This window comes from Canis lupus, chromosome 34, assembly GCF_048164855.1.
Source record: "Canis lupus baileyi chromosome 34, mCanLup2.hap1, whole genome shotgun sequence".
NCBI lineage: Eukaryota > Metazoa > Chordata > Mammalia > Carnivora > Canidae > Canis > Canis lupus.
In genome coordinates, this window is record NC_132871.1 from 4421381 (window position 1) to 4679940 (window position 258560).

Here is a 258560-nt window from a genome sequence, read left to right on the forward strand (position 1 = left end):
CGCAGCGCCATGCAGGGCCATGATAAAAGAGGTAGGAACTGGTGGCCTCAGCTCCATGACAACCCTGAGAAGCACTGCCATTTTTCAACGTATCATCAATCACTTGCTACTCTTGTGGTACCTCTGTATGAGCATTTATTAAGTGGAATACACCACTTCCTTAACTTTGTGGAAACCCCCCAAGTAACTTCAAGCAAGGTCCAAAATTAAAGGTCAAAACACAATCCTCTTGTCTCCCAAAGTCCACCGTATGAGTTATCTATCGCAATACAACCAGTCGCTTCCAAACTTAGTGGCTCAAAACAAGAGAAATTTATTATTTCTCACAATTCCGAAGGTAGAATGGTCAGTTCTTCTGTTCTACATGGTTCTGACTGGGGTCACTCATGCAGCTGCATTTATTTGGTAGCTAAGCTGGGCTGGAAGAGCGAAGAAGACCTTGCTCAAATGGCTGGATCTCGGCACCAACTACCGGGCAGACAACTCATTTTTTTCTCCATGTGGCCTCTCCCTCCATATGCTTCATATCCTAGGGCACCTCCACAGGGTTCTTCTCACCCACAGAACAGCCTGGATTTCCCTACATCGTGGCAGCTGGGTTCCAGGAGAGCAAAGGCAAAAGCTGCCACTACCCTTAAAACTAGGTCTAGAAGTGGCTCAGCATCACTTTTTCATCTATTATTTGTCTATTTTTGTCTATTTAGTGTTGTATTAGTTGACACAAGTCACAAGACCAAGCCAGCTGAAAGGGGAGGGGAGGGGAAGTAGTGCAGGAGACAGATCCCACCTCTTGATGAGTAAACTGGAACACACATAACAGGAAATAGAGACAATGCAGGGCAGCTATCGGGGGAAACTACCTACCACATACTAAGCACACCTTGAATGAAAATTCTTCTAAAGAAAAAAAAAATGTTTCCTTAAATAATAGGGTAACACATGCCTATCTGTTAATTCTTTGCTAGCATTAAATGATAGAAGGAAGAAATGGCAAGAAAAGTCAACTTTCACTCAATGCTGTGATATTTAGAAATCCAGACAGCATGATAGGCTTCCTTTATTCTTAATATTACTCAACACCATGATTACTAAAAATACCTCTGCAGCAAGTGGTGAGAATTACACTGCTACACCCGACTTTTCCCTGCTTGGCTTGCTTTGGGTGGCAGTCAGCCATACTCTATTGCAGTAAACCCAGAGGTCTGGAAATTAGAATTAAAGGAATCGGAGCACCTTCCCCAAATCCACAAATCAGATAGGGCTATCTCTTACCACACTGGTATCTCTCTACGTTAACACCCAGCTATACTTACACTGTTTTCTTCCCCCCAGAGATTATTTAAGTGTTGTCAGGGTGTGGGCCTGTTTGGAAAGAAAATGGTTCTGTGTATCAATATCGGTTCCTGGTTTTGAGCAGCACTTCAAATTTACAACGTGTGAGGTTATCTTTCCCCAGTAACCTCCTTTCCAATGTCCAGGAGATAGAAGGAAGTGGAAAAAAAAAAAAAAAAGATTGGAATAAAAAAATGGGGACCCTCCCAAAGGGGAGAAAGTAAGAGAAGCTACATTATGTTAGGACCAGACCATCGAAGGGGGAAAGATGTGGTGGGCAGTGATAGGAAGAGAGACAAATTAGGTTAGGATCCTCTCACACTTACGCAGACAAGAGTTCATAAAGCTTTGAACTAGACTTGTAGAATGAAGGGGTAAAAAATGACTGAAATTGGATATATTTTGAAATGATAGTCAACGGGATTGCCTAGTGGATTCAAAGTGGGGTGTGAGTGGCATGGAGAAGTAAAGGAAATAAACCAGTTTTTGTTTATCCACTCAAATGATGAACGTGCCATCAAATGAGATAGAGAAGGCTGACTGCCAACGTCTGGAAGGCACGAGTTTTAGGTCTGGTTTAAGATGTCTGTTAGGCACCCAAGTAGAAGAGCCAAGACCACAGTTAAATACTGATGTCTATAATTCCAGCTAGGGCTCTGGGCTGGGGATATAAATTTGGGATTTGTTTGCGTGTAGTTGGTATCCAAGCTACAGCCTGGAAACCACCACTAAGGGAGTGGGCCTGCGCTCCAGCCATCAGACGACAGGAACAGAGAGAGCATCCCCGACTGAGACCCGGCCGGGGTGGCAGGATGAAAACCACAGAGGTGTGAAGCCCCAGAAACCACATGAAAACAAAGGATATTGGGCAGCCCGGGTGGCTCAGCGGTTTAGCGCTGCCTTCAGCCCAGGGCGTGACCCTGGGGTCCCGGGATCGAGTCCCACATCGGGCTCCCTGCATGGGGCCTGCTTCTCCCTCTGCCTGTGTCTCTGCCTCTGTGTGTGTGTGTGTGTGTGTGTGTGTGTCTGTGTTTCTCATGAATAAATAAAATCTTTTTTTTTTTTTTTAAAAAAAAAAGAAGGGGGTATCAAGGAAGAAAATGTGAGCAACTGTGTCCTATGCTCTGAAAGGCCAAGTAAGAGGAAGACTGAGAAATCGCCATTGAAAAACAAAGCAAAAAACACAAATTTTTTTAAAAGCATTATTTCAGAAACACAATGCCAAACCATCCCCTGTGATAGTGTCTAATCATGCCCTAATAACCATATAAATTTGAATTTTCTACTCCCAAATTCTTCTACTTAAGATCAAGGGAAAAACTATTAGGTAAACTGGTTTTCTGCCAAACACAAGTGAAAATGTTATTTTTTGATTCCCAAAATCAACATGGCATGACCATATGCCTTATGCTTAGTTACCTCAATAACAGCATTTCCCGCAGTGCAGGACGCAGACCGATTGTTAATATCGGACCCAAGGCACCAGTGCCCATCTGTCTGAAGTCTCCTTTTCCCTAGTCTTCCTTATCTATGGAAAATGATAGGAGTAAAAGAAAGGAAATCTTAAAAAAAAAAAAAAACAAAACAGAGGCCAGACAAGGTAAACACTAACCATAAACTATAAGAGCAACACTGTGACATCCCAAAACTTAAAAAAAAAAAAAGTCCATTGAGGAGAAAGCTTAAATGCTGTCTTCATTTCTTATCCTTAAGTATCTTTTCCTTTAAATCATATAATAGGCTACAAGTCAATAGGAAGGACTTGCACTCAGCCTAACACCCACAGAAAAGAATTTTCCCCACCACCTGACACCTGTTATATATACAGTAAGTAAATGGCTCGCTGTTATGAATATTACTGGTATAAGGACGCCTGGGGGGCTCAGCAATTGACCATCCATCATCCGCTCAGGTCATGACCCCAGGGTCCTGGGATCGAGTCCCACATTGGGCTCCCCACAGGGAGCCTGCTTCTCCCTCTGCCTGTGTCTCTGCCTCTCTCTCTGTCTCTCATGAATAAATAAAATCTTAAAAAAAAAAGATTATTACTGGTATATTAACAAAGCTGTAAGAATGGACCCTTAAAGGGCTATAGTAACCTATCTTTCCTAGAATAGGAAAGGAAAGAAAGTGGGGGAGGGGAGCAGGGAGAGAGGGAGGGAGGGAGGGAGGGAGAAAGGAAAGAGGGAAAGGAGGGAGGGAGGGAAGGAGGGAGGGAGAGGATCAAAATGATAAACTCTACAGCATTTTATCACATTTCCCTTGATGCCACAATTTTCTACAAACCCATGACACTATTATCTTGTCATCCATCCTCTAGATGCAAGAATAAAAGGGCTCATTACTGCACACATTAGCTATATTTCTAAAGAAGCAGTGAACAAATAGACCCATATTTTCCTTATGATGGACTGTGATTTCAGAGTTCTCTTCATACTGAAGCAAGACATTCTTTAAAATTCTCTTTCAAAATGAAACATAATCAATAATAAGATATGCGTTGGATGCCATTACCTGTCAGACAACAATGGAGGCACTGCAAGTGCAAACCGTGACTCTTACTTAGGAGGAGTTGTGACCTCTGTGCAGTAATAAAAATACAAGGTTCTAAAAGGTAACACTAAGGAGCTGGGCAACATTAGTACTAAGTGAGTGATACAGAAAATAAGTGCTACGGAGGCTTAAGGCTCCAAAAGGTGACTCCCAGAGATATGGTGATGACTTCCTAGAGATATGGTCTCCACAACCTCCAAAAGGCGGTGAGTGGGTCTTTCCCAGGGCCTTCCAGAGGAGTAATAATTCTACCTAAAGGGAAGAAATAGGGCAGGGCATGGACAATGGCAAAGAGATGAGACTGTTGTGGGTCAGCAACTAGCTAAGACCAGGTGAGGTGGAAAATTCAAACTGGAAGATAATGATTGAAAAGAGAGACTAATAGCTATGTGCTCAAGACTGCCTCAGTGCTATTCTCTCCCCCTATTTCTCTCGTCTCCCCTTACTCCTATACCACCTTCTTGAGATGAACCATGGTCTTTGGAGTCAGAGAGACTTGAGTCCCCATTATACTTTTCAATGCCTGTATAATCTATGATCGTTATTTATCTGGGCCTCAGTTTCCCTACATGTAGATGTGATAAATCCATCTCCTAAAGAAGTCTTATTTTTTCAATAGTAATAATAATATCTACTATGGTGATAGGTACCATGCTCAGATTATTGACATCGTTTCATTTAATCCTCACAGCTACCCTCAGGGTGCATATTATTCCCTTTGTGCAGATGAGAAAATTGAAGAGCAGGTCAAATCATTTGTCCCAAACTATACAAGCAAAAATTCGCAAAGCCAGGATGGATCATAGGTATTGCTAATCTCCAAAGTCCTCATCTTTAGCCATTGTGATACGCTAGAGATAATATAAATGCATGATTTTATTATAATGCCTATAGACCTAGCTGCTGCTGATATCTTTAGTCTCCAACATTCCATTTAATGGTTCCTGTTTGTTGCCCTCAGGTTTGTGTTACTATTGTTATCACACATGAGAAAAATCAGTTGTTTTATCTTTTCTTTTCGTTTTCTTTTTTTTTCTTTTTTTTTCTTTTCTTTTCTTTTTTACTTAACCCATTTGACTCTGCTGATAACTGATGGAACAAATGTTGACTGGAGTTTGGCTAACAAGGTTCTTAAATTTTAAATCGAGACGTTTGTTAATTTTCCTTTGTTCATGGAAGACCACTATGGGGTTTTTTTTAATGCAGAAGAAAAATAATAAAGGCATTCATTTAGGGGGTTAATCTGTTTCTTGAATGTTTCACTTAATATTCTCCTAACAGAATCAAAGTATGGAGGCTTTGGACCTACTCTGTAGTCCACAAATGCCTACATTTTATTGCATGTGGTGGACACATTTCTTCCCTCTAGTGGCTTTCTTCTAGTCTGAACTAAAAGTCCCTTAGTAGAAAAACTCCAATTCCTATTTGTCTTTGCATTTGATGGGTAAATGAATAAGATGAATGAGACAGGTATTATAAATTTAAATGGAAGCACTTCTAGGAGTCTATATAACAGCTTCAAGGACTTATGAACCCCACTCAAGTTTGTATAAAATATGGACTGTGTTAACTTAAGTGAATTTTTAAGTAAGAAGTTTGACAGTTCTCATCGGATTCTCAGAAATTTTCAGGGCCTCATGAGCATTCAGTGCCATTTGACTCAAGATAGGGAGACCAGTTAAAGGTAATTGAATTTGTACAGAAAAAAAAAAAAGTTAGAAAGGACTAAACTAGTGGTACGGCAACAGATATGGAAAGAATAATATAGTGAGTGATATTCCACACATAAGTTCAGAAATTTGACACCAAAAACTAATGGTTATTAGGTCTAATGTTACACTGAATACATAATACTGTTCAGTGTCACTGTCTAAGGTTAGCTCCAGTAAGATGTAGCAGAGGTATGACTTTTCCAATTATCTGACTTCTTTTATTTTTAAGATTTTTTTTTTTAAGATTTAGTTAAATCTTAACTAAGAGAGCCAACATGAGTGAGGTAAAGGGCAGAGAGAGAGAGAGAGAATCTCAAGCAGACTCTCTGTTGAGCACAGAGCCCAACACTGGGCTTGACCTCATGACCCGGAGATCATGACCTGAGCTGAAATCAAGAGACACTTAACCAACTGAGCCACCCAGGTGCCCCGATCTTACTTTTTTCATAAAACGTTTATTAAGTACTTAAAAACTGAAAATGTATGTTTCATTCTTACAATCCTACAATGAAAGTACACAAGCTTTTAGCAAATTTTACTCAACAAATATTTATTGAATGCCGATACATGCAAAGTACTAAACAATAGAGACACAGAGAGAAGGGGTGGAGATTTTCTCACCTTTTGCTGAAAAAGGTGGAGAAATATTGCTTTAATAAAAAGAAGAAAGCCAGAGATTTTTAAAGTTTACTTACTGTACCACTAATAGGATGTGGATTGAACTGTATACAGTGGCCTCTCTGGAAAAACTGAGGGTATAGATTCAACTCTGCAATGGGAGTTTGAGATTAATCATCCTACCCTCTTGCTTTCATTTCCCTCCCCTGTCCCAGTATTTTTGTATGAATTATAAAGTTTTAAAGAATATTCAGTTAGAACTCAAAAAGAGGCCTCCAAAAACAAAGACAGAGGAAGGTGTTTGAAAAAAATAAGAGCCAGCCAAGGTTGCTGCTGGGTGGAAGTTTACAGTGTTAGGTACATAAGAATTTCAAGGTGTAGTTTCCACTAATAGATAAATTTTTTCACTGATTTCTCCCTAGGTGACTGACAAAAGCACTGGACATCTGCTGCCTTGGTTTAGTTCTGGTTTTAAATTGACTTATTTAAGCTTTCTAAAAATAATCATGCATGTTGGCTATATGTGAAAGAATTATTCAAACTCAAAGAGAACTTTAAAAAATATATTTAACTTTTCTGTGGATTTCAAAAACAAACAAACAAAAAAAGCTGAAAACTGAAGATAATGCGTGCTGGTACAGTCACAGGCCTGCTCTACTCTGGACTCTGAAACAGGCACTCGTGGTTCAGTGTTGCTCCTACAGGATAATAGGAATTAAACATTCCCCTACCCTAGTGAGATAAAGCAAGAACAGCTTCATCAAAGTCAAGCCAAGCCTCACCAGGATTAGTGGCTGGGTCTGCATCACTGCTTCTAGACAGTGACCCTAAGTACCACTATAAGATGTGGATCTTAAACACCAGGGGCTGGTAAGAAGCAATTGCAAAGATAACAGTAAGGAATGATCCAGAAGTAGACACATGAAAAAAATAAACACAAAATCTACCATAAAAACTGATCTTACTAAACAGAATTCCAGAACCCCATTAGGATATCTAATGCCAAAAAAAAAGGTAAAAAATCAGGTGACAAATTCATTAGAAATTAATTTCATGAAATAGTATATAAAGTAAAAATACTTTCTTTCTTAATTGTATGTATTTAAGTTGTTCTGTAACAAAGATTTTCAGATAAGTATATTTAGGTTGTCCAAAGAGATACATTAAAGAAAAACTTGCATGAAAAAGGAAATCAAAAAACAAAAAGGGAAAAAAGAACTACCATGGCCAGATATAAATTGGAACTTGGAAACTTTAAAAAATACATAAGTTAGAAATCTCATAAATAAAATACGGAGTTGTGAAGAAGTTTTATCCCATAGATTAGATAATTTTGACTGCATACCTTTGAAAAGAGACAATGTTTTACATGCAAATACTGAAGAAATTTCCCAGAATACTGCACAAAGGGACAAAGTTATTTATTAAAAGAAAAAAACGATCATGAAGTATGGAAGATAAATTGAGAATCTCCAACGTACATATAAGAGAAGTTCCAGAAGAGAAGAATGTAGGCTTTAGGAGCAGAAATGTTTGAAGAATCCATAAGAAATTTTCAAATATATAAAAAAGTATATGTATCCTCAGATCAAATTAATTAATTAATTAATTAATTAATTCACACTCTGATGCAACACAGTGAAACTGAAATAACAATAAGAACATATCAAAAACATATCCAAGTAACATATTAGACAATTTTACCTGTATTATTGATATTTTTTCATCTCTCGACAATATTTTTCTATTTCTCTCCTCTTTCTCCTCTTACCCTTCCTTATTTACTCTTCTCCATTGTAACCTTTTGAGATGAATACTGTTTTACTATATCACAGAACAAATATTATTAAACTATTGTATTAGTTCATAAGAACAGAGACCAGGTACTCTTTGTCATTTGTAAGTCCAATGCCTAGAAATATCTGATACGTGATTCTAGCGCTCGGTGTTTAATAGAAGAAAAAGTAAACATCCTGAGAAATTACGTGACCTCCCCACATTTGACAGCTACTGAATGACTTGTCGAGTATGGACTCACTTGGATTTCACTACAGAGTCAAATTCTCAATATTCTTTTTATATAGGCCACTGACTAACCATCTTCCCTTCTTCCACTTCTGGCCAGTGGTTCCTTGTGGATCAAAGTTAATCGTGAATCTTGCTTTTGCTTAACCCATCCTGCTTTACTGGCTCCTTACTTTGTCGTCCAATATGTTGCTGTCAGCCACAACTTACATAATCCTCAAGTTTATTGCACATATGTTTATATCTATCCATAAGTTCCTGGGGCAAATATACACCTGAATAATAAGAGAGCAGCATCCGAAGGAAGCGAGTCAGAAAAGACAATGATTTGAGGAGATGTGTACAACTCGGCGAATTTTTTTTAAGGTATATGAGCAAAGCTGTTTGCTAGGTACGGCTCTCAAAGGTACTATGGAACATATCAGAAGAGCACATGACACGTATATAAAAATGGTAGAGGACAATGACGGGAAAATAACATATTACAGCATCTCAAAAAACGTGATGGTATCTCTTTAGGGGGGTATAGGGAAACTTCATGAAGTAGGTAACCATTGTGAGAATCTTGAAAGAGTAGTAGCCTTTTGTCGGAGGATAAAGAAGTAGAATTCCAGCCCAAGAATCAAGAATGAGCAAACCAATGGAAGCAGAAAAATATGGGAATACTTAAAGTGCAGCAATCTCTTAAATTTAGGATTGGGTGTGTGTCAAAAGGTAACAAACAAAAAAAAAAGGCTGGAAACGTGGTAGGAGGATATATTGTGGAGAGCCTTGACTATTAGACTGGAGACCTTGCGCATAACTTAGTGGGCAACAAGGAAACGTTCTTTAAAAAAAAAAAAGAGAAATTGTATCATGTCAAAGATATGCTTTTTGAAGTTTGAACATGATGAGTTAGTATTTATATCAGTGAATTTAAGGTTGGCAGAGAATATGTACAAGAAAATGCACAGCTAGAAACGAAAGATGGCAGTCGGGGGAGGGGCTGGAGGTGGGGATGATGATGGACATCTTGGGAGTGAACAGGGACAAAGACAAATGTAAACCACACTAGGCAGCTGTTCACAGACCCAAGCAGTGAGCAATGATGAGTGCTTCATCAAGAAGAATTACATTAAGAAAAAGACCCTGGTTTTGACCTTTTAGATGTCCTTCAGTGATAAATGTGAGCAGCAGCAGAAGGGTGAGAGCAAGGGCCTGAATAGTAGAGATAATTAATTAAACTGTAAAATAGGAGAAAAAGCCAACGTCCCATGGAAAGATCTGGTAGCTAAAGGGATACGGTAGTAAAGGTGAGTGGCAGTTACTGAGGAGAAAGGAATCCTGAGCGTTCTCTTGACCCAGAAGGAAGAATCAGGGCTCTTCTCTTGGTGCTAATATCACAAACTCTCAAAGTCTTCATTCTTCTGCCTTACAATGTCTATTTACTTCTCATTCCTCCACACCAGACTATAAGTTAATTAAGAGCAGATGTTGTGTCCTTCACCAGCAACTAACCCACTGGCTAATACACAGAAGACGCTCAATACAAATATTTTAAGATTCTAGAAAAGGTCCGAAAATGGTTTTGAGGGAAGATGAAATTCGTATAGCAAGGTTCTGGAGGACGTGTGGAGGATTAGGATCAGGAACAGGATGAAGGGTTACCTTTGGGTGACAACAGTGGTTTACTATCTAAAGATCACCAAGAGTTTATCTGAAGAGTTAAAAGAGTCACGTTATAAAGATTGTTGGTATAGAAAATAAATACCAATCCTATACATGCAGTATACATTCCTTCCAAAGTTTGGAACATTCCAGAACCCTGGTGTCCCAAAGAGTTGTCACTGTACTAGAAACACCTTGTGTTCTGTTTTCGGTTTTGAGGCATCCATTCGAAAAAAAGTTTATGTGATCATAAATAATATTTTTTAACTCTAAGTAAATAAGCTTAGAAGTCAAAGCAAGAAAAACCAATCCAGGCTCAAAGAGGAAAAGCTGGGAAGTCTGAGAAACCTTTGGTGGACAGGAAAGGGAAGGAAAGCCAAACGCACAGAAGCTATGGGCAAAACTTAAGCGGATGTTTACCACCTGTGAAGCATCTCCACTGGCCCCTTGGCTTTCCCCACTCCTCCCCCACCAAGTATTTCTGGCTCCATGAGAAGAAGCTAGGATATGAGATCCATACCTCCAATTCGCATGAGTTTCTAGGTTGTTCTACGGTGTCATGTAGAAGCTCCATTTTTAGAATTTTAGAAAAAGTGGAATAAAGGCATGGCCATGCCTGCCAGGAGTTGACATGGTCCCCGAAGGTCTCACATGGTGAGAACCAACTCTTGGACGGTCTGAAGATAGGGTCCGTCTTGATGTCTAGCAGTTTCATGTGAGGCCAGAATGCCTGAAGGTTCCAATGGTTCCTATTCCATCTTCTCCAGCGAACAAACTTCGGCAAAATACTTTTTAAATGATTTTTAGATAAGATGTCTCTAGTGTCAGTTCCTATAATCTCAAGTGGGAACGGTGTTGGGGGGGGGTGAGGGGGAGTAGCAGTGAACAATAAGGAAGTAATGATGTTTCTTCTGATTTCCTAATTATGAGAGGGACTCCGTAAGAGGAAAGCAAAACATGTTATGCCGATTAGGTGTGCTGGCACCTTCTGGCCCCATCCACCTGCAGAGGCTAAACCTCATATGGGAAGTGATTGGCCGCACAGGCGCACACGGTGAGCTAATCACCGTGCCAGGATCAGAACGTGCCATCCCTGAATTTTCAGGCCATTTCTGAGACTTGAGCCATTATTCTTTTACTCGCCAGTTTATCCAGAGATAGTTTGATTGTACTTGTATTATATTGTATTTCCTTTTAATGTTTCTTTTTCCACCCAAGCAGTCTGTCTTCTGAAATCTCTTTGGTTCCCACAATTAAACCTCCTTCTCAGTGTGATGCCATCCTCTCCACAGCCTTCCCAGTAGGCAGTGGGCTCACTTAGTCATAACTCTGTAGGGATTTTCAGGGTTTGAAGAAGGAGGTGATTTCTCAGGTAAAGGCAAACCACAGGATGTATGGTTTCAAACATCCCTGGAGCACTAATCACCCTAGAGTTCTGGTCCCAGAAAGAACAGATGTATTTCTCCAGACCCAGCACCAAAATTACTCTTTTGGTAACCTTTAATGCTGTTGCTGAAGGACTAAAACTCCACGCTAGAGGGAAAGGCAAATTAATATGCCAATAGGACCACAGAAAGTTTTAACAGTAAGCAGGAAATTGCTTTTCTTATTTCTTTTCATTTTGTGAACTACTCTGCAAACACTAATAATTGTCCCTTATTCTCTCTCTAAAAATAGACTTCCTTTTTTGTAAGAGAGAAAAATGCCGAAACAGGGAGAATGCTTTGATGTGATTTAGTCAAGCCAGATCACTTGCACTTCAGCAAACCAAATTCCATTTGCACATCACAAGCATGGAATCAAAATCAGACGGCCAGGGAGATGCTGAGAAGTGATCTGATCCCACCCATTACCTTCAGGCAACAGGAGGAGCTCAGATCACCTCAGATAGGAGAGTTTTAATGACCTTTAAAGAAAGAGATATCTACTATCTAATATTGAACAATGCTGATATTCTAAAAAGAGAAAAAAAAACCTTTATCTCAACCTAAATGTCTAAAGGTGCAATGGTACAATAGCATGAGTTCTGTTTCCTTTTTTTAATGATATATCTGATGACTATGGCGAAGAAAGGAAAGTTTCACATGTATAATTTATGTAATTCACAATTTCTAGTTTTATATTTCCAAATATTTAATACTGCCTCTTAAAAATAACAGATCATTGGTTAAGGTGATATAAACAAACAGCATGAACTAAGCTTCCCACACAACATGCTGTTACATAAAACCTGGAGGAAGCCATTCTAGAGGCAACTTTGTATCTTAGAGATAGTTATATTTAGTGGTAGAAGCAAAATCTGAATTAATTTAAATAAAAGATTGAACTGAGTAATGACTAAAGAATAATTTTCTCTCCATCGTGTAAGACTTGGATGATTTTTCCTTTTTAAAGGGATTATGTAAGTGAATTATAGCTTCTAAAAGGAGTATTGTGTTTTCACAAAGATGTTTTCTACAGACATGAAAATTTTAGTAGGCAATTATTTAAATACTTTTTCTTAACCTTAAATCTCTTTGAGTTTATATTTGCATGATATTTACAGCTTAAAGCTCCCAGATTTGCACATTCCAGAATTAGTACTATTTTTCTCAAATCACCAATAGTTTTCTTGTTTCAACAGTGTACTTCTTTATTAAAATTCCCTGACCATGCCTGTGCCATCATTTCCAAGGTTACTCTGGTCAGAGGATGCAGAGAAGTGACAAAGCTAGTGACAGATAGAGGCCATGGCTTTCCAGGAAGAGTTCACACAAGTGTTCAGAGGACTTCAAAATTCCTACGGGTCATTTCATTTGTCACTGAAAAGAAGAATCAGAGGAATTTTTAGGTCACAGTACGCATAGGTTGTCCAAGGGCCTTCTCTGGATTCTGTTACGGTCTAGAATTATGTGCAATTTTCACCTGGGTGCACACATCCCCAAAGGGGACTGTGGATAAAATTCAGGGGATCAGTGAGTGTAGATTGGAAAAAGTACCATTTTTATTTTTTCACTGACCTTTAACTGAAATTTAGCATTTCCTGAAATTGTGAGCCAGACAACAAACCACAGTGGTATTAAAGTCCTTGTGACTTTGCCACCAACAGCAATTATAGATATTTTCATAACACATTATAGTTGTTGCAAATATCCCAAAATATATGTTTCATTTGTGCTCGTTTCTACCTTTAACTATGATAATTATTATTATTGGACCCATAATTTTTAAATCTTTCAGTGACTGTATTTCAATATAATAGATTTTTTTTGTAATTCTATGTGTTTTACTTTATGCATTTAAAATTTATTCTATAGAAGTCAACTTTGAGAATGACAACTGGTGGAGTTTTGTTGAACTGCTCCCCAGTGAAATTGCTGAAAATAATTTTTGAAAAGCAATCATCTGAAGATCAGGAAACAGTACTAATTGCAAACAGAAAATAAACAATAATTTAATAAAATCTATGAAAATTCAGTAAGAAAGGCAAGAGTTTGGTATTTGAACCAAGACTGTTCCTTCTCTCCCTTCTCTCAGCTCAGCAACTCTACTCCAGACTGCAGCAGCTGAGAATACAGGGCTTCCATGATGCCTAGGCCCCAGTGGAGGGTTTTCTTCCCAGAAGGAGCAGAATTTCAGTGTTTTTTTTTTTTTTTTTTTTTTTTTTTTTTGCCTACTTCTAGCCACCTGTGGCTGAGGTTTACCCCAGGTTACAGACTACTAGTGAGAAGTGAGGGCTCCCTTTTTGTCCAAACCCTACTCATGGAATGAGGTTCTGCATCAGGCATGGTACCCTAAAAACAGTGGTACCCCAATAGCCCTTTCTCAACTCAGGAGGTGATGGTTCCACACTAGCAAAAGCAAGCCCAGAGGACCTAGTGATGCTGACCCTCCATCACTGAGCCTCAGCTCCTGGGACAGAGATGTCACAGAGAAGCTTGCCATTGCCCTAACCCAAGCTCCAGAGCCCTAGTTCAGAAATTTTGCTAATGGGGAGAAGCAGGTGAAAGAAATAGCTCCTAACTCCTTCCCAAAGGAACAAACTTAACTTGAAACAGAATATGAAGAAATTTCATAAGAAGACTCTCAAGAAGAGCGCAGGGTGAAAAGCAGTGGAAAGATATGTGTGGACCTAATGAAGATACAACAAAGATTGCAAACTGGCTAATTTGCAGTAGAAAAAGAACCAGGATCAGGATTAACAAGGCAGGAAACAACAAATGTTGGAGAGGATGCGGAGAAAAGGGAACCCTCTTACACTGTTGGTGGGAATGTGAACTGGTGCAGCCACTCTGGAAAACTGTGTGGAGGTTCCTCAAACAGTTAAAAATATACCTGCCCTACGACCCAGCAATTGCACTGTTGGGGATTTACCCCAAAGATACAAATGCAATGAAACGCCGGGACACCTGCACCCCGATGTTTATAGCAGCAATGGCCACTATAGCCAAACTGTGGAAGGAGCCTCGGTGTCCAACGAAAGATGAATGGATAAAGAAGATGTGGTTTATGTATACAATGGAATATTACTCAGCTATTAGAAATGACAAATACCCACCATTTGCTTCAACGTGGATGGAACTGGAGGGTATTATGCTGAGTGAAGTAAGTCAGTCGGAGAAGGACAAACATTATATGTTCTCATTCATTTGGGGAATATAAATAATAGTGAAAGGGAAAATAAGGGAAGGGAGAAGAAATGTGTGGGAAATATCAGAAAGGGAGACAGAACGTAAAGACTGCTAACTCTGGGAAACGAACTAGGGGTGGTAGAAGGGGAGGAGGGCGGGGGGTGGGAGTGAATGGGTGACGGGCACTGGGTGTTATTCTGTATGTTAGTAAATTGAACACCAATAAAAAAAAAAAAAAAAAAAAAAGGAAATATCAAATACTGACCTCAGGGAACTATGAAGAGGCCACAGTTTGATTGGGTTAGTTTGTGTAGGAATTTATGCTTCAGAGCATTGCTGAAAAGAGCCATCAATCACCAATTAGTGAGATTTAACAGCTGGGTGTGGTTAGCGAGTGAAGAAGAGCCCTACTGGGACTACTGTCATCCCAGAATGACTGTTTTCCTTCCCAAAGCTGCATCTCCCTGCAGTGCCATGTCCAAGATTTAACACTGTGGGTGGGGCAGGGAGAGGGAGAAAAATATATCTCATTAAAATAATCCAGGCAATCACTAAAAAAAAAAAAATAAGCAAATAACAAGTATGGGGAGGGGATATGGGAAGCTATACCTCAATTTTCCATAATATATTAAAAGTATCCAGGTTCCAAGAAAAAATTATGAGTCATAGAAAGTATCACACCAGGAAAAAAGCAAGCAAGAGAACTTGCCAGTGAGAGTGACCAGTTGTCAACTGTAAACTTTAAAAGATTTCAAAGAAGACTTATAAATATATTCAGAGAACTAAAGGAAAGAATGACTAAGGAAATAAAGGAAGGTATGATGGCAATGTTGCATTAAGTAGAGAATGCCTATAAGGAGATAAAAGTTATGAAAAAGAGCCAAATGGAAATTCTAGAATCAAAAAAGTCTAATAATTGAAAGTTAAAATTCACAACAGGAGCTCAACAGTAGATCTGAACTGGTGGAGGAAATAATTAGTGAACTTGAAGACGGACCATTCATAGATTATGCAAAATGAAGAACAGACAGAAAAAAAAAATAAAGACAAATGGAGCCTCACACAAATGTGGGCACCATTAAACATACTCACAGATGGAAGTACCAGAAGGACAGTGGAGCAAGAGGAGAAGAAAAAGAATATTAAGGGGGGAAAAAAGGCTGAATACTTCCCAAATTTATTGAAAAATAGTAACATAATACACAGCACATCCAGGAAGCTAAACACACTCTACGCCGGAAAACCCACCAAGAGAGAGACCTACAAACACATTACAGCAAAAATGCTGAAAGTCAAAGACAGGAGAAAATCTTGAAATTGGCAAGAGAAAAATTCATTTTTGAGGAGTTCAGGTATCAGATTACCACAGGCACCAAGGGCTCAGCAAGTTGAAGAAGCTCAGGGATAGTTATCTAAATAAATTAAGTGGCCATAGCAGATAATGGGGGTGTGGAGGGAACCCTAGTTTTCAACATGCTTTTATCAAGGTGCTGAAAAAAAAAATGTCAACATGAAAACAAAAGTTGGTAGGTTAGTGGGAGGGGAATGTGGATTTAACAAAACTGAGCACATTTTGTTACCATAGGATTTGTCCTGTGTTTTAAAATGTCAGTTGTAACTCTCAAGATAGGAGGGAAAAAAAAATCACACTATTTCTCAAATAGCTTTGACCACGAAAATCTTTTTTGGAGTGTCTCTCAAGGCTCCAGGTTTGAAAAGCACTCTGAGAAACACCGACCTGAAGTTAATAAAACTGAGGGGTATCGATAACTGCTGGAGTTAATTGGCGGCCTCATTTCCTATAATGTGTCTAGCAGGCACTGCTTTTCTCTGGAAGAGCTACTTAACAGACTGCTTTTCATATTTTCAAGGACATTCTAGGTCAAAGGCTGTCTGAGGTTACTGGTAATTCTGCTTGCAAAAGCCCTCAAATTGAAGTCACCCTGAGGGTGACTATGCCCTAGTCTGCCTTTTTTTTTTTTTTTTTTTTTTTTTTTTTTGGAGGATCCCATTCTGTTAAAAATCTTGGGACTCTACATTAATGAGTGCAGAAAAGGACAACCACCGCTAACGGGCTTCTCTGCATGGAAAAGTCCTTCCCGTTCCTGTTTCTAGTCTTAGGTGCTGGTTTATAATAACAACCTATCAAAACGTTGCATACAGCTTCAAAAAATGTAGTCATCATCTGAGAGCTATACTTAACATCAAACGCCAAGGCAGATTTATCAGCAGCCGGGGCCTGGAGCACAGCCAGTTCGAGCACTGAAGCTTGGCTCACTGAAACTCAGCAGCCGAGGGTGTATATTAGAGGAGGGTGGACTCAAGCCAGATATCAAGAAGCTGAGGCTCAGCAACTTGAATCAGGGTGACAGCAAACAAGGAGGCCTGGAGGAGTGGCCTAAAAGTACACAGAGACAACTTCAAGAAACATAATATTGCCATTGCCAGCGGAAAACAGCGGTAGCGGCAGGTAGGCCGAGCTCAGGGTGCTTGGTGGGTTTTTGTTTTTTACGGAAATGCTTATAACATTGAAGAGAAAATGGTGACTCATAGAAAGAACTAAACATTCCCTAAAATGCAAAGAGACAAAAGAGATGAAAAGTCACTATGGAAACGACCTTAGTCCAACCAAGTGTATCATCAAATACAAACGCTCTGCATAGAAAACATGGTTTCTACACGCTCCATGTGGCCATTGGCCTTCCCTCCTCTAATCCTAACAATTGTGCAAACTTGTCTCTGAATTAAATCCCATCCTGCCAAAAAACACTCAAAATGATCTCCGTGTTCCTGATCCAAGTAATTGTCTTTCACTTTTCCCATTCGCAGAGCCAACGACAAATCACCTGAATGGTTGTAAGGAAAGCATTTTTACTTTCCTACAAAGTTGCACATATGGTAGTGAGTGTTAAATACTGGCTTTTTCATAGATTAATGAAAGGAACGAGTAGAAATCTATCCTAGTGATGGTGGCCTCCCTTGGAGCAGACCTCTTTCTGAATAGAAAAAGGAGCAAGCGACAGAAAAATCTACTGCATGCATCATACAGAGCCAACCAACAACCACCAACGACAGCAACAGCAGATAGATCTCAAGGAGCCAGAATAAGTTTGGATACGGAAAAGGACTGCAAGCAGGAAGAAAAACATCACAGATAAAGAATATCTTGAGCTAAAAGAGGACCAAGGGGCAATCAGAATTATACCACGAATTCTGTAGAAACTGATTATACCAACAATCCGTAGAAACCGAAAGAGCTCATCTTTCAAATTGACATCGTTTTTTTTTTTAAATAATTCCTCATTTTGGCAAATTCAGAAATACAACCACTTACACACAATGCTGATGGAAGTAGGAATTGCTATGCTCATTCATAAGAGTAACTTGGGGATACGCTTTAAATTAGGTTTAAAAATATTCACGTTTTATGACCACGCAAGTCCATACAGGAATTTTCTCTACCAAAATCTCAATTTTGTTTAAAGGAAAAGTATATAATGCCTTAAAGATGCCTGACAGCACGGTCTACAAAATATCAACAGTGGGTGATTCTATCTAGGTGTTGAGGTATCAGGTAAAATTTTATTTTCTGTTTTTCTCTTCTCTATTTTCCCTGGAATTTTCTCTGATAAATAGATACTAAGTCTGTAATACAGAAAATAAAATACACTTTACTTTATTGAAAGGGCATTGGAGTAAAAACACATGTATGTCCCAAGAAGGGGACGCCTGGGTGGCTCAGTGGTTGAGAGTCTGTCTTTGGCTCAGGGCGTGACCCCGGGGTCCTGGGATCGAGTCCCACATCGGGCTCCCTGCGGGGACCCTGCTTCTCCCTCTGCCTGCGTCTCTGCCCCTCTCTCTCTCTCTCTCTCTCTCTGTGTGTCTCATGAACAAACATAAAATCTTTAAAAAAGAAAAAAGTCCTGAGAAGACTTGATCATGGTCTTAAGTCTTTTCTAAATTTTTCTATGGGTCCAGGGAAGCAAGAGTTAACGTCAGATGCACTTCTTAAGACCCTACAGTTAGGAACTAATAAAAGGAGATTTCTATTCAAAGTGAAGAAGGAAGACAATGAGGGGCAAAAATTTCTACTGGGGAAAAAAAAAAAAGAATTCTAAAGCCAACAGCCCTCATCCTTACACAGACAGAGCCTCCATCTCTGTCTCCTACTAAGAAATACAGGAAAACTGAGGGTAGCAAGAAACTATGTGAGACAGACCAGAAACGGAATCGAAGTGAACAAGTATCGTCCCTGTTTTCCTAGTCTTTCATACCTTCCAAAGCGCTTTGCATTTGACCTACTGTGCCTTTTGGGTAAAGCTGGGGAAGCTGTTTTACAGGATCAAGAAAAAGAAATTTCGAAAACAGAATAATGCTCGATTTTGCTAAGCCAATGAAATTTCTTTTGCTAATAGTTTGTGAGACCCAAGAAGATAGAAGCCAAGTCTGAGTTGCCTCTTTATCTTCAGTGCTTAGTACATCTCTTAGCTCAAGGACAGTTGGATGAATGAATGGATGGATGGTTGAACAAATGAATGAGGGAATAACGATTTGAATCTCTTCTTTCAGATTTTTAAAATTTCTCTATTCATGAGAGACACAGAGAGAGAGAGAGGGAGAGTCACAGGCAGAGGGAGAAGCAGGCTCCCTGCAGAGCCCAATGCGGGACTCAAACCCAGGACCCCAGGGTCACGCCCTGAGCTGAAGGCAGACGCTCAACCGCTGAGCCCCCCAGGTGCCCCACAATTTGAATCTCTTCAATAAGACTCTAAAACCATCCTGTTTTTTACAGGTGAGAGTCAGTAACTTGTCAGACCAAATGTCTTTGGAATAACTTATAAATATACAAAACACATTTATGGAAATCTCCACGGCTCCATTTTTCTAGATGCTTCTGTTAAATCCAGCTCCTACCCCCATTCATCAGGCTCCTAATGCATCCATCATAAAGACGCCAGTTGCCACACTCCTCTAGGTATTCCAGCGCCTGTGCTTTGTGATTGAATCACTTAAAAGAAACATTTAGGTAGTTGATCCACAGGGAATTTAACAAGAGCTTGACACGCATCGGCAGTATCGCGGCCGACGCACACACAGAGGAGATTGGTGCTGACTGGGTGACAGCCTTTATTGCAGGACAGCGAGGGGCTTGAGGGCCTTTATTGTGAATGAGAATGACAGCACTTCAGAAAGGCCTGATGCAAATTCCTTGGCAGGTTATACAGCCCTATACAAAGGTACTCTTGCTGCTGTCACACATCATCATTTTTCTTAAATGTCAAACTTGTATTACACCGCATTAAAAAAAAAAAAAGCTAAAGAACATTCTAGACCTGATTACGTGCGAAATAACAAATTAAAAATTATTTCAATCCCAAGTCTAGACCATGATTAAAAAAAAAGAGAGAGAGAGAGAGAGAAAGAGAAAAACCAACAGTGACTTCTGTTGTTCTCATGCTTGTGGCTTAATAAAATGACTGGATTCTTTTATTAGCAAATATGTTCTTTTAAATTTAAGCATTTCAATTATTTAGCAAGCAAACACTGGAACAGTACCGCTGGGATTATAGCGCTGTGCTCCACCGTTTCCAAGAAAACTCATTCAAGGTCAAATTCGTTCTGGATGGACTGAGTTTAGTTATCTCCTTTCTAGACTCCTGCCTTCATTTTCTGCAAAAAGCCATTCCCCAGTTCCCGGTTCGTTCTCAGTCTATCCCTTCCCTGAGCCAATTTCTCCGACTGTGAGTCTTCAGAATTCCATGACACCTATTACCTACCTCCCTGGACCTGCTTAGTTTCTCCCACTAGACTTTCTTGACCATGTGTTCCGACCACTTACCTGTTACCTATTACCTGCCTCACTAGAGTAAAAACTCTGACTTAGCGAGCATAAGTATAGCCCAGTCACTGCACTTAAAATTTTACATCAGTTCTCTCTAATCCTCATCACAGCCCACCAAGGCAGGTAACAACACTGCAGTCTCGGTAAAGGAACTGAAGCTGGGAAGGCTGAGCAGTGCGTCCCAGGGGAGGATATATGGGAAAAGTCCATGGCCTTGGAGTTTAACAAATCTGAGGAGTCCTATCATTAACTAGATATACGATCCTGAGCAATTTCACTTGACCTCTGTAAGCCTATGCTTCTCAATAATAAAATAGAAATAATAAAATACAATGAGGAATTGTGGGGAGAGGGGAGACGTACCCTACGGAGCGGAACCGTCTATGGCCATGCCACATGATGACTTTTCTTTCCTGATTAAGAGAAAAGAAAATATTAGTAAACTTCTTTTCCTAGGATGGATCGCCTAAGAACACTGCATTCTTTCTTTTTTTTTTTTAATAAAGATTTATTTTCTGAGAGATAGAGAGAGAGGACAGTAGGGAGGAGGAAGAGAGGGAGAGGGAAAGAGAATCTAGAGCATATTTCCACTGAGCGTGGAGCCCAACGTGGGGCTCGATCCCAGGATCATGGTCATGACCTGAGCCAAAACCAGGAGTCAAACACTTAACCGACCGAGCCGCCCAGGGGCCCCAAACCATTGCATTCTTTCCTGTAAGATTTCTACAATATTTTCTTCAGGGGGAATGAACACGTAAATCCCACACCCAGGGTTAGACATACTTTACTCTCTAACATATCAGTTGCCCCAATCTACTTGAGCAAAATGCTCCTCTCTTCTTTTAAGGTATTACCTTTTCTTCTTGTTTGACCTGAGCCAGAGAACAGTAGGATTGAAACCTAGAGAGTCTCAATAAAACTTCTTTCTCAGTCACACCCTCTCCTTAGGGACATTGCAAACGTTGTAAGTTGCTGGAGAAGGATGATCCAAACATTTTCCACAATAGTCCAGCAGTAAATTCTTGCATCGCCCCCTGATTTTCCACTGCAAACATTATTAGCATTGAGCACGAGCATGACACAAGATCCCCAGACACTCGAAATCATTCACTTTCCAGCAGGGAGCTGAATGCTTTGAGAACTACATTAAGAACAGGGAATAAAAGGTCACATGAAAATTTCTGACCATTTTCTGTCTGTTACTGTCCTCATGTCTACTTCCTTTTGCTAAAACACCAGAGTCTGGCCCAGAGAAGGAGGGGACACCCATAATTGTTGAGATCCTAAAGCAAAGGGCAAACAAAAATAATAAAAACCTGCTCTTTGACACATATACACATATATATGTAGCTGTTCAGACATGTGATTCTGTCCTTGAGAAATCAGTAGGCTTTTTTAAAAGACTTTTTAACATTTATTTCAGAGAGAGAGAGAGAGTGAGCATGAGCGGGGTCGGGGGGAGAAGCAGGCTCCCCGCTGAGCTGAAACCTGACCTAACCACTGAGCCACGCAGGCACCTCAAGAGTAAGTGAGCTCTGGTAAAAGTAGGCTCTAAGGTCCTCACGAAATTTTTGTTTATCTAGAGCCCAAGACCATTTTGGGTTTTCGAGCTCACTGGCGACTCAACTCAACTATGGGTGGGCCATCTCACCTCCCCATTCTTTTCTTCCTCGTGGGTTTCACCGTCCCCAAGTGTCTTGGCATCAAGGCCAACTAGGTAAGAGCACTCTCCGATTTGTACGGAGCTCCCTTTGTATCAGAATATACGCATACGTAATACATAACAAAATACATAAAACTTCATACATATGTAGAAGTATGTGTGTGTGTGTGTGTGTATTTACACAAACACCTGTGTTGTATAGACTTTAAGCTTCTGTAAAATACGGGATCGTAAGACACGACCGCCGTTGGAAATATTGATAGAATATAAATTTGCACCTGATGCAGATTGCGAATCATTTACCATATAAATGAACTGGCTCTGGTTTCTTTCTCCTTTTTCCACTTCTCTCTGTCCTCTTTTCTCTAAAAGCATAAAACTTGGCGTAATTTCGGGTGTTTGAAAAGTAATATATTCTGAGCTTCTCACCACTGCAGTGATTTGTAAGGCGCCTGTATTGCTAAAAGTGCTCCTAACAATCTCTACCCCTAGAAGAACACACAGATTTCTTTTTTCTTTAATCTTTGGTAATAATGTCGACTTCATGAGATCACTGCAAAAATTGCGTGACATGTTTATAAAGGAGTTAGCATGCAATAAATGATTATGATTTACCTAATACTCCGCTTGGTAAGCAGGTACTGAAATGCAAACCCAGGCTCTGCCCTTTCCGCCTTCCGGCACCTTCTTTTTCTTTTTGGTGCCCAGGCCCCTTGCTTATTCCACACGGACATAATAATCGCATCTATCTCACAGGGTGATTCGCTCCCTGGAGGCTCTTCTGTAGAGGCATGAACGCCCTGCATGAGGCCTCTGCCTTCGAGATCCAATCATCTCCCGACGGCCCCACCTCCTAGGACTGCACATTGGACTCCAGGGTTTCAACACAGGAATTTGGGGGACACATATATTTAGAATGTAGTACATAACCTAAATATTGTACGGAACATATTTACACCACAAAAGTATTTGTTGCTTATCTGAAATTTAAATTTAACTAGGCATCCTGTATTGTTATTTGTTAAATCTGATCACCCTACGCTCTTCCCTATCCAGTCCTGACATGCTGAGTGACAGTAGGGTGTACCTTTACTGCAGCATCCCATTAGCAGGAATCCTGTTTCTCTTTGGCCTTATTCACTGGCAGGAGGAGCATGTGGCAAGACAAGGAAGACAAAGCTAAAGCACAGAATTTCCTGTTGCACCCCCAACCTTCCAGCCGCCCATCGCTTTGTGTAACCGACGTCCTCTTGGATTCTCCTCGTCTGTTCTAAACCTTTCTCAACGCATAAATACCTCACAACAAGTAATGCTACCAAATTTCATAATTTTAAAGTCTCTGTTTTCTGTTTTCATCATGCCAATGACTTTTTCCTTTGAAGGTCCCTATGACCTTTTTTTTTGAAACGAGACAGATCTTAACATTTATGTATTTATTTATTTAGTAGGTTATGTTTTTATTTTTTTATTTTTTTAATTATTTTTTTTATTGGAGTTCAATTTGCCAACATATAGCATATCACCCAGTGCTCAACCCACCAAGTGCCCTCCTCAGTGCCCATCACCCAGTCACCCCAACCCCCCACCTCCCTTTCCACTACCCCTTGTTCATTCCCTATGACTTTAAAAAGTCTCTGAGATCTTAATAATAGCGCCAAATTGCCAATGTAATAATCATCATCTCTGGAACACTGAGAAAGTGTCTCAAAAGACAAATGTCATGGATGGCCATGTGTGCAGGGAATGACCAGGAAGCAGGCCTTAGAACATGGGTTGAAACCCCAAAGCCTACGGGACTAGACAAGTAGTGTGAAAGCAGTTCAGTCAGCTGTGGAGGAGAATCTGCACACACTCTATGCGGAAGGAAAACTGGAAAGCACACACCTCAACAGAAGGGCCCTGCTTGCCACATCTTCGATTTTTATTTTTAAGACAAAGCAAAATTCCTCATTCTTATGTGAAATCCTCCCTCTGACTTTTAATTTATAAAACACTGTGGAGACCCAACACCATATACCGATAAGAAGAAGCCTTATGGAAGCCTTTCCAGCCTGGCACCCAGCTCCTGAAGCTCAACTTCCTTGAGTCTCAATCTGGTTCTGAGAGATGCTTTAGGCAGCTCAATAATAATAGAAATGTTCATTTCCGGTTAATGTTCTAATTCATTCTAAATCTTATAGAAATAGTTTCTCGTTCAACATAAACCTGCCATTCAACATTTTGGCCAGAGGCAGTTCTGTTTTTTCAGTCTTGGTTAGTGGAAGCCAAAGGTCTGTCCTTTCTTTCCTACCCAGTCACAGACAACTAAGGAAAATGGCCATTAGGTAGATTCTGAGCTGTGTAAAAATGCATATTTTTAAACAAAGATGTTTCACCGAAGTGTTCCTTTTTATTAAATTACTTGAATATTACACCTGTTGCTTCTGTTAAATATAACGGTTAGACTACAAATGTAAAGCCCAGTAGTGTCATTCTAGGAATATAAAAACTATTGAATGCTTTTCAGTTTAAAAATATCTTTACTGTAATCATTTTTCTTTATATTTCCTGCAAAGTCATCTGAAATGCATTCTTTGGGATGGGTAAATCATCCCCTAGTATAGCCAGTACTTGGTCATATGATTCATGTGGTTTTACACAGCGTGGGTAAGAAATCATTTGAAGTGCTGAGAACGGTTGAATGTAACCTGGAAGCCCAACATGGGAATTCTGACTGTTGCTTTGATTACTTAGGTCTCTGATTAATCGCTCACATAAATAGATAGATATGCAATTACTCTGAGCCAAGGCGATAGAAAATTCCTTTCTACCACCTGATAAGGAACAATGAATTATACCCGCAAAAACCCACTGTTACTCATGACCAATGCCTTCACGTTCAGAAGGGTTTTTTAAATTTTTTAAAAGAAATGAAATGCTGCTGAAGATGAGTTTTTTAAATTTTTTTATCAATTTTACAAAAAAAAAGATAAAAAACTAAATGGACGCTTTAAAGGGACTTCAAACTCATACTAGGATCATTCATTTGTATTCCAATTATCCTTATGGCAAGTTGGGAAGATCACAGGTTTTGAAATAAATCAGATATGGGTTCAGATTTGTCTCTTAGCAGACCTCGGGCAATGTCCACTAATGAGTCTAAACCTCAATTTCTTCATCCATAAAATACTTACCTATCGAATTCTTAAGAGGATTAAATGAGATAGAGTACAATGTTTACTTAAGGCCATTATTTATAACCCCATTCACACTTACAAGGTGTCTCTCTCCATGGAATAAATGCACCTAGAAAACAGGCTACTCCTAAATTTAGAAAAGAAAGAAACTCCTATATTTAATAAAATTACTCGTTATATAATTGCTACCTCATTTACTCTTCGTGTTCAGTACTATCTGCCATGTGCCCAGAATCACTGGTATATTATAAGTATTTACTATTAAAGAAGAATTGTTCCTCCATTCACAATACTTCTGATCAAATTGGGGATGGGGATCAACCAGTTTTCCAACTCTCTGAACAAGCAGGTGTGCTATAATTTAACACTAACACTACCTGGAGTAAGTGTCCCACTCTACAGGTTTAAGGGCTCAGTTCCTCAAGGCTGCCCTCACTTCAGACGCGAGCTGCCAGTAATGGGTCCGCTGGGTGCCACACTTTGGTCCAACGTGGCTACCAAATTGGGGGTTCCCATAATCACGCCCTTGGTTATAATAAATTGCTAGAATGCCTCACAAAAATCAGAGAAACATTTACTTACACTTACCAGTTTATTAGGAAAGATACTATAAAGGATAAAAATAAACAGCCAGATGAAAAAGTACATTGAGCAAGGTCCAGAGAGGTACAGAGCACAGAAACTTCTGTCCCCATGAAGTTGGGATGGGCCACCTGGCATGTGGATGTGTTTATCAACCTGGACTCTCTCTGAACCCTGTTGTTTAGGGTCCTTTTTTTTTTAAGATTTTATTTATTTATTCATGAGAGACACAGAGAGAGAGAGAGAGAGAGAGAGGCAGACTCTATGCAGGGAGCCCGACCTGGGACTCGATCCCAGGTCTCCAGGATCATGCCCTGGGCTGAAGGCAGCGCTAAACCACTGAGCCACCTGGGCTGCCCTTGTTTAGGGTCCTTAAGGAGGTTCCATCACTTAGGCATGGTTGATTAGATCACTGATCATTGGTGATTAATTCAATCACCAACCCCTCTCCCCTTCCCAGGGATCAGGGAATGACACTGAAAGATCAAACCCTCTAAACGTGACCTTGGTCATTTTGGTGACCAGCTTCCATTCTGAAGCTATCTAGGAAATTGAAACCACCAGTCATCTCATCAGCACAAAAAGCTACTTAGGAAACGACAAGGGCTTTAGGAGCCCTGTGCCAGGAACAGAGACAAACACCAAATGCATTTACCTTTATTCCATAATAATGTCACAGCATCAGCCTGAGGAAGGGCCAGGGAATGTCAGGAGACAGGAGGGAGGGAGAAGCCAGCAAGTCAGTGTCCTAGAGAGTAGCTTAGGAGAAGACAACACGTTTCTGCAAACAATTCCAAGGGTCTTAAGCTACATGGGCTTATGCCTTTCAAGCAAGCAAGGTACAAAAGTAAAGAGGAAGGTCAAGATGGGGACAGAGTAGGGCCCTTCCCCTCAACTACCCCAAAAGCAAACTCAGCTGGTAGTGTTTTCCTCACACAGGAAAAACTAAGTATGAGATACATATACAATTCAATTCAATCCAGAAATACTTAGATCACTTATTCAGAGCAAAGATACCGTATGTTCCTCACATAAGCATATTTAAGGAGAGCTGGGCCATGTTTAAATTTTGACAGTTCTACAATTCCCAGCTGTACAAGGGAAAGCAGTAGGAGCGTGACATTCCCTGAATGGATAATGGCAGCCTGTCCGATGCTTGTGCACAGCGCACACTGACCGCATGACAACTGCATTACACCGTAGTGTAAGATGGAGCGTAAGTGATACCCTGCCCAGGGAGGGAGGTCTAAATGACAAGAATTTCATTTGTTTCTGGTCAATTTTTTTGACTGTAAGGAACTCAAGTTACCTCAGTAGGGAGAAATGTCCAGGAAGGTAGGATTATAAAGCCGTATAAACTGAAACCCGAATTGAACTAGAGTCAGACATGGAGGCAACTCAGAGATTGACCTTTCAGCCATGCCCGAAGGTCACGTGGTCTCGTATTCCATCTCTGGGAAAATGCGTTAGATTATAATTTCAGTCCTCCATAAATCCTCATGGCCCCACCCCTACCATGTGGTTTCCCTCTTTGCATCCCTTTCATCTCATCCTCCATTTTTTCAATTGAAGTAGAGTTGACGCCCAACGTTACTTTAGTTTCAGGTGTACAACAGAGTGACTCCACAAATCTATGTGCTACGTTCACTACAAGTGTAGCTGCCACCACACGTTATTACAACACCACTGATATTCTTTTTTTTTTTTTTTTAAGTTGGGACCACCTATTATTTACTTTGCCAGTTTTTATTTTGTTTTTTTTTTATTTTTATTTTTTTATTTATTTATGATAGTCACAGAGAGAGAGAGAGGCAGAGACACAGGCAGAGGGAGAAGCAGGCTCCATGCACCGGGAGCCCGATGTGGGATTCGATCCCAGGTCTCCAGGATTGCGCCCTGCGCCAAAGGCAGGCGCCAAACCGCTGCGCCACCCAGGGATCCCCACCACTGATATTCTTTACACTTATCCTTTATCCCTGTGACTTATTCATCCCATAACTGGAAGCCTGTATCTCCCACTCCCCTTCCCCCATTTTGCCCATCCCTCTATCTCTACTCCCCTGGCAACCATCAGTTTGTTCTCTGTATTTAGGAGCTGTTTCTGCTTTTTTGCTTATTCCTTTGCTTTGGTTTTTAGATTCCACACATAAATGAAATCATACAGTATTTGTCTTTCTCTGTCTGACTCATTTCCCTCAGCCTAACACCCTCTAGGTCCATCCAGGTTATTGCATATGGCAAGATTTCATCCCTTTTTCTGGCTGAGTAATATTCCACTGTCTTCCATTTTTAATTGCAAGCATTACCCATGTTTTCTAATGAAAATTACTAGGAGATAATCTGATGTTCCAAACTCACCTCTCCCTGTCAGTGTGATCCAAAGGTTATTACCTAGACTGGCTGACCCTGGGTCCTGGTGACTGCTCTAAGTCAGCTGGCTGAAAGAGAGTAACTAGAGAGGGAAGGATTCCTGGTCTACACCATACCACAGCCATGGGCCTGGGTGCTGACAAGCTCACCAACTGTGATCTACATACCCCTGAAAGGTTAAGTGTGAAAGAAAGAGCAGCCTGTCCAGTCTAATCCTGATATTGTGAATAATAATAGTCATCAAAAGGTAGATAGGTAGGTAGGGAGATTTGATTGATAATGTTTGAAATTTTCTTCTCCGAGTTCCATTAGGAACTTTAGAATCACATTTAAATGCAAAGTCCAAAAAAAAATAAAAATAAAAATAAAATAAATAAATAAATGCAAAGTCCAAAGTTTCAAAACACTTGAAATTACTTAGACCAAAAATAAGTAAGATTAGTACCCAATAATGGTCCATTGGACTTAAAATAGAAAGGTAGACAGGTTTTCTTATTGAATTAGATAATATCAATTTGGGGAATGTATGAACCAAAATATTGAGTAAAATTAGTTTTACAAAGCCTTCTTAATGTTTTTTTTTTCCTCATTCTCCAAAGGAAACCAAAAGCTTCCCAGATCATGTAAATAAAATAAAATAGACAGTGTCAGCCACATAATAACTTGTTGACCTCACATCTCAAAAGAATGGTGACACACTCATTTGAATGTTCTATAAATGACAATGAAAAGTGAATCTTAATAAAAATGACAGTAGCAATTACTTCCCACCTGGAGAATGATGAATAGATAAAAGAGAGAGCTGGATTTGAAGATATTTGTAAGGAAATTAAAGTGAATGGAATCTGACACTTTGTCACTATTTTACTTGCCCACAGAAGGAGTGAGTTTGATGCCAAAGACTGAAACAGGTTTTTCTAGCATAAAAGTATCACAAAAGAAATTCAGGTCAAGTCAGAATAAGAGATGAAGGCATTATATTGGCTAAAGAACAGCTCTGCTGGGTAGCTCTAAAATGGGAAGATACGGAGGTGGAGTTTTAATCACAGATTCGTTAAAGGTCATGGGAAAGCAAGCAATGAACAAGAGCCACTTTGGAACAGCTTAAAATTACAAGAATGCTTCAAACATAAAAATTAAGGATGAGAAAAAATAAGTTATCTTTTTTATTTTATTATTTCTAAACCATCATTTAAGAATTTTTGTATTGTTGCAGTGCCTCGGTGGCTCAGTTAAGCATCTGCCTTTGGCTCAGGTCATGATCCCAGAGGCCTGGGATCAAGCCCCAAGTTGGGCTCCCTGCTCAGTGGGGAGTCTGCTTCTCCCTCTCCCTCTGCCCCTCCCTCCACTCTTGTTTCTCTCTCTCTCTCTCTCAAATAAATAAAATATTTTTTAAAAAAATAAGTTTCGTATTGTTTACCTTACAGAACTAGGTTTGCTTCATTCCTACTCCCTTTTTCCCCTCTTGTCAAGATTTCACAATAGAATATTATGTCACGTTTTTAGGATCTGTACTAAATTATCACATCTTTACTGTAACCTCACACATATACCAATTATCTCAGTTTCGTTACAATCTCTAATTCCCATAGCTGGGAGGCTGCCAAACAAATCCATTTTCAGTTTCTTCCTTTAGATTTGAAAACAAACTTTTTATTTTTCGTATTTGTATCTAAATGCATTAAATTCCCTTATCATTCTGTACACTACAAGGGTGATCATGACAGGTTCCTCAATGAAGCCCTAGTAAGACCCGAGGCTTTCAAATGGCTGATTGTGGCTAATGATCTTAATTCTTTTCCATAACAAACACACGATCTGATGCATTTATCTTCCCTGCAAAATCACTTGCTGTTACAAGTTGCTTTTTCTCTCTTAAAATGCTATCTTCCTTCCTCACCATTCCTTAAAGCACTGGGTGACTAATCTTTAAAATCCCGAGCTTGATTTTTTTCTGTGCCCTGAAAAAACGTTATCCATAAAACACAAATGAGAAAAGAAAGATCAAAAAATTAACATTGCATCATTTGTTCTGATGGTAAATAACCTAGGCAGGGTGAGAAGAGAGCTGTTAGCAACAGCAGCACGACCATAACGACAGGAACCACTGATTATTCACTGGTTTTCCAGGTGGTATCTGTAATTTCCTCTTTGGCTACACGTTATTTATTTAATAAGATTAATCAGTAGGCAATACCCATTAGATACCGGTATTGTGTGCATTGCCATTTGCAGAGAAATGAAGATAAAATAGATAAATTGCACAACAGGCAGAAGAGATGACAAAAGATGCCGGGTGGAGTAGAGAACATTCCAGAAAGAGGGAAGAGCAGGTGAAAAGACCCAGAGGCACTGGGGAGGGTGGGAGGAGACGGGAAAGAGCTCAGCCTTGCAGCGAGTGGCGGACATGTGGAGGCAGCTGGGGAGGCCCGGGGAGCACGGAGGTCGAGGGGGGGGAGCGTCCTGTGGCGGAAGGCAGACAGTGTGCATTTCGGGCCCCACAGGACCCCCACGGTCTCTATCAAATATTCAGTTTTGTCTGTTTGCTTTTTTAGGATCCTTTCAAAGTGCGAAACCATCCTTAGCTTGTAGGTAGTAGGAAACAGGCTGGGGCGGGGGGGCAGTGCTCCAAGACCTCAGCTGACCAACACCTGCAGGGAGCCAAGACCTCAGCTGGCCAACCCCTATGGGGGCCCAAGACCTCAGCTGGCCAACACCTGCGGGGAGCCAAGACCTCAGCTGGCCAACCCCTATGGGGGCCCAAGACCTCAGCTGGCCAACACCTGCGGGGAGCCGAGATCTCAGCTGGCCAACCCCTATGGGGGCCCAAGACCTCAGCTGGCCAACACCTGCGGGGAGCCGAGACCTCAGCTGGCCAACCCTGCCAGGGGCCTGGAGACCTCAGCGGGCCAACCCCTATGGGGGCCCGAGACCTCAGCTGGCCAACCCCTACGGGGGGCCCCGAGACCTCAGCTGGCCAACACCTGTGGGGCCCCGAGACCTCAGCTGGCCAACCTCTATGGGGGCCCGAGACCTCAGCTGGCCAACCCTGCGGGGGTCGGGGTGGGGTCGCTGCTTATCTTGTCCTGCTGCCAGGAGCGCCAGGCACTGGCGACAGAGCAAGACCTCAGGAGTTACCTCAGGAGGAGAGACAAGGGCAGCAGCGGAGGGGAAGGCTGCCCAGCACGGCCAGTGACCCCAGCGCCGCTCCCCTGGTTCATTTCAGCTTCTGGACTTGGGGGTGATCCATTCCGGGAAGGCATACATACCCGGGCACATCTCGGGGCTTCGTGTTATGGTAACAAGCACCTCGACCTTTAGGCTTAGTTGGTCTCCTCCGGCCGTCAGAGAGGCTCCGCTTGCAGAGCCGTCACCACGCGGGCGCCAGGGCCTTCCGCAGGATAATGCGTAGCCTCCTCTGAAAAAGCATCAGAGCACAAATCCTGTCTGAGCAAGGCCTTATTCTTCCTGCTTTACTGTATCCACACCACAAAATAAAAAGTCTCAGACACAGTAATGAGGGGCTTAGCTCCTGAGATTTTCAGTTACGCTCAGGGAACCTAACTTAGCTCATGACACATGCCAACGGCCAATGGGGACATCTTCTCCGCGTGAAGAGCGAGCCCCATACCTTCTGGAAGACTCTCCACGAAGACGGGGAAAGCAGGGTACTCTGCAGTCACAGGTTTAGTCCTTCGCCATCTACATATCAGTAGCCAGAGATGCGGCCTTGAGGCTGACACAACACTTCCCCGGTGGCACCAACACTCTCCCTATTGTGAGACCAGCCAGGTGACAAAACCCCAGTTTTTTGGTGTCCTTTTGCTTCTCCTCTGCTTAAAAATAAAGGTTTATACTCAATTCGGGCATTGAGACACACCAGGTCTAACATGGCAGTTCTACCCAAAGTATCAATGGCCCCACCACTCCCCTTACCCTGTTCAACGCAAGGCATAGCTCTCATTTTTCCTGACACCGATCTTTCATTGTGCATTTAACTAAATACCCCATGGCAGTGCTTCATGTTATCATAAATTTATTCAACTTTTGAACTTAAACACAATGTTAAAACCTTTTTTTCTGGCCTTTTACCAAATTGTCAGTGCCCTTTACTGACCTTGTTAAATATAGCTGACAAACACGAGAATCTTATAAAAATATCTCATCTTTCTCAATAACTCAATATGATGCTATTTTCCTACCATTTGGCAGGAAACGGTTTTATGTTTTTGTACTTTTCATGGTTATGTACTTTGCATATGAATCTCATTTTAGCTAATTAAAATTTTCAATAAAACTAAAAGATAGCCATCACACATTTCTGTATATTTGGGAAGAAACAAGATCAGAAAAAAAACACAGTGAAAATTTTAAAAGAAAAAAAAAACAGAGTGAAGAAGACAGTTCAAAACCTTAGAAATGAGCACAAATAAGGAAACCATGCAATTAAAAATCGGAAACAATTGTCCTGGAGCATGACACAGTTATATTTTGATTACCCAACTAACAATCATCACACATAGTAAGACTCGGAAACGTTAAGTTTCATTAATGTCTAACTGAGCAAAGAGGCCTGTGAAAAATGGCCCTACCTATTTGAAAGTTTATGTTCTTTGTTCAAAAAACAAAACAAAACAAAAGTCATTAAGGTACCTACCGTACCAAGCACCAAACGAGAGTGGAGTACAAAAATGAATACGAGGTGGGCACCCTTTTACTATAGCACAGAGGAGGTGTAGATACCTACGAATATAGTAAAATAGAAGAAATTCCATAAAAATGGTATACATAGGAGCACCTGGGTGGCTCAGTGGTTGAGCGTCTGTCTTTGGCTCAGGGCATGACCCCGGGGTCCTGGGATCGAGTCCCACATCAGGCTCCCCACAGGGAGCCTGCTTCTCCCTCTCCTGTGTCTCTGCCTTTCTTTAAAAAAAAAAAGTATTTGTAAATTATTGGGGTTAACCGAAAGAAAAAAAATAAAACCTTCACAAGGTGACCTTTGAAATAGTTCATTTGAAAGAGTTTTATAGACTGTGATTTGCTACACACATGAAATTTCTCATCCCTCTATTTATAATAAAAGGCACCCAGGTAAGCCACACATGCTCCCTGAGCCATCCGCTGTGGGGAAACTGCCTTTGTGGGACCTCTTGATCACTCTCTTGCTGGAAACGCAGCCACACCTGGGCAGTGGGTCACGAACACAAGTGGGTAATGAGTTTTAAAAGTTTGAGAAGTAGGGATCCCTGGGTGGCGCATTGGTTTAGCGCCTGCCTTTGGCCCAGGGCGCGGTCCTGGAGACCCTGGATCGAATCCCGCGTTGGGCTCCCCGCATGGAGCCTGCTTCTCCCTCTGCCTGTGTCTGCCTCTCTCTCTCTCTCTCTGTGTGTCTCTCAAGAATAAATAAATAAAATCTTAAAAAAAAAAAAAGTTTGAGAAGTCAGTTCAAAGAGATTAAAAGGAGATAAGCTCCTCCAAAGAGTCATTGTAATAACCTGTAAGAAAATCCCTGAGAGACCTTAATGGCCTTCAAAACAGATAGAGGATTTGGCAAATGAAATCATTGGTTCAAAAAAATAAATCCCAGCAGCTTCGCAGAAATCATTTTCCTAAAACTCTGACTTAGGGGAATTCAAACTTTTCTCCATAATCATAATGATCTTTCATGTCTGTTAGTTACATGGATGTTGTTTATTATTTTTTTTCATCTTTTCCTTCTTCTATCCATGAGAAACTTCTTTCTATTCTTACTCCTCAAAACATTATTTCACATTAAAAGAACTTTTTACTTTGAAATATTATTTCAATTCGACTGTATTTATAAATATCCCTCTCCTTACTGATAAAAAATAAGAGTGACATCTCAAGGTCATTAGGAAGGTACTAGTAGGAAGATACAAATTAATGGTAGATTCTCATTTTTTATTTGACTTGTTACATGTTTAAAATTTTGGCAAAAATAATTCAATTGACAAAATAATTTAATTGACAAAATGGTACGGATGTTTTGCAAACACCCTGTTCATTGCACAAAGATTAGTAACGATATTAACCAAAAATCAACACAACTTCAAACAGTTTTCAGTGGCTGGTAAGCAAGTCAAGATAGTACAGCCTCTGCCTCTCATGTTCCCACTTATTTTTTCTCCTTTCCCCTTTATTCCCTTTCACTATTTTTTATATTCCCCAAATGAATGAGACCATATAATGTTTGTCCTTCTCCGATTGACTTACTTCACTCAGCATAATACCCTCCAGGTCCATCCACGTCGAAGCAAATGGTGGGTATTTGCCGTTTCTAATGGCTGAGGAATATTCCATTGTATACATAGACCACAGCTTCCTTATCCATCATCTTTCGATGGACACCGAGGCTCCTTCCACAGTCTGGCTATTGTGGACATTGCTGCTAGAAACATCGGGGTGCAGGTGTCCCGGCGTTTCACCGCATCTGTATCTTTGGGGTAAATCCCCAGCAGTGCAATTGCTGGGTCGTAGGGCAGGTCTATTTTTAACTCTTTGAGGAGCCTCCACACAGTTTTCCAGAGTGGCTGCACCAGTTCACATTCCCACCAACAGTGCAGGAGGGTTCCCCTTTCTCCACATCCTCTCCAACATTTGTTGTTTCCTGCCTTGTTAATTTGCCCCATTCTCACTGGTGTGAGGTGGTATCTCATTGTGGTTTTGATTTGTATTTCCCTGATGGCCAGTGATGCGGAGCATGTTCTCATGTGCATGTTGGCCATGTCTATGTCTTCCTCTGTGAGATTTCTCTTCATGTCTTTTGCCCATTTCATGATTGGATTGTTTGTTTCTTTGCTGTTGAGTTTAATAAGTTCTTTATAGAACATGAAAGACTCCTAACTCTGGGAAATGAACTAGGGGTGGTGGAATGGGAGGAGGGTGGGGGGTGGGGGTGAATGGGTGACGGGCACTGAGGGGGGCACTTGACAGGATGAGCACTGGGTGTTATTCTGTATGTTGACAAATTGAACACCAAAAAAAAAATAAATTTATTAAAAAAAAAAGATAGTACGCAGCCTCAATACAGGTATGATGTTCAGTGACATCCACCTCCCCCAGGTTGGATCCTATGCTCGGTCTACACCACACTCCAACACAGACTGGGTCAGCCATAAGAAGCTGATTTTCAGCCTGGAAGCACCAGTGTGACCATAGTGGTTGTCTACCGTGGGCATCACTCTGACAGATATTACACCAGTTGTTCCATATTTTTAGTATTGTTCCACTAGCCATGTGATCAGCCAAGACAAATCCTCTTCTTAACAATCAATATCATATAAAAAAGTTTGGATAAACTTCCTTTCAAATTTTATACGGGGAATTTTAGCCCGTAATGAAAAACATTCAATGCTAAAGATCTCTCATTTCTTCTGAGAGCGGAGCGAGATTTTATTACACCAGTTTCTTTTCAGTCTGCCAGCGAATGATTATTTCTCTCAAAGTGAAAATAAGTTTTGAAAGGTGTGAGCACCTCCAATGTATGGAACTGATGTAATCAGCAATCAGTTTCTAATTAAACATCAGTGATCATGGCACCAGTACAGTCCTGTGCAATAAATTAATTTCTTATTAGACATCATTCAGGTTAGAAATGCTGAATGTTTTTATGTCCAAAAAGAACCTTATAATCGACAATTCAAGAACACCTAAAATTTCCATGTCAGTATATTACATCTTATTAGCTGCTTTAAATCTCCTCCTATTACTACTCTTGTATTCTAGTCTCCTCCCTTCTGGCTCTTCTCACTCTGATTTTCAAGGTTATCATGCAACCTCCACTCCTTTATTTGGCTCAGCACTCACACTTATAACTAATCTTTATTTGGCGATTGTATGTATCCTCCCACTTTCTCCTTCCATCAGGTGAATATGGCCTCAAGTTCCAGGATCTTATCAAATAAATTATACCTAGGCATATACTATATAGATCATCCGATCGCAAGTTTTCAAAATGTATTTTCACCAGGTGTTTATGTTTTTTCCAAGCTATATCTTAATTATCTGTTTAAAAATACTAGGAACAAGCAAAAGAAATTTTGTTTAGTTACTCAAGATTTTATAAAGTTTTTTTGACAGCTCCAATTTTTATTGTTTTCAAAGAATTCAACTTTTTACTCTATGCATCACAGATAATTTTTTCTTAGTGTTCATTAAAATGATAGAATAGCTCTAATCTCTGCCTGTCTGCCATTTAAATGAAGAAATAAGTTATTTGGATCATATCTGCCATCACCTACAATGCTGAGACTCGATCAGTTTGGCATTTTGAGTTATATTTATGGCAATAAGAAAAAATGGTAATGACTCACTTCTTTTTTCCGTGGTTGTCAGATATTTCTATAGAAAGAAAAAAATACTGCACTAACTCTCATGTTGGACACTGTCATTTGCAAATACCACCCATCCTAGCAATTGACAGTGTAATGAAAGAAAAAATAAATTCTCATCACAAACTGTACGTCCTTTTCTTCTACAGGAAAAAAAAAAACCCACTATCAAAAAGATGGCAAAAATTCAATAATGACTCAGTCAGTGGCAGAGGAGTGTTTAAGCCTCTACATACAAACTAATATGTCATCAACTGAAGCCCATCTTCAGAGCTTACCAGATTTAAAAAAAATAATGGGTATAAATGTCAAGGCTTGAAAATTACTATGGTTGTACCTAACTGCTTGCTGTTTCATTTGGGCTGACATAGGAACTAAAACATTCAGAAAAGACTAATACTTTCTTCCAACAGCCAACTTTTACCAGCATGAAAGTTTATGAGACATCTGACTTAAATCCTTTTTTTTTTTTTTTCAATTTTTTTTTTTTATTTTTTTAATTTATTTTTTTATTGGTGTTCAATTTACTAACATACAGAATAACACCCAGTGCCCGTCACCCATTCACTCCCACCCCCCACCCTCCTCCCCTTCTACCACCCCTAGTTCGTTTCCCAGAGTTAGCAGTCTTTATGTTCTGTCTCCCTTTCTGATATTTCCCACACATTTCTTCTCCCGTCCCTTATTTTCCCTTTCACTATTATTTATATTCCCCAAATGAATGAGAACATATAATGTTTGTCCTTCTCTGACTGACTTACTTCACTCAGCATAATACCCTCCAGTTCCATCCACGTTGAAGCAAATGGTGGGTATTTGTCATTTCTAATAGCTGAGTAATATTCCATTGTATACATAAACCACATCTTCTTTATCCATTCATCTTTCGTTGGACACCGAGGCTCCTTCCACAGTTTGGCTATAGTGGCCATTGCTGCTAGAAACATCGGGGTGCAGGTGTCCCGGCGTTTCATTGCATTTGTATCTTTGGGGTAAATCCCCAACAGTGCAATTGCTGGGTCGTAGGGCAGGTATATTTTTAACTGTTTGAGGAACCTCCACACAGTTTTCCAGAGTGGCTGCACCAGTTCACATTCCCACCAACAGTGTAAAAGGGTTCCCTTTTCTCCGCATCCTCTCCAACATTTGTTGTTTCCTGCCTTGTTAATTTTCCCCATTCTCACTGGTGTGAGGTGGTATCTCATTGTAGTTTTCATTTGTATTTCCCTGATGGCAAGTGATGTATTTTCTCATATGCATGTTGGCCATGTCTATGTCTTCCTCTGTGAGATTTCTGTTCATGTCTTTTGCCCATTTCATGATTGGATTGTTTGTTTCTTTGGTGTTGAGTTTAATAAGTTCTTTATAGATCTTGGAAACTAGCCCTTTATCTGATATGTCATTTGCAAATATCTTCTCCCATTCTGTAGGTTGTCTTTGAGTTTTGTTGACTGTATCCTTTGCTGTGCAAAAGCTTCTTATCTTGATGAAGTCCCAATAGTTCATTTTTGCTTTTGTTTCTTTTGCCTTCATGGATGTATCTTGCAAGAAGTTACTATGGCCGAGTTCAAAAAGGGTGTTGCCTGTGTTCTTCTCTAGGATTTTGATGGAATCTTGTCTCACATTTAGATCTTTCATCCATTTTGAGTTTATCTTTGTGTATGGTGAAAGAGAGTGGTCTAGTTTCATTCTTCTGCATGTGGATGTCCAATTTTCCCAGCACCATTTATTGAAGAGACTGTCTTTCTTCCAATGGATAGTCTTTCCTCCTTTATCGAATATTAGTTGCCCATAAAGTTCAGGGTCCACTTCTGGATTCTCTATTCTGTTCCACTGATCTATGTGTCTGTTTTTGTGCCAGTACCACACTGTCTTGATGACCACAGCTTTGTAGTACAACCTGAAATCTGGCATTGTGATGCCCCCAGATATGGTTTTCTTTTTTAAAATTCCCCTGGCTATTCGGGGTCTTTTCTGATTCCACACAAATCTTAAAATAATTTGTTCTAACTCTCTGAAGAAAGTCCATGGTATTTTGATAGGGATTGCATTAAACGTGTATATTGCCCTGGGTAACATTGACATTTTCACAATATTAATTCTGCCAATCCATGAGCATGGAATATTTTTCCATCTCTTTGTGTCTTCCTCAATTTCTTTCAGAAGTGTTCTATAGTTTTGAGGGTATAGATCCTTTACATCTTTGGTGAGGTTTATTCCTAGGTATCTTATGCTTTTGGGTGCAATTGTAAATGGGATTGACTCCTTAATTTCTCTTTCTTCAGTCTCATTGTTAGTGTATAGAAATGCCACTGACTTCTGGGCATTGATTTTGTATCCTGCCACGCTACCAAATTGCTGTATGAGTTCTAGCAATCTTGGGGTGGAGACTTTTGGGTTTTCTATGTACAGTATCATGTCATCGGCGAAGAGGGAGAGTTTGACTTCTGACTTAAATCCTGTTTTGAGAAAAGTTCCATTAGGAACTCAGAAAATGCTAAGCATGAGCTTTAAGTCCTTGCTAATGACCCTTTAATGGAATTTTACATGTTGTTGTCACACTCCATATTGACAGATTTTGACAGCTTAATAATATCCTTGATGAATCAGACTCAATTTATGCTGAAGACCTATGACTCTCTTATGTAACTAATGAAGTAATTATTGCTCCTTCCTTTGCAGGAGAAAGTCTTTATGTGGTACTGTGTGATAATATAAAATCTCGTGCTGTGACCCACGATAGCATCCTGGAAATTCTCCCTCCTAGAATAACATTTGTTGAGTTTTCAATTAATAAGATACAGACATTTAGGAAGGTATTTATTGCCAAAGCAAAGATAATAATTGCTAGTATATGCTAAAATGTGCTATTTTAGAATTGCTAGCTTCCAACTTGCACAAGGGTAGCTAAAGTTGAAGGAAAAAGACTGAAACATCACTTACTGACATAAAATTCTTTTTACGGGACGTTAAGAACATCGATCTTATATACTGACCTCCGAAAGTTAATTTAGCAAGTAAATTCAACTCTCCAGAAGCTTTCCCAAATTCATGCGCAGCCATAATGGCCAATTAAAAATATCAGAATTTGCATTCAGCTTTGTTTATAAAAAATACTCCTTCCGATTCTACTTAGACTAACTTTGATCTATAACCACTTTAATGTATCTAACTACATTAAAATAATACAACAAAGCACCTCACATTTAGATTGATTTACCAAAAAAAAAGTCATTCTGAAATAATTTTGCTCTAAAATTTAATCAACCAAAGAGCTGAGACTATGTATGCTACAGCACATACAGTTGTTCCAACCTTACCCCTGTGTAGAAATGGACACTGACTGAGCTGTGGATTAATGCTATGGTTGGAACTATTCTAGACCAATGAATACAACCTATTAATGTGAATAAACCACTCTAAGTATCAGCCTAAGGAGCCAGTTTAGAGAAAGACCTGTGTTATCATGCTCCATCTGTTCATCTGCCACTTAATTGGCCATTGGGTCTAGGAAGTCTGTCAAACCTAAAACAAAGTCCTCTGGAACTTTGGGTCCAATATTGGGGGGAAGGGGAGCCCACTATTATAATCACACACATAATACAGATTGGGTCTATAATAGAATAAGCTACAGAAAAACTGGGGGGGGGAAATGGTGAACCTGAGAGCCCTACTCAACAGTCGCTAAATCTGGGCTCAACGATAACTGTGACAGAGCTCATGACCAACAGCCACACGTGGGGACGGGAGGAGGGAGCCGGATACCACCTTCAACTATGCTACACTGAACTTCCCACAGTAAAGCTGGAAGGGGAAATGAAGGAGGAGAGAAGTCTCATTTATTTAGCGAATACTGTAGGTCTGGTCTATACTAAGCCTGTCTTAATCCACAAAAAGCCACCCTAATCGAGGTTTAGAATGACCTCGTAAGAAAGGTAAGACTAGCCTTATTTGACAGATGGGAAAACAAGACTTACCCAGGGGATCAGCTATGAAAGACAGAGCTGAAGCAGAAATCCTGCTCCTTTCATCCCAGAGCCACCCACTTTTTCAACCAATCTACGATAGGGATTTCCCCTGGGCAGGGCGGGTACCGGCTGGTGTCATCGGCCTGTACCTCCGGTGCCCACTCAACGGTGGTCATGAGCTCTTTATCTACTCAGTGGTTTCCTCAAGCATGAATTTCTACAAAGCAAAATGAATAACTTGCCTTTTGGCTACTTAAACTCTGACACCACTGTTGAACATTTCCCTAGATGTTTTGTTCTCGCCCCTGCAGCACCCAAGAATCACTGCTCAACACCCAAATGTCACATAATACGGGTGGGTCTATAATATCAAGTACAAATGGAAAGGCTTTCTGTCTTATCACAACTAGCTTAAGCATTATTGCAGGCATAAGAATGAAACCTTTCAGTGTTTTCTATATAAGATTTAGAAAGAATATTAAGATAGAAAGAAAGAAAGAAAGAAAGAAAGAAAGAAAGAAAGAAAAAAGAAAGAAAGAAAGAAAGAAAGAAAAGCTCTATTTTCACATTGCAACAGCTTCCCATAATGCAAGGTCTATGACTGTGCCACCAGTTAGAAACAACTGACTTGAAGTGGCTTAAATACCTTCATAGGGACGTCTGGGTGGCTCGGCGGTTGGGTGTCTGCCTTGGGCCCAGGGTGTGATCCTGAGGTCCCTGGATCAAGTCCCGTGTCGGGCTCCCTGCATGGAGCCTGCTTCTCCCTCTGCCTGTGTCTCTGCCTTGCTCTCACTCTCTCTGTATCTCTCATGAATAAATAAATAAAAATCTTAAAAAGAAAAAAAAGAAGAAGAAGACCTTCATGGACATATATGATATTTGTAGGGTTGTAAAACTGGCATAGCAATTCATGACACAGACATTTTTCTTTCTCAGTTTTATGGGACGACTCGTATTCCATAAGACTTGGGTAAGTACAACTCTAATGCTTCTCAGAGCAAGTTTTTGGTTTTTTTGTTTTTTTGTTTTTTTCAGAGCAAGTTTTTATTTGTTAAAGTTTTTCTCTTAATCCAGCCCAGGAAAGGGAGTAATCAAATTCGATACCGTTTGGGGACCATGGCTAAAAGGGTTAGGCCCTGAAACTCCTCCTTAATGCCAAATCCAGAATGCTAAACCACAAATCTTGCCAGCATACGTCTCTTTTAAAATAAGACTGTGCAGACCAATACCCTTGAATTTCTCACTTTCCCCTTGACATTTCATCCCAATCACATCTCAGGATCCAATTAAAGGCTTTCACTTACCATTAGAGGGACTGATTATTGGCGGCCTTTGCAACAGGGCTTAGAGCTGCCCGACAGGCCAGCATCAGTTAATCCTAAGAAGGTCTACTTCAATTTGTCATTGTCCAGAAGGTTTGATATTCCTTGGATAGTAATTCAAGACAGGAATGCTTGACACAGATGGCTCAGCCCAAGGCCGAGCGCCACTGTACGTGGCTGGAGCCCTCCGGACAGTCACTCGGCATCGACCCCGGCGGTGGCCGTCTCCCTACCGGACACGGGGACAGGCCCCAGCGCAGCCTTTGCACTGAGGCTGGGGGGCTGCCTCCACCCCCGGCGCGCCCTCACCTCTTCCCAGGGGCTGCCGGGCCACCCGCCCTCAGAAGCCACCCCAGAACCAAGTTCCCCTTGGCTGAAATCTTCAGCTCTATGTTTTTCGGAGCGAGGGAAGGGATGTGCTGGAATCACACCGCATCCAACGCTGTGGAATGAGAGCACTTAGGACCAAGGCAGCAGCATGACTCCTTTATATTCAGAAAGAGAGTTTTCTTTTATAGCCATTTTTCAGATATGATAACATCTGCATGCACAACCTTCCCACGAGGGGTACCAGTGGGAGGACGATCATCCAGATTTTATACACCAGTAATGGCAAACAAAGCCCAGAGAAGAGAGGAAGGTTTTTATACTCCTTGTCCCTGGAGAGCTGGGGAAATAATTCAGGTCTTTCAAGTCTTAGGAAAATCTGCTTTCTGATAAACAGTGAGCTGGCTTTGTTACTCGTTAGAGAGCTTGTTGTAAGGCGGGTGGGGGGGGGGGATACTCCTTTAAAAAATCCATTAAATGCTTTTATATCAATTTGAAGGATTTGAATCAGAAATGAAGGAAGGCTATTAGATAGTTCATGCTGTGCCTGCAGCACAAGGAGGAAATGGCTTCACTTTTACATTCTCTCGGACTAGGCTCTCTGCGGACCCTCCAATCGACAAATTGAGTCAATTTGTTGTACCTGTTATTTCAAATTGGCAACATGGTATTTAGGTGGTAGGTCTTCTGAGGACAGAGGTACTACGAGGCTCAATCGTCCATATAGTCTTTTACCATGATTTTAAGCCTCATATGATGTTTAAAATATAATAAACCAAAAATATATATATATAATAAACCATCCACCACATTTTAGACATTTAGAACAACACGCTGTTCTATCTAATACAGGCACCAAAGTCAAAAGCACCTCATTCCCATCCATCCTACCGCGGCCTCGGCCTTGTACACAACTTGGCGTATATCGTGACATCTCAACTGTTTTCCATGATTTATTCATTCTCTTCAGAGAATTTATAATCAGAGAAAAACATGGTTAAATCTCTGATCAAATATCAAGGAAAAGCCCTGGTCAAAGGCCTAAGTAAAATTTAGTTTTAGTGCTCTCTTCCCAACTAGAAACCTTCCTCGTCTACATTTTATAACTTTTCTTGTATGCCTCAAAGCCACATTAAAATACAGAAAAGGGCGTGATGAACATTTACAGAATGTACAAGGCTCCCAATGCAGCGCCCTCCCCGTCCCCTGCCGGACCTTCGCCAACACCTACCACCACCCACCCACCCCCGCCCCCCGGGCTGCGCCCCAGCCCGGGCATCCACACACACCTCCCCGTCCCCATCCCATCAGCCACTACATCCTGTAGATCCTGTGAAATATTTCCCAATTTTATCTCCTTTTCTCTAGTTCCACTTCATATCTTTAGTTAATGCTATTTTCATCTCTAGCCGGGAAGCCTGCAGTATTTTTCTAACCGCAGCCCCGGACTCCAGCTTCATTCCCTCCATGAATTTTTTAAAGTAAAAATGTGATCAAATTGGCTGTGCTTAAAATCCTTCAATCATTCCCCATCACCTTCTGGAAGATAATGCTGAGACTTCTCACAGCGGAATCACAGAGCCTTCATTAACTGACTCCCGGGCCATCCCAGCCCTGTCCCCCCAAGCCCCTGGGGGCCTCATACAGTTACTTCCCCTCTTCTCTGTCACACTCCCCATCTCTGTCGGTGCCCAGATCCGCTTTAGGGGATGTGCCTCTACTTCTCCCCCCTAGTGAACCCCTTCTCATCCCTCAGGACAGCTCAGATTTTTAATCCCTGGTGAAGACTATCTCTATCTTCTCTATCATTGGTACTATCTCTGTTTGCCCTGATCCCATCATATTACAATTATTTATCAGACAGCCCATGTGGCTCAGTGGTTTAGCGCCGCCTTCGGCCCAGGGCCTGATCCTGGAGACCCGGGATCGAGTCCCACATCGGGCTCCTGGCATGGAGCCTGCTTCTCCCTCTGCCTGGGTCTCTGTCTTTCATGAATAAATAAGTAAAATCTTTTTAAAAGAATAAATAAAATAAAATAAAATAAAATAAAATAAAATAAAATAAAATAAAATAATTTGTCAATTTCACTCCTTCCACAAGTATTTACTGAGTCCCTTCATTGTTCCAGAGCACCGCAGATGTGCCCAAGCCCCAAGCATAAGCAAGACAAACATAAATTCAATCTTGCGGGGTTTGCAGTTTAGTAGGGGAAGACAGACCCTAAACAAACAGTCACAGAAGAACATAATTACAACAGCAGTACGTGTTATGAAAGAACATAAATAGAATTACCAGAACCTGAGCAGAAGGACCTGATCAAGTCTTCAAAGTGAGGGAAGGCTGCCCTAAGAAAAGAGCACTTTTGAACAATTTTTTAAAAATATTTTACTTATTAACTCATGAGAGACACAGAGAGAGGCAGAGACACAGGCAGAGGGAGAAGCAGGCTCTGTGCGGGGAACCCCATGCAGGATCCGATCCCAGGACCCTGGGGTCACGCCCTGAACCGAAGGTAGACGCTCAACCGCTGAGCCACCCAGGCGTCCCTTTTCAAACAATTTAAAGGGGAGAAAAGGAGAGAGTAGGGAGGGAGGAAGTAAAGAAAGGAGGGAGACAGGGAGAAATCCAATTAAGTTCAAGGGCATCCCGAGCAGAGGAAAGACTGTGGCTAATGACCCTGAATCAGAAGGGAATATGGGCCAATCCTAGCCTACATGTTGGTCCATAAAATGTTTCTTGGCTACAAAATAGTTCTTTTCTGTCTTCCCCTTTGTAAGACTCTCTGGTAAAGAAAAAACATATATTTGGTTTACTACGGAGTTCATAAATAATGTTAACAAAGTCAAGTGATAAAGAGAGACCTGCCATGCTGTGCTCAGCATATGTATAAGGCAATTCCTCTAGACCTAATCCTGACCTCTTATGACTCATCAAACACCTTGCTGGAAGTGACTCCAGCAAATATCTCTTGACCAAGATGTTCCTGCTGCAGTAGGAAATTATTCTCCAGTTGCACATATGTAAGCCCTGTGAATTTGAAGAAAGTTGGCATTTTTGTCTTGAATACTAAAATTCGTGCAACCCTCAACTTTGTCGCAGTAGCATGAATCTCTTCTGAGTCGGGTAAATAGCATAGAATCCAGATCTAGAAGGCTGCTTTAGAAAGGATCTAGCCTAGGAAGTTGTCACTCATTTATCACAACCATCTTTCCTGAAGAGCATCAATCTTCCTCAGGGATCACGCCAATCAATTCTTCTTAATAGATCAAGACTTTTTTTTTTTTAATTCAGATATTTGGCATTCCAGTTCTAATCCAACTTTCTTCCTTGAAGTTGAACTGCGTATCTTATAAAGTGATGTTTGTTATAGTAACTCGATAAATGAAATTTTATTTGTATTTTTCCAAACAAATCCTGACTCTCTATCCGTATTACAACTGACTGGAAACGGACAGTATCTGCTTTCCGTTTAGACCACTCTGAAGAATAAAAATGATTGAAGAGTTCCAAGGTTTGAGGAGGAGGGTTCATCTACACCAGTGCCTGTCGTGAGTGGGGAAGAGGACAGACGCTGCTCCTTGTTCACAAAGTAACAGCAGAGTGGCCCTTTGCTCCCCTCCTCTCTTCTCCCAAGGAGCTAGCCCTAAATAGAAGCGGTGCATTTAAAAAAAAAAAAAAAAAAAAAATTCCGTGCATTTTAGAATAAACTGCAACAGGATTTCTGGCTCCATATCAAGACAAGACAAGCCAGGATGAGACTCCTGAAGAAATCATAACCCAACCTATTGACACACATAGAATGACCTGTTTATACCAGGAAGAGAACGTGTACTTAATGCTACTGGGGAGGACTTCGGCTACCACTTGATCTGGTTTGGGGGACGGGGGACGAAACACCTGAACCAGCTAAGACAGAAAGGTGTCCACTCTAGAAGTTACCTTAAAATAAAAATCCGTAACTGCATCACTAGCATGAGAACACATTCTATTTTGTTTTATCTTAGCTTTACCCTGAAAGGACTTTGGAAGCTTCACATTTTTAGTCCTTCTGCCTCCAGTCACGGACACTTCTAATCATTCTGTGTACTACGATCAAAATGATTTTTTTTAACTACAAATAAAATTTTTTAATCAAGATTTTTTTTAAATCTCCATTTAAATTTTTTAGTAAAAAAAATAAAAATAAATAAAATAATAAAATAAAATAAAATAAAATAAAATAAAATAAAAATTTTAGTGGCTCCCTTGGCTGTCAGTGGAAGGTTAAATCACTTGATAAGGCTTATCACCAACTCTCTGTGATCTGAGCCCAGCTGACCTCCAGCTACTCCATCATCCCCCAGCTCTCAGCTCCCACCATACTGAACCACTTTCTGTTCCTCAAAAGCAATGCTGATGCTATGGCTCACTTCTCGACATTTACACGTGATATTCCTTCCTTCTGGCGAGGAGACAGTGCCACCATCCCCAGTTCACCAAGCCATCTCCAGCTTCTCTGTAAGGATCAAGTGATATTTCACATGACAAATACCCACCATTTGCTTCAACGTGGATGGAACTGGAGGGTATGATGCTGAGTGAAATGAGTCAATCAGAGAAGGACAAACATTATATGGTCTCATGCATTTGGGGAATATAAATAATAGTGAAATGGAATAGAGGGGAAGGGAGAAGAAATGGGTAGGAAATATCAGAAAGGGAGACAGAACATAAAGACTCCTAACTCTGGGAAACGAACTAGGGGTGGTGGAAGGGGAGGAGAGCGGGGGGTGGGGGTGAATGGGTGACAGGCTCTGAGGGGGACACTTGACGGGATGAGCACTGGGTGTTATTCTGTATGTTGGCAAATTGAACACCAATAAAAAATAAATTTATTATTTAAAAAAAGTGATATTTCACTTCTTGTAGGAAGGGTTCTTGGATCTCTAAATGCAGATTCTGTGCCATTGCTACATGCTCCTATAGCAACCTGCCCTTTCTCCACCACAGCACTTATGGTCTACTGTGATGCTCAGTTAATGGACTGTGTTCCCTACTACATTGTAAGTCTATGAGGGCAGAGAAATCATCTGTACTGCTCACCAATGAACTCCCAGCTTTTAGCATCAGGGCCAGCCATGTAAAATCTGAAATAGAAATCACCAAGTCCCCCAAAATTCATATATGAAAACCTCTTCAGCAAACAAATGAGTCAGATTCTCCATCTCCTGTAATTGCAGGAAATACAAAATCTACTTGGGTTTCCTCCCTAAGTATTTGTATGAGTCTCCAAAGAAACATCCCATAAACCTGCTCTAGTTGTCTTCCTTCTCCCCTCAGCCTGTCTTCTCCCCAGATCATCATTCTTCTCCCTTTGTTGCTTCATATCTGCTTCTGGAGGCCGCTGTTCCAAATCATTTGGCTCTCTACTGGTGTATTCGTTCTCTATTGCTGCTTAACAAAGAACCACAAACTTGACAGCTTAAAACAACACCATTTATTATCTCACAGTTTCTGTGGATTAGGATTCCAGATACAGAAAACCGGCCCATTCCTCTGCTCAGCGTTGCCCCAGGCCATGATTAAGGTGTCAGCTGGGGCTGCCATCTCATTTGAGGATCGAGATCCTCTTGCCAGCTCACTGGTTCTTAGCCATATGTTTGAAATACTTATTTTCTTGCTAGCTGTTGGCCAGAGACAACTCTCAGCTCCTGGAGGCTGCCCTCAGGTCCTTGACACATGGCCCCATCCAGTCACAATATGGCAACTTATGTCATCAAGACCACCTGGAGACTGTCTGCGGCTCCTGTCACTTTTCAGGCCTCACTGGAACAGGTCAGGCTTGCCCACAGACCCCTCCTTTTGATTAACTCAAAGTCAACTGATTAGCAATGTTCATTACGCCTGCAAAATCCCTTTGCCTTACAAAATAACAGTCACAGGAGTTATATATCATAATATCCACAGGTCTCACCCACACCCAAGATTAAATAGGCATGAACACCACAGAGCAGGATATTGAGAGACATCTTAGAATTGTGCCAACCATACCTGGGAAGAGAAAACTCCCTCAGTTCAACAAAGTGCAGACAAGAGGTGGCTATGGTGTTTAAAAGAAAATATTAACAAATTGTTGAGTATACTCAGAGGAATAGCAAATTATATAAGAATACGTAAAACTGAATCTGACCATCAAGGCCCCTAGCATCCAAAGGCTTAGCTTTCTACAACAGACCACCCTGCAGTAACACCAATCTACTCAGCCACCAAGGAAGGCTTGAAAGCATAAGTTTTCAACTTATGTCCAGTGTTTTACCCAAATTCCAATGGTTAGAATAATCTGATGAGGATAAATTCACTTCAAAAACTCGCTTTCAAAAAAGAAAACCTTACATGTTCACAGAAAGTGGTTTACCTCTTCGTTGTCTTGAAACTTTCCATTCTGGAACAAATTTTGGCTCTACTTTACATAACCAAAAGTCATACCAAAAAAGTGCTTTTTTTTCTTTGGAGCGGAGGGGGGGGGGCGGGGAGAACTGAAGCAATCTGTTCCCAAGTGTGGAATTCTAATTTTATCTGTAAAACAACTAGAAAAATAAACAGGAGGACCCTTTAAAAATAAAAGTTCGTCCTCACTTCAAACCAATGAAGCTTTCACAAAGATAAAGAGCTGGACTCATTCACATTCATCTGGAGCACCTCATACAGGATTCTCAGGCCTGGGTAAGCAGCCTTTCCTAGGTGCTTCAACAGCACACTGTATTGCTTCTTCATAACACCTTTCCCTAAGAAATGCTAGCATATAGCCTATAGTCTCTATTGTATCTAGAACTTTATAAGAACCACATCTGCTTTATTCTCTTTGAATAGCATTTCATCACAGAACCTAGAATACGTTAAAATTGCCTGGAAAATTTTTATTCCTTCACTTCTTTGTTTATTCTTATGTTTGCTTGTTTTTAATACCAATCATCAAACACCATCTGACCAAACCTGAATCTCTGTGGGTGAGCTAAGGAAATAATATTTATTAACCATTCTATTTTACATGTTCACAGGATTACTCAGCAGAGGTGGCTCCACTACAGGCAGCATATTAGCAAATGGGTTGAGGTGGTCTTACTCCATGTATCTCTTGTTGGCGTCCAAGCAGGAAGAGCTGTGGCTATCTAGAGCACCTCACGGTTGAGATGAATAACTCCCAGAACTTTCCTCTTCCAGACAAGATGGAGTAACAGGGACTAGATTTACCCATCTGCTTGAAACAACCAAAAATGAACAAATATGTGAAACAATGGTTTTTAAGACACCGGACATCAGGAAATGAAGGACAGTAATGCCTGCTAAATAGAATTCAAACATGCTGAGCCACATGGTGGCCTTGAGTGCATTCTCAGGTTGCAGAGCAAGGATGGAGAACCTGGGCAGAGCCTATTAGGCTCCTCCACTTAAGGAAATGAAACACCACCTACAATAATAGAATAAATAGTGTAGCAAAGTTCCAGAACACAGTGTCAATGTGCACAAATCAACTGAGCATCTATATACCAGAAACAATAAAAAGTGACATAAAAGATAATCCCAATTACAATCACATAAAAAATAAGAAATAGGAGTAAGCAAATCTGACAAGAGATGTGCAAGACCACAAGTATACTGGAAACAACAACAACAAAAAAAAATGCTGAAAGAAATTAAAGACCAAAAGAAATGAATAAATATCCCAATATACCAACAGCAAAAAACTGAGATTTTTTTTAAGATTTCAAATCTCCCCACACTAATCTATAAATTCAATGTATTTGCAAATAAAATCACAATAGCCATTTTTATAAACATTTTTGTGAAATTTTCAAACTGATCCTAAAATTCATATGAAAAAATAAAGCACCTAGAATGACCAAAACTACTGAACAAAACAAAAAGTACATCTACACTACAAAATTTCAAGACTTATTTAAAACTACAGTAATCATGACAGGGTGGGTTTTGCACAAAAATAGGCAGATCAGTGGAACAGTACACAAATAGAGCCTCATGCACATGACCAACTGCACATGATTTTCAACAAAGATATAAAGCAATTCCGAAAAAAAATTAACAAATGATGCTGGACATATTGGATACCATATGAAAAAATAAACCTTGATCCTTATCTTGCACTATTTACAAAATTATCTCAAATTCATCACAGACTTAAATGAAACCCAAAACAATAAAACATATAAAAGAAAACATAGGAAAATCATTTTAACTGTGAGCTTGACAAAGTGTCCTTAACAATAACAAGAAAAGCACAATTCATGAAAGAACAAATTGGTACAGTGGACTTGATTTGAATGGACATTTCACTAAAGGAAATATATGTATAACAAATAAAACCATAAAAAGATATTCAACATCATTTGTCATTAGGGAAATGAAAATTAAAACTGGTTAAGATACCACTATATCCTATGGGAATGCCTAAAATTAAAAAGACTGACAATACCAAATGTTGGGAAGAATATGGAGGAAACGCTCACGCTCTGATGATGGAAAGGTATAAAGTTACAACTACTTCGGAAAACAGTTTGGCAGTTTCTTAAAGAGTTAAATATAGATACACTCAATGGATGAAAGATCTAAATGTGAGACAAGAATCCATCAAAATCCTAGAGGAGAACACAGGCAACACCCTTTTTGAACTTGGTCACAGCAACTCCTTGCAAGATACATCTATGAAGGGAAAGGAAACAAAAGCAAAAATGAATTATTGGGATCTAATCAAAATAAAAAGCTTCTGCACAGCAAAGGAAACAATCAACAAAACTTTAAAAGACAACCTACAGAATGGGAGAAGATATTTGCAAATGACGTATCAGATAAAGGGCTAGTTTCCAAGATCTAAAAAGAACTTATTAAACTCAACAGCAAAGAAACAAACAATCCAATCATGAAATGGGCAGAAGACATGAAGAGAAATCTCACAGAGGAAGACATGGACATGGCCAACATGCACATGAGAACATGCTCCGCATCACTGGCCATCAAGGAAACACAAATCAAAACCACAATGAGATCCCACCTCACACCAGTGAGAATGGGGAACATTAACAAGGCAGGAAACCACAAATGTTGGAGAGGATGTGGAGAAAGGGGGACCCTCTGCACTGTTGGTGGGAATGTGAACTGGTGCAGCCACTCTGGAAAACTGGGTGGAGGTTCCTCAAAGAGTTAAAAAAAGACTTGCCCTACGACCAAGCAATGGCACTGCTGGGGATTTACCCAAAGATACAGATGCAGTGAAACGCCAGGACACCTGCACCCCGATGTTTATAGCAGCAATGTCCGCAGTAGTCAAACTGTGGAAGGAGCCTCGGTGTCCATCGACAGATGATGGATAAAGAAGCTGTGGTCTATGGATACACTGGAATATTCCTCAGCCATTAGAAATGACAAATACCCACCATTTGCTTCAACGTGGATGGAACTGGAGGGTATTATGCTGAGTGAAGTAAGTCAATCAGAAAAAGACAAACATTATATGGTTTCACTCATACGGGGAATATAAGATAGTGAAAGGGATTATAAGGGAAAGGAGGGAAGATGAGTGGGAAAAATCAGAGAGGGAGACAAACCATGAGAGACTCCTAACTCTGGGAAACAAACAAAGGGGTTGCAGAATGGGAGGCGGGTAGGGGGATGGGGTAACTGGGTGATGGGCACTAAGGGGGACACTTGACGGGATGAGCATTGGGTGTTATCCTATCTGTTGGCAAATTGAATTTAAATAAAATATTTTTTAAAAGAGTTAAATATATATCTACCATAAGATCTAGCCATTCCACTCCTAGGAATTTATCCAAGAGAAAAGAAAATGACTGTTCACATAAAGACTCATACACACATGTTCCTAGAAGCATTATTTATAAGGATAAAAAATTGGGAACAATCCAAATGTCAACAATAGGTGAATGGATAAATGTACTGTGCTATATTCATACACAGGTGGAATAGAGAGCAATAAAGTTTTAATATTACTAAAATATTCATGAACTTGAAAATAATCATAAGTGAAAGAAACCAGACCAAAAAAAATAAAAGAGGACATAATGTATGATTCCACTGACATAAAATTTTTTAAAATGCAAATTAATCTATAAGAAAGAAAAAGATCCCTTTTGCCTAGATGCAGAGGAGAGCAGAGAGAGGAATAGGAGGAAAGAGCATAAGGAGGTATTAGAAACTGGGGGTGGGGGGGTGACCATTATGTCCATTATCTTTGTGATCATAATTTCATGGAGGTATAAGTGCATCAAAACTAGCCAAACTGTACATTTTAGACGTGTACAGTTTACTGATGGTCGATTTTATCTCAATACAATTATTTTGTATCAATACAAACTATTTTGTTAAAAAAAAAAAAACCTACAGCTGCCCTCATAACAGAAACAGAGGAAGCCAAAAACAATGAATAAATTATTGCTAACCTAAGACTCTGAAAAATGCTCATCAGAAATTTAGGAAAAACAAAAACATTTTCAGATACAGTCTAAGAACTCATCAGCAGCAGACTTACGCTAATAGGTATGTTTAATATCACAAGAAAAATGAAACTAGAAAGAAGCTCAGAGACATAGAAACAAAAATCAGTAAAAATTATAAATCTGTGGATAAATTCAAATGAATCTTAAATGTAAAACATAATAATGTCTCAAGTTTAAAATATACAGAAAACAAAGACAAAAATGGTATGAGTCTGGAGGCACTACATTGAATCAAAGAATTTGAAGGTCCCTTGAAGGGGAAAATACTGATTAATATTGATTTTGGCAAGGACCCGTGTGGCTCGATGGTTGAGCCTCTGCCTTTGTCTCAGGTCATGATCCTGGAGTTTCGGGATCGAGTCCCACATCAGACTACTCCCCATGGGGAGCCTGCTTCTCCCTCTGCCTGAGTCTCTACCTCTCTCTCTGGGCCTCTCATGAATAAATAAATAAATAAATCTTTTTTTAAAAAATGTGATTTTGGCAAGTCAGTGGATGTTGGATTCAGTAACATCTTTGGGGGTAGAAAAGAGGCACAAGAGTCTTTTAAAGTTGTAACAATATTCCTTTCTTGACTGGATGATCAGCTGTCTGCTTTGTAATGAACCATCGAGCTATACATTTTTGTTTTGTACATTTTTCTGCACATGTGTTCTGTTTCAAAATCTAAAGTTTTAAAAATTGGGGCAGGCAGGCAGGGGGCGGGGCAGTCCCAGGGGTCAAATCCAAACTCCTGAACAGTTTTCTAACCTTTGCTCATGTCATACATGCTAATAACACCATTGGCCAAGGCAAGTCAAAAGGCATATAGCCTAAAGTCCAGGGTGGGGAATGTACTTTATCCTACATTAGGCCAGAGATTGGTAAACTTTTTCTGTAGGGGGCCAGATAAAAATATTTCAGATTTTGCAGGCCACATACATCTCTTTTCCAAATTTTTCTTCTTTTTTAAAAAAATCTTTAAAAATATGAAAGCCATTATTAGCTGAGGACCTTGCAAAAACAAGCTGCAGCTGGACTTGGCCCATAGGCCATAGTTTGCCCACTACTTTGTTAGGCCATGATAATATCACTATAGGGAAGTTAAAAAAAAAAAAAAAAAAAGTGAGACAAATAAACTAACCTGCCACAATTCATCTTCTTGGTTATAACTATTCATATCCCTATTAAGAGCAAAATATATTCACCCCCGTCCCAAGATACTCAAATACTCAGGCAAGCAAAGTATCAAGCTAACGTCCTAACTACATCAGGTCCAAATGTGGCCACTCCTGATCTATAGATCTAAGAAATTAAAAAAAAAATTTAAATGAGTTCCATAGCAATTGAGAGACAGGAAAACTGCAATAAACAATTCAAAAATGGAAAGAATGATAGTCACATAAGAACCACTGATTTTCAAAATAATACTGGGCAAATGTTGCTCTGTCCCTTAAAGTAAAGAAACTTCGCTTGATTAGGCTCTGGTTCTGGAAGTAGGTCAGTGCCTTCCTGGAGCAGAGATGGGTTGGTTGGTTGGTTGGTTTCATGGTAGTTATCAGAATCTCCCAGAGGGCAAACCCAGCTGTGCAAGCTCGTTTGGCCTCCTCTACTCTCCCGTTTGTCAAAGTAAATCACGTGGCCACGTTCTAACTCAAAAAGCAGAGAAGTACATTACTGCACACCCACCATGAGGCCATAACAGGAATGTGAATGCACGATACTACAAAAGACTGACACACAAGGATCAACTGTTCAATCTGCCAAAGGGCCCCACTCTATAATATAATCGTACAGAAATTTAAATTTGACCTCTAGTGATTCCAGATTAAGACTATTTTCTATGAAAGAATTAGATCAGGGCACTTGGGTGGCTCAGCCAGTTAAGTGTCCAACTCTTGATTTTGGCTCAGGTCTTGATCTCAGGTTCATCATGAGAAGGAGCCCCAAGTCAGGCTCCCTGCCCTGTCTCCCTCTCTCTCTGCCCCTCCTCCTGCTCATGCACTCATGCTCTCTTTCTCTCCCTAAAAATAAGTGAATAAAAATATTGGAAAAAAGAAAAAGAAAGAATTAGATACAAAATCAGGATGACTCAAACACAGAGATTTTCATTTATAACAATGAATATTAAATTTTAATAAATACTTAAAGGCAATATATAAGATCCTTAAAATGACAGCTAAAACTTTATCCAAAGAAAATAAATCTAATAATTAAAAAGGAGGAACACTTAATGTCAAGAAATCATGCACCTATATTGAATACCAACTTATAATGAGTTTCCAGAAACCTAATGGGGGTCAAGCTGCGTTTAGGAAACAGAATATCCAACACAAGGAAGACCATCACTGTTCTTCTGACGATTCACACCACATATTCTAAAATATGTGCCATTTTAAAAGCCACATTTTAAGTATTGATAAAATGGAGTGCGTCTAGAGAAAAATGACCAAGGGAATGAAGGGTCTTTGACTAATGCGTTGTGATAAACATGTAAAGGAATTTGGAAAGTTTATCTTAGAAAAGAAAAAAGGAAGAAAGAAAGGGAAACACGATAAATGTTTTGAAATGCTTCCAGGCTGCTATTCCTAGGAAATAGATTTGTTCATTGTTGCTTTAGATCAAGGGTTGGCTATATGTGGGGCCAAGGGTAGGTCAATTTTTTTCTGTAATGCACCAGTTAGAAGGTAAACATTTTGGGCCTCGTACTCTGTTGCAACCACTCAACTTTACCACCGTAAAGGAAAACGGTCTTAGATGACACAGAAATTCATGTGCATGGGTATGTTCGATAAAACTGGGCTTATGAACCCTCAAATTTGAATTTCATATAATTTGCACATGTCACAAATATTCTTCTTCTTTTGATTTGTTTCAACAACTTAAAATCATGAAAAAATTCTTAATTCATTGGCCATACAAAAATAGGCAGTAGACCAAATCTGGCCCGCAAGCCAAGTATGCCGAATTCTGCTATAGATGACAACCTAAGATTTTGAGTCCTCCTGATAAGAAAGCAAGTATGAGTTCAAAAACAACAAAAAAAACCACATTATTTTAGTAATTGAAACATAAAATGAAATGTTGTACATATGCTGTTAATGAAAGTCCTATATCCCTCGGCCCACAGACAGTTCCTCTGAAAACGGACAGCTGTCTGTCCTCAATAGCCTCTACTCTGCTTCTCTGCCTGAGGCCTTTGTCCGGCCTCCGAGGAGCTAACCCAGCCACCTGCAGGGCAGCCTGGGAGTGCTGGGCATTAAACTCTACCCAGAGTAACATCAACCAATGAGGGCTGGGAGACGGGAACACATACCTCCGCTTCCTAATTCTAAGGTAGGTTCTATAGGTAGGTTCTATACTGTCCATCAGAGAATCCCCCTTGTAACTGTGCTCCAGTTGCCTCATTAATGCAAACTACATCGGCTTTGTCCTGTCGATGTCTCACATTTTTCCACTCTCATTTGTACTTCTCACAATCACATCCCAAATAAACTACCTGGCCTCAAGGATTTATCTCAGATTCCACTTTCTGGGGACTCAAAACAGGTGGGCCAAACCGGAGTTAACAAACATGGCCCTTGGGGTCCACATGAGCCTATCATCATCTGGGAGGGATCAAACTGGGAGGGATTTTCTTTAAATTAGACTAGTGTTTCTCAATGGATTTTTGTACTCTTGGGGACATTTTTTATTTTCATGGCTGCCCTGACCCCTCCTCTGGCATCTAGCAAGTAGAGGAAAGTGATGTTGCGGACTGTCCCCCAGTACATAGAACAGACCCTACACGACACGGAGATATCTGGTCGAGATGCTCATAGTGCTGAGTCTGAACGACCCCAGGTTAAACTGGAGATTCATCCAAATGGATTCTAACACCCTGCACTAGTCTATGATTCTGTGATTCTAAGAAGCCACACGGAAATTCTTAAAACCTGGATGAGCTTCAAAGGATTCCAGGTGCAGAATTCTTTCCTATGTCTACTTTTGCATTTTTGTGGAGGGTCCACAGCTTTCATAAACCTCTCTAAGAGGCATATGACCCAATAAAGGTTAAGAATCAAGCCCTATAATAAATAATTCTTAATAATTTTACCATAGGTCTGAATCTTTAATCACCTTTTCTCCCCCCTCTTTCAGAGTATAAAGGAATACAAGGATTGCTTTGTCACATTTGACAGCAATTCTTCCTAAGGCTGTGTAATTCTGATGAGTATGAGGAGTAGTCCATAAAGAGAGTGAGTTCAGTTAAGTATGATACGTGAAGAGGACCCAAACTTCCCAGCAATCAGTCTGGCACCTTTCTCAAGTCCTAGGAAAATTTGTGGTTTTCACCCCCAATTAATATAACTCAGCAAATTATCACCGCATTCTGAGGCAGGAGATGAGCAAAAGAAACCCGCATGGAGAGACAGCCCCGCATATAAATACTCTTATCCCGTATCTGCTTGGACACAAAGCCGCTGCCAACGAAGTGCCTACGATAAAGACTTGGCATGGACCTCCCTTCCGTGGATCTCTTCAGTGGGGCCCTATAAATCAAACAGGATTACTTTATCTGCAGCTAAGAATCCTGTAGAGACCTATTGAACCTGTAAGAAAAGGCAGACCTTGGCCAAGTTCTGTCTTTTAGGTAATAAATTCTACTCCCATCTTGACTCTGCTTTCAGTTTTCTCTATTTCTATTTTAGGGCCAGATGTGTGGATTTGTCTGCAATATTAAAAGGATTTTTGGTTTACAAGGATCCAAAGTCTGCTGCCTTAGATTCAGTGTGGTTGTTCTGGCCTCGTGCAAGGCAGAAAGAATGAGGAAAATGAGAACAATTAAACCCGTGTGATGTAACAGCCAATGAAAAACACAAGTCAGACGCTACGCCACCCAGAAATCATCTGATATGCAGTTTTCTAGTGATTGCCACCATTTATGAAAATGTACTAAGTGTCGATATGTTAGATTCAGAAAGGTAGATAGAATAGAGATAAAACATACATACATTACACCTCACAACAATTCCTTGAGCTAGGGACAATTTTTCTATCCCCATTTTCCAAATTAAGACTTGGCAGGTTAAAACAGTTTACCCAGGGCTGTAAAACTAAAAACACCAGAACAAGGGTCTGAACCCAGGTGTCTCCAGCTCTAAAATCTATCCTTTCCCCATAATACAATGTTGCCTCACATCATACAATTATCTAATGAGGAAATCTGGGCAAAATTTTAATCTCTGCTCCGGGGATATCTCAGTCACCAGGAAGAATTTTGGAAAGTAGCTGGAGTTGGTAACCTAATCTGGAAAAGTTTTAACCTTTCGATAAATTTAGAGGCCTTATATATAGGCCTCTGTGCCAGTGAGATGGGAGCCAGAGGTATTCATCACCAATAGATGCCAGAGCTTTGTGGGAGGCACAAAGACATATTTAGGTTTTGGATAAAAGAGAGGAGGAGTTCGCTTCTATCCGGAGCAAAAGTCCAAGTGAGTCAAAAGTCTCTGAGAGCAAGAAGTTGCTACCTACCATTCAATAATGAAGAAGACCGAGCTGACACATGGCCTAGAAGAAGCGAAGAAACTTACACCTGGTTTTAACAATTAACTGTAAAAACAATTTAGATTAATGGAATAATTCAGAGAGAAATGGGTCATGGGTGAGAATAAGAATTCTGAGTCCTGGAGCCATAAGGACTGAAGATAGTAACTGAGTATCAGCCCATAATACTCTACAAGGATTTTTTACCATGAAAAAGGGTGGGAAGGGGCAGATAGGAAAATGTTTCTGTACTAGTAAATACATTTTCAGTTTTAAACCAAAGAAACTGATCCAGCCTACCTTAGGAGGCAAAATATATATATATACACACACATATATATAGGCCACATAACTAAAAATTCCAAGAACAAATCTAACTTCAGTTATGGCTGGATAGAGACAATCAGAGGTTACCAGAGAACTTTCTCTCCACCTCAATTTTACTTTTCCTCCGTGTAGGTCTTATCCTTGGGTAGACAGTCCCTGTAACAATAAGGGGGCCACCAGAAGCTTTCAAGGCCCGAAGGGTTTCAAGGTCCCGAGAGATCATAATTTCAAAGAAGAAAGCTTGTTTCCTGGTATAGCTCTGACAAACGTCGGGGTCTGGCCTGGCTTAGCTCATGTGACCATCCTTGAACCAGTCCCTGTGGCCTGACGGACTAGGTCCTGATGGAGTGGTTGTGTGTACCCCACCCCCCGGCCTTGTTTTGGAGAGAGCAGTGGTTGAAATCAAGCCCAGCTAAATACAGCAACAGGGCATAGGTGGGGATAGAAGTTATACATCAAAGACTGCAGCAGGACTTGCAGGGCACATACAGGTCCGACGCAGTGCAGCCTAGAGCCAGGGACGCACGCAAGGCATCGGGGGTGGGAGCCACACTTTAAGCAGTTAAACATCTATGAGACATCTACTACCACATTTCACTGATCCTAAGATACACATTTTCCACATTCTAAAAACTGAGATGTCAGAATGTGTCTGACAATGAATGACATCCTGTAATTGCTCTTGGCCAGGGGGCAGCTGTGATATAGTTTCCAAAGTCTGCACGGAACTCAGTCATGACTCTTCATATTTTCATCCCTTCAACTGAGTGTGCATGGTTTATGCTATATTTGTAAACCTCAACTGTTGCTTAAACCATCTTCAAGAAGATTAAATGATGATGCACCATTAAAAACCAAATGTCATTATATATGCAGACAAGGAATCCACGCGAGAGGGCATCTGTTTAATATTAATGAAGCACATATTCATGGTTGGGAGAACGATTGCAATTCCGTATTCGTTTGCAAAGTAACACCCATGCTTTTTTGACACCTAAGAAAGGATGACACCCACAAGTAGATGAAGCAATAGTATGGTTTTTACTTTTTTTTTTTTTGTACTGATATACATGAAAAGTATTGCCTTTCACATACTAAGAAATGTCTCTAAGGACAGTAACACTGAATGATAAACACATATATCTAAATAGTCTAAAGGAACTTTCAATAAGTATCATGTCAATAAAACTAAAGCATAATTCCAATTAAGGTAGTAAGAAATCACTTAAATAAGTGGCATTTATTAGTAGTAGCATAGAATAATGTTTTATCTTAAAAACTAATAACAATCTGCTGGATGAAATAGAATATATGACGGTTACTACAGTAGGTACCAAAAGTACAAAGAGGAATAACTCATGGTCCCTATATTTGAGGTGTGCTCTTTTAGTGGGATGTGGTAGGAAGGGGTTATCAGGACAACCATCACTAAGCCAGACCCTTGACCTCACCTATCCCATATCCCTGGTATTCTGACCCAATCTCCATTTCAGAACTATAGGAAAAACATGGGAATGATTATAGATTGTGAATTAATAGATTTAACGATCGTAAAGTGTTTCACTGCTTTGGAAACGCCAATACTTCAGATACTCAAGCTAAAAACCTGAAAGTCATCCTGGATTCCTCTCTGTCTTTCACATCACACATCTAATCCATCAGAAAAGCTTTAGCTCCAAAATATATCCCAGGAATCTGACTACTCTGCTATCACTTCAATCCAAACCACATCGTCTCCTGCCTGGAATATTGCAAAAGCCTCATTGCATGTCTTTCTGTTGCCGACCTTATTTACCCCACCCATGGTCTAGCCTCAACACAAAACCAGAGTAGATCCTTTTAAGCATAATTTACATTATGACAGTCTGGTGCCACAAATTCTGAAATGGCCTACTATTTCATGAAGAATAATAGACAAAAATCCCTGCAAAGGCCCAAAGTCCCCAATGACTGGCCCCATGACCCTCTCCTATCTCCCATACAATTGCCCCTCCTTTCAGTAACTTCACTCAGACTTCCTGGCCTCCTTGCTGCTCTGTGAACATGCCACATAGGCCCCTGCTTCCGTCTGGTACTCCTGCTCTTTCCTCTGCGGACCATTCTTCAAGGTAACTGCTTGGCCGGTTCTCCTGTCTCCTTTCAGTCTTTGCCCAAATGCCATTGTCAATAAAGCCTCTCCTGACCACTGTTTTTTCTTCTCCTTCCTTCTCCTTCTCCTCCTTCTCCTCCTCCTTCTTCTTAAGTTAGCTCTATGCCCAATGTAGGACTTGAACTCATGACCCTGAAACGAGCCAGCCTGGTGCCCGTCTCCTGATCACTCTTAATAAGAGCAACTGTCCCCTTTCCTCTGCTCTCCAGTACTTTTACTATAGCATTGACCTGCTTCTAACACACAATTTAATATACTCATTTGTTATATTTATTGCTTATCACTTAACTCCACACTTCTCCCTCCCCCAAACCCCATGAAGATAAGCTCCAAGAAGCTACCTTTTTTGTTGAATGCATCATCCTAGTACTTAGAACAGTGATGGCCAAATAAGGAGAAGCTCCGTAAACATTTGCTGAATCAATAAATGGATGATTTTTACTAACCCAAATATGCATATAAACAGAAATTCATGTCTATAAAACCACTTGGGATGGACAGAGAGGACATAAGCTAAAAAATCCTCTGAAGTCATAAAGTAAATTATATTCCAAGAGAACAGAATGCCCACAGAAACATTATCCATAGAACCTATAGTAGTGGGAGTCCAGAAAAAGTACGTAAGAAAGGCAGAGAAAATAGAAAACAGGATACCTGCCTTAGGTGACGGCTATGTCTGCTGGGACTGATGGTCCAACCTTCTGGTATTAATGTCTTCAGGCTACCTCCGGTTGAATGAATAAAAGCTTCCAACAGGCTCCTCTAAAAATAAGCAAACTCAGGGACACCTTCAATCTCCTCACCCCTAACCCCCACATGGGCTCTAAGCAAGGTCTCAGTGGAATTCTCCTCTTCCTAAAAAGAAACCCAGAGCTGTGTACCCAAAGCTGACACCTCCCTCCTGTCCAAATGAAGCCTGGAGCCTGCTTGCGGACACACAGCCAACACAAGCAAGCCGGCAGCAATCAAGTCAGCTACTCTACTTTCTCTCCCTCTTTCCTCCCTCATGTTCTATATGCCAAAGAGGTAAAGGGAGAAGAGATAGTGATAAAACTATTTAGAGAACCATTAAGCTACTTTTTTGCTTTCAGCTCTATCCATGCCTGTCTTTAGGGTAAAACTTCTCTACAGAAATAAAAGTCTTGGGATCCCTGGGTGGCGCAGCGGTTTGGCGCCTGCCTTTGACCCAGGGCGCGATCCTGGAGACCCGGGATCAAATCCCACGTCGGGTTCCCTGCATGGAGCCTGCTTCTTCCTCTGCCTGTGTCTCTGCCTCTCTCTCTCTCTCTCTGTGACTATCATAAAGAAATACATTTTAAAAAAAGAAATAAAAGTTTTGAGATAATATTCGAACTCCAATAAAGGTGCATGTCATGGAAAGAATACCCGAAGGTTCAAACTACTTCACCTCCAGAATCTGAAATTCTCTTTCTGACCCAGGCATCTTCTCTCTCACTTTTCTCTCTTCTTGCTTAAAATGGACAGGCCCCCCTGGAAGACAACACACCTCCCAACATTGTGCCCCCATTCTGCAGAAATACTACCCATTCTTCAGTACCTAGCTCCAATTCTAAATCCCTTAGGAAGACTGCAACATTTCACCTGTGTCCTTTTCCTGACATGTTCCTTGTCCCCTTCCCTTTTCAAATGCAGTACGTGTTCACTCGATACACTTTTCCATAAGAGACTTGAGTTTCTATTTTATCTCTGCATCACAGAAGCACACAGAGCATTATGATGGCCCTGAACTGGAGAGTTGTAGAGATCATTGAAGGCTCACAACCATGAAGGAGGGACATTTGGAAATGCATGAAAAAGATGGTTCCAAGAAGATAAAAAGGATCTCAAGTATCTTATAATGCCCTCATTTTTATTGCAGTGATGGCCTTTCATATTTAGAACCTAGTAGTTTTTTTCAAAAAAAATTTTTAAAAACTATATATCTGATTGTTGTTGCTGTTGCTATCTTGCTCTATCTTAGTAGTTCCTGGAGAAAAGAACAAAGGTCACGTTTAACCCAAAAAAATTCAGTTGACTTTTTCATCAAGAAACAAGAAAGTGAGTAGAATCAGTTTGTCTTTATGCGAGAGATCTCACAAGAGGAAGATAGGACTATTGCAGATACCTACGGTTCGCACTGCCAGGAATGAGTACCCCTCAATACAGGGAGAGTAAACTCTACACGAGTAAAAAAAAAGCCAAGGTTGGGCAGCCCGGATGGCCCAGTGGTTTAGCATCTGCCTTCAGCCCAGGGCGTGATTCTGGAGACTCGGGATCGAGTCCCACGTCGGGCTCCCTGCATGGAGCCTGCTTCTCCCTCTGCCTGTGTCTCTGCCTCTCTCTCTCTGTGTCTCTCATGAATAAATAAATAAAATCTTAAATAAAAAAAAAAGCCAAGGTGGTAGGTAACCCTATAATTTATTGTCCAAAGCAGGTCACTTTGAGAGTGAAAGAGGCACCATTAACAATTACAGCAGGCAGCAGGTAATAACGGGAACTGTCCCAGGCAAACTGGAATGGATGACAACCCTACAAAAAAAAAAAAAAACAAGTCAGTGAACCTGAAACCTCAGGACACAGCAGGAGAGAATCTTCTGTAATTCTAAAACAGTTTTAGGTCGTTTAGAATAAATCTCCTGACAAAGCTGCCTACTGTAAGAGCCATTCAGCATTCCCACTGCCTCTAGAAGGCTCAGCGGGAAAGGATAAAGTGCTCACAACCTTATGTTGAGCAATCCAATCACCATGAAATTCGAGAGTGGAAGCTGCTAGAAGCCTTTACCATTCACCAAAATCCACTTCCCACACAGCTGTCTTCAATGGTTAGGATTAATAAGTAACCAGCGAGTCTCAGTACCTAGGAGTCTCTATCTTCTCTGCCATCCAGGCAGAGGTAACAACCAAGGGAGACAGGAGTAAGACCCTATTATCTACCACAACCAAATGAAGAAAAGAATCACAGAGAAACAAAATGTTGATGCTTGGAGGGACCTTAGAGACCATCTAGTCCGGGTTCCCAATTGATACGTGAGGTGACAAAGATGAGCAAGATTAAATAAAACATTTTATGTTACTAGAAGAAAAAAGAATTTTAATTCACTCCTTCCTTCATTCAACAAACATGTATTGAGTACTCCCACCACGTCACAGGATAAGCAGTGGGGGATAAAAAGATAAATAAGAGAGTCCTGCCTATGAGGACCACAGTTGAAATGTACTCATAATGATCACATTTCAAAAACTGATTATCTTGAAACTACTGTGTTAATACCACTTGTGAATTCCAGCCAAATGGCACAAAGAAAATGATTCTTTGTGGAGAATGTTGGTGAACATTGCCATTGTATGGCAACTTCGCTGAGAATCCTTGGGATGGCAAAATGTTTAATAAAACCCTCTTCCATTTGTTTTTTTCTATCCTTCTTATCCCACATTCATGTATCACCATATGTAAAGCAATGAGAATCAAACTGAAGCCTACAATTTTCTTGCATATACATACCATAAATATTGAAGCTCAGGGTGTACATTTCCAGATTTCCGAGAATCCTGCAGAAAACAAATCTAACTTAATTATACTCAGGTTTTTCTCTTCCATCTATAAAACAAATGAGCCTCTAACACCATACCATTTATTCATAGAATGTCATCATGTAGAGAGACGATCATTATATGAAATTAGTTTAATTAGTAGATCTTCCTAATTCAAACACTCTTTATAGAATTTATTGTAACAAATCATGGAGCATTCTGAACACTTTGTAAGAAAAGAGAATTTGGGGCTTAAATAAAACCAATACTTAGAAGAATGATTTCAACACGACCCAAATAAAACATTACTTAACCCACAAATATTTATTACACTCTTTCTTAGAGGGCATTTCAATTATTGAATAAGATGATTTACCATATCAATAAAGAATCAGGACCTAGCACCATACGAAGTCTTGTTGCTAAAGTCTTGTTGCCTAGAGTGTGATAATTTCCTTTTTTTTTTTTTTTTGAAGTTCATTTCTCAATATGGCTAAATTCAAATTTTAATCAACAGTTTTATTAGACTTTCATATTCAAAAAATAGAGATTCTCCTTTAATACTCATAAAAAATAAATGTTTTTGTTACATGTTAGCAGCTCAAAATATAATGTGTCATGAAAAAGATTGAAAATAATATGTACTTCTCCAATATTGTACTTTAGTATTCAATTGCGGTAATAAACTTGCACAGGCTCTCACACCCTTAAATATTTTCAACCTACATCAAGCATAATGGTTGGCATTATGTGAGTGTTAAATTAAGGAAGGATGAGGTGAGTGAAAATACATTCAGAAATCCTCATACCATTCCTGATTTAGTATGGTTTCTTGATGGTGTAAAAGGTATTCGAATATAGTCCAGTGCTAAAAACATCTGAGCTTCCTCTCGTTCATAGGAATAACAAGGCTTAAAAAACAAAAAGCAAGGGAAAAATTATTAATTAAAATATTAAGGATCAAGTCTAGATAATATGACTAAACATAGATGAAAACGCCCATAATTCTTGTTAGCAGAAGGGGCATCACAAACTGCAGAAGGTGAGAAAAATTTGAAACCATAAAACAACTTAAATGTTTTATTTCATGTCACAATCATACATTTAAAAGCTGACCAGCCTAGGGGGCACCTGGGTGGCTGTTAGTTGGCCTTTGGCTTAGGTCATGACCTCAGGGTCCTGGCATAGAGCCCCACGTCAGCTCCCTGCTCAGCAGAGTCTGCTGGTCCCTTTCCCTCTGCCCCTCCCAGACTTGTGCTCTCTCTCTCTCTCTCTCTCTCTCTCTCCCCCCCCCCAAATAAATAAACTCTTTAAAAAAAAAAAACGGGGGGGGTGGTTAGCCACCTAGATTGAAACTCTAAAATATATTTAGCTTGACTTAGCACTAGTCTTCATGCAAAACATGGAGCCCAGTCATAGAATCAGGTTTGCCTCATACTTTCATGCCCAAATAGGAGGCAGAGTATATGTAGCACCATGTTTATGAAGACAAGTTTTCATGTCATGCAATTTTGTGCAAGTTAATCCAAGTTTCTAAACCCCAGTTTCTCACTTCATAGATTTGTTGAAGGATAAAATGAAGCACAGTGTGTTAACTGTTTATAATTTTTCATTGTTACTATAAGTTTTATCCAGCATCACACTGGTAGGCAAAGTAATGGCCCCTCAAAGATGTCCTTCCCAATCTCTCACATTCGTAAATACATCACCTTACACAGCAAAAGGGGAATTAAGGTTACAAGTGGAATTAAAGTTGACAATCGGCTGACCTTAAAATAGGAAAGTCCTAGATTCTCTAGGTGGAATCAATGTAATCACAAAGGTCCTTAAAAATGGAGAAGGGAGGGAGGATGGACGGCGTCAGAGGGAGATGCGACTGTGGAAGAGTAGGCATAGAAATTCAATGTTTCTGGCTTTGAAAGTAAATGAAGGGGCCATGAGCCAAGAAATGTGGGCTGCATCTTGGAGGTGGAAAAAGGAAGGGCAAGGAGTGTCCCCTAGAGCCTCCAGAAAGGAATGTAGCCCTGTCAGCATCTTGACTTCAGCCCAGTGAAACCAGTTATCAGACTCTTAACTTGTGAAGCCAGCCTAAACCAATTCCCTGTACTTGACCTAATGTTATTTTCTCATAAATTTTCTAAATGAAGCTTCCTTAAAAAATCAGCCAGAATTTAACACTATAAAGAGGCCACTAAATGGTGCTGGAACAACTGGATATGTACATGCAAAAAAAAAAAAAAAAAAAAAAAAAAGAATTTATGTAAGGACCTTACAACCCTCATAATAATTAACTCAGAATGGGTCACAGACCTACATGTAAAATGCAAAACTATAAAACTCCTAGAAGATAATATAGGAGAAAACCTAGATGACCCAGGTATGGTGATGATGCCTTTTCAGATACAACACCAAAGACACGATCCCTCAAAGAAATAATTGATAAGCTGGACTTCATTAAAATTCAGAACTTCTGCTCTGTGAAAGACAATGTCAGGAGAATGAAAACACCGGCCCCAGACTGAGAGAAAATATCTGCAAAAGACATTTCTGGTAAAGAACTATTATCCGGAATATACAAAGAATTTTTAAACTCCACAACAAGAGAACAAGCAATCCAATCAAAAAATGAATCAAAGACTTTGACGGGCTCCTCACCGAAGAAAACATCTAGATGGTGAACAAACATATGTCATATGTCATTATATGAACTTCTGGAAAAGACTGAAGTATGAAGCCAGTAAAAAAATAAAAAATTTAAAAAATTTTAAAAAAATCAGTGGTTTCCAGGAGTCAAGAAGAAGGAAAGAGTGAATAAACTAAGCACAGAGGAAAAAATAAAAATAAAAAAAAAATTTTTTAAAAACTAAGCACAGAGGGCTTGGGGGCAGTGAAACCGCTCTGTACGATACGATAATGATAAATACATGCCAATATAAATGTGTCTAAACCTATATACACACCAGAAGTGAACCCTAACGTCAACTACGGCCTTTGAGTGACAATGATGTGCTCATCAGCTGTAACAAATGCAGCACTCTGGTGAGGAATGTTGATAATTGGAGGCTCAGCCTAAGTCGAGGGAAACAGCAAATGGGAATTTTCTATATATGCTGCTCAATTTTCGTGTGTTCTTTTTCCTCAGTTTATTTACGTCATTATGTAATAAACTACTAAATAGGCTCAATAATGCCTCTGTGTATAAGAAAGTTTGGGAAGTATTAATGTTTTTCTGTTTCACAGAAATTCTAATTTCTAGTAGAGTATGTGAATGACAATTCTATAGGGATCTAGATTTCTACCCATAACAGTGTTTCAGTGTGAGAGCCTCAACAATTTCCATCACGGCAATTCAACACTTTTGCTCTTAAAAAAAAAAAATCATTATAATCAGTTCATAGTAAGATATGAAGGAACAGCCAGAGGCAAGGAAAAGTGCATGGCTCTCAAAAATAACTTTAAGGAGAATTCCATACAACATTCTCTCCTAGGTTTTTGTCTGATTAGTACCAGAGATCTATGATAAAAAAAAAAAAAGCAACATCTCTCATCCAATTCCTCCCCTCCTACAGACACTCTCCAAGGATAATATCTCTTAACTTTTCCTGTTTCTAGGGGTTTTGCTGGTTGTTTCTTTTCATTATTTTGACTTATTAACTTTAGACAGTATCTATTAACTGCCATCATAAGAAATGTGAGAATGGAGTTCATTTACTTTGTTCCCTCCTCCCCTTCTCTTCCCAGTGTTATATATTTATATTGTTATTTTTAGCTTTTATATGGGTTAACCATTAACTATAAATAACATACCAAACACATACTTCTCATTACATTGACTTTCCACAGGGCCTCTTGAACACACTTTGTAACATAAGCACATTAACACTGAACAATTTTTTTTCTGCTTCTCATTCGACTGATTCTAAAAGATGAAAATCAATAAACACAATCGTAATGATTATGTAAATTTGCTCTACTATGAAATATATTCCCCTTTCTACAGGTTTCATTACATGAAATATATATATATATATATATATATATATATATATATATATCCTAGAAGAATCAATTCAACAAACATTTATTTAGCATTTATCACATGCAAGTCAGTACCAGTTAAGGGCAGGAAAGAGGAATACATGTATTCCTACACAAAAATAATGATTCAAGCAGATAGTTATGAGATCTGGAAAGTATTCAGTATGCTGTGAATGCTGATTCACATCCCTTTTTTAAAAGTAATTGGAACTTTCATTATTAGAATGATTTAGTCATGCAACAAATATTCAAGTGTCTGCTATGTATCAGGCACTGCGGAGGGCACTCAAGAAACACTGATGAGCCAAAATGAGCATGACATTGTGAAGGCTCTAAGGAAAGTTATGCTGTAAAAACTTAATAGAAGTGGACCTGATTTAGTCTTGGGAGAGCAAAGATAAGCCTGGGAATATGACAATTGTGATGAGATTTAAAGGAAATGAAAATTAGAGTATGTAGAGAGAGAAGCAGGAGAAAGGCATAGAAGGGAGCATCCTGAGCAGAGCAAATGACATGCCCAAGCCCTTGGTCTTGCCCTTTAGAGAAACAGAAAGGAAGCCAAGTGGAACCCAGAACACAGGTAAAATGCAAATTGTTTAATGCCTATTATGATAATGTAGGCTGTTTAATGCTTGGTAGATTATATATCTATGTGTGATTAAAATATTTATTATGTATGTAGCTTTACAGTTATGTGTGTATATATACATAATTCATACAATAATATAACTTTAAAAGGATATATTATCATAAAAAGTAATTTTTGTATTTATTCCTAAATAGAGTACACATACAATAATATAATGACATATTCCTATATATTATATGTATAATAATACAATTTTAAGTTGACTACCAATTCTTCTTATGGATTGCTAAAATAAAAAATCCTTTCTCTACCAGAATAATCATATAAGCAGACTCTGAGAATCTCTGTCTCCCTTCATGCATAAGATTTAAGTTGCTTCTTCCAAAAGTTTTTCAGCCACATGTTTATTGTAGCAGGAAAGATAGATGTGATTTATGTAACAGCCACACTAATGAAATTACTCTCTGCTTTGCAGTTCTTGCTACTCTTTTTTTCACCCCTCCCCTTTGTTTTTCAAACCATTGAATGTTCTTATAAACTTTGTAGTTTCTGTATGGCCCATTTCCTAGAACAGTATTTTTCCAACAGTAGTTTGGACTCATTAATGAAGTCAATTAAGTGGATCGATTTTTTTTAACGTAATAGAATAGAATCAAACCAAAAAAAAAACATTAGAGTGCATTACACATACTAATGGAAAGTGTTGTTTCTGAAGATTTTGTTTTAGTCATACACACACATGTCAAGGGTCAATATGGAAAATGCATTTCTTGGTTATCGTCAAAGTCAAACACACAAGCGAAACACTCTTCTAGAAATCGTATGCTTAAAAAAAAGTCAGTAACACTGCCAAGGGAGTATTTTTCCCCAAAGTATATATGGTTGAGTCTGTTTGCAATAGAAACTGCTTCATCATCATCATCATCATCAAGTGTTGGAAAATCCAGTCTCCTGAGTGTGGAAATGCAGTCTTTCCGCACCCCACTGGGCCACTTCAGAATCACCCTTGGGCCTGGAACACTTCCTTACCAAGAAATAGAGTCCTCACAACAGGTGCCAGGCTTACCCCCAACTGTGGTGGGATTATCCTTGCCTGTGTCAGCTCGATGTGCATTCGTTTGTTCTGCTTAAGCGCATGAGTCGATTCCCTAACGCAGGTCCCTGCCTTCTGTAACTCAGACCCCACAGGGGAGCGGTCAGGGGACTTCAACTACAGCAGGAAGTGGAGTGTGCAGGCTACCCTGCCCGCATTGGCCGGCTGCAGAGTGGTTCTCCTGGTCGTGGGGGACCCACATATTGCAAAGGCTAAATACTAGCGCTTTCTCTCCTCTTGCTAAGCCACTCGAGCCTCGTAGGTGTGTTGTCTGTTCTCAGCAACCTCAAATCATGCACTGGTTTCTTCCCTGCCTCTTTACCTTGGCTGCACAGCCTGGCCACCCAGTGGATGGTGAAACATCAAGCACACTGTCAAGTAAGATTTAGTAAATGATGATTACATTTGTAGAATCCAGACAGAATTGAGCCTTGCTAAAACAGAATTCCATCAATTCCATAAAGGGTTCCTGATGGTATCCAACATCTGACTCTCGACTACAATAGGTGGATAGGGTTCATCAGATCAAATAATTACCTATAATAATACCTAAAGCAGTTAGTTAATTTACTATAGAACTGCAAAAGTTGAATCGCATTCAATGATTTACCCTTTAATATTCATATACAATAAAATATAAAGAATATACAATAGTTCTCATGTCAGACTTCAATTTTTTTTTGTCAGACTCCAATTTGGACTCACTAAGAAACTGTCAATAACCTCTAATGTGTGTGGTAAAGGAAATAGTTCTGATCAATTTTCAGTCCTCTTATCCATGTCCTACGTTGGAGAAGTTTCTGAAGTGGTAAGACTTTATTCAAGTGATGAACACTATTTGTTGAACACCTACTGTATCAATCAGGGATGCACCTTTCTTGGCCTGATGAAAGTGTGCCAGCAACCAAGGGGTATACTTAATTCAAATCTGTGCATCTGAAGTGAGAAAAAATATATATGAAAATAACAATTACATTGCTTCCAGCCTCAAGAATTTTAAAAATTAGTAAAAATTCATAAAGGAGGAGAATTTAAGTACAGAATTCAGCAGTACGAAAAATTGATTGTAGGGAAATGTGCTAGGTGAGAAAAATAAAAAGGAAGAATATTCAAGTTTCCATAGTAATGAATTTTTTTCCCAAAGGTTTATATCAGCAAATATTTAATGTGTCCCACTTATAGGATTGTTGTTTACCAAATGTCTGTGCTTACAACACTCTAAAATTGGTATTCTTTTTGTGAAAATAACAGTTATTTAAATATATCAGAATCTAAATCCGAAGACTGTAAGGGGAAAAATTATCACCTAAGAAGCTGGGTGAGTGCGTTTTGAAAACTCATAGTCATCCCTTCAGGAAGAAGCAGGATAATTTAACTGGAAAGGATGATGGTTGAAGGGGAGATCAATATGTAATTTTAGCTAGATCGCTTCCCTATTGTCCTTTGGGCCAGTGCCAAAGAAACTCTCTGCCTATCTTGGGACAATGGGTCAAACCAGAAACACTGCTTTGCACCTGAAAGAGAAAATGAAGCAGGTCCAGACAGTATGCTGAGACACTCAGAGATTCCATTAGAGTGTCAGTCATGAATAAGGTGAGATGCAATTTCTGTGGCTATGAGATAGTTTCACCAACACCAAGTCTCCCTGGGCAACTTCATTGATGCATTTATGATGAAACTTCTCATTTTCTGTTATGTTTTCTCTCTTGGACCTTAAAGTAAATTCATCTTTTATCAGTTCCACACTTCATTGAGTGTCATGATTTGGAAAAGATAATAAAATACTGGCTGGTGCTGCCCCCAGAGAGGACAATGAACCTGGCTTCATTTCAGGAGACTGTACTTATGGGAATTGATTTACCTGCCAAGACAACTGTCTATAAAGAAAAGGATTATCTTGAAGCAAAGCAGAGCCGGAAAATTAGGAGCTGTTGTCTTAATGTAGACACTGTCCACAAAGACTGGGAGGAAGAAAAGCCAGGTAGTATAGTCAAATTCAGAGAAGCAAGGTGACTAATTATTGTCATTAATTGATCTATTTTTATTTTAAAATATTTTTCAGTGTTAATTTTATCCTCCGTCTCTAGGCAATAGCATTTACATTATTTAAAATCTCATAGATTCTCTGTAGAGAAAAATAACACTTAAAAAATAAGCCTCCTCGAGATCATGGTTCAAATTACTAGAATGTGTGTGTGTGTGTGTCTGAGAGAGAGAGAGAGAGAGAAAACAAGGGACAGGCACATTATTATCTAAAATCTTAACCACCAATGTAATGGCACCTTTGACCTTGGAACATACTTCAAGTCCAAAACTTTTAGCACTAGCACTACAGTGATTCCCCTCTTGTTTCAACTTGTTCCCATCCCCACTCTGCCCATCAAAAAATTAATAATGGCTTCTTATTTTTTGAGAAAAGTTTTGCAAATCAAGACATTTTGATTGAGAGTCAATGATTTTTACCTCTATTTAGAAAAATATTAGGAGAATGTAGTAGAAACAAAACTACACAGCTTAAATTGGAACTGGTCGGCCCCATCGATCTATCCATCAAGTTCAATGTTTATGAAGTCAGCTATCTTCAGAAGACTCTACAATGGAGATACAGTTATTATAGCTATTTCTTCTGATTTATTTTTACTTAACATTAAAATCTTCCAAATATCATGACTGTCTCTGAATGCATATCCCAAACAGACCTTTGTAGCTAATAAATGAATCCAGAAGGTTAAATTCCTAAGTAATAAAAAAATTTTATTTCCCTCAGGTAACTTGTTCAGAGGACATTGTTGGTTACACCTGTTTTCCCTTTCCTAATTTCTGGTATCTGTTCACATACCCCTCTCTGACCATATAGTTCACGAGCTATATCAGATCACACTCACAATTTCAGAAATGGCCCTGAGTGGTCCGACATAATCAAGTTTCCTTGCCATGACTGGTTCAGGAAAGTAGGCCTACCCCAATCAGCCCACGGCATTCCTTTGGTTGCAAGTTATGGATCAAATGATTAGGCCAGTACAGTGTGAGTGGAAATTCACTAGACAAAATGGAAATGAAGATTCCCTGTCTTGAGAGAAAGGCAGAAAAGACAACCTACATATGTCGTTGTAAATGGATATGAGGCCTAGTACTGCTGCTGCCATCTTGTGATAAGACTGAGATGAAATCAACACAAAAAGAATAAAAATGACAAGAACATCTCAACCCATCAGACCAAGTTCTGGTTAAATCAAACAGATCCCTGTGTAGGGATATTTTCTGTTTCTTGAGGGCCACTTTGAATTGGGTTTCCCATTCTTAAAATTATTCCACACTTAAAATACTCTAACAAATACAATTAATAGGGTTCTCTTTCATAATTAAGACAATAAAATAACTCATCATGTTTCACTTTTTGCTACCAGGAATTTAGACTCAAATTTGAAATTCAGTCGCAAAAAAAAATCACATAAGCCATGTGGCCTATGTTTTTTAGTCACATTTTTAAAATGTCAAGGGGCTTGGGGGCGGTTGTTTGTTTTAGTTTCAACTTTTATTTAAATTCCAGTTACTTAACATATAGTATGATATTAGTTTCTGGAGTAGAATTTAGTGATTCATCACTTACATACAATACCCAGTGCTCATCACAAGTGCCCTCCTTGATCTCCATCACCCATTTTGCCCACGCCCCACCCACCTCCCCTCCAGCAATCCTCAGTTTGTTCTCTATAGTTAAGAGTCCATTCTATGGCTTGCCTCTCTCTTTTTTTCTCCTATGTTCATCTGGTCTGTTTCTTAAATTCCACATATGATTTAAATCATATGATATTTGTCTTTCTCTAACTTATTTTGCTTAGCATAATACTCTCTAGCTCCATCCACATTGCTGTAAATGGCAAGATTTCATTCTTTTTTATGGGTGAGTAACATTCTATTTTTTATATACACCACTTCTTCTTTATCCATTCATCACTAAATGGACATTTGGACTCTTTCCATAGTTTGGCTATTGCTGATAATGCTGCTATAAACATCAGGGTACATGTAACCCTTCAAATCAGTATTTTTATATCCTTTGGGTAAATACCTAGTAGTGTAATTGCTGGGTTGTAGGATAGTTCTATTTTTAACTGTTTGAGGAACCTCTACACTGTTTTCCAGAGCGGCTGCACCAGTTTCCTTTCCACTAACAGTGTAAAAGTTTCCTCTTTCTCCATCTTCACCTGTTGTCTTCCGTGTTGTTAATTTTAGCCATTCTTACAGGTATGAGGTGCTATCTCATTGCAATTTGGATTTGTATTTCCCTGATGACAAGTGATGTTGAGCATCTTTTTCATGTGTCTGTTGGCCATCTGTATGTCTTCTTTGAAAAATGTCTATTCATGTCTTCTGCCCATTTTTAATTTCGATTATTTGGGGGTTTTTTGGTGTTGAGTTTTATAAGTTCTTTATATATTTTGGATACTAGCCCTTTATCACGTCATTTGAAACCATTCCAAAGGTTGCCTTCAAAAAAAATAGATAAATAAAAAAATAAAAGGTCACATTTTCCCATCGGTCTTTCTACTTTTTTCTTGTCATAGTTATTATATTCACACATACCAACTTTTCTTTTTCCTTTTTAATTGTTACAATAAACCACCAGATTACTTGCAGAAGAAGCCAAAGTGTAAAGAAATTAACAAAGTAAAATAAAATTAATTAGCCCAAAATAAGTGGAACTTTTTCAGAAGGCCCACAGTACAAAAACAAGCAAGGAAAATTAAAGAAACAATTAAAGGTATTTTATAAATTGGAAACTTTTTATTGAAGAAAGTGATCTTCTGTTCATTTTCCAGATAAATGGAATTCATTGTTGTATTTTTATGTAATCAACCAGAAGAAACAGGAATTGGTTTTATATAATTTTTGATGATCTAAATAGAATTCAAATTGCAAAGTAACAGAATTGATAGCCTAAGAATTATTGCAAAGTGCCTCGTGTTATGCAGCTCATTTTATTTGTTCTGACTCAGACCATTTCACTTCACTAATCTAATTAATTTGTACTAAAATATGTCACCCCTACTGCATTAAATTTTACATTAAAATTGTTTGACTGCTTGCCAAAGAATGTTTTCCTCTAGAATTGGGTTTGTGGAATCCATGCACGTTGCCTATTACATATTTTTCACCATTTTGATAAGCATTTGCTTTCTTTTCATAAGTATCCATAGCATGAAGATCACAGTACATTTCACTTCTGAAAATACTATTAAATATTTGATGAGAGTATTACAAACACAATTTAAATATATATAATGTAAGGTAAGCCTGATGGAAAAGCAATCAATCCTGCTTCGTTTCATCTCTCTTTCTTTATAATTATAAACTCAAATTGTATTTCTACAGGACCTAACCCTTAAAAAACAAGGCAGACTGTCAACTAGACAGAAGCGAAATGCTTGTTAATCGATGTTAACTCTAGTAATTATGGTTTCCTAAAAAAAAAAAAAAAAAACTTAATGGAGAAACTATTTTGATGATTTGGGGTACATTAATGGCTTACAAATCACCAAATGGCTGAGTTCATTTTAGGAATACAAAACAGCACACATAAGAAGGGGAGGAAAAAGACCTTCCTCCCTCCTGAGAGTACCAACTCTCACCATTAGAGCTCCTTTTTCATTGCATATCACGTTCATCACAGACTCTTGGGATGATCACTTAAATCTCTAGTTCTCTTGGTATCATGAAAGCCAGTTCTGATAGGAGAAGAAAGCAGTAGGGAGGGATTGGACAGCAAAATGGAAACATCATCATCTTTGCCTATTTCCTCATTTAGCGGAGCCCAGCTAACAGGGGCACAAGCACAGGTCAGTGCCGGCGATTTCAGCCCATCTGAAGCCTCAACGACCAAGCAGACTACAGAGCTTCCAGGCAACCTTACTGACCTGTCACTGCTCTGTCTGTAGCACTCATTGTAAATGATATATTTGTTATATGGTTATATTAAATCATTTGCGAATCGGAACTCATGGAAAGTTTCTTATGTAATAATTTAAAAGCACATGCCAATTATAAATACAAAGTTAAACATTTTCAAGATCTGCAACCCTTATCAAAATATGTCTAGACATGCCTTTTATTTAAGGACAACCATATATTTGAGTGTGTACCTTCATGAGCATAAATTGGGTAGAACTACAAAGGGAACTAAGAGATTTGTTTTTGCTTATTAATTAATCAAATACTTATTTAAGCACCTATGCTTTTTCTGGACACTTCTGACCACTGTGGACATTCCCACCCCATTTTTCATCACCAGGATGCTCTTGAATACTTCACAGAAAGCTTATGTGGGAGCTCCTGAGGAAGGCTATTGCTGTAAGGGACTAGAAGTGTGGGTGTGAGCAAATCACAACATACACCCACATATAAAGTCTTCCTGCAGGCCGAAAGGCAAATGTCTCTATAAACAGATTATTTTTAAACTTAAATGATTTAAACAAAGCAAATAATGTAAGACTCTAAGAGCAGGGCAAAGTTCAGAATCTCAGACCTCCAGACCTGAAACCAAAAGCCTCAAATCAGGTTTCTTATGGAAATAAGAATGCAGGAGAAGCTATTCCCTCTATGCTCTATGCCCCGAAGCAGGATTCCCTCACTCCCATTTCCATAAGGACCCACAGACCTCTGGCCTCAGAAACAGTTGCCCTATATTAGTTTGTGGTTTGAAGATTGCAGATAACTTTTTAATTATCATAGTATTTACATGTAGCATTCGTTTACCCATTTTCTTGCTCCCATTTTTCGGTGTTGGATTCATCACAATAGCTATTCATTGTTTAATAAAGCAAATAAAAATATTTTAAACTGATAAGAACTTTCAAACTCCAGCAGAGCAGAGATGATGCTCTGTGACTGGCTGTGAATTCATGCATATGGATAGTCATAGAAACTGGTGATTTCAGTTGTTCTTTTTAGTGTGTATGCTCTTGCAGAGGGATAAATGCTGACACGCACCCACCCCCCACCCTCGCCCCCAAAAAAGCTACATAGGAACTATAAGACCTAAGAATGAATGTGTGCTTTATTCTTGTCTTGTAATTCCTTCCAATCTGGCCCGAAATCCCTAACAATGACTTTAAAAGCTTTCGAGAAAAATACAAGAATATTGACAACTTTCTGAAATGCTGCCCTCAGAGTCCACGCCATCGATTGCTTATTCCCCAGCCCTATGCAGCTATAATCACAGAATGTCACAGAAAGCAGGATTGACTTCTGAGTCAGACGGCCCTGGATTAGTATTCCAGCACAGCGTCCTTGCTGCACCGCGAATCCATTGCTAGCCTCAGCCACCTCATCTATGAAATGGAGATTCTAGAAGCACCCATCATAGGGCTGCTGGCAGCTTCATTGCAGGAACAACGCATGTCCAGCAGCAGTGTCCACGCAGCCAGTGCTCAGCGCGTCAGCTCCTCCCTCCACGCCCCTTCTGCAAACCCTCCAGTATTGCCAACCAGGGCAAGACATGGGCAGGTGGAGATGGGATTCGTAATTACAGTTGCCGTACTGTTAACATCACAATTGCCTACGTAAATCCTGGGCCTCTGCAAACCCACCGCATTGTAGCTTCCACCCAATTCCAGTTATCACCGTGGGGCTTTCTGCTTTTGTTCCGGCTGAGCACGCTTTCCCAGGTGAAAATGGAGCACTGTTTACTTCCTACAACTGACACTCATCCTACCTCTTGCCAATTATTTTTCTAAGGAGGCAGAGAAATTCACACCTCCCCCTGACATCCTTAAAGGATGGTGAGGGTCCTACTCCAAATGAACAAATTGCCTGAAAACTTTGACTAATACTGCTGTCAAGAACTTCCTACCTTGCTCACCTATTGAGCTCCATGACTACCAGAAAATATAACATTTCTCTTAGAAACAGCATAATCTTAGTAACAACATTTACTATTACAAAATGCATCATTGAAATCTTGGGCTATGTTTATGGAAAGCCAAGCTATGAACAACTTAAATATATTGTGTTCCAAAAAGCCATACATAAGCTACTTATTTGGAACTCAAATGAATTTTTCCATAAATGTTATGTATTGAATTTAGTGCTTCTATCACACATAAACCACTGCAACCCAAGTTGTAATCTATCTGAGGCACAGAACCAGACATACTGATGTGCACAATTAGTCTCTATTCACATAATTTATCAGCCTGTAGGGTCTAAAGTCACTCATTTGTTCAATACATGAATATGACTGCATTGCCTGCTGCTAAATGCCAGGCACCATTCTAGGTACTTCAAATACAATGACAAGACATGTTTATAGACTACTGGGCAAAAGAGATCATAAACAGGAGGTACTTCATAACTTCACATGTGGAAAAGTGCTACAAAAGAGTAAAAAAAAAAAACAGAAAAGGGGAAGGAGAATAATGGGGGTACGCTTGAAGAGATAGTCTTTCTGAGAAGGTGACAGATGGGCAGAGACTTAAAGTGTATGTGTAAGCAAAATGAATACCTGGGGAGAAGCATTCCAATCAGAAGGAACAGCAGTGCAAAGGCCCTTAACTGGACTGAGCTTAGAAGTCTCAAGGAAATGCAAGAAGGTCCAGCAGCTAAAGAGGCATAAGGAAGAGGTCAAGAGTAGGACATGAGGTCCAAGAAGGGCCTGGTCGGTAAGGCCTTGCAAGATTACTCTGGGGATCACTCTGGATTTTATTCAGAACATGTTGAGAAATCATTAGAGAACTGTAAGTAGAAGACTGACCTTTTTAAAGGACATTTCCAAAAGATCACTGCAGATGTCAAAAAGGGAGAAAATGCTAGGGCACAAGGGAGGAAGCATGGAGATTAGCTAGGAGGCCATTTCCATGGTCCACAGAGAGATATTGGTAGCTTAAACTACAGCAGAAATGCAGAACATAATGAGAAGTGATCAGATGAATGGAAGGGGCCCCATCAAATGGAAGAAGGGAAATTTATCAAGTAGGACTATCCTCTCCCTCGATATACATGTCCTCACAGTGGCCCTCAGTCCTCAAAGAAGCCTCTAGTAGATCTGAGTCCCCAAGTGTGTTATATATACCATATTGTGTCTTAATCCCACTTTAACTTCATCTAAGACCCAAACCAGCTCTAATTATAAAGGATTTCAACAGGAAAATCAAGCCTGGTTCTGATAGAGCACCCCAAGAACCCATGTCAGCCCCCCTCAGAGGTGAGAAGCACCAAGAGTCCCTGCTACCAGTGAATGTATTAACTTTATCTGCCTATGAGAAGGTGATTGTCTGCATCTCTTCCCCCTGGATTTATGTTCTGGAAATCCTTTGATCAAATCCCCCATTATGAGCCTGAAGCTCTCTGACCTCACCATACATTTACAATTTTTTTCTTTTGCAGAAAAAAATATATAGAAGTAACAGATTTCGGCTGTTAACTCTTATACTCGGCTTACTCCTGCCAGAAGATTGTGTGATGTTGTCAGAAAGAAATATTTGATTGCAAGGTCCAAAAAACAATATACAAATGGAAGACATTTTATTCAGAATCCTGAATTCAGACTCCTGAATTTTATTTTATTCAGACTCCTACAATAGAGGAGAGAGACTGAACTCAACTGTGTTGAAACAAGGTGGGAGAGTTTGGAGACCCTGGGGTAAAAGCAAGTAGAAAAATACTAGAGGAAGCTACGGAGGAGGGTGATTCAATCTGATTGTGTCATCATGTTTGCTGATTGGTGCTTATCAAAGTTAGGCTCCTACCCTTCTGGAGAGACTGGGAGGACGGGCACTATCTTCCTTGATGACTCCGTTCAAAGGGATGGCTCCCAGCTCCTTAAGAAAGACATTCCTGGGTTGTAGGAGATTCACATCTCACAGAAAAAAAAGAGAAAGAATTTACAGTTGCAGGTTTCCTAAAGTAAATGCTCTAAGAAAAGGGAGGCCAGAGACCCGTAGTCCAGAAGAAACCTGTCTGAGGTTGAGCCAAACTCGCGGGAACGGTAAGGCTGTCTCAGCGAAGACATCGATATTCAATGATTACAAGGTTCATAAGAGAAATCTTTGTCTCAAACGTTGCCAGCTTTCTGTTCATTGCTGCTTATCTTCCTAATTTGAAAAGTTCTCATTTGACATCAGCACATGAGTGCTATCGGCTCCCAGACAAGGTTATAGAGGCCCCAGAAACTGCTGGAGCAGACACCGCTTAGCTCTGGTAAAAAGAGCTCTGTCTGCATCCCAAAAGGCTAGGAAGTCAGAGTGGGTCAGACATGAAATTTCAAAAGATTTCCTAAGCAGAGATTGATAATTCTCTATGTCTTTGGGGTCCTGAAATTTATGCCTTATTGGTTTTTGTTTTGTTTTTTAAGTATTGAAAACCAAAGGTTTAGCCTTGAAAGAAAGTCAGCTCTGATCTGGGAAAGAGCCTAAAAGAGTCTTTTCTAGAACTCTGAACCTGAGAACAACATTGCCTCCTGAGAAACCAGGGATTCAGGGCATTCATACAAGATCAGGTAAATCAAATACTTATGAGAACTGCCTACTACATAGTGTCATAATTAAGAGACAGTTCTTAATTTTTTGTCAGTTTTTAAAAGATATGGACACTTTTATAACAGTGGTAAAATAACAAAATTGTAGAGATGGATATTAGACTATGTTAGATTATATTTAGATTAGTTGGAATGATAGATTATCCCATATTTAAGATATCTAATCTTTTTTAAAGATTAAAAAAGGTGGTGGCGATTACACAAAGCTACGTATTTGGTAAAACTGCATAAAGCTACACTGACACATGCATGCATACGTAACAAGTGAAATCTGAATAAATTCTATGGTCTGTACCAATGTCAAAGGCGGGGGTTTGCTACTATACTGCATCTTAAACAAGATGCTAATATTGGGGGAGGATGGGTAAAGGGTGCACAAGACCTCCCTACAAATTTTCTTGCAACTTCCTGTGAATCTGTCATTATTTCATAATAAAAAGTTAAAAGAGGGGCGCCTGGGTGACTCAGTCAGTTAAGCATCAGACTCTTGATTTTGATTCGGGTCATGATCTCAGGCTGGTGAGATGGAGCCTGGTGTCTGGCTCCACGCTCAGCAAGGAGTCTGCTGGAGAATCTCTCTCTTCTGCCTCGGCCCCTCCCCCTGCTTACATGTGCTCTCTCTCTCTCTCAAATAAATAAATAAATATTTTTTAAAAGTTTAAAATTAAATTTTAAAAAATCGTTAAAAGATACAAACTGGAGTGCCTCCAGAGGATGATGAAAATGATAAAAAACCAGATTATATTCAGTCTTGAAAAAGAAAGGAAGAGGAAGCACTAAAAACCTTACTTGAAGGACTGTCATACAAAAGTTGAGATTAGATTTGTTCTGGAAAGCTCCAAATTTTAGAGCTCAAAACAAAGTATCAAAGTTCAAGAGGCAGTTTTCAACTCAGTGCAAGGGAAAGGAAGGTTTTCTCACAATTAGAGTATTCTAAAATGAAAATGAAGTCTTAAAACGCCATACACTTTTTTTCACTGAATATATTCAATCAAACTTGGATGACTAAATTTCAAGAACATTGCTGGGGTAATTTCAGAATAAGGTTAGAAGATGAATTTTTCAGTGTTTTTCCAAAAAAAAAAAAAAAAAAAAACATCTCCATGGCTATCTTCTCTGGCTGTGAGCGTTAGTATATATGACTATACCCACCTTATATATACCAGTCCATACTCCAATGGTTAAAAAAAATTAATAACTACAGGAGGAAATGTCATTTTCTGGTATTATTCAGAGAAATCCAAAGATTGATCACTTATATTAAAACACACGTTAAAACAAAATATTTTCTAAAAGCTATTCAAAATAGGAAACATGATGAAATTTAGAAAAAAAGAAATAATATTGTAATGCTGCAATGTACAATGTCTAACATACACAAATTGGAACCAGGTTTTCAAAACCTAAATATATACCAAAAAAAATATCCCTTAGGTATTGAAAAACTATTTTCTAGTTCAAACTATATTACACCCAAGTTTGTTTTTATATGTTTTTCTACAATTAGAAGCACAATGTGTCAAATGCATGGTGACATCATGGAATGTTTAGGACAGAATGTCTAAGATAGAATGATCTAGCTGGTGAAAACTGAAGGACAAGTTACATAACTCCAGCCAGAATTTCCAGACCAGTGTTTTTATACTATACCTTGCTTGATCTAAATAAAAGACCCCGTGCAGCAACTGTGCTGCAAAGAGCACAAAGAACACTTCTGTCAGTGGACGGAACAACTAGACATGTGAAGGCAGACAAGGAACATGCATGATCAACCATCACTGAATATTATCTCTGAAGGAACAATGATTGAAAAATGTTCATCTTTTTAGTATACTTGGGCTTTTGTTTGAGTTTTTAAGGGGCACAAAACACAATGAGTAAATGTTCCTGCCCTATGCTCTATCCAGCATGGTGGTCATCCCTGGGGAGGAAAAGCCCACCTATAACCACCTGAGTGAGAAACAGAACCACTTAATCCAGATGACAGCGGTGTGGTGGGAAATGAACAAAAAAGGCAAGGAGTCAGCAAATTATTGCTAGATGAGGGGCAAAATTAGAGGAGCTCCATATTTCAAATGAGTTCCAGGTAAGCGGGCTCCTATCTGAGGATTCACTCATAATTCTATTAAGTTTTATAACATCAATAAGAACTATTATTGCAAGTGAAATGAATAGATTTAAGCATTGATTTCTTTAAATCTTCCCTAGAAACATATAACATACTCAATAGAGCATCCATATAAATTATATTCTATTTTATATTCTAATAACTGTTTAGTCCATCCATATATTCATCTAATATCCATACTGGGGGTCACTCTAATGCATTTATCTATTCATCCATTTTTCAACATATGTTTACTGCATGCTTGTTATGTGCCTGGAGCTTTCCTAGACATTAGAGGTACAAATATGAATAAGAAAATGTTTTGACCTCCCAATCAATGCACAATTCTATCTTTAAAATGTCCCTGAAAGCTAGTTTCTTTAACTAGATTCAGCAACAGGAAATTTAGTAATATCCCAGGTATCCAATTCAATTTTGGGGCTAATAAAATTGTTTTAAAATTCTATTTGAGATAGGTATGAACTGTTTCTGAATATCAGGGGCACAAATAATGTCATATTTCTGGAGTCAGGAAAATAAAATTAAAACAAATTCACTAACATTGGCAAAAAAAAAAAAAGTCCTTATCAGTCATTGCATGGAAAACACACACGCACAATTTATTTCGAAGTAAAAATAAAACATGATCTCTCAGCCATGCTGCCGTTCTTTCTCCATCTTCTGTGAAGGCCATAGCTCTATGTGAAGAAGATACAGTCACATGATTCACTGTGGGTTGGCAGCTCAACTGGCCATGGCAGATTTTCTCTGAGACCCAAACACTTAGCACCAAGTCCTTCACTGCCTCTCACCAGCCACAAGCCCTGAGGTCTTACCAAACCAGAGCTGATGCATTCATGGGGGATCCAAAAATGAAGTTCAGCAGAAAATATACCAGCCTCTCTTTTCCCGGTAGCCCATGATCCAACAGTGTCTCTAAGTCAACTCTTTAAGTACAGTCTGGATCCCTCACGGATAATTAACTCTGTTTGCTTTCCAGAGCTTTGACTTGTTCATTTTTCCTGGAGAGTAAGAAAAACCTGGATTTCAAAGGAAGTTCTAACTACTTTGGGAGAAAAAAAGAGGAAAATACATTCATTTGTTTAGGCATGAACAAGACACAGTATCTCTATATGTGATTCTGTATAATTAAATTTTTATAACTGAACTGCTACAATTTGTCATGAGATAAAATCTCTTGTTCTTTAAATTCTTCCAAACAGTCCTCACCATGCCTCTTGTCAAATCTACTGTAGCCAAAGGAGAGAGGCCGTGATATTTCCAGGCAGCTCCTAGGTCTATCGAAGTCTTCTCTGGTCTACATAAGCTCAGTGCTTTCAACTGCACCCAGCTATCCTTCATCATGTTTAACACTGAAAATCTCAAATGTGGCTAGTAAATAGTTTTTAAAAAGAAATTGAAGAAGAATGATTTGCTAGAATAGTGGCTGATTTTACAGCACTTGATTTTGCATCTCAAGGATCAAACCCAATGATGGGTGATTTCAGGTGGTCAGCATTAAACCAAAATTTCTCTGCTTCTGGATATCCTTTTCTAATTCTCCCAGGCTCTTCCTGGATGATAAAAACTGTCTTATTGGCAAGTCTATCTCAGGTATGGAGATTAATCCATCAAGCTATCATAGCTTTATGTCTCTAGTCATTAGATAATCCAACTAACTCTCTTATTACTCTTTGTGTATTAATAAATCACCAGGACTTGTATAAAGAAAAAGAAAAAAGTGTGAAGGAGTCTATACAAAAGTATATTCAATGGTGAGACAAAGAAGGAGTAGTCAATTCATTCAGGGAAAGCTGGTGATAAATGGGTCAATAAAGGCTCCAAAGAAGAGGAAAAACTTGAAATATAATTTTGTTAGTTGGACAGAAAGGGAAAGGAGAAGGGATTCTAGACAGAGAATTTCCAGCCTGCCCTAAGCCGAAGGCAATCAGGCACTTAGCAGAAATAGAAGGAGCCTGAGCTTCAGGAAATCCCTGGTTCAAGTCAGCCTTTCCATGGTGAATCAACTAGGCCTTTCCCTACAAAAATGCTGAGATGTCCTCCTACCTGTGCTCCCTGCATTTGGATGTTTTTTGTAAATTTTATGAAGGCTTTTCTACTGGTTGTTTCATCTGGTTTCTGGATTGCGGTTTTCCCCAGTCCAGCCATCACAGCCAAGTCATAATTATAAATTACTTGTAAAAATGTTTACTTTGTGTATGAAGAACAAAACTGGTTTGCCTGTGATTTATTTATTTGCATGCATTTATTTCACTTAAATCATAATATAATGCTGCTTTGAAAGACTCAAAAACTTAAACAAGAAAATTTCCAATTTGGGTAGGCTAAGTCGTTTGTAGAAAACTAAGTTTCACACACACACATACAAACACACACACAACCTAGCAAAGCCAGATAAAACAATGTTTATAATCATCAGAGATCTGAGGAAGCAGTTCAAACTATCGAAATAAAAATTCTAAAGGGAAAGCCTCAGAAAGGTGAGCTATGATCTGAAGCTGCTTTTTTCCTACTAACTCTGGCCTTAGGCAGAACACTAAAAATACAGGCTTGGCTTCAGGCAGAGTGCCATGGAGTTAGGGTGACAAAACTGAAGACTTGAGATGGCTCAAAACAACCATATCCCCTCAAGACATTTGCCAAATTTAAGGCACATAGGGCTACAAGAAGAATGTTTTCTAGAGTCTTTCAAAGCTTTGAATGCTACAGATTACAGTTAAGGACCCACCAAAGGAAAGGTTACCAGTGAATATACCAGACTCTTAGTTCAAAGCTTGGTAGAACTATACCCTCAGAACAAGATCAAATAAAAGGGAGACTATTGCCTTGAAAACTAAATAATAAATAACTGCAGTTCAGCATTAGCACAGCTCAGTTGCCAAGTGGATCAATGTGGCCAACTTCTGCTCTCTCTGCCCAGCAGAAAAAAAAAGTGAACACTCTCTGGTAAGAGACATCATCATCTGGATAAGTCATAGTTTTTATAAACATTTAATATTAAATCAAAATCAGTAGGCATGGCAAGAGACAGTGCCATAAGAATAACAACCAAGGGGAAAACAGGCAATAAAAGTAGACACTTAAGTGACCCAGGTATTGATTTAGCAGACAAGAGCTTTCAAGGAACTACGGTTAATTGGTTCACGGAAAAAGGAAAAGATGAAGACATTATATTAAAATGGAGCTTTTCACAACAAAATTAAAACCTGTAAAATAATATGGAAATTCTGGAATTTAAAAAAATCTGTTATTGAGAACACAAAAGAGAGGTTAACAACAGGTTAAAAAACAGTAGAAAACCTGATTGGTGAACCAGAAGACTGACCAATTTCTGAACGGAAACAGGGAGAGAAAAACAAATGAAAAATCTAGGAAATATTGTTAGAGACATGTGAGAGATAAGAAAAAAGATCTCAAACTGTGTGCAGTTAAAGCCCAGTAAAAATTGAAGGACAGAAACAGTGGAGAAGGAGAAATATTTGAAAAGATAATGACCAAGAATTTTCCACCAGTGAAAGACATCAATCCAGATTTAAGAAATCCACATATGTAGGCTAAATTACAAACCACCATGACACACCCATGGTATCCCAGAGCTTCCTAATGATACAACTCTAATGAGTTAGCTGCAATTCTGCTATATCAGTGACATTTGAAAACTAAATGGTAAAACGATGTTCAAGTAGCTGCTGAGTGATGGCATGATGTGTTAATGTCACAAGCACAGAGAGCAAATAATGTTTAAGAGAAACAGGGACACCTCCCTGGGAAATAGTAGCAGCATGGAGTGCAGCACACCAAATGACTATCAGTAATAGATAACTCTTTCAGCAAAGCCAGAAACCAAACTCTAGTAAAGATCCATGAACAACTGATTCTTCAAATAATTAATTTCTTTCATCCAGTCTACACAGTACCTTTGGCCCTATAGCATACTGAAAAAAAGGAAATATCTCCTCCCCATTCTTACCCCAGACCAATTTCTGCCCACTTTCCTGCTAATTGAAGCCCCTTCCAGGGATGGTGGAGCCATAATCTGATAAATCAGAGACCAGACATTCATTGTGCCATGGTTTGCTAGTAGCTGAGGTAACTGGATCTTCTAGTCAACACTCGAATCCACGTGGCACTCTTTTCTATTTTCCATGCCAAACTTCACCTTCTTACCTCTCCTCCTCTACAGCTCCAACAATGCCATCAGTTAGGTAAGGGCCATCTCTGAATATCCACACCTTTTTTTCTTTTTCCCTCGCAGACATGCTTTAGTGTACCAAATTAGATTTATGGAGGGAGTGCCTTGAGCCATGTGCTCCAACTGAGTGTACCAGAGAGCCCTTCAAGTGCAGATTTAAGAGCTCTTGATATAGATAACAATAAACTTACATTTTGATTGCCAGTTTTCTTACGTATAGTTCCTACTTGAGTTCTGACACTACAGATCTCTAGCTATAACACCGTAATAGTGCCAAAATCCAATCTCTATCACAATCACCTTTTCAACTACTGTCACATGATCATTCTAGCCATAGCTAAAAATCATTATAAATACCATAATCTTTTAAAATATAAAGTCAATTTAGATAAATTAAATGGCAGTCCTAACTGTATGCATACCAGTATGTCATGTATATGTAAAAATATTTTATATCCTCCAAATATGTGAGTATGACAGTAAGAATACCTGAAAGTCTAGGATCTCTCTGTTTGAATTATTCATCAGTTGAGTTCTATAACAACTTTTATAGAATGGTAGAGTTACAGACACTGTATAATCAGGTCTTTTTTGGTTGTAAGTGACAGAGAGGCAGCTCAAGCTGGCTTAAGTAAAAAGGAATTTGTTGACATTGAGATGAGAAGTGCAAGGATAGAATTGACTCCAGAACTGTGCAAGAGCAAGTTACTTAAAAAGCAGAAGTATTATGGGCTCCTACCTCCTGGCCATTTGAATACCTGAAGCATCTCTACCAGAGTGGGTTCTTGGAAATGTCTAAACCAAACAGCTCAGGAATAGTCCCTGGCTCGTAGAAGCCCAGACACTGGCTCCAAAGATTTTCATATTCTCCAGGATTCCCTCAGTGTAGAATGTCATTAGAATCTGTCTCTATCTCTCATTTCCTCTTTTTTTCTGAGTTACCTTCTCTCCCCAATAGGTGGACACAAGCAAATTAGACTGAGAAACCACAATAGAATGAGACTGTGCTTTTCCTAATAGTTAGAGAGAAGCCCCATGGCTGCTCTTCACAGACCCAAATTAAGACATAAACCTCTGAAACAATCTCTGTGACTGTGATTACTTGGGTCTTGGTCATGAACCCAGACCTGGATGGACCACATGGACTGAGAGCATGGGTAGAGTGGCTACCTTTGAAAAGTCAGGGTGCATTAACAAGAAAAGGAAAAGAATGAAGATGAGTAAGATAAGAATAAACAAATATCTATTATATGTTTCTCTGAAAATTTCTCTATAATGGAGATATTTCATTTAACAGAATTTCTGGATCTGACCATGAAACACTTGCATAAATAGACATTTTAACATTTTTTCTCTGAATATAAGAAATCCAATTTGACAACATTTGAAATTACTGAGAGTGTAATTATCCTATAAGCTAGTGTGCTCATCCATACAGTGATTTTTTTTCTCCTCCTCTCCAACTTCTTACTACCATTTAAACTGTCTCTTTTGATGCCTCCAACTTGATGAAGACATATATTTATCTTAAATTCAAGTCTGAAACAGGCATGAAGAGAGAAATGTATTCTGCGTGTTCCATATAATTTATTCATGATTATAGACATTAGGATTTTAAAATTAGAAATTACCTAATGCATTACTACTTTCCATATTGTAGAAAGATTTTTAAATGCTGCCTCGGAATAGTTCATTACTTTGAAAAATACGTATCCTAAACTCTTATGGACCCCCAGTTTGGCTGTATAAATGATAAGGAATGTAGGACTTCCATAATTTCATCCTAGTTGTTAACTTACTGGTTAACTACGGGCTGAACAAAGATTTTCATTGGGATGAACAAATATTTGGGGTGGCTTCTTAAAGCTTCACTATGGGTTCTGCATGAAATTAAAGAAAAAAGCCATTATGAACCATATTTCTGCTTTCATTATAAAGAATAATAAGGCATTTAAAAGATCCATACCAAGTTATTAAATGTGAATCTCTCCTATTCCTCTTTGCCTTGCCTGTGACAGACATCACTAATTGATCAATGCACTCCTCACTCCTTTTTCAAAACAGCACTCCAGGTAGCTACTGCTTTCAGGAAGCACTGAAAATTAAGTTTATCAGTTTTGTCCTTAAAAATGTTAACTTAGCCAAGCAACAAAAATTGAAAAATTATCTTATCTTTCATCAATGTTCCTATATGGATTTTTTCCCAATTCTGGATCTTTTTAACTTTATCTCCCTGGAATTACAACTATCTATACCTTTAGGCATAAACAACGTTAAAAATTGGAATGCTCCACTAATCTGAACCTAATTCCAGCCAAAGAGTAATTTGAAACATCTAGAAATAGCATTCAGAAGTATTATGGGCTCCTACCTCCTGGCCATTTGAATACCTGAAGCATCTCTACCAGAATGGGTTCTTGGAAATGTCTAAACCAAACAGCTCAGGAATAGTCCCTGGCTCATAGAAGCCCGGACACCGGCTCCAAAGATTTTCATATTGTCCAGGATTCCCTCAGTGTAGAAGCCTTCTAGTCGTTTCCCCAGATAAAAAGTATTTCTTCAAACAACTGTTCATTTAACCAACTCATTTTAGTGTTTTTGAAACAAGTGCAAAGGCCTGCTTCTTCAAGATTTGAATCCATTTGCTTCTTTTTTTAATGCTCCCTTTGATTGCCTTGATAAGGGAACATAGCAATGAATAAATTAATAAAGAATGAGAGCAATATGATTGTTTCGATACAAATGTGCTTACCCATGGGATGACCATGTGGCTTTGGCATCACGTACTGTGCATCTGGGCAGAAGTCTGTTTGAGGAGTTAGCTTCGATCATTCCCTCCCTCAGTGTTTGGAAGCAAATTCACAGAAACGAGCTATTCAGTCTCAGGGGGAAGGAAAGCATTCTGGCAATGACATAAGCATTAGTTTCAACATTGTTTCTAGGGGAACCAAGGGATCATTCTATGAAATGAATTGTTATTAAACTTAAAACATGTAATAAGAAATATATCTCACCAAGCAATGTGGTATCTCTCACTTTATGGAATAGCTATGTTAGGCCAAACAGTTTATAAAAGCAAAGTGAATCATTTGTTATAAACATCCGTTATAAAAATCATATGTGTGTTTCCACAGGGAAGAGTCCACCAAATGATGGAATCAATCGAGTTTTATGGGAAAGCAATTACAAACATGTCCCATGGCATACACTGTGCCTGCTCCCAGGGACAGACCTGCCCAGCAGTTCATTTGTCCTCTGCAATACTTTCCTTCTTTCAGATCTTCTTTCCACAGCTCAATACAATATTATCCACATCCTCTCAAAATCATGAATTTTGGACAAGCCTAGAAACTATCTTGGGATAGGCTTCAACGTTCCTCAACATGATCCACTTAGATGCTTTTCGTCAAAGCATTTATAGTATCTACTACCTTGCTTGAGGTTGTCAAATTCGGCACCTGGAAAGGGGGAAAGGGCAGACCTGAGAAAAGCTTTTGAATTACCAAACCACCAGGAGGCACTTTCAGCCTGAACAATTATGAGTACTGTAAGTTTGGAGGTGTGTTTACAAATAGCTAAATGCCATCTAGGGAATTCCCTATCAGAAGAAAATATTACAATTTGACACCCTCTGATCTGACATTAAATTACAACATCTATTTTAGTTTAGTTGATTTTTAGTAAGTGTGAAAAAGTATTAATATATTGCCTTCGTGCACAAAGAAACTAATGACTTGGCCACAATTTAATCACTTGCCAAGAATTTCTGCCTTGCTTAAATATAATTTTTATGAAATAAATTTGATGGAATTTATGCAAATTAAAGAGATTCAATCAAAACTCACAGTTCAGATGTGATTACATTACTTTAGATTAGATCATAGGTCCCGCTACGTAACATCACAAGATGGCCAATTAATTTGCCAGGTCATCCTTTATTTATTCAGCTTGTGTGCAAGATACTGTGTTGTGCAACTTGCTGTAAATAATGATGCAATGTGCTCTGTGTAGGATCTCCTCAAGCAGGTAAGGCATAAACACCAAAATTACAAGATAATGTTAAAATTTGTATGTGTGCAAAAAGAGGCACAAAGAAATTCCCATGGGTGTTCAAAAAAAGAGAAGAAATATTTCTATGTGAAGGAATCAAGAAAGAGTGGCAGGACTGGACTTGGAAAATGAGGATTTTAATAAGCAGAAACAGGAGAAGAGAAAATTCCAGGGAAAGAAGGGAATAAATGATACAGAAGTGGTAAGATATTGGAGGACTAATGAGAAGACTCGTTTGTCTGCAAAATAGAGTGCAAGAGGAAAGTTCATGAACACGGCTAGTTGGGTCATGCTGAAGAATTTCCATATTAGCTAGTGACAAGAGGAGTTGTTTAAGATGTTACACAAATAATAAGTGTTATGCTTTTAAGATTAATAAAATGGAGTAGAGAGATACTGCATGCCAAGAGGTGAGCTAGTACATTACAGTTGTCCAGATGAGAGGAAATGTAGGTTTAGATTAGCGCCAAGAAAACCGACATGAGACTGCAGGTTTTCCTTAAAAATAAAAATAAAAATAAAAACAAAAAATAAGCTCCATGGTGGCATGATCCATATCACTCTTCTTTGTGGCAAACAGTATACACTCAATAAATATTTGTTGAATAAAAGAAGCAGACTTAAGAGATACAGTAGAAGTAATGCTGGCAGACCTATGAAACTGATTAACAATGGAAGAGAAAGGAGGAGGTAATTAGGATTCTGAGACTTTAAGAGCAATTGCATAAGAAATTCAAAAGAAAGTCCGAGGATGATACATTCATTCATTTATTCAATAAATACTTGTGAGCACCAACTATGTGCCGTTTCAGCTTAACAATAACCCACAGCCCTCAGACCAACTTATGTGCCGTTTCATATAGAATTTTGGGGAGACTGAATCTGAAAACCTAAAATAGATATTCAAATAGAAATGATGACCAGGCTGTTTAAAATGTGCTTTTACAGCAGAAAAAGAAATCAAGGAATTGATTCAATTTACCATTGCACCAAAAACAATAAGATACTTAGGAATAAACCAAAGAGGTAAAAGATCTGTACTCTGAAAACTATAGAACACTTATGAAAGACATTGAAGAGGATACAAAGAAATAGAAAAATAGTCTAGCTCATGGATAGGAAGAACAACATTTTTTAAATCTCTATATCACCCAAAGCAATCCACACATTTAATGCAATCCCTATCAAAATACCACCAGCATTTTTAACAGAGCTAGAACAAACAATCATACATTTGAGTGCAACCACAAAAGACCACCAAATAGCCCAAAGCAATCCTGAAAAAGAAAACCAAAGCCGGAGGCATCCCAATTCCAGACTTAAGCTCTATTACAAAGCTATGATCATCCAGGTAGTATGGTCCTGGCACAAAAACAGACACCTAGATCAATGGGACAGAAGAGAGAACCCAGAAATGGACCCTCAACTCTATGGTCAACTAATCCTTGACAAAGCAGGAAAGACTATCCAGTGGAAAAAAGACAGCCTCTTCAACAAATGGTTCTGGGAAAACTGGACAGCAGCATGCAGAAGAAGGAAACTGGACCACTTTCTTACACCAGACACAAAGATAAACTCAAAATGGATGAAAGACCTAAATGTAAGATAGCAAACCATCAAAATCCTAGAGAACACAGGCAGAAGCCTCGTGGACCTTGGCTGTAGCAACTTCTTACCAGACACCTCACCACAGGGAAGGGAACAAAAGCAAAAATGAATTATTGGGACTTCATCAAGACAAAAAGCTTCTGCATAGTGAAGGAAACAACCAACAAAACTAAAAGGCAGCCTATGGAACAGGAGTAGATATTTGCCAAAGACATACATGATGATACAGGGTTAGTATCTAACATATGTTTAAAAAAATTATCAAACTCAACATCCAAAAAACATTATCCAGTTAAGAAATGGTCAGAAGAGGGACACCTGGGTGGCTATTTGGTTGAGTGTCCGATACTTTATTTCAGCTCAGGTCATGATCTCGGGGTCATGAGATCGAGCCCGATGTCGTGCTCCTCACTTAACAGGGAGTCTCTCTCTCCCTCTGCCCCTCCCCCATATATACACACTGTCTGTCTGTCTCTCTCTCTCTTAGATAAGTAAATAAATCTTAAAAAAAAAATTTAAACAAAATGGTCAGAAGACATGAATATTTTTCCAAAGAAGACATCCAGATGACTAACTGACATGTGATAAGATGGTCGAGATCACGCATCATCAGGGAAATACAAATCAAAACCATGATGTGATACCATCTCACACCTGTCAGAATGGCTAAAATTAACAACACAGGAAACAACAGATGTTGGTGAAGTTGTGGAGCAAGGGGAACCCTCTTACACTATTGGTGGAAAGCAGTATGGAGGTTCCTCAAAAGTTAAAAATAGGGGCACCTGGGTGGCTCTGTTGGTTAAGTGTTCAACTCTTGATTTCAGCTCAAGTCATGATCTTAGGGTTATCAGATCAAGCCCCATGTCAGGCTCTGCACTGGGCATATAGCCTGCTCTCCCATCTCCCTCTGCCCCTTTCCTCCACATCCCCCACTCACTCTTGCTCACTCTCTCTAAAAACAAACAAACAAAGTTCAAATAGAGCTACCCTATGACCCAGCAATTGCACTACTAGGTTTTTACTCAAAAGATACAAATCTGCTGACTCAGAGGGGCACATGCACCCCAATGTTTATAGCAGCATTATCAACAATAGCCAAACTATGGAAAGAGCCCAAATTTCCATCGACCGATAAAGAAGTAGCATGTATATATACAATGGATGTTACTTAGTCTTTAAAAAGGATGAAATATTGCCATTTACAACAACATGGATAGAGCTACAGTATATTATGCTAAGTGAAATAAATCAGTCAGAGAAAGACAAATACCATGATTCCACTGATATCTGAAATTTAAGAAACAAAACAGATGAACATACGAGATGGGGAAAAAAAGAGGGAAGCAAACCATAAAGAGACTCTTAATGATACAGAACAAACAGGGCTGATGGAGGGAAGAAGGAGGGCAAAGGCTAAAATGGGTAAGGGGTATTAAGGAGGGCACTTGTTATGATGAACACCAGATATTATATTTCAGTGATGAATCACTAAATTCTACTCCTGAAACTAATACACTATATGTTAACTAACTGGATTTTAAATAAAAATTTGAAAAAAATAAAATATGCTTCTACATTTAGTAGAGAATTTCCAGACAAGAAGGCATTTTTTTAATGACTTCTCTATTGCCCAGGACTTCAGTGCAGCTAGATCTACTCACATTTTACATCAAAAATTCTTTTTAACCTCCAAATGCAATGTTTCCTTTTATAATTTATGGCTTCTGCTTTAAAGAGAATAGTTTGAGAAACACATTTTGTCTTTCCTTCTTTTTCTAAGATGAAAATTATGTTGCAGTGAGCTCTGTAAACAATAGCTATTGCTCATAAGAAACTTGGAGCTTAACGTAAGTTTAATCAAATATGATAATCTTATCTTAATATCCACATTCTAAATATTACCAAATTAAGTTTTTGTTAAGTAACGATATAATATTGTATTAGTTTGGGATATTTCTTTTCAAATAATAAAAACTTTAGGAAAATGTTTTCATTTACCCTATTTTTCTTATAAAATCTTTGCCATTAATTTCTAAGAAAAGAAAATTCAAATAATTAGTATATAGTTACACACCAAAACAAGGTGTCAAAGAATATTCAGAGTAATTTTTCCAAAAGTTTCATTTGTAAACTCCCTCCATTTCGGGAGAGTAGGGCAAAGTTTAAGGGACTTAAGTATATGTAATCTACAAATGCCACATATGGTTTGGTGACTGTTATTCCTTTAAGCTATTTCCTTGACATCTGTATAATTCAAATACAGTACAGGGTGTGTGTGTGTGTGTGTGTGTGTGTGTGTGTGTGTAATTTACCTGCTTTCTTTCTAAATTGTTAGCATCTTATGGCAAGGTTCATAAAACATTATAGTTACTAAATTAACTGTTATTAATAATTCCATATCACTTTGCCCTTTATTGCTTCCTTAAACATTTAGATTTGGCTACAGGTAATAACTTTCAGAGTATGGTGATTTAAGATAGTTTCATCATCCCAGTGTACACTCTTAATAAGGATTCATGACTTGGAGGTATTTTCCAGCAATTTTGCTGATTTCTTTATAGTTTTTTTGTGTGTTTGCTTAATTAAATTAATTATTATGAGTGACTAAATTCTAATGATTCTATTTATCTTTTTGATAAGAGGTATGGAAAGAACACTACTCAGTTTTAATCCATTAACATAAAACAGGCCATTTAAACTAAAGAACTGGAAGAGAGCTTCTAAATATGGATTATTTGGGTAATAACAGCATTCTTGCATTCTAAGGCATTTGTTTCCCTTACTGATTCATTCCTCAAGATAAATAACTGTTTCTGTATTTTACTGGAACTAGAACATGCTATAATTGGACCCAATGAGCAACATCTATCCTTAAAATGTACCAAATATATGGTATATGCAGAGTTTAACAAGGAAAGCCAGAAAGCACCTAGTAAGGTATTAAGGCCTAGAAAGTAAAATAATCAAACTTCCCATCTCAACAGAGAACTTTGACAGAAAACATTTTCAGGTGCTTAATGACAATAATTCCTTAATTATATCTAGCATGCATGGCACAAGGATGATTACATATTGAAAAAAACAGCCATGAAAGGAAATGAATAGAAACTTCTATAAACTGTGCACAAGGGTATAAACAGTTTAGCGGGCTATCCTATTAGGTACCTGAGTAATTCCTAACTAAATAAAGAGATGAAGTAGTTCTTTAGTAAATGACTGGCATTCTGGGAAATTATTTGAGTTATGCCTTGGATAAAAATGAGTCACTATGCCTGGAAGACCTAAAATATGGTATCTAGGGGATTTCCATAATGCCTCAGGACTATCACAAGGCTTCCACACCCTAGAGTTTAGCCCCATCATGGTGAATAATAAACAATCCTATAAAAGTGTCTCCGCAGCAGTGAAGGTTTTTCAAAGATAGTGTGGGTATTTAAGCTGACTATGTAGAACACAATCCATAATAAATTTAGAGTTGTTTGGCCACTTTAAGTATATTCACAGACTACAATAGAACTTTTCATTTTTGCAGCAGTAATTGACACAAAAATAGCTTCATGTGGTGACTCTGTGTTCTTAAAAGCTGTTTTGGAAAAGTGACACAACAAAATGTTTTCACCTCATTTATTCTTTCTGGCTAATGTGATGTTGAATTAAATCTTTCCTAGGGCCTGGAGTCTGACTGTGGTAGATTTTAATTTTCTAGTTATAAATTTGAAAGGAAAGTAGAAACAGAAAATAAAAGAAAAAGAGAAATAGAGCATTAAGGTTAGCAAACATGCCCTAGACCATTTTCCTTTATAATTTATGATTCTTTCTACAAATGTTTACTGAGTTCTAACTCTGTGCCAAGTATTGTTTCGGTTACTAGGAATATCAAAATGACCCATACAGAAAAACTAACCGCTGTAATGAAATTTAAATTATCCTAACAGGCAGAAGACAAATTAGTAAACAAATATATTAAAAAACCATTTCAGTCAGCATTTGCTGCTATGAACAAACTAAAGAGGGCTTTAATGATACTGGTCTGAGTGGGGTGATGCTGCTTTAGATTGGGCAGGTATTTCTAAGCACAATGGGAAGCCATCGATGGTTTTAAGCAAGAAAGAAACATCCAATTTATATTTTTAAAAGATCTCTAGGCTGTCCTGTGGATATAAAACCATTGTAGTGCAAAAGCAAAAACAGGGTAACCGGTTACAAAGTTATTATAGCAACCCAGGAGAGTAATGATGGCAACTTGGTCCAGCGTAGGATTGAAAAAAAAACATCAGAAATATATTGGGGATATATTTTGGTGGCAGAGCACACAGGACTTACCAATGGATTGTGTGTCTGGAGGTGAGACAAATAGAGGAATTGGGGCACCAAGGAATTTGGGCAACAAGCCCTGTATTGGGCTCCATGCTGGGCATGGAGCCTACTTAAAAAAAGAAAAGGAAAGGGTAATAAAATTTTATGGATATTTCTCCTGAGGCAAGAAAAATAAAAGCAAATAAACTACTGGGACTACATCAAAATATAAAGCTTCTGCTCAGCAAAGGAAACAATCAAAAAAACTAAAAGGCAACCTATAGAATGGGAAAGGATCTTGCAAATGACAGATCTGACAAAGGGTTAGTATCCAAAATATATGAAGAACTTACATGACTCAACACCCATAAACAAATAATCCAATTAAAAATTAGGCGGAAGACATGAAGAGACAGTTCTCCAAAGAAAACTTGCAGATGGCCAACAGATATGTGGAAAGATGTGCAACATCACTCATCATCAGGGAAATGCAAATCAAAACCACAATGAGATATCGTCTCACACCTGTCAGAATGGCTAAAATCAAAAACACAAGAAACAACAAGTGCTGGCGGGAATGTGGAGAAAAAGGAATCTTCTTGTACTGTTGATAGGAATGCAAACTGGTGCAACTACTATGGAAAATAATATGGTGGTTCCTCAAAAAGTTAAAAATAGAACTACCCAAAAAAAAAAAAAAAAAAAAATAGAACTACCCCTACAATCCAGTAATCATGCTATTGGGATTTACACCCCCCCCCCAAAAAAAAAAAAAAAACACTAATTCAAAAGGATACACACACCTCTTTTTTTTATTGCAGCATTATTTGCAACAGCCAAGATATGGAAGCAGCCCAAGTGTTCACTGACATATGACTAGATAAAGAAGAGGTGGTACATGTATACAATGGAATGAATATTAGTCATAAAAAAGAATGAAATCTTGCCATTTGCAATAACAGGGATGGAGCTAGAGAGTAGTATGCAAAGTGAAATAAGTCAGTAAGAGAAAGATAAATACCATATGATTTTACTCTGTGGAATTTCAGAAATAAAACAAGTAAGCAAAGAAAAAAAGAAAGAGACAGATAAATCAAGAAGCAGACTCAACTACAGAGGACAGCCTGATGGTAACCAGAGGGGAATGGGTAAAATAAGTGATGGGAATTAAGGAATGAACTTGTGATGAGCACTGGGTGATGTATGGCATTGCTGAATCACTATATAATAACCTGCAACTAATATAACACTCCATGTTAACTATACTGGAATTAAAATTTTAAAAATAATAAAATGACCTTGAAGAAAGCAAATTAATTAATTAATTAATTCAAATTTTAAAAATTTGAAAGGAGACGAGTCAAAAATTCTTTAATGTATTAACATGATATGGTGCTACCTACTGTTGTGGAAAAGCCCAGGGAGAAGAAAGTTTGGAGGAAAGGGTTTTCAAGGGTTCTGACAGTCCTTGTATTAGAAAAGGACCAATCATTCAATGGGAATAAATACCACAAAATCTCAGTAACTTGGGGCACCTGGGTGGCTCAGTTGGTGAAGCATCTGACTCTTGATTTCAGCTCAAATCATGATCTCAGAGTTCTGAGATTGAGCCCCATGTCAGGCTCCTTTCTCAATGAGGAGTCGGCTGATGATTCTCTCTCTCTCTCTCTCTTTCTCTCTCTGCCCCTCCCCACCCTTGCTCTCTCCCACTCTCTCTATTTCTCTCTCAAATAAATAAATAAATCTTTACTTAAAAATCTTCTAACATAACAAATATGTATTCTCCTCCTAACCTACATTCTCCACACAGGTCAGCAAGAAAGCTATGCTCTACAGCATCCCTCTGAGACTCAAAATGATAGAGGTTCTCCCCTGTTGTAGTGTATCAGTTGAATCACAAAACTTCCTCAGATGCCAGAGGAAGAGAGAAAGACAGAGAATCATGCATGGGCTTTTCCCTACAAAACACCCAGATTTGTATTTCATTGGCCAGAACTTGTTGTATGGCCTCACCTAACTTCAAGAGGTCTGGGAAATGCAGAGGAGAAATTTGAATATGGAGATTTCTACTTCTACTATAGACCTGTGGCTTCTGAGATGCCCATTAGTCATTCTTATTTATTGTTTTCTTTTTAACACAAGTTAATGTAAGTTATTGAGATTTTAGTCAATCATGAAAAGTGATTTCTTATCATACCAATCACTAAGAACTAAAACAATCACGTTTGGCTATTATATTTCTTTGGGTCTGAAGATTTCAGAAAAGCATGTAACTTTTTCCATCAAAGTCTCAAAAACAACAACAAAAAAGATAGTACACTCAATTTAGGATAATTTAATGATGCTTTGCAAAGGATCTTCTGTTTTAAATGAAGATGTGAGTGAGTTGGGGCTCGAACTCACACCCTGAGATCGAATTGCATGCTCTACTAACTGAGCCAGCCAGATAGCCCTACTTATATACTATTTTAAATAACAATGTACACAGAAACTAAAATTACAAAATTATGTCCAAAGTACCATGTAGAATTCAGTTGTAGTTATATTTTTCTTTTACCTTAAAATTATGGTTTCAGCCATTTATGCACTTGTTCAAGATACTAAATAAAATATTTATTTAATACCAAATATGCCAAAAAGTAATACAAGTTAACATTTATACTAGTATACTCTATACATCCCATGTAAATGTATACAAACACACACACACATTTAATTAGAGGAATTATTGACAAAATATTTGCCTTTAAGCCAGGATAAGTATAAGTAAAATAAATGAAATATACATGAACAGTCAATGAAAATATACATGACAGATCTCATTGAAACGAAGATCATACTGGTGATGAGGATGCCAAATAGAACCTTATTGAAGTAATAAAAGTAAGAATTGAACTAAGTCAATGAAAATGGAAATTGAAGAGCCTGAGGTGGCAGGCTCAGGGAACAATGGTTAGGGAACATTCAAAAACTATTAAAAAGAAATCATTTAAAGTCAGTGATTTATTGGATATGATTTTGGATATTAAGGGGTATGTAAGAGATAGAAATCTAGATGATACACAATGCTACATTACCCAGCAATCAAGTCACTTTCATACATAGTGATGTGAAATACCTGTGGAATGTCCAATAAGAAATGCCAAAGGAGCAACTGTTTTAGTTCCATGGCCAGGTCGCTAAAATATTAGGTTCAAATATGAATGTATGATCAACTCCTTATCCATTCAGATCATTCTGATGGATTTCTTAATGTTCAATATTTTAAGTAAGATACTTATTGCGATTATACAAAAGAGATTTCTTAATTTTTTAAGATTTGTTTATTTATTTTAGAAAGAGAGAGAGAGATGTGGGGGTGGGGGATGGGACAGAGGGAGACAGAGAGGATCTCAAGCAGACTCCCTGCTGAGCAAGGAGCCTGATGCCAGGCTTGATCTCATGACCCTGAGATCAATACCTAAGCCAAAATCAAGAGTCAACCAAGTAGCCACCCAGGTGCCCCTCAAAAAGATTCCTTTATAATATAAATACTACATGTTTTAGCAGAAATGGTTTCCAGCTTATGATAGATTCAGGCATTATTTAACTTTTATTGACTTTTTATTGTTTTAAATCAGGAATTCAAAGAAGAGAGAGAATTTAGATGTGGATACTCAGATGCTGGGTGGACTTACACTCTATAAACCCTAACTCCCAGTTTCTTGGTTTATTCAAATCACAGGTGTGGAGAACTGAAAAGCCATTATCAAAGTACCCCTAGTCATTTATTCAAAAGCAAGTGATATCATCACTCTTTGAACTGCTAATAACCAAGGAGAAAGTGGTGAAGTGAGCTGGGCCAGACTTGGGGCAGCAGATAGAGATGAGACAGGTAGGAGCTATTGTTCCATAAATTCACATCAAAACAGGCAATGACAGCCAGGAATTAGGATTAGGATTATTGCTACAGACCCTTTGGAGTGAATAATAATAGGTTTAATCAAATATACATATATAGAACACATACAAGTCAAATATATATACATATATATATATATATATATAATACATATACAGAGCAATCCATCCCAGAGCAGTAGAATACACATTTTCCTCAAGCATATATGAAACATTCTCCAGAATAGATCACAGGTTAGGTCACAAGTCTTAAAAAATTTAAGAACATCAAAATCACATCAAGCACCTTTTATGATCACAATGGAATGAAACTAGAAATCAATCACAAAAAGAAATTGGAAAATTTACAAATATGTGCTCATAACATGCAACATATAAACTGTTGAACACAACATCTAAAACTAATAATGTATATATTGACTAATTGAAATTTTTCTTAATTTAGAAATACATGGAGATCGTGTTCCTGAACAACCAGTGAGTCAAAGAAAAAAAATCAAAAGGTAAATAAAACTATATTCTGAGATATTACAGCATGCCAAAACCTATATGATGCTGCAAAAGCAACTCTAAGAGGTAAATTTATAGTGATAAATACCTAAATTTTAAAAAGAGGAAGAAAGATCTCAAACCTAGCTTTACACTGGAAGGAAATAGAAAAAGGTCAATCTAAGCCCAAAGTGAGTAGAAGAAAGGAAATAACAAAGACCATGGCAGATATAAATGGAATAGAGACTAAAAACAATTTTAAAGATGAAGAAAGAGCTATTTTTGAAAACAAACAAAATTGGCAAACTTGTAGCTACACTAAGAAAAAAAAACAGAGAAATCTCAAATAAAATAAGAAAGATGAGATATTATAACTGATAACTTCAAAATAGTAAAGATTATAAGAAATTACTATGAACAACTATATGCCCATAAACTATATGTCAACAGATAACCTAAAAGATATGGATACACTCCTAGAAAGATACAACCTACCCAAACTGAATCATGAAGTAATAGAATATCCGAAGAAACCAATTATTAGAAAGGAGATTGAATCAGCAATCAGAAACCTCCCCAAAAAGCAAAGTCCCAGATCAGATGGCTTCACTGGTGAATTCTACCAAACATTTAAGGAAGAATTAATATCAATCCTTCTCAAACTCTTTCAAAAAATAGAAGAAAAGGGAACATTTCCAAACTTATCCTACAAGGCCAGTATTACCCCTGTACCAAAGCCAGATAAGGACCCTACATGAAAAGAAAATTACAGGCCAAAATAAAATTCCTGATCAACATAGATGTAAAAATCTCAACAAAATATTGGCAAACCAAATTCAACAATACATTAAAAAGAGCATGTGGGTGGCTCAGTTGGTTAAATGTCTGACTCTTGGTTTTAGCTTAGGGTCCTGGGATCAAGCCCCACATCACGCTCTACACTCAGCACAGAGTCTGCTTGTCCCTCTCCCTCTACTCCTCCCCAACTCCTCAAGTGGATAAACAAAATCTTTAAAAAAAAAAAAAAAAACTAGAGAGCCTGAGTGGCTCAGTCAATTAAGTGTCTGCCTTCAGCTCACTTCATGATCCCAGGGTTCCCTGCTCTGAGGAGAGTCCGTTTCTCCCTCTCTTTTTGTCTACCACTCCCCCTGCTTTTGCTTGCTCTCTCTCTCTCTCTCTCTCTGTCAAATAAATAAAATCTTTTTTTTAAAGCTATATTAAAAGGATCATAGACCAAAATCAAGCAGGATTTGTTCCAGGGATGCAAGGATGGTTTAACATCCACAAATCAATCAATAAAATACACCACAATAACAAAATAAAAAATAAAACCATATGATCTCAATCAATGCAAAAAAGGCATTTAACAAAATGTAACATCCTTTCATGATGCCAAAAAAAAAAAAAAAAAAACAAACCTCAACAAACTGGGTATAGAAAAAAACATACCTCAACATAATAAATGCCATATACAAGCCCACATCCAACATCATACTCGATGGTGAAAAGTTTTTCCTTATAATCAGAAATAAGAAAAGGATGCCCACTCTTGCCACTTTCATTAAGCATGGGAGTAGAAGTCGTAGCCAGAGAAATTAGGCAAAGCAAAGAAATAAAAACCAACCAAATCAGAAAGGAAAAAGTAAAACTCTCTGTGGATAATATGACATTATATATAGAAAACCCTATAGACTATACACACACATACACACACACACCTGCTAGAACTAACAAATTCAGTAAAGTTGCAGGATACAGAATCAATATAAAAATATCAGTCCTGTTTCTATACACTGACAATGAACTATCAGAAATAGAAATTAAGAAAACAATCTACTTATAATAGCACAAAAAGAATAAAATATTCAGGAATAAATTTAATCAAGGAAATGAAAGATCTGAAAACATTAAGACATGGATGAATGAACTGAAGAAAATATAGACATATGGTAAGATATCTCATGATCCTGGGTAGCAAGGATTAGTGTTTTTCAAATGTCCACACTACTCGAAGTAATATACATATTCAACGCAATCCCAATCAAAATCCCAGTGGTACTTTTCACATAACTAGAAAACAATCCGAAAATTTGTGTGGAACTGTAAAAAAATCCAAATAATCAAAACAATCTTAGAAAGAAGAGCAAACCTACAGACATCACGCTTTCTGGTTACAAACTATATTACAAAGAGTAATCCAAACAGTATGATATTGGCATAAAAATAGATACGTAGATCAATAAAATAGAGAGCCCAGAAATAATAGCATGCAGATATAGTCCATTAATTTTTGACAGCTGAACCAAGCTTCTGCACAGCAAAGAAAACCATCAACAAAATAAAAAGACAACCAACCCACTAAGTGGTAGAAAATACTTGCAAACTATATATCTGATAAGGGGTCAATATCTGAAACATACAAGGAACTCAATAACAAATATAACAAAAAATAGTCCAACTAAAAAATGGGCAAAGGACCTGATAGACATTTTCCAAAGAAGACATAGAAATTGCCAGCAGGTATACAGACCATCTCTGTTTCTGCCTATTGGAGGCTGGAAGAGGTTTTCGAAGTTAGGGCCGTTTCACGCAGCATGTCATAAATTCTGAGAGTGCTGCAAACCTGCAAAGGTGGAATTCAGGAACAGTGGGGTTCCTACAAGTGTCCTGTGACCACTTTCTCCTCTTTCCCTAATTGTTCAAAAGACTCTTGGTGTTTAAATCTGAACGTCAACGGTCGACAAAAATAATTCATATTTCTAGTGATGACAGACGTTGCCCAAAATTACGAATCTCAGATTGGAGAGTTCTCACAAACAATCTACCTGATTTAAATAACATTGGATAAGAAGACGTAGAAAACAATAGACAGAGCAATCTTAGGCACGTAATTCTAGTATAATCTTTGCTGGCAATTTACCAGGAATAACTGGCCAGGGGTTCTGATTTGACAAGGACGTACTCAGTTTTGATTATCTTTATGGTGCCAACTGTGGACTGAATTGTGTGTCCCCAAAGTACATAGGTTGAAGCCCTAACCCCCAGTGCGATGATATTCGGAGATGGGGCCTTTGGTGGGTAATTAGGGTTGGATGGAGGTCATGAGAGTGGGGCCCTCCCATGGAATTAGTAGCCTTATAAGAAGAGAAAGAGATAGAAGGCAGCTACTTGCAAGCCAAGGACAGGGCTCTCCCCAAGAACTCAATCAGCCAGCCCCGGATCCTGGCCTTCCCAGCCTCCAAAACGGTAAGACATAAATCTGCTTTTCAAGCCATCCAGGGCATGTTATTTTGCTATAGCAACCCACCCAGACTAATAAAGTGCCCAGGTGGAAAAATAACTTGCTCAACCAAAAGGCAGCCAAAATCGCCAAAGATAATTTATTTCCCAAAGTTACCTTCATTGTGCCTAGGCAGAAACCGTATGATGCAAGGGCACAGTGTATGTCATCTCCTTCCTGGGGCTACCACGTTTAATCCATAAACAAGCTCCATTAACTCTGTCACCAAACCAACATATAATAAATCTAACCACTTCCCTCCATCCCACTGAAGCCACCATCATCTATCACCCGGACAGTGTGGTAGCCTCCCAGCCTGTCTCGCGGCTTTATCTCTTGACCTCCCACAAGCCATTCTCCCCAAAGGAGCCAGACTGACCTTTTTAAGATACAATACACTCTCCTGTTTAAAAATCCCCAATGTCCTTTCATTGCACTTAAAACCTGACCCAAACTTCTCACCCAGTTGGCAAAGCTCTTCACAGTTTGGACCACGCCTACCTCTCCCCTCTGATCTATCGCTCTCCACTTCAACATCCCTATTTCCCCCACTTACCCTCCAAGCACATTCCTGCCTTAGTACTGAGGTGCTGGTGTTCCCTTCTAGAGATCCTCCTCATTTGGATCTTTATCTGGCTGACTTCCCCTGATGGTTCAGATTTCAGTTTAAATGTCAGCATTTCAGAGAGATTTTTGTGACCACACAGCCTAAAAGAAGCACCCTGTCATTCTCTATCACACCGGCCTGCTTAACCTCCGCAGGGTATTTGTCGTTGGCTGATATTTCCCTTACCTCCTTCCTTATTTACTGAATGTAAGCTCCATGAAAGCCAGAACTTTCCCGTATTATTCATAGATACATCTCTAGCTCCTAAAGTAGAGCTTGGCACAGGTACTCACATTTTTTTAAATGAATGAACAGATTAGATTATTTTAGAACATTAAAGAGGTCTAGGTATAGAAATGTATTCCTTAAAAGAAAAAAAAAGAAATGTATTCCTTTGGTCTACCATAGTACCAGAAATTTCTATAATCAGAATCATTTCGATTAGATTCTAATTGGAAAAACTATTAAAACGTAAACATATAAGTAAAATAACCCACTAAAATTTTCAGAGAGCTGATTCCTTTTTTTAAGCCTCGATAGAAACATGGCTTCGACATAATGGGTTGTCTAAGAGTTAAAAGAAAGAGTGTGGAAATTTGGAAGTTAATCTCCAGAAAAAGAAAGGAACATAATGGGAAGGTCTTAAGCAGCTAGAGGACATGACGGAGGTGACAGAGTCACCTGGGTAATACTTTTGTGAAGTCTGCTCTAAGGAACTCCTAACTTTACATCTCATTTTTTCCTCTCTCAACTGTTAAAGTACTTCCCTAGCTCTGTTTTCAACAATCATCTACCATTTCTGTGAACCTGGCAGGTTGTATCATCCCTCCAATCCCCCAAAACAGGGAAATTAGGACATTTTGCCACATGGTATCTTGCTGGTAGATCTGAGATCAGGCCACGGAGCTTCCAATGGCCAACCCATTCTTCTACAGTGCCTGTTTTAGACACTTAGATCAGAAAATCCTCACTAAAGATCCTACGAGCTGGTGAGATTATCATATTCCGTGAGTAGTAACATGAGAGGAATGAGGAGTAGTGTTGGCAAGGAAGCAAATTATAGGACTGAAACTATTTTAGGAATATTAATAACCCCATCACTAACCTCCTACCCTGCTCCATATAACTCCAGAATGTTGCTTACGTCTTTACATCCTCTCATTTTACTTTGCTTTGTTATTTGTTCATTAAACATTCAGCAACTATTTATTAAGCGTGTGTGAAGTGATAGGCATTATGTTAAGTGCCTGGGACACATTAGAGAACAAAATAAGTTCTCTTTCTTTATTTTACCTTATTATACAGATATTTCAAGTTTGCAAGTTCAATAGCAAAATGCATTTTTTGGTTCAAGTACTTAGTCTATCCCCCCTCTGTGGCATAATGAATATTTGCTGAAGTTAATGGAAATGCACAGAATGGGACAGATTAGAATGAAAGGCAATGTGTTCTGATCCCGCATCCTACACCCAGGTCATGTTTGTCTTAGGCTGCTTAGGGCTTAAGCAGAGGCAGAGAAGAACGGCAAATGTAGCAAACAACTGAAAGTACGTCAGTGTTTCTCAAAGTAAGATCTTCAGGGATGCCTGGGTGGCTCATTGGGTTGAATGGCAGGCTCCTGATTTCGGCTCAGGCCATGATCTCAGGGTCCTGGGGTGGAGCCCTGCCACAGGCTCCACGCTCAGTGGGGAGTGTGCTTGAGGTCTGCCCCCCCTCCATCCCTCTCCTCATGAGCTTTCTCCCTCCCTCTCTCTCTCTCAAATAAATCTTCTTTTTAAAAAAGTAAGATCTTTAGACCATAAGCATCAGAATCATCTATTTGTTAACAGTCAAAATTCTATTACAACAGCAATGCAGATCCACTAAGAGGAAATCTCCCAAGGAAGTCTGCAGGCGTCCTGGAGACTCTTGAGCACATTCAAGTCTGAAAGCCACCACTTTAAACCTTAAGTTAGAGCCAGACACAATAAAACAATGTACTCTACTTGTTCTGAGAGGGCCAAATCACATATAAATGACTTATTTTTAAATCTTTTCAGTTGACTCAAGTTCAGTTGCTAATGCATGGTAGACAAATAACAAAAGTTAAAAAAAAAAAATGCAGCCACTTTAGATAAGGTCCTGAAGTTGAGATGTTATCTGGAGCTTATCAAGCTTCTGATTGAGCCACTGGCCTTTGTGGAAGTTCTGCAAAGGGCAGACAGCATTTTTCAGACAGCATTTTTCTCCAACTATCGAGTAATGACTGACTTTGGTTCTTTTATTTTATCTGAATAATTAACTCAAATAAAGGCAGCTTTTTGGTCTAAATAGCCATTGTCAATTATTCCATTTTCTGCTTGACTTTAAGGCTGAAGATTTGGTGCCAAGTAAATATATTGTTATCGTCTTTAAAAATATAATTCCAATTATCATGAATTTCATTGTGAAATAAGAACTACATTTTCTTGACAGAGAGGAGCATTTGTTTTTTCAAGTGAAAGTAACTTGCATTATCATGATAATTCTCTCAATATCCTTGTACTGATTTTTTTAATGTAATGTATCACCCTTCCAAACCATTTGTAATCCCATCAAGGCATTTATCTAATGAAATACCTTAAATTATTTTCCCATATAATGACAGAACATAATGACATCAAAATGGCCCTATCATGGAGTCCCACTGGATTTTTATTGAAATCTTTCATTTGAAGGTATAGAAAAATAAAAAGGAAGGATGCTTCTATGTATTGAAATATAAATTTCATGAGACTCTATTGAAAACAAGTTCTTCCTTTCCTTTAAATATTTTTAAAAAGATTTTGTGTTATGTACATCTTTAGTATGGTGATTTATTTAAAACTGGGTTTTTCAGACTCTCCATATTTATTTCCCCTTGCAATGAAGAAACAACTACCCACAGCCACTGAAAACCCTCTTTTAGGACCTAAATACTGCGTTTGCTTTTACTATTGGACACAGATTCAAATTCATGTTTTATTTTACAGACTGATCTGCTTTATACACTACTTCATTTTATCACTTCTTGTACTACAAATGATATATAAGCCAAACCACCTCCAAAATAAAATCATTTGCATTTAAATTCTTGATAATAATATAACTTGGTCAGGAGTGGTCAAGACTTGCAGCAACCTGAAGGATTTTTTTTTTTTTAATCTAAAGTTCACAAAGTTTTGACCTATTTCCAGAGTAATATCAGCAGTCAGAATACTAGGAAGAAAGAGTGGTATTGGCTCCATAACTTCCATACTCACATCACAGTTCACATCCAGTCCCTTTATAGACCCACTGTTCTGTTCCATGCTTTATCCTCAGCCTTCTTCCCAAAGAGAGTTCCAATAGGTGAGAAGTGTCTAGGACACATAATGGAGAGTAGTACAAGGAAAAGACCCAATGGCCATGAGAGAAATCTAAAACAGGCAAAAGAACAATAAAGGAATTAGACTTTGCTAGGATTCAATCAGTTCAGTAGAAGATGGAAAGGAAGTTGTCCCCTCTTCTCTCCTATTCCCATATTTATGGACAGAAATCATCAGGCTACTTTTGTAGAGATTGTGAAGGGACTCTAAAACTAGAAAAGCTGAAAGTAGCATATGCTTAGATCAGGTGATTTAAGTGGTGGGTTTTTTGTTTTGGGGTTTTTTTTGGGGGGGGGTTGCTGTTGTTGTTTTTGTTTTTGGATATTCTGGTTGGAGAGAAAGGGAAAGTTTATAGATTCATAGCAAATAAAAATGCAGGATACTAGCCAAATTTGACTTTCAGATTTAAAAAATAAAACCTTTTTTAGTGTAAGTATGTTCCTTGCAATATTAGGGACATACTCATACTAAAATAGTACTTGTTGTTCATCCAAAGTTCTAAAATTTAACTGAGCCTCCTGTATTATTTCTATAGGAAGGGTCCCCCAGGTCTAAGAGATCTCAAGTCTCCCAATGCTCTCTGGAAGACCAGACAGAAGAGAATGGAGCCTGTGAGAGCCTTGGAATGAAAGAGGTACAGGGAAGGGCCCAAAAAAAGAGGTAGTAAAATAGTTGCTGGTTCCAGGGACACAAAGAAGAGACAATAAGACAAAATACCTTCCAGGAAGTCTATCCCATCTCATCAACATAGGAGGAAGATGAAACCTGTCATCTTATCACTCAGCAAATACATTCATTTGGTTTGGGAGAGAAATGATTGATCCAGAGGAATGGAAATACTTCAGAAATTAAAGAGTCCCAATCTAAATCTACTGCCTACTAAGGGCAGAACTGCCCCAGAACTTGTGGTTTCTCTAAACACTGTCAATTTGGAACATACTTTATAAAAACAAATCCATTCTAAGAAAAACACATTTAAGTTTGACTGCTTCTCTGAAGCTTGCCAAGATTCTGTCTGTGTAGTCAGTTGAAGCATCTCTCATGAACAAGCTCCATGCAAGGTTTCTAACTTAAGCAGCTACCCTCCCACCCCCACCACACCCCAGTTCTTTTTATCAGGTTAAAAAGAACCAGGAGAAATCTGCTATCTAGAAATGTACTGTTTTATTACCTAAAACCATAAATGTTTGTTTGAAGTTATGGGATCTATGTGCAATCAATTTGAATTTTATTCAAATTTTCCATACTCTAGAAATATTAAGCATTTTGGTTTGTTCCTATAATCTGTGCTAGAGAGAGTTAAATTCTCCCAAGATTCAAAATTTAAAAGTCTACACATTCAGGCAAATTTTATTATGACATTCTAAACCTTTTTTAAGATTTCCTCTAGGGGAATATCAACTTTGGTAAACAACAAGTTACAAAAAACCTTTTTAACAAAAGTATTATGCTGTCATTTATCATTTAATGATCTTAATAAAGATCAATTTTTTTAAGAGACAGAGAGACAGCACCGAGTGTGGGCTGATGCGTGCAGCAGGCAGAGAAAGAAGAGAGAGAATCTTCAGCAGGCTCCACACTCAGTGCAGAAGCTCAGCTTGAGACTCACTCTCATGACCCTGAGATCATGACCTGAGCTAAAATCAAGAGCTGGACACTTAACCAACTGAGCCACTGAGGGGCCCAATAGAGATCAATTTTGATTGATTTTTCTTCTCTTTTCTTGCCATAGACACTTTGCCAAAAACACTATCTTGCCTTCCAGAAGCTCAAAATCAAGGGAATGTTCATATATAATTTAGCTTACTTTTATTTTTACAAATAAGGGCACTTGTTATATGGAAGACATGATACTGAAGATCAGTTAGAAGCCAGACAATAAATGGAACTGGCAAAATTAGTTACTCTTCAGGGAAAAAGTACTAAATCGCTACCTCACACCCCAAACAAAAATCTATCACAGCCTAAAGATTTAATATAAAAAGGTTGAATTTCCAGATTTTTAGAAGAAAATCTAGTAGATTATCTTCATGTCTTCAAAAAAGGGAAAGGTTATCAAACAAAACATTAAAAGTATCCATCTTTTTAAAAAATTTTTTAAAGATTTTTTTAATTTATTCATGAGAGACACAGAGAGAGAGAGAGAGAGAGAGACAGGCAGAGGGAGAAGCAGGCCCCCTGCCTGGAGCCCAGTGCTAAACTCCATTCTGGGACTCCAGGATCATGACCTGAGCCAAAGGCACTCAACCACTGAGCCACCCAGGTTTTCACCATCTTTCCTTTTAAAGATAAGTTTGAAAACTTCAGCATTAAAAATTTTTGTTCATGAAAATAGAATTTTTTTAGAAAAACTAAAAGAAAAAAAGAGCCATAAATGAGGAGACAAGATTTATAATGACATAGATTTATAATGACATAGATTTATAATGACATAGATTTATAATGACATAATGACAAAAGATTAATTTACAGAATATATAAGGATTTCTACAATCAATAAGAAAATGATATGAACAGGAATTTCACAGAAGAAAAAAAAATGGCCAATAAGGGAAAACTATGAAAGATTCTCAATGAAATTCCATTATGGTAAAATTAATATTATGCTTACTATATTGGTAAAAACTTTTAAAATCTGAGAGTATAAAGGGCTGACAAGAGCAAAAGGAACTTAAAAATAAGTATAGAAGTATAAAGTGATAGAAGTATAAAGTGATATAATCAGGAAAACATTTTAACATCTTCCTATAAATCTGAGCATACGAATTTACCACAGCTCAATCATTTCATTCCTATATGTGTGTATTTATGCAAATATAGATATACATATGCAAATATAGATATATACGATATGGGAGAGAAAAACATCCTTTTCCTCTACCTTGCTAATTTCTCACCTGTAACAAAAGACAAATTAACAGAGAAAAGCATGCAAATTTATTTAGTGTAAGGTTCACAAGACACAGGAACCTATATAAAGAAACAAAGACCCAAAGAAGCAGTTAAATCTGAATGTTTATGCTAGGTTTGACGGAGAGTAGAGAGACATGGAAAAATGTGCAAGGGCAAAAGAAAGAGTATAAGTAAATGTAATAAAGTGGGGGAAACAGCGAGGCCTGTTCATTCAGATTCTTCGCAGTATCTTGGAGATAAGGATATTCCTTTCCTTATAGGGACAGCACCCATCACCTAAGAGTTTTATGACCCCCTTCAGAGGAAGGGCTTTTGTGCACATGCCACTTCCCAAATTTCTTCAGCTTAAAATATGTAATATGCCAAGATGCCACATTTAGGGGTAGTATGTCCTGAACCCCATCAAAACACAGTCATTCCCTATAAACACTCTTGCAATGTTCCCCAAGATGTTCAAAAATGGTGATAGGTATTTATGTAGCAAAGAAATTGATTTTAAAAACCCCGTGTCAAAAAAAAAGTGTCCATCAAAAAGGGAATAAATTAGAGAATACTCATATAATAAAATATTATTTAGCAGTGAAAATAAATCAATATATACAACACACTCAACTATCTACCAATATACACTACATACAATATTGGATGAATTTCATATGCATAATATTACTTTTTTAAAGTCACAAAACACTAACATAGTATACCATTGAATATAGCCAAAAATAAGAAAAATATATATTATTTATATGCAGTAATATTTTTTAAATAGCAATTTAATGCTAAATATTATTGCTGTCAAAGATAACAGAAATAGAATAAGGAATGTAAGTAGCTTCAATGTTGTTGCTAATGTGCCAGTTATTAGTGGGGAGGTGAGTTCATGAGGGTTTGTTGCATTATTATGTTTCATAACTTAAATATAAGTTGTATTCTTTTGTATGAGTCAAATATTACATATAAGTGTTTATTAAAGAATTAGAGGATTAGATTTTAGCTGGATTGCTGATTTCCCAAGGCCAATCTCAAGGCAAGAGTACGTCCATCAAAAGCAAAGTTAGGGGATCCCTGGGTGGCTCAGCAGTTTGGCACCTGCCTTCGGCCCAGGGCATGATCCTGGAGTCCCGGGATCAAGTCCCACGTCAGGCTCCCTACATGGAGCCTGCTTCTCCCTCTGCCTGTGTCTCTCTCTCTTTCTCTCTCTCTCTCTCTCTCTCTCTCTGTGTGTGTCTCATGAATAAATAAATAAAATATAAAAAAAAAGCAAAGTTAGCAGAGAAAAAAAGAAAAGGAAGAAAGAAATCAGGCTGTAAAAGCTATTTAATTGTGTAGACTTGGAAACATTCAATTTTTAAAAACATATCATTTTCCTTTTCACCTTTTCATTTTCATCTTCTTAAGTAGCTATAATCCAAATCCAGAGCATGAGGCTACCAAATCCAGAATGTATTCCTTCCAGGAATGCTAGGTGTTATTCTTAAAAGTAAGTCATCCCTTGAGAAACTGAAAATGTTTATATGGTTCTTTGCACTAGGATATTCTTCTGTCGTTAAACATCGTATAACAATAAACAGACGGTCACAATAAAGTAGAGTGTGCTAACTGCTAGAAGAAGGAATTTCAGACCATCTTTGGAGCATATAACTACGGCAAAAATAGAGAGAAGGCTTTCCAGAGGATATGGCATCTAACGTTAAGTTTGAACCATGTGCAGGTAAATGGGTGATGAACTATCCAAGAAATATAGTCTCACATTCCTAAGAAACCACTAGGTGTATTTTGTGAATGGCTTAAAAGATCTTAAAAAAAAAAAAATATTCAGGGGCAATTCCTGATGTGCCAGATTTTTGCTTTCCATGGTAACTTTGGAATCTAATTCCCACATGAAATTCAATCCTAATATATACTGACACACTGGTCTGAAGATACTTTTTTTTTTTTAAGATTTTATTTATTTATTCATGATAGACATAGAGAGAGGCAGAGGCACAGGCAGAGGGAGAAGCAGGCTTCATGCAGGGAGCCCGACGTGGGACTCGATCCCGGGACTCCAGGATTGCGCTCTGGGCCAAAGGCAGGTGCTAAACCGCTGAGCCACCCAGGGATCCCCTGGTCTGAAGATACTTTAATTCCACACCAGGGTATTTAGCTTTTAGCAGTCTCTTTCCTAGATTCACTCCAAAGCACCATGTCAGTTCTTACAATCATGGAAACACGGTTTTGGAGGAGACAGGTAAGACCACCTAATCCATTTGTCTGATCTTATATATATAATTCTAATAAATCCAGGGTCTCATGTGAATCGGTTTCAGAACAGGGATATATTTTAAAAGCTCAGTTAATAATCAAAAGTAAAAACTTGTTTGAATTCCATCCTTACTTTTCTCATAAACCGTCATAACTGATGCATTGACTGGGAGCTGGACTCATTCAATAATGAAAGCAACTATATTCGTCTTACTGCTCCTCATTAAACAGGCTTCATTGACTCATTCTTTCCCCCTTCTGGATGGAATCCCAGACAGACCCCCCCCCACCCCCCGATTTTTCCAGTCACTACTACACATTAAATACATGGAAGCTTTGTTTGGGGCATTTTTAAAAAACACGGACTGGTTTAAAATGAAGTAAGTCTATCTGGCTCAGTGTAAAAATCAAAATTCAGTTTAGAACTTCTCCTCTCCCTCAGATCACATCTGACCCTGGTTTGGAACCCCTAGTGAGGAATGGGATATGGTAAGCCTGCCCTGCTTCCTCTCCCATACGGGTCAGAGCACTGCAAAGAAGAGGAGAGACTTCAGAATGTGTCTCACTCAACTGGAGGATGTGGGACTGGTGTCCTGTACGTGGCAGATGTGCAAAGCTAGTCCTTTTTCTCCGGATGGAAATGGGGAAACTTTGGCAAGTACCTCAGAGGCCTCCCACCCTAAGGAGCTAGGACAGCAAGTCAACAATCCCAGTGGCACATACAAGCCTCTCCACCAGCTGGTTTCCTGCAACCATCCATTGGAGTTCATTGTCCAATAGTCTTCTTGGGCAAGACAGGTTTTAGAAAGTCTCTATCACCACCCATGGGCTCCATATTTGTCTCTGAGAAACCTCACCTTTGCCTCACTGTTGGTGGAAATGCAGTTTGCTTCTATTACAGCCTTCGTTCCTCTATAATCAGGAAGATGCAGGGTCAGCTTTCTTCAGGCATGAGTCAAATATCCACCATGGAAGCCCCTCATGTTCTAAAGGGCACAAACTTTCCCCTGGATTTAAAGTAAAAAGAAAACGTCCTTCTAGCCATGGCCTTCACTCAGGGCACGGTTGGCGGAGGAGAATAATTCAACACACTGACCACTTTCTCCAATAAATCCTCTTTCTCAGCCTCTTCAGCCTCACCCTCTGTGATATATGGATGTGTGATGGACTGTTGCTAGGAAAATTTATTTTTGACCACCCCCTTTGCAAGTGCCACCTAGGTCGCCGAGCACCTCACTTCAGAATGTGAGAGTCCCCAAAAGTGCCCTCAGCCTTTTGGCCTCTCCTAAAACTTCGAGGCAAAGCGAGGTGGCACTGACATCTTGTTCCATGTGAAGGCACAACCCACAACATCATCCATTCAAATTCATATCCTCCTAGCCCCTTTCTGACAACCCACAGCTGCTCCAGTCGGTACCGTTATCTTGTCCAAGATAGCCCCCTCCAAATAAGTCTGACTTTCCTTTCTCTTCCTTTACCTTGCCCTTAGACTTTTTCCAAATAGTCTTTAAAATTCTCTTTGGAAGGAATAGATGAGGTAAAAATGAGCTCCCAATTACAAGATTTGCTTTTCACAGATTAGGACAGCGTGAAGATAGTGAACAGTCTCAAGGTAACGAACTGTCCCTTTACACACATAAGGAATCATATCTAGAAAGGTGATTTATTCAAATTCACGTAACCAATTAGGGAGAGAGGTGTCAATGTAACCCTCCTGCAACCAGGAAATTTTCTAATCAATAGGATAAAATAATGTTCTATTTTGTCAAGGAATTACCAAATAATTTAAATAATTTAGGAAGTTTTAAGCATATTAATCTATTGCTTTTAAATGGCAGTTCTGGTTTCTTGACTGAGATGTTTACAAGTGAGTTATCCTATCAATTCTGATGATACAAAGTCCCAGCTTCTGAATAGTTCAGGTTGTTTGGACATGTCGATCTTTGTGGATATGTGGGGGGGGGGGAGGGGGGAATCTTTGTGGATAAAGATAGGTAGCAAAAAAGAAAAATTTAAAGGTACCATTTCTCAGTGAGCATGATCTCATATGACTGAATTCCTGTGTCTTTTGATGAAAGCATATCTGCCATTAGATCCCCTCGTCAGGGAAGGAGAATTTCCATAAAGGTTTACTTGCTTTTTTGGTAAAGAAAAAAAAAAATGACTGCCTACTCTGTGTCTAATCCTGCATTAGGGTGGGAGACATAAAGATGAATAAAAAATATATCCTGCCTTCCAAAAACTGACATTTTTATTTTTAAAAAAACCAACACGCTACAAGAATAAAAGTGAAAGTGCCACGATAAAAGGATATGGGTTCAGAAGAGGGTTCTTAATAAATATATTTTGAATGAGTGAATGACCACTCTCTGGAGGAGTTGGCATTTGAAATGACATTTGAAAATGGGTAGAATGTGAACATGCAGACACTGGAAAAGAACTTTAAATCAGAGAGACTGGCATATGTACAGATAGGTGGGAAAGCGCAAAGAATAACTCTAGCTACTATTTGTGCCTGGCACTCATTTAGCACTCCCCAAATATTATCTAATTCCACCCTCATAATGATGCTGTTATCATCCCACTTTTACAGAAGATAACATAAGGTAACATGTGCCAGATGCTTATTGCGTGACTGGCATCGTTCTTAGGACTTGTACGTATACATGCTCCCACTTTGTCTTCTTAACAAACCTGTAATACGAATAAAATGATTGTCCCCATTTTCTAGTAAAGATAACATGGATCAGACCAATGGAATATCTTGCCCAATGTCATGCAGCAAGTAATGATGAAGCCTGGTTTCAACCCCAGGTAAGTTCAATTCCAGAGCCTCTGCTCTAAATTTTTGTTATACTCCTTCCCTAGAAGATAACAAGTTCAGTTTGGCCTCAACAAAGGGTACAACAGAAAGAGCAGTCAAAAATAAAGCAAAAGAAAAGTAAAACAGGGCTTAAATGCTTGGCTATGTTTTCATTTCATTCTGTGGACAAAAGGAAGTTACTGAAGCCGATCTGTTTGGTTCTGGTTTCCAAAAAACCATTCAAGCCAAGAATGCTTATGGCTTTTTATTCTAGATGTTAAGGAGCTCAGAACCGCACTTCTTATAGGGAGGAAGAGTGTGGCCAGAGCAACTCCTTCAAAGACTTAGGGAAAAGGAGCAAAAGCCCACCAGCCAAATCCCAGGCACAAATGTGTCTCATTTGGTCTCCCCCTTATTTTCAACGTTGGAAATCCTCACAGAAAAGTTCAAATTTGAGGCTTCTCTTAAAAACTCAGCAGATCTCACAATGCCATATTACATGGCAATGTTTAGCTCGAGCAGAGCAGAGAATCCATGCTTTATGTAGGTCATGCTCTCCAGCTTGCACAGTCTCCAAAACTCTCTATGCATTCTGATTTATTCCTCTTCTCGTTGCTTTAAATCTTTATAATTAATTATAAAATATTTCAAATAAACAAAATTATCCCATAAGAAAAGAGATACATGTCTACCCAACCTGCCACTTGATTTAACATGCTTTATTATACTTGCTAGATAATGATTTCTTTGTATTTTAAAGAAATAAAATGTTATGGAACTTTTTAAATATTTCTGGTGGGAGCGAAAACTGCTGTAAGTACCTGGGAAAGAAACTTGGCCATACCTAATAAAGGTTAAGATCTTCAGATGCCACCATACCTAGAGATATCTACTACAGAAAAACTCTAATATGTATGCATGAGCCACATGACTTCCTATTCTTTTACCATCAGCCCACTTCGCTCATTTATATTATTGGCCTGGCGTGTAGGTATCTGCAACATCTAGATATGGACTGTGAGGAGAGGGAATTTATTTTTTTATTAAATTCACTAGAAAACAAAATGTTATCTCTTAAAATAGACATTCCAGGACTTGAGCCCAGGGAAATGAGATTTGGAATTATTTTCTACATGGCTAGCATGAAAGAGTCCCAATATCAACAGTCCCTAGAGCAGCAGACTCTATGCTTTTAATGAGTTTTAGGTGGTAGACTCGCAAACATTTATTTTTAAAGAACTCAGTGGTCAAATAAATTTGTAAAAATAAAAAACTATTGAGGTAGACAAATCAATTAATTATTTTTTTTCCTGCAGGACTTAGCAGAGCCTTTATGTGAAAATGTGTATTGTGACTCCTCTAAAGAGAGATATATACCATGCAGCTTTCTCCATGGAACATACTCTGGGAAATAGTTTATGAGATATTTATTTTGCCTTTTAAGACTCAATAAAATGTAAGCCAACCTATGCGTATAGAATAACCACATATTTTGGGAGAGTGATCTATCCACATGGTTTTTACAGAATAACTATGATCTCTTCTGTTAGTTCTCTATTGCTACCAAGACAAATCACCACTAGGAATGTCTTAAAACACCACCCACTTATTATCCCACAGTTTCAGTGGGTTAGAAGTCAGGGTATAGGGTAGCTCAACTGATTCTGTGCTCAGAACCCCACAGGCCAAAGTCTAGGCTCTTCAATCCTTTCCAGAGTCTCTGGGCATAAATCCTCTTCCACATTTATTCAGGTTATTGGCAGAATTCAGTTCTATGGAATCCCCATTTCCTTCTTTCAAGATGGCAGCAGGTCACACCGTACGGTAAATTTCCCTAACTGCCCACTAGTGCGAGGTCCTAAGATCAGCAACGTCAGCATCACTTAGGAACATGTTACAAATGCAAGTTCTCAGCTCCTTTCCCAGACCTACTAAATCAGAAATTCAAGGGGACGTCGTGGAACCTCACAATTTGCATTTAAATGCTTGGAAACCACTACTCTAGGATCACAGACTCACTTCATACTTGATGTAGCTTTAAAATACATTTTTCTAAGTGTTATAGGCTGAACTCTGTCCCCTCAAAACCCATATGTTGAAACCCTAACCTCTAGTACCTCAGAATGTGACTATATTTAGAGATAGGGCCTTTAAAGAAGTGATTAAGCTAAAATGAGAGTTCGGGTGGGCCCTGATCCAATCTGACTGGTGTCCTTAAAAGAAAAAGAAGAGAGACACCAATGATGCCTGCCCACAGAGGAAGAGGAAGAGCCATGTGAGGACACGGCAAGAAGGCGGCCAACTGTAAGCCAAAGGGAAAGACCGTAGGACAAACCAAACTTGCTGTCCCCTTGACCTTGGACATTCAGCCTCCAGATACTGGAGAAAATAAGTTGTCTGTTGTTTAAATCACCCAATCTGTGGGATTTATAGTATGGCAGCCCTAACAGGCTAATACACTAAGTAAAATATGTATCATTTTAAGTGATCCATGTCAATTCTCCACTCCATTATTTGGATGATTTTTACCCTGATCTACATGCTATACTGGTTTCTCATCTTCATTTGGCCTAGACTCTTTCCAAATACAGGCCCAACTAACAGTTCTCTTGCCGATTCCCAACTCTGGCCTACCCCTCAGGGCCTTCCTGATCCCGTCTTGCCTACAAACGCCCAACCACAGATCCATCCAACCTGCACCCTCTCCGCTCCTCCGTCACTGTACTGTTCCTAATGAATTAGAAATATTAGTCAGCCTCTTTATTTCTCCATGATGGGTTCCTTAAGACAGACACTCTGCTTCCTGCCCAACCCACACTACTTGTGCGTTGAGTGAGAAAACAAAATCCGTATTTGAAAGCTAAGATTTGATGTACCAGGAGCAAAGCTAATGAAAACTCTTAAGAATATGGGAAATAGTATAGATGCACCAAAAGCAAAGCTACTGGAAATATTTCAGAATATGGGAATAGTTTTGAGAAAACTTTCCATAACCAAGAACATGGACGAATTCAGGGATTTCACAAATCAGACTTCATTTTCAACTATGCAAATAACTGAATATTTGCATCTGCTGAGGAGCAGAGCCGACAAATTTATTGACATGAACTGAACAGCTAAGCTAGTAAGGTGAGGACACGCTGTGAATTCTGTGAAAAAGTTTACACTTCAGTGCTACTGAAATGTCAAGGATAATTGAACAACTTATTCTGGTTTCCCTTAAGCTCCATTTTTTTAAGTTAATATTAGATCTATATGCTAAAATGAAAGGACAAATATCCACAAAATTAAGAGGAAGACGAGCAAAATAAATGATTCCCTCGAAGGATGAAATTATAAAATGAGACTTGCTAAAAGGTCATGGGACTATTTAATGGAACACAACTCTGACACGGGCTTGGGGCAGGAGATTCCAAGTGTTCTCAAAAAGTAAGAAGATGTTAGCTCCTGGAAACCACTTCTAGATTTCACTGCTTAAAAAGAGAAAAATAAATAAATAAATCCGTACTAATTTAGGCATGTAAGTAGGTTGACAGGGAAGAAACTTAGTTTATTACTTACTTTAAGCTGTAGTCATCCTACTGCTGGCTTCTGGGGAGATGTGACATAAAACATTTTCTATATGGAAAAGAACACTTTTCTGGATAGTCAGTTGCCTTGCACTCGGTATATGACAACTGGATGTACACTGGCATGAACTTATAAAATCATTTATGAACAAACAGCAAACCTCTACCATCATATTTGCTATCTAGAAAGTTTCTCATGGGCACTTAGTCATTAAAGGGAAGATGCTACACCTTCACAATGCCAGAGTTTCCTTCATTTACTCATTCATCTATTTTACTCATCAATGCAGCAAACATTACTGCAAACCTACTATGCACCAGCCTCTGAGCAGCTGCCACAATCAGGAAGCCCCAGTGAAGCCAGTGAAACGGGTAGGTAAACAGCTGACAGTCCAATGTGACAAGGACCTTGACATCAGGCGCAGACCAGATGTTATAGGGACGGGACAATTAAGCATTCATAAAAATGGAACTTGCAGGTGGATGTAAAGAACATTTCTGCACGCACCGCCCAGCCCCACCACCCTGGGCTTCCACCTGGGATAGAGACTACACCGGAAACAGTTCAGAGCTAAGAACCAAAAGTGCATGATTGACTTCCTAAATCCAATGAAAAGCAAAGTACCTCCTCCATAAAGTTTTCAAAGTATTAACTTTCCAAAGGATTGTTCTGGCAAACACAGCCTCTCCTCCCATGTGTACAGAGTTTGTGAGTCACCAATGATTGCCCACCTACCTCTACCTCCCTTTCTTTCGGGATGGGTTGTCTTGTCCCCCACCCCCAAGCTTCAAAGCCACAAGCCTGCAAACAGACCCCATTCTTTTTTTTTTTTTTTTAACAGACCTCGTTCTATCAGAACATGGAGAAATTCCAGGTGTGAAACTAAGAGCCAGAGTGCCCAGGGTGATCCGCAAAGGCATTCTGTAATCCCACTGCTTAGCCTACATGGATATCTAGGTACTCCTGAAGGCAGGCAGGCAAGCCATCTGTCAGCAACCTATGAGGGCTACCCACTGAAGTAGGGAGACTCCAGTTACAAGATTCTCCATCATGAGGATAAAAAGTGGTTACAGTTGGAAAAGGAATCATCCATAGTAGAGGGGATGTCAATGCAGATTCCCCAGAAGAACTAACAAATATGATAATGAGAGAGCCAACATTGACATGCCAGAGGCATAGAGGGAGCCAGCGGGCAGCTGGCGTTAGGGAGAGAAACAATAATGCCCAAAGGAAGAGGGGACCACAAGCTATCACCAGTGATGGTCATTCATAAAAGCAGACATTAACACACACACACACACACACACACACACACACACACACCCCACCAGCTTCTGCAGCTGTGTGAACATAATGACCTGGGAAGAGAGAAGGGGCCAAGTTCAGACACCAGTATTCCTTTGGTCAGTGGGACTCTGCAGCTGCCTGGGAGCTCTGCCCAAATTCTGGGAAAGAGTCTTTGAAATGGACACTGACAGTATCCCAATTTGATTGAAATGAAACTGCTTTAAACTAGAAATGAGTGACAAAGGGAAGAGGGGTTCGAGACCGAAAAACAAATATGAAACCTATTCCACGCTTGAACATCACTATTGAAACTCTTAGATCATATCTACTACAATGTTCATAATTTTCAAAAACTTAAATTTGTATATCACATTTGAGTTTTCAAAGGCATTTAACATATTTTTATTCATTTTATCATCTCATCTATCGTGTAGGAAGAGCAATTGAGCTCATCCCTATTGAACTGATGCGAAGACTGAAATTTGCCAATGTCACACTGATAATATATCGCAGAAGTGAAACTAGGACCCAGTCTCACCTCAAATGGGCAATATTTTAAATGGGTAAACTGGCTTTAAATGAGTCAAACTGATCACATTGCCTGGAATTTCTAAAAAAAAAAAAAAAAAAAAGAAAGAAAGAAAAGAAAAATGAAACCAGCAGAATTTGTAAAGCTTATCCCATTTATCCCATTTGCCTTTAAGTAGTAGACTCTACCTGTAAGGTCTACCCATCTACTGATACCTATATGCTTATTAATAATATTTTATGCCCTGTACAATAGTGGGAAATCATGTTTATATATTAGAAAATGGCACAAAACATACTGATTAACTGTGACAGAAACTGACCAGAGGCAAATTATCTCTAAGAAGATAAAATCATTAAATCCACATCATCTCTGCAAATTAGCATGATTTTAAAATTTCAGACACTGGCCAAAGAAATTATAATAATTTCCCAAGTTTGAATTTATCTCCTTTGAAAAGGAAAGTAGTTGGAACTACTTCTAAGAAGGTCCTTCAGGAACCCTGAAGCTTAGCAAGTATATTTCCTCCTTCAAGGTCACTGCTAAATACTCCACTAATTAGTACTTTAACTTCACATTTTAAAAATTATCTCAATTTCACCTGACTTAGCTTGTTAGTTATGTCCAGTAGGTCAAACAATGGAATCTTACCCATTCTAAGTGCTCATTAATTCTTAAAAGAGTAAATGAATGAACGAATGAATATTCTGAGACTTTTATATGTGAAGAGCTTTGCAATTATTTGTTATGCTGGGAAGAATGAATTTTTAATCTTGACATCTCAATCAAATATATTTGTCATAGAGTCATTTATGACCACAACAACTGAAACAAGGCAAGACCCCTATTTGTGTAGTTGGGAAGAATGACAAAAATATTCTCAGAAATACTCAGAAGATTTCACTTGTCTCATTGGCTCAGAGGATGGCATCTTCTCACACCTAAGCCAATCACTGGCAAAAACAATGGAGTTACCATTAAACTGATGAATACTAACCAAATTTCATTCCAGAGTAAGGGTTAGCCACTCTCACTCAATTCTCTCATGATGTTCCTTACATTCTGAGGTACTAGCTGGAAGGCTGGACTTTGACCTGACTTAGATTGTTCCTTGGGCAGGAACCACTATGCCCTGTTGGTCTCTGAAGCATGAATTAGTGACTCGGTGGCTACTTCAAACTGTTCAGAAAGATATTTTTGGAGAAGGTAATATTTAAGCTAAATTCTGTATGATTAAATGGAGCCAGTGCTATATAGCGATCAGGGGATGGTCATTTCAGGTACAACACTGTTTTGCAAAGGGTCTAAAGAAGGACCAGGATTAGTATGTTAAAAAGAAACAGAAAAGCCCATTTAATTAAAAAGTAGTGGGCAAGGAGTAAAATGGTGAGCTGTAGTGGATGAAGTAAGTAGGCCATTTCCAGAATATGTAAACCAGGGTAAGGAATTAGGGTTGTATCCTAGTAGCAATGAGAAACTATAGGAGGATTTTAAACAGAGAAGGAATATAGTCGGATGTATGTTTTTAAGAAGTACCACTATGGATAGCAAGGTGTACAGCGTGGAAGAGGAGAGACCAGTTAGGAGGCTATTGCAGTAGTCGAGGCAAGAGATGGTGGTGCAGTAGTCCATGACAGGCGGTCGCACAAATGGCAAGATGGGGTTGACTCAAGATATACTCTGGAGGTAAAATAGGCAAGTCTTAAAGAATGGACATGAAGGAAGAGGTCAGAAAAATCTAAGATAACTCCCAGATTTGGGGGGCTTAAGTAAGCAGGGGGTCGCTGGTGCCATTTACTGTCATAAAGAAGCCTGGGAGATGGGAGATGGGTTGAGGGAGTGGGCCATCAAGAAGGTCTGGTCTTGTCCTGCTTAGTTCAGTATCTTTCTAAATAACCAGGCAGATAGGTCAAGCAGGTGGTTGAACATAGGAATGTAAAGATCCAGCAAAAGGTAAGCATCGAAAATCTAGTTTGGGTAGTCATGGGCGTTCCAAACTGGCCAGGTACCATTTGTGGTATAGACATGAGGTAGCAAAGAAGCTGATATTTCAGATGTCCTACAGTAAAACCACTGAAAGATTTCCTTTCCTTTTTTTTTTTTTTTTTTGAAAGATTTCCTTTCAAATGAGTACTCTCATGTTGGTTTTCTATCTCTTTTTTTCAAAACTCATTGTCCAAGAAACAACTATAAAGCGTGATGTCACGATTTGAGTTTTCCTAAGGAAATAACATGGATGGAACTGGAGGGTATTATGCTGAGTGAAGTAAGTCAGTCGGAGAAGGACAAACATTATATGTTCTCATTCATTTGGGGAATATAAATAATAGTGAAAGGGAATATAAGGGAAGGGAGAAGAAATGTGTGGGAAATATCAGAAAGGGAGACAGAACGTAAAGACTGCTAACTCTGGGAAACGAACTAGGGGTGGTAGAAGGGGAGGAGGGCGGGGGGTGGGAGTGAATGGGTGACGGGCACTGGGGGTTATTCTGTATGTTAGTAAATTGAACACCAATAAAAAATAAATTAAAAAAAAAAGAAATAATAATTCTAGCAAATACTAAGAGCACTCAAGTTTCATAAAATCACTGAGTGAAGAGATTTGTCTACAATGAAATCACTGGCAATAATTCCTTTGTTAAATACAAAGCGTGAGGAGTATATCATAGGAATACCAACTACATGTTTATATGATGTTTTATATGCCTGGAATTTTGAAATCTCAACTTTAGAGAAGAAATTATAATCCAGAATTTTTTTTTTTTGCACATACCAAAGGGCTGTTTACAAGATTTACTTAGTGCTTTACTCTGACACGCTCAAGGGGCTATATAGTAAATGCTAAACCGGGAGAACTAGTAAATGGCCTTGTAAGAACAAGAAAACAGTAAACAGAAGACACAGAAGAGTGATTTAGGGAACAAGTGAAGGTAGAAAGAGTAAGTAATAGCAAAATCAGACCCTAGGCAAAAGGTAAAAGGCTTTTCAGGATGCTCTATACCACAAAGTATCTGGGCAGGAGTGGGGTGGGACAGGGAGTGGGGGTGGGAATTAATGGGTTTTTTAAGATTTTGTGCACTATCCCAACACCTTATCACAGCTCTCCCTCCTCCCTCCACCCACCCTCCCACACACACCTAACATCACTTCTATGTTTAAGTTAGTGTTGACAAAATCTAAGATTCAAATTATTAGCTACTCCTTGTTTTTAGCAAATTCTCAAAGTAGTTTAGCTTAAAAAAAAAAAGACCTCGAAGCACACTTCATTTCAAGTACCTTTCTGTTGTCTGAAACCTGAAAAATTCAACAGCAACCTAAAAGTTTAGGTACCTTGTACCTCTGTTCAAAAGACTGCAAAGGCTTGATAATTTTGTGCTAGAGGGTTTCTCATTATTGGGGATCCTCTGTTATACCCCACCCATGCCTGCAAGCACCAGATGCATGCTCAAAGGCCATGCCTGGTTTTATGTAGCAGAGACAAACCATATTAGGGTTTAGGTCACTGTCTATCTAAATATGCCCATAGTTGTTGTTTTTTTTTAACTTGTGCACATATCATATTAATCAAAAGTGATGAGAACTGAGATGGGTGATATTTGAAAAACTAAAAACAAAAAAACTGCCCTTGGCTTAAGACCATCCAGCTCTAATGACTGACTTGTAGACAGATGTGGTTCCGCTATGGATGATTACATTTTTCACAGGGAGACAAGAGCGTCCTCTAAGAAGCTCACTCTTTGCAGATTGTGTTTCAAGTGCTTTCCATGTAAATTATGGATATACGGGAATAAGATAAAGTGAAGCTGGGGAAGCTATTGCACCTAGTAAAATCTCTTGTCTTAGTATAGGGAGCAGGTATTTTCCATTAATTTAGTTCGTTGCTTGGAACAGTTACAATCTTTTCACTCCACAGATAAAGGGGATTTCATTTTTTAATTCTATCTTTCCAAATGGTCTAAGAAAGTCTATCTTTGATTTTTTTTCTCTAAACTTATCTCACTTTGGTTGATATATTCTGATTAACATACTGATGTACTCTTGGGATATCAGAAACCTAGTGTATTTTTCCTTTAGCTGTTTGATGATAATTAATATTTTTGCTATCATTTGCTCCATATTCTATAAAAAAGAATTGTATGACTTCTTCAAGAGTAAAATTGAATAGTTAATTGTTTCATTGACCTTTATTAACTGCTCATTTTCCTCCTTAATTAGATTATTATTCATAGATGGCCTTAAATGCATTGATTGAAGATTTTCAATGGTTTAAGAAAGGTTTAAATTGCCTAAGGAAAATAAAGATGCATTTCTATGATTGCAGAAGCTCATGAAATATGTGATTATTTCTGTGATTGCAGATGCTCATGAAATATGATTATCTGATATGAATGTTTATTACACACAAAAAGCTAAACAAAGTAATTTATTGACTTAACTATTGTTTCTTTCCACATTCAGTTTTTCCAAATGTTCGCACTATCTTTTAAGGGTGTGTGGACAAATTATCCTGCAATTCTAACCTAGACAGAAGGAAAGACTCACCCTCAATTCTATAATGTCATTTTGCTATTGTAAATAAGGAGAAATAACTAGATAACTGAGACACCCAGTCAAATTAAGCCATTTTGTCATTGATTTCCCAATTCTAAGTGTACAGAAGTCACATGTTCTTGCTTTCATTCTGACTAGACATCAGTTGTCAATTTCAATGCATTTCTTTTTAAATAATGTTTGCTCTTTTAATAACTTAATTCTTCAGATTAGATGTTTCTCCTTGGGTATTTAGGAGCTCATTTACTTGGTTTTATCAAGAAACCTCTGCTAGCAGAGAAATTAGGAAGAACTGATCAAAAAATTCAATGAAGATCTTGTCCCAAAATATGAGGAAATGCTAGCCCTGGGACCACTATGCAAATTAATGGAGTTGTTTCAATTTTGTTGTTAGCATTCTTCTAAGTAAGAATTACATGACAATTTTACAGTATTCAAATATAATAAAATTTCATCAAAATCATATCCTGGTGCCAAAAACAAACAAACAAACAAAAACAATTAAATGGTGAAATTTAAATATAAAATGCAATTTCAGTATTTTTCTTTAAAAGAAAGCACTCAGAGTTGTTAATGTCCCAGACACCATTAAAAAGGGGTCAAATTCCAGTAAACAATAGAAACAATTAGGGAAAGTTCAAAAACGTTTTGTCTTTATTCATACTATCTTTCTGGCCTAGGATATTCTCCATTCTTCTGTCTGCATGTTGTGGGTTGTATTGTGCCCCTCTAACCACACTCCACCCCCTCACAAAAAAAAAAAAAAAAATACATTCAAATTCTTACTCCCAGTGCTTGTGAATATGACCTTATTTGGAAATAAATTCTTTGTGGATGTAATCAAGCTAAGATGAGACCATACCAGATGATGTACCCTACTCCATCATACTGGTTAGGAGCAGGGTACCACCTGAACTCGTATGACCAGTGTACTTATGAGAAGAGGACACATTCACTGGGAAATTGGCCGGTGAAGACAGAGGCAGAGATGGGAGTTAGGCAGCTACAAAGCTTAGAGTGCCGGGATTGCTGGGAGCCACAAGAAGCTAGGAGAGAGGTGTGGAACAGATTCTCCTTCAGATTCCCCATCGTATCAATCCTGCCGACATCATGATTTAGGACTTCTGGCCTTACAAACTACTAGAGAATAAATTTCTGTTGTTTTAGCCCAACCTATGTGTGGTACTTTGATATCACAGTCCTAGGAGACTAATACATCACATGCCTGAATTTCAGTGAAGACACAGTTCAAATACCAGTTCCGGGATTGCTGGGTGGCGCAGCGGTTTGGCGCCTGCCTTTGGCCCAGGGCGCGATCCTGGAGACCCGGGATCGAATCCCACATCGGGCTCCCGGTGCATGGAGCCTGCTTCTCCCTCTGCCTGTGTCTCTGCCTCCCTCTCTCTCTCTCTCTCTCTGTGTGACTATCATAAATAAATTTAAAAAAAATAAAAAATACCAGTTCCTCCAAGGCACAGTCCTGACTAGTGCAGTTCACACTCATTTTCTCTTTCTATGCATACCAAGGCATTACATCATATAATTTAGGAATAAATAATATCTCTCCAGATAAGGTGTACACCACTTGTAGCTCAATGTAATTCTTCTTCTGAACTACACACATGGCCCTAAGAATAGCCTGATTCTTGCCTCATCTGAACACCTAGGAGTGGACTTCATACACAATATGAATTAGCAAATATAGTTGATCCTTAGGCAACATAGGTTTGAACTATGCAGGTCCACTTAGACAGGGATTTTTTACAGTACAGTACTGTAAATGTATTATCTTTTCTTGTGATTTTTCTTTTTTTTTAACTTTTTTTTTTAATTTTTATTTATTTATGATAGTCACACACAGAGAGAGAGAGAGAGGCAGAGACATAGGCAGAGGGAGAAGCAGGCTCCATGCACCAGGAGCCCGACGTGGGATTCGATCCCGGGTCTCCAGGATCGCGCCCTGGGCCAAAGGCAGGCGCCAAACCGCTGCGCCAGCCAGGGATCCCTCTTGTGATTTTTTCTTAATAACATTTTCTCTTCTCTAGCTTGCTCTAATGTAAGAATAGAGTATATAATACATGTAACATTCAAAATACGTGATAAGTGTTTATGTCGTTGACAAGACTTCTCAAAAGTAGACTAGTAACAGTTAAATTTTTGGAAAGTCAAAAATTATACACAGATTCCTGACTGCATGAGGGTTGGAAAGCCTAACCCCTGGGTTGTTCCAAGGTCAAGTGTGCTGTTCTTGTTGACTGACAGGTGCATACCACCAGACAGGTGGTTAGCATAGATAAGTATAAACTAATAAAATAAATCTACTTTTCTTTTCCCAACTAAGTATACAGAAATTATAGTTATTTACTTGCTCAGCTAACAATCTATAATTCATTAAAGACCATTTTCACCTATGTATGTGTACACTGAAGTTGAAATTTTGTATTAGCTTCATCTAAAGATGAACACATTCTTTTGTTAGGCACTCAAAATTACAGGCCACACACAAAGGAACTTATAAAGTTCTAAAACTCTTAAGAAAAAAAATAAATAAAAAATAAGAAAAAAATAAAAATAAAACTCGAGTTAAAATAATAAAATAATAATTAAATTATTGAATAATTACTCTTTCTCAGTCTATGTTCTAAATGTATTTTCTCAGTCTATTATTCTAAATGTATAATTTAATCCTCTCAACACTCCAATGCAGTAGGTCTTATTACTACCCTAATTTCTTAAGATGAAGAAATTAAGGCATAAAGCAGTTAAAACTATCTTGCCTAAAATTTCAGAGGTACTATGTAACAGAAGCAGTTGCAAAGGATACATCTGAATTCAAAATGGACTGAGAAAACCATGTTTTCTCCTGGTTTTAATAAATTTCATATATAGAACCATGATTTATTTCATGGAAAAGTATTTAATAGAAAAATTAGGGCAGCCCCGGTGGCCCAGTGCTTTAGCGCCGCCTTCAGCCCAGGGCGTGATCCTGGAGACCCAGGATCGAGTCCCACATCGGGCTCCCCGCATGGAGCCTGCTTCTCCTCTGCCTGTGTGTGTCTCTCTCTCTCTTTCTCTCTCTCTCGAATAAATAAAATTTAAAAAAAAAAAAAGAAAAATTAGAGAGATTGCTCATTATCCTACTGGAGTTACAAATAACAAAATGAACAGAAACAAAAATACCAAACACAATCAAACACATAAATGAGTTTTTATGCTAAATTACTGTATATATGATGACTGAAATACCATGTGCTAATAGTTCTTGATGTCTCATTTAAACTTCTCATAAAGTTGGTGACTTAGTTTAAAGACATGTGAGGAAAAAAAAAAAAAGACATGTTAGAATAATTAGAATTAAAGGAGAAATCTTGGGACGCCTGGGTGGCTCAGTGGTTGAGCGCCTGTCTTTGGCCCAGAGCATGATCCTGGAGACCCGGGATTGAGTCCCTCATTGGGCTCCCTGCATGGAGCCTGCTTCTCCCTCTGCTTGTGTCTCTGCCTTTCTCTGTGTGTGTGTCTTTCATGAGTAAATATATTAAAAATCTTTAAGAGAAATAAATAATAAATAATGGAGAAACCTTCAGCCTGTTTAGAAAGCCACACATTGTAAAACTCTTTATTCAAATGCACTTATAAGCATTATGTGAGTTATCTGTTCTTTAAAGCAGACACATAATGAATAATACTCATTTTGATTACTGTCTACATTTAAATTAATACTATCAATAGTAAATATGCATACAAAACCTTGTAGTTTAAAAAGACCATCATATGCATTATCCTATTTATTTATCAAAGGACTGGCATGGTACCAAAGTCCAGGAAGCTGGTAAGATCACCACTCTATATATGTAGAAACTAAGTTTCAGAGGTTAAATGTTCTGCTCAAAGTCAAGAGTCTATCAGATATGTTTTAAGTCTTATGATGCTTCTTTCTATTAATTAAACTCAGATTTTTAATTGGTTCAAACTTGGTGCTGTCTTCCTTTTCTCTTCACTATTAAACCAGATTAGTGAGATGCCACATAATATGCTTATATACCCTGTAAAGCTCAATCACTTCTCATTTTTAAAAGAAAAAATTGGTTTAGGAAGACAACAATTGAATTGTATGACCCCGAGATCAGTAAAGAGCTCTATATTAGTTGTTAAAATGGTCTCATTAAATAATAAACACTTAAGTTTAATTTAGATCTTTAATCACACTAAAGGGCACCATAAACTTGCACATGAGATTACTAAATCAAGATGAGGAATGAAATCCAATTTAGTCTTCAAGCGTCATGTCTAATAAAACCATTTACATTAGCTAAACTTTTCAGGAGTAGCTGCATTTTAAAGATGCTCCAGCTCTGTATTGAGAATTACATTTTCTAGCTGGAGTCAAGCTTTCCAATTTTCTATTGACTACTTCTCCCAAAAACCCCATACCAATTTATTACCACAAAATGAGGAAGAGGTTGAGGAGGGGAAATATTAGCATATATTATTCAGAAATAAATAAAACAAAACATTCTAAATATTTCTAAATATTTTACTTATAAATGTATAACACTTTATTTAAAGCTAGGCTACTAAAATTGTTTAAAAGTTCAATGGTCCATATATCAAAAAAAATTCTCAACATGTCAAAGATTTAAATGTAAAAACTGGATTCATACAAGTACTAGACCAAAAAAAAAAAAATAGATAAAAATTTATTTTTTTTATTTTATTTAAAAAATAAAATAAAATAAAAATAAAAAAGATAAAAATTTATTGACTCTTGGAATGGGAAAGGGCTTTCCGTGGATGGTTCATAAGAAAGTAGTAGGGAAGGAATCTGACTATGAGATTAACAGATGTGATCCTTGCTCATTGCTGTAGCTCCATTATTAAGCAGAGTCCCTAGCACGTAATAAAGTACTAAACCCATAAATACTCACTGTTGCTAAAAAAAATAATAAAGAAATATTGTAATACATACAATACCCAAAATATTAGTGTCCATAATTTACAAAACATTCCTATCAATCAATAAAAATGTGTTACTTTTTTGGGGTTCACACATTTCTACTATAGAATAACATTCATTTAAGAGCTAAAATTAGGGATGCCTGCGTGGCTCAGTGGTTGAGTATCTGCCTTTGGCTCAGGGCGTGATCCTGGGGGTCCCAGGATCGAGTCCCACATCGGGCTCCCTGCATGGAGCCTCTTCTCCCTCTGTCTGTGTCTCTGCCTCTCTCTCTGTGTCTCTCATGAATAAATAAATAAAATCTTTTTTTAAAAAAAAGAGCTAAAATTATGTATTTCTATAATAAAAATTTTTTTCTGCTAACACTTTAAATGTTTTAGAACACTTATTTATCTATTTATTTATTTTAGAACACTTTTTTAAATAATCGTCACACATCATATCATCATAATCTTAGCATTTTATACTTTGGGGGTCACCTGGATATCTCAGCCCATTGAGCCTCCAACTCTTGATTTTGGCGCGGGTTATAATCTCAGGGTGGTGGGATCCCACCCCACTTCTTGGCTCCATACTCAGCAGGAAGTCTGCTTGAGACTCTCTCTTTCCCTCTCCCTCTGCCTCTCCCTCCCACTTACACGCATGCACACTCTCTAGCTCCCATATAAGTAAATAAATATTTTTTAAAAAGAATTTTATACTTTGGGCTCTTAATTAATATTTTGAATATGTAGATAATATTTGAGAACATGTAGTTTTTATTATATCCGACAGAAAAATATAGGTCTATGAAAAACACTACAAGAAAATTTGTTCCTTAGATTTAAAATTAAGGAGGATATTTATATTTACTGTCTGTGTTACTTTTCTACTGATATTTTAAAAGTCTCAGATATATATGTTTCACTATGCACCTCAAATGTAACTTTTCAATATTTTTGTAGTTTACAACGCAAATAGCTTCCCTGTTGAATTTGGCTCTCTTCTCCAGTTTCTCAGAAAGCTTCACATAGTTGGTCCTTTTGATTCTATTTTTGGCCTTTATTAATATGACCTGGCACAGAAACTAGCTTTTGGTCTCTTTAATTCTGTTTCCAACTACCATAAAAGATTTTCTCTTGATAGTTCTTTGTTTAAATTTTTATTACCCTTCATTCATTAATTCCCCATGGAGATTTCCCATGGTTCAAAGGTACCAATGTAACAGACTTATCAAAGATGTCATTATCCTAAAGTATCTGCTCTTGATCTCTGTCATTTGGCTTGCTTCTGGCTGATTTCTCTCATTATGGCCTGTTACTCAAAGTGAACACAATGAGCTTTTGTAAACATTCTCTGAAACCAGAAAGAAGAAACAATGTTCTTAGTTAAGAAATACACACAATTTCTCTATGTTAAATCTAAAAACTCAAGTATCTTCCTGTTGACTATTCATTTTAATAATTCCAAGAATGAAGCAGTCACCAAGTAGTTTACAACATCAAAAAGTGATATAGTAATTTGTCCACCCTAAGCAAAAAATTCCTGAAGTTCTCCATTTCTTTCTATATAAATTGTAAAATTAACGATCCCCAACTTCATTTCGATGATTCCCTATGACCCTGAAATCTATTGAGAGATGACGGAGATGGAACCTAACAGGGACAGTCTTCAATTGCCTTGTGTACGTTTCCCAGATGAACTGAATCTTTGGGTTTGGTAGAACTACAGTTTGAAAACTTCACCTACAGAAAGTGGGTGATTTTTCTCTGAAATAATTTGTACACAAATGTCATTCTTTAGGACCTTTAGGTGTCTCCGATAGCATTCAATAAATACCTCCTTTTTAATTAAAAGATATATTTTTTTTTAGTCATTAGGTCACTTTCACAGGGAATCTCAGAGTAGATTCTCATTATCTCAGGCTTTGGGTCCCCAAGATTTCCCTGGACTGTGCTTATGCCAGTATTATCAATGCTCAAGCAAGAATGGCCTTTAAAATAAAAGGTAAAATAATTTCTATAGTGTGCATACAGATGCTGGAGAAAACTACATAATCTTAAAAATCCTTAAAAGCAAGCAGAGATATGGTAGCGGTGAAATAAATTATAGTTCAAGGTTACTTCAAGAAGAGCCCTGCTCCTCCTCTAAGTATCTACTCTATTCACCCAACTAAATGACATCTGAAATTCTAAAAATCATATTCATTCCTTTGGTGTAACTTGATAAAATATCAATAGCCCTGAGCATATTGCAAAATTTTATCAATCGTTTTATCTTTAATTTGAAAAGGTTCCAGAATTATTCCCAAGAGCAAATTTTAATAAGAAAGTAGGAAGACAAAAAAGAAGGGGTGGGGAGAGACAGAGTCTAAAGCAGTTTGAACAATTCCAAACTTTTGATAACTAACTCTCAAAGCACAGAGTTGAGTCAACTCATATGTCAGGAACCAACAGTACAATCAAAAGTTCTGAAATGAATTTCCATGTAGAATGCAAAGTTTACTAAAGGAAAAGTAATAAAACATGTTAATTTGATTACATATTATTAAATTTGAATACTAACTGCAACAATTATTTAGGACTTAGGTAAGTAAAAGACTAATTTTTTTTTCTAAGAGATTATTTTACCAATGATATTAGAATTGCTGGTGCATGGTGACCATGAAAAAGGACACTAACTTTTAGCCACTTTTGTTATTTTTGAATCCTCTAAAGACAAGGCGTCCCTTTATAGCCTACATACAGAGTGGTCCACTCCCACAGCCTTATTCTTGAGAAGTTCAAATTTTGTAGCTTGTCATCACTTTTATATCTCTCACATAAAGTACAAATTGAGAGGGCACTTCCAGGAAAATGGTGGAGTAGGAGTATGCTAAACTCACTTCATCCTACAGATACAACTACATAACACTCCTATCAGTGCACATAACCCAGAAAACAACATGAAGGCTAACAGAACAAACTCTACAACTAAGAGAAGAGGCCACGTTGAAGGGCAGAGACGCAGTGGGGAGCTAAATCCAAGGGTCTGGCCACTGGAGGGAGGGAGCTACAGGCACAGAGAGGGGTCAGAAACAGACGATCACACTGGGGAGCCTGCACAGGGAAGATGAATCCCCATAGCATTTGGCTTTGAAAATCACAGGGGCCAAACTTCCTGAGTCCTTACAACTAGCAGAAATTAAAGCCTGGAGCATTAAAATCAGTGGCCTGGCTCTGGGAGAGCCTGGAGGGCAATAAGAAGCTGAATTCCTGCCTTAAAGAAACAGCACAGCAAGCAGCAATTTGAAAAAATGCCTGGGGCACATGGAAGGGAGAGTTAATTACTAATCTTAGAGTTGGCTGAGGAATTTCTCCAGGAACAAAGGAGTTGGCAAATGCCTTTTCACTCTCCTCACCTCACCTCACACTGCTGCCTGTGGGATCCAGGGCAGGGCTGGCATTCACTACCTAATTTCTTTATTCCATGAGCCCCAACCCCTCCAATGAGGCCTGCCTCAGTCCTGTCAGTGGAGGTCTTCTCTCCCAGGACACTGGTGCAAACCTTGCCAACACCACATCTCCTGAACTCCAGTCCCCCCGATCTCTCATGCAGGATACAGGCACCTTGTTAAAATTGCATCCCTGCCTGTGCACACTTTGCCAAGGGGCCTCAGCAGGCTGGGCCTCTGCAGTGCCCACACTCCTCCTGAGGAAGAGTACCCATGCCACTTTGTTAAAAGAGCCCTGCCCACTACTTTCAAGAGCAAGAGATGTAGCTGACTTTCCTAACACAGAAACAGACACAGAAAGTTAGGCAAAATAAGGAGAAGAGTGTGTCCCAAATGAAAGAATAGCACAAAGAGACCTAAGCAAAGGGAGATAAGTAATATACCCCCGATAGAGAATTTAAAGTAATAATCCTAAAGATACTCACTGGACTTGAGAAAAGAGTGGAAAACATCAGTGAGACCCTTAAGACACAGATAAAAAAGGACTATTCAGAGATGAAGAACACAACAATCGAAATTAAAAATACAACTGATGGAATAAATAGCAGGCTAGAGAAAGCAGAGGAATGAAATTAATGATGTGGAAGACAGAATTACAAAGTAATCAAGCTGAGCAAGTAAGAGAAAAAAATATGCAAAATGAGAATAGAGTTAGAGAACTCAGTGACTCTATCAAATGTAATAACATTTGCATTATAGGGATCCCAGAAAAAGAAGAGAAAGTAAAGGAGGCAGAAAATTTATTTGAAGAAGTAATAGCTGGATATTTCCCAAATCTGGAGAAGAAAACAGATATCCACATCCAGGAGGCACAGAGAGTCCCCAGCAAAGTCAACCCAAGGAGATCCACACCAAGACACACAGTAATTAAAATGGTAAAAGTAGTGATAAAGAAAAAAAAATGTTAAAGCAGCAATAGAAAAGAAGACACTTACACACAAGGGAAACCCCATAAGGCTAATCAATGGATTTTTTTCAGCAGAAATTGTGCAGGCCAGAAGAGAATGGCATGATATATTCAAAGTGCTGAAAAGGAAACATCTGCAGCTAATACTCTATTCAGCAGGCAATCATTCAGAATAGGGAGATAAAGAATTTTGCAGGCAAACAAAAACTAAAAGGGTTCGTGACCACTAAACCCTACAGGAAATTTTTTTTTTCCCTACAGGAAATATTAAAGGAGACTCTTTGAATGGAAAGAAAAGACCATAAGTGAGAGTATAAAAAGTAGAAAACACAAAAGCAGTAAAAAGAAGTATATCTGTAAAAATTTGCCAAGGGATTCACAGAATAAAAGGGTGTGAAATATGACACCATATACCTAAAGTATGGGGGGAAGAGGAATAAAGAATAGGTTTAAATTTAGCAACTATCAACTTCATATAGACTGCTATATGCAGAAGATGTTATATATGAACCAAATGGTAACCACAAATCAAAAATCCTTAATAGATATGCAAAGAATAAAGAGAAAGGAATCCAAGTACATCACTAAAAAAACCCAGAAAATCATAAAAGAAAGCAAGAAAGAATCAAACAAAAACTACAAAAACAACCATTAAACAAGTATCAAAATGGCAATAAATACATATTTATCAATAATTACTTTTTTTCAAACAAACAATAGTTTACATAGTGATAGGATACAATTTGGAAAAAATAGGTAAATACCTAAACACATATAACCCACCCTAACTGAAGCGCAAAGAAATAGACATTTTGAAATGTCTCACATAAATATGTAATCACTGAACCAACCTACTGGTGCAGAAGTATAGTAACAGAGAAGAATCATTTCCCTGATAAAACACGTCTATTGTTCAGGCAGTAGTGATGTTTACACAGTGATAGGATACAAGCACAGCACCTTCATGCAGCGTACATATGCCTGCGATCCCTTTTAAGCCCAGCTTCATTCTCCAATGCCACCTCTTTGAGTTATACCTGATTTAATTACCAGTTTTCGTCCAAATTCACTAGGGAATGAGAAAATTCTGCTTTTGTTTCTTAGCCAGGAACACCTTGATCCTAAGAGTCTTATGAGAAGATATGACAAGGAGACACATCTCTTTGCCTACAAGCGACTCATTCCAGACCTGAGAATATGTGCAGACTGAAAGTGAAGGTAGGGGATGGAGAAACATTTATCATACAAATGGATATCAAAAGAAAGCCAGGGCAGCAATACTTATATCAGACAAAACAGATTTTAAAACAAAGACTGTAACAAGAGACAAAGGACAGTATTTAATAATAAAAGGGACAATCCAACAAGAAGATACAACAATAGTAAATATTTATGCATCCAACACGGGAGCACCCAAATACATAAAGATAATAAAAAACCAAAGGAACTAATATAAATAGCAATACAATCATAGTAGGGAACTTTAATACCCCACCTACAACAATGGGCAGATCATCCAAACAGAAAATCAACAAGAAAACAGTGAATGACACACTGACCAGATGGATTTAACAGATACTCAGAACACTCTATGCTAAATAACAGACTACACATTCTTTTCAGGTGCTATGGAACATTCTCCAGAATAGATTACATTAGGCAGCAAAAAAAGTATCAACAATTTCAAAAGAACTGAAGTCACAACATGCATCTTTTCTAACCACAATGCTGTGAAACTGGAAATCAAACACAATTAAGTGTGGAAAGAGCATAAATACATGGAGGTTACATAACATGCTACTAAACAATTTTTAGGTCACCCAAAAATAAAAGAAATAAAATATTATGTGGAAACAAATGAAAATTAAAATATAATGGTCCAAATCTTTGGGATGCAGCAAAAGTGGTTCTACCAGGAAAGTTGATAGCAATACAGATCTACCTCAAGAAGCAAGAAAAATCTCAAATAAACAACCTGACCTTACATCTAAAGGAGATAGAAAAAGAACAAACAAAATCCAAAACCAGCAGAAGGAAGGAAATAATAAAGATTATAACAGAAATAAATTATATAGAATCTAAAAAAAAAAAAAAACCAATAGAACAGATCAATGAAACCAAGTGCTGATTCTTTGAAAGTTCAACAAATTTGATAAAACTCCAGCCAGAGTCACCAGAGAGGATTCAAATAAACAAAATCACAAATGAAAGAGGAGAAAGAACAACTAACACCACAGAAATACAAACAAGTGTAAGAGCATATGATGAAACATTATATGTCAAGAAATCGGACAACTTGGAAAAAATAGGTAAATACCTAAACACATATAACCCACCCTAACTGAAGCGCAAAGAAATAGACATTTTGAAAAGACCAATTACCAGCAATGAAATTGAATCAGTAACAAAAGTTCAGGACCAGATGGCTTCACAGGTGAATTCTACCAAACATTTAAAGAATAATTAACACTTACTCTTCTCAAACTATTCCAAAAAATAGAAGAGGAAGAAATACTTCCAAATTCATTCTAAAGGGCCAGTATTACTCTGATACCAAAACCAGATGAAGAGACCACAGATAAAGAGAACTATAGGCCAATATCTCTGATAGAGATGCAAAATTCCCTAACAAAATACTAGCAAACCAAATCCAACAACACATTCAAAAAAAGCATTCATCATGATCAAGGGGAATTTGTTCCTCAGATGCAAGCGTGGTTCAATATTCTCAAATCAATTCATGTGATACATCACATCAGCAAGAGAAAGAATAGAACTATATGATCATTTCAACAGATGCATAAAAAGCATACATTCATGATAAAAACCCTCAACAAAGTAGGTTTAGAGGGAACATACCACAACATAATAAAGACCTTATATGAAAAACCCACAGCCGGCATCATACTCAATGGTGAAAAACTGAGGACTTTCCCGCTAAGGTCAAGTATAAGACAACGGTGTCCACTCTCATCACTTTTATTCAACAAAGTACTAGAACTCTTAGCCACAATAATCAGACTAAATAAATAAATAAATAAATAAATAAAAAATAGCTAGCATCCAGATTGGTAAGGATCAAGTAAATCTTTCACTTTGTACAGATGAAATAATACTATATATAGAAAACCCTAAAGACTCTACCAAAAAACTACTAGAACTCATAAATGAATTCAGTAACATGATAGGACATAAAATTAATGTACAGGAATCTGTTGCATTTCTATACACTAGCAATAAAGTAGCAGAAAGAGAAATTAAGAAAACGATCCCATTTACAATTTCCCTAAAAATAATAAAATACCTATGAACAAGCTTAATCAAAGACGTAAAAGACCTATACTCTGAAAACTATAAAACACGGATGAAAGAAATTGAAGACGACACAAAGAAATGGATGCCGTGTTCATGGATTAGAAGAACAAATACTGTTAAAATGTCTACTAACCAAAGCAATATACACATTCAAAGCAATCCCTATTGGGGCGCCTGGGTGGCTCAGCTGGTTAAGTATCCAACTCTTGGTTTGGGCTCAGGTCATGATCTCAGGGTCGTGGGATTGAGCCCTCCATCAGGCTCCATGCTTGGCACAGAGACTGAAACCATAAAAATCCCACAAGAGAGCACAGGCAGTAATTTCTTTGACATCGGCCATAGCAATTTCTTTCTAGATACGTCTCCTTAGACAAAGAAAATTAAAGCACAAATAAAATATTGGGACTACATCAAAATAAAAAGCTTCTGCACAATGAAGGAAACAATCAACAAAACTAAAAGGTAACCTACTGAGTGGCAAAAGATTTGCAAATGACATATCCAATAAAGGATTAGCATCCAAAACATAATAAAGAACTTTTACAACTCAACACCCAAAAATAAATAATCCAATTAAAATGGGCAGAAGACACAAACGAGACATCCAGATGGCCGACAGATACATGAAAAGATGCTCAATGTCACTCAGCATGAGGGAAATGCAAATCAAAACTGCAATGTGATATCACCTTACACCTGGCAGCATGGCTAAAATCAAAACCATATAAAAAACAAGGGTCAGTGAGGATGTGGAGAAAAAGGAATCCTCTTGTACTGTTGGTAAAAATGCAGCCACTATGGAAAATAATAACGAGTTTCCTCAAAAAGCTAAAAATAGAACTACCCTAGGATCCAGTAATCACATTACTATTTACCCAAAAAATACAAAAACACTATTTCAAAGGTATACATCCTCCCCTATGTTTTCTGCAGCATAATAGCCAAATTATGGAACCAGACCAAGTATCCACTGGTAGATGAATGGATAAAAAAAGAGATTTTTGGAATGGAATACTATTTAGCCATAAAAAAAGAATGGAATCTTGCCATTTGTAATGACGTGGTTAGAGCTAGAGTATAATGCTAAGCAGTTTAAGCCAGAGAAAGACAAATACCACATGATTTCACTCCTGCAGAATTTAAGAAACTAACAAATGAGCAAAGGGGGGAAAAAAGGACAGAGAAAGAAGCAAACCGAGAAACAGACTCCTAACTACTGAGAACAAACTGATGCTTACCAGAGGGGCGGTGGTAGGGGGTTGTGTAAAATAGGTGATAGGGATTAAATGGTATACTTGTCATGATGCACACCGAGTAATGTACGGAATTATTAAACCACTTTATTGTACACCTTAAACTAACATAAGACTGAATCCTAACTATACTGGAATTAAAATTAAAAACTTAATTTTAAAAACATACAAATTGCAACTTAGGTAATGGTCTTCCATTTTAGTCATTGATTCAAAATATTGTCCATGACAAGCCTGGGATAGTTGTGGTTGATAAAGAAAATTCATTTAAGCCAGAATTTGGACCAAAAATCCAGAAGCACTCTACTGGCTGGATTGTGTATATAGCACATAATGTAAATTTGTTCCAAGAAGACATGGCCACAATCGTGTTTTTGGTGATAATACTCTTGCAAATATTTCAGATTGTACATGATATTTTCTTGATATGACCAAAAAGGAAGTATCTTGCTGAAACACATGTAAACTTAATCTTACAATCAGTCTAATGGCAGTGCCAACTAATGTCAAAAAAAAATTAATTTAGGCAAAATGTAAAATGTACCAGCAGAGTTAAGTAAAAAGAACAGATCATGCTCTTTGACAGAATATAAACATAATTTTAACGATTTTAATTTGAGCTCTCTAAAGTATTTTGTATGAATTTTTGCTTGCTACTAATAATTTTAGGTAAAGCTGATTAGAAAAACCAAATAAATCTAAATTTATCTTATAATAAGATTTTAATATTGTTTTTGTTTTTGGAGGGAAAAAAAAATGTCCTAAATCAAAACAGCATGTAAGTATGCAACAAAAGTGACATTCCACTAAAATAAAAAGAAAGTAGAAGAGAGATATTTTTATGAGTAGGAAAGAAAGATTTCTATGTAAAAAATTCCAATACCAATTTCTAGAGACTGTTTTCTGGGTCTTAATCAAAGCACAGGTTTCATTCTTTATAATATTCTAGCATTGGAAAATATGAAAAGAAGATCTTTAAAGGCTGTATGGCTCTAGATATTGATTTCAGAAATGATGAAATTACAATGTGAGTGGTAATGATTTATATGATCATGTTAAAGTATTTTATTCAATAAAGATAACATCATATGTGAACACATTTCAAGGCTTGAGCATGTTATGTAAAAAACACAGGTCATTTCCAAATGCTTTAAGAATTTCAGTGACAATTTCAAATACAATTGCGTGAGCAGAGGATCCACTTAGTAAATTGAGTAGAACCAGAAAGGGAAAGAAAAAGAGGAAAAAAAGGAAAAAATAATAATAATCAGTAATGTTTCTATGAATTGGGATAATAAGAGATAAGGCTGTTCTCCAAAAGGGTTCAAAGGTAGGAAACACTTCCTCTTGGAATGAAGGTATTTTGCCCCACACCAGGGACCCCAACCCTGAGGGCTGGCACCAGAAAGGCAAGCCCCAATACATCTGGTCTTGCAAATCTATAGGGAATAAGACCAGGAGAATCATAGAACTGTAGAGAACAGAGATCCCAGTCTCAAAGGGTTCATGAGCAAACTCATTCCCCCCGAGGTCCAGCACAAAAGCAACAGAATGTTACTAGACCATAAGTAAGGGGGACACACTAATTTCAAAGTGGATATCAAAGAGGCAGGAAACAACAGAGACTTTAATAGAAATGCTAGATGCTAATTGTGCGATCTCATCCTAATCGCTGATGACAATGGGTGTCATCGTTAGTGCTCACCCTCTAGCCTACACTGGAAGGCATGCTCAGGCCACCCTGTGTCAAAACTTGTGTGCGTGTGTCTGTGTGTGTGTGTACACATATAACATTAGTATCTGTATATACATATATATACGTATATAATATAAAATATTAGTCATAAAAAAGAATGAAATCTTGTCTTTTGTAACAACATGGATGGACCTAGACGGTATTATGCTAAGTGAAATAAGTCAGACAGAGAAAGACAAATACCATATATTTCTCTTATATATGTAATATAAAAACAAAACAAATGAACTAACAAAACAGAAATAAACTCATAGAAGCAGACAACAAACAAGAGGTTGACAGAGGGGAGGGGGATGGAGGATAGGTAAGACAGGTGAAGAGAATGAAGAGGTACAAGCTTCCAGTTATAAAATAAGTAATTCCAGAATACCAGAATGTATTATATAGCATATGGGGATATAGCCAATAAATATTGTAATAACTTTATATGGTGACATGATAACTAAATAGATCACAGTGATCATTTTGTAAGGTGTCAGAATACTGAATCACTATCTTATACATCTGAAACTAATATAATATTGTATGCCAATTATAATTCAATTTTAAAAAAGAATTTTCCTTCTGAAAATACCTAAGATAAAGGATCTTTGAAAGGAGGCAAAAGGGATGCCTGGTGGCTCAGTGGTTGAGCGTCTACCTTCGTCTCAGGGCGTGATCCTGGGTTCCCAGGATCAAGTCCCACATCAGGTTCCTTGTATGGAGCCTGCTTCTCCCTCTGCCTGTGTCTCTCCCTCTCTCTGTGTGTGTCTCTCATGAATAAATAAATAAAATCTTTAAAAAAAAAAAAAAAAAAGGAGGCAAAAAAAAAAAAATTTCAATCCACTAGATGAGAAATACTTCCCCAAACTGAGGTAATGGCAATGGAGAACATGAAGGAAGTATACTGACGTTTAAGAGAAAGAAGCAATAGAATTTGATAGTTGGTAGTACATAAACCAAAGAAGGTGAGTTTGACTCCTTATTTCTGACTTGAGGGACTTGGGTGGGTGGTAGTTCCACTTACGAAAGTAGAGACTAAAGAGAAGTTGGAACTCAATTAACAATAACTTTATTTGGGGCACTTGGGTGGCTCAGTCAGTTGAGTATCCAACTCTGGATTTCAGCTCAAGTCATGATCTCAGTGCCATGAGATCAAGCCCCACATCGGGTTCCGTGCTCAGTGCAGAGTCTTCCTGAGATACTCTCCCTTTGCCCCTCCGCCCCCGACTCCCACATTCTTTCTCTCAAAGAAAAAATAATAACTTGATTTTAAGGAAATCTCAAGTTTTATTTTGCCCTTCTTTTTCAACTAAATTTCCAATATTGTTTACATCACTCATTTAATTGAACAGTCATTGAAGTGTCAGCCAAATCTTTATGCTGGGACTCCACAGGGAGCATCTCAAAATATGTAGGGTGAAATATCTGTGGATCTGGGGACTCGAGTTGCTGTCAACAACAGGACTGTCCCAGTTAAAAAAATAAAAATAAAAACCTGCTCTTACTTTTCTTTTTCCATAACATACATATTTAGGGTCCAAACATAATCACATTCCTTATGTGAAAGGATTCTAGGTAAAAAAAATCCTTCGATCACAATTACTTACTTCTCTACACTGTCATAAACTTGCAATGGTTTTGGCAGAATGCTGAATTTTCCAAGCAATAAAGCCAAAAGTTTACTAAACATGAAGATGCCAACTGTTTTTCTTCCTTTGTTGATTCTCCTCTTGAAACTAAACAGACCCTATTCCCTGAAACCTTGTTGTTACCACTCAGCTCTTTTCATGCCATACTTCATACCATATGCTTCTCTAGTAAGTTTATTCAATCATTTCAAAGGGCAACATCTATTCCTTTCCCTTCTGCTTAAAATCTTTGCACTCTATAAATTGATATGACAATCCAAGAACTAGAAAAAATAGCAATCAAAAATCCTCTACAAAAGAATCAAGATCATGGCAAGTAAATGAGAGTCTATATGTACTTGTACATTAAAACAATCAACTAGAGGAACAAAACTTGAAAAGAAGTGAGACAAATACCTGTTAATGATACATAAGAATAAATTTCGATCAATCCAGATAATTATTTCACATGAAAGACAATTAAAATTTCTCAAAACGAAGTAAAAGATCAATGTTTTAAGTATGATTTTGAACAAAAGAACAAGGCACAAAAATATTACATGTAGGGTAGTTCCATTTGCATATATTTTTTAAACCTCATTGCCTAGGAATGCAGACATACGTGGTTAAACAATATAAAGAAAAGCAAGGGCAAGTTGATCACAAAAGTCAGTAGAGTGTAGCTAAAACAGGGAATATGTGGGAGGAGCAGCCTCTTGAAAGCTGTAGATGTTCTAATGTTTGACCGAGGACATGTTATAGTTTTGTAAAATTCATTACACTATACTTTGATGTTATTTGCAATCATCCCTATGATTGTTATATCTCATAACATAAAGATAACTTTTAATTAAACAAATAAAACAAACAAGCATAGATATGTCCACTAAAGAACTTTTCTTTATAGGTTATCATCAACCTATGAAAAGCTCTTATCTGGCAAGTTTGCTAAAGCAATTTCACTGGAGTCATCCAAAAAAAAAAAAAAAATTAGATAAGGCCATGAGGGACAATATACAATAACACATAATGAGCCAAAGAGTTTTCCATCTTTCTGAAAAATATTTCTTACGTGACCATTTTTTTATTCATTCATGAGAGACACAGAGAGAAAGAGGCAGAGACACAGGCAGAGGGAGAAACAGGTTCCTCGAAGGGAGCCTGATGCAGGACTTGATCCCCGATTCCGGGATCACGCCCTGAGCCAAAGGGAGATGCTCAACTGCTGAGCCACCCAGGTTTCCCAATTTTTTTTATAGCTACATAAACATTTCTCAAAAAATAGGAAGCAAGATCTTGAAACTTTACAAAGTTGTATAATTCTCCAACAGTGAGTATGTCAAACTGCTCAATTCAATTACCTCAAAATTGCTAAATTTCAAGTTCCTAACCTGAAATTCCTCTGAAACAGAATATTTTTTTCCTAACTTATGTTAAAAGATATATAACATTTTACATATTTCCTATAAAATAGTGTTGTTGCAAGTTTAATCCATAATGTTTGTAGCTTTAGCATTTTCACTGCGCTCTGTATCACTGTATTTACAGTAATACACCCAATAAATCTAGAATTACTTCCATTAAAAAACTGAATTAGCAGTACCAGAAAAATATCATCTGTTGCTATAATAAATAAAAGTAAAATGAACTTTGAAACATAAATACTGAAAATAATTCTCAGTAAAAACAAAAGCAGACACCAAAGGTAGGATTGGCATGTTAGCTCACCCCTCCACCACTTCATGAGTCCCTCAGTGCCCACCAATCTACCCTAAATAGAACAGTTACAAATAAATAAATGAATAAATAAGCAAGAAGAAATGTGATTGCTACCCATCTTCAAGGAAAGACTCACTACTCTTTCCTACTATATTCATGTCTTACTACATCTGAAATTGTTTGCTAAGTACACAGCAATCGATGAGATCATTTATCCCCAATCTTCACTAAACATGCTATATTTTAAAGAATTAATATCTAACTTTGTATTTTTCAGGCAGAAGGTCAATTTTATTTGTCTATTTTAGATTAGTCTCCAAAATCACAATCAGCATTATCTGACAGTTTACAGAGATCATATCTAATAAAAAAAAAAAGTAATTAAAACTTCAGTCCTACAGCTTGGTAGTCATCAGACCACAGCCAATAAACCAAAGGGCTCATAGCTTCTCACAGAGCAAAAGCTGCTTCAGTGTTCATGCATATACATCGCTACCTACGGTGCTTGGTTACACTTTGCACCAGGCTACCCGTACCCTGTGGCAAGGTCAAATTGTGAGTGAAAGAAAACAAACTTAAGAGCAAGGATATTTCCCATAGATTTCATCCCTTTCCATGAACTAGAACGCCCTCTGATCCAGATCTCCCCAGTCCCAAGGACACTAAATAATTTCAGGTGAAAGAAATGTCAAAGATAAAAGGAGCATAGAGTGTCTGGGCTAGAAGGCAATTTAAATCATCAAATCCAATCATCCATCCAACAATGTCCAATACCCCAGCCTTTGCTTCAATGGAACTTGCAGATTTTCCATTACTGAGTATATATAATGATATATATGCTGAGAAAATGTGTTTGCAGATGATCATGTTAGCAATAAAAAAGGGATGGCTAATTAGACTGGTCAGAACTGACATTCACTGACAGTGACATTCACTGACCACATTTCATGTTTTACTGAGTGCGCCGGGCTACTATGCCTAATGCAAGAAGTTGGCCCCTTCCTTCCTTCCTCTCACGTTTTTCACGACCCATGTCCGGCCCTGTGGTTTATTGCTGATTTCCCTGTGACTGAATGATAGGGTGAGACCCATGATACAGAACTCCCATCCAATTCCATGGTTAGGGAGGAGGAAGTCCCTCATAAAATTCTTGATCCAAGCCTCATTCCCCAATCCAGTCTGTTTGAGATACTGGAAGAAAGTAACAAAGGCAATACTATTCACGTTTGGGTAGTAAGCCTTTTGTGTACACCCCAAATTAAAAAAAAAAAAAAAGAAAGAAAGAAAAGAAAAAAGGAGAGGCAGGAAGTACCACGAACCCCTAACATCCATGCGTGATAGACGTTACTCAAGGTGTCAATAACGCGATGATAATGCCGCTGCCCTCAAATAAGACACACACATGAGGTATAAAGCATTACAGCTGATTGGACAAAACTGTAGCCTGGATAAATCATTTAGTTACTTAGATAATTTATGTCCCAAAAAGGCAGCCTTTAGGTAGGTAGCATATTTAACTATATTAAGTAATATAAATACAAACATGCAAATTATATATGTCATGCCTTCAACAGCCAGGAAACTGTAAAATTCCCAATACAACTTTTTACTAGAAATGATTTTGAAAAAAAATGAAAAAAATGATTTTGATATTAATGAAATAGACTGAAACAGAGCTAAAGGATGCATTTTAACAGATAAAGAGACTTATTAATAGGAATTTTGCACAGCTTTGCATATTTGATATCCTTAGAGGTAGGCTGGCTGAAGCACCTATCAGGTGTCTCAGATGTTTATAGATGCAGGCTGCTCTGACTGGTCAGTACTACACGGAGGCCTATACCATCAACCGTCAAATATTCTTTTTTTTTTCTTTTCTTTTCCTTTTTTTTTTTCCTTTTTTTTTAACCGTCAAATATTCTTAGTGCCATCTCTACATGTACATGAATGAAAAACACAGATGAGTACCCATCTCACAGAATTAGTTACGAGTAATGCTATAAAGTGCTTCGAATCCCATCCTTGGTCTTACTTACAGTGCTTTGCAAACGGTATGCTGTGACTCCGGAGCTATGGAGACACTCTGGTGGGATGGAAAGTTCAGCCACGTTTCTCCTACCCTCTCAGAGCAGCTCAATCACTAGGGGACCTCAACCTCCTGTCCCAGTCACCTCCTTCCCAGAGAATTAAGCAACAAAACTTTTCTATTCCTATTCTTTACTAGGTTAGGAAGCAGTCACTCTGAGCGATGTGCGCATATGTATAAGTGTAATAACCAGTTGCCTGCTCCACAAGGACAGTTACAATCTAGTAGAATTTTTAAAGAACTCATTTAAACATTTACAAATGCAAATAACTACTAACTAGCCATTAATTATCTGCCTTTCCTATGCTGAATAAGGCTGGCCATCCTCATTCACTGTTGGAAACTGTCAAGACACATTTTCTCATTTTGTATCAATCTGCTTTCTAGCCTACAGAAATCAAATAAAATTAATAATTCTGTGTTATCTAAATTTGGAAGCCTTAATCTATTACTTTTCCATCTGAAGACCACTGCCTTAGAGGAGAAAAAAAAAAAAACACTCAGCAAGTAGAAGCTGAAATGCTATTCATAGATTCCATATCAGATAAAAGAAATGTTCCCATTTGGAGTCCTCTAAAACCGGGAGTCTTTTCATTACAATGGGGTAGAAAACAACCTACAGCAAGACCACCTTCATATCAGCTGCTAAGTCCGGTTTACGCTTTTCTTACTTCATTTTGTTCTTAATAACCCTAGCCAGTTATCTCCATTTTTATCACATCTATTGAACAAGACCTTTCATCTGTCTACCTAGTACGTTTTTCCTTTGGGGAATCACTCTCCCCATAGTAACCTGCTTTGGCTCACGGGTTCTGGTGAGCCCACCCAGCCCTAGGAAGGCCCAGACGCCCCAAGCCAGGGCTATCAGAAATGCCCCCAGGAAGTTCTGTGAAGGCTTCTGCACAGGTTCTCCAGGTTCCTGGATGGTCATTAACTTAAGGACCACGGAACCCGAGCTGCAGGGGCCAGAGAACCCAGATCTGAGGGCCAGTGCAGACTACGTTCAACAGTGAGTCAGTGAGAACCAGCGTCAACTGATTGCGATGTCTCTTGCAATAAATAAAGTATCTTGCAAGTGCCACTTTGGTGTTTTGAAATCGGTAAAAGGCAGTCTTCTTCTCTTGTCGGAGTACAACTTTACTCTTGCTTCAGAATTGGCAGCTATCACATTAGCAGCCAAGGTGACTATGTAGACGCGTGATGGGAAAAGGGAAAAGAAGTGCCTTTCTTAGCGCGCAGAAAGGGGTGCACGCATGGGTTCATCTAAGAAATATAATACCTACTTAACGTTTTTCTTCTGTGCATTAGCAAAATCATGACTTGTGGTCATTCCCTTTCCTTCCTTACTAATTACGTTGCCATTCTACCTAGAAAATTCTCAGGCCTTCCTGGAGACAAGTCTAAACTGGGATGATGCCAAACGTGTAAAACAGCAAGCAGGCCGGCAAATCTGAGACGTGAGCAAGCTGGCAGAGAGAATAGCAAAGTGAAAAGACAGAGAAGTAAGGGAATGCCTCGAATGAGACTTTTTTTAAAAAAGATTTTACTTATTTATTCATGAGAGACACACAGAGAGAGGCAGAGACACAGGCAGAGAGAGAAGCAGGCTTCATGCAGGGAGCCCGATGTGGGACTCGATCCTGGGACTCCAGGATCACGCCCCGGGCCAAAGGCAGGTGCCAAACCGCTGAGCCACCCAGGGATCCCTTGAATGAGACTTTTTTTTTTTGAAAAAGCACAGAGCCCAGCACAAAATAAGTATTCACTGTCCCATCTCTATTTTACTTAGTTTCAGAGGAATCACTCATTTATGATTTATTCTTCCCTCATTGCTAATATTTTTTCCCCATTTCTGAAAGGACCTGATGAGCAGGAGGTCTTGGTCCATAAATTCTAGAGTAAATGCCAAAGAGTTAGTGTTAAGAAACAAGGTCACACACCTGGGAGAGCCGGATTACCTGGATGGTATATCTTCTGAGGCAGATTGGGGTCGGCCCTGTGACACCGAGCACTGTCTGCTGAATGGCATTCTGCGTTCATTTGGGTAAGGGGCGAGAAAACAGTCGAAGAGGGCAGAAAGAACGTGCTGGACGGGTACAGAGGCCTTGGACTCCAGATAGGAGATCGATCAGCACACCTAAACCTGCAGCGCGCACTCCGGAGGGCAGCGTTTATGAGCCCAGCTGCAACCTCTCCCGCATACCTCCACCACGTACTAAAGGGCTTGTGGGAAGAAAAGAAGCAGCAATAATTCAGCACCAAGCAAAAGCAAAGCAGACAGCAGGAAGAAAAGGGGGAAAAAAGGAAAACACCAGAATCCATAAATTCACAATCCCTATTGTGATCAAAGTTAAGAAAACTCTGGGCTTCAAAAACTCTTGAACTTGTTGAATTTGAGAGTGATGGAACATGCTATTTCTGGTGTTTGACCCTACAACCTTGTCCCTTTTCTGGTTGGAACCGCAGTGTCATTGAGCCGCCTGCCACAGGCATGCACAATTAAATCATTCCTTAAGAGCCATTAGCATGACAAAAACAATTGCTACCAAGGTTAATTTCTTTAGTAACCTTTAAATTTATTTTAGACATAAGTCACCAAGTGTGTATCAATAATTATTTGATTTGTGGATGTTTCTGACAAAACAGAAAAAAAAGAGCCGTCTTCTAAGATACATGATGATAAATGAAATAATAGACCAAAAAGGATGATTGGAACATTCTTCTCATCTTGAGTAGCACAACTTAAAAGTCAACGATTCTCATGGTCAAGAGGCTATTGTCATAATTTCCAAAAAACTTTATGCTCTTGGATCATGGTATCACTCTTATTTGGTGTGGAGAAGTGAGAGAACACATAAAGCAAACAAATGTACCAGTGTCGCAGAGTAAACTAATGAACAGAGACATTTAAACAACATTACGGGTTTTCATCATGGAAAACCAAAATAATTAGCAGTTTTCAATGAAAACGCTTCCTACTTCTTTTATAAATCATAAAACAGAGGCACTTTTGTCAGGAAATTACTGTGCAATACTATCTTTCTTTCTTTTCTTTCTTTTTTTTTTTTTTCCTGTTTCAAAATAATGGCTTAGCAAGCCATTAACACTTTAAACCTCATGTAACTTTTTCACAATTTAAATTCAATACAGACACACTCATGCTTATAAAGGAAAGGGACAAAATAAGGTGGAACAAAGACATAATACTGAGGGAAAGTGGGATGATGAGAAAAATCACCCACCAAGAGAACTTTGTTGGACCCTTAAACCAGCTCCTTTTAGGCTCGTCCCACCTGAAGATGCATTAACCAATTTTTGGCAAATCTCCTAAACTGAAGTCACTTTATGCTGTGTGTTACATACACTACTGGCAGTATCTACATTTTCCTTCCTCTTTAGATGTCTATTTAAGTCTCAACAAGCCATTAAATTAACTGCAAATTTCAGTATTACCAAGCCATAGCCTCTCGGCAATTACAAACAGGGTATGTGTCCGTGTCTCATCATCCCAGAGATTAAGCAAAACTACGTATTTAGTTGAAGATCAAAAGAAGACCCGTGATCTCATGGTAAGAATTAAAGTTGATATTACCTTGAAAAACTCTGCCTCTGTTAAGCAGTGCCACCAGACGAACACAGCTTCCCATAGCTCATTTTGATTGATATGTGGTATCTGTCACTGAGGCTAGAATCCAAAATGTAATGCATACATTACCAGAACGTCAGATCTGTGGTCCCCCTAGTAGTATCTATTGAACAACAGGTATGGTCATTGAGGGTTAAAAAAAAAAAAAAAAAAAAAAAACTAAAAAACGCAGAAAGAACAAAATCCCAGAAATGAAAGCAGTCTTGATGTTAATGGAATCAGAATCAGCCTCCTTACTGTACCCCAATTGCCACTGCCCCAGTTCAGACCCTCATTACACATGACTAACTTATCTCAAGGGCTTCTTAGTTTCTCAGCTTTCCTGGCTTCTCTATATCCAGCCTCGCTCCCTACCTCCACTCTCAGTCCACTCTGCACACAAAAGTCAATAATATTGTAGTAACATTACGTGGTGACTACACTTATTGCAGTAAGCACAGAGGGATGTACAGGATTGTGCAATTAATATGTTGTACACCTGAAATTAATACAAGATTAAGTTCATTGAATAAAAAAAACGATTATGCTCATAATACTTCAATTTAAATAAATCATTTTTGAAAACAGATTGTCTTACCATTGCCCACTCCCTGAATCCCCTCTTTAGAAAGAGAGAGAGAAAATACTAAATAGAATGGGCTACTGTGTAGGACCCTATAGCACATAGTTTTGCCTTCAGAGTCTCCCCTCTGACTCCATCTTATTATTCAAAATTTATTTTCTACTCCTACTAGATTTGTCTTTTGTTGTTTACTTTGTTGCATTGTATATATTTGGCAATTTACTTTGAATTCTTTTGGGAATGTGACTGGGTATGAATTTATTAAATATTCATTTAGGTCTACCTGCAAGCTACCCATTCTGTGAAACTTTTCTATTCTCCTCCGGGGAGCTAGTCACACCCCTTTATGCTACTGTGTCATTTCAGAGTCGCCTCTATTCAAGCACTTACCCAATAATGTTGTAATTCATTACTGGTTCCATTTTTAACATTTTAAAATTTGTGACATTTAACCTAAAAAAATCAATTATATACATAATTACATACATAATCAATTAAAGACCACGTTGTACTACATACCAATTACATATACCAAACCTCAGAGGGTCAGGTCTGACTCCAAAGTTTGTATCTCAACAATTGTACAGTAGTAGTTTTTATAAGCAAAATCATCCATAATTTAATGGAGAAATTTCCCAGATTCCTAATGCCAAGTAAGGCTGGATTTAAAAGAATAAGTAATTAATAATTCATACCTAATCACATTCCCAAGGGGATTCCAAGCAAATTGCAAGATGTCCTCAGTCATAAGGGATACTATCATCTCAATAATTTCTCCATGATCAAAAAACAAAAAAAAACAATCACATAAAATGATTCTTTTCAGTTAGAAGACACATCATGCATTTTAAAATGCTAAAAATATTGGGGTAGGGTATGTCTTAAAATTGAAGAAGTACAGAAAAAACTTAAATAATTACACATGTGCAAGTCTACAAAGAAGTAGTCCAGGGGATCCCCAGGTGGCTCAGTGGTTTAGCACCTGCCTTCAGCCCAGGGCGTGATCCTGGAGGCCCGTGATCGAGTCTCACATCGGGCTCCCTGCATGGAGCCTGCTTCTCCCTCTGCCTGTGTCTCTCTGCCTCACTCTTTCTGTGTGTCTCTCATGAATAAATAAATAAGTAGTCTTTTTTAAAAAGTACTCCAGAGAGCTACAAAGGCACAGAGAGAGAAGGGACCAGGAGGGCATCCCTATGAATGTAACATCTAAGTTGAACCCTAAGCATGTGTACGGGGAACTGGTGGCACTGGCCACATAGAAACGTGTACCCTTAGCAGAGTCAATAACAGCAACCTTTTTAGTCTTGGAACATAATGGTGAGGCTCCATACACCATTATGGGTCCCCGGATGTACCAGCCCTTGAATATAACTAGTCACACCTGAACAGCCAAATCAATAACCACGTTTCCACAGTTCTGAGTCTCATCTCTAAATCTGCACAAATAGCACTGAGGGATGCCTCGGGGGTTAGTGTCCTCGGATACAAGAGTGCTGACAATATTACAATATCCTACTTTGGTCTCCTCGTCTGGAAACTCTGGCATCACCGCTACTGTTAACGTCTCCCGTGTAATTGTCATTGACTCTGCCAAGGGTGCATCTTTTCTCTTCGTCTGTGACTACATCTAAATGACCATGGTCTTTCAAGTCTATGACTCAGAACGGACTCCCACACGCCCACCACCAGCCTCCTGGTCTCTCCAGGTTCCCAAGCCCCAGGCGCTTAGCTCACTGAAGCCTCAACCAAGTAGCCTCCCTTCCTCCTAGAGACGACTGAGGAATTTTTTCCAAGGCCCAGTATTTCTACCAGGTATCTTTCAGTGTCTGTCTCAGTTGTTATACAAATTTGTTCTTTCTCCATCATCAGCTTGACTTCTCTTTTTAATATTCCCAATTCCAAGTTGCCTTTTTTCTAAATATCCCCAAAAATTATTATTCACAATTCTCATACAATGAAATCCAAAATCTTTTAGTTGCCAGAAGGAGCTACCAAATAATTTCATCCGATCACAAACTTTTATATCGGGGTCTCATGTCTGGGGAGATACTGTATTTCAATCTTGCTATCTGCTTGCCATGCAGGTATTAAGTATAGGTCAAATTAAACATTCCTGGCAAAATTCTTTCTACACATCCTCACTTTGGGCTTTTTCCATTTTCATTTAGAAAAAGACATTGATGTCAAGGCTCTGAGAAGGAAAACTAGGAAATTTTAGGAGAAAAAATTATGGCAATATAAAAGAATAAAGTTATCATTAGATGTAGGGGTCCAGGTTTCAAGTCTATAGTAGATCTGTTGATCTACTATACAAACTACATGCCTAAAGAATTTAAGTACTTAATAATATTCAACATCATCACACAAAGAATTAATGCTATAAAAATAACTAATATAAATCAGAAAAATGGAACAAAATATTGATAAATGAATCTGATCTTTAAAAACTTCTTAGATGTCATCTCCAAAAATCTTGACAGTCTATTTTTTTCAGTCTTGACAAGCAGTCCATAAAATTTAAGAAGTTATTTACAAATGTAGAAAATAAATTTCATTTCAGTTGACTTACATGATGATGTCTAACATAATTTGTATATTAAATATTCTTCTATCATTTCATAGTAAATATAAGGCATAAAACACAGGAGGAAGCTGGAAGGCAAGCAAAGCTGTAGAAATTAATTCCAAGTATGTTCTGATAAGAGACGTAAAGAAAGAAAATGAAGTAAGTTCACAGTAACCCTACTAACCTTCTTAAATTCTCCACACATCTAAAGCTGTAACACACTTCACACTTCTCTCTACTCTCATCAATTAAAAAAAAAAAAATGCTTTTAAACACACTTTTTAAAGATCTTTTCTTTTTTCCAAACTGTTTTAGGAAATGAAGATACTGTGTTTCAAATCATCTAAATTATAATTACTAAGTCAGTCCTCTTTGAAAATAAATCTCTTTTGTCTACTTGTCAAAATCTATTTGTTTTTAATTTGGAGTGATACTTCCCAGAGAAATTAAAGAACATTCATCCAATTCTTTTACACTCTTAATAGGAATTCTATTTTTAAAAATAATAGTAAATATAGAAAACAAACATATGATTACCAGAGGGGAGGTGGGTGAAGGGATGGGTGAAGTCGGTGAAGGGGATTAAGAGTATACTTATCTTAAAGAGCACTGAGTAATGCATAAAATTGTTGAATCACTGAAATCAATATAACACTGTATGGTAGCTATATTAGAACTGAAAATAAATACATACATACATACAAACATACATACATACATAAAGTCAACCACTTGGAGAAATAATAGCACTGAAAATTTAACACCATAAAATAAAAATGAGGATGAAACAAATCACTGAGAAATTGATACTTCCATCAACAAAAAGTTGTCTTTTTGCACCTCTATTCAAGGTTGTTTTTTCGACTGGGCTTTGTCTATTTTTGTGAGTTTTTTATCTTTTAGGAAATATAGAAAACTACCAGACCAAGTTCTAGAAATGTCTCCTATCCACACACCCCTACAAGATCAGGAAACAAGCTTTAATAGACTTCCTGGACTCATTCTATAAAGATTACTACATTTCTTCCTAATACTTTTGCAACAGAAAACTTCTAAAATACAGCATTTTTACTCTCTTGTTAAAATCAGCCCCCTCCTTCTTTTTGAAACTGGGTTTTTGTCTTATACTTTTCTGACTGTCCTGTTTCCCGGCTACCCCCTAGACTACCTGCACTGGCCCTTCTCGCCACCTCCTTTCCCCCAGAGGCAGATGTTTCTCAAAGCTCTCCCACTCCACTCCATTCCTCAGTTCCATTCACCGCCGTATCTCAACTCCCAGGTTTCTTTAAAAAAAAAAAAAGACTCATCTGCCTATAACACTCTAACATTAGCATGAATTGAACCTTTAAATCAATCTTGTGTCCTAAAGCCAAGTATAAGTTCTTTGGAGAGAAAGAATTTTTCCCACTTGTTGGTTGGTGCCACAGAGCCTAATATCAGACTTTGCATTCTGTAGGTGTCTGAGAAATATTTTGCTGTTTGCTGAATAAGAAACCTGTTGAAGGTAGCATGCTTTCTGAATTAAGAGTCCAAACTAGAACTCAAGGCCTTTGATTCCCAGCTCTGAGTTTGATCCTCAAAGTCTGCTAAGCCATCAAGGAACAGTTCTTCTCAGAGAGTCTTATAAAAGCAATTATAAGTAAAAAAGTAAATTATAAGTAAAAAAGATCAGAATTAAGACTTTAAAAAAAAAAAAAGAATTAAGACTTAGGGGGTGCGTGGGTGGCTCAGTTGGTTAAGTGGTCGACTCTTGATTTCAGCTCACATAATGATCTCAGAGTCCTGAGATCAAACCCTACACATCAGCATCCGTGCTCAGCATGGAGTCTGCTTGGGATTCTCTCTCTCCTTCTCCCTGCCCCTCCCCCTGCTTGTGGCCACATGCTCGCTCTCTCTCTCAAATAAATAAATAAATCTAAAAAAAAAAAAAGAATTAAGACTTAGACTCTAGGACCCCATTGTAGGAAGACTGAATTTTAACCTGATTTTTCTGTCGTTTAATAACCATATAAAATAACTTCTGTCGTGGTTTTCTTACCTGAAAAATAGGGACTGAAAACTACCTGCCACGCTTATTGAGAAAAAGCAATCTGTAAATGATAAAATATTGGAAAATGCAAGGTTATTATTATTGTCTCATAAATCCAAAATAACAAACCCAGCCCTTCTGCTAGCAAAGGATATTTGGTTGTGCTCATTCATCATCAATGAAATCACTTAAAGATACACACTTCTAAACAAAAGAATTTTGCTCTCAGGAAGAGCAACCTTCCAAATGGAGAAGCTTCTCTACAAAAACGGGATTAGAAGACCATGCATTAAGCCAGGAAAAATTTGAACTTTCACACTCTTCTCAGATACAGATGCTAACATTTTTGTGCTTTTTAATTTTTGCCAAGGCAACCAAATCACCGATTTTGGAAAGACAACTATATAACATGGTTTAAAAAAAAAATCAATTTGTTCTAAGCGACTATTTATTCTTTCCCCTTGAAGGAATTACATGCATGGGTTATTTCATGACATGTAAGAAAACATCTTTCATTTTTATGATGTATATGGCACCACTTGTGACTTTGGTGCTCATGTCTTAAAGACTATAACTTGCTCATAAAAATAAATCAGATGTTTCTGCAGAGCCATGTAATGCTGCTGCCGTCTGCTTACCCCCAGTACCTAATGAGGCATGAGACAGGTTCTGAGAACAATCAAGTTGTTTACTCTCCTCTGGCTAATAAAGAACAACAGAAAAGTATTAGAGTCTATATTCATCTATATCATAGAAGAAACGGACATGGGGGAAAGCAAAAGGTCTTCAACATTAAAATGCCTGACGGTGGTGTCTATAACAAGGCAAAAGTAAGTGATGGTGAACAAGCAGGAATTAGGGCAATCCATCAACAGCACCAGGACAAAGCAGAACAGGTGCCAGTGACAGCTAAGGATGCTGTCCTCATCTCTCTGGGCCCCACGTCATCCTCAAAATGGACCTTTTTTGTGAACATAGTATGGAGCGCAGTCCTGAGAGAGAGAAGAATTGCCTCTTAACAGAGGGCACCAAGAAGCATGAAATCTCATGATGCAAATAATTCTAGCTTTGGGAATGTCTCCTTCAAAATTAAAACACATCAGGGCGCCTGGCTGGCTCAGGTGGTAGAGCATGGGACTCTTGATCTCGGGGTTATAAGTTCAGGCCTCATGTCGGGCGTAGAGATTGCTTAAAAATAAAATCTTTAAAAAAAAAATTTTAAACACCTAAAGCTTGGCTTTACAGAGGAAAATGGTAACTCTGGAAGGAGTAACATTTTTATTGTATAGTCATTTAAAATGCACTGATCCATTTTAGAGAGTATTTTAAGAGGAAGGTGAAACCGCTCTAGTAAAACTCTCCCCTATTTCTTTTTCTTTTTTCTTTTTTTCTTTTTTCTTTTTTATTTTTTTATTGGAGTTCAATTTGCCAACATATAGCATATCACCCAGTGCTCATCCCGCCAAGTGCCCCCCTCAGTGCCCGTCACCCAGTCACCCCAACACCCTGCCCACCTCCCCTTCCACCACCCCTTGTTCGTTTCCCAGGGTTAGGTCTCTCATGTTTTGTCTCCCTCACTGATATTTTCACTCATTTTCTCTCCTTTCCCCTTTATTTATTCCCCCTTTTTCCCCCCTTCACTAATTTTTATTCCCCAAATAACTTTTTTCACTCAGCATCATACCCTCCAGGTCCATCCACCTTGAAGCAAATGGTGGGTATTTGTTGTTTCTAATGGCTGAGGAATATCCCACTGTATACATAGACCACATCTCTCCCCTATTTCTATTGAAAAACATCACTGATTAGCAACCTTCCTGCTGAAGCAAACCCCACCCCTTCCAGGCCCTGGGCAGCAGCAGGGAAAGGGGAGCCACCCACCCACCGAGCCAACCCACAAAAGCACTCACCGACCAGCTCACAAATTCTGAATCCTGTTTTGTGGCCTAGGAGAAGAGCCAGGTAGTGAGGCCACGTAGCTTCACAAACGTCTGATTTATTATGGTCGTGGCCCTGCTGGTAGAGGAAACAAGCTTACACAGCGTCTGAGTTTCCCTCAAAGACACAGATGCACTATATCCCTTTATTTACCTCTCCAGGGCTTTTGTCTACACCTCCCCACCACCCCAGTGTTCTTCCTAAGAGAAGAGAGTTCACAAAATCTCTCCCAGCACCACCGTGGTTACTTTTATCCCTCTGGTAAATTCTGACTTCCTAAAATATTAACAGAAGTGTCAGGGATACTGCGGAACATTTGTCCAAAGTGGCTGCACCAATTTAGCTCTGACCAGGAAGAGGAGAGTTTCGGTTGCTCTGCATCCTTGTTGAAAGCACTCCTCATCACTCTAGCCACTCTGCTCTCTGTGTGCTGCCGTCTACACAGCGTCTCATTGTCCTATCGCGTCGCACTGGCGACCAAACAAGTTCAGAACCTGTCTATAGATTTATTGGCCTTTTGTATATCCATTCCTGTGACATGCCCATTCAAGCCTTTGCCCCCTTTAGATTGAACTACTTGCCTTTTTTTTTTTTTTTTTGGAACTGTTCATCTTTTACTTAAAGATTTCAAGGAGTTCTTTACATATTCCAGATACGAGTCCTATGCTGATATATGCATTACAAACACCTTCTCTCAGTCTAAGGCTTGCCTTTTCACTTTCCTGATGATGTCTTTCAGTAAACAGAAGTTCTTGATGTTGATGAAGTCAGATTTATCAACCATTCCTTTTATGAATTATGCTTTCTAATATCCTGTTTAAGAAGCGTCTGCCTAAAAAAAAAAAAAAGAAGCGTCTGCCTACCTCTAGGTCATGAATATCTCCTTCTACATTTTCTTCTTTAAGTTTTACTTTTTTTTTCTTTTTAGATTTAGTTCTATCATCCAATTTGAACCATAACTGGCGAGTAGTATGAGCTACAGAACAACATTCATATCTTTCCCCATACAGATATCCAATCGATTTAGCATCGTTTATTGAAAAGACTTTCTTTTTCCCAATGAATTTCAATGATTTGCTCACCATAAATTAGGTAAGCATAAATATGTGTTTCTGTTTCTTGGGCTCTCCTTTGTTCCACTGGTGCTCCCTGGAGAAAGTCCAAAATCAGTAGAGAATAAGAAGCAGAATCTGTTTGGTAATATCAACTAAGGATAAACCCATCATATAACCTAGCCATTCCACTCCCTTCTTGCTATAGACCCAAGAGAAATGAGTACGTATGTCCCCCCCAAGATATGGACAAAGATGTCTATCACATCTTCATTCATCATGGTCAAAAACCACAACAAATCTAAATATCTACCAATAGAAGAATGAGCAAATCAATTGTCCTCTATTCATACAATGAATAGCAATTTACAGAGCCGCACAGCAGATGCGTATTACTGGGTAGCCATAGAAAAGAACAAGCTATTGCTGTGTACAGCAATATGGAAAACCTTACAGACATATAATGAATAAAACAAGCCAGGCCCAAGAGTCCATAATGATTCCTTCAGATGAAGTTCAAAAACAGGCAAAAGTAACCTGTGGTACTAAAGTCAGAATGGTGACTACCTCTAGGGCAAGCGAGAAGAGGGTACCGACAGGAAAGGAGCATGAGGGAGCTTTGTAAGGATCTGGAAATATTCCGTCTTGGTGTGATGGTTACATGGGACTGCAGATGGAGAAAAATTCATCAAGATGTAAATTGAAAACCTGAGCATCTTACTGCATGTTACTGTCTTAGTTTCCATCACTGCCCTAACAAGCAGTCACAAATTTAAGATGTTAAAACAATACCAATGTATTATCTCAGAGTGCCATGGGTAAGAAGTCCAAATTGGCTCAACTGGTTTCTCTGTAGCAGGTTTCCCAGGACCCAAATCAAACCGATGGCAAGCTAGGCTCGTATCAGGAAGGTCTCGGAAGGATCCTCTTCCCAGTTCACTCAGGCTGTGGGCAGAGGCCAGCTTCTTGCTATTCTAGGACTGCAGTCCCCAAGGCCTTGGTGCCTGTCAGCGAGGGGCTATCCTTAGCTCTTGGGGCCTCCTTCCATCTTTGTGCAGGGCCCTCGCATCTCAGAGTCTTCTCAGGTGTGGAATCTCTCGGACTTCCCCTACAGCATCTCTTCTGTCTCCCTCGTCAGCCACATCTCTCTGACTGATTCTTCTACCTTCTTTTTTGCTTTAAAGGACTCATGGGATTACATTGGGTTTACCTGGATAATCCAGTAGAATCTCCTTATTTTCAGACCCATAACCTTAATTACATCTGCAAAATCCTTTATGACATTTAATGTAACATATGAAACAGGATCTAGGGATTAAAGAGTGGATATCTTTGGAGAGAAGGGCATTATTTGAACAATCACAATTATCTTCGATAATTTTTTAATATAGTAACGTGCAAAGAGAGGTCACTCACTAAAGAAACTAGTGGTGCATGCATGCAGCTCCTCCTCGCCCTGGACTTCTATCCCATTTGGTCTTATTCCAGTTATGTCCTTGACTCACTTCATTTTGTGATCTCAAGAAAGTCAAATATTCATACATAGCCTACTCCTCCTTATTTCATCTGTATCATCACGTACATTACCAACCGAGGCATATGCTTCTAAATCCACTGAGATAATACATTCCATTGTTAACATGGAATGAAGAAATATCTGACATATAAAACTACATCATTTGTTTTATCTACTAACCCCTTCAACCAAATACATTTTTTCTTTTTTTTTTTTTTTTTAGGAAACTCCACCCCTAATATGGGGCTCGAACCCACAACTCCAAGATCAAGAGTCAACATGCTGTACCGACTGAACCAGCCAGGCACCCCCCCCGCCCCCACCGCAAATATATTTTATATGCTTAGTCATTGATCCAATTAACCACATTTCCCTCTAGTCAATTCTGTTGGTCATATGGCACATCTTTAAACATTAATAACGATATTTCAAAAAAAATTTAAGAACAATATTTCATTATTGCCTAGGCACTATGTCAAACATAGTTTACACAACTATGCTTTCAAAGAGCAAACATGCTTAAGAAGTTACTTGCAATTTTAGTTGACTCACTCCAGTTTAGTTCACAACTCATCCTTACAAATATTATTTTTACATGAAGATTTATGGAGGAAAAAAAAAAAGTCACCCAAACTACTTGGTAATTTATGCAGATGTGCTGTCAAAATCTGATGTACTTTCAACTTCCAAAGCACGTATGTTCTTGCGCTGTTTTCCACATAATCCAGCATCAAATAAAGTCGTCAGTAATTTCGACTTGATTGCACTATAATTATTCAAATATCCTTAATTTTATGCTCTGGCCTAATTTCCATATTCGTTGTTATCATTAAAAATGATTATTATAGATAATGTACCTAAAGTGCTTCCATTAATTGGAAAATGCAATTCTTGAACAATAATAGTCATAACAAAAACAACTCAATATAAAGGCCACTATGGCAATGTAGCTGTCCTTATCAACATGAATCAGGCTTGAATGCCATAATCTCAGCGCCTAATGGTCCCCTTCCCATTGGGCATGATCGCTCCACGGGGGATACGACCACAGACTGATCAGCTACCGTGTCCCCACGCCAGGTCATCCTCCCTGAGGCCTCCCAAGAAAGGCAAGCTCCCAGGTGGAGATCAATGTCTTAAAAACAGCCACGTGTGCGGAAGCAGGGGTTTGCTTATTGCAGCTGCTCAGCAGGGCTCTGCACATCTTATCAATCAAGGAGGAGCAGCCACATTTCCTGTCCTCTGCAGGAAACAGAACCTCTAGCTGAGACTTAGCAGCAGGAATTCTAGCGGTTAGCCAGATGAGAAAAGAATTCGGGGTCAAGGAGAGAAGGAAAAGGTGAAAAGGAAGGTAAGAGAGGAGAGCAGAGTGCAGATAAGGAATTAGAGACTGTGTTTATCACGGATCCCTTTGCAGCGCATCCTGGGAGGTCTCCGCATGCCGCTTCTCTGGGGCCTGGAGAATCTGAGAAGTAGGCATAAAAACACGTCAGGAAAACAGGGTACCTGATAGGAAAAGAAGCTTTAAATCGGAGGTAGTATAAAAATTGTTTAAATGCTTAGCATTTTATTAACTTTGATTTTCACTAAGAGCTCATTTATTCTTCGCAACAGAAAAGCAGCCAACAGTTGAACCAAGAATCTGTTGTTATAAATTTGGAATATGTCTAGGTTAAGATCATCAAATTACCTCTGTCTAATTCTAACTTAAATTTTAGGGTAATTAAACAACTGAATTAAACTGTTAGCAAACTTCTGAAAGCCTAAAGAATATTGTGACAGTACCCAAACTCTTAATAACGCTGGTCTTTCAAAGTGGGGGGAAAAAAAGCCAGAGAAAACGGTTATATAGTCCTATTAGAAGTTTATAATTGTCAGTCTACCAGTTTATTAAACTTAATTTTTTTTTTTTTTATTGTCTCATTCTTCTAGAAAAACGGTAGGCTGGGGCAGCCTGGTGGCTCAGCGGTTTAGCGTTGCCTTCAGCCCAGGGTGTGACCCTGGGGACCGAGGATGGAGTCCCAACGTCTGGCTCCCTGTATGGGGCCTGCTTCTCCCTCTGCCTGTGTCTCTGTTTCTCTCTTCTCATGAATAAATAAATAAAATCTTTTTTAAAAAAAAATGTGATTGGGGATCCCTGGGTGGCTCAAAGGTTTAGCACCTGCCTCCGGCCCAAGGCGTGATCCTGGAGTCCCGAGATTGAGTCCCATGTTGTGCTCCTGGCATAGAGCCTGCTTCTCCCTCCTCCTGTGTCTCTGCCTCTCTCTCTCTCTCTATGCCTATTATAAATGAATGAATGAATGAATGAATGAATAAATAAATTTATCTTAAAAATAAACAAATAAATAAAAATTTAAAGATGTGATCATGATGACTTTGTTCTTTGCTTCTTATGTTTTTCAGTTTCCTTATATGCACATATTAACTTTTAAAAATTAAATTTTGGGGGGATCCCTGGGTGGTGCAGTGGTTTGGTGCCTGCCTTTGGCCCAGGGTGCGGTCCTGGAGACCCAGGATCGAATCCCACGTCGGGCTCCCGGTGCATGGAGCCTGCTTCTCCCTCTGCCTGTGTCTCTGCCTCTCTCTCTGTGTGACTATCATAAATAAATAAAAATTTTAAAAAAATAATAATAAAAAATAAAAAATAAATTTTTAAAAAACCTTAAAAAAATGGTAGGTTGATTTTTTTTTCTAAGAAAATAAACCTATACGTCACTTAAAAAATAGAAAAAGTTACATAAAAAAACCTATCAGGATGGCTAAATGATGCATGCGGTGAAACAAGAAACGGTGCCAAAGCTCTGCGGCCCAGCTGGGCAGGGGGCAAACAAAGGCAGCACCACTACCAGCTCAGGACAAATGACAATAATATGCTGTGACCTTTGAGCTCTGCAGGAGAAGCAATTTCCCATCCAGCCAGGAAGAAGAAAATATTAAATCTTAAAAGGGAGGTGTCTGTGAGTTACAGTAGAAGCGTCAAACAAATGATCTTCCCTGGAACTGGAGGGCCACTGTGCAAATCTCGGCGTCCGCGGGGGCAGGGGCCCCACAGCCGCAGCCGCAGCCGCCCCCGCACCCTCCGCGCCCCACAGCCCCAGGGCCGGGCGCGGGCAGTGACCTCGGGACCCGGATCGCACGGGGGCAGAGGTCAGGGAGTCAGAGCTCTCCCCGGGTTAGCAACAGGCCCCCCAGGCCCCCAGGGCGCGGCTCACCCGGGAGCTCCGCGGGCGGACCCTCACCCTGCAGCCACTGCACCGCCCGCAGCCGCGGCCAACCCGGGGCGCGGGGTGTGGGATCGCCCGGCCGGGCTCGCGGGCAGGGGGCCACGGCTGCACCCCTCCGCTGGGCCCCGCAGAAGGGGAGCGGGAGGGGGGACGAGGGGGCACGAGCGGGCGCCGAGAGGCCGCGGGGGGCTGGGAGGGGACGAGGGGCAGTAGGGGGGCTGGGGGGGCGGGGGAGTAGGAGGGATGGGGGCTGGGGGGCGGGGGAGGCCCCACGGCTGCACCCTAGCTGGGCCCCGCAGAAGAGGAGGGGGAGGAGGGGGGAGGGGGAGGAGGGGGAGCTGAGAGGCCGCGAGGGGCTGGGGGTACAGGGGGGCAGTAGGGGGACTGGGGGGGACGGGGGGAGTTGGGGCGTAGGGGGCGGGGGAGGCCCCCATGGCTGCACGGGGCGTGGCTCAGCACCCCTCAGCTGGGCCCCGAAGAAGGGGAGGGGGGAGGGGGCGCCAAGAGGCTGCGGGGGGCTGGGGGGGGACAGGGGGGAGTAGGAGGGATGGGGCCTGGGGGGCAGGGCAGACCCGACGGCTGCACCCCTCAGCTGGGACCCGCAGAAGAGGAGGGGGGAGGAGGGGACACCGAGAGGCCGCGAGGGGCTGGGGGGTACAGGGGGGCAGTAGGGGGACTGGGGGGGACGGGGGGAGTTGGGGCGTAGGGGGCGGGGGAGGCCCCCATGGCTGCACGGGGCGTGGCTCAGCACCCCTCAGCTGGGCCCCGAAGAAGGGGAGGGGGGAGGGGGCGCCAAGAGGCTGCGGGGGGCTGGGGGGGGACAGGGGGGAGTAGGAGGGATGGGGCCTGGGGGGCAGGGCAGACCCGACGGCTGCACCCCTCAGCTGGGACCCGCAGAAGAGGAGGGGGGAGGAGGGGACACCGAGAGGCCGCGAGGGGCTGGGGGGTACAGGGGGGCAGTAGGGGGACTGGGGGGGACGGGGGGAGTTGGGGCGTAGGGGGCGGGGGAGGCCCCCATGGCTGCACGGGGCGTGGCTCAGCACCCCTCAGCTGGGCCCCGAAGAAGGGGAGGGGGGAGGGGGCGCCAAGAGGCTGCGGGGGGCTGGGGGGGGACAGGGGGGAGTAGGAGGGATGGGGCCTGGGGGGCAGGGCAGACCCGACGGCTGCACCCCTCAGCTGGGACCCGCAGAAGAGGAGGGGGGAGGAGGGGACACCGAGAGGCCGCGAGGGGCTGGGGGGTACAGGGGGGCAGTAGGGGGACTGGGGGGGACGGGGGGAGTTGGGGCGTAGGGGGCGGGGGAGGCCCCCATGGCTGCACGGGGCGTGGCTCAGCACCCGTCAGCTGGACCCCCCAGAAGGGGAGGGGGAGGGGGCGCTGAGAAGCTGCAGGGGGCTGAGGGGCGGGGGGTAGGGGGGTTGGGGGGCTGGGGGGGAGGCCGCACACAGGGTCTGCAGGCAGCGAGCCAGAGGGCAGAGGCCCGGCGGGGCTCTCACCTGGGGGGCCTGGAGGGGTGGAGAGGGGCGGGGGGGGGGGTTGGGGGGCTGGGGGGAGGCCCAGCAGGGCTCTCACCTGGTGGGGCTGGAGGGGTGCAGAGGGGTGAGGGGGAGGCCCGGCGGGGCTCTCACCTGGGGGGCCTGGAGGGGTGGAGAGGGGCGGGGGGGGGGGTAGGGGGGCTGGGGGGAGGCCCGGCGGGGCTCTCTCTCACGTGGTGGGGGGAGCTGAGCAGGGGGGACAGACTGTGGGACCCAAGGAATTCAACAAAACTCCCGTAGCCCGGGCCGAGCAGAGCAGGCCTGACCCTGCTGTGCTACCCTCCCGCGTGACCCCGCATGACCCCTAGGGCCTAGGCGCCCCCCTCGCCCAGCGGAGCGCGGAGCACCCTCGCCGCCTCCGCCCCGGCTCAGGACCAGGTAAAGGCCGCCCTTCGCCCCAGCCTCGGGGTGCGCGGCCGAGCCCGGCTGGCGAGGCACCGGCCCTGCGCGCGCCGCGGTGGCCCCGGGGGTCGCTCGGATTCGGATTCGCAGTCTTGGGCACGACACGGCCGCTCGGGAGCTGGGGGTCGCCGCGAGCCGGGCCTGAGCTTGCCTGCGCCCCGCGACACCTGTTGCTGCTGCTGGGGGAGGCCCCGCCCCCGGGCACCCAGCAGGGCCGCAGCTGGGGGGGGGGCAGAGCCCACCTGGGGCCCCGCTGACCGCACAGCTTAGCCGCAGCCTAACTGCGGAGGTTGGGGAGCGCGTGGCCTCCCCACGCGGAGGCCGGGCCCAGCCAGGGCAACCCTCGACCCCAGAGCAGGGCAGCAGCCTTGCCCCAGACGCAGCCGCGGCCCGGCCTGCCCGGGGACACTCCCAGGGACCCATCCAGAGTCCCCAGCTGGGCTCACGGTGAAAGGCCGCTCCCGCCGAAGCAAATCTATCAAGCCTGGGAGAGAACCTGTGCTGACTCCAACGCACAGGTACGTAGCGATGCAAGCGTCTGACAACACTTGACATCCATTTATGATTTAAAAAAAAAAAAAAAAAAGAAAAGCACACCTCTCAACAAATTGAGTATAGAAGGAATATACCTCAGGAACATGCCTGAGTGGTGCAACTCTTGGTTTTGGCTCAGGTCACAGTCTCGGGGTGGTGACACGGAGCCCGTGGGAGGCTCCACCTCTGCCCACAGCCTGCAAGAGTCTCTCTCCCTCCGCCCCTCCCCCTGCTCGTGAGCATGCTGCGCTCTCTCTCTCCACAAATAAATACTAACATCTTAAAAAAAAAGAAAAAAAAGGAATATGCCTCAACATGATAAAACCATATATGACAAGCCCATAGCTGACATCACACTGAGCTAAAAAGTTGAAGCTTTTTCCTCTAAGACCAAGAACAAGACAAGGGGCCCACTTTCCCTACTCCTATTGAACAGAGTACTGGAAGTTCTAGCAATTAGGCAAGAAGAAGAAAGAAAAGGCGCTGGAATCAGAAAGAAACAAAATTGCCTCTGCAGATGGTGTCATCTTACCTAAAGAAATTCTGAAGATACCACCAAAGAAACTGTTAGAACTATTCAATGAACGCAGTAAAGTTGCAGGATACAAAATGAGCACACAAAATTCTGTGTGTTCCTATGTACTAACAGCAAAATATCCCCCCAAAAAAAAGATAATAATAATAATAAGGAAAGCAATCCCATTTACAATAGGGATCTGTAATAGAAAACAATAAAACCCTTAAAAATAAATTTAACCAAGGAGGTGAAGTATCTATCCACTGAACACTATAAAAAGGATGAAAGAAATAGACGTAAATAAATGGTAGGATATTCTGTTTTTGTGAATTCAAAGAATTAGTATTGTTACAATGTCCAGACTACCAAAAGTGATACACAGCTTTGATGAAATCTTGATCAAAACTCCAATGGCATTTTTCATAAAACTATAAAAAACAATCTTGAAATTCGTATGGAGCCACAAGAAAAACTCCAAATAGCCTAAGCAATCCTGAGAAAGAAGAACAAAGTCGGAAGCATCACACTTCCTGATTTCAAACTGTATTACAAAGCTATAGTAATCAAAACAGCTTAATACTGGCATAAAAACAGACACATAAATCAATGGAACAGAATCAAAAGCCTAGAAATAAACCCATGCATATATGGTCAGCCCGTATTTGACAAGGGCGCCAAGAATTCTCAATGGAGAAAAGACTGTCTCTTCGGTAAATGATGCTGGGGAAACTCTATTCATATGCAAAAGATTGAAATGTAATTCACCCCTCACAAATATTAACTCCAAATGAATTAAATGTAGGACCTAAAGCCATAAAACTGCTAAAAGAAAACACAGGGGAAAAGCTCCTCGATCATTAGTCTTGACAACAATTTTATGGATAGGACACCCGAAGCACAAACAAACAAGAGCAAAAATAAACAAGTGAGACTACATCAAACTTAAAAGCTTCTACACAGCAGAAGAAATGACCAATAAAACAAGGCAACCTACAGAATGGGAGAAAATATTTGCAAACCACATATCTGATAGGGGTTAATATCAAAAATGTGTAATATACAATTCAAATTATAAAGAAATTATCCAATTCAAAAATGAGCAAAGCACATAAATGGACATTTTTCTAAAAAGGGTATTCGAATGGCCAACAGGTACATGAAAGGGTGCTCAACGTCACTAATCATTAGAGAAATGCAAATCAAACCCACGATAGATATCAGGTCACACCTGTTAGAATGAAGATCATCAAAAAGACGAGAGATAGTAAGTGCTGGCAAGGAAGTGGAGAAAAGGGAAGGCTTGTAAACTGTTGGTGAGAGTGTAAATTGGTGCAGCCGCTATGGAAAACGATATGGAGGTTCCTGTAAAACTTCAAAATAAAACCACTACGTGACCTGGCAATTCCACTCTGGGCATATAGCTAAAGCAGGATCTCCAAGAGATACCAATCTGACAGAAACAGAAAACAGATTGGTGGTTGGGTCTGGGCGGCGGGGGGTGGGGGGTGGGGAGTAGTGGGAGGGTAGAGGGAATGGGCGGAGGTAGTCAAAAGCTACGAAATTCCGAAATTCCGGTTATAAAATGAGCTCGGGGGTGTGATGCACAGCATGGTGACTACAGCTAACAATGCTACGTTGTATATTTGAGAGTTCCTAAGAGAGTAGATTTTAAAAGTCCGTACAAGAACTTGTAACTAGGTGAGGTAAGGATGTTCACTGACCTTATGTGGCAATCAAATTGTGCAAAATATACAAAATACGTCCTTACACTGTATGCCATAAAATCATACCACATTATACGTCAATTATGTCCCAGCCTGGGGTAAAAAAAAAAAAGATGCTTCTTCCACCCAATTTTACAACACAAAATGATGAGCCATTCACGAAAAGGCCATCACTTTTTACTTATTCACTAGAAAATAGAATAGTTTGGAGAAACCTCGTCCAATGAACCCCTAAGACAGGAAGGAGACAGGTCAAAATATGCAATTAACAATTCTTTAAGAGTAGATTCCATTTCCAATGAGATCTTAAACCTACGCTACCAGCCACTCGAAAAGACGTTGGGCTAAATACATTTTTAAACCATTTTTTCTAATGTCCTTCAAAGCACTTAGATGTGAGGATCGAACGGAGGAAAAAACACACTCAATTACTGTTCTGATGTTGGTGCTTTGTAGTCTCTCCGCCTTTTGAAATCCCATAATATTTTACGATCTCAGCGGGTTTACAAGTGTCACCTCAGATTTACATTTTCTAGAATATTTTCTGCCTCTTCTTCCGAGTTGTTATGAAATCTTTGCCGTTAGCCTGTTAATTTTAAGGTTAATTAGAGATCACATCTTTCTGAGGGTTTGGCAAAACGCACACGTGTTACCAGGGCAACGAGCCTGCAGATTGTTATATGGACATAGAGCTACTTGAGGCTACAGGCGAAGTAGAGAATTCAACCCTTGAGCTTCCACAGTTCTAAGCTCAGTTAAGTCTAATTTGATCTACAGAGTACTAAACGGAGAAACATTGAACGGAAAATTCTAATAAATTAAAGCTACAATTTTAGTTTAATTACACAGTTAAGTTTAAAAACATTAATCAGGGCCTTGCAGTAATGGTTGTAGCGTGTCTGCACTTCCCCATTTATAAGGCGTGTGCATGTGTCCTTTGAGGATAGAGACCATCACTTAGTACCTCCAAGTCCCTTCCAAAACCAGCCCCACGAGAAGTACTCAACGCGTATACGAGGGGGGCCTTCTGCGTAAGGTTCATCTCTCGCAGGTCGTACAGGGACCGAGACATCAGAGAGGATTGGCTACGACACGCTAACAAATCCCACACTGGGGATGCAGATCACCCGACTCACAGTAAACTCCCGAGGGCCCTTCCTAGGGAGCGACTACTCCCTACTTTTGGGCAACAAAGTCCTCCCACCCTGAATCATGCAGTTCCAGATACGAACTGACCTCATCTCCTCGGCCGCACAGGATGTGGTCGAAGCCTAAGTCTGTGACCGAAATCACAGTCCATCCCAAGGATGTTTCAAATGGAAGTGAAGGGAGAAACCTTTTGGGCCCTCACCCCTCGGCGGTGGAAGAGAATGAAATCACCAACTGTAGGGGAACAGACATAAGTTGAGAGAGAATTAGAGCTATAGCCTCTGGTTCTGACCGTCGGTGATCCTCCTGCCCTCCCAATTTCATGACCAACAAGTTCACCTGTTGGCCCACTTACTTCAAACTGAGCTTCTATCCCCTGTCCCCCAAAGAGCCCTAACTCATACAGTGAGTGATCCCTCCTGACTGAGACCACCTGGCAATGCCCAGGCTGCAGGAAGGGATGTGGGGAGGGAGGGGATTGTGTCTGGAAAGATCACCGGCGTTGCTTCATCGGCACGTGTTCTTATTTTAATAATGCCCCAGTGGAAGCCAGAGAATGGCTGTACCCGCCCTCCGCCCAAAAGCATACAGATAATTTCCTCATCAGAAGTGTCAGCCTCGCTGGGGCAGCTGGGCAGCTCCGTCAGTTAAGCATCCGACTCTTGATTTTGGCTCAGGATCGTGAGATTGAGCTCCACATCTGGCCCTGTGCTCAGTGGCGAGTCTGCTTGGGATTCTCCTCTCTCTCTCCCTTTGCCCTTCCCCATGCATTCTCCCTCTCTCTGAAAATAAGTAAATAAATCTTTTTTTTTAAGCATCAGCTTCTAACGAATGAGTCATCTGGATCAGCTGAGCAAATTATCCTCTATCACTTTCCCAAGAAAAATAAAGATCCCATGGAGTAGACGAGGATCCCTGTAGACTAAATTGGCCCCATTATCCTTCTAAGGCCTCAATAGTTAATTCTCACAAAGACAGCTGCTCATCACCGGGGCCTACGTGCGTGAGGTCGAGGTTCTACTGCACCTTCGAAGAATCCTGTGGAGTCAGCCTCCCCAGGACGATTCCTCTCTAGCCCTCTCCAGCCTGGCTCGCTCACATCCGTCACTATCCCCGGTGCTCACCTAGTAACTGTCTATCAGCGCCTCCGTTTTGCCCTGTCCTCCTCAAGGAACTATGCTGTTTTCCTGCTAACTTTGATGATGACAGTTGTGCGGCACTGATACATATAATAAATGGTTAACCCCTCGTGTTGAGATGAAAAAGAGGTAGCATTTTTTCCTAAAGACTATCCGGAGTAGAACATAATCTACCAAGTACTATATAGACACCCTGCTATCACTACGGCCTTGGGAGGTAGATCACGTAGGACCCACCCAAGACAGAATGAGGAACCAGACGGTAAAGTAGTTCAGCAACTATTTTTTCCAAGTGTCTGTCGGGTTCCTGGCACTCTTCCTGGCATCACACGTACATGGCTACCTCGTATGATGTTTGCAGGTCACCAACGAACAGGGTATGAAGACCCTGTCTTAAAAATAAGGAAACTGGAGCTTACAGCTGTCAAATACCTCGCACAAAGGCATACACCTATTGGGGGGCACTAGGGGCACCAGGATCGAGTTGCAGGTCTCCCCCATTCTGGAGCCCTTGCCTTTCCCACTGCGTGCTGCTTCCCCAAGAACCATATGTAGTTCAGCTGCTACAGGTCTGATTCATAAGCATGGACTCATAAAGTTCCACATGTCACACACTCTTGGCTCAATCTTTCCTAGGAGCCATAGTCCATCTTCATGAGCAGAGGGGAGCTTTACTTTTTAAAATTAAGTTTTGTGTGGACTCTGGGTCCCTTCCTTTATTTCAAAAAGGATTTTTGGTAGAGGTAAAGATGGATAAAACATACTAATATTAATTTCAGAGCCATGACACCTGAGTTATCTTAGTTACATGCATCCTTTCCAGATTTCACACGATCTACACTTGGCATGGATCTTACCTAACTGCAAAGGAGATTTGCCTACTATCACTAAGGATTAATTAAAATAGTCGCAATACAAATCCTAAGCTATGCATGCAACATATATATATATTTTTTTTAAGATTTATTTTAGAGAGAGAGAGGGAGAGTCTTAAGCAAACTCCATGCTTTTTAGTGTGAAACCCAATGGGGGCCTCAATCTCAGAACCTTGAGATCACAACCTGAGCCAAAAATCAAAAGTCAGACTCTTAATCGACTGTGCCGCCCAGATGCCCCAGTATATCCCTCTTCTGATTACACCCCCCAACTGAAGTTTTTGGTACGAGTAGCCCCATAGCAGGCCGTTTTAACTTCTGCGAGGATCTCTGATTGTTGCTACGCTGTCTTCAAAGAATTGCCCACGATGCAGCAGTAAAAGTGGTTTTCTAACTGCTGAAGGTAGTCATACCTCAGGACTGCAATTAAAGACGGTAGACATCCCTGGAATGTGTCACAGAACGTACACAGGCAAAATTTCCTGCGCGTTATCAGGATACAAAATGCCAAAACTGATTCAGGAACAATCTTAAGATTCTGAATATGCAAAGGGCTTAGTCTCACACTTTAATGGTGATGTTAAAAAACAAAGCAGGTAACGTCACTACCATCACTGATACGTGGAGAAGTGGGGCAGCAAAATATCATTGCCTTATAATCTTTTGCAGAAATGAGGACTGTGATATACATCCAAAATTTCTTCCCATTCTTTTTTGATATATAAAGGGTTTTTTTTTCATTTTCTTCTCTTCCCTTTTTTCTTACTTTCTTTTTTATCTAAGGCATATTGTTGCGTTTTACTTAATAATTTAGTCCATGTTATAAAACAGCAAGGCAGTACCATGTTGAAAGTAAAGGAGAAGTTCTATAAGCTAAAGACACTGGATATAAAACTGGATGCAAAAACCAATGAGATTTTATGTTGTCTTGCTTTTAGAGAGAGAGGGGACCTCAAGTTTTATTTGTTCGGGAGTCTGTAGCATTAAGTTATATTGGAACATTTGGTCATTGCTGTTGTTGATCTTGTTTGAAAGCTTAGAAAAAGGAAACAGGGTATATTGATGTTGCACAGCCAGGGGGAATCCTGTGGACATTTTTCATGCTTTGGGTTCTCTAGCACTTTTCTGAAGCTCTTCTTACATTTAGGGAGTTTGGCACATTCTGAGTCCATGTCAGAAACTCATTTCCCCCGTTTCCCCTGCAGTCAGGGTAGAGACGTAGAATTTGTCTATGACGCTCAGCATCACTACTGCAAATCTGCGATTCAAATGCAGTGAGCAGAAACGGACCATCTCATAGGACCTGTTCCAGTAAGACGAGAGCAGCTCTACCCAACTGCAGAAATAACCCTGACAGAGGTTCGCGGACACACTTTGCAGCATCAGCTCCTGGTGGCAACCACGTGATCTCTAAGAGAACAGCCCTGTAGTGTGATGCGAGCATTGTTTTCAACTGTGTCGCATCCAAGTCAGATTCTCCATCTCTCCAAGATAGTCTGTGAACAACCTAATAGCTTTAATAAACTATTTTTCTGCTTAAATTAGCTATGTGTCCTTACCTGGGATCCCAAGAATGTAGAGCCTAAGGCAAAAGCTGATATACCACTAATTTATTATTTGTGCCCTTATGTGATTAGGACAATTGCAACTTTTCAGCTTATTAAAAAGAGAGACTAAAAAAAATGTTAGCCATGTTTTTGTTTTATTACTTGTGCAGGGGAGCTGTGGTAGACATTTTTTTTTCCAGTTGCTTCTCAATACTTGAGTTATTTTTCATTTTTTGGTATTAAACATGGATTTCTTTCATAATTTTAAAGATCTATATTTCTAAATGTTAAAAGGAGAGGAAAGCAGGTGCTTGAGATTCCGTAAGAAGGGAAGAGCAGAACATTGGTTAATCGGAGATGACAACTCATTCTGGGGATTAACAGTAAAAAAGCTATGAGCAAATTTGCCAGCAATTGAATGAGTGAATGAATGAGAAAATGTACAAATGAATGGATGATATGAATGAGTGGATGCATGCATGATGGAGGGGTATTCCAATCATGGACTTCTTGTTTCAAAGACTTAATTATCAGAATGTGACACATGTTCCCTTTCCAGGGAGTCTCCTCTCTCACTCCTCTCCAAGTGAGGCAACTGGACTCTCGTTGCCTGCAGCTAACAGAGGGGTCATCCCCACCACGCTTTTTCTCCACCCAAATATTAAAACCACACTTACACACCCATGATCCAACCTGCGGCAGCTCCCCAACCTACAGGTGCTGCACAATGACCCCCCAGATCGAAATTCCCTTTAACGGGTCAGGATTTCATTAACGTGCATAGCCTGAACTTAATAGTGGGCCATTACTTTCTCCCTACATCCCACTGTTGCTGGGCCAGCACTGAGATAAGCATTTTCCCCAAACTTCCTTGTGCCCACATCAACCATATAAATATGTTTTTATAGAGGAAAGTATTGATTAAAACATTACTATACAAAAAAAAATGTTTAACATTTGAATTTAAATATTAGGATATTGTAAATTTTATCTTGAAAACGTTTTACTTCGCAAAAGTATCAAACCATACAAGTAATGAATACTATAGTTCGCCGTCCTTAATACCCAGGGCACAAGTAAGATTCTGAAGAATAAAATAAATTTCTTTCCATTCAGAGCACTCTTTTTTTTTTTTTTTTCAAGGGAAACAGATTCATATGGTGTCTCTCAAGCCAAGAAATTTAGGGTGAGGTAGGTTCAATAAAACTTCATTTAAGGTCAAATTTACACATGGAAACTCTCTTACTTTCTGTGGATTAACATTGGTGTAATACCAGGCAAGAGAGTTCACGGTGCTACAATTTTAAGACCCTTCAATGCCTTTGGCAGATATCAAATAATAGCCTATTTAAAGGCAATTCTTCTTACTTGAATCAAGAGATGTGCTAGAAAATCACATAACTGCAACCTTTGGAAAAAGACTTTTAAAATGCTCTCCTTTACTAGGACAAAAAACTCAAAAAAGAAAGGGGGAGGGGAGGGAGGAAGGAAGGAAGGAAATCCTGAATATGAACTACACGGCTCCTCAAATACAATAAAGAACAGTTACTCAATAAACAAGTATATATTAAAGTACTTCAGGGTATACAGAAGTATTTGTATTACACATTAGATAAAAGCCACAGACTTCTATCTTTAAGAATTTTACAGTCCAATGGAAGGGATAAACACTAGGGCACATAGGTCAATAAAAGCAAGAGTGTTCAGTGTGTGTGTGTGTGTGTGTGTGTGTGTGTCAAAGGTAAAGCTTCCCACCCTGTTCTTCACAAATCCACCCTTGAAAAGGGAAGACTTAGGAGGAGGATATTCTTAGTGCCCTCATGAGTCGTTCACCCTAAAGGTGGTCCTCTAAGTCTTCTACAGCCGTGCCATGAACCAGGACTCACGTCCCCGATGCCTGCAAATTCCGGAACACAGCATTCTTGGCAGCCGCATGGGCCCTCACGCTGGCTGAATGGAGGTGGAGCCCACTTCCAGGCCGTCTCTTTTCCCATCCATGTATTATCCACAAATTCACTCTACGCAATTGTACGAATGAGTCAGAATTTACTAGAGTTTGGTTAAGTGATGTTAAAACTATTTAAAGCGAATACTCAACGTGTCTTCTTCCATCCTACAAGGGAAAGGCGAGCAACACGTCATAGTCATCCTACCCAGGTCCCCATCTTGCTCCCCTGTTGTGTGGTCTGTGCTGCCTAAGACAGTAGCACAACCCTCTCTCCTCTCAGGGAACTGCCGCCTCACACCCGCTGGAACTGATCTATTCCATGATGCATTCTTCTCTCTCAAGATGTTCATTTTTTTTCCAGTGAATCCATTAACCATTCCTGGTGCTCCAGCAGGACAATTCATGGTGATCTTTGGCTGTCCAGGTCCCCCTAAACAGTCCAGGATCAGCACGCGCACTCCAGGTTTGGTTTTCTATGCAGTTCCCTTCCGATGCAAGTTACACATGGATACACACACACACACACACACACTCACACACACACACCACATATAAACACATATCTCAAAGGGAAATTATTTTTAAAGACCATAATTCTATAAAGAGGAAGAAAAGTAGTTTTCTTCATTTCAAACCTCTCCTTCACAACGGAGTTACTAATTTATGTTATACAAAAATCATATTCTATAATATGATACAAAATAGGCGTGTATCATATGATTTTATATAATAATATAAAATCATACAAACTGTATATTACTTGTATATAAATATACAATTATATAATATATAATAATATACAATGATATATAATAAAATGCTATTTTGTATAATAGTTTCCTTTCCCTCTTCTCTACTTTCCCTTAAAATATTTCCATTGGACTCCCAAGGACCTTATTTCTAAAAGTGATAATTTCTAAATATCTATCTTCCCTTAATCCAAGAGATTTAAAGTAATATCTTGACATTACTTATAAAAAAGAGCTCTTACAGGAATCTCTTATATTCTCCAAGACAGTATATCTGGGGCAACCTGGCAAGGAAAGCTCTTGTCTTATACACAAACATATATGTATATATATGCACACACACGGATGCACAAACCACTATGGGAAGAATTTCAAACAAATGAGTCAAAGATTTTGTTGGAGGTTTGAAAGAAAGTTGAATTATTTGTGGCATGGACATTTCAAGGAAGTCCGTTAAGCCTGACTTGAAATTTAAAGAGGAAGAGATGCAACATCTTCGACAAGAAGAGGAAATGTTTCACTTCTGTGGATGATCGTATAAGTAAAAGTACGAAAATCTCGAAAAATTGACCTTGCTAGGTACACAGGATGAAGCTTTGGAACTTTGTTTTTGAATTTTATAAAAATGTTAGCAAATGGTACATGGAATAAGTAGAAAAATAACTTTACAGGTAAGTGTTGGGGCACCTGGGTGGCTCAGTCAGTCAAGCGTCTGCTTTTGACTCAGGTTATAATTCCAGGGTCCTGGGATTGAGCCCTGCATTGGGCTCCCTGCTCAGCGGGGAGTCTGCTGCTCCCTCCGCCTTTGCCCCCCACCCCGCCCACTTACGGTCATGCTCACTCTCTCTCTCTGTCTCTCAAATAAATAAACACATATACATATATAAAGATGACAGTGTTGTGTTTGATTTATAGAGAAATGAAATAGAAAAAACAGTAAATTATACATTTATCCCATTATCTTTTCAGAGGCATCATGCTATGAATGTTTTAATTCAGAAATTCCATATTTCTATCAAAAGTTTAATTGCAAAAGTCTAAATTTTTAATTTTTAATTTAAATTCTTAATTTTTCTACCATAAAGGGTTTTTTTTAAAGATTTTTAAGGATTTTTAAAGTTTAAAGGTTTTACCTAATTTATTTCTAAAGTTGCTTCTTTGAAAATGCCAAATCGATAAATCTCTAGTCAGACTTACCAAGAGAAAAAGAGTATTTCCAATATCGGGAATGAAAAACAGTGTATCACCAGAGATGCTTTAAAAGAAAAATAAAGTAATATTATAAACAACTTAGGCCAATGCATTCAATAATTTAGAGGAGGTTGACATGAAGGGGCACTAGGGAACTTTTTGGGGTGCTGGAAATACTCCACATCATTATTGTGATGGTTGTTACACAAGTATATCCATTTGTTAAATCCCATCAAACTAACTTAAAATGTTGAATTGTACTTTCTGTAAACAATACCTGAATGAGGGATCCCTGGGTGGCGCAGCGGTTTGGCGCCTGCCTTTGGCCCAGGGCGTGATCCTGGAGACCCGGGATAGAATCGCACATCGGGCTCCCGGTGCATGGAGCCTGCTTCTCCCTCTGTCTATGTCTCTGCCTGTCTCTCTCTCTCTCTCTCTCTCTCTCTCTCTCTCTCTCTGTGTGGCTATCATAAAAAAAAAAAAAAAGAAAATTAAAAAAAAAAAAACAATACCTGAATGCATCAGATAAAAATCATATTTAGAGTCACAATGGTGTTTCTGGCAAAGTCACATTAAATGCTGATATTTATTTTTAATTTCTAGAGTGGACAACTGTTTTGTTTTCTGGCACCATCCCGTTCTTCTGAGCATATCATTCCAAACACCTTCTCCCAGGAAGGTCCATTCTCCCCAAGACAAGACTCACATTCCATCCTTATAGTTTCTAGGAACTGCCCCCACCCCCACCCCACTGGTGATGGGTTCAGGAGCTCACAGCAGACCCACACTGGGTCAGTGAGTCCCTTTCCACAAGACTCAGCTCACCCCTTTGTAGTGCCTGAGACTTTAATATGTTGATTTTGAAAGCCGCCAGCAGCCCTATGATCCAGAACAGTGAAAAGAATTCAATTCGCTGAGAGCAAAATACTGATGCAGATACACTAAGTGGTACAGATGGGAGATGAAAAGTTCCAACATTTCAAATCCTGCTCTTCTTAAAGATTTGTCAAATGCTAGTCCTTCCTTGATCATTCATTCCTTTTTGGCTGTACCGAAGAATCTTTCCCCAAAAAATCATCCTTTTATTTTATACTGAATTATGTTTCTGCCACGTGCAGCTAAGAGAATTGTAACTTATATACCACTCAGATCAGTATGTTCATAGTGAGATCCTGCTGTGATCCTGCAAGAGCTTTTCCTCCAAGATTTACCTAAATGCCATGCACACAGAAGACAAAAAAAATTAACTGCCATTGATGATTCAAATGCCCTGGGTATTCCATATGCATATGAATATAGGTGTATAGAGAGAAAAGATAAGACCTAGTACGTATTTTTAAATACTCATTCATATATATATATATAGTTGCTTATCAACTTGGCATTTAATAAATGTTACCAGCTAACCTTTGGAATATTTCACAGTTGATACAGACAGAATAGGATGTGTGAAACTATTCCTTGAAATATCTTTATAAATTGGAATTTCTGCTCCTGCACCTTGTCTGCTCATGGCTTTACCTCAATATCTAAATTAAGACCAAGTTTTTAAAAATACAAATCAAAATGCACTTTCCTGTCAGGAGTCAAGACAAAGAGGATCTTGAGAAGCAAAATTTCAGGATTGGAGTGTATATATATGTATATACAGGCATTCATTTAATGTCTATTACGCCACAACATCTCCAACAAATATCGAAATATTTACTTTTAGAAAACTAAAGTGATTCTGGAATCAGGCTGCCTACATGCAAATCCTAGTTCTCCTACTCTCTAATTATGTGTCATTGAGCAATCATCTAACTTCTTTGTACCTCATATTCTCTGTCTATAAAGTAGGAATAATAACAGTACGTAGTAAAACATGCAAAAACAGTATCTGGCATGTCACAGCGCTGTATAAGAATAAGCTATTATTTTATTTATTATCGTCATTATTATTTCATATGTGTCATATATGCATATGCAATAACCTTGCATAACCGAGTAATCAACTCACTTATTATACTTCAATGAAGGCTTCAATTAAAATGTTTGTGTATATGTTTGTGTGACCCTGCTCACTTCTTGGGGAAATTGGGAATGTTTTATAATGGATTAGAAATATTGTGAACATCTGAATATATAGACATCCTATTTATTAAGTATATACTATCAAGAACAGAACCTTTCATTGCATAGTTCATTTTTTAAGTTTTTATTTAAATTCCAGTTAACATACAGCGTAATATTAGTCTCAGGTGTACGATATAGCGACCCATCACTTACAGCACCAGGTGCTCATCACAAGCCTGTTCTCTATCCTTAAGACTCTGTTTTTTGGTTTGTCTCTCTCTCTCTCTCTCTCTCTCTCTCTCTCTCCTTTTCTCTTTCTCTTCTCCTTTCCTCGTTTGTCTTGTTTCTTGAGTTCCACATATGAGTGAAATCCTATGGTATTTGTCTTTCTCTGAACTCACTTACTTCGCTTAGCATAATACCCTCTAGCTCCACCCATGTCACAGCAAATGGCGAGATTTCATCCATTCTTTTTTTATGGCCTGGGGATAGTCCACTGTATGTATATATACCAGATCCCCCTTATCCTTTCATCAGTCATTGGACGTTTGGGCTCTTTCTATAATTTGGCAATTGCGGATAATGCTGCTATAAACACCAGAGTGCATAGATCCCTTCGAATCACTATGTTTGTATCCTTTGGGTAAATACCTAGTAGTACAATTCCTGGGTTTGGGTAGTTCCATTTTCAACTTTTTTGAGGGCCCTTCACACTGTTCTCCAGAGGGGCTGCACCAGCTTGCATCCCCACCTACAGCACAGGAGGGTTTCCCTTTCTCCACATCCTCGCCAACATCTTGGGTTGTTGATTTTAGCCATTCAGACAGTCCTAGAACATGCTGAATTTATCAAGCCTAGTATTTTACTGCAAATAGAGTTGTCAGGGTCCAGCTTTGACACCACATAAAGAGTGAATAAAAACTGATGACCGCAGGAGGGTAGTACAGACAGCCAAGCCAAAACAAAACAAAACAAAAAACCCGCTTTTCTGTTTTATTTTACTTATTTTTATTTTAATCTCTTTTATTATAAAATAAAAGACAGATACAGAAGGCCACACTCTTGGAATCACCTTGCAAGTCAAGACATAAAAGTTTGCCAGGGACCTCGGAAGCCCCTCTGTCTGCCCTGTCCATATCCCAAACTCACTTCCCCAAACTCTCAGAGAAGTAAGTGCCGTCCCGACCTTTGCAACAATCGCTTCCCTTCCCTGATTTCGGTGTCTTACCACCCAGACGTCCACCCAAAGCCCCGAAGTTCATGCTCATCCATTAAAATGTACTGCTCTTTAAGCCACATGTTCTCCCCCCAACACCCCCCTTGTTTTTAGCCTTAGAATTCTCTGAGAGGAGCTCAGGGTGCTCGGCCTGCTTGGGTCGCCATCCGGAGGTGGCCGACTTGGGTCCACTGTGCAGTTCACACACCCTCTGGCCTCCGGTTCCGGAGCCTGGCCCTGGGCGCCGAGGCTGGACCAGACCGGGGGCCTCGGCAAGAGCGCAGTGGGCGCTGCTGCTGCCCTGCTCAGGCGACACTGGTGACCGCAGGGTGTGGGCGGCCCCGAAACGGGGACAGACAGCGCCGCGCTCTCGGCCCACCCTGGAAGCAGCCGTGCCCCCCGGTCCCTCTTCGTGGGAACTATTACCTCGGGCTTCATTTTGGGCATCGGGAGGGCCGCGGCTCCTGAGCTGGCCTTAGCCTTTGCATCTCACCAGAGCTCGGGCTCCCTCTCTCCAGATGCGTGACGCACACTCAGGACCACACACTTGAGTTTTAAGTTGGTTTTCACGAAACCTTCGCGAGTCACACCTGCCTGCCCTCCCCTCCGGGCGGACCCCGGGCCTCCAGGGCCCTGGGATACCAGTTAGGCTCGCCCCTACTCGCTCACTCCCGCGCTCCCGAACTACACGCACCACGAGCTCCAAATACCAGGACCACGTAACAACAATAGTGCAAAGACTGTTAAAAACTCCTTTGGTGGGACGTCACCCCATGCAGCTGCTCATCTCCCCAGGTGTGGTGGGAGGTCACCCCATGCATCAGCTCATCTCTCCGGGTGTGGTGGGAGGTCACCCCGTGCATCCGCTCATCTCCCCAGGTGTGGTGGGAGGTCACCCCGTGCAGCTGCTCATCTCTCCAGGTGTGGTGGGAGGTCACCCCGTGCATCAGCTCATCTCTCCAGGTGTGGTGGGAGGTCACCTCATGCTCCTGCTTATCTCCCCAGGTGTGGTGGGAGGTCACCCCGTGCATCCGCTCATCTCCCCAGGTGTGGTGGGAGGTCACCCCGTGCATCCGCTCATCTCTCCAGGTGTGGTGGGAGGTCACCCCGTGCATCAGCTCATCTCTCCAGGTGTGGTGGGAGGTCACCTCATGCTCCTGCTCATCTCTCCAGGTGTGGTGGGAGGTCACCCCATGCTCCCGCTCACCTCTCCAGGTGTGGTGGGAGGTCACCCCATGCTTCCGCTCACCTCTCCAGGTGTATTATGTGTTCACTGCGAGAGCACACACCCAGCACATACCACGCGCTCTCTTCTTAACTCTCACGTAGTGTTAGCTTTACACGTAAGCCACATGTTTAACCTTCACCACCACCCCTTGTGTCAACACCAGTGTCTCTTTATTCCCTTCGGTCTTTAAAATAGAAATCTACAGTAGATTGTTCAAGAAGGGCTCGGAGGACTAAAAGAACTTAGTAATAGTTTGTACGTTTTCTATTTAAAAGTCAGTTTCCTTGGACATAAAATCCTTAGCTCACTTTTATTTTCCTTTGGATATCTTAAATATATTACTCCACTTCCTCTGGCATATGGTATCACTGTTGAAAATGCGATAACAATCTAATCATTTCCTTTATTAGCCATTTGCTAGTTTTGCCTCAAAGCAAAAAGATGTTGTTTTGTTTTGATCTGATTTAAGGTCCAGTAATTTTACTACAATATGTCTTGGTATTGGTCATTTGGGATCAGTATTTTCAGGTATATGGACTCCTCTTTCAATATGAAACCTTAAAAAAAATTTTTTTTACTCTCAGGAGAGTTTTCTAGAATTATACCTCTTATAATCATTCTGTTCCTTTACTTTGTTTTTTCTTTTCAGGAACTCCTTTTCTCTGTATGTCAGATCTTCTTTCTCCATTTTCAATATCTGTGACTTTGTCTCTTTTTTTTTTATTTCTTTCAGATTTTTAAATTTTTCTTCCTTTATACCCCCTTTCCCTTAAGGCACTATTACGTTAAACTGTTATGTTTATTTGCGTCTGTGTTGCCTCTAGTTTGATCATTGTCAGCTGTTGAAAAGACTTTTAAAGGGGGGGGTAATTTCTAAACCTTGTGTAAGTTCTTTTAGGGCACCGCCTCATTTCTGAGTTTTTAAAATTCTGACTTTCAGGTATTATTTCCTTTTCTTGATATCATGTCTTAAAATAGGTGGTTACTTACTCTTTTACTTTTTCTGTGGGCACGACCTTCTGATGTGCTTTGTTTTTTTACAGAAATGCTTTTCTGCTCCTTATTCTTTTTTTTTTTTTTTTCTTGTAATGACTTTGTATGAAATTTGACCTTGATACTTTTTTGGTCACTCCTTTTATGTGAAATTAGTTTTCCTGAACCTTTAGAAAGATGAAAATTTCAGGATAGTTTTTCTAACTTCCCAGAGGCCCTTCTTCTGATGTTTCCTTATGACGCTCAGAAACATGCTGGCTTGCTTTCGTCGCAGTTCCTGGCTCTGTTCCTTTCCTCCACTTTTTTTCTAGACCTTCTCTCTTCTGTTCCAATTGTCTCTGTCCAGCTTGACTTGTTTTGGCTCTACTCCAAGAAGTTTCTCTTCAGAGAGAGACCTTATTGTGGCAAAGAATCCTTGCAGGTGAGTTTCAAGAGTGAAACTAAGGACTAGACTGTTCCAGATCCTTCCATACTTGCCCAGTTCCCCTGCGCTCACCCAGTAATGGTGTAAGCAAAATCTCTCTCCACTTTAGACGCTGCTCTCAAATTGGCCTGCTGCACATTGCAGTGAATTTCTGTGGGGTTTTGGTTCTACTCTTCACCGCTACAAGCTCTATTGCTCCCCTCTGCTCATTCCCACATGGATGTCGACACTGTGCAGGCTGTGAGTCACACAATTTGTTCTCATCATCTTTTGTGTTTGTGGGGAGAGCTTATGATCAAATTTTGTGGTAAATATTGTCAATAGGTCATTAGTGTTGCTCTCTAGATCCTCTATTTTTACCTGGCGGGTATGGAGATTTTCACAGCAATGTCTTCACTTGCTGCCAGATTCCTAGGATCACTTAAACTATTTTAACCGGGTATTTGCCATTTTCAGCCAAGGAAGTATTGACTAGTACATTCCCCAGTAATTTATCTCATTAAAAGCTACCTTAAGTACACTAACATCAAATCATTACATTAAAAGGAAACAGCATAATGATAATTTTAAGTGAGCATAGTTAAGTAGCATCCCAGTTGATAAATTCTAAATGGTTGCCCAAAAGTGTCTAACATAAGCTTTTTTGCTACCTAAAGTCTTTTTACAGGCTTTTAGTGGGTGACCTTAACTATTTTAAAGAAAATGCTTAGCAGCAGATTTCCAAGTTTCTTAGACATAAGACTCATGCCCTAGTCCTATTAATCAATAGATTTAGAAACACAAATTCAAACCATGTTGGATTATTTCCCTTATATAATTGTTTGCAGAAGTTTTCTTTTTTCATCTATTGACTACACAAAAGGAAATAAACTGAAACCTTACTCTCGTGCTATCCCCAGAGTCAATACTGCAGACAAAATAACTTTTTAAAACAAGTACTCGGTAACTGAATGCCCTCAGAGGGGGTTCAAAATTGATCAGCTTTACCTTTGGCTATGGTGCATGACAAGTTTTCAGCACAAAGTACAGACGGATTTTGAAAATTATTAATAATGTTAATGAGGAAATGCATATCCCTCTGGTTCTATTTTATTAAATTATCAGTTATGGTGGGCCACCTGGGTGACTGATCCTTGGTTAAGCTCCCAACTCTTGGTTTTGGCTCAGGTCATGATCTCAGAGTCAAGAGACTGAGCCCTGCATCAGGCTCCCTGTTCAACAGAGAGGTCTGCTTGAAGATTATCTGCCTCTGCCTCTCCCCCCACCCATGTACCTGTGCTCTCAATCTCTTAAATAAATAAATCTTTTTAAAAAAAATTATCAGTTATGGCGACTTGCAATAAGACATATCCTAAGGTCAAGTGCTCCTGCCTAGTTGATCTCTCCTCAATGGGCCAGAAATGGCTACCACTGCTATTTATAAAGAAAAACAGCTTCTACGGTGAAAAGTAATAAGCCTTCATCATCTCAAAATCAGAAACATCTGAATAATATTGCTAGGTGAGATTGAGAGCAAGGCCCTTGCAGTTGACTCATAAGCTCTGCCTATGTTAGTGAAAAGGTTCCTACCTGCAGTAATTCAGCTGCAGGGATCAGGAGATCATTCATTCATCAAATAGAGGAGTAGATTTATGATAGACAGCTTCTCATGAGCTCTAGTTAAAAGGAATTACATAGGGATATCGGGACTGACAAGGTACTGCTCCATCCCCAACATAACGGAATACTCCAAAGACCCCTCAATCTGCGCATTTCCCATTACATTATCTCTTGTGCCCGTCTACCTTTATTTGCAGCAGTGAGACACTATATAGTTTCTTGTTAACTTTGCCATTTTCGCTCAGGGCAAAGCTCACCTTTTTTAAGATCTCTGCTGAAACTACCGCAATAAATTGCTGCCTACTTGGCCGTTGAATCAAGATGTCTTGCGAAAAACAAACGTTCACAGCTCTTCATTCATGTTTCATATTCAATGTGCCATAGATGAGACAACCTTTATGTTGAGGTCTGCCCATTTAATTAAAAGTAAAGGAATAATGATGGAGAGAAAGGATTGAAACAATAGGAACTTTATAAAATGAGTGGCTTTTTCTCATACTTGGCTATAAAAAATAAAAATGTAAATCCTAACTCTTTTAAGAAAAGTACCGAAGGAAATAGGGCTTAATAGCAAGAAAAGATATCAGGTAACACTTGAATTGTTTTCTCCCATTTCATTGTATTGAATGATGTCAAGGACCTGATGGAAAGCTTTAAAAAATAGTCTTCTGATGTTACTAAATTAAAACCAATTTCTGTCCATGCATTTAGAACTGTGCTAAGCACATAGTAAGGGCTCAATTCTCTATATCATTGCCAATGACAGTCTTATCTGTACGTATTTCTTTCCTTTCCTCCCTCCCACCTCAAGTGAAGAAGCACTCCAATGGATTTTGCATTCCATCCACTCTCACCAGCGCAGGGTCTTGTCTCTTCTCCCTTTTATCTCTGCTGGTTTTCTCTCTCCTATAAACCCAATCAGCTCTCTTCCAGGTCCTGCTCCTTATTTCCCTTCTATCCACTTCCCTATTTCTACCTTCCTTTCAAGATCAAGCTGGCTCTAATTTCTCACCACCTACTTCCTCCTAGTGCACCAAAATTAATGGCTGGGCCCAGAAAGAGGAGCCAGCAGTGCTGGGACGTGACGTTGAAGTTGGATCATCCCCTGCTAGATGGCAACAAGGACTCCATCGCTGGGTTAAGCAAGTATGAAAGGCTTCTGGGATGCCACAGCATCTCACCAAGGGTCTCACCTGTGGCAACTTGGAATGGATTACACGTCAAAGGAACACAATGGCCTCTTGATAGCTTTGGCATTTATGAGATATGGAGGAAATAGTAATTATAGGGCCTGGGAGATTTATTTGATTATTGTTGAGTGGTATTGATGCATTGAAGAGAGAAAATAATAGACTCAGTTCAGCCAGTTAGCCGCTTATGGTAAAAATGGTAAAGTCAGAGGGCTCACAGCACAGTATTTATGGAAGTCCTTCTCCTCTATAGGCACAGGACAGGCTGTGCTGAAAACCAGGCCCACTTGTAAGAGTAGAGAATGCAGTCAGGTAAGGCTGCATTTGCAGCCCTGGCAAGTCTTCTGCATGATCAAAGAAAGAATGGAATCCTTCCAAAGGGTCGAAAAGTAGAGATATCCAGGTGGATACACTCAAGAACATTACTCTGCTGGGCCTGCGGAAGAAGCCCAATCCCCCTTGTCAGAAGATGATGGACCCCAGTGCACTGCCTGAAGACCACGCTGAGGCCTTAACTGAGGCAGATGCTTCACAAGATAGCACATGTCCTCCTTAAGACCTGACCCATTTGTCCTTCCTAATCAAGACCAAAGTTGAGTCAAAACTCAGCATGGCCCTGCTAAAGGAAGAAAGAGATTATTCACTGAGAGTTGTAGGACATGGCTAATATGTACCAGGAGAATCCAGGAGAGCATCCTGGGAGTGCAGCTTGGGCATGTTTCTGGAGGACTCAACCCAAGACAGAGATAAAGACACACATGGATGATTCCAATTCAAGTGTGAACATAATAAATAAGAAGTGTATCAGGAGGGTAACTGAACTTAGAAATTGAGAATGACTCAAATCTAATCTTGATTCCCACTCTCTGTTCTGATCTGTAACAAAATAATCTGGCAAAGAGGAAATACTTAATGTGTGTTTGTTGAAACAACTAAAGACCAAAACCTAATATACTGCATATAATATTATAATCATAAAACATTTCCAAAATCTATCATAATGGCAATGCCTGCTTTTTAATTAATATTTTTGTGCTTAATTCTATTACAAATCTAATACATACTAATTAATGAAAACTTAGAAGGACAATATGTCAGGCTCTTCTGACGGCAAGCTTGGTTGGCAGAAACTCGGACTACCTCCAGGAAAAGGGATTTGTGGTAAAGAAACGCATGGGAGCAGAGGAAACAGGAACTACACAGAAATCGTGCAGAGTCGGACTGAGCCTCACAGCAGATGGAACGTAATCCGTATCCTGAAAGCTCCGACACCCTCCCAGACCTGTGCTAGCCCACGGCAGCCTCCCGTTCAGCAGCGGGAGGCAGTAGAGCACGTGCATTTTGACTCAGGCCTCTTTCTCCCTGCTTCTGCTGTTCCCCCAACTGACCAACTTCCTCTACATTCATAACTCTGTCTCCTACCTCAGGTCTCTCTTTTTGCTTCTGTCCCCACAGCCCAAAAGCTAACTCTGTATATTTCTCACAAGCAAACACGCAATAGGTAGAATTTTATCGGTCAGCCTCATCTCTACTTGGGCAAAGGTTTTCATACTAGGCACCTTATCCATGGCTGACTAGTTCTTGCAACAAGGGGCTGCCTCTTGTCTGATTAGCCACGGAGAAAAGGAGAATGGCTTGATTGGTGCTTGGTGAATAGTTGGTTGGTTGATGAGGGTATTCACTAGAGTAATCCTAGACACCAGAACAAATACTCCCAGAATATTAGTGGCTAGACACCGCAGAACATAGTTTCACCTTAAGAAACAACCGTGGGGGATCCCTGGGTGGCTCAGTGATTTAGTGTCTGCCCTCGGCCCAGGGTGTGGTCCTGGAGTCTCAGGATCAAGTCCCACATCAGGCTTCCTGCGTGGAGCCTGCTTCTCCCTCTGCGTGTGTCTCTGCCTCTCTCTCTCTCTCTATCTCTCTCTCTGTGTCTCTCGTGAATAAATAAATAAATAATCTTTAAAAAAAAAAAAACAGCCATGGTTTTTGTTGGTTGGTTGGTTGGTTTAAGCTGGCTTTCCTCTGTGAGGTAGTACAAAGATACAGTTTCCTTGTTTCTGGGCTCAACCATCACCGAAGCATAAGGACTTAAGGTTCTCTGAATATAACTGGAGAAGGTGAATTAAAAAGTGAGAAGGAACCCACCCCAACTTAAAAGTGATATATCCATCACTCCCACTCTTATGGGTTGGAACTAGCTATGCTGCTACAGCAGGACGCAAAAGCATCCAAGAGATGTAATACGTCCTTGGGAAGCTGAAAACCAGCAATAAACCCAGGCCGTGAAAGGGGAAATGAATTTTTAGTGAACAATTGGTCATCTCTGCCTATGTTTTGTTGCTCTTGTTGTCTGTGCGGTTGTTTGTCCATTAATTTGTTTTTTAACAGGAATAGAAGGGAGCAAGGGAGCTCCCGGAGCAGAGTTTAAAGTAAATCGAAGAAGATACCTTTTATCTGGACATAATAAGTATCATGAAAACTCCATTAAAATGAACTGTTAGGGCAAAGTAAAATAGCTTGGTGCGATTAGGAAAATATTGGACTAAAACTAGTGGGAGTTTTGTATGAAATGCTGGTTTTATGCTGCGGGAGTGATGGGGCTTACCTACCCCCTTGTGGGAAAGTAGTTCATCAGACCACTCAGGTGCTTACTCACCCCACCTCCCTACTCCTACTGCTGTTATATCGCGGTTGCCAGAGCAGGATTCCTCCAGGAGACAAGGAGGGTACGATTTGAAAGAGCTTCCTAAGTGGTTTAAATAAACCCACGACCTCTCCAGCATGCCCATAATAGTGTAGACTCATTGGACTAGGTAATATCTCAGGTGCTTCCATTGCTTTCTAGCTTAGGAGCGTCACAAGTAATAAAATGGTCTATGTGTTAAAAATCCTACAGAGGATCGTTGTAAAACTGTATCTAGAACTTCTATAAGCAAATTTAAAAGAGAAACAAATCGAGGTGGGCAAAACTTATGACCAGAGAAAATATTAGTGATTAGTAATGTGAGAAGATGAACGTCGCATGTAACTAGAAATTAAAACAATATTGAGATTCAACGATTTACATATTGCACCAAAATTTAAAAGTCATGTCGGGGATATGGAAAGGGATGTAGTACCGTCTACCAAAACAATAAATGTGTACAGTCAACGACTCAGTCATTTCTACTTCTCAGCACACAACAGCAACGCGTGTGTAGGAGATCCGCGTGCACACACATATCTGTATTACCACATAATTTATCACAGCAAGAATTTAGAAATTGTCCAGCTGCTTATTCTAACAATCTAGACACATTATGAATCGAGGAAAGAAAATATTAAACGCCCCAATGCTTATACAAATATTACTAATAGCACAAAACAGTACTTTATATTTCCAATATATTCCATCTCTGTAGGTGAAGGTATAAAGGACAAGGTACTCATGCAGCCTGTGTGCAATTTAATTAATTTTAAAAATAAAGAGATGAAAGGAAATTGTTTGGAGCTTTCCTCCCTGCACGCACAAGCTGGCCCGGGTGTGTGTCACCCCCAGCCCCCGCCGAGCACATCCGTGGGCCGTGTCTGCTCCGGCCTAGGCCTCGCTCAGCGGGGACACCGTGTTCTTCTCCACGGCCTGGCTCGGCCACGCGCTCAGTGTCCCTGGGCTCCCTCACGCCTCCAACTCGCACTCGCGTGGGTGTTGGCCACGTGGGTGTGACCACAGGACCCACCGTGGTGGCGCCAACCCAAAGCACTAGCGCTGTAAAGCAGAGTCGTGCAGGGGTTAGCAGTGTAGCTCTGGAGTCGGGGGTCCGGGTTGAAGTACCAGCTCCACTCCCCCCTTTATCACCGTGTGCAACTTCGTCTACTTTTCTGCACCTGATCTCTTCCCCTGTGAAGTGGGGGTGACAGCGATCCGCGTCCTGTCGTCGTGGGGACGAGGGGCTCAGGCCAGCAACCTAGCCACGCTCAGCTTCTGGCGACTGCTGCGGGGCACTACCAGCATTTCAAGAGCCGGTGCCTTGAGTCTACACAGCTCAGAAGGCAGGCGGCCCAGCTCAGCTGAGGGTTCGGCTTCGCAGGGTCACAGCATTACCCCTGACCCGTCCTCAAGGCCTCCCACGGTCGGCCTTTGGCTGACCTCACTGACCTCTTCAAGCTCCCCTCGGACCACTTATTAAAAGTAACTGATGTAAGAAATGGAGAAAGAAAAGAGCCCTCTGATACTTTGCTGTATTTCCATATTTTATATGTTCTTTCCATATTTTACATCCATGAGTTTCTTCTCTTTTTAAATAGCCTTTTTTTTTTCTTGGACCATTTGACCGGGCTCCTCTTCCTTGCAACCAAAGAACCCAGACGGGAACATTTCCTTCAAGCAAATGGGTCAACCCCCCAGTACCCTCACGCCCACTGCTAGGGCACAGGTGTCACATGGATGACGTATTGCGCCGGCGGGATGCCGACGAGCCGTGAAGAGCAGAAGGCCGGGGTCCTTTTTCACGGTTCAAGAAGGAGAAGGATGCTCTGGGAGGTAGCAGCAGCGGGCTATCCGCGTGCAAAATCTGAGCATCTTTTCTGTAGGAATCTGCTTTATTACCTTTTCAGATTCTATTCTCTATCCATTAAGCTGAGCCCCGGAGGGACTTCGATTCTGCGATATTTTGCTAGTTACAATGTTAACCTGAAAGTCAAACCCGTATATTTGTTTTTAAGGATTCTATAATGCTAATTTCTTAGGAAAATTTAAACTGTGCTGCCTTGCAGCCTGACAAAGTGCAACGTGCGGCCCTTCTGGACAGTGACAGGCGCGGCCCGGCCATCCTCTCCGCTCCCCGCCCCGCACACGACCTCCCCAGCAGCGACCCTGCCCACACTGAAGAAATAAGAGCGCTTGTCCCTGGAGTCAGCGATGGCAGCTTCTGTGCCTCTAGGACGTGGCCTGTGTCCTCCTGACCCCATCGGCTCAGCGCCGCCCGGTGCCCACGGACAGACGCCCCTGGGTGCTCTCGAACCCATGGAGGCAGCAGGGAGCGCGGGCCCTCCGGCAGGCCTGGCCTCGAGGCCGAGCAGCGGGACCTGTCGGGAGAGGCAAAGACCGGGGCAGGACCTCAGAAGAAGGTGCGAGAGCATCAGGAGGCTTCCCGAGAGCCTCCTATGGGTCCACGCACTCAGAGAAGCGAGAGGGCGAGGGCGCAGGTGCTAAGGGGCCCCCGAGCTCATCTTCCCGGGGCTCCCAGGACACTCGGCCCGTAGCCCGAAATCAGAGGCACAGGGTTAATAACTGCACATTTTTAAGGATTTAATGAAACATTCACAGACGATTTCATCCTTGTAATAAGTTATTACCTTTCGGTTGGTAAGCCCGACCTCCAGGGGGCAATACCCTTCTAGTGCATCTCCAGATTCTATAAAGTCCTCAGTTACCTCCTACAGGAAATCAGCCTCTATTGACAAGCCCCACGGTGGACAGCCTGATACCCGAAATGGTTCCATAAATGTCACCTCGAAGGCCCTCTTGGGGTCTGTGGCCCGAGCCAGAATTTCCCAGTCCGTTATTACAGGACCGTCCAAATCCTAGCGAAGTGCTGCTGAATCCTACGGGCACAGCACAGCCGGGCCACTCTCACCTCGCAGGGCGGGTGGCCGTGAATCGCAGAAAGCAACGGCCAAGAAGAAGGGGTGCGTGGCTCCCCCCACAACAAACGCTGCCCTCTCGGGCCTTCCTCCCACCAACGGCTACAAACCCAGTAAAACGCAAGGTGGGCCTACCCCCTACCAAGTAAGTGCTGCTATTCTAAAATGAGATAAATCATGTTTAATATGGTGTTTCCAGTATGTGAAAAGTTTTGAGACATACAGTTAAAATTGTATGTGTGTGTGTGTGTGTGTGTGTGCGTGTGTGCGTGTGTGTATATACATCCCCATATATATTTATAAAGGAGTCTCTGAGGTCTTTTTGCACCAGATGAAGAGTGTAAAAAGAGTAAATTGCCCCATCTGCTGGCTGTATCTGCAAACAGACTCCAATTCTAAGCTCCAAGGAAAGTAGCTAAGATTTCAGAGCTAACTCCCAATTTATTAAAAAAAAAAAAACTTAGCAAAAAAAAAAAAAAAAAACACAAAAACTTAGCATCCAGCACACATGAAAAAGGCTAGCGCACCCCCATTCAGAGCCTTGAGCGTCCACTCAGGAGCACCTGGCGCCGCAGGACTAACGCCGTCTGACCCAGTGCTGGTCTGCACCTTAGGAGAAAGCAGTTCGAACCCCCAAGGGCGTCCACTCCAGACCCCACGACACATACTCAGCTTTAACACTGGAAAACCCAAAGGTCGTTCACACACTTGGACTTGCTGGTGTCCCAGGACCCCGGCTCCTCCCCGGGTGGAAGCAGTCCCCGAGTCAACACACATGGGGCACTTGAGGCTGGGGACCCGTAAGGACCCTGAAGACGCTGTAAGATGAAAGAAGGTCCCCAGACTGGACACCTGCTTAGTTCTCTACCTATGAGCTGGGCTTCATCGTTATTTTTCCCAAAGCTTTACTTTAGCACTCTTTTAAAAAAATCCATACTGACGGCTTCCAGCCATATCAACGATCTTATTACCTTGAACTGTAAGAAGTTGTGACGAGTCCTCCGTCCAAGGATGGCACTACAGGTTTCTCTCTCACTGTCAGGTTACTCAAGTGAGGAATTGGGGTATCTTGGGATCGGTGAGAGCGAGCCAGGATTAGTTCTCACTCTACGAACGTTTCTAACTTGTTCGATAGCTCTTACATATGGAACGTCTTATCCTTGTTCTCTTCCCTACATTAAATCACTGCCTTGGAAAATCCAATTACGAAGTTATGGGAATGATTAGAACGTGGGTTTGGTTGTTTATGGCGCCACTGGAACGCATCACCCCCACTGCGCCCCACACGGGGAGCACCACCCTGCGCCCAGTCGTAGCGCCTTGGGAGGCCTGGGCCTAGTGCAGGATTGTGGTTTATCTGGAAATACTTCTTCTTTCCTAGCATAGCTTCATGTTGTGAACATGAATCATTTTTCTATTCCAGCATGAGGGACTGAACAGTAACTTGTTTCTTGTTGCAAAGAGGAAAATCAACTTCTCTTTTGAAGGAGTCTGTGTTTTGTCTGAACGTAAACTATGATGACATTTTCCAATGGGAAGTGACGATGCAGAACAGATATTCTTGCCAATGACTTTTTTCAAGGTGATTTAATCTCCCACCCCCCTTCCCCCCCCCCCAAAAAAGGACACCTGAGTGGCTCAGCAGTTGAGCATCTGCCTTTGGCTCAGGTCGTGACCCCAGGGTCCTGGGATCCAGGCCCACATCGGGCTCCCCGCATGGAGCCTGCTTTTCCCTCTGCTGTGTCTCTGCCTCTCTCTCTGTGTCCCTCATTAATAAACAAATAAAATCTTTAAAAAAAAAACAAGTGATATTTAGCTATTACTTAGGGAGAAAGGTCATTTTTTTCACTTAGCATTTCCATCAACCCTGACATAGTCTTATTTTTTTGTGTGTTTATTATTCGAAATCTCCACATTATTTCACCAACTTGTTGAACACACAATTCAACCCAGCAATTTAATAAATGTTACTAAATCTCTGCCTTCCAGGGGCTTATAATCTACTGGAGAGGAAAAATGCAAAAACAGTAATGACAACACAACGAGCGAAGCATAACAGGAAGATATCCTGAGTGCAAAGGCCTTTTAGTGTCTGGGAAAGACATCAGAAGACAGGTGACTGGAGATGAACCAACCTTTAAAGGATGGACAAGGGGACACCTGGGTGGTTCAATGGTTGAGCATCTGCCTTTGGCTCAGGTCATGACCCCAGGGTCCTGGGATCGAGTCCCACATCAGGCTCCCTGCATGGAGCCTGCTTCTCCCTCTACCTGTGTCTCTGCCTCTCTCTCTGTGTCTCTCATGAATGAATAAATAAAATCTTTAAAAAATATAAATAAAAATAAATAAATAAAGGATGGACAGGAATTCACCCCCTGGCAAAGCAGAGATGAAGACAGGGATTCAGACAAAGAGAAAGTAAGTGAAAACTTCAAGAGTAGGAAAAGTTTCCTTTTCACAATTCTCAGCCCCCGTAACATTTCAGATGAAAAGTTCCACATAGAAAACTGATTTGCTAATAATATTAGATGTAAAACAAGCTTCCTGCTCAACTAAGTTTAAACCTTTGCAAATGAAATACATTTTAGTAAACACATCTTCAAATACTGTATTTTTATGACTCAAAAATATGTATACGTATTTGACTGCATTTTACAAATATCTAGTTTATTACTCCTGGTCGTTCAGTGGGGCGGGGGGAGGGAGTCTCTGAAAGAAAAATTAGGTACCACGGGTTAAAACTTCAAGTGATCAAAACAACATCAAAAAGAGCAGAATAGACAAATTCTTATGGAGGTGGCTGGCGGGAAAGAAAAGACAGCTTTGCTTTGTACCCAAAGTAATCGGTAGGCAGGGTGGATAGCCGGGCTGTAACCCTGTTGATGACTTTATTTCCTAAAAGAAAATAGGTAATTAGGTGTTCCTTTTGCTTTTATTAGGATAGACACGATTGGGAATTTGTGCATTTATTTTCATAGGAAGTTTCACCTGTTTCTCAGCTTGTAGCACCTTGTGCGATTCCAATTGCGATTTAATGATGAGGAAATAAATAGAAACACGGGCTAAACGCTCCTGGAAATAAATGCATGCACTTTAGTGCCACTGAGTGATTGGAAGGTTTGACAACTCAGGGCACAAGGGCCCCCACGTTGACACTGCATGACATATATTGGCAGCATTCCATGGCCATGAAACCTGCGTTGAATTTCCACCAATTTTCCCTATGAGTGCAGGATGAAGGGTAGAAGTATATGTTTTTCAAATATATATATGCATTTTACTTTTTTATTAGGAAATTTTCAAACTCATACGGAAAAAAGAGATGATTAGCCATGGGGACAATTTCGTTTCATCTATAACCCCACCCCGTTCATTACTCTCCTGCTCAAGATCATTTCTGAAGCAAATCATATACATCAGGTCATTTTCTCCATAAACATTTTAGCCTGTCTCTCAAATTCGCTGTTTTTAAAACGAACTATAATCTTCTCAAAATAGCGTTTCGACACATTAGGTATTTCTACATGATTCGCATATCTGTGCTGTATATAATCAGCAAATAATTCTCAGAAACATATCTTGGCTTTTTGTTTTGTTTTTTTCCAAGAATTGGAAGGAACTCACCAGCAAAACAGACCTTCAGTGACACAGTCTCTGTAGAGCACGTAGGGATCACACAGGAGTGAAAGGACACGGTGAAGTACACGCGTGTGCGTGTGTAGGCATATGTGTGGGGTCGTCATTCCATATGCAGTCGTTACCTCTTCACTTAGAATATTTTCTGAGTAGCAAAGAGTAACATGTTTGTTTCCCAAACAGGCCTTAGGCCACCTTGGCAGTTTTGTCTACGACCGTGCAGCACAAACCAGAACCGCAGGCCCAGAGAGCGCGGGGAGAACTGGGAGAGCCTGGGATGAAGGCTGCTCCGGGATGCTGCGGGGGGGCCGGAGGCAGAGGCCGAGAATTCTGGGCCCAGCAAACATCAGCGCTGCCAGCGAGCCCCCAGAGTGCAGAGCCGCTCTCAGCAGGGAGCCAAGTGGGATTGAGCTGACCCGGAGGACTGGTCCTCAAAAGCCTTGAACTCCAGCACCGTGGACAAAACTCGCACTTGCCGCATGGGCTTCCGTGTTCATTTGATCAAAGCTGGAGGGGGTGTAGATGGCAGGAGGAAAGCCCCCCTCCCTCCCCGACGCCCTGCAAGTCCACACAGCCTATGGAAACAGTGCAGGAACCCTGGGCTAAGTCATAAACTCTCCCTCCCAAGGATGGGAACTATTTCTGGGTGACAAATTCATACATCAGGTCGCACGTGAAATGAATTGAATCGGACTTTGTAATTTTAACTCAGTATTCAATGGACTATTGTGAAAGGCATGGTGTTCTCACCTCGTACATTGATATTTTGGAGCGTATGGAACTGGCAGAGGGTTACAGTAATAGTCCTCTCGGCCCTGGTTTGCGGACACCGGAGAGCGGTGATGGGAAGCTGGTCAGTCTGGGAATCGCTTTGCATCTAAAGGCAGCCTCGTACCCCCAGGTCGTCCAGTAGGTCTACAGATGAAACCGGGTGACTGTTTGCTAAATTGCCCTGTAGATTCAGAATCTTGGCCCACGGGACGCCAAAGCCCGTGACCCCGTTACCAACGGCCACGTGTGCGAAGTAGCTTTGGAAACCACTGCTGGAGACCAGGAGGAGCCATAAATCGCAGAAGTGAGTGGAAGGAAGTTTGGTGTATGGGGAGGCCTGCAGGAAGAGAGGGAGCAGGGCCCCGCGTGCCCTGCACCCCCAAGCAGAGGCCTGCGCCCCACCGGTATCTTGTGTTAAGACTCAGTGTGGTTCTTTCCCTGCCTTTCCCTGCGATGAGCTATAAAGATAAAAGTGAAAATACCAAAACCGAAGTTGTGAGAATGTGACCAACGAGGCGTAAAAGGTAGAGTGCAGGTTGGGTGAAGAACCAGGGAAGCCGAGCTCTGAGCCGACCCTGACTCTCCCCCTCTCACGGGAAATTTTCCCTGCTGGAAGAATTTCAGGCAGGTGTCGGGGTCTGTATGGAACCCCGCTTGGGCCTGCCCTCCTTGCTCCGCTGAGTCTCCTGCTGGGCCTTTCCATCTGCTTTTTCTATCAGCGGGGCTACACCAGATTAGCCAGTTTTATGTGTGTCTGAATCTCCTTCTCGCGAAGAACCAGGTGAGCCCATTAAGGGGACCATCTGTTTGGGTCTTCATTTATTCATTCATCAATATTTACTCAATTGAGCATCTACTAGGTGCCAGGAACTCTGGGAGGTGCCGGGAATGCAGTAGCAAACAAGACGGACGCAGTCTCGGCCTTACCGTGGATTACAGCTTTACAAGGGAGGCGATTTAATCGTGGTGTCTCCTACAAAGGACACTACGGAATTTAGCAGGGGAGCCAATTATGATTATAATAAGTGCTACAAATGAAAATAATATAAAGAAAAGTATAGACCGGCGCCTTTGAAACTAAAGTTGCAACTCATTAGAGGAGCATGAAATCAATTGAGTGAGACAAGAGCAGCGAGCCTTCACTTAATGGAATGAATTGGAATAGAAAGAAATAGAAAACGGAATGCTAGATTGTACCCGGTGTAGGAAGAGGAGGTACAAGAATTAGTACATATGTGTGCACGTGCGTGCGCGTGTGCCTGCGCACTGGGAGCAGGCGAGCAGGGTTCCCAGTGCAGCTCGGATGGCACCTGCTAGGTGTCCTCCACCCTTGCTGCCCATTTGCACACAGTCCACTTCCGATTAAGGTGCAGCACAGTGAGATTTCAAGCTCCAATAAAGACTGTCCCAGACTTTGAACATGGAAAACAAAGGAATTAACACATAGATGAATGCTGGGACAGAATGGAAAACAAATTATTTCTTCCTCTGGAACACGGTGGAAAAAGCCTTAAGGCCATTGATTTAAACACACCATGAGACTATGAGAGACACGCTTACCACCGGCTGCTCCAACCACAGCTGCTTCATTAGAGCCTACCACATCCTAGGCTACGTGAGCTTGCTCCACAATCCTTGAACCTGTCTGGTTAGTCAGGAATGGGACTCTGAACTAAGTCCAGCCAGTGGTTTACTAATAATCAATCAGATTTACCTATAAGGCTTTTGGATTTGAGGTCCTGGGAGCCTGAGCCCCTTGGATGTAGACATTAGCATAAAAGATCATGTAAGGTCAACATGAGGTGGCCAGATAGGTCCACCTTCGGGATGAATAAGCCCAGGAAGCTGACTCAGAGATAGAATAATGGAGAAAACACACACAGAGAAAGAGAGACGGAACAAGGAAGCTCAGGTCCTGACCTCAGGTTTAGAATCTCAACCTTACTTATTTACTCTTCCCAGATTCCATAATGTCTTAATATTTTTCAGGGAACACTATTTCCCTTTTCACACAGCAGGTTAATTTTCTTACAAAGAGTCTTCTCTGGGAAAGAAAATGGTATAAAGTTCACGTTTGCTTTTGATGCTTATTGATATCAGTGATAATGTACCCACCAAAAAAATGAGCAAAATATCATTCGTTTGAAAAGACCAGGGAAAGAAAACTAGTCCGTAAATCAAAGAGGCTTTGCAAACAAGTCCTCAATCATTTTCTGTCTAATATCTAGATTGAGAATTTTCAGCCTTTTACACTGTCTCCTTCCAAAATAAATGATTTTCCACATGGGTTTCACAGTATTCTCAGCACTACAGTCATCCATTTTTAGATACAGAACAGAGAAACTGGCTCCCTTCCAGGTCACTCCTATGTTAATGATACATCCACAATAATGTGAATGAACCAAACTGAGATATTCAGTGTTTGCTTACAACAGAGTCTGTCTGTTGCTTTTATTGTGAATGGCACAATAGCTCAAAAATGAAGATGCCACTGATAGAAGACACCCTTGTGTTCATTCACTCTGAGCTTTGTTTGCTACTTGAACTTGATTACAACTGACATCCATTGAGGAATATAAAAACATCCATTCTCCCTTTAGTCATTCAGGCACATAATGAATTTCAACAAAACACAGAGGAATCCAAGAATCTGCATCACCCAGAGAATGCCCTTGAAATGAAGCCTTACCTTCTATTAGAACAAAATGTTTTCCACATTAAGAAGAAAGTCTTAGATTTGTACACTGCAGTGGAGGCTGTACTTACACGTCCTATTTTTCCTATATTTATGAATTGTGAATCCAAAGACATCAAAACTGTTGAATAAAATAGAAAATATTTTCTCTTAAGCATAGGGGATGGCATGTAATGGCTGTGAATTTGTCCCAAATTAGAAAAGACAAATTTTGCAAGTTGATATCTAAAAATGACATCTTATCAGTCAACAACAATAACAAAAAAAAATCAAAGAAGGCAGAAGCATAAAGTAAATAGAAAACTATAAGAAGGAAGAACAATCATGCTAGACAAAGAGTTGTGTTCTGATGGACTGGATGGTTTCATTACAGAGTCTGGCTGAGTGGCCTGATGCTTGGACAACCAAGGCTGGATGTCTCTGCCTCAGGTCAGCTGTTCCCTCCACATCCTCAGACTAAATCCAACCCATACTAACCATCTTCCAAACACATAGAGGAAAATCCAACGCCATCATCAAAAAATAATTAAACTTAGGGGCTCCTGGGTGGCTTAATCGCTCAAGCATCCAACTCCCGGTTTTGACTCAGATCATGATCTCATGCGTCTTGAGATCAAGCCCTGAGTTGGGCTCCATGCTTAGCAGGGAGTCTGCTTGAGAGTCTCTCTTCTCCTCTCCCCCTCCCCTCACTCCCACACACACTCTCTCTCTCGATAAAATAAATAAACCTTAAAAAAAAAAATTAGCTCCCATCCACACCCCAAAGCAACATCTTAATGTGTAAATCAGCTAATTACTGTTAAAGCAAAATAAGGCTTCATAATCCTACTAAGATTTACTGAGCATCAAGAGGAGTCTAGGAAATTACATTTTCTATTATTTTGACATCTTTATTTTTTTTTCTGATTAGTTCATTCTAAAGAAACAATGGGTATCAAAAAAAAAAAAAAAAAGAAAGAAAGAAAAAAAGAAACAAGGGGAAAGGGAGTGTCATGTTGCCCTGATGTAGGACCAGTAACTCAGCTACACAGTGTGCTTCTACGTAGCCTCAGTTTAATCCTATTTTTTTTTCTTACTCCCAGGATTGGTCCTAGCCCCGGTCTGAACCCTATACTACCCCAAGAAGTAAAGGTCTAAGTGATTAGGATGAACACAATATCCAGAGTTAATCATATCTGACCCTAAGTAGGAGCATTCTAAAGGCTATTTCACTATGTTGAGGAAAGTCCATAAAACTCAGACTGGGGCTTTCCTTCCTAGTCACAGATCTCTTAAGTTGGCACTGCAAGTCCAACAAAAACATGATAAATATCCAATGCCAACCAGATATCTATTTTAATATTTGTGAGGAGCTAAAGATAGCAAAACTAAGGATTCTAAGCTTTTGTCAAATTTAAATCTTTAAATTTGTTTCGAGGAGACATTTTATGCCTCAGTAACTCATTAAGTTCAAAAGCAAGTCAGAAGGGAAAGACGTGTTCGTATCTCAGAAGACAAAGAAATGTAACATCAAATTATTATCGTGATTAGAGCTTGTAGACTTCTCTGAACACATCAAAGAATTAAGCAATCTGTGAAACTCAAACCCAGGGCCATGGGCTGTATGATCATCCTGTGGGTCACTGAGTTACTGGTTTAGCAACTACACATGTGGCTCAGTGTGTCCCCTCAAGGTCTCCCACTGACTCTGACCAGTGAGTCAATGCAAATGTCTACACATAGTTAACTGGGATGGTCTGACTTAGGGAATTCATGTTTTTCAAACTCAAGGACTTGAAACTAAGTATGGAAATGTTTCAGAAAATCAAAACCATGATATTAATATTTTGTGTTAGGAAGGAGTCTGTCCATATTTGGTATTTTCTGTACTTTTAATGTTGAAAAGAATTAGGCCTACTAGAGTGCCAGTGTTGTGATTCCAACTTAAAATATATAGCTGAATGACTGATTTAGGCTTATGATTTTAGGTTGGTATATTACTAAGTTTATACAAAGCATTGAGAATCTAGGTTCACCATATCTCTAAGTTTAACTTACTAGAGTCATAAAAAATAGTGTTGGGGAAGTATCATTAAGTCAAAGGAACATGTATAAAGAAAGTAATCAAATATATAAAGGCACTTTATAATATCTGAATGTTTCGATTATAGACCAAATGTTATTCAAGAATCTTTGAATGTGAATAACATTTTCTAGACATATAAACTAACTGAGAGGATACGTAAGCTAAACTTAAAAGCCGAACAAAGAACTAGGTATTATGAATTTTGTAAACCCAAAGCAAACTTGTGAATAATCTTCTGTGCACACAACAATTACACTGAATAACACCAAAAGTTTCACATCAACGCTTCAGATTTGAGTGTGGAAATTGGAAGAGACCTCTTCCCCTGCCAGGGAATTAAAATCTTTAGGGTTAATTATAACCCTGATTGCTATCTCAGAGTCCAAGAATGAACCTTCCATAGCAGGGAATGGAAGGGCAGGGTCATTGTGCATTTCTTGTTTAATGTCTCACATCTAAAACTATGCTCTAGATAGTGGAGTTTCACTCTAATATTCACAGATCAGGGCAAATGGAGCACACTGGAAATCACACAGATCATAGTGACAATCTGAGAACTCTAAGGAGCTCAGTGTGGCTGACCATAGAGTACAAAGGAGGACAACTTTAACTTCATAATCTCTCTCTCTTTTTTTTTTTTAAGATTTAATGTCTTTACTCATGAGAGACACAGAGAGAGAGGCAGAGACACAGGCAGAGGGAGAAGCAGGTCCCTGTGGGGAGCCCAATGCGGGACTTGATCCCAGGGCCCCAGGATCACCACCTGAGCCAAAGGCAGACGCTCAACCACTGAGCCACCCAAGTGCCCTAACCTCATAATCTATTTAAACACAGGAATCGGACATCCATGAACAAAGAAAAATTTTTAGAACTGTAAGTAACCCTAGAGAGATTATCTATTTCACTTTATCAACAGCAGAGCTATCTATCGTCAATCTAATAGCTTGGGTTTTTTTTTTTTTTTTTTTTTTTTTTTTTAAATTTTTATTTATTTATTTTATGATAGTCACAGAGAGAGAGAGAGAGAGAGAGGCAGAGACACAGGCAGAGGGAGAAGCAGGCTCCATGCACCGGGAGCCCGATGTGGGATTCGATCCCGGGTCTCCAGGATCGCGCCCTGGGCCAAAGGCAGGCGCCAAACCACTGCACCACCCAGGGATCCCAGCTTGGGTTTTTTTTTTAAGATTTCTTTCTTTCTTTTAGAGCAAGAGAGTGTGTGTGTGCAAATGGGAGAGGGGCAGAGGGAGAGAATTGTTCAAGCAGACTCCTTGATAAGCATGACCCATGAGATCACAACATGAGTCGGAACCAAGAGTTGGGGCATTTCAACCATCTGAGCCACCAGACACTTCTCTAATAGCTTGTTAAATGCAAAACACAAATTAGAACGTATGACCCTGTAATATGTGGCTAAATATTTTAAACTCCTAGAACCAAAAAAATTTTAAAAATAAATAAAAAATAATAAACTCCTAGAACCATCGCAGCTTTCCCATAGAACACTTACTTGGCAATTCTTGATGAAAAGGCAAACGCAATTACAGCATCATAATTAACAAATAAAAAACAAGGGAACAGCAAATGGTGCTTGAAAAGATGTTGACAATAACTTGTTGAATCCTCAGAGGAGATTGAAAATGGCCCTTGGGATCTGCTGAACGGTAATATGAGCATAACCCGGAATGCAAAGAATATTTTCCATCTGGAATAATATACCTACATACACTAAGTAACTCCTCCTACATAAAGGAACAAAGTAAGTAGGAAAAGCACTCACACCCTTTGCTTGGTCCAAGAAATCTAGTGGAAATCTGTGTTTCTAAACATTTGTCATTCAGGTTCAACCATCATAGTTTTTGCCATATCCTCATCACTCTTGTGTCCCATCATTTACTTAACATTTTTCTTTAAGTCAAATTTAGCTTTTTCCTGTACATACTTTTACATACTTTTATATGGTATAGATCCTAGAAACGAGATATGCATTATGCTATATACGTACTGTAAATTCTGTACTTAGGAAAATATCGGGCAAGTAAGGCAATGACGCTTTTTGTTCAGGAATTGCCAAATGCACAAAAGTTTTCTCTAGCTTCCAAAAGGAAAGACATTCTGCATTTGTCCTTCCTCTAAAAGAACCATTTATATACCATGTAGGTAGTTCAGCAAACATGAGCTCTTACTCCATGTCAAGTCCAATCCTGTGCCCTGAGGGTCCCAGAGTCTCATCCTTGCCCTCCGCGAATCGAGAATGTAATGCTGAATGAATGGATTCTTTGGGGAAAAAGTACTCACCCCATCTTAATAAATATTCCTGTTATGACGGAATTTTAACATGCACTTTTCTCCTGAGACTGGTTAGAGTATCATTAAGGACAAAACTGATTCCTGACAAAGCAGACTGAGGAGCCCAGAATTAAATTTTCCCAGAAAGGAGCCAGGCGGGAACAATCTTGTGTGATATATTAAGATCTGAAATAGGTAATGAAATAATGTGTACGATGGGAGCATAATTATACAAATATATGTATATTTATGCATAAAATAAAGATTAGAAGGAAGTACACCAAGACCTCAAAGTATTAACAGTAATTAACTCTGCATATTGGAATTACACGTGAGTTTTATTTCCTTACTTGTAATTTTTGTGTTGTTTCATTCGATGAGATTCTATCTTTTTTGATATCAAAAATAAAATTTCTTTTTACTTTAACCTTTGATTCCCATTTACCTAAGACTTTTTTATTAGAGAGGTATTTTTTGTATTACGTATGTGTGTTTGGGCGCTCCATCTTGAGCAACAAGAAAAAGACCACTTTTTCATAAATCTGATATTTTCAGCACTGACTTTCCCTACGTTTTCCTAGTCAGATACTTAAATATCCTCTCTACCTGCCTTTTCCCAATTATTTTATTTACTAGTATAATGAAAAATCTCACTTAATGGGCAGCCGAAAAATGTTGATTTCCAAATCCAGCAAGAAATTCTCTCAATTATTTTGTAGGAAAGGAGCTTTATACTACATTAGGGACCCACTTAAAGGGATTCTTCAACTTTCATTCAACCCACCCTTCCCTACATCCCATGCCGACCCCTCCAAGACACCTGCCCACATATAACCCAGATTCATAACACATTTCACATTAGCTGATAGCAGTGCAGCCTTTTAAACACCAGTTATGTTTATTTATTATTAGGCAATCATTTAAAAATTTTATTACATTTCCTGTCACGTGGTATAGGAAATGGAAAATAAAAGCACACACCCAGCTCTACTACAATTAATGCAATTCATTTGAGGGGGAAAATGGCGAACTCGAAGTATACTGAAAACTACACAGTCAGATACTCATTGGATTGAGAAAGAACCCTGTGTTTATAATTGTGAAGGAAACGGAACAATATGTTCAAAAGGCTGAAAATATATTATCAAATATTTTCTTAAAGGCAGTACTTTTTTAACATTGTTTCAACTATCTGGGAAAGGAAACCTCTTTATAACATGTTAAGTCTTTCTCAGATGCCAGACAGGTTCCAGTAAATCATCTATTAATTCTCTTTGACTTTTTGTTCTTGAATAAAGGTACTTACTTCTGCACCAGCTCCCTGGGCTTTCTACCCTTTCTAAAATATTGGTTCTTCCCCCCGTTTTGTTCAGAAGCCAAATGATTAGCTTCAGGCTCATGACTGATTTCCTATTGTTCCATTCACTCTAACCTCTCCTCATTGCGCCAACAATCTGGACCCCAGAGGGATTTGTCACAGTTCTCCAATTCTCTTTCTCCCTTGGCAGCAATTTTTTATTTGATTTTTTCTCTTCCTTTACTTTTATAAAAAGAAAAATTCTCACTTTAACACTTCCTTTTAAATGGTCCTTTGGTTATGAGAGGAGGAAAGGGCCTTCACTTCTTGGAACTCATGCAACGTTGACAGGGAACGCCGAGGCTCATCTCTTTGTGCTACAACCCAGGGATATGGAAATGATACTCTTAAAAATGGTATTGCCTTCCAGTCTATATTGGAATCTATTCATCATGATGATAAATTCGGTTTGATTCTATCACAGAAGCTATTTTTTTAAAAATCACTGATAAAGTAAAAACAATCAACAGGTACTTAAAAAAATCTCTGGAAAGGAATACAAAAATGATACTCCGCTCTCAGATAAATGGTATGACTTTCAGATAACAAAGTATGTGCAGCGATAGAACAAATATAACTATTGAAATCATTCTGGGGTGAGGGGGAGTGGGAGATAGAGGTTTCCAGTCATGGGCGGAATAAGTCAAGGGGATAAAAGGTACAGCATAGGGAATATAGTCAATGGTATTGGAATAGCATGCGATGACAGGTGGCAGCTACACTTGTGGTGAGCATAGCATAATATATAAAAAAGTTGAATCACTACTTCATGCACTTGAAAGTAATGTAACACTGCATGTCAACTATACTTAAATAAAAATAAAGAAATTATTCTGAGTGAGGAATCTTGTTGCCATCATTATGAGTAATTGCATCAATGATCCAGGCAGTATACACTGGAAATCATATTTCATCTCCCCAACATTCTGTGAGGCATGTAGTTCTTACCCTCCTTTTTTATATGTTAAGAACCAGGCTTAATGCCCCCACGTCACATGGTAGGGCTGAAATGAATACTCGTGCAGAACTGGGAAAGCCTGAATGCAAGAAGAAAGTCAGGCAAATGAATTCTGTGTTGGACTCTGCATCATTCAAATCTTGAAGATTTGTCCAGAAAGAACAGACTTAAAAAAAGATCTCACTTAGTTGAAATCCCATTTTTGTAAACTGTACACATACAGGAACTATTCATACGCAGGAACTATTCTAGTGGCTAAAACAATAAAATTAAAGTTTTATAAACGTCGCCTGATAACTAGTTATCACCACTATTGGGAATTTTATTTTAATATTTAAAATTTTAGATAACATCTTTTTTACCCTGATTTAATCTATGTAAAACAATCTGTGTTCCATATATCTCATTCACATATGTTATCATTACGATTTGAAAGATTTTATGTTATTTATGCCTAAGAAAAGTATCAAGAGTGGACTAAATTTACAGTTTAATTACAGAAATTTGAAAGCTGACCACTAGTTTCCTAGAATTCTAAATCTTTTTTTTTTTTTTTTTTTATTGCATTGGCAGTAAAACGCAGCCAATATGAGAGAATCCTTTTGGAAGCAATCCCAATGACCACAGGATATCTTTCATCTACAGCTCATGTCTTACTTAACATCAGAAAACACAAAGTGGGTGGGTATTCAAACTATTACAAATCAGTTTTGAATTATAACACAGGCAAATCTTGTTGATTTTACCATGATTTTTTTTAAAGATTGTATTTATTTATTCATGAGAGATACAGAGAGAAAGGCAGAGACACAGGCAGAAGGAGAAGCAGGCTCCATGCAGGGACCCCAATGTGGGATTTGATCCCAGGTCTCCAGGATCACGCCCTGGGCTGAAGACGGCGTTAAACCTCTGAGCCACCAGTAAAATCATTTACCATGATTTTTTTAAGGTCCTTCTAGCACTATTTCCACTTATTAAACAGGACCCTCCAACTTCAATAAGATCTGCATCCCTAGAAATTGAAGAGTTAATTTCTTTGTTAAAAAAAAAGTTATTTTTCTACAGTCTTCTCCTTTCCCCTTAAGACTTCCAAGTCAACACAGTAGTGAGAGTCTCTCTCTCTCTCTCTCTCTCTCTCTTTCTTTCTCTCTCTCTCCCCCCCCTTTCTTATTTATAGACCTATAGTGGCATTAGCTCATTTTTAATAATAATTTAAAATAAATCTACGTCTTAAATCTCTTGATTTGGGGATGATAAAGACAACTAAATCTTGAGAGATACAGAATTTAGGAGGGACAGAGTTACTTTTCCTTGCCAAAGCATGATATCCTGTTACGCAATTAAATGAGGAGTCTTCAAAAGGCTTAACTGACATCCCGGGCACCTCTGGGCTCAACAGCATAACATTTTGATAAGGAAAGTTGTAAACAGATGAGATACATATGGATTATGTTTCCCTTGAAATGCTCAGGGTTTTAAAAACTAACAGATAATGTGCTTTGAGCTTTCATCCAACTCTCCCTTCTTGTGAAATTCAATGACCCTGAACACAGCTCTCTCCCTCACCTAGGATTATGAACTGGTGTGGAAAGAGGAGCCACATATCGCAGCAGATCAGTGATGAGGGCACATAAAAATATCTGATGTACCAAATCCACCCTCTGTATTCAGATTTGTAGTTCAAGCCCACGAGACACATCAGAAAGTAAAGGGTAACAGAGAAAAAAAAGCAAAAGAGGCAAATGAAACAAACATGGCACAAGAGCATTGGAAGGGTTTTATTATACCACGAGTCCACAATTCTCAATTTTGCAAAATCCCTGAACGTTGAAACAATATGAAGTAAGTATGACCAGCCTATGAAACATTACTAAATGGGGCATTTGTCCTTATGTTCAATTGCCACAAATAATATATTTAATCAACTGAAAGGGATATAGTTGTATAAGGAAAAAGCAATTGGACATATTCTACTTAACAGTGTCTTGCAAGACCCCATCTCAGAACTTTTATTACTTTTAATATATAACATAAATACATGATAATATAATATAATTAATATTTTTAATATAAGTGGATCCTTAGGAGAGGACTTCTGTATACTAGTAACCTGAAAATAAGCCCGCAGCAGACAGAACTATACACAAAAGCACTTTGGGAAGGAGAATGAATGGACATTGCAGTTTGCTGGATGGCATAATTATGCTGTGGCCACAGTTGCCTGGAGCTTAAAAATACTATAGGACTTAGCTCTGGACAAATAAACTAACATTTTCAGAGTCTGCTATGAGCCAGGCACCATATCTAAATCACATACCCAACCTCTTTGCCTCCTAAAAGCTCTCATCATGATCATCACCTTGAACGTGTCAATGACAACCTCCAGGACTCCAAGAGATCAAGCCAGGTTATTGTTAACTCTCAACTGTGTATATAAAATTTTATAGTTAACTTGTAGTTCAACGTGCCATACAAAGCACACATATTCCTCTTCTCCCTCCCAACTCCCTTCGAGATTACAAAGGTAAACAGACAAAAGAAGAGGAGAACAAAACCCATGGCACGGTGGAGTCAGAAGGGATGCTTTCTAAGGATTTGGAAGTCTGATATTTTCACAAATTTCTGGAAGATGGAAGGAGAAAGGACTTACGTTTATAAATCCAGTCTTTCAAAACCAAAACAGTCCAGCTTACATACGTGAGGAGGCTATAAAAGGGGATGCTGGCTTTCTCTTGAAACAGATACACATTCAGGAGGGCTGTGGCATTCATTTCCAGCTGGAGCTGCAAGAACTTTCCACTAAAAACAGTGTAAGATTTGTTTGGGAAGGATTATCACTTAGAGCGTTTGGGCTGGAGACATAGGCAGAGCAAAGCCTGCAAGAATCCCAAAATAACTTAGTGTACCCAGAGAGTAAAACAAGGATGGCAGTTATCCCCAGGGGTAAAACTCAGTGAAGGCCTCTGCTACGGGCTGAATCGTGTCCTTCCCAAATCCGTATGTTGAAATCCCAGCGCTAGTACCTCAGAATGCAATGTATTTGGAGACAGAGTCTTTAAAGATGTGATTATCTTAAGATTATGGGGGGGCCCTAATCCATGAGGACTAGCGTTCTTATAAGAAGAGGAGAAAGAACACAGACATAGAGGAAAAAAACCATGTTAATGAAAAGGAGAGAGAGGCCTTGGAAGAAACCAACCATGCTGACACTTTGATTTCACACTTGAAGCCTCCAGGACTGTGAAAAAGTAGATTTCTGTTGTTTAAGTCAACCAGTCTGTGGTCCTTTGTTACGGCGGCTGTAACAAACTAATACAATCACCACCCTATTGGTCCCAGTGAATCTCCACTGCTTTGAAAACTGTGAGGGTCCCAAGCTAGACCATCAATCTCCACCGATGGAGCCGAAAGTCCATAGTCAGTCTTGTATCCCATTCAAGAAAGACCTTGTGCCGAGGAGATGCCATACCGGGTATTTAGATGAATCAATATACTCCCCGTTTCAAAAAGATGATTGCTCAACCAAAACCCAACAAATATCTAATGGAAACTGAATAAGATGGAGAAACTTAACCTGGATGGATGAGAAATAATACAAGACAGAAATGCAGTCTAAAAAAAAAAAATCTAAAAAAAAATTAAAAACTAAAAAAAATAAAAATAAAAATCTAAATAGTATCCTCAGAGTGTTATGGACATGAAGAGCCAGCCTCCGAATGGAGAGCTATCTCATTTGAAATCCCCTTCTCATACCCAGGCCACCAGCACTGCCAGCCACCTGTTTCTTTAGGCTCTAGACAGCTAGGGACAACGATTAGTAAATGAACGGGGAAAATATAAAGACAGAAAGAACAGAGTGCGCGGGTTTTCGTGGGCTACATCCCCACAAAGTTTCAGAATACCTGGTAAGGGAACTTTGATTAGTACCAGAACTATGCTGTATCCTAGTAAGAGATGATAGCTGTAAGCGTGTAGATGAGTCACAAACGTTAAATATCACCATATATCCAATATGCAGATAAAAATAATTATTATTATAAAGAAATAAATAATTTCTTTATTTCATCTGTGATGCCTCCAGTCTAGGTTTCTACCCAGGGGGTAAGCAAAAGTATGCGCATGGGTACTGTTAGATGATAGATAGACAGATGGATGGATGGATGGATGGATGGATGGATGGATGGATATTAGGATAAATGTCCAATGGTGTATAAAGTTTAGCCTCATCCAGTAGTTAAAGCAGTTCCGTGAGAACCAGTCCATATGAGTGTATCAGCGTGGTGCTTCGCACAGCGGCAGGTGACTGGCACTCGTGGGTCCAGATCCCTCTGCCCGGCTTGTGCTCATTCAGCTCTGGCTGCTGCAGGCCCCAGACCCTCGGCTTCACCTTCCATGGGGTTCCTAGCCCATGGGGCCCCTCCACCGGGAGGCTCTTTGGGCGAGCTGGCTAGAGCTCCAGGACCCACTGCACAGGAGGGCTCCGAACTTCAGATCCCTACACGACCTCAACCCGTTTTGTTATCAAGTTTACGTTCCTGTGGCTGTGCCCAAGGTTTAAGGAGGAAGAACTCGAGAGACAGCCTCTTTCTAGGGGCCTAACAACGAGCGGGGAAGGTGGCGCAGCTCTAGCAGCCACCACCACCACCACCACCACCCCACCCCACCCCCACCCCCCACCCCACCCCCCTGCCCTGGACGTTGCCCGGCATAGGGAAGGTGCCCCCTCCCGGGCCTCCCTGTGCTTCTCTGCCCAGGGCGGGAGAGGGCGGGCCTGCCCACCTCGGGGGCCCACCTCCCGGCCCAGCAGGCCTAGATCTTGATAAGGCGGAAAGAAAGAGAAGTGAACTCGGACAACCCTTTCTGAAGATAATAGCTCGGTTTCCAAATCAGCAAAATCTTATTTTTGAATGTGAACAGTCAAATATGATCTTTGTTCTCCTCGCACTTATTCATGCTTTTCCTAAACCAAACCCAGGCCTTTGGATGCTCAAAGCCAAGCAAGATCATCCACTCTAAACAAGAAAGAAGGTGGTGAACGAGACGTGGCCACACAGAATATTCTTTGGCCGCACAAAGGAATACAGTGCTAGTTTATGCTACAGGGGCCTCAGTCAGGGACGGGAGTCTGCACGGTGGGAGCGGAGGCCTGGGGCCTCGACTCCCCACGACGAGAACTCGCCCGGGTCTCCCCACTTTAGGGAGGGACGAGCACGGAGGGCAGCATTCAGGCCAAAGGTGGGAGAGTCCCCAGGCTCCGCGAAGGTGAACCGGCCCCCAAGTGATTCTGGAACCCGGTATACTTAGGTGCCCCCCGGGTGAGCCGTGACCTCAGCGGGTCTCTCCGGGACGCTGCTTCCAGTCGGGCCGCGCCTGGCACAGGTGGGCAGGGAGCAGCGCCACGGCAGTCTTGGGGGGGGGCGGGGGGGCTGCACCTGCCCGAACCCCGGGGCTGCACCTGCCCAAACCCGGTGGCTGCACCTGCCCAAACCCGGTGGCTGCACCTGCCAGAACCCGGGGGCTGCACCTGCCCGAACCCTGGAGCTGCACCTGCCCGAACCCTGGAGCTGCACCTGCCCGAACTCGGGGGCTGCACCTGCCCGAACCCTGGAGCTGCACCTGCCCGAACCCGGGGGCTGCACCTGCCTGAAGCCGGGGGCTGCCCTGGAGCAGAGCTGGAGCCGGGAGCGTCAGCCGCAGGGCTCGGAAGCCCCCAGGCCCGGGTGCTGTGTCCCCAGGCTTCTAGCGTGCGGCTTGTGTATCAGGGTCACACGTCCACCGCTTCCCTTGGAGGACTTGGGGCTCTGCCCGGAGGCACGCCCCCCCCCCCCATGCTCCCTTCTAGCTCCTCCCTGAGCCTTGGAAACCTCAGGTGAAGGAAGCCAGTTCCAGAAGGCCGCAAGCTGTGTGGGTCGGTGATAAGGAAGCTCCCAAGGGGCAAATCCATAGAGACAAGAAGTGGCTCAGCCATCGTCTGGGGCCGGGAAGGTGGGAGGAACTGGGAATGACTGGGGTGCCAGAGTGGCACAGGGTTGCTGATGCTAAGGTCCTAAAAATCGTGCCCAACTCTGCAAATATAATAAAACGGTTAAACTGTGAACTTTAAATGGGTAAAATGTATGGCGTGGAAATTACAGCTGAATAACCTGTTATAAAAAAAGTAAACCTAAAAGGTACCGACCGTACTTCCCAACCGACGATTGCAGCCAATACTTTGTGGCCAAGGATGTGCGGCAAGCAAGCGACACCACTTTCTAGGACATCTTAACTCGCTCTGCCCTCTCCGGGAGTGTGATGCGTTGTCATAGCTCCACACTGATGATATTTGTGATTTAGCAGCATCATCACCTTCATCTCCCGCAGCGATCGCACAGTTCAGTGCCACCTGCTTATCTCCTGCTGAGACTCCTATTGTTCTGTTTATCTTATTACTAAATAAATCTGTTTCATTTTAAAATGCTATGTTTTGGCTCCTGTGGCACAACAGCAAGCCCCTGGAAACTTGGCTCTTCGTGTTCATTCCTGATATCATTTTAATGGACTTCTGGCGCGCATAGGCAAAAAACAGGTAGGCCATTTTCTAAAAAGATTCTCTTTTCAGAGTTGACGTGGAGATATTTAAAATCTCAGATAAAAAAATAAAATAAAATAAAATCTCAGATAAGATTTTTTTAAAAGATTAAATTTTCTCTGTAAGATCTTCAAAACTCTAAGATAGGGATCCCTGGGTGGCGCAGCGGTTTGGCGCCTGCCTTTGGCCCAGGGCGCGATCCTGGAGACCCGGGATCGAATCCCACGTCGGGCTCCCGGTGCATGGAGCCTGCTTCTCCCTCTGCCTGTGTCTCTGCCTCTCTCTCTCTCACTGTGTGCCTATCATAAATAAATTTAAAAAAAAAAAAAAATTAAAAAAAAAAAAAAAAAAAACTCTAAGATAAATAAGTACTAAAACAAAAAAAAAAAAGAAGAAAAAAAAAAGCTGGTGAAACCAAAATACCTCACCAGAGAGTTAATGTCAATTATTGAAAGAATATCTGAACTCATCAGGTTTTTTCTTAGTCATGAAGAGTACGTAATAAATACATTTTCAAATTTATGTTCATCAACGTTGGCTTCTTCGGGGGCTCGTATAGACCCACAAGGACAAGGAGGAGGCCCAGGTCTTTGTCTCAGAGCAGGGTTGCCAGAAAAATAGAAATCTGAGCTCAGGAAAGAAAAGATCATTTTGGGTTGTAGAAAGGGACAACTGCATCCAAAGTAAAGTGTCAGCCAAGGACCTCAAAAGATGATTGGGTCCCTTTGGCAGAGCCTAGAACATTCTCTAAGGTAATGAGCTGCGAGAGGTAAGATGTGTCGGAACGGGGCTTTGTAGTAGCTGCTGCAAACAGCCCATTGACAAGAAAAAGATTGGGAAGGACATTGGCATTCTGATTTTTTTAATCTTTATTTTTTTCTTAAGGACTTAAAATGTAGTTGATTCTATGCCCATGCATATTTCTTGAAATGTTAAAGGAGAATTGAAATGCAACTCCCAAATCTTCAAATCTGCAAAAGTATTTGATCTCAAAACTCATGTTCATACCATATACAATAATTTTTACCTATTTCTTTTTTTTTTTAATTTTATTTATTTATTTATTTGAGAGAAAGAGCATAAGCAGGGGGAGAAAGAGAGCAGGGGTGGGAGCTGGGGGGTGGGAAACAGGCACCCCGCAGAGCTGGGAGCCCAGTGTGGGGCTCCATCCCAGGACCCCGGGATCATGACCTGAGCTGCAGGCAGACACAACCAACTGGCCCACCCAGGTGCCCCACTGTTACTTCTTCCTGTGACTTTCCTATCAACTAGAGTAAAGGGGAAAAGACTAAAGCATCTGACTCAGACACAATTCACCACAAGTTCCCAAATAAACACTTCGTGAATTCATCATGAGAAAGGACTTCTAGAGGAGTCCTAGGAGAGTGCCAGGGTCAGTGAGTTCATACGTGACTGTAGATGCTCAACTAACGTTTGCTGATTGAAGACAGGTGACTAAATATGTGCCCAGACTGAGTCCTTACGACAACCACTCCTTAGCCTCACCATACACTATAGTTTTTGGTGAATCCTGCTAAAATCTAAGTGTATAGAGACACTACTACCAAAGTCATATTAATCCCCACAATCCTTCACACCAAAGGCCGCAACTGAAAGTCAGACACACTGTAATTATATTGATCTTAACTTGCGATAAGCTCCAAAGCCCTGGAGATGAGCCACATTAATCATTTACTCCATATACTTACTCTGAAGCTTCCAGACTGAATGGGCAACCAGTAACGATAAGTCCATGAGTGCCTTATGATATTCCATGACAGGTAAAATTTGGAACTCTTTCTACAGATGTCAAAAAACATTTGTGCTTTTCCGTATTCTGGTTAGAAAGGTTCCTTGTGTCAGTAATTTTGCACGAAACCCCAGACTATTTAGGAAAAAAGATTTTAGGTACATTAAGAGAAAATATTTATTAAATTAATATGAGATGAAAATTGCCTGAGGAAATAGTTGAAGTCTTAATCCTATTGACTGTGTGAGCTACTAATGCACAATTAATTATTCTCATACAATAGTCATTTGTGACATTGTTCTGTACTTGAGGGAAACATTAGGAATTTTTATGGAAACCAATTTTCATTGTGACGTCATAAAATCTGCTAGTTTTCTAACAGGTAATCAATAACAGACATTTGAGCCACCACGTATTCTAATAAATAATCATGCATTTTACAAGCTTACTAAATGGGGAACCAGACAGTGAGAAACAAGATGGGAAAGCTTTTAAGCAGAACAGGAAATAGAAATGGATAATTGTGATTATTTCAAAGTCGGGTTAGTACTTAAAATAAGAATAATTCTAACCAAATAAAATACATTGGGTTAATGTTTTTGATCACAGAAAAAAATAGATCAAGTTCAAAGTTCATGATAATGAAAGACAGACAACTAAAACTCTGAGTGATGCCAATTTCTAAACTATAGACAACACAATTGACCCACAGGAGCTATTTGAACAGTTTCTGAAACTTAAAAAAAAAAAAATATCCATCTAATTTTGTCAGCTGCTGCTGCCAAGGAATGCATCGTGTTAAAATAAAAATGTCATACAATGTGTCCTTCAGCATAAAATCACCAAAGTGTTCTATGTTATTAACACAAGCACCTTTTATTATTCATAGAGAACTTCATTTCCATGCCTTTGAGTTAAAGGGGTTTAACTTAGTGAACAGTGTCCTCCATTTATTGCATACTTTCTCTAAAGCCCTGGACATTTCCAGCTGACAAATACAGACACAGTTTTCATTTTCAGAAACAACATTAGTTTGCTGCACCACTGGGTGAAATCCAAGCATTTAGTCAGGCTTGTTTCCCTTGCTGCCTGGCTTAGCACATGTAATGAGAATTATGTCTTTCATTTCTACGCCAACTTGAATATATTAGATGCAAGAATAACAGAGTCAGCACTATATCAAGATAGACATGCCTGCAGAAAATAATCTAATGCGTCCTTACCCAGGTGGCATTCAACTCCTAAGCACTGTAACTAATGAACCACAAAAAACTAATGACAGACCACGGTTTTATATTAGTCTCATAAAATTTCATAATTTAAACTATTCAAGCCATTTGTTCTTTTAAGCAGAATTACCTTAAGACACTGTCCAACAATCTACTAGAGTATTTTCTGCCATTTTGAAAGTAAGCGTAGGAGGAACGCGGAGACATAATCAGACGATATTTGAGAGGTTAAAAAAGGCTGAGTACTACACCAAACAATACTATTTTCTCAAGAACAGTTAAGATCAAGAAAAGTAAATCAGAGTAATTGTATTTATTTTTTTACTTAGTTTTTTATATGTAGATTTTGGACTTTTTCCCAGTAAAGTGCCAAGTGCTAGTCTATCCTATCTCACATGTCTTTTCACTGAAGACTTACTGTCATGAATGAAATAAAGACTTCAATATCTTCATTTTAATGATGGAAAAATAGGGCTTGGAAAAACTAGGCTTGGAAGAATTAAGTAACTTACTCAGATGAGCTAAAATCCAAACTGACGTTCGCTGATTCATTTAATCACTCGACTGTATGGCCCCCCCAGGACGTTTTGTCCTTAGTAAACAATACCTACGTGGAGTGCCTAGGTGGTTCAGGCGGTTACACGTCCGACTCTTGATTTTGGCTCATGTCAGGATCTCAGAGTCCTGGGAGGGAGGCCCCATGTTGGGCTCTGTGCTCAGCAAGGAGTCTGCTTAAGATTCTCTCTCCCTCTTCTCCCCCACCTCCACTGCACTTTCTCTTTCTATCTCTCTCTCAAATAACTAAATAAAATCTTAAACACACACACACAATGACTACCTGCTTTTATCATTTTTATCATTTTATTTCATTTGTTATTTTTCATTGTATTTGATTCTAGGTCCTTACACTCTCCTTAGGTTTAGTTAACTGTCCAAAAAACTCAAATTCCTTACAGAAGTTAATATTGATAAACAGGAATTTAGCCATTTACTATACTCCTGAGCTAAAGCAACTCTTGTCGTTTTGGTCAACATTCACTCAATGACTTTGTGTTGACTGCTTTGGTAGATGCTATTGGCCATTCCCAAGACTCTCTTCCCCTTTGCCTGCCTCTGCTAAAGCATTTGGACGTTTTGAACAGTCATCTTCCAGACTCCTTTTCAGCTAGGAGTGGCTACATGACACAATTCTATTCAATGACATGCAAGCAAAAGTCACCTGGGAGTTTGTGGAAATATCTCCACTGCCTGATAAAAAAGTAACAAAGGTTCCTGGGATGACCTCTTTCTTTCTCTATCTGCCAAGATTATAAACTTAATGCCTGGAACTGAGGCAGTCATCTTGTGTTTGAGAGTAAAAAACATAAGGACCCAAGAACAACACTGAAAACAGGCAATTCAGATGGAGAGTGAAAGTCTTAAGACTCCACTCCAATCCCATGACAGTCAGCATTTTAGGAGTCTTTTAAAGTGTAGATAAATGTCCTTATAGTTCAAGGCTCTCTTGGCTGCATTTTCTGTAACGCAGAACCAAAAAACCATTCTAACTCAGGTATGCGCTAGCCACGTTGCACGCACTTTCCTAAGTCGTCTTGATACAGCAAACATATTCGCAGAACTCACATTCTCATGAAAATGACATAAACAAACAAGCAAGTAAAGAATTTTGAGTACAGTAAAGAACTAAATAAAGCAGGGCAAGGTAGAGTGTGACAGGATATGTCCACAGAAAGTTTCTCGAAGGAGGTGACATTTGACCTAAATAACATGTGGGACAAAACCATGCTTTGGAGGAAAATCGTTTTAAACTAAAAAACAGTATACGCAAAAGCCATGAGACAAGAAAATTCCTGACGTATTTAAGGATTCACAAATGACCAGTATGATGGAAGCCCAGTGGAAGGAAGAGCAGACACTGCCACAAAAGTAAGCAATGCAGTTTTAATATCCATGAACTTTGATTTTAAAGCCTCGTATTTATCTGGGAGCATTTAATTTCTTTAAAAAAAAAAAAAAAGCCATTCCCTTGACTTTTGGTAATTCCCTGCCATGCACTAAAAACTTTTTGTAGAACATTATCCTATCTCAACTCTCCATGACATCATTGGAACCATTTGAAACTCCCATCCATTCACCTGTTTTTAAGGACATTGATGATACCAAAGAATGGTGGAGTTTCTTCGAAGTTTGTCTTTAGACATCCAAGCGATGCATAACAGCACTTGCTGAGACCATAAAATAAATCAGTTCTCTGAATAGAGGTCTGCCATATTTTTCATACTTCTTTCCCTAAGATGCTTCTAACACTAACCTACAGCATTTTTTTAAATGAGTTAGCACCTAAGAATGGAAAAAATTAAACAATTTCCTCACAACATATTCAGAAATTTTGACATCCACATTAATGATGAACTATGGGATTCCTTCAAGTCACCATCTGTTTGCAGAGCTATTTCAGAACCAGTGGTGCAAAGATGCTGGATATTTCCTTCTATGAGGAGACAGCTGGTAGGTAAAAGAGAAAAATGATAGACCCTAATCTAACCAATTAATCTGGTTTCCATATCCCTTTGTATAAGCATTATGGCAATAAGCTAAGGATGATTGCTTTTCACCTTGCATCTCAGTAGGGAAAGTGATGGATTTGCAAAATTTAGAACAATTCTAAAGATGGAATCAGAGGAAAACACTACACCAAGTGGCAAGACTAGGGTTCTGTTAAAGTCTACTTGAAGCTCTAGTATAAATATGTAGTTGAACTTATGATAAGCCTCCAAGACTCCATTATAAGTCTAAATATTGACTCTGAAGATAAACAGAGAGATACATTCATAGAAATGAAATACATCAGATTATATTTCATCATATTGAAATATTTATGAAAGTCTTATTCAATACAAGAGAAAGTAATTTCTTCAAGTAGTCCAGCTAATCAACGTCAAAGAATTGATAACATTAGAATATCACCATTTTGCAACCCAAATGAAATCACTGATTCAAGCACTACTCATTAATGAATGAAACCATTAGTTAACAATTTGATGGTGGACTTTTCAATGGGAGGCAACAGGCTTCACCACCAGAAACCACTGGTCAATCTTGGAGCTTTTTTTAAAAAATTGTATTTATTTATTTGAGAGAGAGAGAGAGAGAGAGAGAGAGAGTGAGCAAACAAGCATGAGTTGAGGCTGGGGGGAGGGAGAAGCAGACTCCCCACTGAGCAGGGAACTCGAAGCAGGGCTGGATCCCAGAAGCCTAAGATCATGATCTGAGCCACCCAGGTGTCCCTGATCTGTTTTTATAACAAGTGGGCCAACCTGACATTGTGCCTCCACATGTGATACAACAGGAAACACAAAGGATGACCTGGAAAATAATCTGTTTCAAAAATTTGAATGTGGATCAAATCATATCCGTAGCACTAACTTTCATTTACAGGAAGTATGTAGGAATGAGGAACAATTTTAACATTGAAAGAAAGCAAATAGACAAATCCAGAACTTGGGCAACCTACAGGGCACTTGCCATGAGTCAATGACATGGGGAGAAAGCTACTGAGGAGATGACTTCAAGTGAAAAGAGTTTTAAGGGAGACAACCAACAAATGCATAAACTTGTTTGAATCTTTATTCTAAAAAAACAAACAGGGATCCCTGGGTAGCGCAGCGGTTTGGCGCCTGCCTTTGGCCCAGGGCACGATCCTAGAGACCCTGGATCGAATCCCACATCAGGCTCCCGGTGCATGGAGCCTGCTTCTCCCTCTGCCTGTGTCTCTGCCTCTCTCTCTCTCTCTCTCTCTCTGTGACTATCATAAATAAATAAAATTTAAAAAAAAAATAAAAATAAAAATAAAAATAAAAAATAAAAAAACAAACAAAAAAAACAGGTAAAGAGTTTTTTTAAACCAGAGAAATGTAATTATGAATTGCTTATTAGATGATACCAAAGAATTATTTTCAAAGTTTATTGTGAGAATGACACTGTGAGAATATAGCTTTTTTTCTTTGAGAAATGAATACCAAAGTTCATTGAGGTGAAGTGATGCTATGTGTAGATTGTACCTTATACTAAATCAGCAAAGTAGGGAGAGGGGAGAGTAGATGAAGCAAATATGTCAAAATCCTGATAATCTGAGTGAAGGGAATAGAGTTTATTGAAAGATTTTTCCTATTTTTTTCACATTTAAAAGTTTTTTTTTTAGAGAGAGAGAGCACACAAGGGGAGGGGAGGGCAGAGGGAGAGAGAGAATCCCAAGCAGGCCCCATGCCCAGCACAGAGCCCATGCGGGGCTAGTCTCATGACCCTGAGATCATGACCTGAGTGGGTGAAATCAAGAGTGGGTCGTTTAACTGACTAAGCCACTCAGGGGCCCCTCATATTTGAAAGTTTTTATAATAATTTTTAATACTCATTAATCAGAGCTTCATTAGGTAATTTGTTTGAAAATGTTTCTCTTAGGACAAATAATATTACCAAAGCACTTTTAAAAATACGTGGCTACTGAAAATGTGCTAATTATGTAAGCTGTCCTACATCCATGCATTCATATGTGGCACCTTTCATTAATGGGATAAATCTGCCCTTTTTTACTGGTTGATTTTAACATAATTTCCTCTTAGGCAGCCCAGGGGGCTCAGCGGTGTAGCGCCGCCTTCAGCCCAGGGCGTGATACCGGAGTCCTAGGATCGAGTCCCACATCGGGCTCCCTGCATGGAGCCTGCTTCTCCCTCTGCCTGTGTCTCTGCCTCTGTGTGTGTGTGTGTGTGTCTCTCATGATTATATAAATAAAAAATTTTAAAAAAATAGTTTCCTCTTTGGTGGTCTGGCATTTTATTTTTACTTTTCCTGTTTGAAACTAATTGTGCTTCTTACAAACAAGACTTTGTAAAAAATAAAAATAAAAAAATAAAATAAATAAAAAAACAAGACTTTGTGTCTTTCATCAATTCTGCTAAATTCTCAGTCATCATGCCTTCAAATATTTCTAGTTCATGCCTTCAATTTTCTCTAGTACATCTCTTTTGCTCTCCTTCTGGGTATGCAATTAAATGTATGTTGAACATGATTTTTCAATGTCTGCCACTATCACCTTCCTATTTTCTATTTTCCTGTTTCTCTGCAATTATTTGGTTTATTTATTCAAATATGTCTTCCATTTGCTAATTTTCTCTCCAGCTAACCTATTGTTCAACTTACTCTTCAAATTTTAAATCTAGCGACTACATTTTTTCATCTCTAAAAATCCTATTTTAAAATTTTACCTCTTTATAAATATCTTATTTACCAATAGCTTCTATTTTCTTGCCTTTTGATTATTATAAACATATTTACTTTACAATTTCTTACAGATTATTCACTATCATCTCAAGTTCTTAGATAATCTTGTTTGCTGAATCAGTCTGACTCACTCATTTTCTTGCATGTGTGTGTGATTGTGTCTGTACACACGCGTGCGCCTGTGTGTTCACTCGTTTAGAAAATATATATTGGGCACCTAAGTGCCAGGCACAGTTCTACCTGCTGGCCAGTAGAAGTGAACAAGAGATAATAATAGTGAACAAGAGATAATAATCCCTGCCCTCTACAGCTTTCTTTCTAATCTTGTTCTTAAGCAAGACTCTCCGTCCTTATCCCAATCCCAAGAAAATATGGTGCATTGTGCATCATTGACACATTTCTCCTGAGCAGTTTTATTTCCCTTCTGTCAGGTGACCCAACATGTTACAGCTTCAGATACATTTTTATGTTAATTTCTCATTTTAGAATTTCCTAAACCATCAGGATACTGTAACTTAACTCCAAATCCATTTGAAGGATAGACCAAAGTTTAAATATCTCCCACCCAAAAAAGAGGTAATTTTCCTTTTTCTCTCTTTCACCGTCCACTCTAATGGGTGATGTTTTCAGTCCCTTCTCTTAGAGTATATTCTGGGCTCTATGCATGGGTCCAGCCTCCAACTCTCCGTCTCAAGAGCCCCAGGTCCACTCTCACATCTTTGTGTAGGTGATCAAATCTAAGCCCCTAGCTGCTCTCTGGTCCAATTCCTCTTCCAGGCTGTCACAATGTCCCGTTTGTACCTATCCAGTGTTCGTGTTCCTATTTGCTCAAGCACCTGAGAATTTCTTTCATACTCTGTTAAGTTCATCTATGCTTATTATAAAAAATATTTTGCTTGTTTTCTCAAGGTGGGAAAATTTCTATTAATTTTCGGGAAGCAGAAATAGCAATACTAACATTTAACGAGCTGCTAAGCTGGCCTGGCTGTCATAACGTTGGGATGTCTTCACATGAAACTAAGGACAATTCTTTTGCTTTTAACTCTGTATGCATGTTGAATTGTTTTACTGCTTATAAAGTCAAATTTTCATCTTATAATGATAATTCGCAAGTGAAAGGACTTCATAGAGTAAGAGTTTAGTTTCTAAGATACTTTAAGATGAGACTTGAAAAAAGATGTGAAAAAAATACATACTAGAGAAAATGTATAGCTTTAGTTATTATAGACCAAAAAAGTAAGGGACATAGGGGACTTAACACCAAAATGATTCCAGGTGAAACCAAATAGAATCATGGAGTTATATGAATAGAATTTCTCAGTGGACAAAAAGTAGAATTAAGGGGCACTTGGCTGGCTCAGTCAGTAGAACATCAGTAGAACATGTGATTTTTAATCTTAGGGTTGTAAATTCAAGCCCCCTGTTGGGTGTAGAGATCACTCAAAATCTTTTTTTAAAAATTGTTGATGTGAGTTATCAGTTAGATATGACACTAGGGCCATTATGACCAAAATTCTTATTATAAAATATGATTTAGTTTCAGACAAACACTACCCTCTATCATATTAAATTATTGTTAATTTGAGTTTTATTTGTTTTTATGGTTTGATATATAGTGTATAACTTGTTATGATTTTATGGTTCTATTAGAGCTACAAGAGTGAAAAGAGTCTAATATTACGTTTATATATATTTATGTAACATTATAAAAATGTAAGTAAATACTAGAAACTGGACTTTTTTTCTCTAAAAAGATTAAGAAACAGAAATGCAACTGCAAAAGGTTATCCTTTCCAGGTTTGTTTGTAGTTGCAAAATATATGCCCACACATAGGAGAGTAATATAACAAACTGTGGGCAAGTCTCTTGAGGCTGCAGTTTTAGATTAATGCTCAAAAAGTGAATTTTTTTATTATGTGAAACTAAAATGACATTATGTTTTGTCAAAAGATAATTTAAAGACCCTCTTTCAATAATAAAGGAATGAAGCTAACATGTTAAGGTTAAAAACATGGTGTTAAACAACACTACGTTCAAATGCTGACTCCATCATTTACTCACTCTGTGACCTGGAATAAATTATTTAACCACACTGAACTTCAGTTTTCTCCAGTGTAAAATGGAGTTAATAATAACTTCAAAGGGCTGTTAAAAAAATTAGATGAGATTTACTATTGAAAGTATATGACTAACACCCAATTGGTCTTAACTCAAAGTTAAATCCCTCCTCCTACTTTTCCCTTATCCTGTAGAGGACAGGCAATAGAGTCCTGACTCTTTTTTTTTTAATCCCTAAAGAAGATGTTCATATTCTATAAAACTCTTGATGAAAAATTATGGCAGTTCAAGTATCTTTAGAAAAGAGCAATGGAAATAACTTTTATTTTTAAAATGTAAGCCTGTATCATGTCAAGTGTTCAATAAACAGCTGTGGGGTTTTTTATTTGTTTGGATAATAATCTATTTTATGTTTTATTATAAATAATTCATCATGCATACGTTTTTTAGTCAAATATTTTCTTTAGTATAAAACTGCATTGGAATTAATGATATAATATTTTTAAAGAGTTATTATTGAATGAGTTTCAATTTTTAAGAGAGCTAGTTCTGAAAAATTATAACTACAAATACAGGAAATACTAGAAACTTTACATAGGATTAATCAGCCAGTTAATACTGTTTTCTGAACATAACAATCAGATGACAATGAATGAAAGATTATAGAAATTAGATAATTCAGTCAACATAAATCATCAAAGCTTAGGTTGAAACATTTTTTCCTAATAATAGACATGTTCTAGTCTAAAGTCTACTCATTAAAGCCAAAGGATTCTATACCTTTATTTTTTAGTTAGTCACAGCCCAAATAAGTATAATCCAAGCTCTTCCAAAGAAGTAAATCAGCTGAAATTATTTAAAGACACATTTTTTTTAGACTCTTACCTATAGAGAACATTCTAATGGTGACCAGAAGGGAGGCAAGTGGGGGGATGGGTGAAACAGGCGGTGGGGATTAAGGAGGGCCCTTGTGATGAGCACCAGGTGCTGTATGGATACTATATTGTACACTCAGAACTAATATTACACTGTATGTGAACTAATTGGAATTTAAATAAAAACCTAAAAAAAAGAGAGAAGGGAAAAAAAATCCTAAAGATAACATTATTGAAACCTAAGCCTAAATATGTATTTATGGTACTATGATAAAAGGTGTTCACAAACTAATTTTAATACTCACTAATGTCCTTCACATCACTATGTAAATAAATTAAATGCCTGTTAATGTAGATAAAATATGTATAAATCATTATTTATTGAAGGCTTATTTTGCACAAGGCAATGTAATGCAATCATTGATTAAAATCATTTTTGATAAAATTAATGATGTCCTACATTTGAAACGAAAAAAAATGCTATTCAACAATCTATGACCAAAAAAAAAAAAAAAAAACCATCTATGACCAGGAAGCCGCTGCATACCTTATTAGTCATTAACTTTACCTTTCTCCGTCAAATAAGTAACTGAGATTTTCTCTGTCTTCCTCTCCCTGAATGCTATATTAGAGAGTGCAAATCAATGACCACTACAAAATGACTACTCCTGACTGATAAAAATCTCTTCTTGTGCCTATAAGAAGAGTTACATATGAAGAAGCAAAGCACGTTTCATATCCACCTACAATAAAAGCTCATTAAAGTTATGCAGCCCTCCAAATCCGGCTCAGTAAACGAGATTTACAGAGACATATTTGCATATATTAGTAGTACTAGACAGGATTTCTTAAATGCGATATTAAAAATCTGGCCTAGGAGCACTAGGCTGCCTCAGTCGGTAAAGCATGGGACCCTCTCCTGGGTTTGTAAGTTTGAGACCCAGGTTAGGTGTAGAAATTACTTAAAAAAATAAAATCTTAAAAAAAAAATATGGCATAAAAATTTTAGAAAGGAAAACTACGAACAGGGACACCCAGGTGGCTCAGCAGTTGAGCATCTGCCTTTGGCTCAGGTCGTGATCCCAGGGTCCTGGGATCGAGTCCCGCATTGGACTCCCCTTGGGTTTCCTGCTTCTACCTTTGCCTATGTCTCTGCCTCTCTCTGTGTGTCTCTTATGAATAAATAAAATATTTCAAAAAGAAAAGAAAACTATAAACATACATACATATCATTGTAGCCATATTTATGTATAGTTATATGTAGCTTTATGGTACCTAGGTTGTCCCTGTATCATTTTTAGAAATAAAATGTTAAGAGTGAGTTGAGAAATAGCAAAGGATTCTTCAGGAGCCCTTCCGTCCTTTATCAAAGACTCCTTGAGAAAGAAAATAGCTTCCAGACAAGACTCGTTCCTGATTAAACCCACAGAAAATAAGGACTCCTGAGTGGCTCGGTGGCTTAAGTGCCTGCCTTCGGCTCAGGTGGTGACCCCAGGGTGCTAATCAAGTCCCCATGGGGCTCCCTGCTCAGCAGGGAGCTTGCTTCTCCCTCTCCTCCCCGCTCACACACACTCTCGCTCTTTCTCAAATAAATAAATAAAATCTAAAAAAAAAATAAATAAAATAAAATAAAATAAAATCTTTTAAAAATAAAATAAAAAACTTAAAAGTGGGGAATAATAGGAGACTCTCAGCCATCTGAATTGCTTCATAAACGCTCAGGAATTGGAGGGAGAACAATGTAACGGTAGCAAAGGTGAGGGATGTTGCTAACTTCTTCCTCTTGTCGGAGCCCATGAGAAGTAGCAGGTAGGGAAACAGAACGGGAAATGTGACAGCTTCATGGCAAAAGAATTCAACTCCGATAAATACTAGGCAGAAACAACAAAATTGTCAAGACTTCTCATTTACAGTGATGACTCTCAAACTGCAGGGTCTTCTAGTCATTAAGTGTCCCAATCAAAGTGTTGTTTTTCAAGTACAGGGATCCCTCGCTTAATGATTTTCATTAGTGCTTGAAAACCCTGTGGTTAAGTAAAGAGCTTTTAAATGAAAAAATAAAAATAAAAAACAAAGTGTTTCCATTAAGTTTAATAAGGAAATTGTGATGTGTTTGATCTCAACACAAAATTCTCAAATCATTTTCACAGCTAGAAAAATATATCAGTTGAATGAAAACATGTTTATATTAGTAATAAACAGCAATTTGAAAGTAAACAAATATGGCTTGTACATAAAAGCCACTGTTATTGTAGTTAACTGTTTTCCTTATTTGTGAGACATTTTTCTTTTTTTTTTTCTTTTTTCTTTTTTCTTTTGGTATATTTTTTTATTGGAGTTCGATTTGCCAATACATAGCATAACTCCCAGTGCTCATTCTGCCAAGTGGCCCCCTCAGTGCCTGTCACCCAGTCACCCCAACCCCCTGCCCACCTCCCCTTCCACTACCTCTTGTCCGTTTCTCAGTTAGGAGTCTCTCAGGCTCTGTCACCCTCTCTGATATTTGAAACATTTTTCTTGACCAATCTTTCAGATTTGAAGGTTCGTGATCATTTTGTCCTTAAAATAAAATCATATCCCAGAAAAATACCTTTTGGGCAAAATATAGGCTAAGTAAGGGAGGACATAACAGATTGAAGATTCACAGAAGATACTAAATCTTCATCTCTCTCTTTAGAGTACACACACAAGGAGGTTTAGTTTAGTTTAGTTTAGTTTAGTTTAGTTTAGTTTAGTTTAGTTAGTTTAGTTTACCTAAACCACAAGCGCCAGCACATGTTTTAAATGGAAGGAATTTGAGAAACAGCAGAAGCAGGCAGTGCTCTCTGACCCTCCCTCCTTCCTTCCCTCCCCCCCACTCCCCGTGAAGCAGGTAATATAACCCTCCTGTGAGAGGTGCCCTCCCCATTCCCAGAGGAAAGGATCATCCTTATTTCCAAAGATGCAAGTGGAGAGGAATCCAAACAGGATTCATAAGCTTCCCCCAGTTTACAAGTCTTAGCTCATACCCTCCGTCCTATCATATTTTCCCAGAGTCTTCCACTCTTCATCAAACCTTGAAAAAAAACTCAGATTCCACCATTTGTTTGGATCTTCCTTACAAAAAGATTCCTGTGTCCCATAAAACTCATGTTAAAAAAAAATAATAAAAAAAAAAACTTGTATGCTTTTCTCTTGTTAATCTATCTTTTGTCAATCTAATTTACAGGGCCCCAGCCAGAGGACCTGGGACAGGAGAGAAAAAGTTTACCTTTCCTTCCCCTACACACACAAAGCAAAATGGTTTGGATTCATTTGTACATGGCAGGCAATTCAAATGTGTTCCATGTGGAAAGCTCTGAATGGAAATTTTTACATCAAGGAAATTGTCAAATATGTCTTTGCCTGAAATCATAACATTGAAATGTCATTTTTATGGTGTATTCCTTTAGTGTACTTTGGGGGGGAACAAGTTATTTAAGGAAAAGAATAAATAAAAAGAGTCATTGTCCAAAATGGTATCACTTTTCCAGTCATCACAGTGAAAAGTTCCTTCACTGAACAGTCATTATGGGGATAAATCTGAATAGAATTACAAATGGAAGACAGATTAGTTATTCAATAAGAATTTTTCAAATGCCTGTCCAAAGCAAATTGGACTGCTTGCAGAACCTAACCCTTAGATGGGTTGAACTACTCTGTTTACCCTTGTTGAGATTTTGCTGGAGGAAATGCCACAGGCTAAACCTGTTCAACCTCAAGGTAGCTTTCCTTTAGCAAAACTCTGCAAAACAAAAGATATGTCATTCTGGTACCATTTAGCCTGATTTCTTAAAACAGAATAATTGGCCCTGGCGTTATCAGCCACAGGATACCTAGATCAATCTTGTAGACTGAAAACCTATTACTACTTGTAGATCTTAGTCAAAACAACTGTATTCTAAAAGCGCTCTGACTCGGGAGGTGACAAATGGCGTGGGAGGAGATGAACCCCTGCCTGGCCAGCTGGGAATCAGCAAACTCAACCCTGGCTTGACAGATTTGTAGCTCATTTCCCTTTCCTCTGAACATTACCTTCATGTCATCCCCTCTGTCTTAAACTCTACCCTGAAACAATTCCTGTTCCTTAATGTTTTGCACAGAGAGTTAATATTTTACCATTTTCATTATCTTTCAAAAGTATATGACAATCACATATGGATTATTCCCCCATTGGCTGATCCTGTGTGATGTCATTTATTTATTTTTTCAAACATTTAATTTTTAGGGAATCTCTACACCCAGCGTAGGGCTCAAACCCATAACCCCGAGATCAAGAGTCACACACTCTACCAACAGCCAGCCAAGCACCCTAGACTGCCATTTAGATGTCAAAAAAGCAATAGCCATCTGAACTCAAGTCTGAAAAGCTGTTCTATTTACACCTCAAGTCTTTTTAGAACAACATAAAGGCAGTGCTAGCCAATAAATTTCTGCAATAATGGTTATTTTCAAGAACTGCACTGTGCCATAGGGTAGCCACTAGCCAATTTCTGTTAATTTGAGTTTGAATAGCTGCATATGCCTGTTAGGCAAAGGAAAAGGACAAAAAGTGAAAGTCTGGAAGGTCTTGGCAAAGGAGCCCATGTAGCATAGTAAAGAAGTGTAGTTGGGATGTTGTTAGCACAATGCAAACAGAAGTCAGAGTTATGGCTCTCAAGCAAGAGGCCTTGATCTCCACAGCAAGAAAGGAAGAGCCACAACTCTGTGCACACCGCTGGAGCTTATCTAAGACTTGCTATTGTAGAAGAGGAAAAAAACTGTATTCTCTACCCTCTTGAGTTTAGTACCTGAGATCTGTGAATTAAACTGACAAAAGAGAGATTACAGAAGAAAAGGCATACAAGTGTTATTTGATCTGAATAGTTTATTGCTTTTCTGCATAGGAATCTTCATAGAAAAGAAATGAAGACCCAAAGAAGTAGTTATACCCAAGGGCTTATATGCCATTTTAACAAAGACTGATGAACTGGTAGAGAAGTGACAAAAAGAGAGGGGCTTCTCGGGCTGGTCAGTGGTGTGAAGGTAGATATATGGGGGAACTAATGGAAGATAAAGGTAATTTTAGGAAGGGCTGTTAGTGTAGATCCAACTCAGTGCTGACTTTTTATCTCCAGTAATAATATCTGTTCCCCGCCCCCAAATCCGGATATAGGAGATGCAACAGGGAAGATCTCCACAAAGGGAAATCATGTCCTGCTATTAGGCCGATGAAGAAGACAGACACCTCTTTCTGCCTTTACTGTGTCTTAATTGCCTTCAGCTCAATACAGTTCTCCTGCAAGAGTGGCATATTTGGCTGAGGCGCGCTCCGATCGCCTTCGCTATCACTACCAACTTCTGCACAAGCTAAAGTCCTCTGTTTTCTAAGATGATTTTCGTTTCAATATCTTCCCTCTTTAAAAGAAATGTGTGTGGAAATACAATGGGACAGGACTATACAGGTCCACCTTCTCAAAGTTACGGGCTCACCCCAACCGTTTCTGAGATTTTTGCTTTCCTGGTCTCTAATCCACTTCAAATTTGGACCCTATGAATCTTTATAAGGCTCCTTTTTCTGCTGACATCATTGTAACCCATCAAAATACATCAGATGGTAATCAGATCGCACGCGTATGTAGTCAGAATCCACCAGGTACATAAGACTGTGCTAAGTACTGGAAATGTACTGGTGAACAACACACACTGACTCCCTCCCGGTCCTCAGTGAGCTTACAGTTTGATGCATCAGATATGAAAAAAAGTAAACAACCTTTTTTTGAACTGGAGTGAGGCTCTGCAGGAAAAGAACTGGGTGGCCCAAGAGAGAATAGCAGAGTGGTTGGGGGCGGGGGGCATACTCAAGCCAGGGGAGTTAAGGAAACCTCCCTGGAAATGTGAGCCGAGCAGCACACAAAGGAGCCAAAGACGGAAATATTAGAAAGGGCAAAAAAGCAGGACTGTGGGAAGGTGCATTTGAGGGAACAAAAGGACAGAGGTGCTCAGGAGAAGAGGACAGAAGCGGGCAGGAATGCCTTTATTCAGGGTCCTGTAGTCCTGAGCAGGTGTTGGGATTTTATTCTAAGTGCAGCAGAAAGCTTGGAAGCATTTTGGAAAGAAAATGATATGATCCGATTTACATTCTAAAAGAGTAGTTCTGGCTGCTGCATAATAGAGAACAAAATAGAGGGAACAAGAATGGATGCAGGGAGAACGTTCTGGAGATTATAAAGTGCCCTTGTAAGTGCTCACTGAATGACTGCAAATATTCCCACAGCAGTCTATAAATAATCACTGTCCCACGTGAACCATTTTTTTTTGAAACCCAGAACTATATCAGTAGGTTAGGAGGCTGGGTCCTGAAATTTCATCACAAATCAGCTTAATCCTGAGGCTGAGGCCTGAGATTGATGCAACTGAGAGACTACAGTAGCAGGATCAGGCATAGGTGATGAGAACCCAAAAAATGAGAAGAAGGAACGATCCAAAGACATATGAAATGACAGCACGTGGTGACAGAGGGACTACCGGAGCCAAGACGGAATCATGAAACGCAATTCTCCAAGGTGATGAGACTCAGTCCCAAGACCACACAGCTGCTCAGCAGCATGTGTCCATGTGCAGCTCTACGTCCTACTTTCCTCATCGGTAGGATGGGCAGGGGACGGGTTTCTAGATCCTGGTGGGGCGGTGACGATCAAACAGCTAATAAATAGGAGCACTGGGAACAGTATCTCAAAAACCAGTTCAGAACACGTACAAACCTTGTTGAAGTACATTTAAGTAAAAATGTCAGATACCCCTCGAGTTTTGTTCTGACTTCCAAAAACAGCAATTCCATATGGCCATCCAGGAAAATTTAAGGTAATATTTACAAGGTCATTTTAATATAAATTTTGTTGACTTACATGGTTTAGCCGCCCCATCTTATTAACTTTTATTTTTTTTATTAGTTATTTTATATACACCCAGTACCTCCTTTAGAAATCTTGCTTATTCGTTTTGTGGCTCCCTCTTGAGTTTAATAAGATATTTACTCTTAATAATGTAATAATTCTAGGTAAAACAGTATTGAATAGTTTGAAATTTATTTTCTGACTTAATGAAAAATATTTAAGTCTCTAGATAGACCAAAGTTCTATCTTGCAAGGCTAGGATCAACCTGGAAAATAATCACCTTCAAGATGATGAGTAAAGGTCTTGAGACATCAGACAAAACAGAGAGGCATCCTTTTACTTTGAAACATTTTGGGGAAAGGTCAAGAAAAGAAGTACTTTTATTTGAAGGATGATTCATATTGCTCTTTCAGTGATTACAAATCAGGAGAAAATATTTCATTACATTTCAATACCTAACTTGCAAATCAAATAGCTGTTGGGGTCATAAGTATTTACAATATATAATAAATTTTTCAGTTACAAGTGCTGATAGGAATCAACATTAACATTTTTATTCTTTTCTCTCACAGAGGGATTAAGGGACTGAAATCCCTTTAATTGTTACTAAATCCTATTCCAAGCTTGAATTTGCTCTTATGGAAATTTTAAAGCACTAGAAGTCTGAACCCATTTTAAAATAAATGCCATTTGCTTCTCGCGACTTTCCTTTAATAATTGTTTAAGTTCTTTAAATGCATGCAGACTTCTTACCGAGTGCTGAAACTAGGTGCCCACACTAAGAGTAAAATTAAATGCCTCATTTCCTTTATGACCAAGGCGGCAAACCTTTTCTTGCTATTATGGTGTGAATTCAGCAAATAACTCCACCGCCATTTATTGAATTTTTCCTCGTTCAGATATTCACATTCCAAGCTCTTGTATAGGTAGTGAACTGGTAACATTTTTCAATAAACCTCAAAATTTCATTTGAAATGCCCTGAAGCGAAGACAATACTAGCTATTACCTAGCAGAGGGGTGAGCCAGTTTAGCCTTTCGAAAGTTTGACATTTAAAAGAAGTCCGGAAACATAGATTAAGAACATCTTAAATTAATGCTGTAGGTTAACATCTGGCAAAGAACACATTTGCCATTAACTATTTTTGAAGAAACCTCCTGCATGAGAGAAAAGAATTCCCTTTCTTTCCTAAACAAGGTATCCCCTTGTGAGTAGCCTTGAAATACAATTTCCAAAGGCACAAAGCACCTTTGCCCTTTTTCTGCAAATAGAACAACTCTAATACCTCCACGTAGAGCGTGCCGTCATCCTACTGCAAAAGAACAAGAATCGGGGACTCTACAACAGTGGAACCTGGCAACTGCTAAATGGCGATTCGGGGGAGTCAGGAACAGAACATCATGAACGGGCTCTAAGAATCCTGGTAATTGTTTAAGAATTTTTGGAAAGCTTGAGAGGACTATGGGATGGAGGTGCTTTTGCATCTCCTCTAAAATCAACTTTCTTGCCTCCTTTAAAGCCCCACCCAAGATCAGTTTGGCTTTAGATGGAAAACTATTTTTAACCCACTGATCACTAATAAAAACATGATCTTCGTATGGTTGGTACCTCGCATGCGTTTCTGGTTGCAGATAAAGAAGATAGCAAGAGACCCATCTGTTGCTAGGACATTCCAAAGATGTTATATTTTTGCGTCATAATTATGAGATGAATTAGGGCAAGGCTACGTGTGATACCAACTACTAAAAACGATAGCAGGTCGCAGTCTAGTTTCTGAAGGTATCCTTCACCCTCTCCCTTTGTCGTCTATATTCAATCTGTCACCAGGCACTGTCCTTCCTCCAACATCATCTTCCGGCCTTCACTGTTCTTTCTCCTCCTTTCCTAGATTCTCATCATCTTACGCCTGAATATTGATGACATTCCCTTAGCTCACTGACTCTCAGACATCCGTCTGAGGAGGCGGGCAGGCACAGGACACAGCTTTACTGGTACAAGAGAAGATGAGAAAATAAGGACAATGCAGTAAGTCTTTAATGACACCAAGTGGATTCGTTCTAATGTTCTGTCCTTTGCTCTGGGAGAGCGTCCTTCCTACTAATTTGGTGTTAAAATTCGATTCCTTTATGAAATAGTGGAGATAACATGCAGTCATTACTTTTTTTTTTTTTTTTTTTTTTGGTGTGTGTGTGTTTTTTTTTTCTTAACATCCTTCCTTAGCAAAACAAATATTTGACAACTCTATGTTAGTTCTCAAGAAGAGCCTGCCCATGTGGACTAGTGAGCTAGGTGGCCTCCCTCACTCCCACGTACCCTGTCCTTCCAGCTCCAGCTCTGATTATGCTCTTAATCTCTGGAAACAAAACAAAACAAAATGAACCACCTCATTCTTTCCCCAGTTTAAATATGCCTGAAATTTAAAAATTCTATGCATTCCTATAAGGGGTTGCTCATCCTGTTCATTTGCTCTAGTTCCCTTCTAGAGCCAGATTCCCTCAATTTCTTTTCTTGCTGAGTCAGCCAGTTAATCTTCTTAATCTTTTGTCTTGACTATTCCCAGGAGTCTGTGCATATTCTCAAGGAGGCTGACTTTGAGAAGGATTTTATTAACATGAATTTGAATTGGGAAAGGCAAAGCCAGACTTTTGGTTCTAAGTGTTCACCCCTCTGGTACACTTTAATGTTGAAAAGAACCTTTTAGGGAGCCACGCTTTAGTTTACTGCATACGGATCAGCCTTACACATCGAGTGGTGTTCTGTAGACTCCCAGACACGGATAAACCAGCGAAGGTGCCCAGCAAATTTTGTTATGACTACTTTAGGACAGATTGAAACTTAAATCAACAGCCTGTGGCTATGCTTAGGATAACAATTGTATCCAATTAGTTTTCTCACCATTTCTGCCCAAAGGTCTTTACCCTCTTCTCATTGCCAAAGACTATTAAACACCTCTCTCTGTGTTAAGGACAAGGTCCACTTACATGTTCGGAGCAGAGTGGTGGAAAGAGCATCTCTCAAAGTGTCTGGCGGTTCCTTAGTAGCAGCCTAAGCTCATTTGACATCTAAAAGCTCTCAATATGTAATTTTAATAGGGCATCAAAATAGCATTAAATTATGGGACATGAATGGTCCTGGAATGTTTTAACAAAAATGATGGTTTAAAAAGTAGATTTAGGGATCCCTGGGTGGCGCAGCGGTTCGGCGCCTGCCTTTGGCCCAGGGCGCGATCCTGGAGACCTGGGATCGAATCCCACATCGGGCTCCCGGTGCATGGAGCCTGCTTCTCCCTCTGCCTGTGTCTCTGCCTCTCTCTCTCTCTGTGACTATCTTAAATAAATAAAAAAAAGTTTAAAAAAAAATAGTACATAAAAAAAAATAAATAAATAAAAAGTAGATTTACTGGGCAGCCCGGGTGGCTCAGCGGTTTAGCACCACGTTCAGCCCAAGGTATGACTCTGGAGACCCAGGATTGAGTCCCACGTTGGGCTCCCTGCATGGAGCCTGCTTCTCCCTCGGCCTGTGTCTCTGCCTCTCTCTGTGTCTCTCATGAATAAATAAAATCTTTAAAAAAAAAAAGTAGATTTACTTTGAAGAGTCACAGTACCTCTGTTTTTCCTTATGTTCATGTGCTGCATCCAAGTAGCCAGGTCCTAATGGAAACAGCTCTAAATTGGGACTAGAAGAGCTAGCGTTGGGCAAACCCATCCTCACAACCTGTGGCAAGGTGAATTGTGGCCATTTATCTCCTTCTCTGAGTTTCAGTTCCGTCATTTGTAAGTAGGGTGAAAATTAAATACCCTTCAAGAAGTCCTTTGGGGAGTAAATGAGGAAATGTCTGTGAAAAATCCCTGTAATATTATTGTATTACTATAGGGAAGTCTCAAATTGAACAAGCCTTCATTATATTTGTGTTCAAGTATTGTGACCGTCAGCCAAAAGAGAAAAAAAAAAATAGACACTACACAGCCTGCAATCAAAGTCCCTACTGAAATAAATAAGGATAGGGAATCACTTTGCATACCTTCCAAACTTGCAACCAATGGTACCGCTTCAAGCGACACAAAACATTTTTATTGTACAAGTTTCTGTTTACTGCTAACAAAAATATATTATTTCTTATTCCATGCAGTTTGAGTGACAGGTTCAATTTTCTCTTTGGCTAATACAAAATGAACTACTCAGCAAATAATCCGTGCACTGTGTCACAATATAAAATTAAAGAGATTTATGCAGAAAGTAAAACACAGAAAAGCTAATTATAGTTGGTTTTCATGAAAAATCTCCTTGGCATGAGCCATTTCAGTAGATTGATGAGGTCAAAAGTCAATTTGTAGTAGGCTGAGAAGGTGAAGAAGTGCAAATTGCAATTACATGCTTCTCTTTTAAGAAGTTCCAGGGAGAAAGGATGGAGGAAGCTGCGACACAATCTCCAGGAAGCCCACAGAGGTGGGAAGGAGGGGAGGAAGGAAAGAGTATTGGAGGGACGGAACTTCAAAGTGAGTAGGGAAAAGGGAAGGGAGAAATCAGTGGGATCAGAGGCCAATGGTTGATGTTGGCCAATTAAATGAGAAGCAAGAGAATGGCAACAGCAAGAGCCTCTCTCCCTTCTCCTACTGCCCAGACTTGTCATTTTTCTCTTGAGTTGTTAACCCTTTGAAAGGGACTATGTTTGCTGCACATTGTATGATTTCCTACAATCACGAATGATCCTCAAATGCCAGAGCAAATGAAGACTTCTCAGTCTCTGTCTCGCAGTGAATCCTTCCCATCTTCATCATCTCAAAACCTCTCACCAACCTCTTTTCATCTTCCTGAATGTCTCCTTTCCTAAAAGCCTTCCCGGAACCAGTAGGGCTGCCAGGGTCATCATGAGGTAACAGCATCCCCCACCCCCACCCCGCCCCATGGCATATCCTGAAAAAAGCGCAGCCCTCACTCACACTACAAGCCCCAGCTGGGTCGTGAGGGGCTTCAGTATGGATGATCACTCAAGACAGGGTGACAGAGACTCCATCTCAACACATTTCATGATCATCAAGGCAGGAAGGAGGGAGCCAGCAGGCTCACGCGTTGTGGCCTAAAGCTCCTGTGAGGAGTGACATGCATCACTTCTGCTCACATTCCATTGACCTAATCAAGTAGCATGGCTGTCACTTCACAAAGGCCAGGGAAATGGAATACTTCTCTATGCCCAGAAGGAAGAGCACAGGAATATTTGTAAACAGTCCCTAAAACTCTATCCTCTCCCTCCCACCCTAAATATTTCACAAAATTAGATTCTTAACTTCCTTTTTCCACTGTGTACATTCTTCCTGAATAAACTTATTTACTTCCCACGTGACAATAACACTAAATCGACATGTCTTGCCCCAAATTCTCTTATAAACTCAAGACCCATTTACCTCCACTTGGATATCCCAAAAGCACCTTTAATTTAACACATATAATTGTAACTACCATTCTCACCCTATCCTATCTCCTATAATTGACTGTTTGCTGATTTTCCCTCCTATTAAACTGTAATTCACTTTAAATTATGTTTTATTTACGCTTGCATCACCAGGACCAAGCAACACATGAATTCTGGGAGGACACAAACATTCAGTCCACAACTGCTATTGAAGACTTTGGGTTTTACCCTGAGGGAAATGGGGAGCCATTGGACTGCTGGGCTTGCCATTTAAAAGCAGATTGATGGTACTCAAAAAAAATAAAAAATAAAAAAAAATAAAAGCAGATTGATGGAGGGTATATTAGTTATCTGTTTGTACATGAATTTCCAAAAGACGTAGCAACTTAAAACCATAAGCATTTACAGTTTCTCAGTTTCTAAGGGTCCATAATTTGGAAGCAGCTAGGAGAGGTCATTCTAGCTCAGGGTCTCTCATGAAGTTTTCGACGAGATGTCAGCTGGGGCTGTAACTCCAAGGCTCAACTGGGGCCCGAGGATTCCTTTCCAAGATGACTGACCTATGCAGTTGCTGTCAAGAAGTCTCAGTTTCCTGTTGGCTATTAGCAAGAGTTTTCGGTTCCCCATCATCGGGTTTCTTCATAGGATTGCCTGAGTGTACGCATGTCACGCCCGCTGATTTCCCCCAGGGAAGCGATCCAAGTGAAAGAGGCTAACATCACAATGTCTTCTATGACCCAACTCTCAGAGATGCACCTGCCCTTTGTGCCTCAATCTATGCACTAGAAGCAAATCTTTAAGTCCAGCTCACACCGAAGGAGAAGGGAGTTAGGCTCTACCTGTTGAAGACTCAGAGTTTGTAAATAGACTTTCAACCTCCACAGAGGGCAAGGGTAGAAACAGAGGACTAGTTAGGAGGTGCTAGCACAGGAAAAGGTGATAGTAGGGTGGGTGGGACAGGGTGGTAGCAATGGAGATATTAGGAACTGATTGGATGGTTGCCAGAGGCAAGAGGGTGAGAAGTTGGGCAAAACAGGGGAAGGAGAGAGGGAGGTACAGGCCTCCAGTTATGGAATGGGTGACTCTAAGAATAAAAGGCACAGCGTAAGGAGTACAGTCAATGATATTCTAAGAGCAATGTGATGGGACAGCTGGTAGCTACACTTGTGCTGAACGTCATGTATAAACTCATCAAATCACGAAGTTGTATCCCTGAAACTAATGTAACATTGTGCGTGAACTATATTCAAAAAAGGAAGAAGAAGAATGGATTGGAATCTTGATATAAATTGAAAATTGAGCTAGCAGGATTTACTGAGGGACAAGCAAGATGAGGAGTAAAAGAGGATGAGGGAAGTCAAGAAGTGGCTACAAGTTGCTTGGCCTGAGCAACAGAAGGACAGGGTCATCCCTAACAGATAAAACTTTGGGGATGAGTACGAGCAGTTCAATTTTGGACAACTGAAGTGAGACCCAGAGGGAGTAACCAACAAGACGGGAAGGGAACCAAGTCTGCCAGCCCTGGAGAAAGCAAAAATGGGTATCAAGGGGAAGGCAGCGACTGATGGTCAAGTAAGAGGAGGACTAGAACTGACCAGGGCATTAGGACGGCACAGGACATCAGGAACCTCATGTGATGCCATCTCGGGGGTGTGGAGAGAGAAGCCTGGAAGGGGTGAGTGAGCTCAGGGAAGATGGAAGAGGAAGAAGGATCTACCCTCAAGGTTTGAGGAGCCGGGCACAAGGGCAAGTGGAAGCTAACACACATTCTCATCTTTTAACCAGTGATTCCACCTTTAGTTAGTGAATAATAATAGCATGTTTCAGGGATTTCACGTGACCTATTGACCTATTCAAGCTGTGGGTTTGATGAGAATAACTTTCTTGCTCGTTTTCCTTATTTTGATCAATAGTTAAGTCATCATTAGTTTATTAAAATTATTAATTTATCATGTTCTACTCATGATTTTTATGTGAGTCATCCTCAAAAAGAACTTTGTGCTTTATTTCTAGCTTTTAAAAATGTAAGCAGATTGCCTTTTTTGTAAGTTTTCTATTCCTTTTATTCCTTTTTTTTCCCTTCTAATTTTCTTCCTTCTTGAGCCTTACTTTTGAGGAAAGTACTTAAAAACTAAGACTCCATTTTTTTCTATTTTTATTCTTTTTATCACCATGGTGACATATGCATTCCCAATAACTTAAAGAATTAAAAACCAAATGGGGGCACCTGGGGGTCTCAGCCAGTTAAGCATCTGCGTTCAGCTCACGTCATGATCTCAGGGTCCCAGGACGGAGCCCCACATCGGGCTCCCTGCTCAGCAGGGGTCTGTTTCTTCCTCTCCCTCCACCCTTCCCCCTGCTTGTGCTCTCTCTGTTTCTCTAAAATAAATAAATAAAATTCAAAAAAAAAAAAAAACAAGAAGTAAATATAACTTTTTCAAAGTGTTCAAATGTGTATTTGTATCAAAAATATGAGTTAAAGCAAATGTTGAAAATTGAAAAAATTATTCCTCATATATCTTCAGATAGTTTATTTTTCTCCTAAAATATTCAAAATTATTTTTTAAAATGAAAAGTCGCAGAGCTACCAGTTTCAAATTTTCACATCAGAATTATTTAAAGTCTGTAGTTTAGTTTCATTTTTAAAATTTACTTAATAGTAATTATTCAATTAATATTAAGTTAATATGAATTAATATTATTCATTACTTTGGGAATTCAATACTTTGGACAAGTAAAACCATTCCCGATTCTCACCTGGAATAGCCATCTACCTGTCAACGTGGTATCATACTTAATACATAGTGAATCTAAGCATAAATACACAAGGATTGTGTTTAAGAACAAAACAGATTATCGTCGCCAAACCTGCCTCAGTAGCCATGTGCAACCACTGAGAAGACTTCACTAACTGGTGAGTGCCTCCGACCCACACGTTGGAACATGAAGGGAGACGAGGAGAGGACACCAGGCCGCAGGGGGTCCACTGCATTGGTGCCATCTCCCAGGAAGGCTTGGTAAGTGAACCTGTCTTTCGTCTCACTGATGTGTTTCCTGGGCTCACAGCCTCCCCAGGCCTTGAAGCTGGGTCCTTCCCAGTGTGGACACCAGCACAGTACACGCCCTTCACAGCGTTCAGGCTCAAGGACCTTGGGCAAGAGAAGGAGGGATGTTTCCCCTGCACCTAACCAGTGCGAGTCCTGAGAGCGAACGCTTCCTAACTGAAGTCCCCCAGCTGCGCTCTCACCCTCCCCGACCACAGAGAGGAGGGAGAGGGTCAGAAATGCCCCATTTGGTTTCCAGAGCAACCTCATACCCGCTACAGGCTGGTAAATGAAAATCACACAATCACCAGTGAGTCAACTAAGAGCTTGGGCACCCGGGGCTTTTTGGATAGTTGAAGATGCTCACCTCCAGGTAGAGGCTGAGAGCAGTGTGACCAAAATCAGAATATTATCGGGACACTTGCATTGGACAGAGAATAAGGGGCAGGAAGAAGCCTTTGAATGATCTTAGCTTTCTGAAATTTCCATTTCATTGCTATTTCAAAACTCAAAGTAAGGTCTAGACCAAGGTGGAAAGTCATCTCTACTTTTGGCAGTCAGCTATTTTCTCATTAAAGCTCTTTTTTTAAGGGAGGGGAGGGGCAAGGGGAGAGGCAGAGCGAGAACCCAAGCAGGAGCCATGCCCAGCACAGAACCGGATGTGGGGCTCGATCTCACAACCCTGAGACCATGACCTGAGCTGAAATCAAGACTCAGACACTTAACTGACTCAGCCACCCAGGCGCCCATACATAAAGATCTTTTTATTATTTTATTTTTAAATGTTCTGTCCTGTTTCCTTTAGTCTTAATTTATTTTAGTTGCTATAAATGCGTTAATTTATGTAATTGCAACATATCTTCCATAAACAGTCATCCATAGGGAGAAATTCTATAGTTTTGTGTATATTCTAACTTTTGGATGGAATCATGCAGAATTTTTTAAATAGTTGACATCCAAAATTTAGGTTTTTTGGAAAATAATCGCTTCTAAGAAGGTGATATACTTTTTTTTTTTAATAGCCACTGTGTTCTATACTTAATTTTATGAAAGGTTTAGTCCTCCATTGAGCGATGATAAAACTGATCCCAGATGCAGTTTTTATTTCACTAAATGCAATCTGAAAATGAACATGCTCTTTCATTTGGGAACAAAATTCAATTATAAAGAAACAGAAAAATGTGATCTGAGATCAATAGCCTATTACAGTGCCAGCATGAGGGATAATTTCAGTTCAGTTTAATGTACTGAAATATGTGGCTATATACTGTTTATTTGCTTGTGCATTCCTACGTGAGAACTGACATACATTTAGCTTAATTTTATGAGATACAAAGGATATACGTACAATTGAGTAGTGTTGAAAAGCGTAATAGAAAATTCAAAACCAACAAGTTAACATCCTATGGAGGAAAAATTATCTCAGCAAAATATGTAGATTCTCTTTTAAAAAGACAATGGGGGACGCCTGGGTGGCTCAGCGGTTGGGCGCCTGCCTTCGGCCCAGGGCGTGATCCCGAGGACCTGGGATCGAGTCCCACGTCGGGCTCCCTGCATGGAGCCTGCTTCTCCCTCTGCCTGTGTCTCTGCCTCTCTCTGTGTGTCTGTCTCTCTCATGAATAAATAAATCTTAAATAAAAAATACAGTGGAATGTTTAGATCCAACAGTCTCATTTTAATGAAATTCATATTTTTTTAAAAGTTGATTGTCAACAGAAATGCACTATGTCCCTGAGCTAATTAATTTTAAAGACGCATATTTCAATTTCATAGATTTGTTTTTAAGGTATGAGATTTATACAGATTATGTAATCCACGTCTGTGCTTTCATGGGTGAACAAGCAGAGGTCCAGAGAGGAAACAGAGTGACCTGCTAAGGTCCATCAGCTAGTTAGTTGGATAAGAAATGTGCTTCCGTGGCTGGTTGGATGGGATAGGAAGCCTCCGTATTTGAAATGTCTCTGACGGTGCTCAGGACATGCTACCCCAAAATATGGAACCTTGGTATATTAAATATTTTAAGCTGAAGGAATCTGGGGAATGGTGTGTTGAAATAAATTTCCGGGCCCGGGATGGAGCCACACATGCCTAGGGTACAACTCAAAACTTAGATAACTGTCTGGTCTCTGAAAATGATCTACTCGATCAGCGCCCATTTTCTTAGTTATCCATGTATTTGTTTAAATATTTTACTTATGAAAGTAATGCGTGTTTGTTATAAATAATTCAGGCCCCAAAAAAGTGTAATGTCTCATTTCACAAATACAGCATTTCACAATATGCAGCTATTACACGCCATAATTCTCTTAAACTACATAATGTCCAACTTCACAGTCGTCTCAGGAAGTTTCTCCCTCTGTCACAAATACTGACTTTGATCAAGGGCTAGTTTTCCAGTCAAACACATTTTTTTGGTGTTAGTGAAAAGCCCCACTCCCTTGCTAGGATTCCATCACAGTATTTTTATAAACAGTGATACAGGAAGGGAAGTCCAGGTCCCTGACATCAAGGATGTCTTCATCTAGTAAATTGGCTCATCTCCTTACAAGAGTAAATAAACAAATAAATAATCGTCATCAACAGAAAGAAGAAAGAAGAATGCCGTCTGGATCCCTAAATCCTTCAATGTCCTACAACAGCATAAAATTCTCTAGACATGCCTTTCAGATTTTTTTTTAAGATTTTATTTATTTATTCATGAGAGACACAGAGAGGCAGAGAACAGAACAGCACAATAAACTTAAATTTGCAGTAAATATAAATTTAATTAATCTAGAAAGAATGAGGACGGCCTAAGTTTCTGCACGAGGTCTCTCACTTTTCGTTTTACATCTATATGAACCAATGGTATTCCTCAGATCCCCTGGAGAATTTGCTCTAAAAACTGCCCACAAAACAAATCTGATGTTTCTTCACACTGCCCCAAATAACAGAGTTCCCTTTAAAATGTACCCAACCCTGCCCTTGTCTAGCTGTGACCTGAGTGTTCTGTCCTTAGCAAACTACAGTCAACCTCTACTTCTTGGACACATTCACACAAGCTCTATTAAAATAAATAGGGGCGCCTGGGAGGCTCAGTCTTTTGAGCATCCGACTCTTGCTTTTGGCTCAGGTCACGATCCCAGAGTCATGAGACGGAGCCCCGAGTGGTGCTCCTCAGTCAGCGTGGAGTCGGCTTGTCCCTCTCCTTCTGCTCCTCCCCCTACTCATGCTCTCTTCTCTCTCTCTCTCTCTTTCTCTCTCTCAAATACACGGGAGACCAGGGTGGTTAAGCAGAGTAAATGAGGCAAACGGTGGTGAGTGAGGTAAAGAGGTGAGGAAGTAAGGACAGGAAAACCGTAGAGCCGCTTGCGAACCAGAGTTAGAACCTTAACATTTGCTCTGAAGGGTACAAGGGGCCCCTGGAGGGTTTTGAGCAGAGGAGTATCCTGACCTCACACTCAAAAGCATCTCTCTGGTTAAGAATAGATTCTAGGGGCACCTGGGGGGCTCAGTCCATTAAGCATCTGATTTCAGCTCAGGTCATGATCTCAGGGTGATGAGACTAAGGCCTGCATCAGGGTCCATGCTCAGAAGGGAGTCTGCTGGAGACTCTCCCTCTCTCTCCCTCTGCCCCTCCCCCTTGAAAATAAATTAATACAGAAATCTTAAAATATAATATATATTTTGTATATATAAAAATAAATAATAAATATATGTATATATACATAATATATATGTATTAATAAATATATGTATATATATAATATATATGTATAAATAAATAATATGTATATATGCATCTATACATAAAAATATATAAAATATATATAAATATATATACACACTCCAGGGGCACAAAGGCGAAAACAGTGATGGCAGTGGGGATAGTAAAGGTCGTGAGAAAGAGCAGGATGCTCAGGTTTGCCGGTGGCTTTGATAACAGATGGTGAGAGAAAAGAGTCGTCCAGGATGAGTCCATGGCTCTTTGGCCTGAACAACCACAGGATGGAGTCATCATCAACTGAGGAGTAGGTTCCATGTGGACACGTTAAGTCGGGGGCGCGTGTTAGACACCCAGGGGAGCTGATGAAGAGGCAACGTGTCATAGGACGCGAGAGTTCAGGAGAGAGTTTCACGCCGGGTACAAGGACCGGGAAATACCAACATGGGAGTGATGTTAAAAGATCGTGAGACTGGGTGTGATCACAAAACGAGTAAGTGTGGACAGAAAAGGGAAGAAATGCAAGGGCTGAGCCCTTACCTCCCCCGACATCGAGGAGTTGGAAAGATGAGGAGGTGCCAACCAGAGGCTGATGCAGGCCAGCCAGTGGGGTAAGAGAGGGAAGAAGAGGTGCCGGTTGTGCCAAGCGTTGGAGGAGGCCAAGCCGACAAGGACGGGGAACGAGCTGCTGCGTTCAGCCACACGGACGTGGTTGGTCGCCTCCATCAGGGCAGTTTCAGCAGAAAGTCTGAGGTGAGAAGACGGCCGGGAGCTCAAGGAGAGCTGGGCCAGAGGACCTGCGGGCACGTGAGGTCTGCCGTCGAGGAGCAGGCTGCGGCTTGCCCCTTGCCCCGTGTCCGTCCGGGCTCGTCGCAGGCCAGCCGGTGAGCTCTCCCGGGCCGCGGCCCCCAGCCCCTCGCCTGGGCCTTGCCAGCCTCCGCAGCTGTGAGAAACGCGTGCTCGTGGCCAAGGGCCCAGCCTGTGATGGTCTGCTACGGACCAGGACGGCGGCCGGGCTCCACGCGGCCTTCTGATGGACCGATTCACGGCGAGTCCCAGGCGACTCTGCTCCTGGAGGAGCGACGTCTCCCCTTCCTGACCCGGCAGCGCTGCCCTCAACAGTCCACCCGCTTGGAGGGAAAGGGCAGGCCGCGGTCGTCCCAGAGGCGCGGGGAGCGGTTCCTGGGCAAACGGGCTGTGCCGCACCGGGTTCCGTCCACTCCAGTTTAACCCCCGGTCGCAGCTGCTCTGCTCCGGGTCCCCGTCCCCCGCTGGCTCCCGGGCCACAAGCTTCCAGAAGCCAAGGCGTCGTCCCTCCCATGGGGCCGGCCGTGCCTGTGCGACCCCGGGGTCGGGGTGGCGGTGGGACCCTGGAGGCCACCAACCCGCATGCCTGATGAGGGAGGCCTGCTTGCTTTGCTGGGTCCTAGGCTGGTGACATCGGGGCAGTGAGGGGACCCCCAGCCTGATGCTGCCTGCACTGCGGGTGTCCCCAGGAGGCCCGGGACGGCCCCACGGGGTGGCCCACCTCACCCAGGCCGCAGTGGCCCACTGGGGCAGCAGCCGGCCCGTGGGAGCCCGGACGCTGCTCCGTCTCGCCTCTGCAGCCACCCCAGTTGGCCACCCCCACCGCCCCCCACCCCAGCTGGCGGCCCCACAGCCACGCTCCCAAGGAGAAGGGATGGAGAGCAGGTCTACGCGGGGCTGCCTCGTGGACTGAGCAGCACCCGGGCCTCACTCAACCTCCTTCCCTCATATTCTGAGACGGTTACAAACAAGACTTGCTCCCTTCCTGCTGGCCGAGTCCCCTGAGCACAACGTCCTCCTCCTTTTGGGTCCTAACCCCTACGGCTCCGTCTGAATGGGACAAGGGTCATCTTTACTGTCACAGAACAAAGGACGTGATCCGAGTCCTCTGGACAGGGTTCTAGACGAGGGAAGCCCTGGATGAACTTGGAACTGACGGGGGAGCAGTAGGTGGAGTGGCCCTGAGGTATTGGGGCCCCCTCCACACCAACAACCACTCTCTACTTGCTCCGGGTGATCTGGGACTATTGAAACCCCCTGACTCTCCGCACTAGTGAGTCATGCAAAGGGGGGGGGGGGGCTTTTTCAAACCATTTTTCATTCCATGATTGTTTTAGTCGTTCGTGTTTGTTGTCATCACTGCCATTTTGCCTTAATTCTGCACTGAGGTGATTTCCCAAAGGGCACAATTTTTAAGAACCCAATCAATAAATAAATACGCTCCATGGCTATCTAAACTGTAAACCCAAAATATTATACCAAGTGATTATGTTGAGATTATTTATGCATTCCCTTTTAAAGGTCACTTCTCTAAATTGAAGGCTTTCTATCAAACTGACATTGCCTGTGTTTTGCTCATCATTGTTTAACCTGTAACAACCTATTTTCCTCCTGGGAGCAGAAAACCTCATTGATTCACCCAGGTTTGACAGCCAGGGCTGTAAGGAATTCAGTGCGTATTAACACTTAGGTAGCACAACCTCACTGAGAACTTTTCTTCCCGCCAACACACTGAAAATACATGGAAATATAGCTTCACTAAAGAGGCTTGCTTGAGAGCCAGCGCTCTACCTAAGGGATCGAAAATATTGATTCCATTGATTGTTCCTCTTCAAAGTTTGATACGCTGATCATATAGGGTCGTTTTGTGAAGCCAGCCCTGTAGCATTTTCAAATCTCTCGGTGACTCTGACCCTTCACACTCCAGCCTCCCTCTTTCACATATTACGACCCATGTGATCCCACTGGGGCAAACCGGATCATCCAGGATGGTCAAGATCCCTAATCTGATCGATTCACAAAATCTCTTTCGCCAAGGACGGTGACAAAATCTCTTTCGCCAAGGTTCTGGGGGATCAGGATGTGGACATTGTGGGGTGCCACTACTCTTCCTACCGCACTGAGGTTTAATTTTATAATCAGTTGTCCATAAACTCTCTTCACAAACACCTCCAGGATGGTGTCTGAAGTTTCCAAGCTTGGGGGCACCTGGCTGGTTTGGTTGGTAGAGCGTGCAACTCTTGATCTCAGGGTAGTGAGTTCAATCCCCATGTTGGGTGTAGAGATTACTTAAAAAAAGAAAGAAAGAAAAGAAAAGAAAGGAAAGGAAAGGAAAGGAAAGGAAAGGAAAGGAAAGGAAAGGAAAGGAAAGGAAAGGAAAGGAAAGGAAAGGAAAGGAAAGGAAAGGAAAAAGAAGTAAAGAAAAGAAAAGAAAGAAAAGAAAAGAAAAAGAAAGAAAAAAGAAGAAAAGAAAAAGAAAAAGAAAAGAAAAGAAAGAAAAAAAGAAAAGAAAAGAAAAGAAAAGAAAAAAGAAAAGGCTTAAAAAAAAAAAAAAAAGTTCCCAAACTTGGCTACATACACAGGGGGTGGTATCTAAAAACCTAAAGGCTGCAAGTTCCTAGCATAGGAAAGAGTCAAAAAGAGAAAACTGGCAGGTTAAAACAGCCAAGAGGAGACTGTTTGTGGACTTTATAGCTACAAATGACTGATGTATTTATTTACTCCCTTCCTACTAACACCGGAACAGGTAAACATCAAGAAAAAGTGCTAAAGCAACATTTTCAACAGAGATGAAACTGCTCGTCAGTAGTTACTGGGAAGTTAGTGAATATGCCAGGTAGCTAGTTGCTGTTCGTGGAATGTTCTTGGTTGTCACAACGATGGGGAGGGACCCTAGTGGCATTCAGCAGGTGGGGACAGACATGCCGGATACACTGCAACACGGGGACGAGGACTACACAGATTCAGTAGGAAATGGCAACCACATGGCTTGTGTAGGTGAGAACCTGTTTAAGATTGCTTGGGCAAGAAGATGTGAGGTAGATGTATCTGTGTGTGTGTATATGTATATATGTATATATATATGAATGATACCAAGCCATCAAAAAGGATGAATCTTGCCATTTACAGCGACATGGATGGAACTGGAGGGGCTGAGTGAGGTAAGTCAATAAGGGAAAGACAATCATATGGTTTCACTCATATATAGAATATAAGAGATAGCACAGAGGATCATGGGGGAAGGGAGGGAAAACTGAATGGGAAGAAATCAGAGAGGGAGACAGACCATGAGAGACTCTTAACTCTAGGAAACACACTGAGGGTCGCTGGAGGGGAGCCGGGTGGGGGGATGGGGTGACTGGGTGGTGGGCACTGAGGAGGCCGCGTGATGGGGTGCGCACCGGGTGTTATATGCAACTGATGAATCACTGAACACTACCTCTGAAACTAAGGATGTGCTATATGTTGGCTGATTGGATTTAAATAAAAAAATAATCATTATAAAAAAATAAAATAACTTGGGCCTAGAACCTAATTCCATTTTACACATGAATCCAAAGTATTTTTTGCGTTTTGTTATGCAGTGACCATATATGTGGTTCGGTGTAATCAAGGACAAGATGTATTTTCTATTCAGAACTTAACCAAGAGTCGCTTATTATTTTGGAAAATCCTACCATCACTAGTCATGCTTCCTCGACCTTCTAGTGCAATCCGATCTGCATCGTCAGCTACTGCGGCCAGTGTGCTTCTGTGTCGACACACAAGTCTCTCACGACATCACTATGTCTTCCGGTGTAATTGCGCTCACGGATTTACATACCACAATACATGTGTATTATATATTATTTTATTCTTCTCTTTGTCTTACAATTACGGCATTTCCCCCCCTAAATTTGTGTGTGCGTGCAGGTTACAGTGTCTATGAATTCCTGGCTCCGAGAGTAAAAGAGGCAAAACAAAACACCTGTTATTTAAGGGAGCTTTAGGAATGTGCTGGATTTCTAGAGCTTACGCCTAGCGTCGATCTATCTACACTTTGGCCTTGATTTTACGTAGCCTTTGAAAATCACAAATATTCCTTACTATAGTCACCAAATAGCTATGAAGATTTCACATGCCACTTTTATACCACAAGCACTTTAGGTGGCTGCGTAGAGCGTGGTTTTATTCCATGTCTAACGGCCCACAACGAGTCCCTCTACCAGACCCCAGGGACTTTCTCTAACACTATTCAATCTGCACTTGTGGACTGTGGAGGAAACACTAAACAAATGTATTTTATTATACTAGTAAAAGGGTAATAACAAAATAGAGCCCCATTTTGAAAAATAGGGACGTGTTATGATACCAGTTCTAACTACGGGAATTCAGTGTGTGTAAAAAGTGACCTTTTTTTCCCCCAACAAGATAAACAGTGTGACCCTACACAGAATGTTAGGCAGTAGGTGTCTGTAGAGGGAGAATGCTTTACTCCCTTTTTAAAAACACGAATTGATATTTTATTCCTATCTCTAAATTTAAGGACATAGTTTTCTATGTCCTAGAGAATTTTGATGTATATGTTGAGTTTTTAGAGGGAAGGGTAATTCCTTTAAAAGGAAACATACTGGATAACCCTAGGTTGGGGGAGATATGCACATAAACTAAATATAGGTGGGCTTCCGTGAAGCTGATATCAGCTTATCAACCCCAAAAAAATAAAAAAAAGTAGAAAAAACAGAAAAGAAAAAAAATTGCCAGAAGCCTCAAAAAATCACATATTTACCACTGCTTTCCTGAAAGGAACAGTGTAAGTGTTACATAGCACATCACACAGAGTTGCCTAAAATTCCTCTTGACATCTCTCCCTCTTCCCGATACATGGCCATTATTAAGCTTTCTTCACAGTCCCCGTGTGTTTATAATCACAGACCTTACCAGTCCCTTAGGATAAGGGTTTTGTACTCCAGGACAACCACTTTTTTTGAGAGACCAGCCCACCAAGGTTTATTAATCATCTATCCCAGTTGCTCCCTGCTTTGGTCTTGTCTTCGAGACCACCTCACTGAGATGCTCTGGGCCCTGCTGCGTCTCAACAGCCTTAACACTTACATCCTTGCAAGTCATGAGCCAGACTGGAAGCTCCTAAACCTGAGCTACTGTGTGATATCTGAGCCGTTACAGTTATCAGGAGAGTCTAATTGCGTATGTTTTTTTAAGGCTCGATTTCACCTTTTTCAAGAGCACTCCTTCCATGAACCCTTGACCCAATTCTACCATCTACCAAATCCTTCCTTCCAAGATGGACCTTCACTTCTCCGGACACCAACCACATTAAACAGGTTAGGAAGCAACCACTTCCAAATCTCCTTTCCTGTGACTTTTTCATTTGCTTTTTATCTCTTAACTGTGAAACCGTTTAAATATCCATTTTCAAATTTTCTAAGATACTCTTTACTGTGGAATCATTTCTACTTCCTACTGAAAGAAAAAAAAATCTTTTTATGAAAAAAAGTAAAAATAATAAAATCTTTTTATGACTTGACTCTAATTAACTACAAGCCTTTTATGCCTCTGTTACTAGGCAGTATGAGATTCATTAGAGTTTCCGTCCAGCACCGCCCAAAAGGGACTTTGTATTTGGAAGACATGACTGAGCATGGTCACTAGAAACACACATCCTATAGAGATCTACATTAAAGAGATCCCAGAATTCCCCAACCCTTTGACTTCATTTAATTTGTTCCCAAAGAGTAATCAGTGGATTGGAGTTAACTGGAAACTACATAGGTAAATAGATGGATAGATAATATAATATCCATATCAATATCTCTACATGATTTTCTAGTCCTGAAAATTCTGCTTTCTTTCTTAAATAGTTCAACCTCCAAATAGGTCAGCTGCCACTTATCAGAATTAGCATATAGTCTTCTTCTTACTAATGATATCAGCTTTCACATAACACCTGATTTTCTCTTCTGTGCAAATAACTCTCAAACAGAAAAACCGAAAAAGGGGGAACAGATTAAGACAGAAATGACTTCCTGCTTATGTTCAACTGATGTTCCCTTTAAATGATTCTTATCCTATTATACCGTATATATTTTTAGAAGCTCCTTCCAATGCTTTTTTGAAAAAGATCAGAGTGCAAATATAGACACACATACTTACATAATATAGTTATATTTTCTTCTGACACTTCCCATTCTGATCCCTGTTAGGATATTTTTCCCCACTCTGGCAAAATATCTAACATAGATTTTATTTTTTTCTTGAAGGTTAACACAGTCTCTATCAAACTTAATATAAATATAACTATTCTAGGAGTGATTCTAAAAATCACTATCGTTAGCAGGATGGAAAGGGCCTCACAGCTGATTGGCAAGATAATTTGCATCATGCCCAGCAAAGGGCCAGAGTTAAACTTTAAGGATGTTTTTAATTTTTTTAATCGTTTTATTTCATTGTAATCTATTTCATCACGGTAAGTGTACGAGGAGGTTTTTAAAGCAGGATGGCTTCGTATTTCTTTTGCACACTCACAGAATTGCCAACGTCAAACTCCGGTAGCTCTAAAATCACTCGGGGCCGTTGTTTGAGGCCATTTAGCTGAACGCACCTTTGCACCTTGAATGGAGCCACTCGTGCTATCGCGTCTCCCGCCCGCCCACAACTCTCTACCGACAGGTAAGTCTGCGTAGCAGTTTGAAGAGATTAGAAAAGGAATAAAATATTTCCAGCACATGAGATTTATCCAACTATTTCTTGAAGACTGGCCTCTTTAGGATTTTTTAAAGTATGGAAGAGCTGCAATTTCCCACCGACGGGAAGGCTGCACCTCATGCTCCGAGCTCCCCTAACATTTACTCATCTAATAGTTACTGCTCCCCAGGTGCTGTCTTAAGCACTTTTAGACATCAACCCATTTAATTCTTTCACCAGCCCCAGATGATAGACACGAATACCATCTCCCGAGATGGGACGGCCCGCGGGGGGCGGCATCTGCCCCCGAGGCCCACGCTCTCCGTCGTGACGTGTCTTTCCTTTGTCTCTGTTTGGGAAGCCTAGACTATTTTAGAGGCGTCACGGAATAGGATGCTTTTTTTTTTTAGTGGACGGAGGTGATCAGAGGTAAGATGGGAGAGAGGTGCGCCCCTGGGAGGAAAAGCGACCTGGTGCCACTACAAGATTTGTGATACCTTGAACTTCATGACCTGAAAGTGTTTATAAGTCTCTATTTTTTGAGTGTCTACATGTGCCCCCCGTCGACCCACTTGGAGCGGCCACACCTGGGCCTGCCGCGCTGTCCGTTGTCGGCGGCCACTGGGACGCCGCCTATAGGCCTTCCCAGTAGTGCGAGCTAAAGCCACTCACAATCCCCGACCTGGCGTGGCTTTGTCCTCCAGCCCGCCCAGCCCGGCCTGCTTTCCCGGGGCCCTGGGGACGCTGCGGGCCCCGTCAGGCCTCAAGTGGGGGCCTTCGCACCGTCGCCGCCCCGTATTCCGTTGGTCAGAGCAACTCCCCGAGCTGCCCCAGGCTCGGGGGGGCAGGGAAAGGGACCCCACTTTGCAATGCAAGGAACTGCCGAGTCATGTTGCAAGGAATACGGGCATGAAGTACACAACGGGGCGTCTGGCGGCCCGTCCTCCAGGCCCCAGGCCATGGCTGGCCCCACTACCCGGCGCCTCGCTCTCTGCAGCGCAGGCAGCAGCCTGGACCAGATTCAAGGTGACAAAGCAAACCCCAGCAGATCGGAGAGCCCCCCAAAGACGTCGAGACCCAGGAGTGCACAGCTACGACTCCACCCGCCACGGCCGGAGCCTCCGGACACCCCGCGGCGCCTCCCTGCCAGCCCGGAGCAGCCAAGCTGTGGGCCCAGGGACCCCCGAAGGGCTCCAGCGAGGCTGGTCCCCAGGCGGCACTCTCGGGAGCGGGGGGCAGACACCAGACTTGGGGAGCCCGGAGGCCAGGGGCGTCTAGCTGGAGGATGGGGGGGGTGGCTCCGGCCACCGCGCTGGGCTCTGGACTGCGACCCGCAAGGCCACGCGCCTGCCCTCTGGTGCCAACACCACGCAGTCGTCAGAACAGGTGACACGCGTGGTCTCCGGCGCAGGTAAGTCACAGGGCCCCCGACGCTGCCTTTTATTTTTCTCCTTTAGTCCCAGCCCGTGACCTCAGTGTCCTGTGGGTGGGACCTGTCTCCGTGGACTAGGTGTGAGCTGACTCACGACAGGAAAGACCGTGGGGCACCCAGCAGACTTCCCGGGTGAGGAGCGAGCGAGCCCCCGTGCAACGTCACAGGCCCCCGATGTCCCTGGGCCTTAGCGACTAATCAGTCGTCACCCTAACCACGAGCATCTCAAAACTCACAGGACTAATTTTCTTTCCCACATTGGTCACAGCATCAGTCGTTGATCTTGCAAGAGCTTTACGTCGAGCCCGACAATGTGACATGGGGATCGGGGTTCGGTGGGAGCAGGAGCTTGCTGCCTTGAGGGTGTGCATCGCGCTCCGGTGAGCGGGCTTCCGGCGCTGGGACAACCAGCTGGGCACGAGGCAGCTGGGTCCCCGGAGAGACTTGTCACCGTCGGGAAAGAGTCGTCACAGCAGTGTGCACCCATGCCCAGCGTTGGGCTCAGGGGGAGAGCCTGCCAATGAGACCCTCCCCCCCAGGGACTCGGGGACTCTGGAGGAGCATTCTGGAGCTCTGGGCACTTGACCTACTGCTTCAAAGCTCGTGGCCTCTCGTGGGTGACAGGGTCAGCTGGGGTGACGGAGACCACAAGGGCACCCAGAGGGTCAGCCTCGGTCGTCGCACACATGACGCCGAGCACAGAGCTTGGAGAAAAGCTCTTCTCGGGAGGATTCCCACGGCCGGGCCACTCGTGGTCCTGCTCATGGCCCCCCTGAGCCACAGCTCCCCGCCCGCGGGCTGGGCTGCCTCGACGGGACCCGTCCTGTTGAGCCACTACTGTGTACGATCGGAGGGGACCAGGAGCTGTGACGGGCCTGACTCACTGAACTTTGCTGCATGTGCTCGAGGCCGCCAGAATGGAAGGGCGTGGAAAACACATCCCAATACTAGGGGACACTGAAACAAGAGCTTAAAGACAATCTTAGGATCTTTTCTCTCTCACTTAATCCTTAGCATTTTGGTTATAACAAGGACTTAGCTCGTGGGAAGAAAATGCCAAAAAAAAAATAGGACGACAAAAGGCAGTCAAGGATTAAAATTGACTTCAGAGAGAATTCGGGTTGGCTGTGCTACAGACGAGAGGCACCGCTTTCCTCTAAATGAGTAAAATGACTTTAAATTCACGTAATCGTTCCAGATCATATTAACCTGGATTTCCTGGGGAGGAAGAAAACATCAAGTAATGCTGAAGTTCGGAAAGCGTCAAAGCCTTTGCAAACTCCCCAAGTTACATCAGGGGTCAAGTCACTGGGCTTTCAGCCTCCAAGGGCGGAAGGCAGGGACCCGAGGGAGAGCCTGAGCATCCCCCACCCGCGGTCAGGAGGCCCCAGGGACAGGATTAGTGAACGGGCCACACACACTCCGCCTGAGACTCCTCCACCACAAAGCATCCCTTCCCTTCCCGTTTCACTCGGGGGGGGGGGGGGGGGGGGGGCGTTCAGGGGCTTATCGCTGCTTCAATCAAATGACCCCAAACGGCTTCAAACAGGGCAACGTTTATTATCTTGCAACTCCTGGAGGCCTGAAGTCTGGAGAGCTGAGAAGAGCCCCCACTTAGAGTCTCCCCAAAATGAAGAGGTCAACAGGGAGGCTGCTTGGGAGAGGCTGCTTCCTCGATATCCCCTCGAGGTCCCCATCCTCCCCCTCCCCGCTGTCCACTGAGGGCTCCCTTCATCCAAGACACTGTCCATGGTTCAGGGGGTGGAAAGCCTCCTCCAAGCTCAAGGGCTCCTAGGATTAGGCCCCACCTAGATAACCCGATGCCCTGCCCACCTGGAGGCCATACCCTTTTGACGTTTGCTTGTTTTGAGCTTTTCTGTTTAAATTGAGGTGCAATTAACATCCTAGTTTTAAGTTCCCAACAGGATTCGATGTTTGAGTGTATTAAGAAATGATCAATAGTCACGAATTTTTCTATATGATTTTTATTTGTTTAGAGAGAGTGCGTGTGCGAGCGGGGGGAGGGCCAGAGGGACAGGTTAGAGCGAGAACCTCACGCAGACTCGGCGCGGAGCGTGGAGCCCTCCCCAGGGCTCAATCCCACGACCCTGAGACCACGGCCTGAGCTGAAATCAAGAGTCCAGTGTTGAGCCGACTGAGCCGCCCGGACGCCCCCCAGTTTCCTTAGGAGAATGTTTAAGATCTACTCTCAGCAACTTTCAAATGCGTATCAGTGTCATTAGCTACGGGCCCCGTGGTGTACGTCCCATCCCACGCCTTATTTAAGACTGGAAGTTAGTACTTTGACCCCCTTCACCCATCCTACCACCCCCCACACACCTCTCCTCCTCTAGCAACCACCAGTCCCTTCTCCGTTATCTACGAAGATGGATTTGTGGTGGTTTTGTTGTTCCTCTGTTGGTCTTTGCTTAGGTTCCAAATAGGAGATCCTACGGTATTAGTCTTTCTCTGCGGGACTCACGTCACGGAGCACAACGCCCACAAGGTCCATCCGTGTTGCTGCATTCTATCACGGCTCGGTGATACTCTGTTGTGTACACACTACATTTTTTGGACCCACTGATCCAGTGGTGGACGCTTACCGTCGTTTCCAAATCTTGGCTATGGTAAATCAGGCAGCAGTGAACATGGGAGTGCGCACATCTCTTTGAGTTAGTGTCTTTGTTTTCTTTGCATAAATACCCAGAAATAGTATTACTGGATCACGAGAAGGTTGTACTTTTGACTTTATAAGGGAACTCCACTCTTTTCCACAGCAGCTGCCTCCACTTATATTCCCACCAACAGTACTTAAGGGTTTCTTTCTTCTCCACATCCTCGCCAACACTTGCTATTTCTTGTGGTTTTGATAATAGTTATCCAGCAGGTGTGAGGTGGTATCTCATTGGTTTTGATTTGCATTTTTCTGGGGAGGGGCAGTGAGCACCTTTTCATGCACCTGCTGCCAAGGGCCACGCCCTTAATCATATCTGCTCAGCTCCCTTTGCCATGTCCTACAACATATTCACATGTCCTGGGGATCAGGATACTGGCATCTTTTGGGGCCATTAAAGCAACCCATCACCAAGAACGAAAGTTCAAGATCTTTATTAAGGTCTAGAAGACCCGATGTGACCTGAGCCACATCACCTCATCTGTTTTCCTACCACTCCTCCCCTTGCTCACTCCACTCCAGCTTCCTCTGTGCTGTTCCTTGAGGTGCCAGGCACACTCCTGCCTTTGTTCTTGCTGTTCCCTCTGCCTGGATCGTTCTTCCACAAACTCCACCCTCACAACCTCATCCCCTTCACATCTGCCCAGATCTCAGCTTGTCAAGGAGGCCTACCTACTAGGAGGGCTATTTAACACCCCAGTACTTCTGATCACTTTGTCCCCAGAGCAGCTACGACCCTTGAACGTGCCCTGTGACTTACTCACCATGATTATACCCTGTGGTCTTCCTGCTGGAATGTAAGCTCCACGGGAGCGGATACCCACCTGTACTCCTCTGATGTAACCCCAAGGCTCTAGCGCGTGTTAAGAGCTCAACTATATTTACTTCAATTGGTTGTTGAAAGAACTTTTCCAAATACTGCTAGGATTACAGGTACTGTGTACTCTTGCAGGTCATACAAACCGTAGTTTAGCTGCTTGAAATACGGAGTTAGATCTCCTTGATACTGACTTCTCCTTTTTAAATCAATGACCTAACTCAGTGTTTCTATGTTTCGATTCATCAATATTCCTTTTATTCTGGCTCAAAAGAAAACTCTGAGAAACAACCTATTTATACCTATTCATTCCCTCCAAAACATATTTTTGATCTTTAATGATAATAGTAAATACATGCAAGAAGACACCAAAGGCTCAATAAAGGGCAGATAGGAACAAAGAAAGTTGTCAATATTTCGAAAAGCGTAAATTTAGCAATTACTTTTCATCTCAGACTTTCCAGCTTGTTTTTACTGTACAACTTCACTTCGGGCACTTCTGCCCGTCTCCACAAGATGGAGCTACCTCTGTAGTTTGAGTTAAATGTGTCTAAGGCACTTGGAACAGAACATTATTGTCAACAATAGAAAATCTATTGAAGTTCCACTTCAAAACCTGTTTCTGCAAGAATTAGCAGGTGCTTATAAAAGAAATGTGAGAGAGACAGACTGAATTCATGAAAAAAAAAAAAAAAAAAAAAAAAGAAAAGGTCTTCCAGATTGGCCAAGAAATAACCCGGTAGGTCACTTGTGACTGGAGAGGCCCCTTCCAGCCCAGCACAAGGGCCCGGGCGCCCCGGGCTGCAGAAGCCTGGGCCTTTGAGTTGCCAGAACTTCCTGCGCTAACAAGGCCTAGCTAAGTGCTCGCTGGCACAAGACCCAGGAGGAGCTGGGCAGAGCGTGAGGCTCGAACATTCGCCCTAACAACCGCACGCAGCCACCTATCCTGAGGTGTTCATGTGTTGCAAATGTGGAGAGGACTTTAAACATCCAAGTCATTCACTTCCTTGGTCTTACGTTGTTTTTAATACTTTCTTTTCAAATAGTCTTTTACCAGGTAGTTGATTCTCGGGCTGCACTGGGAACCCAGGAGACTCATTTAAAACACCTCCACAGTGCGTCCCAAGCAACTGAAGCCAAATGACCTAAATACGAAAGAAACCGCACTAGGGGGATCCCTGGGTGGCGCAGCGGTTTGGCGCCTGCCTTTGGCTCAGGGCGCGATCCTGGAGACCCAGGATCGAATCCCACGTCGGGCTCCCGGTGCATGGAGCCTGCTTCTCTCTCTGCCTGTGTCTCTGCCTCTCTCTCTCTCTCTCTCTGAGTGTGACTATCGTAAATAAATAAATTTAAAAAAAAAAAAAAAAAGAAACCGCACTAGGCCTCCACGGCACTGCCCCGTGAAGCATCCGGTTGCTGTCCTATTCCTCGAAGTATGGATCCACGTGATCTTAGGGAGATGTTTATTATTATTTTTTCAAGATTTCACACGTGTGTGTGTGTGTGAGCGGACAAGCGCAGGCACACACAACAGGAGGGCAGGGGCGGGGGGGAAGGGAGGGGGATCTGCAGCAGACCCCCGCTGAGCCCAGAGCCCCACCATGTGGGACCGTGGAGGGCGCCCTCCCGTGACCCTGAGAGCCTGACGTGAGCCCAGAGCTTGCCGAGCCACCGGGGTAGGACATGCGCTCTGCGGGCTCACCCTGTTCCAGTTGCTGTGTAACCTGTCTCCCTAAAATTGGGTTTACAGCACCCACGTCACTGTGTCTCCCAAGGTTGTGAGCTCAGGAAGGAAGAGGCTAGGCCCATGGGGTGCAAGCGGCTCTCCCAACGCGGTGCCGGCAGGGGGCTGCTGGGAGACGTGCGGCGGCCTCCCCTCCCCTTGTGGCAAATCAGGGCCTCAGAGCCCCAGGTACAAGCTGGTCCTGCACAGGCCAGTCTGGGGGCCAGTGGACATCACCCCCTACCCTGTGAACCCAACACCTGCACAGGAGACACAGACCCTGCCTCTCGGGGGCGCGGGGGGGAATGTCAAATCTGAAGGCATCCTTAATCTTCCACATACTCATTTTTTTTTTTTTGAGACTAGTTAGCAGGCGGATTGACTGACTTGCTAACTACTCCATGATGGTTAACGATCAACGGGTCCTTACTACACGACAGGCGTCGACCTAAACGACTCACACCGTACCTGTTCATCTAGTCCGAACGACCCCGTGAGAAAGACACTGACGTTATTACCATTTTGCTGATGAGGATGCGGAGGCACAGAGATGTAACTTGTCCAAGGTCCTGTAGCTTAGTAGACACAGGATTTTAAGTCTCACTCCAAAATCCACGCTCTTAATTATTGTCGAAAGCAAATTCTAAAATTCCAGTAACTTAGCCACTATTTTCTCACTAACCAGTTAGCAGCACAGGAACGTGGGCCGCACACACTATCAACGTTCACGGACGGTAAGTAAACACCCCGAGTCAGGAAAGTAAGTACTAGGTCCATTTCGTCAGCTATTGAAAATGATGTCAGATGGATTATTTTCACATTAAATCATGACCTACTTAAATGTTTAAGTTAAAATACGGATTCATTTCCTGACCTGCAGTTAATTTCCAAAACTGGGTCTCTGAGTTACAGCACTCAAGCTTTGGCTGCTTTAGCATTCAGAAATCTCCCAACTTAAGAATTTTAACTTCCAGCAGCTTACTACATCCAAGGAGAAATCCCAACTCTTGGAAAGCCTACCTGGACCACCGAACAATTTAGTTAGAATAGTGTTTAATTTTGTGGGGAGGGCGAGGGTGGAGGTTGGACTGGGGCACAGGGAAACTGCAGGTGCAACTGTTCCTTCACGAGTGGTGGTCACATGGTTACTCACCTCATATTCCATTCAGCTGCATTTTCATTTTCTGTATTCATGTCTTATTTGGTGATTAAAATGCTTTTTAAAAAGAAGGGAAACTAAAAAGGTTTTGCTTTACAGACAATTTAAAAAGATCACAAGCAGATACGCACCAAGCCTGAGGCCAGCTGCCCTCAGCCCTACTTTCCCAATAGGAGTCAATTCTTAGACCCAGAAGAAACAGGAAACGACTTACAATTGTGGAGAGAATTTTCAGGGCCCCAGCGAGGACATCCAGTAGCAGTTCCCCCAAGGCTTCCTCATTGCTCTTCTCCTGAAGAGAATCCCCCAGGAATTTTAAGGCCTGTTAGATACAAGGTCATAGGTGACCTGATGAACCCCAATGTTCTCACGGCTCCTGAAAAATGGCCCGTCAGTGGGCAAATCACGGTATGTAACCAGGAAACTCGATCATTCAAATAATGTGCATTGATGGCCTCAGGTTCATTAAAAAGTAAGTGGCACATACTCAGGCAATCCTGGAAAGGCAGGTGGGTGCCGGGGGTGGGAGGTAAAGCACAGAAGTCCAGCTTTACCACATGGGTGCGGTTCTGAAGCCCTACAGCGGGACATCCTGAGACATCTCTCTCCCAAGGACAAATTGTTGTACCTCGTTCCTCCCACCACTACAAGAGATGAAGCATGTGGTAGGCTGCTGGATTTTTGAGACTACACAAAATAGATGGGAAAACACTTCAACCTATCCCATAGGGGACCCGGAAGATTTTAGTGGAGCCACGGGGAGTGGACACCCGACACGTCTTAGCGCCAAAGCATCAATCACACAGCACAGCCGCGTGACCAGGGTGGCCCATCAGCTCAGTGTGGTCAGATCTGCTGGCCCCCAGCCCGGCCAGCGTGGCAATAACCCCCAACACATGCAGCACGGGGGCCAAGCAGGCCCACAGGCTCTGAAGTCTCATGAAATGGTGGCCCAGAACCCTACATCACGTACCCCCAAGATACTGACACCTCTCCCTCTGTTCACAGTCTACGACTTAGCCGGAGTTCACTACCATCAGCTAACGGGAGAAAAAATACAAGTTTCATTCACGGAGGGATGAGTTTCTGTACGCCGAACATGGACTGCTGCCCTGTTCGAGTGGACGAGAAAGACGGCAGCGAGGGAAGATCCACCCAGTGAGCTGAGCTTCAAGCAATGACGCTGGTCAGCACTCTGGTGGCGACGTGATGTCAAATTCAATGCTCACCGTAGACTTTGTGTCAACAGCTTCCCAGT

General features: G+C 40.3%; 3 long non-coding RNA genes across 3 annotated transcripts; all 3 read right to left on the reverse strand.

The window, feature by feature from the left end:
• Positions 1-62989: 62989 nt before the first annotated feature.
• Positions 62990-235133, reverse strand: LOC140624195 (uncharacterized). The gene is made up of 6 exons (XR_012023708.1): positions 234790-235133; positions 157974-158076; positions 156073-156124; positions 108187-108342; positions 64091-64137; positions 62990-63117 (listed from the first exon to the last, which is right to left on the reverse strand). It is a non-coding gene; the product is annotated as an uncharacterized lncRNA (long non-coding RNA).
• Positions 70689-74345, reverse strand: LOC140624196 (uncharacterized). The gene is made up of 3 exons (XR_012023709.1): positions 73912-74345; positions 72303-72430; positions 70689-70775 (listed from the first exon to the last, which is right to left on the reverse strand). It is a non-coding gene; the product is annotated as an uncharacterized lncRNA (long non-coding RNA).
• LOC140624379 (uncharacterized) lies at positions 149207-153729 on the reverse strand. Its single transcript, XR_012023858.1, has 4 exons — positions 152164-153729; positions 151859-151921; positions 150853-150945; positions 149207-149483 (listed from the first exon to the last, which is right to left on the reverse strand). It is a non-coding gene; the product is annotated as an uncharacterized lncRNA (long non-coding RNA).
• Positions 235134-258560: the final 23427 nt, after the last annotated feature.